This window comes from Plectrocnemia conspersa, unplaced genomic scaffold (assembly GCF_051122295.1).
Source record: "Plectrocnemia conspersa isolate PC_06_02 unplaced genomic scaffold, ASM5112229v1 ptg000013l, whole genome shotgun sequence".
NCBI classification, from domain to species: Eukaryota; Metazoa; Arthropoda; class Insecta; order Trichoptera; family Polycentropodidae; genus Plectrocnemia; species Plectrocnemia conspersa.
In genome coordinates, this window is record NW_028277177.1 from 20,419,212 (window position 1) to 20,707,569 (window position 288,358).

A 288,358-nucleotide genomic window follows, 5' to 3' on the forward strand; every position below is an offset into this window, starting at 1 on the left:
AATTTATTTGCAATTAGTTTAAAACCGTAAGTAGTAGTTAAAATATCTGTACCATCAGCGTACATCAATTCGGGATTTTTTTATTTTTTTGTGATTGTTTGTATACAAGATAAAAGGAAACGGTTCTAGCAACGATTATTTTTTAATGTTTTATTTCATACAATACTGGGGCGATAGGTAATCGATATTTTAGAATCCTTGTCGGTATTTTTTATTAAGTGAATTGTAGCGATTATATAAATGGTGAAAAAATAATGCGTCAAGGTCAATTCCAGTATTTTTTTTAAATGCAACTTAAAATATTGAGTTAACTTTTCGAATTGAATTGTTATCTATCGCGGCAGGTTCTATTTTTATAATCGATCTATTCACTTTGCTTACAGTTTTAGACTATATAGAATTTTTAGTGGGTTTCTGCGATATATTTATATTAAAAATATCTTATCATGAGTTGTGTTAGTTATCAACTTTTTATTTCTAACAATGGAATTTTTTCGTGTATATTCTTAAATGACTTGGATATTTCTTATTTTTAATTATCTGCTGATTTTGATTTTTTACGTTTCACATTTCGTTTCTAATGATCTAATTTTTTAATTAATGAATTGCAATAAGCTTTTCAAAAAAATACCTAATGCACTGTTGAATGAAAGTAGAAAATATATTTATAAATCACCACCATCACCCTATTATTAATCTGGAAAGTTTAACTTCCTAATAGCGGAAATGTATATTAAAAACGACAAAAATGCAGACATGTTAGATAAATAATTCAACGCAGTCATTTGCATACTAGTGAGTGCTTTATAATTTTTTTTTTAATATTGTCCTTAACTACCCTTTAAGCTTAAAATATAAAATACTGTCATATATACTTCTATCTAGGGTTCGCAATCGAATATTTGAATGATTCGCCCGATTTTCAACTATTCAAATAATTTATTGATTATTCGTAAATATTAATTTATAATATCTCTGAAAATCTTAGAATGAAACAATTTGTATACTTGAGCAACAAAGTTATGTGCCTATATTTTGTTTCGAAATGCGAAACAATGAGAAACTCAACAAAAAAATGCTTTGCCGACTTCAAAAAACATTTATCGGTCGTATCTACTATGACTGAAATTCGCAGAATTCGTTCGTTAAATATAACAAAATTTTACAAAGGCGCACTTTTTATTATCGTTTAACGCTTATCTCAAAAAATGGTGTGAATCGAATTTTTTTGTAGAGTTCGTGTTACTTTTTTGTATTTGTTGTTTCAAGAGATAAAAATTTTATTTTTAGCACTTTAATAATTCGATCACGGTTACTTGATTTACAAATCCGCACAAAACAAATCAAATTCAATCCAAACATTATTAGTAAACTATAAACAAACTATTGTATATGCAATTAATTAGATAAAATTATGTTTCATCAATTTTGTTTAATTAATTCAATTTTTGAAACAACTGATATGACGTTTCTGATAAAAAAGAATGTAAAAATAAATCATGCATTTTCCTTTTGACACCCTCACTGATCATTAATTCGTACAGCATTGTTTTATGCATATTTTATAATATTATGAAAGTAAATAAAGATTAATTAAAATAATCATCAATAACAAAAAAATATTTTACAAACAAATAATTGAATTTTCGTATTAATTAGTTAAATAAATTATTATCAGTAAAACGGAAAAAAATTACGATTATAGTTTAATATATTTAATATTCAAATAGTAATAAACTACGAATAATTAAGAACCCTACACCTTCTCAATTATGGGGAAAATATGACTGCAGGTTTGTACCAGGCTGCTCCACAACCAACCAAATACTGACTACGACAGATATATTTAAAAAGCCCATGAATGCAATATTGACACTTATCGTGTATTCGTGGACTTTAAAGCAGCGTGTAATAGTGTCAGTAGAACCAAACTCTATGAAGCGATGGCAGAGATTGAAGTATCATATAAAATAAGCTCATAAACCTCACCAGACTTGCAATGAGAAAAGTCAATTGTAATGTTCGCACTCAGGATGAACTTTCTTATAGCTTTAATACAGTTAAAGGCGATTCACTTGCATGTTTAATATTGCACTAGAAAAAGCGGTTAGAGCGAAGAGCAGGTGTCACATATGGGGTGAAGGCGGATGTAAAGACTTTGGAGTAGAAGAGCACAGGACAGACAAGAGTGAAGAAATCTTGAAGCAGCCACGGCCCATACAGGGCTATAGAGCTTTGAATTAGAATATTTGTTTTTTTTCTTATTTTTTCTAATCAGTTAATCAGAGACATTTTTTTGTCATTAAGAATTTTTCTCCGAAATGATAAATCAAACATTTTGGTATTTCAATATAGGTCGGCATAAATAATGACATTTCAATCGTAATAAAATTTTGAGTTACAATAAATCTATTTTAATTGTTTTAATTTTAAGAAATGTCATAAAGTTGAACTGTAACATAATTGCTATAATATAATACAACATTTTTGTTAATATAATATCATAAAAAACTATAAAATGGATGCATTAATCTTATTTTGAAAAGTGAAAGGTCAGCATCGTGTTAAATGTAAAAATACCAGTAAAATGTAATTTACTAAAAAAAGTAATCAGCGACCTTTTTTATAATTAAAATATATATTTTTTACTTGAATATTAAAATAAACATTTAATTTAATTACCAGAGCTTTTATAATATATTACATATACAAACAACTTCTTAAAAGGTTTTCCGCTTTCAGAAACATTGTAATATTTCATATCATTATAATAATCTAATCATTTAAATCACTAAGAATAAAATTAAGTTACACCGCACCAATTGAGCTCACTTAAAATTATGAACATCAATTGAGCTGATATGCCGAAGTACCTAACGTATTAATGCTCATATTGTAGGTATGTCGAACTTCCCGGAAGTTTCTCGAGAATTTATGATGTTGATTAAGCAATGTGACGTAAACCGCGAGTTGGCGTGTTTATTATAATATTTGCACTGTTTTCAACGCCTAACAATTGAGATCAAAAGCGAAATTATGTAAGTTACGTCATTTAATCATAAATTTTCTCATTCATCACAAAGTTACAAAGTATTAACTAAACTGTTTTTTTTTTTATATATTTAGTTCCTATTTTTATTAATTAAGGCTAACTTAAGTGCACTAACTATTCTGCATTGTTTATGTATACGACATTAACAGTGACACAATTGCGCAATAATTGCATTGCTCTGGCAACGAAACTTTGTGCAAATATGCAGTACATTCGCGTTGCATATAATGAAATATTTTAATAGTCATATACTCAATAATGCATAATAAAATGAATGCTCAATTTATCTAGTGATATTAAACAAGTTTTACGGGTGCTATTTGTCAGTAAATTTTTGTCAGAGATATGTGCATTTAAATATATACTTTGTTGCATTAATGTAAGGTTTATCTTTGTAAAAGGATTCTTACAGTAATGCACAAACAATTTATTTATATTCATAATAAATCAACTGTTAAATGAGTTATGAATAATATATACATTTTTTTTAGTTCTGACAAGTTATAGAAATTACCATTTCAGATACTATATTTTATATTTATTTTTTGATTGACCTAATATGATATACTGTGAAGCAGTTAGCTTGATGCTTTCTCGTGAATCGTTAATGCTAAAGTATTAAAAGTTGGACTTTTTGAGATAACTCGTAAATCTTTGATGTAACAGATGAGTGCACCATAAGAAGTTTCGTTTATGATGTTTAATAAACACATGTTTACAGGATGTTAAAAAAAAATTTTTTTTAGTATACTCAAATGTTTTACGTAAGATGAAACAGTGATGGTGTTAGATTTAAACTTCTACTTGCAGTTAACATAAATTTTCTCTCTTTAAAATGCAGTTAATATATTTTTTTTTCTAAAGACTTAAATATTAAAAAAATGAAAAAATATTCATGAGTGTTTGTGATTCGCGAACTTTTTTCAATCTATAATTTTTAAAGGGTCTGTGAGCCTACAATCTTTTTATAGAGACTGCCGTGCAAGAAATCCTAAAAAAGTTTGAGAAACATGGATCCATATTTTATTGAACACTACTTGAGCTGCATTTATAGAAGCAACAATAAAAATACATTAAATTAAATACAAAAAAGAAAAAAGTTAGTCTACTTAACGTTAAACAATGGTATTGATCTTACTATTTAAATTTATATATTATTTATTTCTGTAGCAACAAACTTATTTTTTGGTATTTTCCTAAAATACCATGAAATGAGCTCTTCAATATTTTTAATTTGCTCACAGCATCAGCTGTTTTTAAGATATTAGTATTCAGTTCGCTTGTGTATTCTATATTGTTTTCAAAATATTGCATTTAAGCTGTACATTTTGCTAAAGGCCAACCCTGCGAAATATTGTTAGCGTAATAAATTACGACACCTACTCGATTTCATCTCAGTGTTTGCGTACTCCTACTCCGTTATAATCCAATTCTAAAACACAATATCCTCGTGTGTTATGTTGTGCGAGAGAATTTTCTCTCCGGCGACATAAAAGAAAATACCGCCACGCAAACAACAAGAGGATATTTTACTCCTCAGCGCGATTCTATTTTCAATTCTTTAACATACACACGTAGCTACAGTTAGTAGTTGTCTATTGATGCTGCGCCAGTTGGGAAATCATTGTGGTATTCTTTCGTGCAAAACGAATCCAAAAGCTTTCTATTTGAGTCGATATAATATGATGTTTTAGCAAATATTAACATATTTTCGATCGAGTCTGAATATACTGATTTTTTCATTTGCAGCTTTAATATTTTTGTTAGGGACAACAATCATATATGCATATGATATTAACTAAATATTAACCAGCGTGATATACCAGTGGTATAAGTCAGTGACTAATACCTAGATTGAAATACCATAAATCTTAGTTTTTTAAATTATAAATATAATCCTGATCGATCATCACAGATAAGGTTTAATTAAATTGTATTGATATTGATAATATAAAATCGAGCTATGCTAATAATATGTTATACTTTTGCCGTTAGAATATTTTTTTTTTTATAAATTCTGAATAATAGTAATATATTTCATACTATATTGTTATATCGGCGTACATAACTGAATCTATGGTAAACACATTTGGTATTTAAGAATATAATTACTTTTTAATTCTAGAATTTTGAAAAGAATTAATTATATTGAACACAGTAAAAGATAATAATCTATGCATGATGTTGGAAAATTTATGGATGGGTGCTAAAGCTCATTCCACACGAATAACTACGCCAACAAGCAAATTTCACACTTCTGAGGTACAGTTAATTTACAAAGCCTTTAGACCACAAAGAGTATATGAAAAAATATATAAAAGCTATAAGCTGTTAATGGATTCTTATATAAAATTTAAATACATTTTTTTTCTAATAAATGTGTTTACTTTTAACAAGAAAATCATTTGAAAATTATAAAAACCTATTTTTATCAGATTTTATCAACATATTTTAACTACAGTTTGCATTATCGTCATTATAAAGCAGCAGTTCCCAATTTATTTTAAACGCAAAATCTTTTCATTCAAAAAAAAAATATTTAAACTGGCGTTAGTGCATTTTTATTTAATTCGAGATACTTAGGCTTTTGGATTTTACAATATTTGAAAATAATGTTAACCTGTAATAAATTTATTTTGCTTTTTTGAAATTCGATTTTTAATTTATAATGTATTATTGGTAAATTTAATTTTAAAATTAAGAAAATTACCCTTTTATCAATGACTCAAGTATACATTAACACCCCTTCTAATCATTTTTCTGTATATTTTTTTACTTGCAAATTTATATTTACAAATTATAGAATATTTATAAAGACAATTCCTTTCATACTGTGGAAAATTTTGAATATGATATTTCACGCCAGCAATTAGTTTTGCATTAGTTTTTAGGTGAAACCCGTCTATCTTTCTACGCAAATCTTTACCAACTAGCTTTGCTTTAATTAGCCTTAAACAATCGTCCTTCACATATATCAAATGATTCCATTAAAAAGTTACATACCTAATCAATTTTATCGTTACTCTGCAAATTATATGTAAAACTTTTTTTTCGCTTTTAAAAATAACAGTTATACAATAATATTTTATAATTAAAATAACTTTGTTCAACTCGTGTGAATATTATACAATAGTTAATTTTTTTTATATAAATAAACAAAAAAAGACATCCATGTTTACCAGAATCTAGCTTTAACCCACTTTTTCTAAATTGGATTTAAAATATAACGGCTTTTTATTTGTTTTTGTCGCTGTGCAAAGCGAAAATCCGCTTTTACACAAGTAGTATAAAAATACAGAAAAGCGCAAATTGCCTTTTTCGATAAATTGGGATATTTTTATTTTACGTCACACTAAAAATCATTTAATAAACATTACATTTTTTATGCTGATACGATTTTTACATTTTACAGTAAAAAGATTCTCTGATTTAAAAAATAAGGAATTGAAATCCGTAATTTATTTATTTAACTACAATTTTATTGCTTTTATATGATAAATTATTTATGCTCTTAGAAAATTTCACCAAAAAATATCTTTTTAACGGCAATAATAAAGATCACTATTTATATTTTATGCCGGAAATATTGACATTTTTACCTTTACAGAAAAGTAAAATTTCACAGTGAAAGTAGTACTCGGATATTTTAATTCTCGAATTAAATTTAAAATTAAAAGGTTATATTTGAATTTGCAATGAAAAATACTAGTAATTTGCAAAGCAATTTAATTTATGGATGTTTATTAGTCGTAAGTATAATACATTGACTTGTCACATAGTTACATATTATTTATTTATTGTAGTTTTGTTATAAAGATAATAAAGAAATGGATTAGAATTTTTGTGGGTTTTTTTATGAAGATACATTTAGAACTTGGCTAATTAGATACAGCTCCTGGTTAATTAGAAACAGCAGATGTTTATACTTGTTATGTACATGATATGTTATGGAGTAAGTAATTTTATCTTTTATAAGTGTTTTAGTTAAAGAAAAGTAATCAGTATGTATTTTACATCTCTCCAAAAGAGCTTTTAAAAAAAAATAGCACAAGAATAAATATTTTTTTCTAAAATTCTCTTTATTAATTAATTTTCTAAAATGTTCTCTATTTCACTGAACTATTTAACTCTCTGAAAATGATCAGACAATCGAAAAATGTCATTGTGGAATAATATAATTAATTTTGACAAAATAACCGTATTTAACTTTAAAATTACAATTAAAACATTTTGTAACATCTTTTGTTAAATGATAACAAAAGAAATTTGATCAATTTTTTAACCTTTTGATTACCAATTTTTTTGGAATAAATTTTTCAATATAGATGTATTATATAATAATAAGAAATATATTTTTGGATCATACGTAATTATTTTCATGTAGCCCACTTGAAAGATATCCGATTTATTCATCAATGATTTACAACAAATAAGCAAAAGATGATTTTTTTGTTTTTGGCAATCAATGGGCTAAAATGTATCAAAAAAACAGCACATACATGCAAAGAACACAGGCTCAATATTGGTAAAATATTTATTCGTAAGCCGATATAATGTATTGCTTGAGAAAATATAAAAATACTTTTTGTGCTATTATCAAATGCTATTTACTGACTGTAATTTCTAAACAAAGCTTACTACAATTTTTTAGAATTGTATGACTTTTTATAAAAAAATTATACATTTATTAAATGTTGAAAATATTTCAATAGAACCAACGTTAACTACTATACCATAATTATCAATATTACAAATGACTACAAAAGTTTCAAAATAAGTTGCTGCTTCTAAAAATAATGTTTCGATTTTTGACAATATTGCTCATCGAACAAACATTGATAATCTTTAATGTGTGCTTTTATGAAAGTGTATGTACAAATATTAGAGTTTCCCTTTCGTTCCCTGATAATATTTTTTTAAATTAGATGTTTTGATTTGTCAAGAGACCCAAACTTGACTTTTCTAACCAGAAAATATTCACTTTCAGTGAAAAGAAAAGCGTGACTTGCCATTGGAATTTTCGGCGAGTCATCCAAATCTGAAAATTTTATTTTTGAGAAACCCTTTTCGTCTACCAGATATCAGAGCGGCTCACCGCCGGGGCTTTTTCCTTGGCACAGAAAATTTTACTTTCAGAGAGGTCCTCTAAGAGACCACAACCCATAAATCTGCATCAACATAAGAGAACATGGTAAAAGGCAACACCACTACGTCCTACAAAGGATCGACGACGTCATGTATGCCTCGGTGACCATTTCCTTAGTAAATACTACGTTTATACATATATAGATAGGGCTTTTAAGAACACTCAATCAAGATCTATCTGAGTTGCATACTGTCAACTTTTAGATACCAATATTTTAAAAGGTGTAGCGACCACACACATATGACCACGTTTGAAGGGTTTTTATCACAAAACTTGCATTAATTTACTGTCACCAAAATGCTCATCCATCAACAAGTAAATAACACAATAGGATGGACCACACATATAAGCACTCGTTACGTGTATTATAGATATTCTCCGTCATTAAGAGAATATTTCTTTGTTGCGAAATTATAAATCACCGTTCCACAACATTCCGGTTGCAATGCAATATGATCTTAGACAATGCCCATCAAGCGAATGTCGCTTTCTAAAGGCGTGTACCTAATTGACTGCAGCAATTGGCTGGATGATCAGCAAGCTTTGCAAGCCTGGACTTTGATGAGGAGAAGGCAGTCACGAGCAGTAACTAGCAGTCACCAACAGACACAAAGATATGACCTAAAACTCCCGAAAACAATCATCGCAGCAAGAGGAACTGCCTCCAGACACTTGCTGAAAGCATCTACAAGTACTCTTGAGGATCGTCCACTGACATCATCCCTCCGCCAGCTTCTCCACAACCGCTCGGAGAAAACATCTCGCTATTTATTTTCTGTCGCAACATGCATATGTAAATATAATCTAATAAAACTCTAACTAGATTCCACTGAGCGTATCACTGGCTACGAAGTCACACCCTTAAGGTTCACAAACTTTAAAAAATAATTGAATAAATTAGCTTTTACAAACAATGTATATTTATACAATTATTAAATTATTTTTAATCGGCTACGAAAAGACGCAACAGGATGAAACGAGCGCATGTAGACATGCGTTTCGCCTTGGTGACTCGATTTGTTCGCAAAATTAACGCTGAAATGATTACAGACCATTCAGAACGTATCGCATATACGCACAATGCTTGAACAAAGCTTTGCAGCCTTAATTAGAAAACACTCGGGGCTATGCCATACGGTTACATAGTTCGCGTAAAGCAGCGGCGCCAAACCGCGGGCCGCGAGCCTTCGCAAAACGGATGAGCACGCGACCGCAGGCTCTATTTGATCACAACGGCACGTTGTCACCTCGTTAGGCGAATCGCAAACAAATGTTCCGGTCCCGCAATTATCTAGCCTACCCCGTAGCAGTAGTACGTAATTAAGGGCGCCCATTAACGGGGGGCCCCAATCAGCCGGGCCGCGTCGTCAATTTTGTCCCCGGAATATATAATGCGACGGGTAAATATCTGCCACATCTACCGTTTCGCAAAAACGATTTATATCTATATAGTGTGTATGTTGCGGTCTATAATGGCTGCGATGGCGTGCATAGTTAAAAATCGACACATAGCGAAATTGCCATAAAAGCGATTTATTAGTTTGTTGGCAGAACGATTCGAATTTGGTATGAAACGTTCATTAGTGGATATGTCTGAATTTGTGATACATGGGTGTGTTTTTTTGTTAAATACATAACATCATGCAAATATGAGGGGATAAAATATTATTTTCTATTAAATTACAGGTTCTGATAAATTTAATGATTGAATGCGTGTCCATAACATTATTATTGTGGCGGCGATTAGATCTAAAATGTATACAAAAGTATTTGAAAACATTTATGGTATACAATAGATTTTATTACCTTGACCATTATCAATATCTATTGCAGCTTTATTAATTTTATATAAAGGGCAAAAAAATTATTTAATGAGATGCAAAAAAAGCTTGATTATACGTTATTTTTATTGCACAAATACAATTTTACAAGTTATGGGCTGACGGTAAAAATACTTTAAAATATTTGCTTCGTATTTTTTTTATTTATACATTAAGAAGAAAAATATTTATTTTAATGTACATCATTGGCTTCCGCCGGATTCGGATAAAATATTAGTAAAATGTCCTATTTTTAATATACATATAATTCTAAGCTGGTCATAAAACTACCACCAAAAATAGTTAAGCAGGTCTAGGAACTGCAAAACATATTATATACTATATAATAAATAATTATGTTAGACTTTTAATATATGCAATAATTACGCAATTATTTTATACGAGCAAAGTTCACTCATATGTTTTAAACTTCTTTAATTAAATTAAATATAAATATTATATATGCATATATTTAAAACATTTGTTCAGCCAATCTAATTCAAAATTAGTCTGCAATATAATAGAGCATAGTAAGACCGAGCCCTTGCGGTTAACGTGGCTAACTCTCGTGTGGATCCGACCATAGTACCTACACAATAGCCACTCCTGATACCATTATATTGTCTGATAAATAAAGTCGCATACTGGTCCGACATGAATTTAAACGAAAGCATGAAGTTTCAGACAGAGGACCACATCACCAAATACACACATGCATGCATAGTACATATACCAATATACTGCACGTTATTTCTTTCTAGCTCAGTATCTGTCACTGGAAAGGGAATTATGTGGCGACTTGGTAACACTAAGTCCCAGTGTTAGTGCGATAACTTCGAACCCGTTCGCAGTACCAACTGTATAAATATAATAATATATTTATTTTTATCATTTAATGTTTATCGATATTATGAATGCTAATCTCAATTTTTTTAATACTAATGGATTAGATAAAAACAGTAGTGGTAATAAAAATCCACAGTTATTATTTACAATAATCTAACTTGTGCGCTAAGCAAAAACATATTGAGTCGAAAGTGCATTTCGCAGCCCAGTTTTTATCTCGAGCGTGACAAAAATCATCCACTGGAGATTTGGTCAGATTCAGGTCAGTGTAAAAATATGGTCAAGATGGAAAACCTCATACTTGTAATTCTCTATCTCATCTAGTTATTAAGTTAGTTTATAACTACAATAATTTACTGAAAAGCATTTAATTTTTTTTATTGCAATAAATAAAATGGTAATTATAAAAATCAGAAATAGGTAAACTTTGTATATGAACAATATTATTTATATTTTGCATCTACAACAAATGGTTTTAAAGCGAGAAAAATTTGCAACAATTAATAAAAATTTGCAACAGTTATTAAAATGACAGTCGCAGCGTATTCATAGTACTTATTTAATACGAAAAAGAAGAATTATTTTTTCTGTTACATTTATATTATAATTAATATCATACAATCAAATTAAAAAAAATTGCTGCCTAACACAAAAATGGTAGTACAATATTAAATGCAAAATTATTTTTTGTAAGATTATGTAAACTGTAATTGATGTATTTTTATAGTTACAAATATATATATTTTCCAAATCCTTAAAATAAAACCTTGCAGTAGCACTTTTTTATGGAATTCAAATTGTTTATAAAAACAGTTGGCTCTTTCCTACTATCGAGTTTCAGACAAATGCGATTTGTAACATATGTAATAATATTGCTTTTACGAAACGATTTTTTTTCACACAGCAATAAATTTGACAACACAGTGAGGTACTGCTAAATCACATTCTCACTTTTGTAAATTCCTATATTTAAGTCCATTTGAAAGTGGCCTTTAATCTGTTCAAATCTCTTGCACATCACGTGTTGGCGTGACGAACAAACTTGTTTTGCAAGTGGTAAATAGTTTTTTACGCTTTTAACAATAAATTGCTAGCGACAAGAATATATTATCGTAAGATTGATAAGATTCTCATGTCGTCTGGATGAAGTACCGTTACACGAAATAGCATGCTTTATCTCTTTCTTCGTTGCATGCGACACCCCTCCCACTTTTATTTCTAGGGGGTCGGCATCAGCACTGGATTGTAAAATGAATAAATTTGATTATCCTACAATACCACTAACTTCATTCCATAATTTTGCTACTTGTGTATGTGATTTTTTTAATTTTGCACGGAATTTTAACGATCTTTTAAATAAATTTAATTATTATAATCATTATTAAATGTGTTCCGACTATTGTTGTTACCAAAATCAATAAAATATTTGTATTTTATAAATATAAAAATAAAATGGTAAATATTTCTTTAGAAGCACAGGGTAACACCCCCACTGTGTATGGCTGAGAGGCAAATAGTAGTGGATTCTATCGTCGAGCTCGATAGGAAATCTTATGATGCTACCGATCAAATACTTCTATAAAAAGGGCTTAACAGTAAGGAAAATTTATGAACAGAAACATGTTGTTCTTAATACACAATAATCAAAAAGTGGACACCAGAATTGTAGCATGGTAAGAAGAGCATTGAAGATAATCGTCGAAGCGAAAATCCTAACACTGATAACACTGAAGAAAACATCGAAATGGTTCACGATATGGTCATGACAGATCAACAAATCAAGGTTTGAAAAATAGAAGAGGCTGTAAATAAATCTTAGATATCTTAAAATTAAAAAAAAAAAACAATAATACTAGAAATGTTTGCAGCGATAAAATTAAAGAAAAAAACGAGCCGTTCAATAGAATAATACATTTTTCACAAATGTCTGATTTTGTGCAAATATAAACTATTTTTAAAGTTGCTCCTAAAAATATATTTAAATAATTTAAAAAAATTTTAGACCGACTTTATAGATAGTTCAGATTCAGATTCTAAAACACTTGATAAATGTATCATTAATACCAATACTAATAAGAGAATACTGATGACGATTTCATAAATGTATCATTAATAAATAATAAACAATTAAACAAACAACTAATAAACTACTAGAATATTGCTTTAAAAATAATAGATGTAGAGACAAAATTAAAATAACCAGAACGATTGATTACAGAGCGTCGATTTACGAAGGAATTTCATGTTCCCGTATGTCTACTTGAATCGTAGAGAAAATTGTCAATAACAGTTGCTGCTACTTCACCGGTTTAAAATTTCGAACAAGATAAATATAAATATAAAAAATAAGCTCGCCAACAAGCAAATTTTATGGCGTATCTCTATGGAAATCAACAATAAGGGCGATTATAGTAGTTAAATAAAAGCGTAAAAAAATCTGTTATTCAAATACGTCCGACCAAAAGCTTTCTATAAAGCGTGTATATTTTCAAGCATCTGGCATAGACACACCTTTTCTTATGCAGCGGTGTAAAAAATGTAGCGGTTTTAAAAAATATAAAAATCTTCGTTAAAATTTATTTATAACAAAAAAATGCTTTTTGAAAACTTCCGAGAAATCAATTCTCGATTTGAAATTTTTCTCGAGAAGAAACACTAATTGGTATTAAAAATAAATAACATGAAAAAACATATTATTTAAACTCCTATTTAAGGCCACGAATTTTTAATCCATCTTAATATCAAGTTGCTGTGTCGTCGGGTGGTTTTCGCAGAAGCCGTACTAAAATACATTATCACTCAGGCTTGTCACCGAATAAAAAGCTTTTTATATCAAAAAGCAAAGATTAAATTTATATAACATATATGAGATACATATGTCTGAACGTTAAACGTACAGGCAAGAGTGAATTTTAGAGTAGATTTATCGCCACGCTTTGTCGTATTGATGCGACAAAATACCCCCCACAGGGGACACCGTAGACAGTCTACGTATTGTCTGATAAATCTAGATAGACAGACAGCCAGACTGATCACGTCGTTGGTCGACTTTCGACCGCAACAACACGTTGTAAGCGAGTAGTTTCGGCCGTAAAAACGTAACGGATTTGAATAAATCCCAGCAGGCGGGTAATAACGTCCCGCAAAGATAAATTGAAACATTAGCGCTGGAATGGCGTGTGCATCCACTGGCGTACCTACTGGGTATTGGGGGGTATGCCACTGCGGTGTGGAGTATCCGTCGGAATCCGCTTAATGATAAAATCGATCCGGTTATTACGGCGGGGGCCCGCGGGGGCAATCCGCCAATACGCTTCATTATCTGTACCTAGGTATCTTAAATTTAACGACTCTCGACGAGCATAATAAAATCTTTATTAATTTTAGGCACGGTTCGACTAGGGCGGGATTATGGCGTGTGACGAGATTTATCGTCGATGGGATTTTATTGTCGAGGACTATTATCGTCATCCATCAGCGATGATCGATTGTGACGTCAATCTCACCTACAGTCTATCTAACATTCTAATATACTTATACAACCTACACTCGGATGGAGAGCATATAAAATATCCTAAATATATGTTTCTCAATAATAAGTTGTGTATTGCTTGCTGAGTATTTGCTATTTTTTTACATTATATTATACATTAAACTCACTCAAAAATCACGCGATACTTAATTTCGAAATTTGGTCCTGTAACGCGGCGACTATTTCATTGCCTTTGAAATTTATTGAAAAATCTGTTTAAATGCGCATTACATTTTCACTGTTTAAAAAAGCAAACATAGTTTTCTGCAGCTTTGTTGTTGGGCATAGTTTTTCAATTACTTTTGATCTGATACGATATAAGTTTATTTATATGCCTTCTTATTTCACATACTTTTGCAAAGATTGTCTTGTTAGTTTCAACATTGCGTATGAATTTAACAAATAAAGAACAACAACGCCAAAGAAAACTTTCTTGTGCAACATTACTGTTTTTCTAATTTATACTTAAGTAGAAAACATCATGTCCGTATACCCAAATGAAGAAAAAGAAAAACATTAAATCGCGCACACTAAAGCTCCACGGTAAAAAAAAACATTAGATTTCTGTATTAATATGTTGAAATCAAAAATTCTTTAGATAAAGTTTGTACTTTGTAAGACTAGCTTATCTTATATTTTTATTTATTTATATATAAAAAGACAATGTGTCGTTCTTAGTTATCACACGTTTCATTGAATTCTCAAACGAATTTTTCGTTAAAAAAAACGTTTTGTGTGAACATTTTGTCTGTGAACTTTCTGTCGTGTACATTATGCTGATGAACGTTTTATCATGGAACTATTTTTTTAACAGCTGCCATTTTAAAATAAAATAACGGGTCAAGGTTGCTAACAAACTTATCCTTGATATTTACAAGGCCTATTTTTTAGTCCAGTTTTATTATATAATTAAAACTACGTCAGTTGTGTCCTATAAATACTTTTATATACCATATATTATGAACATTTTTTTTAATTTTTATTTTATTTCTAATTTTTTTATATAACATTTTTAATTTTTTTACTTTTTTCTAAAAAAAATTAAAAAAGTTTTAATGTTTTTTTGCAATATATAAAATAAATGTGAATAAATCAGCAATTTATATTTACTAATAAATTGGTAAAAAAAATATATTTTTCACAATTTTATTCAGAAAGCCCTATAAATGCTATAATAAACTATGTAACTGTAAGTAAGTCGAACCGATTTTAAAGCTTATATAGTAAACTATCTCTCTCTCTCTCTAATTTTACTAAGAACATGCTGTTTTTAAATAATAATAAAAAAAACATTTCCCATATCAATTTTGGAATGTCATAGATGGTTTTAAAAATTTAATTTGGAAATTTTGATAAGAATAAGATTAAAAATATCATAAAAAATTGAAATCAAAGCATGTTAAAATTTTAAAATGAGCATTTTTAAAACCATATTATATATTTTATAACGTTAAAATTCGGAAAAATACATCCAGAATCTACTAAGTTATAATATTAAATATGACGGAAACATAACTAAAAATATATTTTTACATCATTTAAATTAGCAACAAAAAATAGGTATTGCATGGTTCCAAACTAGTGATATAATATTCAGACTTTAAGTAAAAAATCTGACATTATGTTTAGGATGGAACTAATTTAGAAACGCCTGGCCAAACAAAAACAGCACAACATACATTAGAAAAAAACATACTTATTTATTGTAAACAAGCATTTTACAGCACAAAAATACGCGTCTATATTTTTTTAATTAAATTTAAAGTATTAATAAAAAATTGGAATCCGGCATCAAAACCATAAATCATTACTTAAATGTTAAAAAAATATAAAGTTTTAAGGACCTTAAGCCTATAAATTTTATTAAAAAGACAATAACAAGTTGACGGTAAGGTAAATAAAGGTTCTATTGACCGATTAAAACATTACTTTAGGGCAATAATAAATAAAATATTTTTTTTAAGTATTATTAAAATGATATTTTATTTCTGTATATTTATAATATTTATTTACAAATGGAATAAATACTTTAATAAAAATAATTTTAATAACGTTTGTAATGTTCCAAAGTCAGCTGAATTAATTTTTAATTAATATAAAAATATATTTAATAAAAATAAAAACCAAACCCAAGTGCATATTAACATATAATTATTACATAAATTATTAAAATATGTCACCGATTTTCATACTCAGTTTTTTGCTAAAAATACTATATAAACCATTGTTTTATTCAAATATTTACTTTTGAAAAGTCACATTAGCAAGATACTCAAAATGTATATAAGTAATAGTATGGTTATTAATTATTCGCGGTAACTTTTCAAAGCAGGTTATTGATAATAATTTTAAAACATATTTTTATAGCAAAAAATTGCAGTCTTGCAATTTTTTATCAACTGCTAAACTTACGACTGCTTTTACTTTATGTTTTTATTATGGTAAAATATGATGCCTTTAATAATAAAAATTGTTGAAATAAATTTAAACTAAATTTTAAATTATAAACGTATTGTAGCATGTGATATAAAAATTTGAGCACAAAAGTCTCGTAAAAAATAACCTGTACATCATTCATTCACTTGAGAAAATACAATATTTATAATGTATGATTGCTAATAGTAGTGCTTAAAAATTAATGCGGAATAGTCTGTCAATAAAATGATGAAGACTACATCTAGGTAAAATCAAAATTTGATTGAAAATACGCATGTAAAGTAATCAATAAAATTGATATAGCACTAAGCTTAATGATCCCAATTATATAATAATAAGTGGTCCAAAGTGACGAAACTCAAAGAGAGCTATTATTTCATTTCTAATGACGAACGAGTAAAAATAAAGTTAAAAAAGAAAAGTTTAATGCCTGTTTTGAAACTGGCTTATAAATCGACTTTGAACGAAATTCCCCCGTGATAGATCATATTTAAAATGAATAATGCGATTGATGGTGATTTATAGTTCGTCGCAACACCAATGAATATCAAACAGGAATCCTTTCGTAATGGCCAATTTTGCTCGCAGCACTTTCAAGGGGATTTACCTCACTTTTACCACTGTCCGTTTCGCATGAGAATATATTTTTTCTCATTAAATAAGGATTTGAGTCTAACGCCGGTGAATCGAAAGATGGCGCCCTGGAAAGGCTTCTTACCATTTTTTAACATTAAAAAAATTCTTAAGCAATAATAAAACTCCAAAAGCTACAAAAAATAAAAACACAAATAATATTTTTATTATATATACATACATCTCAATCAGTTTTACATTACACTACCCTAACTATTGCAAAATTATTTTTAAATATTATCGATGGATTTTTTTCACATATTGTAACACGTGAAAATGTATTTACAGCGTGTTCTTGAGATTTTAAGTAATGAAATAAATTGTTTTTGCCGCTGTTAAATACAATAACTTGGCTTAACAAAGCGGTTACCTCGGATTGTAAAGACGGATTTGTGGGAAATCGCCGCTAACGACCTTCGAATAGTTTAATCGAATCGAAATTGAAGAAACGTCAGAAACATTTTCGTGAACGAAAATTATGTAATGACACGGGCGAAATAATGTCGTAGAACGAACAATTTATAATGCGAACGGCCAAAACGCTTATTGGAAACTCGTGCGTGACAGATTTATTTGTGCTATGTCGTAGCCGTAAATTATCTGGAAAGTACTTTGAATTATAATTACTTTCATAACAAGAAATGTGTCAAATTGTGTGGATGATGCCTTAACTGAAAATGTTATTAAAGAAAACAAAGAGCTATTTAATCACGATTATTAGCATTATTGCTATGGATATAATCAAAGACATGTTATTTTATGGTTTAAAGATAAAATCGACTAAATAAGTATCGTACTGAATATAAGTATTTCACGCAAAAATACCATTAAATTATTGTTAGAAGCGATTTTATAAAACCCCACGAGACGATTTTATACGGACGGACTGACACGCAAAATTAAAATGTAGAAAAAAAATGAAAAGTTGAACTTTATGATCAACGAGTAGTTGAATAAATTACATTATGCCCAGCCTTAATAACGTATGGGGTAAAGTGCATGAATATAACCCAAGGGAATATGTTTGATTTCCGCAGCAAAATCAAATATTACTGTTTTTATTTATTTTTTATAAATAAAAAAATAGCAGGCTGAACTGCAAAAGTCATTTTAACGGCATTGTGTCCTGTATTGTGAATTGTATAAAAATAATTTAATTCAATAAAATTAATAAAAATAAACCACACCTTTCAAATATATCATTGTTAAATCTTCCGTTCTTTTTATATTAAATATTCATCCCTTCATACTTAATGTTTGATAGATGTAAATAAAATGAGTTCAATGACAGTAGATTTGTATTTTTTATGCACTACACTTTCATACCATCAGAAAGGTGAAAGAATAGTCACAATATGCAAGTTTAATTTGTTACTTTAGAACACTTTAACGCTATTGATTGATTTTGTGATCAAAATAATATTAAAAATAAAACTATACAACAAATTTGTAGCATTAAGTCAATAAAACAAAATTACTCTTTTTTTTCTCTGTACTATACATACAACTGTATAATTCGTTTTTTCCATGTCTTATAAATAAAATAAAAATAAAATTGAAGAATTTATATCATTTTAATATACATAGATTTGTAAGGAAGAAATAGTAAGAATCTTTGTATTTAAAACTGCTAAACTAAATTTTATTTACAAAATTTTAAAATTGTATAACTATTTATTTCTTTATTTATTATTCATTTATCTTGAATATTATTTGTAACAGTTGATTTTTTTTAATTTTACATGACTTTTAGTATATGTACAAATTAAAAAAAAAATAACTAGTATGTGCCAATTTACATAAAAATTATAAAAAAATCTTTTTTTTAGATATCGGTTCTAATTTTGTACAATTATTTGTACCACTACAAAATTTGCTGTTTTTTACGTTACATATATAATTTTTTTGTAGATTGGCAAATTGTTCAGAGCAGTATTAAAAAAGTCATTTTAATGGAAACTTTAAAAAAAACGGTTGGTTTTTAAAATATTTTTACTAATATTTTTGGTGCCGATTTAATAAAAATATTTTTTTTAATAAGTTGCCACCACATATGCCCCAAATTTGATTAATTTTTTGTCATTATTTACAGATATTATCTTGAATACAAAAAAATTAGGGCGGTTCATAAAAAAAAATTTAGGGAGAAAAAATGAACTCATATAAATATGTTAATAATATTTCTATGTTTATTTAACGAAAATATTTAATTTTTTACATCTGTTATCATAGATAGATACAAAATTTTCGAAACCAGATTTTATTATGTAATTTTCTAGCAATTTTTTTTAATTAATTTTTAATCAATATTTTGTATTTTTACTATAGATTGGTAAAACGAATTAGAGCAGTGCTTAAGAAGTCATTTTAATATTAATTTAAATATAAAAAAGTCTTTTTAAGGTTGATTCTAAATATTTTCTGTGATATATTATTAATTTTAAATTAGATTATAAAGAAATATTCGAGAAAAAAAATCATTTTTACAAGCATTTTTTTTTTAATTTTTACATATTTATTACATATTTAATGGGTTTCTGGTTTATTTTGAATTTATCTTATTTTTTATTCACAAAATTTTTCAGAGCACTTATTAAGAAGCCATTTTTAGTAACAAATTATAATTATGTGATTAATTATTTAATAAGGTTGATTTTTTTAATCATATTTTTTATAAAACCTCTGTAACTTTATCATGCTTATGAAAATTTTAGAGCATTTATTAATATTTTAGTGCTAATTTAGTAAAAAAATTAAATGTTTTATAAAATAATTAAATTTATTCAATTATTTCAGCACATTATTTTGTATTAACTCAACTTTCTACAAAATTAATTTTAGACATACAAAAAATTTCAGCGCAATTTCTAAAAAATCACTTTTATTGCCAATTTATTTTTAAAATGTTTCTAAATCTGTTGTAATAACTTATTTTAGCAATTAATTTTAATATTTTATACGTCACCAAAGCCTTAATAATAAATTTTAAATTTATGAAAGCAGTTTATAGAAGTTATTTTTAGTGGCTAATTATATGAAATAAATAAATTAGAATACGTTCCATATTTATCTTTGCCACAAAAATTGCCACATTTAGTGTAAATTGATTTTAAAAAAATGAACTTAAAATTTTTTGCCGCAAGGATTAAAATAAGAACACGCATTACTGTGCTTTTGTCAATAAATTATGTAATCGACTATAACAAAACTTAGTTACAAACTACAAAAAAACACATAAAGATTTAAGATCAGCGAACTACTTATGTGTAATAAATAATTAATTAGTAAATAATTTCAGAATCAAACGCAGAAAAACCTTTTCTATGTGAATTTCGTGCATATTCCGAGAAATAAAAAGTCTATATTTACGATCGCCGCTCGCGGAAAAGAAGAGAGAGAGAGAACTTTATCGAACCGAGTCTGGTTTCCAGGCGTTAATATAATAGAACCAAATTAGGTTATATTTTTAATATTAAATAAATTACTAACTCTTTGTTACCGGTGCCGTAATGTGTTTCATGATTAACCCGCCGTTTCAAGGATTTTAATTGAGGAAAATTGAAAATTAATAGCGGAATGATTTGCGCCACAAGGGATTGCTAACTTAAATATTTATAAGTCTATTGTTACGCAAAATGAGGTAGTTTTCATAGTATTAAATATAAACCACATCGTATCGATTTTATTGACTATGCATTAGCGGAATTGTTTAAATATTTTACCCCGAAACATTTTATTATATCTAAAAGCATATAATCCAGATCTAATCAGAGGGTGACAATCATTTATACACACACATTTTTTTAAATTCAATTTTCTGATTTTTATTTATATTTGCAGCAGTGTGTTTGCTTACAAATGGCTTAAATAAAGCAGCATATAATCAGACTCCATGGAGCAACTAATATTAAAGTTTCAGTAAATTATGAATATGAGATCTTTTACTTTAAAATAATCATCACATATTCATCCGTAAGATTAGAAACATTTAGATAAACCTAATCTATGATGATCTATCAGAATTTTAATAAAATAATAATCACTAATTCTGATCTCCCAGACACGAAATTGATTTTTTCGAATTTGTTGTTTATATGATTAACAAAGAATAACTAAAATACGTCTTTACTAAATACATAGTAAGATCAGTTTTTCAAACCTGCTAGTGATAACGATTTACGTCGATATAAAAATAAACATTATTATATTTATCAAGAACATAAATCCATAAAATATAGCAAAATACAACGCATTTTGCAAGACCAAATAGTTTAGCCACATAGACAACTTTAAAACTTGTAAACTTTTAAAAAGCTTTAGGATAAAAGAAGCTCAAGTAGACCGTTACTACTTTGGTTGTACAAAGAACAGAGAGATATTTGAGCTCTCGGCATCAGCAACTGGCGCTGCTTGGTACAAAACAGTGTAAAGTAGAAGACATTTTAAGTTACTAACTTACTTTATCAAATAAAAAAATGCTTTTAATGAAATAAAAAACATATTGTAGCACCAATGAGGTTAAAAATAATTATATGTACTTGCTATATTAAAATCTTTAGCTTCTAAGAATAGTAACACAAATTAGTATGTAAATGTTGCTCATTTTCTTTTTACGTGATAGACAATGTCTATCGACTTTTCCAATTTTTTTACTTGAATAAATATGTGTTTTTGAATATTCTTAATGTAAATGGTAAATAAATGGTGCCCATTCTCTTTTTTACGTGATAGATACCTAATGGCTATTGATTTATTAAATATTTATTTTACTTTAATAAAATGTGACTATGAACTTTGTCATATCAATGAACTTTCACTATCCTACAAATTCAACATTTAAAAAAAAATGTTTAATTTATTATAGCATAATAGTATGGAACTCTTTTTGGATTAGTTTTATATAATAGGTAATCCCGAAATGAATCTCTTTTTTTAATGAAACCATAATATAACATTACTCTGCCTCTTGGTCGAATTTTTAATTCTATTATCATAAAATGTTGGAAGCACTGATTCAAAATATATCGATAGCCCCTTTTTACATTGTCTGCATTTTGATTTTTTCCCATTTAGAAAGAGTTGCATCAATCGAAATAAATAGTAGTTGCAAGAAGCAACCACTACTCGATTTATTTTAAAGTGTGGGATTATTTATTTTCTTGCACAAATGATTTAACTGATCCATAGTAAACGCCTTTTTTGTATGGCCAGGTTTAAGAGTTTCCTAATGCACAATCCCATCATAAACACAAAATAACTTTTTTTACAGTGAGCCTGGGATTCAATTTGTTGTCGTAGAACACCTATTTATCATCTCTGATTATCATATGATTAAGAAAAGAAGACTCAGCTTCAAGATCCAGAAGCCCTTGGAATATGAAATTTTTTAAATGACATGCAATTTCGTGTAAATTGTTTACTACCGTCGTAAATTTGGGGCTCAAATTTTTTAAATGTCGAAATATGTGCCTTTAAATGTCGAAATATGGAGTCCAGATGTGCCAAAGTATGACAGACTGTTAAAACTTCAATTAAAACAATACGACATTCATTATATATATATATATATATATATATATATATATATATATATATATATATATATATATATATATATATATATATATATATATATATATATATATATATATATATATATATATATATATATATTGTAAATAAAAATAATGTTTACGTAATTTCTCACGAAACACATTTTTTCTCTTTTCTGAAAGTAAATCCGTTTAAGAAAAGAACGATTTTAAGCCGTAAAAAATATTTAGGAAAAAATAATCGCTGAATTGAAAACAGTTACATAAAGAAGTTAAAGGTTACAATGTCAAACAATATATCAAACATTTTACGTCTTATATATTTTTCAGTTTTTTATATCTTAAATATGATATAAATTACTATTTTTACAATTAGATTATGTTAAACTGGTCATTATATTTTTCTAATAATTACTTTATTTTTAGTGTGAAATTAATTTTAAGCCTTATTACGGATACTAAATATAAAACTGATAATAATCAATAATATTAATATTATATTGAATTTGTATAATAAATTGAACATCCGCCTTTGCAAGATTCGATAAAAGCGTATTTTATATAAATTACGCAAATTCAATAATAACCCATCGTTATCTATAAATGTGTATAAATCACAGGGGACTAATGAAAAGACCCCAGCTGCGTTTGTTTTGTACATTATAATAATGATTGTAGGTTTATGTGTGTGATTTACTTACAAAAATAATAATGCTTCGATTAAGCTTATTAAGTTATGCGAATGACATATTCATGTAATTGATTAATTATAATAAATACGATTTTAATAAATATACGAGTAAAACCTCCAGAGGGTATACTAATAATAATGTAATGCAAAATATAAAATCAATAATATACAGCAATTTATGAAACAGTGTTTCTCAAACGTTATTTGATTAGTTGCTTTGGTTTATTTTTAAGTCATTTTTATAGCTACTTTCATATTTTTTTGCTAAATATGACAACAATAAATTAAATTGTGAAACTAAGCTTATTTAAAGCTCTTACGAGCCTTTCAATTGTGTAATTTACATATTGAACTTTTCTAATAAAAATATTAAATAACTTACTAATGATTGAGTTTGTATGTTTGCATTTAAAAAATAAACGTGTTTCTTATAAAGTTGGTCGAATAATCAATAGTTTAATTTAATGCATTTTATAAATCAATTTAATTTATAATTTTTAATGAAGGATGAAAGCTTTCTATACAGCAAATGAACGTTTCGCAATTGTTAAATTTTTATTTTTGTCTAATAATGACCAGTGAAATTATAAATCAATTGCTTTATACATTTTTAAATTATATTTCTACTAGTGTACATATATTTTTTTCTAAAAATATACATTCACTGTAATGTATACATGTATCAATATCAGTTTGCTCAGCAACATATGTTTGATAATTTTACTAATAGGCCAGCGAAACAGAATTTTTGTGAATTCAAGCTTTGAAGAGAATTACATATATTTAGCCATATTATATATTATTTTACTAACAGTGTTATTTATCAGTAGTAGTTCTTTGACATATGTTTTTAAAACTATTTAGATAATTTAATATTGCTCACTAAATAACATCTTCCTCTAACGTACGATTTTAAGAATCGAATGAAAATTTACTATTCTCAAACTCCTCTTTTAAAGACTGTTTTAAATATTAGTTCTCAAAATTATTATATGTCACAATAAAATGCACTTTTTTTATGTATTCGATTGTTAAACAGTGCTCACAAAATAAACAGAGAGGTGACTGCTTATACTAAGGTGCAGATATGAAATAAAATTAAAAATATTTATCTGAATATTGACGAACTTCTTTTTTTAATTTGCCAAGAAACGTAGAATTAAAAAATATACTGAATGTAAATATTAAATAGATTATAGCATATATTATTACAACTAAAAATACATATTATTAAATAAGTAAAATAATAAAAAAGTTAACTATTAAAATCACAGAAAAATATGCGATATGATATTTATATTTTCAACGGTTAAACGAACCTTACTAACCTTATAATCTAGCATTAAGTAACTATACAACTAGCATTGAAAAAGCAATTGACGTTTTTTTATGAACTTATGCGAGTTTAAATTTTTTAAATAAAAATATTCTTGCCTTGTTGTTTGTTTAAACACTTTTTGCATACGAAATTTTTAGTAGGATTTCAGTAGGACTTTTAATTTTTACATTTTCCGCCATTTTGTAAAAAAAAATTATATATTTTTTTCATACAAAACGTATAGCTCGGTACTTCTATACGATACTAAAAATTTAATTTTTAATCTTTAAAACCAAGCAGTGAAGAGAGTTAACTCTTCTGAAAGTCTCAAAATGGCTCGTATGGGGGTCCGATCGAACTGATACTCGCTTGTTTTGAAGCAAAAAACTATTTTTTTTATATTTTATTTAGATGTAGTTTAGGCTTATAAACGTTTCATGTTTAGCGATCTTTTCGTGAAAATTTAAACCTACTGAATTACGAGTGTTTAAATTTTTATACTTGTCGCCATTTTGCAAAAAATTGACACATTGGATTTTGCTAACAAACATATACAGGGTGCTCAAGAATTCTATACTGTCACAAAAATTCAATTTTAAATATGTTTAAATAAGCTCACACTGACTTCAACTATATTGTCTTATAAGCGTATGTATGGTGTGTCGATCGACTCATAACACTAAACGTGTTTTATAAAAAAAACTTTTTTTTTTAATTTTCATTTTTTTAAACAGTATCATAAGTATATTCAAAAGCTCTATATTGTGTCAAAAATTCAAGTCTAAATCTTTAAAATGAACCAAATACTAGCGTTAACTATATGCCAAGTCGCATAAAAGCACGTACGGGGGCTCGGTCAATTTACCATAAGACTCGTTTTTTATTAAAAAAAATAATTTAAAAAAATGTTTAAATGCAAATTAAGCTTTTAACATTGTATTGGGTCTGTTTACTTTTTGAAGTGACAGATGCTATGACCTAACCTTAACACACTTACGTTGGCAGGAATTTTTTTGACTGCTTTAACTAGTGTTGCAAAGTAAGACAATTTTGATTATATGTATATTCAAGAATTCTATAAAATAAGTTATGTATCTCGTTTTGGTTCAGGCAAATCAGTCTCTTTCAGAAAATATATAATCATTTGGTAAACTAATTTGAGAATGAGCTTTAGATTCGACTTCCATTGATGAATGACTTAAGTTAAATTGCACTGCAAAGGCGCAGGGTCCGAGGGCAGTTAGGGGTTTCTTTGTATTCACACCGCGCCCTCGCGGTGCGGAAATATTAAGGGCGAAAGGGGCTCTTGATGGCATTTCGCATGACCCGGCACCCTCATTGTCTGCAATCTGCGAAAAGCGAGCCCGGACTTATCCACGTTTGGTAAACAATAAACGGATCCGGGGTCATAAACGGCACGGGGTGGAACTTTGTGCGTTGTTGGTCAACCGTCACGGATTTTGTCCCCATGTTTACGTTGGAGTCATGTAAGCCTTCGCCGAAAGGACTCAAAGACGATAGAATTGCGATATTAATCCGGAAATTCGACAAAGGGAAATTTCAAGCTTTGTATGCGTTTTTTCTAAATTAAATATTTCCCTTGAGATTTTTGCAATATGTACCGTGGGTGCGGCGCAAGGGGAGCTAATTGCGTTATTTGAAGGTCAATAAATAGTGGTGTTACCTAGGTCTGGGGTGTGGGCGGTACGTGATCAAGTTGCAAACAATAGGGGTTGACGATGCCTAAATCTGGCCCAAGGGGTTGTTTGGATTTCGTTGAGTAAAACAAATGGAGGAAAAAATCCTCTATTTCACCGCCAAGTATTATATAATAATAGTATCTGGGGTGTGGATTTTCACGTTCAATTTCGTGTTTAGTATTCTTAGTGCAGTTGTAGTTTTACAAACTTAATAAAACCGAAATATAAGGGACTTATTTTACCGATATAATATCCTTATTTTAGTTTTTTATATGTATGAATTAAATAATAATTTTAATTGAAACTGTATATTTATTTTAAAATATAATATACTCTTCATTTAGAATGTGCTCCTTGAGCATTAGTAAATTTAAAAAACAGAACGATGCGGAAATTTATATTCTACATCTGAAAAACAACAATAAATTATGTATGTAGCAAAGAAATATTTTTAATGACTATTCACTCTGATTAGATCAAAATTAAACTAGAGTTTTAGTCACAAATTTCAGTTTCAATGATGTATCGAATGATATGTATATCAGTATATCAAATAGAACTGAAGCAGTAGTAATTTTAAAGAGGAAACATGTCGAATATATTGTTTTGCAATTTGACATTTCCATAAAGCGCTCCTCAGATTGGAAACCGCTGGCTAATATGAATATGTTGTTCCTAAGAATGTTAAAAGTGCATTCCATACCTTTTTTCATTGAATTGTACTCGGAAAAGAATTTAAATAATGCAATAATATATTTCTGGTTTTATCTACGAGATATATTCTTACTGGGAAACATAATTTTACTTATTTTTTTATATTGTATAATTTTAAAACTTTAATTATTCCTTTTCTATATTATCAATATTTAGTATAAAAAAATCATAATTCCAATTTTATTTTTTATTTTTAACGAGTAAACACAATTAAGTGTGCTACCTAATATTTATTGCTAAAAAATGCAATTAAAACAATGAAAATTTTAAAAAGTATAGTGAATTCGATTAAAAAATATGTTCTGTTTACCCTACAACAATTTTATAAATTCATAAAATGCCAACGTGATTTTTATTCGATCAAAATCTACAGATATATTTAATGTAATAAAGCTTGCAATTACCAAATATTATTATATAGTTTGGAATACATATTTCATGTTCAGCATATTGAACCAATTTAAGTGAATTAATAAATTAATATTTTAGCTTCTAGTATTTTTTTCTAAATTAATTAATAGCACCTAAATACTTGTATATAAAGCATTGTTACTCAATTAACAGTAGTGAAACTCGAAATAAGAAAAGCAAAAATATTTACTATACTTTTAAAGAGTTGCGACAGTTACGTGCTAAAACTTTTAATAATACTTTACAATACATCAAATAAAGCACTTTGAAACCGTCTATTATTATTAGTAATTGCTTAATGTTTTTATTCAAGATATTTACATAAAAATTTGATAATGTACATATACATATACAGTAAAACCTCGATATAATTGACAAAATATTCGGTCAAATATAAAAATTGTTAAAAACACCCTATTAATATTATATGTATATATTAAAATCCAAGTGTCTTCGTTTGTAAACAATGTTTTGCACATAAACACGTCATAAATACATACAAATAAATTGTATATTCGGAAAATTCGTGAAATAAAGTTTTTAAACCTAACTCATAAAATCACATAATAGTTTCAATACATTTATGAAAACTTCACTGACATTGTATTGTTGTAAAAAAACATTCGAAAAACCTACTATTATACTACAGACTATCGACTTTAACGGACACCCCCTCACCTGAATTAATCCGTTATATCGTTTTACTATATTGTAAAATCATAACAATAAAAATTATTGATAGTTTGGGATTGTGGTAACATATAATCAGGCTCTGTAATTAATTATTGTATTTACAACAATTTTTTTTGCGATTTTTATATATTCTACTCCTTTCTATATTTTAGCAAATAATATATTATAATTTAATCTATTAAAATTTAATTTTTGAGTGTTTAAAAACGACAAATTTTACAAAAAACTATTAATATTAATCAATTATAAAAAAAAATAATGATACCGTTTCTTTAATATTTTTATAAATTTAATCTTATGATATTTATTAAATATGTAAATATTATTAAAATTTCTCCCTGCCTGTTATACATTACTATACATATTTACACGTATATGTACTATCTATATGGCTCAAAAAAGCTATAGTTTTCTCTAGAGGCAGCGATCCTCTTGTTACCCCATTTGGATTTAACCCAAATCTGTAAAGATATGTCCTGCTGACATTTTAAATATTTTTATTCAAAATCTGAACAAAGCTTTTGTCACAATTCATAAAAACATTATAATCAAAAACAATGAGACAATGCGTCTCAATGTTTTTGATTAGAACCGTTGAATTGCTTTGATGTTTAAATTTTGTATAAGCTACAACTTGAGCTCTATTTATTATTAGGTACTGGCAGATTTCTAGACTTTTGTTTTTACATCAAAAAGTAGCAATAGCGTGTCTCGATAATGGGACACGGTCAAATGGGCGATTCAAAATGGGCGACGGACAAATGGGCGATACAATAATAATGCATTACAAATAAATGTGATGCAAATCATGATCTTTAAATTAATTAAATAATTAACATAATTTAATACATATTAATACATATCAAAATATATATATATACATATACGTACATACAAAAATATAAGTAATATTTTTTAGAATTAGAAGATAAAAACATTATTCGGTCTAAACAAAATTTAATATACCTACATAAGTTATATGTATATATTAACTTATCATTTGTGCATATTTAATTATAAAATATCACTTAAACAGTTTGATTTTTTATTCAAGAATTTAAGAGAATTACCTGATATTATAAAACACTTAGGCTCAAGTCGGTAATTTTATTATAAATACCTACCTGATAAATGTTTATAGTGGGCCCTTACGTGAATTTTTTTTATGTTTTGAGCCTTGGAAACTACTGTGAGAACAAACTTTTGGAATTTCCAAAAATCACATATTTTACAGTTATCTATTTTAAATTAGATAGTATAGGTTTATATTAATATAATAACCCAGAACTAGCGCTGATAAGTGTTTATCGTGGATTTTGCCCTTTACGCGATTTTTTTTATATTTTGAGACTTATAAATTACTGTGAGAATAAACTTTTGGAATTTCCAAAAATCGCATCTTTTACCGTTATCTATTTTATACTGGATAGGGTAGTTATATATAAATATGATAACCTAGAACTAGCGCTGATAATAGTTTATCGTGGATTTTGCCCTTAACGCGATTTTTTTTATGTTTTGAGCTTTGGAAATTAGTGTGAGAATAAACTTTGAGAATTTACAAAAATCGCATATTTTACAGTTATCTATTTAAAAATAGATTGGGTAGTTATATATAAATATAATAACCCATAACTAGCGCTCAGTATACTTTCGAATTTTGACTGAAAACGTTCGCTAAAAGTTTCGTTGCGTCTTTGAAAAGTATTTTTGTCGTGGTTTTAAAACACTTTGTCACAAAAAAAAAATTCAGTACAGCAGGAAAATAAGTATGTATCCTTTTATTCACATGTGGGTTATATTTTATGTGTTATTTATTGATAATTGTTTTTTATAGATCATTGTTGAGAACGACTAATTTGAGTTACCATAGTTTATATTCTTCATAAATGGATAATTCAGGCATATTAAGTCAAAAAGACAAGGAAAAATATGTTTAGAATGGATATCTTTATGAAAAGAATAGACCAATGAATTTTTATAAAAGTTTTGAGGTACAAAAGAGAAAATATCATAGAATAATTACGTGGTATTGCATATAATTATAATATGAGTTAATAATCTGAAAATAAAATTGTTTTTCATTTAATATCCTTTTTTGTTTTAGTGTATATTTTATTAATATTTATAATAAAGCAAAGCATGCAAGTTTTTTTTTTAATATCTGTCGCCCATATGACCGTCGCTCAATTAACCATCGCCCAATTGACCGGAATAGCCCATTTGTCCGTCGCCCAATTGTCGCGTACCGTTCGATAATTTCGATTAAAATCACTAAATTTTTTTATATTAAAAATTTGTATAAACTATAGATTGAGCTAATGCTTCTTATTAGGCACTGGGAGATGTCTGGAATTTTGTCTTTATTTAAAGTATATTTGGCCTTTTGAAAAATTATACAAAAGTCTATTCAAATAGTCGCCTAATGTCTTAATAATTTAGTCACCTGATCGTCTAAAGCTGTCTCAGTATTTTTTAAATATCATTCAAATTTACACTACAGTCAAACTTTTTAAACCAAAAAATTTATGGTTTTTAAAAAATAGTTATTTGCCTTATCTTCTTAAGTTATTTAAAAAAAACTCCTGTGAGTACTTTCTATTATGAATCTGGTATGCCTAACTCAAATACTTATTCGTTGAAGAAAAAATTACTTTTGAAATATTATATAAATTTTTAATTCCATAAAAAATAAGGGTATTATAAATAAAAATAAATGCTTTCTCTTAATGTTATTCAAAGGTCCTCTCAAAACCTCATTATGTGAAAACACTTATTATTCAACTACAAATCTGAACTTCACAAAACGCACAACAGCTGAAAATTATTAATCAATTTAACCAACAACAACAAAAACCATTTCAACTCGTATAATTCGGACCATAAAGCCGCCATCGGTAAATTATAAACTATGACCGAACTGAACTCCGTGTGCCATTGAAATATGTGTTCCAGCTACACTACGTAACACAATAGCACCAGCTGGAAGCGTTGCTTTATTTTTATTTTCGTTTTTTATGTGAAATATTGATGCATTATAGAAATTACATTTTTCAGCTGAAAAAGCAGCAAGGCGCTCCGTAAAAAAAATGTATTAAATTAATGAAGGCTTCGGGGCACGAAGCGATACACTGTCTCGCACAGATGCCTTTTATCATGCACGATCCTCACTCGAACAGCACGTGTGCAAAATAAATATTTTTAATACCCCAACAACTCAAAAAAAAAAGCTTCACGGACTCCAGGGAGAGACGGCACAAATTTCAATTATTAAAAACACATCGTAATTTATCGATATCCTCTGTGAGTAAACGTCAGAAAATATTTGTTTGGTAAAAGAGAATGGCGTTGAATCAATACGGAACAAAACCGTGTTAGGAATACATAAGGGATGTTAATATTTCAGCCCTAACACGGACAGACAGAAAAACAAACAAACCCCGGCCGGCCGAACCAAATTAATTACACCGCTCGAGTTCAACGTAATTGCTTTTAGTTTGGTAAACTTTTTAAAGTCGTTTTATTATTAACGCGCTCGCAAGTTGTTAATTATATCGGGAAATATAATATAGCACTTTATAAATATTTAATTGACGCTAAGTTGGTATAATTATCATTAAACAGCTATAAAAGGTATCTGATACGTTGTAACACGTGTTAAAATAAATATTATAATACAGCAGTGTAATATTATGATTCCATGCCGAAATTATGCAGATGCAACAGCTGTACTGTCCCTAAAATTGCAACAAGTAAGCGGAAGCATAAGAAGAATCTACATTAGATGTTAAACGATTTTTTGTAACGATTATGAACTACAATATGTAATTAATAAATAAAAATTGACCACACATCTCGTTATTAAGTATAGAAAAAAATTAAATATGTACGAGGGCAAATGTCATATTTGAAACTTTAAGCTTTGAAACTAATACAAAACTTTTCAACTGCAACTTCACTTGACATTCCACAGGCGCTTCATGATTTTATATTAATGTAGCTCTCACAATATTTCTTTCTCTTCTCGTTTTATCCACTTTGTGTGATAGAAGTTTTAACAAGTTAAAAGTCATATAGAATAATTTAAGATCGACTATCGGAAGAGTACGGCTATCCAATATTCTTACCACACAGATATCTTGCGAAAACATTCTAACCCACATATATCAAGAATACATGACTATGCTATAAACCAAACATAAATTTAAATAATAATATAAAATGCTTAAGCTATTTATATAAAAATATATTTAGGAAAAAAGTGTAACTAAATTATTTTCTATAATCTGAAAAGTTACATATTTGTTCTTATAGTACTAATTTTATTTCCAATATTATTTTGACAATGATGTAATGAGAAATTTCAATTAGTATTTTTATGAGGTGGTAAGAAACTCGTTTTAATAAGAATTTAAAATGCAGAAGTAGTAAAAATATAATGTAAGATATACTAAAGTATAGGTATTATTATATACCTACAATACAAAGCGATTAGGAATCCGATGATTGATCACCGCTTCCGATTGAAAATTTCTGACAACTGACTGACGGTTCTGAGGCAGATCCAATCTTGATTATCATTCGACTAGTGGATTAGTCCTCTTATTGGAAAATATATACGGGTCCTATCGAAAAGCAATCTGTGTGGTATAGAAATTTACAAGTCGTTTAAATGTGTGGTTGAAAATTCATTAACATTTTAATTTTTATGTTTTATAGCGTAAATAAAAATGAGATAATAAAAAACGATAGTACCTCTATGAAGAGACAATAATGTTTAAATTAAATACCATTTTGTTAAAAATATCATATAATTATAATTATAAAGATTAAATAAAATTATATGTAAAATACGCTTTAATCAAAAAAAAAAAGTAATTTCCAATATACTGGACTAAATCAAGAAATTGAGAGATAAATATTCAGAAAACTACACAAATATTACAACAATCAACGTAAAAGTGTCAATAAAATAATAAGGGGGTAAAAAAATACATCAATATAACCAGATAACTACATTTTTATAAATATTCCTAAAATAATTGAGCTTATATAACTTTTCCTGCGGTCATTGAATTGAACTAACCAAAACTAAAAACTGCTTAAATTAAACACAATGCACATTTAGAGGACATTGTGTAGTCGGTAATGAGAAATTGGAGAGTTACTAATATGTTTTTCAATACTGTAACCAGAATAAAAAATACATGTTTTAGTCAGAGTCCTAAAGAATGATGAACTAAAACTTACTTTAGACATGTCAAAAATGTCAAAAACCGTATAAAATTAATATATAAATCGGCAGACATTTTATTCTATATATTTGAAGCACATAGAAATAAAGTCAAAGAGCAAAATTATTTTTGTTATGTTAACATTTAAAAACTAATTTTAATTAACCCTTTTTTACATCCTAAATTATAATGTAGCGTAAAGTTGTATAAGCAAAATATATACATAACAGCTTAATTTGGCTAGGCGTTAATGTATTTATATGAAATCTCTAATTTTTTTATCGATTAAGTTAAATTAAACATAAAGTTTTAACAAACTGTATTCTGTAAGAGTTCAAATATAAGCAATAAAAAATCATGCAAAATAACAATGGTTTGGTTCAATAACAAGCAATTTAAATCGGCCGAACCCTAGAATTGCACAATAGCCACAAACAATTTCAATAACTGGTAATTTAATTTTAACTTTCAATACACACACCTGTCTAAAATAATACTTTTGACCTTAAAACAATTTTTTCAGTAGGGGATTATTTGGGGGCTTTCGACTCTAATGCGATTGGCTCTCAATTGATATCGTCTTCTATTCGTCCAAATAAAATATAAAGAATTGCTGGCAATTAACGACGACCACAGCAAAGACTTTTAGACTATCATCAGCGATCGAATCATGGAGGACTACAGCATTGACTCACTAACCAGCAACCACTGGACAAACTTTCAAGGCTTGAAATACAACTACGCCGCTCTAATATCTGCCTTTTTAAAAGTTATATATTTTGTACAATAAACATATGTACAAATCAGATTGTTTCAACTGGTAGCAAAACCTACACTATTCGGCACTTATCACGAAAGTTTATTGCTGGCAAAGATAGCTTCTCGTTTATTTTGTTATCTATGTTAGTTATTTAGGTTGGGTTAAGTTAGGTTATGTTAGGTTGGGCTTATAATTACATGAGGTATTGCTATATTATAACGTTATTATTTTTTTTAAATAACATATATATATAGAAGATGCTGTTAGGTATAAATCATTCAACTACCAGGTGAGAACAACGCAAGAAGAATAGTATTATATTGAATAGACAAATACACACAATAATATAATATTATTTACTGAAAAATAAATCCTGCTCGATTCTTATACACAAAAGTTTCCGACTTACGCAACGTCTGAATCATTTTATTTGCGACGCACTACGTGACGGGCGTTTCAAAAGTATGGATAAAATTCACGAACAAGTTATAGGGTAGTTCCGGAATGCGGCCCACGGAACGTGTCGTAAGTAAGGGATGGCCGCGACTGAAATTTGCGACGGGGCCGCACGAACAACCCCTATCCTGATGGTTCACGTATAGCGAATAAAAAAATACGCGCCCGGTGAATATTCATTTTGCGGGTCCGACCGACCCAGGGATCCCTCCGCAGCTACTACCACAGTGCCAAGTTCCCTTCCAAGAAACACTGATGGGCCATAAAGATATGCGTAACGTGAGAACGAAACGACATTCCGTATTGGCACTGAGGCTGGGAAGGGGTGTGATGAGATTTTTCTTTTCATGAATAATAAAAATGAATAAATATGTTTTTTATATACACACGGTGGCTCCGAGGCAATAGTAAAGATTGTGGATCTTTAAGTCACGGACTCAAATCCTATTTTTATTATTACATACCTTCGTCGATGGCATAATACTTATTTTAATTCAAGTCGAACCTCTCGAATTCCTACAGCGCCCTGATGAATATTTAAGCGAATAATTCAAGTCAAGATAAAATTCTCTTGAATTGTGACTTTGGATATCAAACTCGATCAAGATCTAACACGATGAAATCCAGTAAAAAAATCTAATGCGTTTAATTTTCTGATTGACTTATACAACCTTAAAAATAATATTTATTTTTAATATACATGGGATCTAATTGTATGATATTTACTGAGCCTTTAAACGAGCTTATTAAATTCAAAGTAATACAAGCATACAATACATAAATAGTTTTCGATAGCTTCTAAGATCTTAAAGAATATTTTCTGGCAGTCTTAATTAACATCGTTGATTTTTAACGGGTTTCTTAGGATTCCGTAGGTTATGGATAATAATACTGAAGAGAATCCAGCAGATGGGGTTTTGAATAGCTCTGACATTTGTAGCGATTTTTTCTATTGTTCCTTAATTAATCTTACAGAAAAAATATTTTTTTCATAAAAGTTTTTGAAAGAAACAAGAGTTAATAATTATTAACAGGATATAATCAATTTAGATTTAGAAAATATTTAAATTCATTGGGTAAATCTGTTTGTTTTCGTTTTTCTATGTTTTTTTAAAGCAATTATCATGTTTTTGCTTAATGCAGATTTAAGCTTAAATACTATTTGTTAAAGTTAAAATTATCATAATAACAAGATATGATGATTATCGTTACAGGTGTATAATGGAATAAAATTTAATAAATATTTTATTGCACCAAATAAATCTGTTCGTCTTTGTTTTTCTATATGTTTTTTTTTTCCTAAATGGATTATTATATCTTTGCTTAAAGCAAATTTAAGCTTGGATAATAGCTTGCATGTGAAGTTTAGAATTGCATCTGCTAAGCACAAGTTAGAATTACCATAGAAATAAGATGTTATGGTTATCGTCAAATAATAAATTGGAATTTAATACATATTTTGATGCACCAGGTAAATATGTTCGTCTCTGTTTTTCTATGTTTTCTTAAGCAATAATCATGTATTTACTTATTACAAATTTAAGCTTTAATAATTGTTGGAATATGAATTTAAAAATTCAGTCTGCTAAGCACAAGTTAAGTTAAATTATCATAAAAACAAGAAATGATGGTTATTATTTTATAATGAAGTACAATTTTAATGCATCGGAAAAATCTGGAGTGTTTTGACAGCAAATTTTAAGGGTATAAAAATTTCTATAAGACATTATCGTTGAATGTAATAAAAAACATCTACCAACCTTTTATTATACATAATACCTATTTACAAAATTATTAATTGCTTCAGCATAAAACTATTTTGGTTTCATAAATATTTATATTATATTTTGATATTTTAATGTTATTAACGAGCTCTGTGTTTATGAACGAGCACCTTTTTATTAAATTGACTCTAAATTACCCGTGGTTTCAGTACATTATTATTTAGTAGATAACTGGCGTCTGGGGGTGGTTTTAAATTACATATCAACTACCGCACGCCATTTTAAAACACTACCCTCGACCATCAAAGGGTAAACCTTTTACAATTGACCCTTTGTGTCGTATAACAAAAATAATCACTCAATAACGGAAAAATAATCATTTAATTTAATCAAAGAAAATGTTTTTACTTGTTGTGATATCATTATTATGAACCTCATTAGCGTCGCTTGTCTCTATAGAAATCTATAATGTAGCAAAGTTACTAACTTTAGACAGATTAAGATATTCTGTCTCACTCCTTCTTTGGACTACATAGTGAATAAATGAATACGTCACACTTAACAAGTATTTTACGTTGCAATACCAAGACGGGGCTAAGTTGCTTGATGGCTTTTTAATTACGGCAATATTATTTTATTGCGGGCGAAAATTTCTCGAGATGCTTACAACTTGAAAATTACTTCCTTCGGCCCTTCGAAATCTCACTGGCAGTTGTAAAAATATATAAAATTTTCGCGAACTCCGCAATTAAAACGAAAATTTACGATCGCTCGGCTGCGTTGCCGCGAAATCTGACCATATTTCCAGATATTTGCATGATAATTTAGCACGGGCAATTCGTTCCGAGATATAAATTGGGTTTTGTCCCATGAAAGTTGTTAAACGCCTCCATTGTGTGATAATATTATTTTCGGCCATAAAGTAAATATTTTTAATACCCAAATATCATAATAAAACAAGTATAATAATTCTAATTAAATAACAAAGAAAAAATAATAGTGTGTGATTTTTCTACAATAAAAATATGTCTTACTTATTTATAAGCAGTTAAAAGCTTTTAAAAATGTTGTGTATATTATATGATACTTTAAATTCATATGCTTTAACATTTTAGGCGTGCAAATTTATTTTTTAATCTAAATTAAATTTGCTTCAGTTGGAAAATTATTTAAATATTCATAAATATTTATATTTATATATGCTAATATCGAATGTATAATTTTTAAATACACAAATAATATGAAATGTATTAAGTAAATAAAATAACAATTATTTACTAATTTGTAAAACAATACAAATAATTAAGACATCGTGTTTTGAGTTAGGAGTATCAATTTTTGTATTCACCTTTAAATTACAATAAGTGCATAAAATATTTTTTGATTTATTTTTAAAACACTTTTTTATTTATTTTTGACATTTTTCCTTTAAGGATTTGAACAATAATTTAAAGATTGGCGTTCCAGAAAATACCCATTAAAGACTTGCCGCGATTGCGACCATTAGACCAATATTTAAAAGAAAGAACGCGCCAACTATAAAAAAATCTAAATTTATTATATAATGTACAGACAATTAATTAGACCCATTTTAACATGTTTTAATATTTTTCTTAAATTGCAAGTCATTTAATATAAACCTATAAAAATATTATACAATACTAATAATAATACTTTACACATAAACAATTAAAAAACACTGATCTATATACCAGAAAATATTATAAAAATATTTCGCGAAACATCAATAACCCACTAATCTTGTGTATCGGTGTCTATGATAAAAACAACTTTAAATTTAAATACATACACAAAATACCAAAGCAAATATTTATTTAGATGCTAAAGACAACATAGCAATATTTCTAGATCTTCAATGAAATGTACTCAAATTATCACCTAATTTATTGTTTTATTTTTCTAATATATTTATTTATTTTTCGCTTAAATTGTAAAAGACTCTTTAGATTTTTTCTTTAAATTATAACCACCAACTACTCTCTCTTTTTTCTGTTTTAAATTACTGAAACTATTTTGCCACATTTAATCTGTTTATAACATAGATCTCTGCATTATTAATACAACCTATTTTTAACTATTTAAATTTTTGTTATTAAGTTCATCAGTCTGGTAAATTGTGATATTACCTTTTTGCGTAAATTTATTGTTTTTATATTAAAGATATATATTTTTATAATTAAGAATATTCGCTAAATATTGTTTGACGGTACGACAAGCATACAGCAAGTAAAAAGTTGCTCAAAACAATTTAGCTGTTAACATCTCATTGCTGGAAAATATGTTAACGCCACATGAACTTAAGAAGTCAAAATACATTTTCATTAGAATATAATATTAAAGTAAAAATTTCACTAGCGTCTATAGTTAAATTATATTTATTTTACTAAAAATTTATATCTACCAGTGAAAAATTATTCAGATAAAATAAAAAAACACACATCAATACAGCGATAATCAACCAGCCATGTTTATATATCGAATGTTTAACAAACAATTAATTAAATGTTGTCGATCCCGCTTTTATACAAACAGGAAACAAGACAGACATAATTACAAACCGAATAATGGTGAATTGTTTACGCAGGTGTATAGTCAATCAGAGTATGTATTCACATTAAATAAATAAAAGGGGTGTCCAAATTACAATCAATAGCATACTCTTTGGCGCAGCGATCATATCTATACAAAACGTTTCTTATACAGTATTGACAATAAATCAGAGATGTTTCCGCAAATGATTTGCCTCACTTCTTTCAATGAATTACATTGTCATTAAATATAGATACAACTGAATGAATTGAAAATCTCATACATTATAAATAAATGCATATATATACTTTAAACTATTACAAAACGTTTTTTCGCCTGCCAAAAAATTAACTTTGACACAAAGCCTTCATTATATAGTGTCGTTGTCGGTATGAGGTGTCGTGTCATTGTCGGTATGAAAAGCCCCGTTGAATTTTCATTTAACTAAAATCATATATGTAGCTATAAAAAATAAGCCAAAAAAATAAAATTTAAGCATATTTTATACAGCGTATACATATGTGCACGTTCATGTATGTTTTATTCGTGTAGAACATATCCGGGTTTTTTGCTGTTTCGTCCGTTTCCTTTGTAATGAGAGACTTGATGATTTCAGCTTTTTAGCATCTTTGTGAGAATCCCTATTCATTCCTCCCTGTGTAGGAGAGAGTAATTTTTTTATCATTTCCTACGTGTAATTAATTCCCTCTGATTCTAAAATCAAACTGGCGTACCGCAACGTTTCTAATTATGGCGCTAATTAAATAATCCAATTTGTTGCCATCGTACCATTAAATCTCAGGGATATATAATGGTACTTTTATGGTTAAAAAAATATAACCACAACTCCTTTTAATATAGAAGCATTACCAAACACGCGTATATTAATTACTGGAGTAAAAATATATACTTCATTTCTAGATTAATATTTTGAATTAAATTTATAAGATAGTAATTTAAAATATTGTAATTAATCGAGTGTTACATAAATTTGTCAAAACATAATTTTTTTTAATATTTAAAAAATATGTGAATATTGAAAAACTTTGCATGTAATGTGAGTTACTACAAATGAAAAGAAAAGAGATTTAGAAAGATTTCATATGGATAAAAATAGTTTTTAAATAACTGAAGTAGCAGAGTGTAGTAATCCACCTAATAAAATCGAATCGAAATGTTTTATAAATTTGCCCCTAAATAGCTTTCTTTAATTTTATCCAATAAAAAAAATATTACAAAAAATGTTCTAATAAATAAGTTACTTATTTTGTGTAATGTATCAATTACAAGTGGAATAAAGTGAAATAATCTATATAAAATATAAAATATCAGATGCTAAAAATCATCATCAAAATCTTTATAAAAAAATTACATCACTGATATATTATGTAAAAATGATTTATTTTTCAATTATGTAAGTAAATCTTTAAGCTCCTAAGAAAGTTTAAATGATAAAAATATCCAAATATTCGATTATAGTATTTATTTGTAAAGTTATAAATAATCTAAAAATAGCTTTTTAATAATAAATACAGATTCATACGCATATTTATATGTTAGGAGTAACAAAACTATTTATTTTAATTTAAAAAATAATAAAGCATCAATTTTTAATTAATTGTAAAATACAACAATTCAGTTTTCTTATAAAATATGACCATAATAAAATACTTTTGACAGAGTTAAAATTAAAAATTAATTGTATTCAATTAAAGAAGACCAACAAATAATACGCGCCATCGACACAGCTGCATAATAATGAATAATTTCTGGTATTTCGGCAATTACAAATTGTTTTTATCTCCATATTTTGTTTATAGGCAATTAGTTATTATGGATACTGCTGTTATAAATAACATGAAAATAAAAAGCAAATACGCAACTAACAATAAAATACACATTTGGGCTGTAGAAAATGCGGCATCGAATAAAAAATGACTACCTGAGTTGTTGTAATACACAAAAACTTGTGTTTTTAATAATTAAACATTTCAAAATATTCTACTACAAATATTTGCACAAATATTCGAATAACGAATAGATATAAAACGAACGAGTATATTCGGTATTCGAATTTTTTAATATATTAGTTGCATATTTCAAAATCCTAATTGCAATGGGATGTTGCAAATGGATTTTTAATTGCTTTGATTTAACGGGGAATTATTTTTAGAGATAAATGAACTCAAATAACTTTGCTTCATAAATCGAATTGTTTGTGCATAACAATAATAATAAATGAGCAATTAATAAATATAACTTTGTTCAATTAAAAATATTACATTAAGCAACATTTTGTTTATAGTGTGCACTAAAACGAATAATTTTTGCAATAAAGAGCATTTAATTATATTCACAATATTAAAAATATAACTTCACTGTATTAATTGCGAAACCTTAAATTTCTATTCAAACGCAAACACATAACCTAATGAAACTTCTAAAGCTAATAAAGAAACATTAATATATACTAATTAAGCCTTATTTTAATATTTCTTAAATCTACAATTATATTAGTTTATTAGTTAAAAAAATAATGTACATTACTAATAAAATATTACTTCATTTAATATATTTTAATTATAAATCTTTTTTGAATGCTCATCTTAATGCACAAATTGTTCGTTTTAGTGCACACTACAGATAAGATATTGTTCAATGTAATATTTTTTATTGAATTTATTTAATGCTCATTTTTTTAAATTTAAATGCATAAATCATTTGTTCTAGTGCACACCGCAAACAAAATGTAGTTCAATCTAATATACATATATGGTTTTGCATTAGATTACAAAGGGGAGATGCGAATTACTAATAAACGTGTTTTATCCCACACGGATAAGATCCGTATGTAAATCAAAATCATAATTTCAAATATGTTTGGACACTTTTTATTTAATAAAAAATCGAATTTTTACAAATATTTTTTAATTGTGAAATAATATATAAATTAATAATATAATTCATTTTAAGCATAGTTGCTCAACACTTAAGGGCTTAATTTTAAATTTTAATTATGATGACCCCGATAACAAGGATCCTCTTAAAGGCAATAAATGGATTAATAATCTTTTTATGGGTGACATCAATTCATGTGCATTTAATATGTGAGACTTAGATCGTATAATATAAGTAATATTCTTTACTTCTGATCAGCGGAATTTTCTTATATTTTTAGTGGTCCTCAGGTGTAAAATAATTGAGAAAAAAAATCAGCTTTTTACTATTTTAAGTATACACGTTGTCAATGGTATTCCATAATTCTATATATAATAGCAATATTTTATTTTTTATGTCATAATATCAATTTAAAAAGAAGGTGTACTAGTGATATTTATTTTATAATGTATACCTATGCACAAATAGATTATTTTTTACGAATTGATCCATTATGCCATTAAGAGCGATTCATAAAAGAGTGAATGCAATTTTTCATATGTTAATATCTCGCATTTTATTTGTCAGTTTTATGCAAACGTTTGATACACGTAGTGCAATTAGTCCCACGACACACAAACTGCAAACAATCAGAGCTTAATTGTCAAAAATAAATATCGCGCATGAAAGGCGGCAGAGCCCGCATAAAAGTGACGCACAAACGGACTGAAAGGATAATTACGCTTGCGAAAAAGGATCGAAGCTTTCAGCTCTAGCCAACGAGACGTCTCCAAAGGGAAGAAGACCGATAAAAATGGATGTAAATGTCGTATTCTCGCCGCTTTTTTATTTCGACGCTCTCTCTTTGCGACGAAGTCGACCGAAATGGGGCAAAAAAATGCAAAATTTCATATAATCATAATGCAGTGTATAGTTGATACAATGACAACAATAAAATATTGAAATAAAATAATTGCTTAGCTGCAAAGCTCTTATTAAAATTAAATTTATAAAACGCAGTAGAAGAAAAATATTATTTATTATTATAATATAAAAACTCTAATCTGTTATTTATTTTCATGAAACTTGAATTTGTTAAATATTTAAACAATATTTAATACGCTTAGAATGTGTGAATGAAATATTTAAGCTCATCTAAACTCATGGGTTCATTATGGGTGTTGAGTTCACAGGTTGCATATTGAATATGCGCGTTTATGGCTAAAATTAGTTCAATTTTTTCAGGATCTTATATACATATATATGTATATACTTAAAAAATATTTATTTAATTATAACGGTGCTCACTTTTATATATATATTATACATATAAATTGAGTTTTCGGTATCCAAATTCTTAGAATCGATTTTGAATAATAATGATGAGAACGTTGAACAGTATAATTTACATCTCGGTTTTATTTTTTTATTCAAAACCATATTAAATATTCATAATCAAAGTTATTATAATATTTTAATAAATTTAATATCATTGCCTAGATGAAAAAATAAGGGATCTATTTATTACATTATTTTTCACCACCAAGCCTGATTCCCAATTAACTCTTTTACAAAGGGGTGAGACATGACGTCATGCTTATCCCCCTGCAAAAACAAAATGTGGATGTATGGTATCATTGGATTTCTCGATTGTAATCGGATATATATATATTATTATTAATTTGCAGTATTTTGGCAATAAGACTTTTGTACAACATTCGTGGTAAGAGTGGTTGCTATTCTTTTACACCAAAGCATCCAAACAAGCAGTAGTAAAGTTTCTTTGAAACCCTCCTTCAAACAATTAAGACGTTGTGTATCTTGGCTCAGTCAAACTATATAAAGTTTCTCATGTATGTATACCATATTGTATATTATTCTTAGTAACTGACTTAACAATGCCATTGTTTCATATATACTCGTCTATTAAAACGATACAATATACTCCATCTAATTTGCAACACAACAAATATTTATATGAAATTTGATACAATTGTAATAATTTATATTTTATGTTCCACAACTAACAAAATAAAAGCAATTAAATGAGCACTAAAAGACATGGAACAAAGGCCGTTATGTGCCAAATTTAAATCATCACATATGAAACAGTGACAGTCGTGACCCTATTATTCTTGCGCTTTATACAAATTATGCAATTATAACAATTATAGATTTGTTCAATATTTTAATTAGCCATTTGCGACTTAATAAATCTGGTAATTTAATTAAAATAGCTTATGAAAAGAATATAATTAAATTTTAATAATTTGGGTAAACTAAACCATAGGCTTAAAGAAATAAAATACATTTTAAATACTACATATTCATACATATACACACACCTAATAATATTAAAACTGCATTCGAAATGATTAGTGAAGTTGTTAAAAATTTGTTGAGAAGCTGAATGTCTCGTTTAGTCACTTTTGTCCGCAAATGCAAGAATAGTGGACGCAATCGCAATTTTATTGGACACTATAGCACGCAGCTAAAAGTCTCTGAGCATTATCGGATTGCCGACACCACCCCTCAGCAACCTCAAAATGTGTTTTAATGAATACATGCTATTTTGCATAATTATGCATTCTAGTGTATATTTTTTTTTTGTTTATTTCTTAATCTCGAGAAGAATTCTCATTTTCACTTAGCAATTTTTTCGAGAATTCTCGAAAAATTTTGATAATTAATTAATATATATGATAATTATTTATTTAAGATAACACACTTCAATAGGATAATATTTTTTTATAGTGGACGCAAATAATCGAAGGACCAAAACAGATCAATCTACTTAAATTGATTACAGAGCGTCCAGTTACCAAAAAAATTCAGGCTTCCTTGTTTATACCCAAATTGTAAAAAAAATTCTAGTAATAGCTTTTACTACTTTTAAATTTTTATATTTAGAACAAGAGCAAAATAAAAAATTCCTTTTTGAATTATTGAAAAAACAAAATTCGCCGATCGGCAAATTACATATTGTAATTCTGTGGAAAGCCCCTATACATTTTTTTAATCTGTTTATTTCCACGCGTAGCGATATTTTGATGTTGTTATAAGATTATCTGAGTCAAAATAAGTTCGATTCGAGTATTTGCAAAAATAATAAAATAAAATTTTTCATTGAAATATTTTCGAACTATACTAAAAGCTTCCAAATTTCAATCATCTGGCACGGGCACACCTTTTCTTATTCAGCGGTTATAAAAATGCAGTGATTGTGAAACGATTAAAAATATTTTTTCAATAAAAATGATAATTCTTGAAAAATTTGCAGATCTTTTTTTTAATTTGCTGATCCAACGAGATTTCTCGACTTACTAAATACTATGTATAGTGCAATAAATTGTATCCTAACGCTATTGTATAAAAATACTTTAGGATTAATATACAGATACAATCCATACTTCTTGGAGAGACGTCTAAAAAATATTAGTTTAAGCTCGAGTACTTCGCTTTACTGGAATTCTAGATAATTGAGGTATTTAATATACTATAACGTTTTATTTTTTGTCTATAAATCCAGAGTCAAACATCTAAAAGATTTGCACTGCGCAATCTAATACGTGCCTACGTTTTCTTAAGAAACTCGTATGTTATTAAATTTTCTTCGAACAATAAGGTAATGAACTAAACTTAGTCTGTAAATCTAAGAAGGTAACCGGGTGCTAAGTGGGTCGATTTTAACGTAAATGTCTGCCTAATTTCAAATGCCGTATTTCTTTAGTTAAATTCAGCTAACTGATTTTATAGCTTACAAGTCTTAAAGATAATAAATTTTAGTTGGGAACAGAATTTATGGAAAGCTATATTTTTCACATTGTCCTCTTGATAAAAAACTGGAAGTTACAAGAAGCGAGTATTTTTATTAAATCAATAGATAATATAATGTATATAAATGTATTTATAATAAGATCATTGATTAAACTCGCCTGCATTAAAATGCAGTTTTATTGTTAGTTAGAATCAGTCAAATGATTTTGTAAAAATAAATTTTAGTTAGGACCACAAGATTTATGGAAGATACAAGAAACGATTATTTTTTCTAATATACGTAATTATTTTATTTTAATAAAATAATGTTTATAAATATATTTATAATAAGAATATTAATATATTCCGCCTACATTTAAATGCCGTTTTTTTTTAGGTAGGGAGTTTTAAAAAGCAAGATTTTTTTTAACCATAATTATTTTTACAATATAATATTTATAAATAAATTTATAGAGATATCAAGTGTCACAAAGCATAAAATATGAGTATAATAAATTATATATAACAACACATCAATTCGCGTTAAGGTTTATTAGAACCTTATTATAGGCTGGTTACGAGTTAAGTGAGGACTCAAAGAAAATATTAACTGACACAAAAGTAGATTATATATATTAATTAATTTAAAAAATACATTTATATTTATAATTTATAACAACAATGTATTTTTATAACGGAGACGATAATTAAAATGTTAGAAAACAGTAATATATATTTTTTTTAATTTTCATGAATTTAACTATTTTATTTAAAATAACAGGTTAATCATTTTAAATGTCTTCTAATTAATAATATATGCCATTTTGAATTGAAAATGCTAAGGATATTTTTGTGATTAAAATAAGTTTATATACACAAAATAGATTTACATTTTTTTCTATTCTAAAAGTAATTCTTGCAAATAAATAAACGAAACTTTTGAGCCAAATGTCGATACGCATTTATGGCAAAAACCCATTCTTTCCCTTTGGCTTATATAGAAAATAGATAATAATTTAAAATGGTATACAAAACTTAGCCTAGACTGTAGACACTAGAGCCTAGTGAATATTATGGTATAATATATGTATCAAAGTGTGAACAAGCAGCTACATAAAATTATTTTATTTAAATACAAATTACAGCATTATCATCTTAAGTAAAAGAAACAACCCTTTTACCTAAGCGACATATCCAATCTGAGAACCTACAATATGTCATATACAACGACCACGCGCATGTCACACGACATAAATTATTCAACATCACACCCGCGAAACTATTTCAATTTCACAACGCGCGGTATGATCGGAATATATTTTGCAAACACATATTCTGCAAAAGTTGTCGACGTCGGATTTATTGGTTTTATGCCGGGGAGAAGGCGGCGTCTGACGAAACATGCCGCTGAATGTTTAATCAGAAAACAAAGGCGACGGATAGGTGTGGGGTCGGCTGGGGGATGATTCTGTAGGGGCGGCGGGCGGATGGAGCCCAAATTGGGCAAATAGGGTGTGTCGGGGAACCGCGGGCCGGGAAAAAATCCCGACGTAATAAAAACCAAATCAACTGTGAAATGACACAGATGAAATGTAAACCCGGCCGCCGATGTTCTCTGTATGTATGAATGTATATAAATGTATATACGGACAGCCTTCTGCAAATGACGCTTTATTATTATATACACACCGGAATGGAAGCCTTGTAAGATGAGCTTCAATATAAATACGGTACGTCTCATGTATAGGATGGACGCTAAAATGGAATAATATATATTTTTATTATGTAATTTAATCTCATGCTTATAAATTATAAATTTATTTTTAAGAAATATCTTCAATGAAAGCATGTAAATTATTTATTAACAACGTTCTCGTGTGAATTCTTCAAAATCTGACAGAATTGACATCGAGGAATAATATTAAAAAAAGTCTTGTTGACAATTTACGGAGACGCAGAAAACTTTTTATACGGAGCTAACTATTGTACAACATTTCATTACTTATAATTTGAGTAAATAATAAAACATTTTATTGATTCCTGTCAGTTAAGTGCGTTCTTATCCTATATTTTTATGTTAAAAATAAGTGTGCTTAGAAAATATTTTATTCAATATTTGCGTATTTTTTCACGTTATAAATATTAAAATAATATATTTTATTTTCAAGCGTATTGAAGTAAGAGTTAAAAGGTTAATCCCATTTTGTGTATGTATAAATAGCATTTGCACAAACTATTATTATTTAATAAATTAATGTTTATGATAATCGAATATTAATTTTAAAGAATAAACTTTTCTATTCAACAATTATATATGTTTTTTAAAAGTAAAGCAACACATTACACACATTTTATAGAACAATATTGTTAAAACAATACTATTTATTTATATTTTAAAATAAAACTAGTGACACTAAAATTATAATATTACAATTATAAAACACCATTGATTATCATTTGCGGAATAAGGCGTTTGAAACTTTTTTTAAATAAATATATTCTAACCGTTTCGATTACCCATTTGCAAAAAACTATGGGTATTTATTATGAAAAAAAAAATTTTTTTTTCATAATAAATACCCATAAAGAAAAAATCTTAATTATATTTTATATTGTCAATAGAAGATTAAGCTATCATTGAAAATGTTTTAATAAATATATTAAATATTATATACCATACCAATAGTGTGCAACCTTTTAAAATCTCGGTCTATTTTCTAAAATGTGTTATTAAAATAGAAAAAAATTGGTCTCGAGAGCAAAAAAATTAAACTGTCTGTCTGTCACAGACGTGACATTTTTACATTCATCATTCTGGTTACCATTTATAGTTCAACTTTTAGTTTTTATTTGTTAAAGAGGATTACACGCAACTGCAATACGTGTCAATAAAACCGCTTAAGAAACTGAACAGCGGCGTGTTAATGACCGATTAGGTGCTACTGCAATACGTACAATAAAAAAAATTATAAGAACGGGATAAATAAAATTTATTAAAATCTATAAAGAATGAGCTAGCATCTATCCCAGGCTTAGCAGTGTAATAAAGCTAGCTAATAATAAAGAAAACCGTTAGAAACAGCTAGAAAATGCACTTTTAATGTATACCAAAAACAATCAAAGCATCTCTGCCATTCCTACGGTTCTTCGGTTACTTCCTCAGCTAAATTAATCAGTATTAAACAATAGCAATGAAACACTTCATCCTTACATGAATTCAAAAAGCACAACTAGAAAAATAAAAAGTATATGCCTATGATCATAATTATATATTTATAAAATTAAGTTAAAAATAGATAATAATTGACAGAAAGTATATCATAATTTACATATATTTTCTATATAGCATTTACAATTAACAAAAAACATTGTCTAGAATCCAAATGGAGCGAAGTACTCCTTGTTGTTGGAAAGAATTCATTGAATTTTTTTGGGATGTAATATCTCTACAGGAGGAAGTACGACTAGTATCCGTATTTGTATCCTAGTTCCTTTTTGCTAGGAGCATTAGGATACAACATTTCGGCTTAGCATCCACTAAATAAAACACTTTAAACCAAAAAAGTGCTGAGGAGTAGTGTCAATGAGTTAATGTTCGTTAAAGCTTTAAAGTGCTCTGGAGAGTCGCGATCGCGTCCCTTTTTCTTGCCTATTGCAACAAGGAAGTCAGCGCTTAAGAACGCTCCTATTGCATGAGCGATTCAACTTTTCAACGGCTATGAGAAGCTGGAGACTGGTACTCAACTATTTTAGATGTAATTTTAAATAGTTCCAATACAAATTTATATTGCTATGAATATTTTGGGAAAATTAACTTATTTTTAATTATTTTTATTCGGTAATAGTTTAAAAATAAATAGCCAATTACATTACATTCCGTTATAGCGTACATTTGCTTGCTGCTAAAATAGACAACTTCGATATTAGTTTCTAAACCTCAATAGAGAAAGCTATCAGTAAATTGAGAAGACAGGTGGTTGTGCAACAAAGAGATGGTAATGCTGTACATACAATACAAGCATCTATATCAAACCTGTATTTAAGAGGTAAATTTCATTTAAATAATATTATATGTTTGCCGCTTATAGATTATTAGATATCGCATCGTAAAATTTTATAAATACATAAATGTATACAAAAACGAAAAATGTTTATGCATGATCACAACCAAAGAGTTTTTCTAACGAGATACTTGAATTGTAGTGTTTTAATATATAAATAAATACACATAGAATAAGAAACGTAATTTGTGTATTAATGTTTTTTCTCCTTCTATTGTATACAATAGAAGGATCAAAAGATAAAGAGCCAATAAAATCGACTTGTCATGTCATGTCAATAATTAATCACGGCAACAACGGGCTAAAGCCTCGTTTCGGCAATCGTTCAAAATACAATGGCATCGTTGATTGGCGTCTGAATATTTTTTTTACATTAGGCGAAAGCTTTCGAAAAGCGGATAAAGTCACGTCCGACATGTTTGCGATCGCAATCGACGGATTAATTCGATTTAAAGAGTCGCCCCCTAAAGGATGGGGATGGTTTAGGATTCCGGGGTATCACAGTGAAAAATCTGTGCACCCTTCCGAGCCTATGGATGTTCGTTTTCCAACTTTTAACGAAGCTCCGGGTAAGACAGGGCGAATAATTGGATGCTGCCTCGTTCGCTCGGTTCGATGTGGGAGAACGTTGACGGAAACGAATTTTCCTGAGTGGGCTCGAGCCGTCGAGGAAAATTCGTCGCGGAGAAACCAAACACGGCTCGTTTGCACAAAGACCGGCCTCGGTTTATTTGCCCACCACTAGCCGCCTAACTTGCGGTGAAATTCAATTATTTTATTGCTTTTGTGAATGTTCAATAAGCGACGAGCTTTAGTCAAGTTAAGTCAAAAAGTCGCGAATTAAGCGGGGAAATTTTGAAGATCGTTGGTTGAGCGTCTAACGCAGTGTTTCCTAACTTTTTTTCTATTGAGGAATTATTTTATTAATGTATTATACAAATAAAATAACGGTATTTCCATTTTTGTTTTTTTTTGTAGAAGAGCAAAATAGCTTTTTTCAGATATGTATCTGGTTGGAAATTGTAATTATACATATTTTGCTTTTTCTACTATATTAGAATATTCACTCTTAAGCCAAGAAAATTTATTGAGTGCGGTCATACTAAATATTTGTAAGCTCTTCTTCATTCTTGATATTAAATTGTCTAGTGACGTAAGGTACTTCAAATTGATTTCTAAGCTATCTTAATTTGGCAACTGTTAACGAAGAAAAATAATTTAAAATATTTTTTTTTCCGATACTCTTAAGTGATTTAAGATAAGAGGAACGGCTACAGTGGCTATAAAAGGGAACATTTCAAAATTTACATCTAACAAACGATTTTTCCACATGTAAATTGTATGGTTAAATACGCTAGTTTAATCTAAAAAACTAAAAAAAATCTTTCTAGCGTGTTTTTATTTAATTTATTTAAATGCTGGAAAATATTTGCTATAAAAGCAAATTTAGCACACCATGTTTGATTGCTGAATAACTTGGAAAATTCGTTTTCCTGTATAAATAAACGTATCAACTCGTCATGTAGCTCGTACACACGATTTAATACTCTTCCCCTTGAACCCACCTAACTTCCGAATGTAAAATAAGTTTTACATGAGCTGAATCTATATTAAAATTATTTCACACAATAATTTTATTATTTATGACTTTTGCTTAACATAAATTACCATTCGCACGACCTGAACTAAAACCATTTTGCCAACTAAAACTTGCATGATTCTAAGTGAAAGTGCAAACAACAGTTCCTTACAACAACTAAAAATCTTCAGTTATTGCACCGCTGTCCACAAAACGAATTAATGATATAAATTGGTGTTTGGCACTGATCTGTATATTCATCCACTTTTAGTGCAAACTTAGATTTTTTTGTATTTCATTAAATGTCAATTGACAATACAACAATTTTTCTGCCGATTGAAATATTAGAAAATGGTAAACCCTTACACAACACGAGGAACCCCGATTAGGAAATATTGTTTTAACATCTCTGTTTTTCAACCTATTTTATAACGTGGTATAATAATACCTACGTAACAATTCTCTCTGGTATTTAGATACCTTTTAAATAAATTAATATCAGAAGCAACTATCTTTTAAAATCACTGAATAATTAATATAAAAAAAATCGGTAATACACAAGAGTTTAATAATCTGAAAATTTATTTTACTTAATCATTTATACAATAAAGTAAGCTTTTATTTACTCTTTTCAGACCTAAATAATAATTACTCATAAGTGTTTTTCTGTAAAAAAATGTTGTTAAAGTTCAACATTTTTATAGTAATAATTTAATAAAAAGTCATGATTGTGACGTCAATTTAAGGCACTCATGAAAAATTTACAGTTGTAAAATATAAAAGCGTATATTTCTATGAAAAAATGATTTTTATGAACATTGTCATAAGATTTTTTTATGATATTGTTACAAACATATCAGAAAAAGATTTAATAATAAATAAATACTTTTAATACATTTGATATTTAATTAGTATTTATTCAATTCAACACAAAATATACATTATATGTATTAGGATATGTGTAGCTGAAATGCTTTTATATAATATAGTGTTTTAAAACCTACTGCTTCACTTCGTACTCAAATGAAATGGAAATAAAAAACTCTGGAAAGAATCATGTTATAAAGTATTCCGAAAACCATTAACCAAATTGAGTTGTTATTCCATTTCTTTGTAAGATTTTTATTCAAACAACATGAGCGTCGCTTTAATTTATTTCATTGAATAAAATTATAATAATATATTTTGAGACTATGTATAATTCTTGAGGTGTTTTGTGATTAATATTACAATTTATGTCATTAAAAATATGATCGCTATTACGAACAATTCTCTAATTGCAATAAATACTGTATAAAATACTTTTCCTAAATTATAAAAATAAATTTTGTCAAAGAACACTTAACTTTAAAAAATAGTTTAAACATATTTTTATACTTATAATATGACCTCAGATGAAATTTTATGTTTATTCTAAGAATGTCCCTATATTACCTAATCAATATTTCTCGACAGCTTTAAAATACCAACATTTCTGAAAATGTAAAAAAATTCTATTTCATTATTTTGATAAATTTGGGCTTCTAAAATATTAAAAAAATTAGGAACGTTAAATTTGTGTTATTTTAAATTTTTAATTAAAATTATGGTAAAGTAAACTTACGAATTTATACAATTCAAAGAAATTTTAATTTATTGTTCACAAGAGAAAATAAAAATAACTCACTATGGTTAAGAAGAAAAAATGTAAAAATAAATATTTATGTAATTATTTAAAATTATTGTTAAATTCAAGTTTAACTTTAATTAAAACAAGATGTGCTTTCACATTTTATATCTTTATTAAAATTAAGTATTAATTTTTATATCATTTTAATTAAGCTTTTAAAGACAATATAGCAAACGAACAGCAAAGTGCAATACAAAAACTATTCAGTTTAAGTCTTTTATAATATAAAAGATCGATGTAAATTAATAATAATGATAATGAAGCATGAAAAATCTATAGAGATATCTTACATTGAGAATTGCAATAATTTAAATTTGCCAGAATAAATGTAGTTAAAATCAAAATTGTATAATGTTTCTAAATGAGCTTGGAAAATGGAAAATGGAAACTATAAAAAATAGATGTTCAGAGCAAGACCAAAATTTATTTAATGCTAATTAAATTTACTTGAAGATATCATAAAAAGGTAGATGAATTTATAAAGCTTCTAATTATTTCGAAACAAGTTAAAAATGAATATAATTAAAACTAATAATTTTATTCTGAAAAATATTTTTAAAGCTTTTATTATATTTATTAAAGCTCATTTTAAAGCATTAACTATTATTTCTAATAATATGCTTTTAATTAGAAGGTTAAATCAAAATGAATATACTTAAAATTAAAATTTTAGAACGTAAAAATAAAAGTATAATATATCTTATACATTTAATTTATTTTATATATGCACCAAAATATAATTTATTTGACAAAAATATATTTGACCTAATTTTCCTATTTTTAAAGATTAATTAATGGAAAGGTAATATTGCTGGAAAGTATTATAATTAATTTTCAAACTGAAAACGAAAAAAAATGGATTGAATATGAATTTTTGCATAATACATAATAGTGAATTAATAATTTAAAATGTTTTTTGCATGAAAATTACATGAAAGTCTGTTATTTTTATAAAACAAAGCTAGTCCCGTGAGTTAAGTATAAATGTCGCTTTTCGGTATCCCAAAAATTACTGAAAATCAGTAACTCGTTATTTAATAATAAAAAAATATATTATATTTTAGGATTATTTGCGAAGAAAATCTACAAAGAATTTATTACACACTACACATGATTCAATGATAATAAAAGCAAAGTTACATTCAATTCAATGAGCTTTCGGATGTGTTGTACTATATTATATTATATTTCACAGTTAATGGATTGTTACAATTTTGCTACACTCCAATAAGCAATTGCGTACAACCTTTACTAATAAATTTTACAATTAAATAGAAAGTGACTTACTCTTACGATCAAAGTACGTTTTTTTTTATCTTTAGATAAGATTCGTACCCTAAAAAGGAGTCAACGTATAATGGATCGTAAAAGCGACATTGCAATATTGCTGATGCAGGTCGTCTACAGGGATGAAAAATGCCTTTTATATATAGGGGGGCGTATAAATTGGATTAGATGGGTTCAAATGCCGCGATTTTCGCCGCAGGCACCCACAGACTCGGATATGTAATAATAATAATAATCAAGTTAGGAAAAAGCGCAAGCCTCGTCATATCCGGGGTCCGGACCGCCAATTCATTGTCATTCATGGGACGGACCCGGAGTGTAATATTTCCCAGATCGCATCGTGAATTTCTTATAAACGAAAAATCGGCAATGTACAATGGACTTAGGGAAAAACAAGAATTTCACATCTGATTTCATTCAATTTTCATTTTTATTCTTATTGTCTAATTTAACATCTATTGTGCTAAATTCGAAGATTTTAAATACATATATAAAACTAGGAACATATTCTCGATACTAATAGTGGAGATGCCCTTAAGCTATTACCATTTTTTCTAAGAAGCAAAACGTGTTTACTCTATTGTGTAAAAATATTTTTTTCTTAGCCGCGAATTATTATCAAAGCACTTTGACAAAAAATGTTCATTACATAATAAATAAGTCGTATGTGCGTATTTTGCGAGCATACGAGGACTTTTACTCGTTTCTCGATAACCTTTTTCTATTCCCCTGGAGTCTCCTTCGGGGATACCATAAGAGGGTCAGTCACGATGTAACTTTCTCTAAAACATACTATTCGACCTTTATAAAACAATAAAATGCGCTATACAAAAAAACGGTATACCGACATTATAAATATACGTAACATAAAATAGTGTGTCGTGTAGTTTTATTTGTATTTTTATTTAATAATACAAGGTCTAATCATGTATGTATCTCAAAGGAAAGATATTTTAGGATACAGAAAAAATCAATACGAATGCGACGACACACATGATAAAGTACCCTAAAAATGGCATTGAAAAATACTTCCGACAGTAGAAGAGTTTTCTTAACTATACTGAAAGTTAGAAACTTTTTTGTATCGTATTTTATCTTAAACAACTGCCAAACCCATCAAGATTATGCTATATATAAATATATATAAATCAAGAAGAATTTGTGGTATTTTATATTTTTATAATATAGCTAGAAAACTGTTGATGCTACAAAAATTAGCTAAAGACCACTTATATTAGAAAAATTGTTTAATAGACAATTATTATAGCGCAAATAAGTTAGTATATTTAATAATTATAGCGAAATACTTTACTATTTTTTAGAAGTTTTATTTTTAATTTTCAATTATAGATATAATAATAAATAAGACTGTATTATAATTTTAATACAGTCTTATTTAATTAATCGAATTTAATTTAATCAGTAATAGCGAACTGTGTTATTTTTATAAATATACATATGTTTCCGATATTTGCAGCCCTAGTAAAAAACAATTTTTAATAAATTTATTTATTAAAAAAATTAAAATAAAATATTTTTTACAACAGTGACTTTTTTGTTGCTGAATTGCATTTGCTTAATCTTCAATTGTGCACTTTCAAACTTCGTCTTTTAGTCGGTTTTTTCTTTAGTTATAATATTATTTAACGCCAAGAATAAGGTCTTACAAAATTGCGATTAACTCCATCACTAGTTTTTCGTAGTGCCACTCTTCTTCATTATCTAAACGATTTTTTTCTAGCTTCTTTAGTTAACAAACTCTTGAGCCAAGATACTGTCTTGAAATTCTGCAAATTACATCTTCAAATCATCAATCCATTAGAAACCATTTAATTCTATAGTACTCTGAACTACTAATTATTTTACTTGTCTGTTCCAGGCTTCTAAATTAATTACATCTTTTGCCGAAATGGCCACGTAACGAGTTTACAATATGTTGGTAATTTATATGCACGGGATCCGTTTGATTTTGTACATTTGTGCTGGTCTTCTCGAAAAAGTTTACTTTTAAAGGCTTTTATGTATCCAAACATAACGTCAACATTTTTTCCAAGAAAGAGATCAACGTTTTGACCCACTTATGGTAATTAAGCTGAATAAAGTTTTCCAGATCCTTATCTCTAAGAAACACCGTAATTTCTACAAAGCACTTCACAAATCACTTTTTCTCGGTTTAGCCACCTCAAATTTTTTATCATCAGCAGTCCACTCGCGGAAAATTTCGTTCGTAAAGGGTTCGAGCAGCTATTAAATTCACTTTTTGTCACAACTGACATTAAATTATTTAATGCAACACCCACCTCTTTATACCATAGATAATGTAATGAAAAGAAACTTAAACGATTTCACAAATTCTACATTTTTCCCACCATATTTGGTGTTTTATCTGTCATCACTGACACAATTTCAGACGTATGCTTAGTTCACGAATTTTTTTAATAAGAACCTTACATATTTCGTTTCCTGATGTGCTTAATGGCACTGATTCTAATTATATCAACTCTTCTCTTATAGTGAGACCATCACAATATCAAGCAATATTGATCTGTCATTAGCAGTTCATCAAAATAAATCGAAAAATATTTACAATTATGCTAGTTTCCTTTTAATTGATGCTGTATATTCTGTCTTTAATGACATTTGATAATGAGCATCTTATTATTTTAACTGGTGCAGATTTTAAAAGAGTTTCTTCAATAAATTCTCCTTCACAAAAGGCTTTACCATGTTGAGCTATAAAGGGAGCAATACAGAAACTTGCTGATGTTAAATTTGTAAAACACATTAAAAATTTAAAGATGAAATTTAATTGACTCTTATCGAGGAGTGGCTGCCTATAAAGTTATTATGAACGATGCGTGTCATAGGTTTGCCATCACTAAACTATATCAATTATATTTTCACAAAAAAATCTTTAAAATTTTTAATAAAATTTGATATATTAAAAAAGATAATTTACAGATAGATATTTTTGTTTTAGTTTATAGACATGGAATTTAAAATGTAAAAATTTGAACTACTACAAAAAATATTTTTGACAAATTAACTCTAATGACCTATAGTTTATTTACAATAGATTTTTTTTGGGGTTTTTATACGATAATTTATAATGCGTATCTATAGTATATTTGCGTTAACACAGTCAGTTCGAGAGCTATCAATTTTATCATTATTCATAATTGAGAAAGGATGACAAGTTTGGGTTTAATTACTATTAGCTTTAAAGCACACATTACTCCGATTGAATAAATAATTTTTTGATAAATATAAAATATATATTAATGATTTTAATTTCTTTAAATTTATTTCACATATAAACAGGAGTAATGATAACTATATCGAATGTATACTTTAGATCTTATTGTAGGAGCATAAACACAACCTTGCCATCTCTTTCTCAATTATGAATAATGATAAAATGGATAGCTCTCATACTGCCTGTGTTAACGCAAATAGTGTATATATAAATATACACTTATAGACATACTACAATTAAAAATCTACAAAAACAAGAAAAACCGCATAAAAAATACTAAATATTCTTTGTAGCATAATTTTTTCAATAGGTTTAGGTTATAAAATAAAATATGCTATAACAAAAAAACTGTAAATTCTAGAAAAAAAGTTCTTTTAGACATATGATTGCTCTTTTACTACTTTTAAAACTATATATTATATAATCTAAAGCGCAAATATAGCTTTAATTTAAATGAATATTTACTGTGAATCACAATATGTTAACATCATATAAATGCAATTAAAATTATTTTTAAATATTATTTAAAATAATTTGAAAAAAGTTTTGTATAAGATTCCTGACCATTTTTTATTTTATACTATTATAGAGCTTTTATATATGTGTCTAAGTGTGGAAATAAATAAAATCCCAGTTAATCATAAAATTAAGCATAGTTATGAAAATAAAAATCTATGTTTTTAATTACTCATTATAATTTAATCTTAGTTTGTATCTAACGACTTTATATTCCATACAATATGGTTAAAAATAAATAAACGAATTTTGTAACACGATTTTACAGATATTCCGTACATCTAATGTCGATGAACTTTTTTAGTACACGCCCGCATACGACTCGCACATAAGCGAAAAAAGCAACTAATCCACTTTAAAACTTTTCGCATAAAAATACACCGAAATATACATTTTTGCACGGCATAAAACGCAAAAAGTTATAATAAAAATGAAACGCAACAAAAACACGCAAATATTACGCGCGCGCTCTCTCTCTCTGATTTAATATGCGGTTTATTCAAAAAGTTTCAAGACTCAATTTGTTTTTTGTTTTCCTGAAGGTAAATATAGAATTGTATTTACTTACCATACTTAATCAGGACAGCGTTCTTCAAACACAACACAACAATAATAAAAACAAGCAACAAGCGTAGGTATATATCCAGTCAAAAACGAAAACATTTGGCACATGAAAAGCGCTTCTTATTGGTAATACAGTTATATATGTATGTATGTATATGTACAGTAGTATGACACTTTTTGTTTATATAAAATATCTTTTTTAATATTAAGTTGTAGAGTTTTCATAATCATCGCTAGGGACGTTATATTCGTCGTTAGCTCGCGATCTGTATTCATAATCGTGCTTCGAGTGGATCTTGTTCTTGTCGTCGTTCATGATCCGTTTCAGACTCGAATGTTCGTGGAACTCGTGCCTTATAGCAACGTTCTTGGTTAAGTTCTTAAATAAGATCTTCCACAGGGCCTTGTCTTTATTTTTCCAGAGTAATGTCCTAGTGCGTTCCCTGACCCTCCTTATATTGTCTTCTAATCTCCTAGCTCTGATCTCCATGGCTATTAACGTTCTCGAAGTGTTGGATAAGATGTTGTAGATGACCTCCTTCTCTCGTTCCCTGTGCTTCTTGTGAGCGGTTTGATTCTTACGATGCTCTTCGTGCGGTGACACATTGTTCCTGATCCTGTTTAGGATTTCGGTGTGTGCTAGGGAAGGGTAGTAAATGGGGTGTTTCACTGATAGTAGGATGCATATAGTGACTGCTAGTGCCAAGATCAGGGGGATGAAGATGAGTTTGTAGTTTTGATTGAAGTAAGTCGGCGAGATGTAAGTCATGTCGCTAGTTCCATGTGGTGGTCCTCGAAGTTTTGCAAGTTTTGTTTACTTCCATGGTATCGGAATCCCGCGTGTTCCGGGTTAGGGGAGCGTCACACGTGCGCTTTTCGCGATCGCCTCGGCCGTACTGAGGGTTTTCCGCCGGCGGTACACCCCTCTACGGCGGGAGGACAGCTCTCTCTCTATATACCCTGTGTGTATGTGTTTGTATCGATTCCCTTAAAAAAAGCTTCTCCCTTCGGTAGAGTGCTTCTTCTGCGTGTGTTTACCTTCAGCGGTAGACGCTTTATTAGTGGCGTCGGGACGCTAATTGACTACAGCAGGTGGATCGCGTGTTGGTCGTATTGTCACAAATTATTTATATTTTACATGTAATGATGTTATTGAAATCCAAATATATGCGCTTATACATATTTATTGCATGTATTTACATAAATTAGGGGGCTAGAATATGTAAGTATCTACCTACAGTTCATAATAAGTTTACTTGACACCTGTTTGTCGTAGAGGGAGATAAAAGTAATATATTTATTTTCTAAATGTCATTCTGTGACACTAATAATATGTATAATATATTTTTAAATTCAATAATTATAAATTACAGTAAATAAAAATAAAACACGATACTAATTTATCTATATGTGTGATAATTTTTCACTTTCAACCACAAAACGATCAACCACATATTTGTGTAAATAATTCAATACACTCTTTTTTTAAATACATAATATATTTTTATTTAATCGTTAATAAAATTAATTTAATTACACCTGAGTTTGAGCTTTAGAATATGATTCCTATAGGATAAAAAATATTTGTTTACAAAACTATAATTTTAATAATTTTTTTACAAAACTATAACTGACCTCTACAGTATTAATCCTAATTTGGTAAAAATCTATAGGTTTTAAATTAAGTGGTATGACTTTATCAGTCAGTGAGACTTTTAGTGGATCTGTCTTTTAATCGCTAATTATGTACTGAATATACATATGTATTACAGGTCTCAGTATTGGTTGGCGGTGTCGAATGCGGTTCATGTAAATCAAAAATGTTTTAGTAGACGGTCAAATCCGATACATTGTATTAATGGGAAAAGAATTATTTTCACAAATTAGCCATTTTATCAAAATTATCTAATATACTACCCCTCTATTTTTTCTGGCGCATCTTTCAGAAATTATTGCGATTGCTTTCCAATGGCCAAATATTCACGAATAGAATATTTTTTATAAACTATTTGCTGAGCAAAACAATGATTATAGTATTAACGATAGCACATAATTTACAACAATTTAAATCAATAATTATAATATAACGTATAAAAAATAAAATATTTACTATTTTTCTTTAATTAAAATCTAATAGTCAGAAAATATTTATTTTTCCTTCGTATTTTGAAAAAAAAAATACTTTCGTATCATTTATCTGGCAAACGAATCATTGCATTCTAAATTTTTTATAGATAACAAATAAAAACAGAAAATATTTGTCGACGTTGGAACAAAATATTTATTGCTTTTCGTAACTCCCAGAGTCAAGCATAATAGTTATATTGTCAAACAATATTTTCAGTATTAATTGCTATTCTTTGCCCTTTTTTGATACACCGCTTCGACTACCTGCTCTGTATGCAGCTTTAAATTTAGCGGATTTTAACCTCCATTTTTTTTTTATTTTAGCAGTTTTTAACCACTTGAAAATATAAATTAAAGCCTTATTAAAAAAATAAATGAATAAAACTCGAGAAACCTCCAAACTATTATGCATTATTATAAAAAATAAACAGTATTTACTGTCATTAATGTTTATAGTTTTCTAAAGTCTGTTGTTTGGTCATTATTTACGCGTTAGAATACGACGAATTCTCGAAAAGGTTTGTTTATAAAGCTCCTTTGTAAAATTAGTACTTTATAATGGGGAATAATGTAGTTTTTTCGACAAGGCTTTGAAGCTAACAATATTGTTTTTTAATCAAAGTACAATTGATCAGTATTTTTTATTGTACTTAGACATTATAGCAATATTTTGTATAAAAAAATAATAACTAGTTCCATATGAATAATTATTCTTTGCTTTCATAGCTTTAGTTGTTTATTTTTGAAATTAGAGATATTTAAAAAACAATAGTTAATTAAAAATAAAAAAAATACTAAGTAGCAAATTAAACGTAAAAAAAAATTGCGATACATATTTGGAAAAAAATATAATTTTCCATACAAATTTATATATTTTTTTAAGATATGCGCAGTTGAAATTCAACTAAAAACTATTTATTATTTACCATATAAAATAATAAGAATCATCAGACTATTTTATCAAAAAAAAGGAGTAGAAAAAACTAATAATTGCACGAAAGGATTAACGCATACATATCATTAAAAAAGAGCCAATTCTACTCGCTATAAAAGCATTTTTTTACCATTGAAGAAAAAGTGGATTTCTTCTCTTAAAAATAAACTTTATTGGGAAACTACTTAGTGTATTATATACGCCCCATAAATCATAAGGAATTAAAATTAATCTCCTTATGCGTAAATAGCGCGCGTAGCCGTTTCCAATCTGCTTTATCAGCCAAAATTAATTTATAATCATAGAAATTCGCCACCATTCTACCAAAGAGATGCGGACTACAAAGTTTACTGTGTAGGGGCTAGAAATTGTCTGAGGACCTCCACTACACAGACATCCACATCAAAGTTCAAGGCCTCAAAACTCCAAACTTCAAATTGGACCAGAACTGAGCGGATATAATTCCTACATAATTAAATAAGTATTAATTGAATCTTTAATATTTGTTTTTGGAAAAAATAGTAATAATATAATTATACGATATAAATTTATTTTAATTATTAATCGTATATATGCATATATTAAAATAATTAGTAAACAAATTTATGAAATTTTAAACAATTATTTTACTTGCAACTAAATTCATTCACTGTATATTAAAATAAACTGCTGTATTTAAATAAAAAAATACCTAATATAAACATCATATATTTAACTTTTTTTATTAAGCTTAATATTTTAAATTCTAAATATAAAGTAATTAAAATTAGTTCATTTTAAAAAATATATTTATAGTAATAATATAATATTACTATAAATATATAGACAGATCAGTAATATAAGTCAGTAACTAATACTAATCAGCACAATAAAACAGTGGTATAAGTCAGTGACTTATACCTGAAACACCCGGGTGTTGTTTCTAGCATGCTTGAGAGACCAAAATTAGTGATTATTATATAGTTTATCACATATTCTGTTTTCCTAGATTTTTCCCATCTCACGTGCTTAGTAACATATATTCATTATAAGCATCAATAATAAATTAGAATTATTCCTATTAATGTGAGTTACACATTTTAATTTCAGTATTGTGTTTCACTACTTACTCAGTACCATTGGCATGTAACAACGAAAGATTTACAATAAATAAATAAATATAGCTCAGTTTGACATTACTCATTCTTTATAAGCAAGTTAATGATTTATAGATGTAGGTTTAGGATTAATAAGACTGGGGTAAATGTATGTATCTATATGTTTTCAATTAGTAAAAACCACATCGGTAAAATAAATCATATAACCGAATTAATCACTTATTTAGTCATATATATATACCTTTCGCAGTCTATTTAATTGGGTTTAAAAGCAAATTAATCATTTAAAATGTATTTATCTTTTTATGGTAGCATTAAAAACATAACCTTTTACGGGGCTTTATAAAAAATATTACGTATATAATTCAAAATATAATAATATAATAATTCGTGGGCGAGACACAACGATATTGTATTTCATACATCTGATTTCACATTTCATTCGTCACAGTCCGTTTTTTTTATTTATTATTATATTTTTCCAAACGAAATTCGAAACCTGAACAATATCGAACATTCGTTGCTAGTTAGGGAATAAATTATTCAGCTGATTTATCTGGTATTTCACAAAGAATCGAGAGTAATAAAACAGCATACGTGACAGTATACGGCGCTCAGAAATCGAATTCGCGTGTGATTCACGATAGTCGAGAATCGAAGAGGTACCACCATAAATACAGATTTTTCTTGCTAACCCTTAAAAATTCCTCTGGCGGAAAATTCTCTATCTGAAGAGCGGCGATTTGTGAATAGACCTAATAAACAAAATTTAATGGATCGTGTTTCATTGAGTGTTTCTTTGGGTTTAAGACAAAAATACAAGCACTTTTCCAGTGATTTGTGACTAAAGATCAAATATGGGCAGGCATTACTAAATTGACTAGAAAAAAACATTAACAAATAAATGGTATGTGATATAATATAGGACAGCGCAACTAAACTTTTTTGTGGTAAATAAGGAAATATTAATATTTTATTTAACGTTTACAAATATAAATTTTCATTAAATATTTCAGAAAAAAAAAATAATTTAAAATATAGTTCTATAAAAAAATAGGAATAAAGTAAATAATACATTAGATAAAATATTTTTTTGGCAATATTTTTGCTACCGAGAATAAACTATGAAAGAGGAGAACATTTCTCAAGGTGTTAATCACTTAATATATCAGAAAATGCGGATTTAACCGAATATGTAGAGCAAAAACAAGGCGTCAATTAGTGTGCCGCATTTGTCAGAATAAGTAATATATCTTTATTGTATTTCCTAATACAATACTTGGATTTTAAATGATAATTTTGAAGTTACATATAAGATTATTTCTAACGTAGTTTATTTTGATGTGCTTCAAATATTGTAGAGATTTGACTTGCAATTTATTCTATGTTAGAGTACGCTCGGGGTAAGGATTCCGGTTTGTTATTGTGTGCATGAATTGTGTGGCGCAAAACAATTTCGCTCAGAATATTTAATTTTTTTATTTTAAAAGAAAATATATGTTTATTTACCATACATACATCTGAGCTAAGTTGGAAATTTTATAATTAAAAATATATTAAATAATCGAAGAAACCAGACATTGATGTCATTAATTAAATATTTGCAAAATTCAAAATCTTTCACTAGTCAAAAAAATAATGAAGTCTATAGCTATTCTTCAAAAACAAAAAGATATAAAATGGGGAAAGAAATTATTCGCAGATTGTTTAATGGCTCGACGACTCTATTAAATCATTAGAGTCCATTGAATAAATTAAAAAATTATCAATGGCGCAATGATAAGAATAATAACTTTTTTAAGCCTTACAGAGAATAGTGTAAAAAACCAACAACGTACAGATTAATGGAAAAATAATTAAAATATTTTAATCCACGGGTAAGAGAACGAATAACTTACAGTGTATATTTGAAGCCTTGATATCAATTAACCCAGATATGCCCAAGAAATTTTGTTCTCTTAAAATCTTAAAATTTCATTTGTAAATAAAAAACAGTGGCACGAGTTTAGTGACCTACCCATGCGACAGTGGGCATATCTGGGTTAAACCAATATCAACACAAAATTATTTAAAATAAATCACTAGAGAAGATCGAACTTCTGTGCCACACTGCACTTTAATGACGAATACCAGCGTTGACGAATCAGCGACTGTCCTTAAAAGAGAAAGCGAGACAACGAAGTACACGCTACATCGCTTCTCCCTGTACACGCACACAATAACAAACCGGCATCCTTATATACGCGTCTTAAAAGAACATTGTATAGTGGCCATGGACTCAGGCTTGAGTCCCGTGCCATACGTTTCTTTATATTAAAAAAATACTGGGATACTATCACGTTTGCCTCTATACGATAATGAAAGATGGTAGCGTACTATTTCTACATTATATCAAATACAAAATAAATTATATTTTTTTTTAATTTTTTGTAAAAAGAGACGTCTTATCCCATTGCGTCACAATGTAATGAATCATTGCCTTTTTCGGGCACGTGATTTTTTTTATGAAATGTATGAATCACAATTATTTATTTCATCTAATATTTTATGTTACAGATATACTCTTTAGAGTAAAAACTGTTTGGCTATGTAAACATAAAATCAATCCAATCAAAAGGAAGTAAAACATCCGCGGTTAATAGCACATCAATTACCAAGTTTTTTCACCTGAAACTCTGTATATTATTGCAAAATTTAAAAGTAAAAACGTTATAGTATATGTAGATGATTTAGATAACACATCAAAGAACTTTCAAAATATATTATCGATTAACTTTAGAATATTTTTACGGATCACAATTTCTATAGCCGCAATGATTGACAGGTTAAGAAACTGGATAAAAAGCTACAATTATGCTATTGCATTTAAAAGAATCTCTGAGGAATAAAATCATGAATGAATAAATATATATTTTCATTCCTAATATTTTGCGTAAATTGAAAATAGTTTTAATGGTTATAAACCAGTTATTTGTAATTTAATAATATGTATGTTTAAGTGCTTTAATATTATTTTTTATAAACGATTTATAAAAAATATCTATTTATAATATAATATAATTTGCACTCACCAAATTTTTCGGCGTCAATTTTCTGCGTACAATTGTCACGGACACATTGATGTTCACAATTACACTTTACACAATCACACAATTACATTTATTTTCACTACACTATATCCTTATTGATATTTATTTTTATTATTTACACTTTTTTATCTATCACAATATATTTTGATACGTATAAAAACACTCGTAAATATGAAGATAAATTTCACTACTTCTGCACATGTATGCTGTATCTTTCCTTATTCCACGTGCAGAACAAACACATTTTCCTCTTACATATTTTTCCTCACTTTTTATTTTTATTAACTCACGATTTTTCGGCTTGTCCGAAAGCCTTTCTGGTGGATCGACAACACGGGCACGGTAAAATGTGATAAAAACTGATGAAATGTCTTTAAAATCGATAGATTTCACTGAATTCTGCATATATCCTATAGCCTTACTCAAAAGAAAATCTTTGAATTTAATTTTACCGTTACGATTCAAATTTTGATAAAGACTGAACGAATATAACAACGCGTATTAAAATAAATAAATAACAACACTTTTTGTTCATTCAATTGTTTTTCGAAATATTAGGTATATTTTTATTACATTGAGGCTTATATATTGTAATGCCGCTCGTTCTGATTTTTTTACTTGTGGAAAATCCTTGGCAATTGGAAACAGAAAGTATTGAACAACTAGCAACATTAGGATTTGATTATGCAACGTTATTTACAATTCAATTTAAAAACAATCCAAATCTGAAAGCAATTTTTAAAAAAATAATAGATTTGAGTAAAATAGCTAAGAGTTTATCTCAACATCAGAAATCACCTAATTTTTTTAATAAACAAATATATAATTGATTTTAAATTAAGCGTTCTAAAACTGTAGAGCTGCACAGATGTATGTATGTAGTATATATGTATGTAATAAAGTAATAATTATTCGAGTTTTATTTTGGTACTTTCATGTTATCGAGGACCAAATTTATTCTAAAAAATATTTAGTTACGTGGTTATACATTTTATTTATTTATATACTATTAAAAATGACATTATAAGGCAAATAATAATTTATATAATCCTCATTTTTTATGTAGATTCGTTGCAAAGTTATTCATGAGGTGTTCACTGTTCTGATCAACGCTCGCTCGATGCCGCTCGTTTGCATCTAACCTATTTTAATTTTAAAACGTATTTATGTAGCAAAACGTTTTTTGCCTTTATATTTTTTTTTTAAATATGACTTTAGTTGTTTGTACATTTTATTTATGTATATACAATTATAAATTACGTGTTAGAGGCCATAACATATATTATGCTGCGGCCCAAGTAACATAGCACATAGCAAACATCTGTGGCTCTGAGGAAAAAAGGTTGAGTATTACTAGCATAAAGCAAGAAAACCGTCTCATTTTTCTGTACATGTATTATTTAAGGAGTAATTTTTTTCTGAAAAATCTTTAAATACCATTCAGATAAATTCAATAATCGTGCAGTTCATTCATCAAATTGTAAAGTTAATTTTTATGTTCCTTTCAGTTGATATAATATATCTTCATGTAATTTTTTAATTCGTCTCGTTACTGTATTTCCCAAAAGTTGTAATTCTTAAATTTATTAATAATATATTTTTATGTTTTAAATCTGAGAAGAGTGAATCTGCAGTCACCAACAATATTATTTAATTAAATTTCCATCAGCAAATACTTTTTTATATTTGATTAATAATTGACACAATCTCAAAGGTACAGCGGTTACTCTATGTGGTTTATTAATAGCTTTCACAAATATCTTTAATCTTGTATTGCAGTATTTTTTGGATATCCTGTTTTTTGTTTGGAGCGCACTGTCTGAAAATGTTCTTTTTTTTACAATCATCATAGTTAATTTGCATATCAAGTAACAGAAGTTTTCTTTAGTCATACTTAAAAATAATCATATTCCCATTCTTCTTGGTAATGATATGTCTTAATTTTATTTTTTGAGCTCGTGACTAGGGCTTAAAATATAATTAAAAAATACTTTGTACTAAAACTTGTTGAATATTGAATTAAATAGTAAACATAGAAAGCTGTTATTAACCCTTTTTTTGACTTTTCATTATAATTTCTGCTGCCACAAAGTACTTATTATCTGAAAATCATTTTCTATTTATATCACTGATATATTTATATATTTATCTGAAACTAAAAATAGATATATAAACAAAATCAACGAACCTCTCAATCATGACGCTTCATAAATCTTTTTTTATTATGTACTATCAAATTACAATGTTTTTCTATATTAATTTAACTCTACGTTGTATGGCCTTGAAACCGGCTACAGCTAAAACTATCAATGATATTAGTATTATATGTATATGCCAGTATTTCCACTAACTTCGTTCAAAGTATACTAGTTAGACCGCTCCCATTGAAACTAAATTGAAAACATACCCAAATTGTTGTTAGTTTTTCAATTTACTTATACTTACGACCCTCGAGTTGAAGACCACTGTTCTAAGAGACAGTGAAGTGGTTTTTCATATATCAATTTTATTGCTTCCATCCTTATAGTACAAGTGTGTTCCGTGTTCAGATTTTAATATCGCCTGGGACGTATGAACGCTTCGCGAACATGATTCATTTTAGTTGAGCGTGAGATGAATTTTAAATTGCGAAATAATATTCTGCAAATGGATGATTGATTCGAGGGTAAATTATACCCTTCTCCTAGGAAGAAAGCGTCTCTGCTACATCGGGAGAGTGATTGATTAGAATGCGGATGATTAATATGACGCCAATCGTACGTACTAATGTTATATGTATAACACAATGCGATCATCTGATTTTCCGCCATCAACAAACAAGTTATATAATCGCGTGGAAGCGAAGCGTGAACAATGACATTATATTCTAGTGACATTTTATACAGCACAGTGGGGGTGTAGAATTATAATGCATCGAAGAGAATGAAACGTACATAATAATTTCATCTACTGATAGAAATACAGCAGCAAAGTAAAATTACTAGCAGTTATGAATTTATTTACAATGACAGAATCGACCCATGGAAAATGAAAAATAGTGTGAATCAACCAAAACGTATCAATCTTAAAAAATAAAACTTATGCTAAATATTATTCGAATCTCAATTTAAAAAATGTAAATTTATTTGTACCTCAATTTTTTATCTACAATAAAATATATATCATAAACTAACATTAAAAATAATTGTCAGATAATGAACTAATAAAATGTTTTCTGATAATGAAGCACATCTGTAAATTGTAACAGTCCTAATTTTAATAACTCATTAACAAAATACAAAAGTTTAACGACAGTATCTTAATTGCTGTGACATTAAAAAACGGTAATATTCTTGTTAATGTAACAAAAACGTTTTTTGCATATCATTTTTATTAAATTATTATTTTACTGATCACATTATTAGTAATAAACAACATAAGGCAAATATTCTTTAAATTTATGTTACTTTATATTGTCTTAAATAAGCTCTATTTTATGGAAGTACAGTGAAGCGAAGTATTCCTTGTTAGATAATAAAATTGACAGAAAATGTATCAAATCCGTATTTATATTTTAATACCAACATGCTATAAACATTAAAATAGTTTAGTTTATTTTGAAGTCGCTAATGAGACATTTTCATATATGGACTGTAGACGCCACTAGATAGTCGCGATTGCGTCCCTTGTTTATATCTTTGTAGTCAGAAGATCGATGCTTAGAACCGCTTGTCAAACACATATTCCCAGTGCTTTTATTTTGGGAGCCCTGGGATACGTTTCTTTGTCGACTCACAGAAGTGTTTATGTAATTAAACACTTCTGGAAATTGCTCAAGGGCATCGTAGACAATCCTTCAGTGCTCGAGCAGTTTCAAATGTGGGCTCCTGAAGGTGGTTATAGTTCTCGGTCGCGTCCACTATTCTTGCCTGTAAAGTCTAGAACTGGAGCACTTGCCAACTCTTCTCTGGCTAAGGCTATTCATCTGCTCAATTCTGTCCATAGAAATATTGACATTTTCTCTTGCACATATGGAGTTTTGGTTCAGTTCGTATGGGACAATGCACACCTGTTGAGGTGATTTGTGTCTGTTATTTTATCTTGTTTTTTATGTTTTTACTTATATGCTTTGAGTGTGTGTGTAATTATACCTAAATGAAATCGTATGTATGCATACTATATATTTAAATGTATTATGATATATTTATACTTTTGACTATCGTGATTCATTAGGTTTACCTGTCAGGTCACGATGGTTATAATTTTAATAAATAAATAAATAAAATATTTTTAGCAATAGCTACGAGAATCTGAACCAATTTATGTGAAATGGTGCATATCTATTTTAGGTGCTTTATCATTTTTTTGATACAAATTTACCTAACAAAACATTTCCTGTACAGTTGTAATTAGAATAAGTGTGTTTAAGTGTATGTGTACATATGTGTATATATATACATATGTTAATAAGTACATATTTGAATATGAGCGACCCGAAAAAAGCACGCAAATAAGTAATAAGTATACATATATGTCTCTAATACATAATAAAAAAATAAAATAATGTTAAAATTAATAAAATAATATTATTTCAAGGCTAAATAAGTGTCAAAATTAAAAAAAAATGTAAAAAACAGTACACTATAAAAATAAATAAAAATCTGTATAGTAATCAGAAGACGAGGTACCGCCGGCCGTCGTACTTCCATCGTGGTCCGCCCATGAATGTGTTGCCCTATGCCGCCATTACATCAGTGTCACCAAAGTGCCGCTTAGATTTGGCAATAATGAATCAATAAGCGTCACACAGTACTCCGCCTCTAGCAATTTATAATTTCTAAATTTAACGAAAAAGAGAGAAGGGATAAATTGACGTTTTTATAAATGTTGCTTAAAACACGGTGGAGCTGTTTTTTTTTATTCAAGGCAAAAAACAAATATAAAAGACTAAAAATTTGACTAAAGAATAGACAAAAGATTTTTTGCCTAAATCATTTGTGAATAAGTTCGATAAAAAAAATAGTCCGCAAAAGCATGTGTTTTAAAACAAAATTTGCATAAAAATACTGAAAAGGCTCAAAATTAAAAAAATTGGAACAAATTGAAAGGCTTTTAAAGTCAAAAACGTATATTAAAGGCTAAAATCTTGTTTACTTAAAAAAATTCGTTTAAAAATATTATTTTTTAGCTATAAGATTTTGAAAAATCAAAAAAATGTTAAGCCTTTTACCTGTTTTTTGAGGCCAAAAACAAATATAATAGGCTATAAATAATTTATCTTCTTAATCAGACAATAAATTTCTAAAAATTAAAAAAAAAATTACACAAATTATGCGCTTTTAACGGGCTAAAAAATTCAGATTTTTTTTCCGAATTTATAGACAAAAAAAAATACTTTGTAACTGCCGAAATTCCAGAAATTACTCATATATCCTAATTATTATTATGCAGCTGTGGACTTTCTCAATGGCTGGTAATGCACAAAAATTTTTAGTTTGTATAAAGTAATGTAAGTAATAGAAATAATTAAAATTAAACTTCGTTCTGATTTAAAGATTAAAAATAATTATTTTTTTTATTTTTTATATTACATTTCTACTATTATCTTTTTTATTAATTTAACATAATTTATTGTAAATATATAATTTAATTAGAGAAATTTCCTGAATTATATACATATAAATCATTTTAAAGTTTCGAGTTCAACTAGAGTGTATATTCATTATTACGCCGGGTGCGTCTGTTGGTAATTAATAATAACACAATTTAACAACACAGTATAAATGGGCAACGATTTCGTTTCAATTACAATATCCGACGTCGTTTCGCATTTTAGTCATGGCAGTCGTTTTCGTCGTAACGGCTGTCGTAATATTATTTTTTATAATCAATTTGGTCGGCAACATTTATGAGTGCAGAAATTGCTTCGGTTCACAAGAAGAGTTTAGTATTTATATTAAAAGAGCGTGGCGTTTTTTACGGTGTCCGCGGGCCGCATTATGAGGAGCGTGTGGGGCCATAAAAAGGTTACCCGCTGTACAGTAATCAACCGTAAACATAACGCGTAACCGTTTTATTACAGGGAGGCGTGCAACAGGTGAAAACGAAGAATTTTTCCGGTGATAATAATGACTGAAAAAATTGCTTTTAATGGAGAGAGACGTACCTATCCAAACAGCGAGGGGATTTTCAAACTCGGAGAGGCCATAAAACTCGTGTGGCCTCCAAAAATGCCAACATTGTTTAATGAAAGAAATAAAATGGACAGATGTATATTTTATTAATACATGGTGATCTATTTAGAATTTTATTTAAAATTAGTAAAATATAAATATTACTTATTTTAAAGTATTCTCAATAATATTCGCAAATTTTTGCCCTTTAAAATATTTATTTATGTAAAATTCAAAATATGAAAATGCTGATGTTTCACTTTTTTTTCTTAGAATTTTCATAAAATATATATTTATTCAAAATAAATTTACACAAATATTTTTAATTGGTTTATAATTACCATAATTTTAAAAACTCACAACTTAAGTCAGAGCAGGTAGTAAAAAAAGGGACAGGTTTTTCTGATTAACACTCCCAACATATTGTTTGCCAAGAGAAATTGTATGATTGACACGACACTTCGTATCAATTTCCTTGAACATTTACTTTTATGTTTTCACTAATAGCTGATAAAATTATACGTTAAAATATTAATTAAATGGTGACTTTAAATAAACAAATACAATAATACATTATGCTTCTCTAATACTGTATTATATAGACAATATAGTACGAAAAAGGCTCTAAACGTTTCTTTTTCATCCTTCTCAACTTGTGCTGTCGTGTTTTATTTAAATAGAAGAAAAATAAAATAAATAAAGACCGAGAGGCGAAATCACGATTCTTCTTAGCACACAAGCGCAGATTTGAACCGCCTGCTTTGTGATGCTGAACTTTTTCTCCGTTGGCTTTTTTTATATCCGTCTCATACATCAGAGTTGGCAAATATGTGGCACACGTTCTAAACGTGACACGCTACGAAATTGTGTCAATGTAAGACGTACACGATCCAGTATGTGTATACGAACGTACATATGCCTAGATTGATACGTGAAGCTTTTATCAAACAATTTACTAAACACGTAAAAAATCAATGAAATAAAAATTCAATTAAACTTAATCAAACCCTTTTTTATTGAAAACATGTGGCAGAGTGCTTCTCAAATCTTCAAATTCAATCACATAATTAATATAAAGTTAGTTAAGTACAGTATACAGTGTAACTCAAATTATCCGGGAGATTCGAAAATTATTGAGAGATTCTCAAAAGCAGGTTTTATTTATAATATAAATAAAAAAAATATTGTAAATATTTTATACTCGTACTTTGAGAGTATGTTAAATATTAATAAAAAATAAATTTAAGATTAGTTTTTTGCGGCTGCAGATTCACTCTTATCAGATTTAAAGGATACAGCAACGAGACGAATTAAAAAATTCAAGATATAATATCTTAACTAAAAGAGGACATAAATATATGCGTATCCTTTCCTTACAATTTAACTGTACAATTAATGATATTTATCCGGAAAGTATTTGAAGATTTTTCAGTATAAGAAGAACTCCTTAAAATAATACTTATACACAAGTTTTAATTACTTTTTAGATAAAAAAATCCTATTTATAAATTATTTTTGAATACGATTGACATTGCTCCATGAATAACCGGTCGCAATAATGATTTTATTTCTTTATTCTAGCAAAATGATAATTATCCAAACTTTTTATCAGACCTCAGCATTATCCACCAAAAAGTTTAATGTTCAAAGAGACTCAAAACATAATGTTATGAAAATTTTATCTTTCAAATAGTCAATTTTATACGCAGTGCCCTTCAAAGACACCTATTTAGATTAGAAAATGAAGATAATGATAAGGAACTTTTGCTGCACACTAAGATTCGTTATTCGTTGGTTTAAGTCGATTCATCATGAGGTTTTTAGAGTATAAGAAGACATAATAAAGTTTATTTTCTGATAAAAATTTTAGTTACCTACAATTAACAAACAGAGAGTGGTTATTTAATTTTTCACTCTTAGCAGACTTTACCTAAAAACTTAATGATTGTAACATTGAATTAAAAGACAATGATAAGCTTTATTTAAGCATTACTGTGCATTGAAAAATATTTTGGAAAATATCCTAATATAATTTTTTTGACTTACACGTAATGATCCTTGAAATTTAAAATGTTGAAAAGCAATTTAAGACCAGATTTAATGATTTTGAAAAAATTGAAAATATCACAGTTTTTCAAATTCTTTTTAGAAAAATATCAACATAGAAAGAATAAATCACAAGTTAAATCTCTACAATATGTAAAGCAAATCAGAATGAACTAGAATTGGAAATAATTAAACTTTAGAATGATTTATATTTAAAATCCAAAGATTGTATTTGGGAATACACTAAAAATAAATACCTAATCCTTGTTTTAACATTACATATTTGCCTGAATCCACATTTACTGATATTATATAATCGGTTATACGAAATTACTTGACTGACTCGTCGTAATCCTGATTTTTAAAATATTGCCAAATCTGGGCAGATCAACGATCTCATTTATTTATTATATAATTTAATATTTACTATGCTTTTTATTTATATGATATCTACTGAAATCTTTATTAAGTGTTCTTTATTCGTGAACTTACATAAAAAAATATTATTTACCCCTTGCATATAATAAATTGCGATGATTTTTTATACAGAGAAGTAGACCGCTACCACTAAAAGGTTGGGCAGGTTTATCTTATATCATCGGACCTTTTTTACTTATAAATTTCACTGTTTTTTTCATTTTTCAGTTTATAAAAATAAAATTACAGACTGCAAATGTTCGCATATAAAATAATCAAATCTAGTTATACTTGAGTTAAGTTAAATAAATAAATAATATTCGTGTTATTCTTCGGAAATGCATTTATTTCAGATTGAGCGGTGAGATTCGACAAGGGCTGTCAAGGCGTCCTTTTTGTCGTCTCGAACCCTTCAAAAGAAAATACATTTTTGATACTAACGTCTCCGAAAAAAATGATACAAAACTGTTAAAAGACAAGATGGAAAGGAGGGAAACGCGAGTGATGATCGGCGAATATCGAAAGGGCGGGAGGTTGCATAGATAGACACACTCACACACATGCACACCCCTTGTGTAGACGATATCGATCTGACGTGCGTCGGAGAAGGGTTGCAAAACCATCCCAGACAGGTTCATTGCATATACGAAAATTTTATCTAAATGCACATATTGAATTAAGCGCGAAAATCCGACAGATTCTCTAGATGGGGTGAATGTATTGAGTCGAGTATAATACGGATATAAATGAAAGTGTACTCATATTCTTTGCGTTTTACTAAACTGGTATTTTTTTTATAAACGGTTAGTACAGATGCTGTAATTGTTCACAAAACACAGAGATGTAAAAATAAAAAGAATATACTATTTTTCTCAATTTGTACGTATATCTGCTGGACTCGAAAATATTCATTCCTAAAATTATTTTCTAGAAAAGACAATATATTTATAACTTTAAAAACTGAGATACATCCTGTGTATTTATATATTTTATTTACGTTTATGAGAACATTATAAGGCATAGGAAGATGACAATTTATAAGATTAAAAAAGTTTACATAAACTAATGACTGAAAAAAATTTCAAAAGACGACATACGAAACAAATAGTTCACTAAATCAATGCATATCTTTATATATAATGAATGATGGCTAAATACAAATGGCGGCTGTTTGCTTTAGAACTTCTTTAACAATCAACATACACACTTATTACATAATATTGTAAGGGCAGAAAAATCACTCCGTTGCAAAATAAATTAGTTATTTTTTTTATTTGCATTCCAAGTGTTCATCTTACGATTGATTACTTTACCCTTAAATGCATGTTTTTTCTAAATTCAAAAATAAAAATATTTTTATACTAAAATTAGGCTGAAAATGACGGTAAAACTAATTAAAAAATATTTAGGCTTATATGTGGATTATATTTATAAAAACATGCTTGTCGTAAATATGCAACATCATGCAGATGCGACCAAATATATTATAATTAAAAACATACAAAAAATATTTACAAGTGAAAATTCTTTAAGCAATTTTTCTTTTTATTAAAACATAAGACCACAGCACATTTTTCACACATTGTTTGTGAAACTCCATTACATTTTGCATCTGTTCCTCTTGGTCAATATGAGCCAATGTCTACATCTATTATTTTATGCAACTATTACAAAAAATAGACATCAAAAATAAATAAACAATGGTAGACTAACCTTTTTGAAGTATATAAATTAATTTTATTTCGTTTTATATTCACTAGCATCAATGAAAACAAATGTTGAAATTCCCAAAAATGTGACACACCTGCATCTAACGATTTTTTTTTAAATGGCAGTATCATGCGTACAGAGACATCTATCGGATTAATTTGAAAACACATTGGCTCGGCGTTTGTTACACAGATGTATCACTGCAATAGAGTTCCTTTATTGAACATAGACTGAGTATATAAGCGCTTAAATAAACTGTTGCAGATTTGCAACACCATGTATTTAAGGGTTAACGGTAAAATATATGTATACAATACGCACAATTTCCCATGTGTTTTGAACCTATAAAGTTTCGGACTAAACAAATATAAACAGTCAATGGTTATTTGAATACCATTATACACCTACTAAATTATCACGGCAATAATAACTAAAAAATTGTCAAAATTTCGGTTTAATTTATAAAAATTATGACATTTAATTCATTAGCGGTAAAAATATATGCAATACGTGTAGTTTCGTGTGTGTGTGTGTCAAGTCCTCTATGTTTATTTAGTCATTTAAATAATTTATAAACATGTTTGCAATAAATGCTTTATTTGTATCTCAACGCGAAGAATTATAAAGGGGTGAATTTAAATCACCCCGTGGGGAGCATATCAATCTTTTATTAAGCACTAGGGTCGGAGGTGTAATAAGATGTATATAAAAACATAAGCAACGAAGGGCTGTCAGCAACATGCAGGGCTCTCGCTTATGAAGTTTAAGGGCAAAAAATAATTACGTCCAGCTCCGAGAAAGAGATTGATTGATGGCTAATATCAACACCCTTTGTCCGACAGCTGTCAATATATTAAAGACACAGGGTGCTCGTAAAGACATATTAAAAATCTCGGCACGAAATCGACTGATTGCTCAATTGTTCTTGCGTCTAATTGTCATTCTGAAGTCGTGGTGGCCTAACCCTTAGTTAGGCGTAATTCAGTTTATTGTCATTAATAGAAATTTGCATAGGTACTACGTGTAAATAAATTTTGACAGAAAACGCTGACAAGCATCGGATTCAAATATCATATCATTAGTATCGTATTTTTGTGAAAGTATAAAATGAAAGTAGATGATATTTATAACATTTTTTTTACTATATTTAAAAATATATCAATCTTATCATAAGAAATCATAAGCTGCTGTGAATTAATATTATATATGTTTCATTGTGAGATAAATTTAATAAAGGCCAAAATTTAAGATTTTGGTTTTCAAAAAACACAAATTTTGAAATGCTTCTTCTGAAAATATGTGAATAAACATTAAATATCAATAACGAACGATTTTAATATGTTCCTATTTTTATCTACCCTGTATAAGCCACAAAATAAATATATTCATGATTGTAAGTTACGCACGAGGTAAATTAAAAAGGATCTTAAAAAATAACACGACTTGTAGGCTTATGGCAATAATTGAAAGTTATGACACAAAAGGTAGGCTTTCTGAAAGTACTTTTCCCGCATCAAAGCACTCGACTCTGGAGTACCTTATCGACAAATATATGACCATTTCCCACACCTTGGTTATGAAAGTTTTTTCTTCTCGTTTCGCGTTTATTTATTATATATTGTATATTTCTCTAGCACTTTCACATAGTATCATTCCCGTATGTGCGGTAACTACGAAAATGCGAAAACAGAAACCATTCAGCCCTCTTGTCGAGCAAACACTCTCTTGTAGATTTTATTTTCGTAATAACTCTTCCATACCTTTGGTACATGGGATGGAGTACATACTTTGCGTTTGCTGAATGAATTATTTATTCCTTGTGGGCGAAGCGCGGATATGCGCAGCTCACTACGATGAAAATGAACATTTTAGCATATATTATATTATGTATCATCATAATATCTATACGGATGTGTGTGAAGTTTTCTTTTGGCGCGAAAAGCCTCACTTTATGAGTGAAACGTAAAAAAATATCATACTGTGATGTTCAATTTTCATCATAATTCTATGCGCTTATTCTAATCTCCTCTCGAGTAAAAATTTTATATATTTATTTTATTTAAACACAATGATTTTTTATTCATGATCGCTTTTATATATTTTTCAGTAGAATACACATTTTTAACACTCGAAAGGCTTAATATTGGAAAAATAATAAATATGTATGTATATGTACAGTTTAAAATTTTTTCTGTTAAGCTGAATATATTTTATTTTACAAAATTTTTTCAACAATTAATTTATTTTATTTTATTAAGAACTAATAATTGTTTTTAACGAGTTATTACAATTTACAATAATACCCTGAAGTTGAGGCCAAATTGAATTAATTTTACCAATGACTAACAAGCATACTAGTTTAAAAAAAATGTAGTTTTTTATACATATTATAAAGAAAATATATAAAAAATAACTATTTCAATTTCGATAGCTTCATAAAATCTAACAAGCCCATCTCCCGACACTATAACTTTTTTCGCACAGATTTTTTTCATTGCAAGCTAATGTTTTTTTATTCCTTGATGTGTAGCTATAACATGCTTTTCGTTGCAATACATCTTTTATAAAAATATAAGCCTTCCTGAATTGAGCTGGGACCTTTTGTCAAGCTCTTCTAATGGAACTAGATCTGAATAATCGAATTCTTTTATAACAATATTCTCACGCACCTTTCTAACCTCATCGATTGTCAGCTTCTGACTATCTAAATCCAATAACTTTTGATCGACTTCAAAATCTAAATCTCTGGCAAGATTGACAGCTTGTTTTATCATATAAGCGACATGATTAGTTTATGGCTTTGTTTCTGTCTCGTTTTTAAAAAAGAATGGATAATGTTTTTTCAGTCAGCTTTCAATATATTTTGCGATATCTCATCACAAGATTTTCTATGATTCGTATGACATATAAAACATTGAATTGCATTTAAAAATTTCACAGATAGCTCTCTGTTTTGCCTCATACCTTTTTTCAGATGTGTCTCGTGTAGTACTAAGCCTTAAATGTCGACGAAGCGGAAGAAGAAAATCAAGTCGGGGTATTACTGTATTAAAAAGGTGGTTATATTTGTACCTATGATTACCTATCGCCTCATGACAGCCTTAGATGTGTGTGAGATATTATGATATGTATTTTATTTCCATTAATATTAAAAACATATTTTTACAAAAAATCGGTTACAAAAACCTTGTTTTTTGAAAAATGGGCAATAAAATACATGATTTTTGATGATAAGAAAATCATAAAATACAATGCTGTCCAATAATATGCTAACCTTCTGACAATTATCATAACTACACATATATTTTCTTGGCTGTTGATGGTTGAGCCTAGGGCATTCGAACCGGGTAGAACTGGAACCGGGTACCCGGGTACCCGCCATGTTTTTCATGGAACCGAAAACCGGGTAATTTTTGACGGGTATCCGGTTAATTTCATTTAAATATTTTTTCCATTACTTTAAATATAAATGGAAGAGCCGAATCGGCGTTCTTAAACGACTAACGTCTTTGAACGACAAAAAAAGGGACAGCACTTAGCGGCCTATAGATTTCGAGATAAGCGAATGCATAGATAAGGATTAATTTGAAAGGCTGCAATTGTAAATAAAAATAAATTTTAATGCGTTGTAGAATGAAAATATAACACATTAGATTCGTTAGTGTTTTTAAAATACAACTTTTTACAAAAAGAACATCACTAAAATAAGCTTTGTTTCTCTACCTACATATAATACATATAATAAATACAATCATCTAATTTCTTTTATAATTTTAATAAAATTTATTTCCTCGGTATTTTTCATGTGCAATTTGTATTATTATTGCCAAATATGTGTTAAAATAAATATTTCGGTTTTGTACTGTTACACATGTATGTAGTATGTAAGTATATGTATATATGTACCTAACGATGGAATGTAAAAATATTTTTATTAATAATTACATAATATATTGATTTTATTTCAATACCTTATTTTTTTTTTAAATGATATCAATTATTAAAGTAAAATTAAATATATCATGTCATATTTAATTAAAGATTCAAATATATTAAAAATTAGACTCTTAGCGGCTTACAAAAATTACCCGGTTCTTTCCCGGGAAATACCCGTAGAACCGGGTAATGAATTTGGCCGGGTATTTGGATGCCCTAGTTGAGCCATAGCTATACTTATTGCCAGTTCAATAAATAAAAAATAATAATAAAGATGCGTTTTTACTGAATATGATTATTTATGGCCACTGAGACATTATGGCTGACCATTCCTTAAAAGATGTGAATCTATAGCTGATGTCAATAATAACTTTTCTCTTTTGTAACAAATTTTAATTCATCGCGACTCAAAATATTTTTGCTACTTGACAACTTATTTGGAATAAGTAATCATCCCTAAGTTTTGCAGCTATATTGACAGCTTAAAAGCACAAAAATGACAGTTTAACAGCATTAAAAAATAAACTAACTTTTTATTGAAAAATAAAATTAATTTAGATAAATCTATATTTTTTTTAACCATATTTATAAGCTAAATTTAGATTTAATCATTAATTACATTTTATTTATATAGCATTTAGCACTTATTTCACACGCAACATTAGCAATTAAAATATTGTTGGTTTTTCGCAACTAAAAAATATGTGATCAGTTGTTAGTTAATATTTATAATAATAACATTAAAAATTTTTGTATAAGTATTTATTCGTGAAATTTATTTATTATCTTGTATAAATTCATATTTTTATAGTGCAATGTATAATTCATAGCGTGATTTTTCTGAAATTTGCGCAAATGACCATGGTACGTGAAAAATATGGATATATCAAACGAACGACCCATTGTTAAGATTTCCATACAAGAGAAAAATCCGGAAAAGGCGTCTTGAATAGTAAAATTTGAGCATTCAAAACGGAAAAGGATCGCTTTAAGACCGTCTCGTGTCAGACTACTGCCTTTAAAAATATAAAAGGAATATATAAAAACAACACTACTTAACGCTTGAGACGCCATCAAAGACTGGAAATCTTTTCTAAGAAATGTGAGACTAAATCCCTGCATTAAAAAATAAAGTCAAAATATCCGCAAAGTCAATATATAAATATATAAAAGGTAAAAGAGCACGTCCTCTACCTTGCATTGTCAGCTAGAAAGTTGTCGCATCGGAAACACCATATTAGGACTAAACTCGGTAAAACGTTAAAAGTTTCACAATTTTCACGCCATCTTTCACGGCTTTTTCTCTGACCACACGTGTCGTTACGGAAAAGTTTCTCCACGAAAGAAAAATCGAGTTTAAAACACACGATGGGAAGTAAAAGGAAAATCCGAAACGCCAACAATAAACAAACAAAACGAGCACCCTTTGTGTGTGTGTATATATATATGTATCTAATATGAAACTGTATATGCGATGCCATATTTTAATTCTGAAGAGTTCCATTAGTCCCAACACAAACAATGCCAAACTTTCTAATATCAATCGAGTGCCGAAACTTGGTAGGACAAACGCAAGTTTGTCTTACAAGCGCTCAAAACCTAGTTACTTTAAGTTGATGACTTTATAATATTGTATCACTGCGTCAATATATTCTTGGGTAAGTACTGAGTCATTGTGTGAACGCAATAATATTTATTAAGGACGTTTTTTATTAACTAATTACAGTTCTCAAAGTCAATTATAATCAAATGTTTTAATAAAACATTACAATGGTGAAAATATTGCTCGGAACAAACGCCCAGTTGAGAGCATATAAGAGCAATTAAAACTCTAATGAAATTGAATAATACAAATCAAAATTACGATATAAATTAGTAACAAATATTTGTTAGAAATATCACTTTTTTGTGTCTAAAGTCTAAAGATCAGAGACTCTGACCCAACGGCTGGTCTTAAATTTTAGATAAATCGGAATCCGGAATTTAAATGAAAGTTTTATGTGCATAAATAATAATCGCTATGACTTAGATCAGAGATTTCCAAACTTATTAAGCCTACCGCCCCATTTTTACATAAGAAAATATATAAGCTAATAATTAAACATTAATATAAATATATGTTCGAATATGAATGTCGTTATGAATAGTATCGTAAGTAACCGAGTTCACCGAGCAGTCTAGTCTTAAAGTGTCTAGACTGGATAATTTGTCAAAATCCCTAATTTACTTTGGTCTCCTTAAATTCTCGCACCTGCGGCTTGTTAAATCTTCTTGAAAACGTTAAGCCGCCTAACTCATCGTCAGTCATCCTTTAATCATTACAGCTCGAGGTGGATCGTTTATAAAGGTTAAAGTTTATCGCGTAAATCTATAGGTATATAATGTAAAGTACGTCCTTTGTACTAATATTTATACTTGAGAAACCATAAATTAATACATTATTGTATAATATATAAATATATAGATAGCTTTGAATATACTAGAATATTACATTTATTATCAAATACTTCTTTATAATGTATTTATTATTATTTTAATTTAAAATTTACTATGAAAAACGTAATTTAATATAGTTTTTCTATTTTTGATTTATTATATATATATACAAGCTAATATCATATTATTTTCGGTTGCTGCCGTATTTGATTAAATTTCAGTAAAAATGAAAAAGCTGATTTTGACCGGTCTACATTTTTTTACAATCAATAGTGTAACGCCTGAAAGCTTATTATTCTCGCCGGAACGTAGTGAAATGATTTATAAAAATATAATATTAGAAAACTTTATTATTCCTTTCAACGCCAAGCGCATGATATGATGCGCAAGTAAATCTACTGTCTAACGCCAAGCGCATGATATGATGCGCTCGTTAAAACCTTCATTTTTTAAAGAAACGGAAAGGTAAAAGTTGGCAATATATGTTTTAAAAATCAGTTTGAGTTCCTAGTAAACGATTTCAGTGATTTTATTTATAGAATTTGCGATGAAACAGTGGTATATATAATTATAAAGTCACGCCTTAATTTTAGTCGTTTGTATTTCGCGCGCGGTTTCTATCGTGCTTCTTTAGGCCACTTTTAGGGTTAGCACAAACGCATCGCGGAAATTCGTTTTTTTTATACTTTAATTTATGAATCGAAATTAAATTATGTCATCAATATTTCAATGATAATTGTGATTTGTAAATACTTGTGAATATATTTATACGTTATTTCGACTGTTTTAATATTGTCAACTGTTTTTGTGATTGGTTTTTATTGTTTGTAATAATTAAATAATAATAATAATAATTACTATTAAATACTTATTAATAAATATAAATAAGATATAATTAATAAAATATCAATATTAACTCTTAGTAAATATTAAATAATAATAATAATAACAAAAACAAATTCCAAACAAAGAATCATTTTATTTTACTTGTTCTATTATTTTATAATTTATTTGTAATATGTTTATTTATTTACATTAAATTAATACCATCGTGACCTAACAGGTTACCCCAATGCGTCACGATGGTCGAAAAGTTTATTATTTATTGTATATATATGTGTGTGTGTGTGTAATATATATTACATATTCCGCCTGGAGTGTAGATATGTTGCACTCTTGCCGGTCCCAAGCCCGGATAATGGAGGAGGGTTTCTATCATGGAACAAACCAACCAACGTGGATAAATCCAAATAGTTATGAAAAAATCACAAAGAAATAATAAATCCGCCCCGATTCATAATGACCTAGACGATCGAAATCTAGAAAAACGATTGGACTTCAATTTTGGAAGCTGGAATGTGCAATATACAACCAGGAAAAATGCAAACAATAGCGCAAGAAATACTAAAACTCAAGATATATCTAGAAGCCCTACAAGAAATTAGGTGGAAAGGCCAAAACCGATCACCGGTTGTAGTGCCGTGGAAGAAGAAGAAGAATATGTATATATTATAAATTATACATATAATTATATATAGTTAAATGTAACATCGTATCTTGCTATCAAGTTTTATTATTTATTATTTTTATATATAAAGAAATATGACAACCTTCAACAACAACTAATTGCAAACACCATTGATCAAAAAGAAACGGTTTGGTTATTAGGGTTATTTTTGTGTACGATATATGTGATTTTGTATGCATCAAAGAAATCTTATCGAATTGTAAATTTTTATAACAGGATGTAGGTCAGACGAAGAAAAAATGCGTTGCAGATTTATATATTAAAATTGTCTCAGTGTGAGCATGAGCCTGCTTGTCGTTCGCTTGTATAGTGCCGCGCGCGTGCATGTGTGTGTAGGTGTGTGCACGCGAGCCAACACGCGGACCGACCAATTGATTTAGTTTTGTTCACTTCATATTTCCAACAATACGACTAAAAATGTTTGTTTATTGATATAATTAGAATGTATAAATCATGCTAATAATACATATATAATTTTAAAATATAAAAATTGAGTATTTTGGCTGTAATGATGTGTTAAACAGAGTAAGTAGCCAAAAAATTATATCGCTAAAAACGCATGGCGTACAGCAAGTAATTAAGAATTTACCGGTCGGCGGTCTAAGGGTTATACAGGCGGCCCTCGACTTTCGAACGTTCGACTTTCGCACAATTCGCTATTTCGCACATTTAAAAAAAATTTAATTTAATTTTTTTTTTAAAGAACGTTCTGATAGCGGTGTATCTTTTGCTTCAATCGGACGTTCGTATGATACAAACAGGTCTACGATATGTTCAATTTTGCAAAATAAAAATATAATTAAAGAATACGTTCAAAATTGTGGAAAATAAAGATATATTTCCACAATCTTAAATGATATGTTTCCAAAAAATCACAGCAAAAAAAAAACATGGATGAAATGGAAAATCTTTGTCATCGTAGATCGTTGACCAACATCAAAAAGATGTCCCTCTGAGTATTTCAATTATTCAAGCAAAAGCTCTTAGTTTGCACAAAGATTGGAAGGATAGATTAAAAAATATTTTAACACGGTTTTTCAAGCAAGTAACAGTTGGTTTTACAATTTTAAAATGAGGTATTCTTTTCATAATATTAAATTTACTGGAGAATCAGCTGTTGCGGATAAAGATGCTGCAAACGAATTTATTTCCTAATTATCTAAAATTATCAAAGATGTAGAATATTCCTCTAGCCAAATATTCAATGTAGATGAGACAGGTTTATTTTGTAAAACTCTTTACCAATGAAAAATATGAATGAAGCCTTCACGCACCCTGACAAATTTTTAAATATTATTGAAGATTGTGATCCCAATGGAGAACGCATATCTCAAGTGCGTGGAGCGATCAATAAAAACATAGCATGTTATAAAATACTATATGAAGAAAAGAAAAAGAATAGTGGAAAACAGTTAACTCTTGATAACTTTTCAAAGGAAACACCCGCAAACCCCACTAAATGTGTCTCTTAAACGCCTCTTAAACATCTTATATTTACTTGATAAATAAATATTTTACAATACACGCAATTTTAATTTTTTTTATTTTCCTCGACATTCGTACATTCAACATTCGCACACATTTTCAGGAACCAATTTTGTGCGAAAGTCGAGGGCGTATACTAATAGATTATGAACTCTAATAAAAAGTTCATAAGAATCTACACTTATTTAAAAGATCAGCGTTTTATTTTAGCACCAGGAAAATTCGCTTTGAGCATCTTGAAAGCCTAAACGTCTTTTCATACATTCATTAGCGCGCGTTTGTACATAATGAAATGGAAAATAGCTCATTAATATTCCAATTCAAATTTCGAACGCGTTGCCAGGTGGGTTTTCATTAAAATTGATAGAATTCAACGTCGCTCGCGTTAAAGTCGTCTTCTTCGCGAAAATACCGCATTTTGGTGAAAGCTTTCTGGCAACTTGCATACGCCACACATACGTACGTATAAGCATATACATGGATATTAACGCGAAGGTAATCCTGTTGTTTTCGGTAAAAGAAAATATTCATTCGGGGGCATTAGCTCGAAGGGACAGTATGTACAAGGACTGTCTAAAAAGTTAATAGAATCAAACATATTAAAACAAAAACAATATAGCACTATAAATGCATATATTATTTTATTGCAGCACATAAACAGTGCACATTGTTGAGTCTTGACGTTTGACGAGGATTGTCTTAATTTGCCTTTCTTTTTTTATTCTTTGTCCTCCTCAAACAAAAATTTCCGTGATGAACTTTTTTAGCTTCCGCGGCAATTTATCGTTCTCGAGCAAAAATTTACACGATGGCCATTTTATGTTTAGTGTCATTCATTGATATTTTCAAAATCTGTTCAGTTAAATGCACACAGTCAAACCAAAAATAATATCTTTTAGAAATATTTTGTAAATATTCCTCGTATATCACATACCGAGAACTTTCCAAATAGCTATCTTTGTATATTTTAACTAGAAGCCTAGAATAATTAAACTGTTTCAATTTGTTGTAGTTGGCTCTAAGCTATTTGACTTATTTCACTAAGACCTGAACTGTATTTATAGCATGAATTTACACTTGAAACGCATGTATTATACATCCAATTCCAAGAACTTTCTGAACAGTCTTAGTATACTTTAAGGAAGGTTTGTTATGTTGTTTTCTTCGCGGAAAGGAGGCGTAAAACAAATTGAATTTTATAACCGGAAAATCAACGCCGCCTCACGAAAATATGTCCCCTCGAAGCGACACGACGCCACGCCACCACATCCCGGTTAAATTAACAACCCTTTGCGGGATTGGGCTAATGCGTCTACGCAACGCCGTTAATGACTTTTTGCGTTGTCGCAATTAGCTGAGTTCGCTTTTGACGGGGTATCGCGAAATTGCCGAAATTTAACCTGATTTTACGCGCCTGCTTTTACGACGTGAAATAATAAAATGTTTATCATTATTGTGTTTTAAGATTAACTTAATTTTAATATAACTAAGTTACGTATTCTTTGAAATATCAACAAAAAACTAACATTTGAAAAGAATTTTCTCAACGTTTTATGTAACGTGCTTATAAAATAAGTTTTTTGATTGATCAAAGATTCTGGATTTTGTAAATACTAAGTAAGTTTAAAATTCTAAAAGGAATAATGTAATACTGCATTTTATCACCTGACCTATTTAATATCTACGGAAAATATATATTGATAAGAGCACTGGATAGATGAAATGGCGATATATCAATTGGAGAAGAAAAACTGTCGAGCTTGAGATACGCCGACGACACCTCATTTATAACGAGAACTATCGACAAAATCGTTGAGTTATTAAAGACGGAGCAACTTCCTAGGCTTCAAAATTAACAGATCTAATATCATAGTCATGATTATAAATGGAAGTAATGTCCTACTTTACAATAATGCTTATTAACAATTATTAAATACTCTTCGTCACACAGATCACTGAAATGTAAGTTATTAAGAGCATTTTTGACGCAGTGGCGTAGCCATGGGGGGGCCGAGGGAGCGAGCAACCCCGGGCGGCACTTGCTTGGGGGCGGCATATTCGCGATGGAATCGTCTAATGTGGTTTTTAACCTTGAATAAACTAAAATTTATGTAAATCTACGAATAGCAAGAGCCTAACAATAATAAATTTATTATTTTAAGAAATGCTGATTTTATGACCCTGCAAAAAAATATATGGGGGGGACGGCAATTTTAAGGATTGCCCCGGGCGGCACATACCCTAGCTACGCCACTGTTTTGACATGTTGGGTAATTCGTAAAAATCAGTCTAGCATCACCTTCATTATGTTACATCTGGTTTTTAGAAATAAAATTAAGTTTACTTGTATTTTTAAAATTAAAATTATTGCTACCATGGTAAGCACTCCGTAGAAATATCAACGAAAAACTAACTTTTGAGTAGAAGTTACCCAACATTTTAAGTAACGTACTCATAAAATTAAGATTAAATAAAATTATTTTTACAATGAAATTTTTAATTAAATGTAAATTTTAACTCGTGAGCATATTAATACTATAAATTTGAGTCAATGACAGTTTAAATAATTAGCAACGACTTTCAATGCTGATTTGTGGTTATGAAAAAAAACATATTTTAATTCATAGTTGTTTGCTAGACTTTTTTAATACCCGAGTCACTCAGTCACATTCTCAGAATGTCTCAGGTAGCAAAAAATAATTTAAAGAAAGAAAAATTTTGTTTTTCTTTGTGTTTTCAATTTCAACGTGAATTATATCAGTTAGTTCATAATATAAATTTTACCATTGTAGACTAATGTTATATGTTTGATTTAATTTTAATGATATAGGCGTTAATCACTCGTTATCACCAATAAGAACCATAAAAAACTACCCTTTTGTGTGAAAATAATGCGCAATAAACAATGCCCTACGTAAAAATGATTATTGTTATTTTTCCTCTTTATTAACGATCGCCGAAAGTGGCCACCTTGCAATTTAATTGTTATGGCGTGAACATATTTCATCGGTGTGTCTAAGAAACGATGCAGTTGGCCAACCAACATCCTCAATTACGATTCACCAGATCTGTATCGAACCAACATTATAAAATATATCACACATGGTCACAGAGGAGAGACGTGGCGGAGGATATACCATGAGAAACGAGACACATAAATAGATCGTCCAGCGGATCATCACAAGAACACATAACGACAGATCACAGCCGACAATATATCGCAGACACTCCAGCGAAGACTCTCTAACTATCAAGACCAGCTATTTTTACTCCACAACCTAATATATGTGTGTTTTTTTTATATATGCTTGTAAAACATAAACTGTTTCTAGCTTTTCCGGGGTCTATTTTGACTCCAAAATTGCACCCCTTCGGTCTCAAAACCTAAATGCCTTTTTTATTGACTATATAGTGTTTTAACGCGGAAAAAGTAAAAGCTGATATTGTTGATAAGCGGAATTACTTGAAACCCAGTACGGGTTTCAAGCAATTACAATTGTCGATCCCTCTTTGTGTAAAAGTTTGACACCACTGGTATATACTATACAATAAGTGCTATTAGTTTTTACTTTAAAAGGTATCTTGTAATTTCTTTATTTGTCTTTGAATAATTTATATATTCTATGAGTGACAATTTTAGAAATATTAAGTAAATTTATATTACTTTTTTGTACTCTCCGTTGATTCTTATTTGGCACACAGCTTTATAAAATAGTAAATTTTATTTATTTTGTCATTTAAAGTACATATATATCATTGCAATTTATATGGTACGATTTTCCTAATTATCGTTCAAAGCTATAATGTTACCGCGGATGATTTTTCATATTCACAAGGGAAACTGAGAGAATTTTCCCTAGACTTTTCAGTTATGAATTTAAAGCAGAAAATTATGGAGGAAGTGTGCGAGACGGGAAATCCCGGACAACGGTGGCTAACCGTTATCATTCTATATTCTATTATATTTATGTATTTGAGTTAGAACTATAATATATGAATATAGATAATAGCATACATTCATATACATATATGTCAACATTAAGCTAATATATAGTATTTATATATAAAGAAATGTTAGTTAAATAATAACTTAGCCATAATTATTAATTTTGTAATATATTAATAATATAATAGTCTTAAAACATTTAGTTATTATATAGAATGTATATTCTTCGCCTAGATTCCCGGGATTTTAAAAAGAAAATCAGAATTAAAATCTATAATACTCTATCTAAGATCGAGAGGAAAGGCTCAAAGCTTATGACGTTTAAATTATGCAATTACGCCGAGTTTCTCGATTGACCAAAGACCAAATGAGTTTAATTTATCCATTGCCAATGCCGCCATGAGCCAGGGTTCAACGTAGATAACTATCTACAGGTTGATCCAATTCCAGTTTCTAATGTTCGCAGAATTGTAAATCAGACAGCTGTCAATAATCACGCGTGTTCAAAGTGTCAAAATTACCGAAATGTATCGCTTAACTTCCGCTCAACGCAATTGTTCTACAGAAATAACAATTCTGTACGAACTGCGTATCGATTTTTACGCGAAGATTATGGTAAATTTCATCGTCCTACTGAGCGAACAATTGGCACCGTAGTGAAAAAAATTGAAGAGACTGGAAGCGTTGGAGATAGGCTAAAGTCTGTGCATCATCGTGGCGTCCATTCAGCCAAGAATATTGGTGCTGTAAGTGAAAGTGTGGCCGAAGACCAGGAACGTTCGTAGCTTTTGGGGTTTCCTTATGACTCTTAAGTAAGGTAAAATAATCGAAAAGAGTGAACATGTCTTGAAAGTAAGCTAAAATAATGGAAGAGAGTGCTCGGGACTTGGCAATTGCGTTAATAATTGGTAATATTTCATGGACCCCCTATTAGCACATCCGTCCCAAGACTATATTTACTCATAAACGCCCATAAGTACCGGAAAAACACCCTTTGCGTGAAAAAGATACGAGATAAATAATTCATTTTACCCTGCGCACAATTACTATTGTTATGTTTACTTAGTGTTGAAAATCGCCAAAGCAACTATCTAAAAGTTTCATTTTTATGGCGTAAACATATTTCGTGTGATCCAATTTGCCCGCTAACATCCATATCTGCGATTCGCTAGAGCTGTCTCGAACCAGCAATATCAAAGAAATAACATTTAATCACAGAAGGTCAGAGGGGCAGAGAGAGAGAAGCAGACCGACAAAGAAGTTACAGCAAGAGACATATTACAGCTACATTTCTATATACAGCTTTTCCAGTGCTTATTTTAGGTGCAAAGTCACACCCCATCTGCCTCAAAGCTCGAAAGATGTTATTGTTACATAAATTTCTGAACATATATCTGACGTACAATAATGACAAATCAATATCAAAATAAGCACATGTGTATAAAATACATGTAAGCAGAATGTAGGTGTTAAGAGATCCTCGGATACCGAAAAGGGCTCAAGACCTTGTGTGTATATATAAAGGGTCTGAAGAAATTGATGGGATTTGCCGGTGATTTAGATACTTCACAATGAAGAATGCCAACAATGTAGGTACAATTTACTTTACGAGACCCTAATTTTAAAGGATATTTACGACGATACATTTACGAGAGCTAGTTTCGTATAAATCCTTGACTTTACACGCCGCAAACACACACATACTCGAATGTGTTGTGTGCGTATTTTAATTTTCTTCCTCTCGGTCTGAAAGCTGAAACTTTTCTCCGGGTGGAAGAAAAGTTTCAGGGCTCTCCCTCTGTATCGGAATGGTTAATCTACAAAATTGCACCGGTAGATGTGTGATAATATTCTGGCGCGCCATTTCGCAATGTTTGTTTTCGGATAGGGGTGTTTCCCAGTAGTAGGTACCTGGGCGATAAATCACCCAGTAGAAAAATGGCCGGGGCAGGTGAATTGAGAAATTTCGGCCGAAAACAAGAACGCCCTTCTGGGGTAGAAAACAATAGAACCGGCCTATGAGCTAAAGTAACTTTGGAATTAATTTTGACTTAATAATAATTAAAATGAGTTAATGAAAAGCTAAACCAAAAGAGCTGGTGCTTTCATGCAAATTTTAATACGACTTGCTATTCAATCTCCATCAGTATATGTATTAGTACAAAAAATCAATAAATACTATTAAAAGTTAAATCGATCATATTGTATGTAACAATGTTGTTACATTAGTTACTTACAATAATAAAAGGCCTAGTACAGTGCAACGGATGGAATGAAAACTTCACCAAAATAAATGAAGACGTAACTATAGATATTTATTTATATTACTTTAGCAAGAGCTGACCTTTTTTATAAATAGCAGAGATTTTTGTGCATTTCCAAAGATCAAGAAAGGATGACGTATTGAGAATCAGATCAAAAAATCAGCCGACAAAATGCAGGACGACAATCTTCAGCTGTTTCAACTACAGCGGTTACGCAAAACCGTTCTTAAAAGTATGAATACAAAAAATAAAAACCTAATTCCTTTGTGCAGGGGTGGAGAAAATTTAATTAGCCACAAATCTAGGCGGCACTCTGGACCATGACAATAGCGTGACGACCGGCTGAGAATCGTCCGCCGATTATTTGAATCACTTACAATAATAACGTTATTATTAGTGGCTGATTTTGTGTCTAATTGCCACCCGTCATCATCTGTCCAAATTTAATGTATTTCTACAAATTATAATGAAAAACAATAAAATATTTTAATTTAAAGTTTGTACTACATATGTATAGTCCATCCAAGATGCTAACGCTCATCGTCGCTGTGTTGGAAATGAGGGTGCGTGTACGCATGCATGCATACATATACAGTTTTCCGCGAATTTGTTGACACCGATAGGTGAACGTTACCAATACTAAATCAGGGCTGTTTTAAGGGTAGGGAGTCCATACGTTGGAAATTGAATTAAAAATTATAATGTGTTATATTTTTATTATAAATTTTTGTCATGTTGTGGTGTTTTGTAATTAATAAAACAATTCCTTTAATATTCTATTGGTATTTTTTTAAACATTATATTAAGCAGATATTCAACCTGAAGAGTGATGTATTTGACTCGAATATGTATATAAATAAACAAAATAAGCAAGAAAGTGATATTTTATACTTTCCTCAGGAAATTAAATTAAAAAATTAAAAATTAATTGAACGTGTAATTTTACATGGTCACCGTAAAATATTTCTCACCAATACTATATCGATGAGCGTTCACATCTTGGACGGACTGTATGTTATTGTATTCACATATAATTTATTTATTTAAATTAAATTAAGACCATCGTAACCTAACAGATTACCCCAATGCATCAGGATGGTCGAAAACAATAGCATCTTTATAACAACAATAATATCGTATTTATAACAACAAACAACACAAATTGTATTAAGTTCACAAATCAATGATAAAATCCGTAATTTTCTTTTAAATTTTATATATTCTGTATTGATTTTTAAACTGGTGAGATAATATCTAGCATATTATAGTTAAATACATACAAATATTTATATAATATTATGCTATAATTATTACAATTTATAGCTAAACATAAAACTATGATAAAAAAGATGATTACAAATTATTGAATTTTTAATATCAGCAAACAACTCACTATAAAAATCAATTTCTTTACAACACATTCGTATAATATACGGTCGAAAATTTCTAAAATAGTCATATAATATATGTATATTGTATCTGAATATCTAAATAGCATATACAAAAAATAAAAAATACATACAAAAGATATTATATAAATAGATTCGCTTAGACGCAGACGTCGCATTATAATTGAAGTTCCCAAAGTACTTGCTTTTTATATTAATTTCCCACCATCAAACACGTGTTAAAGGTTTCGGCCGCAAATTCCTCACATGCTTTCGGACCATTTGGCCTCCTTTTGAAAATACCTTACGAGAGCTTTACCTAGCAAACCACTCACTTTGCGCTCGAGAGATTAATAGGATCCCAGCGGTTAGGACCCGAAATAATACCTCAATTAATTTAAAAAATGTATAATCTCAATTAATAAAAGTGTCTAATTATATGCTTCGAAAAATTTTATACATTTAACAAAAATAAGACTTTGAGATTTTTTTAAGTGAAATGAGAACCCTCACATATTTTATTGTTAAGTAAATCAAATATAGTACGAAATGTACCAACCATGTGATTAATAAACTAAATATAGATACGTACTGAGATTTGGGAGATGGAAGTGCTAGCGTATCACGCCTTTTCTCTCTCTCTCTCTCTCTCTCTCTCTCTCTCTTTTCGCAGATGATCATTTTTATGGTGATTTGGAATGCCAGTCATCGCATGCCAATGACCCTCAAGTCAACTTCCAGCTGGCATGCCAGCAACTGGCAGCATGTAAATCAGCCTTAAGGGCTGATTTACGAACATTTTTAACGGGCGTTTGTTATTTAGAAATTTTCTCACTATTTGGAAAACCGCAATGATTCATAGATTAAGAAACCAGGGGAAAAAACTACAATTCTGATAAATTATCGCCGTATTAGTTTATTGCCGTCATTAACTAAAATAATTGAAAAAATATATATTAATAAATAATCTCTGAAGAATAAAATCATGAATGAATAAATATGTATTTTTCATTCCTAATATTTTGTGTAAATTGAAAACGGTTGCAATGGTAAATAATTCAATAATATGTAATTAATAATTTAATAATATATATGTTTAAATGCTTCTATCATTTTTTGTATAAGCGATTTATAAAAAATATCCGTTTATAATATAATATAATTTGCACTCACCAAATTTTTCGGCGTCCTTTTTTTGCTTACAACTGTCACGAACACATTTATTTTCATCATAACACTTATAAACCACACTATATCACTATTTATATTTATTATTATTATTTACACTTTTTTTATCTGTTTCAATATTTTTTGATACGTATAAAAACATTCGTCAATACAAAGAGGAATTTCACATCTTCTGCACATGTATCTTTCCTTATTCCATGTGCAGGGCAAAAACGACATTTTCTTCCCACTTTTTATTTTTCTTGGCTGATGGTTTTTCAGCTTGTTCATAAGTCTGTCTGGTGGATCGACAATACAGGCACGGCAAGATGTGGTAAAAACTGGTGAAATGTCTTCAGAATTGATAGATTCCACTGAATTCTGCATCCAACCTTTAGCTTTACTCAAAAGAAAATCTTTGAATTTAATTTTGCTGTTACGATTCAAATTTTGATAAACACTCAACGAATAAACAATGAGCAAAGAAATACATAATAAACAACCATTTTTGTTTATTCCATTGTTTTTCGAAATATTAGGCTTTCTTCTCGTGTCTATCATCTGGCTGTTATGAAAAGTCAATATAATTCTGAAATCTCTTTTCTTAATTGTTTTCCAAATTTGGATATGCCTTTTACCTTTTCTGCCATGTTTAATTTGTAGGGGCCTTGATTTTATATTTTTTAGATTATGGCAGAATCCGATTTTTCCGGATTGTTCCAAAAAGTTCTGTTTTCCGTAAAAATAAATATTTTGCGAGTAAAACGCTATTTTAAAATTTGTCAGCATAAACACGATGCCACTTGTACAGATATATGCTTAGTATTTCATCGCCGTGTTTACCTATCTTCTTTATTGTCTCAATATATTTATGTGAAAAATCATAAGGAAACTACATATTAAATTTCAATAAAATATCCTAATTGGTTTACAAGTTATAGGAAATTTACTAAAAAAGATAATTGTTTTCGCATATTCTGCGAAATCACCCGGCCACCAATTAAATTTTGGCAAAAAAAACCCCGGATGGTAAAAAATTATATGTGGAATTACGAAACTAAATTAGTTAATTTTATATATTATTGAATACATTTTGTTTTCGTTACATAACCTTTTTTTCGGGGGGGGGGGGACGCTCGCGCTTTATTTTTTGATAGCGCCCAGCACTTGCCAGAACTGGCCCTGTCCGACGGCTACTAGAACCACGGGCACTACTTGCGAGGCTTTTATTTGTGTATGAGTCACAATAGTAAATACGCAATGACATAAAACTAGTCGTAAGTGAAACGTTTGCTCATAAAGGGGTGAATTTTAACGAACCATTGTAAAATCCCCAATAATTAAAAGAGTTTCTTAAAGATAATTCGCTATAATAAAAACGTCATACCAACAAAAGGAGAGTCATGCAAAATTATATTTCTAGAGAACTCTATTTTAAAATTTTAAATTTTTACTAAAATGTAAAAATATGGAAAAATGTTATTGTGATTATTTCTTTTAAAATTAAAATAAATATCTTTATTTATATAATAATAAAAATAAATAAACAGTCATAGGATAAGATACAAACTCATCCATTTAACAGTGCCTTGAATTTTATTTCGCAAATAAATTATTATTTTATATTTTAAACAAAATGTGGCAGCTTATTTTGTTGCATATTAAAAAAGCATTTTTATATATCAAAAATGTATTTATGAATGTTAAATATGTTCAAGCGTTTTTTAAATTTTACAAAACTCACAATTGCATTAAAATATGTTATTTAAATACTAATGTTTTTTTTATATTAAAGATAAAATAAATAATATTTTAAAATATTGAATAATTACACTTCAATTTTTCTTAGCATTTTACTACATGCTCAAAATTATTAGTGTTTATACCTTGCGAGCTATACAATTTCTAGTCTGGCAACACCAGAGTCCATGTACCGGCGAAATTCGCCGTTCTCGTTCATTTCCCTTCGAGACTTCTTCGAGTAGAATCCGCTTCCATCGACGCCTCGGAATCAGGTACGGACTTGATAAACTATCAATTTTGATTCAAATTACATGTGCCTCAATTTAAAACCGCGTACTTCAATTCAAGTATCTACAATTTGACATTTCTATCTTGTGATCCTAATACATCGATAAATATTAAAAACGTGCTTTTATCTTACAAATATCTACTTCTGAACGATAAAGCATAACAGTAATTCACATATATGCGCTAGATTTCTGTAAATCAGTATTAACTAGATGTAATTTTGATTTGATTGTATTTTAGAGTTGTGTCTTCAATTTGTCAATTTTTTGCAGATATGCTTATTAAATGCATCTAATATCTATTTGGGTATTCACATTGTAATATAGTTAACGCGTGTTTTATATATGAATATACCATCGATTATTATTTTTAAGGTTATGTTAAGTAATTTAAACACGTGCTTTATTTTCCATCAGAATAAGTAATATTTTCATATTTGTAATTATTATTTACTTATTTCGTTATCTCGAACACGTGGTCGCTCGAAACACCTTGTGGGTTATTTTTTATAACTGCTTAATAATCTAATATTTATACTTTTTCAGACCAATATGGAAACAATTCGGGTCACGTTGTATTCGAAAAAACAACTATCCTATCGAGACATCGAATTGAAAGAGAAAAGATGATGCATCAGTGAAAGAGTAAGTAATTTTGTATTCTTGTATGTTTAAAAGACTGTTTAAATGATGTTGAATTTGACCGCCCCAGGCTGATAGTTATGATTGATTGGTTTTGCTCTGATAAAATACCACCAATAATATAAATCAATCTTATGTATATTTTAATTCTAACAGATTTGTATTATTTTTCTTTAGAAAATGGAATCATAGATGTAACTGATCTACGTAATCGGCATAGACTGAAGGTGAGGATTTTTATATTTTACTTTTATGCATATATTTTAACTTAAATGATGCAAATAAACCGCCCCAGGCTGATGTGATTTATGAGTGATTGGTATTTTTCTGATTAATCTAAAAGTACTAATCATTCCGTCTTAACTTTTTTGAAATTGTATTTTTAAAAATATGTTTTATTACAGAAAACTGACTGACGACAATCGATTCATTTGAAGAAAGGCGTAACATCAAGAAAGAGTGAGTAATTCACGTTGTTATAATAAATTATTTAATTGTTTAAATGATGCTGATTTTAACCGCCCCAGGCTGATAGTTATGATTGATTGGTTTTTCTCTGATGGATAATATATAAAACATTAATATTCCAATTATTTTTGATGTAATTATTTATTCTTAATTTATTTATTTTATTACAGATGAATGAATACCTAAGAAAGTTCATGTGAAAATGCCTTATCCTGGTTCATAAAGGTAAATATCAATTAAATATTTATATATAACGGATTAATTTCAATGATGATACAAACAGAGACAAGCATATATCTGAAATTTCGTGTTGCAAGAATAATCTGATTAATTTATAATGATGTTAGTTATATTCAACATAAAAGCATTACCGCTTCTACATATTTATTTTATTTATTTACAGATCTAAAATGGCTACTCTTAAAACTATGGAGGAATTATTCCAGTTTTTAAGGTTTGTTTTTTCCTAGTTATAAAAATATTTTACATGAAGATTTCAATGATGATACAAACAGAGACAAGCATATATCTGAAACTTCGTGTTGCAAATAAAATCTGATTAATTTATAATAAATATAATCAATGTTGATAGTATTTATTGTCTTTATATGATTTTTATTTCTTTACAGATACAAAATGACATTCGTGGAACTGAGACAGTACTATTCTGATTTTCAAGGTTTTTACTTTTTCTTTAAATAAATTGAATCACTTAGTTGAATCTTGCGATTTATACCCCACCCTTTTTAAGCCGGCCATCGTAGATCTATCATATCTGCGGCGGTGGCTGTGTGGTGGGAACATCATATGAGAATTTGTATTGTTTCCGCTCCTGTAGCTGTAACTTAAGGGATTCTTCGAACAATAATACCATAAATAATCATATTTACGAATACATAAATGTTATTTGTACTAAAAATTGTTTGTTTATATTTTAGATGATTGAATTTGCTGTGAGAACATCAAATAGAACTTTGTTTTATATAGGTAAGATAATTTTTTAAATTATATTTAAACCTTAGATTAAATGATGATCAAATAGTTATCCCTGTCTCACGAAACCGTGGGGATAATAAACTATGGTAACCTTCTGAAGTTAACCAAAAATATTATTTAATCGTTAATTTATTTATAAATATTTCAATGTCTTGTTTTTATCTTTGCAGAAATTACTATGTGGAGAGAGCAGTGTTGTGCGTTCAAAACAAGTTTTATATAATACGGTTAGTTCTCTTATTTTATAGTATTTGTTTGTATATTGATAATGATGATCAAATAGTTATCCCTGTCTTACGAAACTGTGGTGATAACAAACTTTGGTAACCTACTGATGTACAAACATAACTTCAATGTGTTTATATCTTATTGTGAATTTACTCATTTTTATTTTGTTTGTTTACAGATATTTTGGATGATGGTGATTATGATGCAACAATAAAGAATATTAAGATAATTGTCATATCTATATAAAAAAAAATGAATAAATCTTGATAATCTAAAATTAATACTTTTATTTTTATGAATATTTAAAACCTATTTTAAGTTGGTTATATTGCGCAAAGATTGTTTCTTTATAAATAAGATATTCTGTTGCGTGTAGGGATACGCGTGTTGGATTGAAATCAAAACATGTGCTTGTGTATAACACTATTGGGCTCGATGTGGTCCGATCGGAGCCGACTAATCTTCAAAGCTAGGACATACCTGAATGCTGTAAAACAGCATTCGCGAATGCATACAAAAGGCGAAACGGATATCGACATATACAATAAATTAGGGAATTGTAATGGCGCTTATTGAATACTACACAAATTCGTTCCACTTTATACAAAAAAGCATGACTTTATACTTGCAATGTGAGCTTGAATCACCACTATGTTTTATTAAATGAAACATCGATTTTATGCGCTTGCTTCTATATTTTGCATTGATTTTTGTAACGTAAATAAGAATTTTATTAAATATCTTTACCTTAATTAACTTGACGAGGGCTTTTCTGGTAAAAAAGTTACGTTGTGTCTAATAGTATCCGATTCGCTTTTCAATCGAGTTGGTAATTTACAAGCAGATGGTTTTATTACCTATATTGTATTTTTGAGATTACCTCGGTGTTCATAATTTGTATACCAATAAGAAACTATCTTGTGACATTTAATTTTGGCTTAATTTGTACATGGCTATATTAAAGCAAGGGTGTGCAACCTTTTTGTCGTTGAGAGCTAATTTTTAATCTCAGATTTGATGGCGAGCAACTTCCAACATGAATTATATAAAGGTGGGCATATACTACAAACTTGACAAGCGTGCACAAATGTCTGCCACCACCATACGGCACAAGTTCGCTTGACCAGCGGCAGTTTGTGCGTGGAGAATGTCAAGTTCGGACAATGATGACGCGCTCGCTTTGGCTGCTTTTGTCATATGCGTTAAAAACAAAAGAAAAAATGGGGCCTGTGGTGTGTTGAGAAAAACCTATACTCACATTAACTTATTGAATGAGATAAATCTGCATAATTACCTTAGAATGAATAAAGACACTTATTTGAACCTTTTGACACTCGTAACACCTTAAATTAAAAAGCACATGAAATATTAACAGCAACATTGCGATTTTGCGACCAAAAAATTATGAAGACCTGAAATGCGAAACTTGATTTCTCCACAGGTACGAAGCCACATAGTTCCTAAAACCAGCCGTGCTCTATTATGAGGTGCTGAAAAAATTTACAATACTGTTTATCGAGAGCACGCCAAATTGTCGAGAACCTCTTAGAGATTTTTACAGCACGCTTTTGAATTTATCACACTTCTATGAATATGGAATTGGCGAATATCAATGACAATAAAAGCAACTTGTGCTTTACACAATTATTTAATGGCAATTGTCAGTCAAATCAACGCCCCTTTGAGTCCCAAGATTTTGACGACATAGAAGGTGTAGTCAATACTGGCTTAACATCTAAGAATACGTATATGGTGCCTTTACAAAGGCGGATCGATGGAAATACAACATTTGATGGCAAGGGTTAAGAGGTTTATGTCAATGAAGGACAAATGCATTGGCAAGACACTTGTGCACTAAACAAGTAAACGTTAATATTGTGCATTCATTTTTAACTTATTTTCTTTTAGATAGCTTTATAAATTTCAATAATTTTGTGTACATGTAATTAATTAATAAATCAGTATACTACATTTTTATTATGTTCTGTTTTATAAATAAAATGTATAGGTTTATAAATAAAACTTACATCTGTTTTATTAAAGTTGGGTGTAGAGCTTCTGGATGTGTCTTGATCTCGCAAAAAGTGAAACAAGTAGTAGTACCACAGTGTTAGAACATACATCTCTTCAGTGCCTCGACTAGACTAGACCAGCTTATACAAGCATGCATAATCGAAATTTCTTTAATCTTCGTTCCGTTTGTACAATTTAAATGCTTGTGCAAAATTATCCTACAAACGCTCAAGCATTCTTATATAAAAATATTGACTATGCATGCTTGTCAAGCTTGCAGTTAAAAATGTCAGATGCTGTTGGGGCATATTTATATTTAAATTTAGATGTTGTTATGGCCATAACTTGGCGGCACTTGGGTAACACTGGCGTGACAGTTATCCTCTCGCATGGCAATCCTCGGCCTGTTCGGGCGCGGGTCGCAGGCTCGTGCCCCGTTTAAATGTAAACAACTTCAAATAATTCAATAAGACATTACTGCAGCGGCCCAAACTGTGTCTGATTGCCACCCGTCACTATCCTGTCGCCAAAATGCTTTTTTTAGTTCTCCAAAATTAAAAATATTAATTTTAAAGGCAACATATAATTAGATACTTGCAAAATATTATAATTTATTTTTTTAAATATATTTTATTTATTATCGGGAAGCAAAGAAGAACGAAAAATATTATAAATACATTTAATTATTATAATTATTGAGATATTTGACATTGTGAATCATTGATAATCTTCAAATAATTTGGCTCATATTACTCGTTGCAAAACGCATGCAGTTATCAAGGTGTTCATCAGTCAAATATGCTCGATATTTGGATTTTATGTACTCCATATGAGAAAAATAAGATTCACGTAATAATGTACTTTCAAAACATGATGAAATTCCCATATGGATGTCCTTTAAATTCGAATATTTTTCTGGATTAAGCACTTTCCATGTATCAGCAGTTTTAAATTGTGGCAAAGTAACGTCATTTTGCAGTTCGATTAATTGTAATTTGACGTTACACTTATCCATCGGAATTAACATTGCAATTGTTTAAGAAAGGCTTCTGTTATCTTCATTCATATACAAAGGTATGAAACTGCAAATTTTATGAAGCTTATCAAAATCTGTAAATCTTTTGTTAAATTGATCCAATATTTCCTCTAATATAGTAATATATTCTTCATAAATATATGAATCCGTGCTTTCACCAATCTCATCTTGCAAATTTAAAAAATATCTTATTTCATTGTGCAAATCAGTGTGATGTGTCTCCACTTCTTCCGAGAGCATTTTGAATCTTCTTCTCTGCAGCGCTTAACATGTAATAGTTTTGCTTATTTTTATTGTAATTTTTATTACATCACTCAAATTCAAGAATTTCGTGCATAGTACTTGTTGGTGAATTATACAGTGATACGAAATAAAATTTAGAAAATCATTACTTTTCCTACACAATGCAAGGAACCCATTTGCGCTGCCGACTATTAAAGGCGCACCATTCGTTGTAATATATACGAGTTTTCGTATAGGTAATTTTTCTGATATGAAGTGTTTAAAAACTTTATATATATATCCACCTTTGCTTTTTCCTTTCATAGGAATTATTTTCAAATGTTCTTTTATATTGCAATCAGAAAAGAACAAATATGCAAAAATACTTAATTGCACCGTATCACAAGCATCAAGCGATTCGTCGAACTGAAGTGAAAAATAAGTGCAAGCCTCAAACTCACTTTTTAGTTGTAAACACATATTATTTGCTAATACGTTTACTCTGTTCGCTACAGTTTTTCTTGATAATTGCATATCTGGGTAGCTCTTAGGGGTTTTTTGTGAGGATCTAAGTGTTGCAATCAAAGCAGATCCGAGATTACCGGTATGGAAGCTTGCACAAAAGCTCAACGAGTCGCCTACTAATAACCACTGTAAAAAACATTACTATTTTTAGTTTCATCTGCTGCTGTGTCTCTTCCAAATTAGATAAATATTAAAAATATAATAAATTGGTTAAAAATGCTCATCATACTCTGTAGTTATATGATTATTTTCATTTTTTATTATAATACGATCTAAACCGTTTTTCTCTTGATACCGCTCAAATTCATTAACAAAATTCGAGGAGCTATAACTTTTTGAGACAACTATAGAAGTTTCCGAAGTCAGGGTACCCATTTGTGCGTGATAAATTATATCATGAAAGAGCTTTTCGGCAATTATTTTCATGCGATCCGGTAGCTTTCGCAGCTTAGCTGCAATATTTTTTCCTACAGCGTCATATTCGTCTTCAACGGGAATACATCTTGTATTGCTTAACTTTTCGCCAATCAATGATAATATTTGCTCAGCTGTATCAACTGGTAGTTTCTGTTTCAGTATTTTTTGTCTTGTTAAATGTTTTGGAATCTTCGGAGAGTTGGGCGACAATAGAGGTTTTTCTTCCAGCAAGATTAATTTTGAAGACTCTGTAGGATCTTGAGGTAGATGTAGGTCTTCTATGTTCATTGATACGTTGCTCAAATCCACACCTTTATCAGCAATCTGTAAAAGTATAATATAATTATAAAACGAGAAAGTGAATCTGTTGAACCAGAAAGTGAATGAAGACCAAACACTTGTGTAAAAATTACTAAATATAACTTATTTAAGTGTAAAAATAATTTGGTTTATGTCTTTTAACTGTGTCCGGCACGCGAGTATGCTATTAATGCCCGGCAAAGATTGCCTACAAAAATAAATTTCTTAAAGTGTAAGTAGCATAAAAGTATTTGAAGAGTAAGGTATTTTTTTAATTTATTTGTTTAATTTAGAAATAGTTGACTGGTCGCTCATTCCTATTGAACTCTAAAAAATTACTATAAAAGGTCACAAGTTGATCCTTGTGCTGAATTCTCCTGTTTTTGCAGCTAATTTATGCCTATTGGGTTCACAACATCAAAAGCGTCAAGAAATATTTATTCGTGAATAAGGATTCTTTCTTTCTCATGTTAATTTTTTGTTAGACCATTTTGACAACCTATTTTTTACAACCGATGCTTAAATTAATTTACATATAATTTCAGTACCTACAAGCGATACATTAATTCGAAAGTACTATTTTAATTTAACAATACTATTTTACTTGAACACGAGTAGTCATTTATGCAAAATTAAAACGCCCTTAATGAAAAACTTAATACAATACGAACACTTAATGTTAAATTTATATAATAGTTGTTAGAATATTTACGGATGCAAAGATTTTTAGTACTTTGCACTTAGTTTTTTTGATGCAAATTTTTCATTAAATACAGCTGGTAATTACAAAAACAAAATTTTTCTAATAATTAAAAAATACCATTATAAGTATTTAATAAATGGACATTGTTCAATAATTAAACCTCAACAAATATTAATAGTTTATTGATCGCTTTCGAAAAAAAAATTCTGGCAGTTAATTTTTTGTCTATTAAAATATCATGTAGTCAAGAGAGTGACACAAATATTGCTACATACAAAAATATAAATATCTGTTGTTGTTGTTTTTTTCTTTAATAATATATTTTAACATGTTATATTATATAATAACACGTGGAACACTAAATGTGATAGCAATACATAGGCATTTATATATAAAATCACCCCTGATACTACTAATGATGTCATAATTAGGCATAAGCTTTTGTTTGCTAGTAAATCAAATTATTATAATATATTTTTAATACTTTTTGTTGATTTTGATTTTAATCCTTTAGTCCTTCAAATCTCAATTTAATAAATTGTAAATTACCATGTAGTCTCATAATATTTACAGAATCTCAGTACTAGTTCAATTGAGTCATTTTGTCAAAGAATGAAACCATAGATAGATGAAACAACAAACCGGCCTGGACATCCTACAATACAATAGGAATTAGACATTTTTACAAGCTCCCACCGATTATAAGATGAGAGTAATGTTACGCTAGTTCTGAACCGAGTGTAGGATACAATCTGGTTATGGTTTGAAACTTTGCTAAGAAGTGTAAATACTTTTTTAAAATTGTCAAGAGGGAGTTGTTCTTTAAATGTTATATATTTTAACATGTCTTGTTTTTAAAATAAAGTAGTACCTATATATTTATATTATACAAGTTTTAAAATTGATTTAAAGCTTTCCATAATCCATGTAAGCTTCATCATCATTTTTACTTTAATAGATTTTATTCAAACTCAGTTATCACAAAAGCCACTAGTTTTATAGAAATTCACATTAAATAATAAAACACAATAATTATTACTAGTAAAACACTAATTTTATTCATACTTTATTTAACGCAAATGCAGTGTTGTATTAAATATGATGAGAAAAATCGAGTGCTTTCATTTCAGATTCATGAAACGTGAATACTTAATACGATTTGATTGGTTTGTGCGGAACGTTGATTACTTCAATCAGAGGTCATCTGTGTACTCTCGCTAATAAAGAGTGCTTTGTGACGTCATAAAGTCAATTTGTATAAAGCCGATATACAAATTATAAAATGAGGTTTTTAAGTTAAATGTTCTTGAATGTCGTGAGATTGACTTTAAAAATAAAATAAGAAAGCATCTTTTACGCAAAATTTTAGGTCACGCTATACCGCGATAATCACGCGAGAAATGAAAATGAAAAACTTAGCACATGTACAATTCAATATAACACTTGCTATTTTGTCCTTGTTTGTCGGTCGTATGGGTTGATATGTTTATAAAATAACACATACGTGTGTGATAACAAATATAGTCGGTTTTGATCATTTAATTTACTGTTTATTTATATTATATATGCAAAAGTACAGCAACTGTATAGCAAGAAGCCCTTTAAAGTCTCGCGCTTTTACTCGTGATTACGAGCATCTCTCATAATTACAGTATAACGATAATAAGCGATCCGTTTTTAAATGTTATAATATTGATATATTTACCTCTCCCCCTTCCCTTAACTTTCGCATGACCTTTGGTTAAATCGTGTGTTTTGTTATCTGTAAATTTCAATTAATTTCTAAATTAAATTAAATAGTGTCTAATTATATACAATACCCTATTAAATAGAGTAATTTAATATTAATTAGTGCTGATTGTACATATCATTTAGTAGTGTAGCAACAATTTTGGACTAAAACTTCTATATATTATTGGCGTAAATGTATATATGTTATGTATGTATATTCAAATAGATATTATGACCCTATAAAAAAATATTGTTTTACTGACAAATATTTTTAAAATGACCCTTAATTAGATCATATTTTTATTAAAAATATTTTCCTAAATAAAAATAGTTGTAATAAAACAAGTTTTTGTATTAAATTTATGAAACTACATTTACAACCCATTAGTCTGGAAGTTAACCGACTTCTGTATTTATGAGCATGGTAATTCTGCATATTTTTTGTTGTTGTTTTAAATAACATTATTTATCTATATAAAAATTATAAAATATACCTATTCGAAAAATTACTTACATATTTATAACTAAGAGATATTTTATATTGCAGAGATGGAAGAAAATATATCTAAAAATGGCCCTGATAAAACCTTGAACCATTAAATCGTATAATATATTCCATAAATAAATTTACCACACTGTAAGGAGATTAAAAAAAGACTCAGTATTAAATATAAAATATAATAATAATTCAATATTCCTTTCTTGATAAATACAATAAATTCAAAAATCTAAAAACATCAAATTGCATATATTAATTTTGCATACTTTTAGGTTCTTGGGTTTATATACATACATATTTTATTCATTATTCTATCGATAACTCAATCTTTATCGACTTATGCCAGACAGAGTGACTAGCACTGCCACGCGCGCCAGTGCAATAAGATGGTTCTAAACAACAACCGAAGACATGCAATCTCGCATTGAATGGGTTTTGGCTCGTATTTTTCTGCGCAAAATGGGGGCAATTTACGATTCTGCATATTTTTGTTCGACATGCTAATAAATTGGAGCGGCGACGTCGCGTGCAGTTTTAAAAAATGCTGCAACGAAAAACGAAAGCGTTTCACGGCGTATATGTAGTTTTAAAAACAATCGACCTGGACTATAAAAATGCGTCTTGGGCCAAATTGTTATTTTTATTCTCAAAATGACAGATGCCTTTGATTTGACATTTGTCGTTATTAATCGTTGATTATTAAACTTTAACGTTTTATGATCCTCTTATGCGGTCTGTCGCGGCGATCTACGATATGGGGACGTCACATAGGACGCGATACCTTGTGTGAGCGCTCCAGTCCGACTCTGGCTGTGCCCGAGAGAAATAGTGCATTTTCAAAATAATTTGTGTTTCATATTGCTATTGAGTATGAGCTCAGATGAAGAACAACTCCTTCTGTTGTTAGTTTTGCAATACTGAAAGAAAAAAACACGATGTTGGGTGCATGAAATCAAAAAGAAAAGAAAACAATTGGGTGAATACCACCAATTATGTATCGAACGGAAGTCATATCAAGATAGAAGTTTATTGGTATGAATAATTCAGTTTCGTCGCTCATTTTTAGGCGGTCACTAGAAAAATCTGTAATTTTGTACTAGCGGATCGCTTGTCGCCGCGACAGAATCTGGCAGAATTCGATAGACCGCGTTCTGTCTGACAGAGCTGATGCAACATTGCATCATTCAACCAGACCGCCTGACAGACCGCTTTCTGTGTGGCCGAGCCTTTAGGGCCAAATTGTTATTTTTTATTTTAATATTAAATAAAAATATATATCTTCGTTACTTGTTGCATTACCCATAACTTTATTGTAACAAGTGCGTTAATAATGAATAATATTATTGTAATGTATCGTGTGCGATGCAAATATTTCTTTTGGCGATACATAATAATAATAAAAACACAATCAATAGACGTGATTATGCACGACCAAGCTCGATTTTTATTTTAATTGCTCATCGCGCTATTTATCTGTGAGAATAGGTAAATCTAGGAAAGTCTAATTTGTGATGATCGATCGAAAATATTATTATATAATAAGCTCTAATTTCGATCTCCCAGCAGGGACGCCCATAGCTTTTTCCAGGGGGGGGGGGGCAAAAGTTAGACAGTCAGTTGTCGTTTTTTTTTAATATTTCAATTACATTAGGATTCATAGTATTTTTCATTAAATGACATGCAATTTTCTGGCCAAATTCAAAGGGGCGTCCTAGCTTAGAATCCACGTCAAAAGCAATAAAATCGTGCAGTTGCAGTGAAAACGCTCAATTAATAGCAATACTTTTTATTACAATATTACGACTTACAATAAGTGAAAATCGAATGAAAACGATCTAAACCGAATTTTGGCCAATAGGAGTGCGCATAAAACAATTATCCCTTCTCAGAAGTCAAAAATCCACGTCAAAAGCAATAAAATCGTGCCGTCGCCGTCGCAGTGTTCCTCTGCGAAATTTAACTTATATCTTGTTTTTTAACTAAAGTCTTGTCTGATATTTAACTAAAATCACATCTCTATTGATAACAACGATAACCAACAGTAAGATACATAATCAAGCATTGCATACTGTTTTAATGTTAAACTTTAATAAAACATACATTTGGAAAACCTTTAATATATGTATGTTTCGACAAGCTGTGATTGGATTAAGTACGTAGAATTTACTTAATGTTATTTTGACTTATATTTAAACTGCTCACGGCTTATCGAATTACGCCTGACATTTGCGTTGTTTGAAAAAAAGTGATTATTAATTTTATCGATAACATAAAATGATACGTCATTAAAAATGGGTGTAAATGTCAACGTCCACGCAAAGTGTCTAATTACGATGCGACACGTAGCCTACACATATACTATAAGATAAATACTTATATCAGATTTCTTAAATAAATATAAACGAAATTTACTAAAACATTCCAGTCACGTCTTTAACGGTTCGAGGATTAAAAAAACTTATTTAAATTCTATCCTTGCCTTAGCCACAACCTTTGTCTTCTCACCATGATAACGTTATTATTTATGTGTTTCCAGTAACGTTTTATTTTCGATTATTCCATTTACAATATTATCTTACTTATTCCGAAATCAAGATCTCAATCGACTGTAATGGATTGAATATAAAAAGGGAAGATCTTGAAGAATTTGCCACTTGAATTAAATTGAATCGTATGTACACATTGTATCATAATTATGTATACATTCTATTAATTTGAACGGCTGATATTTATAAAGAGCGAAATAAAAATTATTTCACAAAAAGAAGAAATCATAAAACACAAGCAACTAATTATTTATTGCAATTGAAATCTACAATGTCAATATAATTTGATATAAAGCTGTCATTTTTGTCATTTCCTAGTTGAGTGTTCTATCGGGTAAATGTCGTTATTGTAAATTTCAAACTATAGTCAAATTCACCACTCTGTGATTTATCGTAATGACCTCAAAATTATTTTAACCCTCGGCTGCATAGTACGTAGAAATAAAAGGGGAGGAGGAGGGCTTAATTTCGCTGCCGTCTCGCCGAATAATTTTCACCCTAGATTATAAATATTTGTCGAGAAATTTTCGAGGGCTCTCATTAAGAAAGTTTGCTTTGCGGGATGCCTGAACTTCCCACTGGATGCTCAGATAAATGATCCCGCTAAATAATTCAGAGGCTTCACGTGTTGTTGCTAGATTGGATTTTATATTATTTTCCATTATAAATCTGGCATTCTTTCGCTAGAGACCTCTTTACATTCTTATGCTTTCAGATTAGATACGCTACCGAATTCCGAAGGGATGCGTGTATAATGGCGCGTCTAATACCATAATAGGATTTGAATGGTACATCAATTTTAGAGAATTAAATATTATCTTTAATAAAAAATGTATATGTCAAAGATTTTCATATTATAAACTCTTGCTTATCCCTGGATTTTGGGATGAAATCGCATTTTATACATTGATATCTCAGTACTTGAGAAAAAATTTAGAAAATAATAATGAAGCGTTTCCTTAATTTTCAATATGGTTTAATGTGTTTGGTAAGTTTGCAAACATGACTACATATTTCAACATCATCTCGCACTAGATCCATGTTTACATACCAATTTTATATAGCTCTACAATTACATTTTTGACAAAGTTCATCAGTGACAACGGATGGGCTACTATCTATTCTTATGGAACTTTAATTACATCATAACATTTTGCCTGTTCATAATATTATTGCCATTTACAAAATAAACCCCCAATTAAAGAATTTGACTACGACAAGACTTAACTTAAATTTAAGTATAAACAAAAATTATTTAAGTTATTACTTTAAGATTAAATCTTATAAGAAAGCGAATATTTATTTAACTGAAATAGCAAAAAATAACTAATAATCGCTTAGGAACTGGACAAAAAATAATATATGTACATCGATACAAGTCACAAGTTAAAATTTATTTCTTTAGCGACGATATATTAAAAGCATATTTTTTTGTAAATACATCAACAAAATGATAATCTTAAGTATGTATCCTATTGAAATGAAACACTTGAAAAAATAATGCCATAAATTAAGTCCACCCAAATGCATTGGTTCGTTAAATTTTTATGAAAAATAACCAAAAGCCTACGTGTGTGGTCCAGGCCCTACTAATAGCATATGGACAAATTGACCATTATTTTTTTGGTGCCGGGTCTATAGTCGCAGATTGACTTGAACCACTTCCCACGCGAGTTTTTTTGTTGTAAAGTTTAACATAACATAATATTATAATATTTAAATAGCGTATTCTATTATTTCAATCGATTTTTAACCACTTAAACGCCAGCGACTCATTTGTCGATTATTATTTTTAAACAAGTTAGCGAATTATTCACAATTTTTTTAATTATTAAATATTATTGTACTAGCTTAATTTATCAGTAAATCAAGTATTCCATATTTATTTTTAGAAAGAGATACTGACGCGTGAAAAGAAATAACAGGTGACTTACAAAATAGTCGCTGGAATTTAAAGTGTTAATGTGAATGTAATGATTATCCAAATAGCAAATATTCTTAATTCCTTTAAATTATCTCGTGTCGTTTATAAATCGAATCCTCCCCCTAAATCCGGCAATTTTTAGCGGATGCACCTGTTCTTACATCCCCATAGGGGCAACCCTCGGGCGAATGGGTATATCGTTTTTTTTTCACAACGCCATGGGAAATTGCGTCGAGACTGAACATGTTAACGCCATTTACATTTTTTTCTGCAGCGGCAGAATGTTACATAAAAATTTTAACAACCCTCTTCTATGATTTTTTCTAAATAATAAAAACGAGGACTCCCCCGCAGTTGGTTGGCCTTTCGAGGCCCAGATCGGGTTACGGTCATAAATAATTCGCTCATAATGCACTTTCCCTGTTCTGTTATACCTGCCTGTTGTAATACCTCCTCATGAATAAAAATTAACAGTAAGTATGATTACATTAGGATATTTTTTATACAAACTAAAAATTTCAGCGCAGCAGTTCAACAACCACAATACAAAGATTAAATAATTTTTAAGCCTAAATAAATGGCTGTATTTTTTTGCTAGCATATGTATTTTTGTGGTATAGAAAATTACGCGTTGATATCAAATTTAACTTAAATTTCTTTTCTGACATGTATAAAATTATCGTATAATCTGTTGTTAAACTTGGGGAGGGTAATGTGTCCAACGACATCTGAAATGCACGTGATGGAAACATATATTCCATTTGATCAACAACTTTCTACCTGCTATTCATGCTATTAAGCTACACCGAGACTATAGATTAAAAAAGAATTTGTACCTGTTCATTTGCACGAATTTTTGTCCTATGTAAAGATGAAAAATCCACATTAATTTCGTCTGTTATACAGCATTCTTCTGAAAATCGGCAATATTTTATAATGTAAAACTGCATCGTAAAAATAGTTATACAACCTGTAATCCATATTTTTTTCGATTTTTCTATTTTCCTCTCGTTGCTATTTTCAGCAATGTGATTATGTTTTTGCTTAAAAGAATAATATGTTTTTAAAAATAAAAATAATATCTGGAAAATATACGTAATATATAATACTTACTTTCACTCTTGCTTGATCATTTGATATTAAATTCAAATTGCTAATGTTTTGAAATTCTTTTTTACAATCAGGTGTTTCTGAAAACGTTTTTAAGTATTTTTAAAATGATAAATTTATAATGTAAAAATGAACGATAAGTTTGTAGTTTCAGGATAAAGATAAATCAACACGATTTAGGCATGTGTGAAAAAACACGTTATTTTCAAATTTTGTCATTGTGTGGGAGGCCGATTTATTTGACCACAAAAACTAGGCGAAGTGACGGCGGCCGGGGCAACACATTTGGTGGACCACGACGTAGCATAAAATCCTTCTTTATAAAACAAATTATATACAGTTAAAAATGAAAAAAAAATTGGGAATATGTATATAATTATGATAAATTTACAAAGAATAAAAAATACTAAATTTACAAATAATAAAAACCAGATGAAATGATACAAAAATAAAGATAAATGAATTACGTTAAAATTATAGATATAATTTTATAATAAAAACATTAATTAATATTTTTTTAAATATAATTAAACTATTTTTATTTCTGTTTTATTTCATATAGTAATCGTATTTTTTTGCTAAGTTCTGGAAAATATATATAAAATAAACTTATTCAACGCTTTAATAAAATATGTAGTTATTATATTACAGATTCTTAACTAATTTTTTTCCATCGACCCCCGAGTCCTAATCGACCTTTAACAATGACATATCGACCTCTGGACGGCAATATTAACCACTTTAACGACCCCTGTTCTACAGTATAATCAAAGAAACGGTATAATTACCTATTTCAAGTAGATTGCTTTTGGTTTGATCTTCGTCACTGCTATCGTAATTAACTTTCATAATATTCTATAAAATAAAAATTAAATTTTACGTATATGTTACTTTCTTTACAACTGCATTGACTCTTAATATTACCTCACTTGTAGTGTTATTTGGACGCGAGTCATCATTACTATAATCTGTAAATTTCAAATCAATTCAATTTTAAAACTGTCATAAGCAAGTAATAGTACTAACAATGGGCGAAACGTGCATTTTTTACTCTAATTTTAATTTGTGTTCTTACATAATACACCCATATAAAAAATCGTTCTAATAAATTAAAATCATTATTTTACAATATGACCTTCATCCAAGTTTTCGATCCTTTGTTTATAACAACTTTAATGCAATGACGCAAAATACCATATTATGACCGATTTAAATACACTAAAAATATTTAAAAAAAATCTAAATAATGGTACAAAGATCTATTGGGTTCATGAATTGAACCACTTTTCTATTTTGAATTGAAGGAGTTAGCTCGTACTATTAATCTTAAAAAGTCTGGTTCGATTTGTGATAAAGTGTTTTAACAGTTTAATAAAAAATGTGTTCCTGCGTTAAAATAGGGCACCATGTGAAATCTTTTAACGGATTAATTCACAAGGTACGTGTCATAAATCAGAAAGGATTAATATATCCCTCGGCTTAAAAAGATATAACTCGTGCATTCGGTGTAATCCTCAAAACCACCGTTTCTGACCAGCAATTCGCATTCAAAAAACTCGAAACCCTTCTGTAATTGGTCGTCCCACCGAAAAAGGGGCGTACAACAAAATCTATCATGAAAGGGGGCATGGATACTGGAACGTGGGCAACCAGGAATGATACTCAGACAGTTTGTCTAAGATGAAGTATCCCGTTGTAACGCAGTGGGCCTACGCCTGTCAGGTTACAAGGAAATATTTAAAAAAAATAGTATCAAATTTGGCAAGGTAAAGATGAACTAATTAAAGCTCTTTATATTATATATTCAAAAATTTTAGCTTTTTATGTGGTAGACGAGTCATTTTGTACTAGTCATTCTCGCAAATATATTATTATAAAAAAAGACCCGGGAACACAGAAGCGGGGAGCGGTAGAAATACTGCCGCTTCCCACATCAGTGGAATCGGGACTTAATGCTCACCTTCTTTATTAAATGAATGTGCCAAACGCTCGTCGAGTGAAACGTTTATATCGGTAGTATTTTGCGGTATGTTGTATGCAAAGATATTACTTGTAGAGAGTGTTGTCAAATTCAAAGCTTGATTATCCCTCAGTTTTTTTCGTGATCTCGATAGTCTCTTTCTCTCCAGAGGGGTCATAGCCGTCTTTGCTTTTTTGGTCAACATTGCTTTCTTTCTGGCTCTGTATTCGCGAGAACGTTCAACACTCGATTTGGCCATTGCAAGGCACAGAATGGCGTTTGAATTTTATGAATCGGTTCGATAGGACCTGGGATATCGCCTCGGTCACGAACATGCGTCACGTTGCCGTCGCGTCGAGCGTTCGGCGCAGACTAGTGGTGGGAGAGTGAAAAGACTCGTAGCGAAGGCGACGCTTGACGTAATCATTTTCGTGACGGATCGAATTTTATATTTTTTTACGTATTGAGGATGTTTCACATATTGAAAAACGCAAACAACCGCGCTGTCAATAAGAAAGAGTTGGGTGTGAGTGCACGAGTGAGATAGAGCTATGCGCGACACTAGCGCTGCGGTGTTTCTTCGAAGCTCGATTCAAATATAGGCCGATGGCTCAGTCTGGCTACGGCCGTCACGGAGTTGGTTTGTCGCTCGTTTTTATTCGGATCTACTTGTCTGTTGTGATTGTGTGTGAATTCGTTCAGCTCTAACCTTATCGATTTTGCAAATTATCACGCGCGCTCGTGTATTATGTTGCACCTGACGATCTAACCTGAAATCATCTAACGGCAATGGTGTAACAACACCTGATCGGATCGATATTATAATAAATACGAAACACAAAAGTGACCAGTGAATTTTTAGTATAGTGACAGTGATCTTATGTAATTGGATTCCCCTCAAACTGTGCGACATTTTCCAGCTATTTGCAAACAAAGGTGAGCTATGTTTATTTTCACTTCAGCGCCCCTGTATTTGCACTGCACAATGCCCAATTGAGGCAGTGGCCAATTCGACCTGACCTATTTTCAGGCAGCAGGACTACGTTCATGTGCAATGCAGAGCTGCGGGTCCAGGAATGTATGAATTAATCGATATTCAAATGTGTGAATGTGTGTGTGTGCGTGTACGAAACTTCAAAACAATGAATGCTAAATATAATAACAAGCAAGAGTTGCTATTTGCTATTGCACGAATGGAAATATTAGATCAATCGAATAAAACCCGCCGTTGACCTTGAAACATTGCATTTTTTTATCTAATATTTATGGCTCATCAAATGAATGTTTATTATATAATATTTCTCTTAGTATGTGTGTGTAACACAAAACAATGGATTGTAAATATCGTCTTTCAAACTCGACTATTTTCTATTTATTATTGCATGAGTAGTAATATTCAATCGATTGAATAAATATGCAATAAATTTTATACTCTTGATTATTCAGGCTAATGTACCTATGTTAAATGAGGTACGAATAATAGAAAAACAGATAATCGAAAATATTTATTTTATTTCGTTTTAAAATACTTTTGTTCGTTTTTGAAAATCATACGAGTACAAATTTTCCTGAGCTTTTTATAAAGGTGATCCAACTTCAGTTTCCGAACCTTTTTAGAATAAAAACACAAATTTAAGAATATCTTCGGATTTTTTTATCTCTCGAACATTGTATGTATTTCATTAATTATGATTATTATAATTTTCGATTACTTTTTCATTACTTGCATATTGCTCCATAGTTTATCTACACTTACACTATGTTTTAAAAATATGATAGCTATCCTTACCGATTATACTACGGATTTCTGATATGAGGGCTAATCAAAGTATATTCAAACCGAATTTTAGTCAATGGGAGGCACGATTTTATTGCTTTTGGCGTGAATTTTTGACTTCTGTGAAGTGATAATTGTTTTTGCGCCCTCCTATTTGTCAAAATTCGGTTTATATGCTCCTCATTTAATTTGTAATATTATTTTAAAATTCGTAGTGTGAACGTCAGATTACCGAGCGTTCTCGCTGCGACGGCCCCGAAACGATATTATTGCTTTTGACGTGAATTTTTGACTTCTGAGAAGGGATAATGGTTTTTTGCGTTCTCCTATTGGTCAAAATTTGGTTTAGATTAGCTTAATTAAATTCTCACTTAATCGTCATATTGTTGCACTGCAACGGCACAATTTTATTGCTTTTGACGTTAATTCCAAACAAGCACAGAAAAATACATGTTGATAGAAATCAATTCCGTGCTATAACTGATAATATAGTTAAGCCCTTCCGATTACCAACTGTAATCTTTACCTAAGTAATCGGGCTTTCGCTTTAGTACACTATGCGGACTGAGGTTAGGTATGATCTCCTACCTAGGTTGTCGCGAGTGTCGACGCAAAACTATCAATCTAAAATTTTGATTAAAATATTTTTTAAAACTGCGACAATCGTTCATTAATCCATTTCTTCTGGAAGTAAAAAGAAACTTATCTTATTACATTTTAAAATATATACATACTTATATTTAATAATATGTTTACAATGAATTATTTATTAAAATATTTTTTAGAAATTTTCATATCGCTATTATATAATTATATTCATATCCCCATTGGACGATATACTCCAGATACGCGGTGTGACAGTTTATAGATTATTCTTTACTTGTATCCTTATCCTATTAGAAACAATTGAATCGTTTGAATCACAATCCAATCGCTCCTCGATATTTTTTTATTAGCATGTTTAGAGCCATATATTTTCATATCCACTTAATAACTATCTGAATTATGAATAATATTCCTCCAAGATTCATATAATAAATTATAGATATTACCTTTAATTTCGTTAATAATAGCTTTTAATAGGCCAGTACGTTATTGTCATTTCATTTATGAAGTTAGTAGGGTGTTTCATCTGCTAACGTTAAAACATAAAACATTTGTGTACCAAATTCCCCGTGGACGTGTATATCCGCGCGTTTGAAAAACGATTTTAACAAAATTAGTTGACTTGCCAGTCGTATATTAGGAATTAGTGTATTTTCTGCATCATACTTAACACATTAAGTAAAATTGATTCATATTTAGACCGAAGTTTAATAACCATTTATGTTTGTTGTAAACACGTGTGACTTTTATCGTCGTCGGATTTTGATCAAAATATAACATTTTCGATATTTAATTCCTAATTCTAAATGGCAACACAAAAATCAGAGATTTTAGAACATTTTTTGTCAAAAAGTCAATCTTTAAGTAATTAACATTTTTCTTACTGTGAAAAAAAATACCGCAAGCTCTGACGATGTATTTTAATTGTACATCTAAAAATGTGTAAAAAATAGTGATTTTCAATTGGAAAAACATAATAATAACATTATAATAACAGTCAAAGTCGAAATAATAATTGTAATATAGGTGCTAAGAACAAATACATGCATTAGACATTGCAATTATTCTGCAATAATACAAAAATTGAACGTACGAAAAACATGTCCATCATAAAGTCAGTCGTTATAGACATATAATAAAATAGGTTGAAATGTAAACAAATACTTTTCGTGCCCTTCATAAAAATTTATGTAGTAGACATAAAATAAGTTGAAATTTAAACATTTTTTTCCTTCTGAAGTAATTATGTATACAAAAAAAACATGTGTGAAGTAAAAGAACCAAATTCCAAAACCAAATATATAGTATATTATTTGGCTCCTATAGAAAAGTACAGTTCAAATCTTTCCACACGAAACATATCTTCGGTAAAAATATAGATTCAAAATTCTAGTTTCAATATTTTTCATACGAAATATATTTTCCACTGAATTTATTTTTTGCGAACTTAATTTTTTACCTATCGTTTATAAAAATACATAATTTGCTAACCATGTCAAGATAAAACGGTTTCAACAAAAAAGCCTGGAATCGGGTGACTATGATTCGCATTTAAATTTTTAAGTAAATTAAATTTTACATTAAATTAATTATTATTTTTGTATATTTCTTTTATAAATACTAGTATACGTTGTAGTAAGAATATAACATGAACAGTCTAGCGCCAATATATATATAAAAAAAACCACTTTAAACCTAGTTTTCGCGAGTGAAATTGTTTTTTTGCCAAATTTTTTTGTTGTTGTTGATTTTTAATGTTAAATGTTCGCTTCTGTATTTTTATTTCTCAACTGTAGCTACAACTTTACAAAATGTAATTATATCTAAATTTAAATTGTCATATTTATAGATATCGTGCGTGACATTTCTTTCTAAAATTACATGTATAATACATATCTATATTTGTAATATATAATACACAATTTGAGTATATTTTAGGCGTACATAATAATGAATAAATTTTCTCAGTATTATACGTAATAACAAATCTATTTGTAAGTTTCTATTAAATATTTAATTAGTCAAATGTTATATTTTATTATAGCACTGTTGATAAAATACGTTTTTGTTAATTCAATAATAATTTATTTGTACTTATTAACTATACTGTTTAAATAAATAAAAATACGTGCCGTCAAAAATATTGTAAATCAATATGTACAGTAATAAGATTGCATTAATAAAATACTGAGAATTTTTGTATGTGTATGTTTTTAATTTTATACACAGACTGAGATTATGCCTAACCTCCTACCTGTTCTGTCGCGAGTGATAGTCCGCGCGAGACTATTGTTCTTCCCATCACTAATCAATTTAAAATTTATTATAAAATGTCTATTTTAATTATTACTTGCGCCAGTGATCCATTTTTGTTATCAAATGAGATAACGATGTTTCTCAAAACCATATTAAAACTTCTTTCCAAGAAAGATAAGCGTGGTTTATCGAAAGAAATTTCGGTCATTTTTTGGGGAACTTTGGCTCCGTGTAATCCGTCGTAATCCGTGTACTCTGTGACGGCATAACCAGTGTTTTATTTTCGTGTTATTTTAAGTACTAATTATCGCTTAATAAATTTGTTTTCAACATTTAAAAATCATGCCTTTTTAAATGTTAAAAACAGTTGCATCTTCCTTCAAAGAACTGTAAAGATCCCGAAATTTGTATATGCCAATGATATTATGAACAGGAAAAATGTGTGAAAATAATGTGCTGTACTTAAAGCATAATAAAAACAGTTTTCTTAGGCGTTTAACGAAAGAAATTTTTTTGTTAAATGCATAGCCGCTATTGATGAAAATAGAGTGAAAGGGCATATGTTGTCACTTTATAAGCAATGTCAAGTAGTGTCCATAATCGTTCTTTATGAAACTGTTATATATAGATTAAGCTATCGGAAACTGGGCACGCATTGAATGTCGAAAAATGGAGCAGAAATAAGGCTCTCCAAATGCAAGTGGCATTTGGAGAGCCTTATTTCTGCTCCATTCTAAAGGTCAATCTCAAAATAAAATTCGTTCGATGTATTTATTATATCCTTCGTAATAATTAATAAAACATATTATTACATACCTATCTAATATTATTTATTATGTTGCATAAGCAATGCACTCATTTTGGCCAGTCAAAATTGACTAAAATACTTTTTGTACCAGTAAAATACTAAATATAAAAATCAGGTTATCGATTATTTGTTTATGTTTTTGTAAAGTGTTAACTAATGATACGTATTTAGATAAGCTAAGGATATCTACTGACATCAACCAAACGAAATATTATGCGAATATCCACAATGTGCTTATCGATTTTCCTTTGTTCTCTCGAGAGAGTATATGGGATTATACCCGGTAGTGGAACGTTTGCATGGTGCGGTTGGTGATTTTTTAGACTCCCTCGTATATACGTTAATAACATCGTTCCAACGAGATGAGCGAATCAATTAATGTACGCTTCGCGATTTTCGAGCGTCGATTTAATTTATAAAATCAACGCTCAAACAACCATTGCACAACAAACAACCAACAGCACGGATGAGGAATTTTACTGAACCATAATGTTCCCTCGGTGGTCACGGTCACCAGTTTTGAGATACGGATGGCTCGTGCGCAGTATTTTTTTCTTACTCTTCCAGTATGCTTTGTATGTAAACCTAACTTGATTATGTATACCAATTTCCGACATGAAACCGAGTAATACGACGTAGGTGAGACTCATTTCAACAATCAATTATTAAAAAAGGACGCGAGGGTCATCTCCGTTGACCTATATTCTAAAGTCAGAAGAGGGTCACAAAAAGGTGCCGCTATGCCTGAACATTATAAATAACATTTATATTATAGATAATATGGGAGAATAGCTCTCGTATATTCGACCCTTGAATGTTAATGATGATGCTACTCGTTCCACTGATACGAATACACGCTTTTGTGAAACTCTATAATCAATCGCTTCTCACAATCATCTCGTCCCAAAAGTCGTGATCCACTTGCCAGCAAGTAGTGGCAAACAATAACTTATTGTGACGACTATCAAGGTGGCCGCTGTGGAGGACTGTGCTCGATCTACTCAGATGGTTGCGATGACAAGTGGTCAAGTGTTAGACAGTCTGAGATGACCTAGATGATATCTGCACTCTCTTGATGCTTGGCTCGAGGCGAATTCCTTCACTAGGTAGTGTATTACTAAGCTACGATTGTGAGATTATGGATAACTACTCCATAGAAATTGCAATAAATTCCTAAATATAACACACACTAAAGAATTTTTGAGTCTGACTAAAAATGTTTTGAAAACTCTTCGAAACAACATAAGACTGGTGGCATCAATGAGCTTTATCGAGTCACTACAAATCTATAACAATGCTTTTTGTTCGCAACACTATTTTTTCAGCTTGCCTATAAACACTGTATCCTTTAGCATATATCATATAATAAACGGGTTAGGAATTTATTGAAGCAGTGCTCCCCACTTGATGTGCAATTCCTATTTTAGCTCACAATCCAATTGTATTACAATACTAATCTTTCAGTTACATTATATTAGATGTCAGCAGAATACTTACTCACTCTTCACTTGTAAAATAATTGAGCGATTTCTCATTTTTAATGGTTCTTTTAATACAGTAATCTAACCTTCAATTTATGGTAATAGGGTCGTTGATATCAAAGGGTCCGTTGTAAATTTGCATGGAGTAGATCGACGTATTCCAGCAAATCCACAAAACTATTCACATATAACTAACCCATCATTGATTTACTTTCTATATATTTTATATACAAAAGCGCTAAGGCCGTCCCATTGTTTCGCTACATTTTTGTAGGGAACGTGCGTTGCGCATTGTAGAATAGCAACAGGTTGCCACTTTCGAGCAAGGTTGGAAAGAATTGTTTATATCGGGTATCTTTCTCTCTCTTTCTTTTTCGCTATCCTTGTCGTTCGTTTTCATTACTCGAATGCGACAAAAAGCAAGCGTGCCAAAAATGGCCGAGCGATGATTTAATAATAAGCGACGCTTGAAGCGGAAAAGGCGATTGCGCAAAATTATCCATTTATCGCCGCTGAGCAGATGAGCAGTTAGCTATCTTGTGCATGACATGTTCCATCTACGAGGAAGATACAAGGGTAGTAAAAACGGAAGAGAAATATTTTCACTATGTGGGAAACATTGTTTGTAGTGTCTCATTTCGATTTTTTTCCTGTTAACGTGCAGGAATACCTGTCACTTTGCAACTAGGAACGGTTTTTAATAATAGCGCATTTTTTATAAATAAAAATTAGATTCTGCTGCGGGGACCCGACCCTGTGGCCTCTGGGTTATTAGTCCAGAGCCTTACGGACCAAGCTATTTCGGCCTTGTATTATAATCACTACTCGGTAACATCTTTCCTACGACTTTACGCTCTAATCCGAACATGTTATTCATAGTTTAAGCTTCAAATTTTGCAACCACATATATAAATAATTACCGGAAGTGTGTATTGGTTTTATTGATTATTTGCTTATTACCCTGAATTTTGGGAGCTACTTTCACACACGAAAATATCTGCTTCCTGTTCTCTTTTATATATTTTGTTTCACTTCCATATTACATGAGTCTTATATATATATATTTGCATAATGGTTAAATAATTGAGTTGCCTCTAAGCTACTTAACTACCATCCAAGTCAAACGACTACTGATTCAAATTAGGTTATTCAATTAAAGTAGCAATAATTTTTCTGATTACACTGTATAATGACATTTCCTTTTATGACTGATGATAAAATAAAATTATACATGTTCATGTATATATGTTTTGATTATAAGGATTAGCTGGACCTGGTCGGACGGTCAAAGTGAAGCTGCTAGTTTCTCGGACTTTCTAGAGTCATCCTGTTCAATTTGGCGTAGCACTGGTAGATTATTTTTATTCAAAGTCAAAGGCGAAGTGATTGTTCTAGATAAAAATTCTGATGGAGGTGTCTAAACGGCATAAGTGATTAAGTGTTCAACGAAAAGAGTCTCCTCTAGTCATCGATTCTCTGACTAATGTCGATATTCGGGGCGGAACCAGACTCTTTTACTGTCTAATATTCATATATCTTATCAGACTCTTTGGCGTAAATAACGGCGTATCGATATATTTTACGAAGTCGTCATCTTTTAAGATGCTATCTATAGTACTTGTCTTAATGATCCCTTTATTTGTACAAGTAATGTCCATGGTCTTGATTCGATATGCAAAATGGTTTGCTAGAAAATCCATAGGACACAATATTTATTTTGGTTTAAAAATCCTTAATTATAATAGTTTTATATACTATAAAAAATAATTAATAGTAAAATATGTGGCAAAATAATTGTTTATTATTTGATGTTAAAAATATAATAAATTTAGTATTTAAATCATGTTTTCTTTATAGCAAATAATGATAAATTATTATCCAGTAATACTGTTATTATGTTGTGAGATATATTATGTTGTAGATAGGCGATAGGGGGTAAAGTATATTTGCTTTACTATGTACATAGCTATTTATATTTTAAGAGGGACACATGTTTATGGTTGATTTCTACGTTTGTTTTGGCTGCATAAAGCAAACGTTGAGTTAATTCCGCTGCTGCTAAATTGGGAGCTTAATTTTCAGGGGTTCAAACAAGTTCGTTAGGTGTGTTATTGAAAATGTGTCCCATTGAATTATAAATCAACACATACAAGGGTGTTGTAAAATAACTTTAGATCAAAACACTTAATGTGAATTATGTCAAGAACACTGATGGAATGTTTTAGTTATGAAAATTAACCGAATTTCGAATTAACGAGTTCCCCCAAAAACTTGTGCTAACTTATCCCCGAAGGGATATCGTGGACGATTTAGTTTCAGCAAAACATTAGCAGCGACATTAAAAGTTATTCTATATTTTGTCTCAGTGTTTATAATGTGTTTTGACTTCCGTGTTGTTTGTATATATTATTAATAGTTTTGATAACTTTATAATTAATAATAAAATTAATTATTGTATATAGCTGTGTGTGTTAACCTAATGACATTCGCTTCTATCTTTTATTATTTAATCAGTCAATGTGTGCATTATAACAAATATTTAATTGTAGACAAAATGAAAACCTCACAATAAAATAAAAACCTGTGTTTGATGAGAATGTTATCTTCATCCTGTATGAAAGACTAGGTCGTAACAGTGCGATATCGAAGTTTGAAGAGTAGTGGGAAAATGCGAGATGCCTCTCTTGTTTAATTACATAAACATCTCAAGCTCAGTGAATCATACACAAGTGATTTTAAGATGAGTTTGCTTGAATATTCAAAAGGAAAATATAGTATGAATATACGAATTTTCATTGTAAGCGTTCTAAGAGTAAGGAATAGTTTATCATTAATAAGTTATTCAGCATATAAATTATAATATATCAAGATTTGTTAAGAGCTAAACAAGTTGTTTATGATTCTTTAAATAGATCGAGAGAACCTCGTTAGGTAATCGAAAAATTTAAAACCTTGTCAAAAGTCTTTTTGAAATCAATATATATTACAATACATATATTTGAGTAATTATTTGGAAATATTTTATCGCCTCTCGGTAGCAGAAGAACTTTGTGCTATTGTTATACCCGCACTTCACTCTCCGAAAGTTGTCCTAGTGGAAGTTCGACCGAAGTCGGTCAAGGTCGCAGTTTTTCGAATAGCGTTCGCACAGCCGGGAATTTCATACGCGTGCACGCTTCTCAACCTCGCGTATTATAACTACGTGCGTGTTTTAAACACAAAAAAAATTAAAGCCAAATGGAGAAAAAGGAGATGGTGGATGATTGCAATGCACCGGAATAGATCAATGTTAGTAAATAAGACATTTTATGTTGAATGGAGGCTTCACTGTCACTAATAAATAATAAACAGGAAACGTTCAAGTGTGCAACTAATGAATAATTTCTATTATTTTTTAAGGAAAAGTATGGAAAGTCAATTTGCTGAATTGAGATTTTATATACAATATATAGCTTAGGTCTTTCTCTTTATGATACATGCAAAATTGACTGCGGATTTTTGCGGTTTTTAACACATTGCATACCTTAAAAATGTATTATTCTTAAAAATGGGACGGGGCTTAGTCGCGAAAGTTACGACCTAAAAATTTGTTCAGAATCACCAAATATACACATATTTAAAAAAAAACTATACCGGGTATGATAAAATGCTAGTCAAATACTTTTTCTTAATATAAAACAGCAAATTTGTGACATATACAATTTTTTTTTTTACGCTACGCGGCTAAATTTTTTTATTACGCTACGCACGGCCGTTAAACACGGAATTCCTCTTCCTCGGGCCTACAATTAAAGAAATGTTAACGTCAAATTTAAAATACAGTTTTGTAATGATTGTAATTTTTTAATAATATGGTTACCGTGGTAAAATCAGTAAACGTCAAATTGTGGATCGCGTACTAATGAAATAAAATAAAAATTTGTTTGGAATGACTAAATATATACATATTTAAAAAAACGATACCGAGTATGATAAAATGCTAGTCAAATACTTTTTCTTAATAAAAAACAGCAAATTTGTGACATATACAATTTTTTTTTTTACGCTACGCGGCGAAATTCGCACGACCGTTCAACACGGAATTCCTATTCCTCGGGCCTACAATTAAAGAAATACTTTAAATAATTGTATTTTTTAGCACTTATAATATTATATATTTGACTAAGAGCACTTATGGAATCAACTAAAGTGGTGAAATAATTTTGGCCGTCCAGATCGGGCAAAAATACCAAACAGTGGCGCGATCGTGAAGACGCCCATATTAAAATTGAATCGTTCTATCTCAGTTTGCGATAAACCATCTCTATCTCTCTCTCTCGTCACGCGAGAGAGCGAAAGGGGAAGTATCTCGCCGCTCGCGCTCGAAGCGTCTTCGGGTATTACTTTCGGAAAGCGAGGGAATTTTCGGAGGCGACGAAGTCGGCCGCCTCGACCAAAATTACCCCCAGTTTACCTCCCGTTCGCGGTGACCTCGGAGAACTTGCGAGAGATTTTAGCGCGGGGACAACCGAGCTCGACCGAAGTAAGCCCGAATTTTCACATTATATTTCCCGTCCTTGGCCAACTGTCGCCTACTTTCGGAGAGTGAAGTGGAAGCTTTAGGTTTAAAATCTTTGTCCAAAAGGCATACCATTTACATGAGTGCCTATATGCTGTTTTACGTCTTTAGAAAATTTTGTTTTATGCTAATAGAAAACTTTTGTGTTTTCCATTAAGATCACATATCACGTGCGCTATCCGACTAAAACTTTGGCATCGGTTTTTCCATTAAATTAAATTGTTCGCCATATTTTACCGATTTGCTTCTTGGACAACTCCAAGCTTTCAAAAGTCGCTTGCAGATAGCACAAATTTGAATTCTCGACGTGACAAGAGTTCAGAAACACTTTGTTCAAGGATAAGTGTAATAATAACAAGGACTACAATGTATAGATTTATTTCAGTTTTTTTTTTTAAATTTACCCCGTTATTATAATTGTTATTAATTTTTTATCCGAACGTTTGCAATTGGGTACACATAAATGAAAGCAAACAATTTAATATTTTAACAGCTGGATTTTCTTTATACAATAAATTTGTATTTTAAAACATTAATGTGACTAATCATCTCAGTGAAATAATGAATTTTTATGTACGAAATTAACTATTTAAATTTAAATAAGGTTGTACAACCTTATGGTTAATGATAAAATACAATTTTGCATTTTTTAAGTAATAATATGTAAATGTTTTAATATATTAAATTTTCAAAGGTAACATGATCAACCGTGTATAAATAATCAAACTCACTGACAGTACAAATTTAACACGCGAAAAGTCATTTAGGATCGTGTCTGAAATTTATACGAACTTTTATCGTAATAACCGCCTCCGAAAATAATCTAACATGAAAGAGAGAGAGAGTTTTTTCGTCCGACTTTTTTTGATATTGTAATAATGACGACGAAAGCTTGGAGGGATATTAAAATAATCTTGTTTTATGTGCAATATTCCGCTGAGAATGAGGAACATTTTTATTTATTCCGTTTTGTTGTTTTTTATGAGACTATTTACGTGAATATATAAAGAGGATAAAATATGTACTTTTTAAATACTAATATTTTATTAGTCGATGACGTCAAAATAAAATTAAATTGAGGCCTTTTTGAGGAGTTTGATGACTCAGATATAGTTAAGTTTTATTGAGATATTTTGAATTCAGATGAGCGGTTGCCATTTTTCTCAACGAAAAACCCGCCCTCAGCTATTATTATTGAATACTGAATGACTTTGAAAATTAGCCTTTGCTGCAGATATCATGGGATTTAACTTAAAACTAGTAGGATGACAATAGTTCATATTAAAATTTGAAAGAAGGGACGTTTTTTGAGACACTATTTTTCTCATTAAAATATTTACGATCTGGCCTTTTCAAAACAAATTTGCCTACTCCTGATTTATACTATAGATGAGGTAAATTCAAGAAAAAAAAACCATCAGATTGTCTATTTATCTATTACGAATCTTTACTATTTCATTTGCATTATGACGCAAATGAACTCAGTGCATTTAAATGTCATTTTTTCAGCACCTTTTTTATGTCATCAATTCAAGGCAAAGCCATAATTGTTGTATTTTACATATACGTTTAATAGATGGACGCGTGATGCTTTTCTACATAGCCTTGAATGCTTCGTATTGTTCGAAAAAAAATATTATTAGTCTGGGATAGCAAAAAATTCACCATGGGGGCGTATTTTTCCCTCGTTTTCCTCTCTCTCTCTCTCATTAGACCCTCGGATTAGTCTGGCAATAATGCGCAATCGTAAATCTGTCAAAAGGCAATTTATAGTTACCGTATGTGTGCTTTTAAAAAATCTATTATTGACTTTACCGCAAATCTGCGTATTTTTTATGGTTTTCCTACCCTATTTTTTCACACGAATTTATTCGGGAAGGGTAGCGTCTATTTTTACCCAAACATCATCCCCCGAGATGCGTGGTCGGTTTCTATTTTAATAAATATACCCTTTGTCTGCCCGGTCCTCGTTTCGCCTACCTGAAAATTTATAGACGCTGTCTGATTTGATCTATTCATAAGATCATTGTTGTGATGTATCATGCATAAGCAGAGGCGTGGGGTGCAACGGTTAATGACATTCCGCTCGCGTTCGTATTTCTTGCTTGAAGTATCTTCGTAATAGCCCTGTTGTGTCATAGAAGCTGTTCTCCGTGTTGGGAATACGCCCTCGCTGGGCTAGAACTCGATAAGATCAAGATGACTAACGATCTGCTGCACTGTCGCATTAGAGTTGAGAAAGTGTCTTCTGAAATCTCGTGCCACGATATGAGCAGATGTGTCTCTGGCTTTTACTATTCTATGTATATTTAAATAATATACTATACTAATGGCTAGGGGAATTATGTACGGAGGTTTTAATTTATATAATAGTCTTCCAAGAGAAATCCGAAACAGCAAAAATATAACGGGTTTTATAAATGGAATAAAAAAACACCTTCGTACATATAGAAATAAAATATTATAATATTAAGTCTTTATTATTGTATATTTTTTCTTTCTGTTATGTATTTTTTATATATTTTTATATATGTTTACTAAATTTGTTAGATGTAAAGATTAGCTATTAAGCTAAATAAATTAATAAAATAAAAATAAATAATAAATAATACATATTAGACAAATCAAAACTTGTTTGGTTTCTTTATCATGTATCCAGAAATATAGAGCAAGTAAATCTTAAAATCAGAGATTATTTTAATTTTACTTTAAAGTTTTACGTTATCTCGCTCTAGTTGTTCTAAGAATGTATTAATAGCCACACGCGGTAATGACTTTTATTACCCCCCCCCCCATGATGACTATATTTATTATTTTATTTCTCTTCACCAGTTAAAATTAAGTTACAGTCAATCTGGTAACATATAATTAACGCGCTGTTCAACTCGATAACATTAAGCGCCTGACTTGTGACTTGTGAATGATCAATTATTATGAGTAATTCGTAAAAATAAATATTTTTCTACCAAGCGATACACTCTTAAATTACCCATGGAACACAAATGTAGAAGTGTCAGAAATCGACCATTACTTAATGGAGTTTAGTTCTTTATATGACACCATTGCTTCTTATCTCGATTATGTAGTATTAGTTTTTTTATTTTCATATATAAAGAAATACACAGATTTAAATAATAAGCATAATTAAGGTGTCATTATTTTTTCCGCGACCAATTTTTATTAAAAAATATATAATATGCAATCGTCGCTAGTATTTCGCCCATTATGGAGCACCACAGGGATTCAATCTTGGTCCTTTGCTCTTTTTTATCTTTATTAACGCAAATTAATAACTCAGAATATTTCATGTACACTGATAACCTGAAAGTGTTTTAGAGTATTCGCACAAATTCGGATTTACTTTTACTCTTATTGACTCTCTTTGCAGAAAAACCTGCAAAGGAGAAATTCTCTTACAGTTCAGGCAGAGGTGTTTTAAGCAGAAATACTTCCGTGACTTGGGAGTGACGTTTGAACAGAAATGGAAATTTTCTATGCACATCGTTAAAATTTGCAATAAGGCGTCGAGGATGCTCGGCTTCACTATGCTATAATTTATTGACGATTCGCGCTCTGTACGATATGCTAGTTCGTAGCGTCCTCGAATATGGCTCCATTGTCTGAAAGCCTAGTGATGCATAGTACTTTAAGTATGTATTCAAATACAAATTTTGAGATATTTCTACAAAAAGAGTACGGGTCTTTTTAAGTTGTTAAAGGGGGGGGGGGGTGTCGACAAACCTTCAATGCAAAAATATGGATTTATTCGGTGATAGCTATGAGGAGCTAGACAAATTTATGTGGGATGGTGCTTATCTATTTTAGATATGCATCTTAACTGTTTTTTTAATTGCTTGTTTCTTATTGTTGTAATAATGATCATCATGATGCATTGGGATAACCTGTCAAGCTATGATAGTCATATATGTAATAAAAAATAAATAAAAAAATATCCCTTTAACCAGTACCTACTGTTTAATAGCAAAACAAATAGTCCTTTGGGCGATATGACTATATTCTAGGTTATAATATATAATTAGATATTGGTGCCCGTATAGATTTGGGGAATTTAAGAATTTAGATGAATAACTGGTAATCTATTTTTCGTCCAGTATCTTGTCAATTGAATAAAATGATCATGCTGCAACTGACACCATGTCTTGAATCAATAAATCGATTCCATTAACAGTTTTGGAGCTATTCGTTTCGGATTTTTTTATTACGAAGACGCAATATTTAATAATAAATAAAGTCTAAAGTGTTTTTATATCTTCTGATATTAATGTCACCCATATGTTTGTATAATAAACAAGAAGAAGCAAAAATGTTTTGAAACGTTACATATGTTTAATCTTAATGAGATTTAAAAAAATATATATACATATATGGAAAGTGTGTGTCATGTTTGAGTGATGTTGATTTATGTATGTATATAAATTTGGTTATCTTTCGACTTCGCGAAGCTCTCGTTTTATTTATAACATGTAAATAAAAGTTTTGGAAATCGGGTTATATATTCATGCAAGGATTTTGTATGAGTGGTATAAAAGTTTTGACACGCAATCTAATTTAGAATTTTACTCGAGTCCTTAGAAATGAGAGCAAATATTATAAATGAAGTATATGTACATAATTTATTTTTTTATAAATATAATAGCTACTTATTTATTTATTTTATAGGTAACCAATCTTAGGTTATATAAAATAGTCTAATATATTTAGAACAATTTATGAGATACCCATTACTTTTATCATTTTTGTGATAATTTCTCAAGACTATATAATGTCACTATGATTATTAAATTTCTTACATTATCATTTAAATGATTACTTCAAGTTTCCATTTTAAATGCTATTTTTTCAAAACAATACAGAATTTGAAACTTATTCCAGTACGATAGATCTATATATTTTTAAACTTCTATCGTATCTGAGGGATCGGAGTTAGTGATTATTATCTAATTATAATTCCGATTGATCATCATTAGGTTTTTCTAAGTTTTCCTTATCTCGCAGATGAATATTGAAATAAATAATTAAAATTAATTCGAGTTAGGTTGTGCATAATAAAATAAATTGGTTGTAAACCCTAATAATAGTTTATAATTAATAAAATACGTAGCACTGACTTACAGGCTGATTTCAATCTTATTTAGTAGTTGTTGATTGTGTTTACCCAGTTGTAACGCCATGTTGCAATGAAAGACTTGCAATAAATATATATGATTGTGGATTCAATTTATCAGTGTACTAATATTGTTTTCGAATAATAGTAAAGAAATGTCTCTCTGTCTCTTAAATCTATATTTACTTTAGCTCCTACTACGTCGTTTTAAGTTGAGATCTATTGTTTATTTGACATTGGAATAGCTATAGCAATTTATAAGTAAATCTATTTTATCTACTCAAAAATTTGTAAGTACGAATATTGTTTTTATTTATTTATAATGTCTTATCTTACATTTATATGTTAGATGCGGCGCACTTAAAAGTTGCCCACATGACCCACGAACGACCCACTTTGGTGACTCACGTGTATATATAATTATGTTTAACGTACTTATTACGGGAATAGCACACTATGCTATTCATGATGGCAAAATATGAATAATTCTCTAGGCGGAACAATTTTCATTAGATTTATGAGTCGAGTTTTATGTCTTAGTTTTATTACTTTTACGTTACTCAAAATATATGTTCCAATGAATTTATTTCATTGTATAAATAACTGCTTTTTTATTTAACCCATAATCCTTGCTGGAGCAGGATATCGTGAAAGGAGAATCCATCTACTTCTCAATAATACGTTCCCTTGAGATTTGGTGTATTCAAAAGCACGACACTTGATTTATAGGGTTATTTTTCTTCTGACCTAATGACGCCTGAGAAGATCCATTTCATTTATATTCGTCACGAATAATCCGTATATCGAGGCCCTTTGAAGCCCGTGAACGATTTATGCGTCGAAGGGTCACGCACAATGGACGAGAGAATCGAATAGAATCATAACTCACACTCTTTAAACTTCATTGATTGAACCATTGAACACTTGTTTACATTTTAATTTTTTTTTTTTGTAATCTTCTTGTTTTATCAGATAATGATTTGTTTGTTTAAAATTCTGATGACTTCCATCAAAATCGTATGCGTTTATGTATACATTGAGCATCTTTCATTGAAAGGCGATTAACGACCGTCTATGTCGGCGAATATGTTAACTGAGCGCACGGTATATAAACATTTGCTCAAATGTATTTTTGTTGAAAAACAAACAGATAGAGACGGTTACGAGAAACGCAAATGTCTCGATGTCGATGTATCTACATATACGCATTCAGTGATGCCCAAACTTTTACAGACATTCCTTCACTTTCAAAGTCCCATCTATTGATATGTTTTTTTACATAATTTTCTAAAAGATTAGACGTGATGATAGACAATTTTCGGATGGTAAAAAAGTTATATTGCGATAAAGTTTATCTTGAAATAGACATTAGATTATCTTAATCGGTTTTAAAGATGCGTTTATGTCTGATTTGTAAATGTTTATCTTCCGTTCGAGTATGTTTTGTTGTACATTTCAACATTGTCATTAATGTTATTATAGTTAATTGTACAGCAAATGTTTATCTGTATTTGACATATAGTTATATTGTACATTATTCATATTCACGGTCAATGCTTATAAAATTGAGATTATTCTCATTATCATCAATTCTATTTTATTTAAATATTCTGCAGATTATCACAACTGTTGTTGTAGTTTGTAATGGTTGCTTTAGAACATATATTCTGCAAACCAATAGTAACGGTATTGAAATTTACTATATGAATTCATTACATACGTACATATGTATGTTCATACTATATGCTTAGAATAATAACGGCGAGTTCGTTAAGTACACGTTTAAAAATTGATTGTACTTAAGTTCAATTTTTTAAGAATATTATACAAACGTATATGTATATGTTACCTAATATGCATTTGCTTTAAATATAGATATGCTCTTTATAGATCCAAAATAATCTGTTATCTCCACGGGCTAGTTGCGACTCAGGTGAAAATCGATATTATTAGTGGTCTGACGGACCATTTGCTACGCATACTCCCAGAATAATAATAATGTCGGCCCCAATTACAAAGTAACGTGTGTTAATTATAAATTATATTACACACAATATTTTTGAATTAATTATATAAATGTCACCGATTCCTAGACTTTCAGTCCGGTGGTTAATACTTGTAGGTATTCATTGTCTAATTGAAATGCCAAGTTGGTACAGATTTATTCCGTTATAACGCATTGGGCTTACGTTTATCAGATTATGTTATGTGAATCAGAAAGTGTTGAAACTAGGAGACGTCATTTCGTATTAAATAACTGGGATTTCTAAACGTCTAAACGAAAAGAAAATGGCAACTTGTTTTAACAAAAGGCCCAACTAACAATATGAGAATACTCAATACCACAATTGCATAATTTCACACACCTCCCTCTTAGTACATTCGCCCGTTAGCCGCTCGTAAGCACCAAAAAAACTACCCTTTTGTTCATAAAGGATGCGTTATATACAATGCTTCTATCCAGCGTAAAAACCGCTATTGTCATTTATTTTTTGCATTACCGACCTTCGAAAGTTCCATCTACTAATTTCACTTATTCAAGGCGTGAACGTAATTCGTTGGTTGAATAATCAAGCGATGCAATTGCCCCACCAACATCCGCATATCTGATTCGTCAGAGCTGTCTCGAATCAAGAGTATAAAATATGTGACGCTTTGCCACATCGGCAGACGAAATTATCAAGCGATTCGAGACGAGACGATCACTCGATACAGGGGCCCAGAATGACACGATTTAAGACGGCAGTAAATCGAGAAAAGCATCACTTCTCCACCAGCACTGTCTATTAAATACAACTCGATACTCTGTGGTAAATTTTACATAATTTGAATAAACTGTTGCCAGCTTTTCTGTCGTCTATTTTGGCTATAAAGTCACACCCCTTCGGCCTCAAAACTCGAAATAACCATACAGCGTTTAGGTCATCGCTACCTAAAAGTTCGTTACTGTGCGAGTGCTCTCCAAATAAGCCCATATATATGACATGTAGTGATTTTTATAGCTAATGTTATGAGGATATACTCTGTTTTATATGAAAAGTTATTTATCTGTTACATGCTAATTTAAAATTTATTATTATTAATTTAGCATATGTACAGTACATTACAGAAATGTCGTCTAATCGAGCTCGAAAGAACAACGAAACACTTAGATTTCTTTACATATTATATTCCGTCTTTCTACATACTTGTAATACGTTGACTCGTACCACGTCGAAATTGGTAGTATGGTAGTATGTTTAACACTACCAAGTAAGTAGTACACCAGACAAAAATAAGTAGTACACCAGACAGCTTATAGCTTCACTATGCATGACATAGCTCGATTTATTTTTATTGTTCATCACGATGTTCGTCCGTAATACCAGGAAAATCTCAGAAAACCTAATTGGATCGGAATTATATTTATATAATAATCACTTATTTCGACCTTACAGATACAATATAAATTTTATTTTTTGGTGGTCTAATGTGTTGGTTATTATAATACAGATTATATTTAAAAATACAAAATGTCTCCTCCAAGTTTTAAATTATTTAATCAGGATAATATTCAAACAATGTTTTTTCAGACGTACAAATTATGTAAATCGCTACAAAGTACATAAGAATAAATCGAGATTTTTTTCTCTCACTTTTCTTTATATAATACATAAAACTCTGAACGTTTTACATTTTTCGATATTGAAATGGAATCGATTGACTGAATACAATATTGAAGCAATAAATTCATTGTTTGTTAGGCGGTTTTAAAAAATATTTTTCGCAATACGTATAGCATATTTACATATATTCTTACCATAAAGTATCTCACTTTAAATCTGGCAAGGACATCAATGTCGTGCGGTTGCTATGCAATCTCGCAGTGAAATTTGTCAGATGGCAATCTTCTTCTATTCAAGCATATATGATACATATGTACATATAACCGGTTTCATTTTTATGTATTGAAAATATAATATAGCGCTATGTAACGTGCCCACCGGGACTATGAATTTTTGGTGGCATAATGGCAATTTGGTCGATTAGTCGTAATTGGAACCGCGGATGATACGAGTCCATATGTTATGGCCGCGCGGTCCGTTAGTAGCGTAACGTAACCAGAAATTATCATTGTCCAGCTTCCATCCGCTACTTTCTACTCTGTGGTGTTTGTTGGTGTGTTAGATAAAAAAATATATTAAACAACAATGAGCGATCGTTACACGGTTGCCCGATTTCGAAACCGACTCGTGTGATGTAAGTTAGGTGAACTTGCTTGTATTATCTCTCGTTGATCCGAAGAATGCCGTCGTTTCGTAACGAATGTGCGTATCTGCGATCATAATTTGTATCTTGGGCGTGCTTTGCTTTTTTTAGAGATTTACAACCGAGACCTATTTAAAACGAGCAATTCATTATCAGAAATTGTTCTGTGAACTAGATCTGCTTTGACTTTGGAATTCTTTGGATTTTGATATAAGAAACGCCCAGAATCGTGTAAAACGCTTTTAAAAAATGTCCATTCTTGCAAAACCTTTGATCGTCTTCAAAGTATACATACAAACAAAAAACCGTATTAAAATCTTTATAGGATCTTAGAATCCTATGTTTGCTGATAATATAATTTTTAATTTGTTACTTATAATATTGAATATTGCTGTTTAATACCTAATTTAAATGTAGGTATGTTAAGTAGTATCATCTGCACATGTGCCTATTTTACATTGCGTATATACATAGGTGTAGGTATATGGATATTTACTGCCTTTACTGCTATTTTCCATATGGATCGTAAACTTTTACAGCAGTCCGTCATGATAAACTATGTAGATACAGTTTGTGTATGATGAAAATCCCTTTTCTGTTCATATGGCTATATTCGATCCACTGTTGAATGAGATTTCCTCGCATAACTTTTTCACGGTTGTAAAGTATGTATGCGTGTAGGTGAATATATATGTATATATGAACGCGCAAAAACTAGAGAAGAACGTTTCAAGAATCTAAATTTATTTACAAAAAAGCGCCCGAGGGGCCTTGAGATATTTTTGAGGAATGCCGCGGCGTTAAAGCGACGAAAATACGCCCCCTTGAAAGCTTCGATAAGTATTTTTATAATACGCTTTGATACGTTTAAGTGGTTATCTATTTGTTGCTATTATTAAACATAGAAACGAACATAGCTAAATAACCTAATGACTAGTTAAAACTCTTGTGCCTTTTATTTAAGCAAAACTTTGATCTGCAACTCAATAATATTTATAAAATAATATACAAACACTCTTGCATATTATTTGTTAAAGTTTCGTTTCGTCAATTGTCCTTACCGTGTCGCTTTTTTAGTTTATAAACTTTTTTTCGCCAAGTCAAAATTTTTCTCTATATACCGATGTTTCAACTGTTAATGATCATCGATTGTTTTTATTGCTTAAAGCACTTTCACTTCAATTGACAAAAATTAATACGAAGTAGATATGATTACATCAATATAAGCGAAACTTCATCTAAAACGACCATTTTTGCGCTACTCTGTCACAGACAGACATTGGGCTTTAATTATATTAATTTTAGAAATTATCGCGCGTTTTGGATAACTATTTTTATTATATATTCATATCAATTTACAATAAAATTTAAGTTGTATGAGTAAAAACACAAAGGGCAATTTTAGCATACATTTAAGGTCAAGACAAGGGTACGCGGAGACGCGAATTCGCATGTAAATAAAAAATTAATGAACGGATCGATCGAACGCCCAGTTAAAAATTAACCCCAACGTGACTAATTGTTTGAGAGACGTTGTTATGGAAACGACTATGAATCCGTACATGTGTACTTTTGTGCAGGTAAAGGGGTTGGATCGACCCGAGTCGAATTACAAATAGATTAAAAAATGGAATTAAATATTTATAAGCATATTTTCAAACTGATATGCAAGTAAAATATTAATACATTTAATAACGTATTAAATACTAATTTAAGAATAGTATTAGGATTAAAAATATTACATTTTTATTAAATATATACTATTCAATTCAAGAACATTTATTTTGCGACTTAGTTTCGCGTATCAGAAATATTCAATCATTGTTGATTTAACTCCTTTTAAATGCACCAGAAAAGTATTTTTTCTCCCCCAATGTACGGTTAAAAAAATCTTTTTTTAAATACTCCAAATCAAGCATATTTGGCTTATCGCACTTATATTACCTACATCCAGAACCTCTCTCACTGCCCATGCAGTGTGTTCTGAGTTGCTTTTTAGAGTACACGCGGGTCGCTGAAGATTTTACTCGTTTACTTTATAATGTAAATGTAAATAATGTTCGATCGTTCTATTACAAATTTCATTCAATGTCTTGATTCACGCAATATTTCCTGGAACGTATCTACCGAATAAATCTATGGATGAGTGAACATATATTTTTACATATCAATTTCTCATTTCTCGAGATATGAAAAACATCGAGAAATGAGAAACACTGCAAGTATTTACAATATATCATACATTATTTTAATTAGAACTCAATTATGTACAATAATATATGGAATTTTATTGTAGTGAAGTAGAAAGTACTGTATTTATTTTCCCTTTTTAATACTGTTTATTTATTTTAGTATCTTTGTTCGTTTTTGCATAATGTGTAAACATATATTTTATTATTTTATACAATCGCAGATAAAAATTATATTATCAGAAAAAATATTTTCGAAAAGCCAATTTTATATACCTAGAACTAATAAAAATGCAGGCTATTTTAATTGGTGTTTTTTTTTCATTTAAAAAGGCTTTTTGACTTTCATAAAAACTTAACAAGCAGACAACTCGTTAAAACGCCTAGTATCCATAACATTTCAAGTGCAGGTAAAAAAATATCAATGTACTGACTGCAGCATTGAAAATACACGGACGCCCTTTGATTTTATACATAAGAAATATTTTCCCTGTTTGTGGCTTACAAAATTACATATCACAGTAAATATGAAATTACATATAAATATAATTATGTACTAATTCAATTAATACATATTTGATCATATCAACTTAAAATTAGACGTAAATGTTAATTGTTTAAATGTATTTTTTTTAATAATATCAAGATTAGTACTCGCATAAGCTAATTAATATTTATGCCATACTTAATGTTTGCCATATTAACAACGTGCCTCGTATAACACACCTTGAATTATGTAACTCGTTAGGTTAATTGAGTTTACTTTTGATATCAGCTTAGATAAAAGAAAAGAACGATAGCGTGTTCATTATTCCATTCACCGTACTCTATGAAGCGTGTATTTTTTTTAGAATTTCCCCCTCAATAAAATATAGTGAAAGTATTTTCATCGCAATATGTGGATACACTATCAATCAATACGTCCTTTATGGGGTTTTATCTGATCCGATAAGGCTTTTGGGATACATTTATCCATCCACTGCAACCAGACAGGGTGCATTTATCTATCAGATAAGATTATGTGTAGAGAGAGAGAGAGGATTTTAAGGCTTTCAACAACGATTTCTATCCGAGGTTTGAGACCAGACAATACATACTTCTGCGGAACAGGTCTGAAAACAGGTTCGGTTCTGATCAGATAGTATACAATCGGTGAATGTGTGTATTATTTTTTTTATTAAACGTTATGTGTTTTGGCAAAGCCTTGAAAGTGAAATTTCACAGTGCTGTATATCATTTTCTGTTCTTAAGATCTTGAGCTTTTATCATGGTAATCATTACGTGGTTTTCTAATCCCAAAACAGAGTAACGATTCAACCCAAAACCGTGGTTTAATGATGCTTTATTAAAACGTAAAAAATATGGTTAAAAATAAAACTAAATTCATGTTTATTAACTATAAAGATATGTTAGATAATAATATAAAAATAGTTATAAATAACTCTATTATCAAAATAATTGCTAATATATATATTTAGGAGTAATTGTAGATAAAAAAATATATTTTAAGGAACGTTGTAATTAATATTAAAAAAATAGGTATATTATCTATTATATAATATTATAATCATAAAAAAATTAAATGAAATTATTGTGCAATATTATATATGCTTATTAAATTAGATAAAACGATGTTGCAAAAATTACCAAATAGGGCAATGAAAGTAGTTTTAAATAAAAATATATTTACTAGTTGTAGATGTATGATTGATAGATTGAAATGGTTGGATGTTCAAGTAATATTGAAGATGAATGTTTCAGTATTTGTATATACGTTAAAAAATAATTTGTTACCAGAGTATTTAATAATATATAAGGATGTACATAGATTTAATACTAGAAATATATAAATAAATACAAATATATTTAACAGTAAAAAAATAAATAAAAAACGATCGATGTCCAATTAGAAAGTTCTCTAACTCCCTGTACGAAAAAAGTTGAAACAGCGTATCGCTACGCATGGCATGTTCCGGGACAAAAAACTGGAATTTGACAAGTATACTATATGCTCAGTATATTAAAAAAATGTTCAATTACATAAACATTTCTTCAGTAATTTAATAAGTCAAATCCAGATGCTTCTAAGATATACTTGCTTGAAAAAAAATATTCAAAAGCATTATCCATTTTCTTTTAAATACGAATATCTCAGGCATTGTCTTTGTATGTATATTTATTTATTATAAAGCTGATCATTGTTACTGGCCAAATAATAATTGATCATCAAGAAAGCTTATAAATAAAAAAATAACATAAGTTAAAAATATTAAGAAGCGGCAGTGTCATCAATCGAATGAAATGTTGCTTTCAATTTGACTAGCCTTGCATCTTTCCAAATATATATGTATACTGTATTTTCTCAATGTTCTAGAAAGTGAAATTTGGCAGTGCTGTGTATTAATTTTTCCCACATTACTTACCTACGCATACAACTGTTACTTTCGTACGTTTGTTACAATATTATATTATTGTTTGTTAGATCGTTAACTCGCGTGAGAACTTTTAAATTGTGTTCCACATTTTCATCATTTATGCATGCATATTAACGGAGAATTTTTTTTACGTCACGTCCATTGTTATTCGTCTTCGGCTATAACTTTCGTTACATGACACAATAATTATTCAACGAGGTCGTTGTGTTTCTTTTTGGGCCGTTTTTGGTTTCGTTATTGTAACACGAAAAATGCGCCTACGCCTATATGTGTCAGAGTTTAATGCGTTTTTTGAAAGCATTTGCATGTGCATATATGCAACGTTTTAAAAATATGATCGGTTGAGAAACGCTGGCTTAGACTATACATAGCATTGTTATAAATTGGCTCAATGAAGCTCACTGATACCACCAATTTAATTACTAATTATTTTTTGTGTGGTTGATGAAACCTGTGGTTGAAAATGAGTTGTATCGAGGAGGGTATGTGGTGTTCTAATAAAAAATCTTCAAAAATCTTTTTTATCTCTACGAACTAGCTGCAACATGGCTGAAAATCGATATTATCAGTGTATTGACTGACCGTTTGGTACGAAAGTTTTTTGATCAATGCTTTTTTTTATACTATAATGAGAAAAAATAAAAAGAGACGTCATTTCGTCTTCTCGTCTAAAAATAAATATAATATGTAGCGCTAAAAGCCAATAAATATATATGTATAAACATTAGCTTTCGCATCTGACTTCCCAAATACATAGTTTTCTTCAATGCACACAGTACCCATACACCATGTTTTTTTAATATTTTTATTTGATAACACATACAGCTGTTTCGAATGAAGATTATGGGAATATAAATGTGACGGTCAGATTTTTGTTTTATTCACATATGTTAATTGACGTCACAACCAACAGTGATCCATTACATAGTTTTACTAAATCTTTAGTAGCATAATCTTGAGGTTTAATTTTTTATGTGGAAGCTTGTCCATTATCTTATCAAATAAATAAATTAACATGTGGTACTTAGTTAAATAGATTTTTATTTTGATGCATTATATCAACTTGTTTTTTTTATTTTGAGTGTTTGAAAAGTATGTACTATATTGTTATAATTTAAATTATACCAACAACCTATAGATAAAGAGTATATATTATATAATAAAAAAATTATATACACATTTCTCGACCTTACTATTGAAATTATGTCATCATTGCGTATATTATACATACACAACAACTAAGAGATAATATAAATACTATTACTGTTTATGTCAAGCAATCAGAATATAATACAATAAGCGACAGATTGTTGTTGAACTTAAAAGGTCAAATGACTAACCGAATGCTTCTTTATCTATATTTGCCGTTTTCTGAGTGTTGCGCATATCTTTCTGGTTGCTCTTACTGTTTTAGTGCCAACTCTCCATACGCACAATATTAGGAATGTCTGATGGCTCATCTCGGTAACCATTTTTGGCGATCAAGATGAGTTTTGCTAGTTGCGCAAGTCCAGTAACATTGTTTCGTGGAAAATATACGTGTTTTGAAACATTTTATTGCGAAAGAAACGATCGCTTACTTACGCTCAATAAAATATTACATTGTTAGAATAACTGTTCAAAATTTAGAGTCCAAATTTTGCATGCAATCAAAATTTATCGTCATGGCTGAGCTATTTACATTTTTGACATATTTGGTACGTGTCTTCACTAATGTATGTTCGCTTTTGCCGACAAAATGTAACACTTCTGGTGCTGTCAAATAATTTATATTTTTAAAAACGAACTGATATTAAAAAGAATTATCCATTTAGTGAAAACATATATTTTTAAGGTTGTCCCCACGTTAGGCGATGGTCTGATAATTACAAAGGATAGTTCAAACAATGCTTATTCGATGCGAGGCCATTAGTATTTTAGACGTATCGGAGCTTTTGAAGAAAAATGTTTAAATATTTTAGTGGTAATTCCACTGCATTGCTATTGTGCAATACTAAGTATTTTAAAAAACCGATTTTAAATATTTGTTAAGCCAAATCATTTTCGTTTTGTATATTTTTATGACAAATATTTACACCCCCTCAAATTAAATAAACGGTGCGGTGGTAGGAATGACAACTAATTGGTTCCAAAAGACCAGATTCACAGTATGAGAGTAAGAGGGTTGAATTTTTTCTTGATTCTAGAAATTTATTTAGGCTAAATAACCATTTTTAAATATATACATAATGCTTTATCGTTATCGTAATAGTGTTTTCATAAAATTTTCCTCTAAATGCCACAAATGGTCGACACTATACTATGTATGTCGACATATATTACTATTACTCAGCGCATTGTTTATCGGTCGACCATTGTTGTGCGTGTACAAAAAAGTCAATCTATGAAAGCGCACGTGCGGATTTTCATCCCGTGTTTTATGTAAAAAAAAAATCTGAAACAACGAGTGAAAAAAAAAACATCGAAAAGGTCGAAACAATGTAGGTCTCGTTGTTAAACCGGGTGGTTTTCGGTCGGGTTCTTCGCGAGCTTCATTGTTACGAAATTTACATACGTGTTGCACGGCCATCAACATTTTTTTTGTGTATGCGATATTAAAAATGTGCATGTACCATTGTCGACGACAACAATGGTGGTCGAAACACGTCGGTGTTGAATTCGTGTCGGCAAACCTGCGAGGAGTTGGACGGAGGCTGGTTCAATCGAAAGTTGCAGTCGATGAGTTGAATGTCTTCGAAGACGTGGGACTGAACCCGTTGGTTGTGTCCGAGGACCTTGAGAGTGCAGCGATTATACTGGCTTTTCGATCAGGTGGGCACGTAAGACCTGTTTCGAAAATCTCTGAATGAAGGATGGAAAAAATTAAACGTAATATAAAATATTTAATTTAGCAAAAGCCGCAATATGTATTGCTCTGTTTATACAGTTAACTACAATTAATTTAATTAGGTTGTAGAGATTCTCATGCTTTTTTGGTGAATTTGCTGTAAAACCTTCTGCGATTTCAGCGTTTCCTAAACACGATTGCTTCAGTATATTTATAAACATATTCCGCTTCTAAGTAATGTCAAATAAAGCATTCAACCGCAAAAGTAAATTAGGCGACACTCCAGAAATTTCAAATCATATTGTCATTGTTGTTAATATTACAATGAAAATAATATTTTGGGACATTTTTATTTTTATACATATAAAAGTACGAAACTTTTAGAAAGCTTATTTTAAAGTTGAACAATAGATTAACATTGAATTATAAAAGGCTTCCGTTGATAAAATTTAATTCATGCGAGAAATTGTATTTTAATTCCGTATTTAGGGTATGTTGAAAAACTTTTTAATTCACTTATAAAATATACTTATTCGTGCGTTCTCTGTATTACATATTTTATACAATAAAATTATGTCGACAATTTCTATTAAATAAAATATTTTATATATTTTTCTATTGTGAGAATTTCGTTAAAATTTAATTAATATATTTTCACCAAAGTAGCTAATGAATTCCGTATAATTTCGTTTGATCTTCCGATTTATCTCAGTGAACAAAACACTGAAATTATGATACTTGAGCTGTCAATTGCTCGAGGATTGAAACGTCTTGTATCAATTGATTGCTACTTATAGATGTTTAGCATCGTTTAAATAAATTATCATATGAAACATACTTGATCTTTGAATTAAGGCAGATATGAATAAGTATGATTACACCTCCTTATACTAACGCATAATGTTACATATATGAATATGCATTATTTTGCCAAGTCGGATCTTAACACTGAAACTATAATTAAGTTGAATGGTTTTGTATACATTTATTTCTGTATTAATAATCTGTATTAATAAAACTACATTTGTATAGCTAACACAAAGCAATCCAATTTAATATTGTCTATTATACAATAAAACATTCGTTCGAGATCAAAAGATATCGTGCGGAATAATTGGTGCGCGTCGATTAACAAATTTAGGTTGAAATATATTGTATATAGTTTTTTGTTTAACGTAATCGTATTTCAATTTCAAGTTTGAAGTATATTCTTTTAATTAAATCAGCAGTTATTATATTTATAAAAAAATACAGTTAATGTTTTAAATACAAATGCTATGAATAATAATATTATTGCTTTATTTCTACTTTATATTATCTGTAATATAAATGTAGTAAATATAGTAATAATAATATCTTATTTCTACTTTATTTTATGTGATGTGAGAATAAATAAATGTTAGCGTAGAGAATATTAGTATTTTTCTGTTTAATTTCAGATTATGACTTTATTGGACGTGAATTTTTTACTTCTATGAAGTGATAATTGTTTTTGCGCTCTCTTATTGACCAAAATTCGATTTTAATATATTTTAACCAATACTCTCATGTCGGTAAATTTTTAAATAAATAAATCTCTTATATAAATTTTGTTAAAAAGCTTCTTTAAATTTAATTTAAATTTTTTTTTTTAGTAAAATGCTTGACAAGAAGTGTGTTCTGGCTCCTTTTTTGTTTAAAAACAATCCCTGGGGACAACTAATATTTACCTATTATAGTTTTTAAATACTTGATAATTTTTTAATACTTTCTAAGGATTGATTTTAATATTATATTTGATATAGTTGATATTTATTTTATTATAATTTGCCTTATGGGCTCTGGACAACAATTATAAATTTTTAAGTAGAAAAGAATTATTTATTTTGTATAAATACGGTTACAAAAAAGTCGTTACAATGCATTTAGTTAACTGATGACTTACTTGCTGTATATCATGCATGCTCACGAATAGCAAAAAGGCGACGAAATTGGCATTCGCGCGCTTTAAGTCGAAAGAGTCGGCTTCCAACGTTCAAACGGAACGGTCAGTGCGCCGAAATTTTAAACACGTTTGATTTAAATCGAGTTAGTCCGTGCATTCTAATTCTTAACATTTTGTATGTGTATTTTTTTCTATGCTTAAGCATTCTTTTTTATTTTAATAATTTAAGTATTCCCAATGAGTAATACACTGTTTGTCGTAAAAATTTAATAAAACTTAAATTGATAAAAATAAAAAAAGTTAAAATTTATTATACACATTTTTTTATACACCGTAATGGAATCATACGTAAATCTATACATCAAAATCATATATCATTGTCTGAACACAATAGCGTTATTTTCTTCCTACGTACTTCATAGCACAAACATTTTAAAAATAAAATGCAAAATACCATATGTTTGAAAAATATATTTCGTTGGCGTTTTTTGCGTCGCAAAATTAAATGTACACAGTTTGTGTTGCTTTAATATTTTTTTGTAAATATTTAGTCGAGTATCCAATTTGAATACATGTACTCATTTAATTGTTTATCCTCGGAAAAACTCGAAAAAATTTCACTACTATTTATAACCCTCTAACGAGCTGCGTTTCTTAATTTGTTTTTATTTTATTGTCTGGCTTGTGCTGTTATTATTTTGGGGCAAAGGTCGAAGAGATTGTGGTGCGTTGCGCAAGATCACAACACGTTTCAAACACACGTGGGGAAGGTTACGAAATAATTATCGCGTGCGAATCACGATCTCGATTTATGACTGTGTAATTTATGCGTCGGTAATAACTCAATTACATATTATTTTGTATCAAGTATTATGCGAATAATCTAAGCAATCTGGTTGTAACAATATATAGTTGCAAATTTGTTGGAATTCTTATTGACAGTTGTACTACACATTATTTTTAAATCGAAAGAAAAAGTACGTCAATACATTAGTTAAAACTTAATATATTATGATGGGTAATTTAAGCTCTTATAGGATCTAATATGTACTCAATAATCGAATTAAAAAAAAAAAACATCTAGAACATTTTACTATTATGTTCAAGCCTATATTTATTATTCCAGGAAATATTTTCTTGTATTGAATCCAGCTATTAATTTCCAATAGCCTGAATTACAGACAAGCTTCTAGAATAAATACTCTTTAATAATTTCCGTGAATTCGATAATAATACAAATTCATTGTGGACGAGAAATAAAAATAAACGCCATTCGAAAGGGAAAATTTTCAACCTTAATTGCAACCGGACGATCGAGACAAAGGTAAAGCTTGGAACGTTTGCATTTACCTTGCGTTTACTCCGATGCCTGAAAATTATTTCATGAATTATTCACGGCACTCTCGAGTTTCGGATTTGCATTCAGAAAATTTTCCCGAAGCTCCCCGTAATACACCTATCGAATATGAAAAAATAAATTCAATTATTTATCACAAATGCGTGACCGTGTCTTAAGAGTTTTCCGGGAGTCCAAAATACAATTTTGTTTTGCACCGTTGCCGTAACTCTCAACAACAACAATAATCATAATAAAAAAAAAACATCTATCGAATTTGTTGTTCGAATGCGCCGTCATGTGTAAAGCGATCACTAAGAGATTATCTGTGAAATATGAGAATAGGAAAAAATACAATAGAAACACACCTGAGCCATGACTGGTATGGTGGACTTATTGAGTTGAATAATAAGTAATCGCATTTTTTGTTGCTCAACTGTCTTGCGGTTGACCAAGTCTTTCCTTAACCAATTATTTACTTAAACTAACAAATTATTCGCGGTTCATATTATTTAACAGTACAATTGTAAAGTTTTTGTAAAATATGTGTTGGAACCCCTGTAGATTCATAAGCTTTTATTTATTTTTTGAAACTAAAAATATTTCCTATGCTTCAACATGTCCATATTTAATTCCTAACTCATTGTCAAACACTGTAATATCAATATCATTTTTTCAATCTACAAGATTTTCGTTCATTGTTCTATAATTTGTAATTATAGTTAAAGGATATAATCTCTTCATCATTGTTTCACCATATAATATACATTCACCTTTGGTGCAACTTTTAAAATATAATGTATTATTTGATTCGAAATTTGAGCCATTTAAAATTTGTGTTGAAAATATTATTTTTTTGATTTTACATTTTAATTCGTGAAACATTTCTTTTCCCAGAGAAGTATTTATTGCAGAAATCTTTTTCATTAAAAAATGAATAATTACTCAGCTTGTAAAATATTAGTATATCTTCAACTTAAAGCTTCAATAGCGGTTTTTATGGATTTTAATACGTCTAATATTTTTATTAAAATATAAATATTTTCATCGTTCCATAATATCTCTAATTTAATATCGATTAAAGCGTTTTTTCTGCACAGTAGAAAGGGTTAAAAATCGCTCAATCTTTTTTACAAGTGAATTCCACCTTATTTTAATGTCTAATAATAACTCTAATTTGACATAAATTTAAAGTATTATATTTTTTGCAGAACCTTTTCTAAATAATTATATAATTTTTCGTGTCTCTTTAAGAATTTTTTCATATTTTGGTCTCATAAACAAATTCCTAGAGTTATTATTTTTATCGCCATATTATCTTCATCTTCGTTATGCACATCATGTTCGTTATCATCATCATTTTCATCTTCTACGTCGAAATCAGCTGATTTGTATTTTTTATACAACACATTTATGACGGCCAAATATATTCAATGATTCAAACAAAAAATATTTTCTCAAATTTTACCATTGCACTTTCCAAATTATTACGAATCCCGGGACTCGATGCATCGAAAACCCTGTGTATTCCCGGGTCGATCCGGGTTAGAAACTCTAATTTATTTATTATCCATTTAATTGGTATATACCATCAGAAGCGAGTTCTTTTATAAAAAAAATGCTAATTTCCAAAGGACAAAATAAGCAATATGAACTATTTAAGCATTTCTATGCCGCGTAGAACAAATCGGTTTTAAAATATTTCTAATTTTTTTTTTAAATGGTTAAATTAAAAAAAGTTAATTTATATTTAAAAAATCAGTATTTCAATGCTACATAGAGCTATTCAATTTTAGAATTCTTCAAATGTAAAGATTTTATAACAAAATTTTAGCAAAAGAATTGCAAAATTGCTAAATGTCAAATATAAAATTCAGGGTTTTTTATAAACAAAGAGCTAAAACGTTTTAGCTATTGAAGCATTTCCATGCTGCTTATTTATTCAATTATAGCCTTATGAATCGTCAAAACTTTGCAACTATATTTTTCAGTGTCATAGAGTGCACCTTATTAAATTTTGAAATAGATAGCATTAAATAAAACTCATTTACGTAAAAAAATGCTTAGTAAATTAGAATAACTCTCCTAACCTGATATGAAAATGGTTATAATTTTCAGTAGTTTAGTTTATTTTTTTTATCCAAATTTAGTTTGGAATGAGATTTTTTAAATATGTAGATAATAACCTTATTTATCTTCAATGCTTTAAAAATTTGTTATTTTTTTAAAAAAAAAAAGATTGTTGTAAATTTGACTAAATTTTAAAGAAAAAAATTATCCCAGGCAGAAGATAAGTAATATATCCGGGCGTATGAGGGTGTGTCTATATTTTTCTCAGGGTCCTAGAGTACAACCAAGCAAATTTTGGTACGGATAGTATTCAATAAAATTATTATTTATATATTCATGCTTTAAGTAGGTTTGAATTACTAAGCAAAATATGTTATATATTCTTCAAATGGCATATTTAACTTTATAGATATGTGTATATTTTCTAAATAAATATAATATAGTCTTTTGTAATAATCAAATATTTTATAATAAAAAAATACATTTTATAGTAAAAAAATGCTACATGTTTACCCAGAATAATAACAAGTATGCTATTTGCTTTATATTTTGCTTATATTAAAATAAAATAATTCCACGTAAGTGAATTTTCATATTATACATATACATAAAAAAATTTAAATTAAAATAAAAAAACATCTTAAAATATTGTAAAATAATCATAAAATTGTTTACTTACTCAAATAATTACTCATAACATATTTTGTATCGTTTTTTACGACATAGCATAGACTCAACTATAATTATTATTCCTTAAAAAAATATAATATTGTATATAAAACGTCCGACCGAATGATAAAACTTGTTGCATTTTTTATGGAACGGTATCTCTAATTCGGCGTATCAGTTGAAACGGTATTACGACGGTGTCAGTATATCATGATGGTCATTTACGGTGATCCGTTAGTCAGAGTATGTGCTTATTTTTATTTTCAAAAAACGTTTTCAAGAACTGTGCTGTTGAACGTGTGCGAATGTAGTAAAAATGAAGCGAAAGTGGCTAGAAAACAAAGAGTTTGGCATCCGATTGTTTTCTATGAAAAACTGCTTATTTCTGTAACGGCGCTTTTAAGTTGTCATTCTGGCATAATCTAATTAGAGAACGTTGAATGCTGCTTCTGTTCACGCGATAATGCGTTTTCTCATAGACGTGAGTGAAAATGTTTTATAAAAAAATATTACGTCTCCAAATCTGATTTCTGTATCCAATCGCCTTTTTATTAAATTCGATAGGAAATGGGTTTGTGATGTTGTATAAAAATATTTTGATCAGATTATTAAATTATGTGATAAAAAATATCTAGTAGATTATAATCTCAATAATATTTTGAGGAGATAATTAGGTAGATAAAACTATAGCATCAATAATAAATATGTAACATACATGTTATTCATAAAATATTTATTTCTTATTACACTGTATTATCTATTAGATCTAATAAAAATCATGTATTCTAGAAGGTTAACCTATGTTTATCTGAAAATGTTACTGCTTACTAAACAAAACATATAACAACCGTAAAGTAATGTCCAATTTTTTTATTTGTCTGTGTTTGACGAAAAAACTTTACTTTGATTTTATTAAGGTTTTCTATATATTTATTCGAAAAGATTTTAAACTTTATTAATATCTTTAGAGTTAATAGTGAATTGTAAATATTGCGTATCAATACGATTTAATGTCGCAATGAAAAACAGTTTCAATAAAATTATCTTTGCTTAACATTTCGTATCTTTACTCTGTGAATAAATCATGAGTCATTTGCTCTATATAGTAGCATCTGACTGAATATCTTTTCAAGTTGACAGCATGAATTAAATTAATTATTATAGCTTTCGGCATTTAAAATATATAAATATAGAAAATTCCAGTTATATGTAATATAATTATTACGGTAAGCTAGTGATACATTCTTAGAACAACTATGTTAATTTATCAAATTAGTAATATTAATTATTTTATACATTTTTATAAAATATTTTATATATTATACATATACATATATGATATCCCTTGATACGATATTCTGCTCACAAAAAGAATAGGCCGCAAATTACCAATTTGTACGCTAGATAATCCTGATACAAATCTGCAGATTTTGAAACGAAGCTTGATTGAGGGGAAACGCGTGTGAATAACGAAAAAATACACACACACAAATACGTTTCGCAGCATTTCATTATTTCGCATGAATTATATTACGCGTACGCTCGTTTGTGTGTAACGTTTACGTTTTTCTCATTGCGCCCGCGGGCTACGTATAATATAATATTATTTTTTATTTTAACGTGGAAGGTGTATTTTTAGCTTTTTACGTTATGCGTTACGTTGCGTTTCGTAACGCTCCTCTCTGGGGTTACTGCAACCGCTAATGACCGGAACTGGAAGTAGCGAGTAACGTAAATGAGACGAAATTAGATAAATTAAACGAAACAATGAGAGTTTATGAAATGAAAGGAATCAGACCGTGATTCACGCGATGGAATTTCCTCTCGATGATTTTCCTGTTGTCTTTCACTGCCCAATAAAAATACCTACATAAATGATTTGCAAGCTTATATTTTTTATTTAAGTATTTTTTTCTAAAGAGATACGCCACTTCTAATTAAAGCAATCCTTTAAAGAGTTTTTTTTAAATATTGTGTATTTTTTCATTATGTTTTTTTTTTGGTGTATAGATATTCCGGTAGTTTTAAAATTCGCATGGACAGTGTCAAAAACATGATTTAAGTTAGTATACATTATATACATACATATGTATATTTTTTTCTTATGGCGATATTTTCCTTTTATTAAAAAATCATATCTATCTATATAATTATTTATACACTAAGGATAAACATATTCGTGTTTCCTCGAATGTCTTATTAATAAAAAACAGCAAGGTCAACTTATGATATTTTTACCTGCTGTTTGTGTTATACCGTTTCTAAAGATGCATCTATCGCATCATTTATGTTTTTGTTGCGTTGTGAAATCATCTTTGGAGTTTTGTTTATTAATAAGCGAATTGTACGTTGCGCTATTATGGTAATCAATCATTTCTTACCGTAACTGAAAACGGTATAAAATTACTATATACATATGTACATATCCGTCGAATTAAGCTGGTAAAAAATAAGTTTGTTACGTTATGTACAATGGTTGAACGTTGATAAATTACATTATTTGAAAACAAACATTAGATTTTGGGAGGTCTGCTTTGTATCGACCTCAAACTATGAATAAGGGCTTATTCATGTGTGTCTAAATACGGTTAACCACAATAGGGACTGAAAAAGCATGAAGAAGAGTGTTTTTTGTCTGAATGAATGTGTTTGATTCGACTTATGTGATTTGGAACATGTTTTATAGCTTTTTTGGCTTTATCTGTTTGATTGATAAATATAAAAAAAATACTAATGGTTTTAATTGCTTTAAATTTGTTTAAAATATAAACAGGAGAACTTATATCCATATCGAGTGGATTAGAGCTAATAAAAAATTAATAAAAGAACTGACTATGTTAAAGCAAATAAAGTATATGCAAAATAGTAGACAATATCTATATACCTAGGCAAAAATGTGTTTTAAATTCTAACTCAAATTTTCTTTAAATACTGTTTTAAGTTACTTCATACGCGATGTTATAGCTGTTGATTATTTTTTTAACACCATTAATTCGTATCTTGTATTCATATTCGTATCGTATAGTAGTTCAGTTAATATATTAGCAGTTACACGTGTAAACATACGCAGCCACAATACAAGCTAAAACGTTGTGTTTATTCTCGAAAATTATGAGAAAATGGCAAATCAAAAATTTCCATAAAGCCTTTTTTTATTCAAAAGCAAATTTGTACAAATATTTTTAAACGTTTTACAACTTCTGCATTGTTTTATTCCACTGCATAAGAAAGGGTGAATTCGTGCCAGATGTTCGAAAATATACATGCTTGGAAGTTTTTAATAGAGGTTCGAAGTATTCGAATGGCAAAAAAATGCTGACGATTTTTTCAACTATCTTAGCTTCAGTAATTTAAGAACGACTATTAAGATTTCATTAATCTTAACTCAACAAAATACAAAAAAAAAATATAAAAACACTTTTGTATTTACTCTGTTAAAAAAGAAAACGACACATTTTTTCAAATCCTAATGTGCAGCTGTTTACTTATTCCAATTCTGGGCGTGCCTGCAAAATAATGTATTTTTAAAACTCACCAAGAGTTAAATTGCTTCTAATATTTTTGTAATAGTAAAAAAAATATTTAAATATGAATACCGAAATACCGTTATTTCCATTAGGCCAATACCAATAATTTATTTGTACAAAAATCTTAAAAATAAAAGAATAATGCCCGGTATTCAATGTGTTAATCAGAATAGAAGAAACAGCTCCGTGTGGAAATTGTCAGATTTCAAAAATGTATGGGGGCTTTCTGAAAAAAATGCTTGTCGATGAACTTAAACCTCGTATTTTTAATATTCCAAAGAGGTGTTTTATCTTTATCTTATTAGAAATACGAAAAATGTAAAGTAGTAACAGTTGTTTTGACAAATTTCTCTATGATTCGGGTATAAATACGGGAGACCAAAATTTCTTTGTAACTCGTCGACTCAATTTAGATCGATTCGTTCTTGTCCTTCGATTATTCGTGTCCATTAAGATAAATCTTCATCCTGTTGAAGTGTATTCTCTTCAACGATCATCCAGTTCTCTGTTCATCAATAATATAAAAATATCTACAATAATATATTGTATTATTATCAATAAGCTTTTCGTGTGTTACGCTGCTCCTCGGTTCATCATATAAATGCTGACTTCGCAACATACTGTAATATAAATTATTAAACATATCCTTAACCCTTTGACCGCGGATGGCACCTATAAATGCCATCAAAAAAATCGCCACTGTGCACCGGGCACCTAAATGTACTATGGACTTTTGAGCCTTGTAATATGTATATAATTTAAGGTTAAAAAACATATTAAAAACATAATATTTAAATAAATTATGTCATAAATAAGTTCTCCCCCATATATTAGTAAATTTCGAAATGGCACACAAAAATATCTGCCTCTGTGAAAGGGTTAAGATACCTTAAGTTTTGTGGACCAGATAGATCACTGCAATATCAGATGCAATGATATAAACGAATTTTATCTCTAGTTAAAACATGAAATATTATTTTACGTCATGATTTATTATTGAATAAAGATACCTGCATTTATAAAAAAAATATGATTTGATTGTAGTTAAATTCAGATAAAAATTAAATCGCACAAAGATCACAAGGGAACAAAAACTTTCAGGTTCAGTAAATGGTACATAAGGCTTTTTTTTAAATAAACACTTACGTCAATTTTGAGTTTTCATTTATATTATATTAGCCCTCGTATTTATATATTTTTTAAAACTAGTATTCGACAGGTGTATATAATATTAAGATTGTCGAACCTATCCTACATTTCATTGTCCACGTAGCGAACCCCACCCCATTGTGTTTGCTTATACGTGCAGAACACTCTAAACCACCTTAGATAAGATAAATATAGATAAAGCACTTCTTTTTATCGTTCAGATATGAAGGTCCGCTTTTGTGTCGCCGTCGAAGGTCACCTGTTCGAAAATCTTTTATAAATCGTTCACGCTTTCCCGTTTCCTATATTAACGGAAATCAAAGCGTGTAATGGGAATTCCTCTGGATGATTTACGGCGCTCACCATCACCTACCTGTATGGTGTAGTACGTATTTATCTCTTATATGCTTCTTACCTGTACTGGTCAATGGTCAGCACGTACCAACCGGTCGATCCTTCCGACACTGTGTTATTACGTGGGCACCAAATTACACGTACACGTGTAACGGTACATCCATACCTATCAATGTACGATATTGCAATTTCAGTGCCTAAACGCGCATTATATATCCACGGGGCGTTCGCGAGGTCCCGAAAGTCGACCTCTGCCGATTTGGCCCTATAATTTGATGATGGTGCATTAGCATCGTTATTGGCTGTTTAAGGTGTCACGGAATCGATGCTTTTGAACTGTTCTGAATTTCATGAGCTCGAAAAGCAAATTGCGAATTTGGTACCTCTCGTTTATTTGTGAGTGAAATGAATGCGTTTTGAATTTTTATTGTAGACTTAATAAAATAAATTATGCAATAATTGTTTGAAGTATTAAAAAATTAAACCTGTATTTTAATGATTTATTTAAGATCGTTTGCGACTAATCGCAGAATTATTTAAAGAGTTTCCTGTATAGCACTCTGTCTGTCATGAGAAAAACCTATCGTTCAGATTATTTTTTTCCTCATGATCCATCGCCATATATTTTTATTTTTTCTTCCATTAGCAGTTCAAGGATTCTGTATTTAGGCATTTAGAATATTTTTCCAAGATCTTGATTTACCCACATTATAGTCTATTGTTGCAGACTCTTTCTTTCTACATAGTGATTTAGACTCTCTATGTAGATAGGCTTTCGTCAATCGTCTGTTCTTTAGTGTCGGAAAGTACCATATTATGTCATTTTACCGACTTCATTCGCCATCAGATTATCACTACAAGATATTTGGATTTTTATGAGGAACGCGTTCCACTTTGACGATCTATCAGTTATTCGTGTCCTTTATGACACCTTAATTTGCAGCATTCTTGAATCGGAATCTATCAATTGCAATCCCTAAATAACCAAATACTCTCTCTTAATCTAAAAAGTTCATTAAAGGTTATGGAGATACCTTTATAAAAGCAAATGTCGCTAAGCATTTATTCAAACTACTAAAGGTGTTGTTGACAATCTTACTACAAATTATTCTCGAGGAGTTTCAGAACGTCTTTAAGAGTCACGATCGCGACCTCTTCTGATGTCCGTTAGAGCCAAATCATCCGCAGTAGACGATTCACATATTGCTGTCGCCGTCCAGCTCCTTAATACGCTTTCATTGCACATTGATCGCGAAAAACTACAATTAAATCCGGTTTATATTATTTTCGAAAAACTGCGTTAATTGCATAGATTTCACGTCAATAAAAAAACGATCCACTAATACATTTGAAAACTTGGAAGATTTTCAGAATAGGCTAATTGTTTCTTGTTGCAGGACTGAAATATTTTTTAATATAACGCGGCGTTATTAAGATCAATTACTCAATATAATTACTGTTTTCTTTGCTAATGTAAAAAGTGTTCTCAAATAGAAACAATTTTAGGGCTTAAGAAATATTAATGCAGTTTAACAACCGAATTAAAAGCAGTTTCTTCTGACTTTATTCAAAAACTAATGTTGTTATAAGTATAGTAAAATAAATATCGCTTATTTAATTAGTTGATTGTTCCTTTCATTTAACGAATCGGGGAATTAAATTATCATACTTCATGTAACAAATAAATTTTAACTATATTTTAAACAAGATCGAAACAGAATAATAAAAACATAAAAGTTTTAAAAACTGCATATTTAAGTAATGATAATAGATTAACTTTTATAAAATACAATAATAAAAGCTTTCTTTTAAGTTGAGTTTTTTACAAATTAAATTATATTTAAAAAATGAGTTATCTGTAACAATTTATTTGGGGTATTAAATTTTTGACGTTTTTATTAAATACTGTTTTTTTGTTAATTCACGAATACACAGAATGCTGCTCACGTTGTTTAAAATTAATTGAAGTTTGAAAAACGGTAAACTTGGCAGCTTTCCAAGCTTTAAATTTCTCCGAGCTCATGATTCATGCGACGCTTTGTATTCGGGTGACCAAATTTTAAACTAAAACATTAAAATAAACATACTACGTAGTATAAAACTCACTACCGCATCTCACGTAAAGTGATCTTTTATTTGATTAGCATGAACTAATATAATGTAAACAATACAGTGTATTTTTATATGGAGAATTTTTTTGTCTTATCAAATTATTATAAGTCTTCCGGAATTTAATTATCATGATATGAGACCGAACTCGAGTTCATATCTAATTAAATAAATATTTGTCTGGGGGGATCTTATCTTATCTACTCGACTAGCGCGAGAAGTAAGCGGAGATACAGAGCCTGACAAATTAAACGCTGTATGTCGGAATGAAAGGACTAATTAGTTCATTTTTCCGGACCCTTCGAGTGGAAAAGCTTGGTCGTATTTTCGTATTAGGTTGTATCCGAAAATGTTAGCGGCTCATGTGTGTTCTTGTCGTAATGCCGCGGGCGTTCTTTATAGATATAATAAAAAATAGAAAGTACTATTATGTATCGTAGTGATTGTGAGCGGTTGTAAATTTTTCGAGATGAATCTCGCGCAGCATCACGATTTCTCTCATTAATTAATTTTTAGATCTAAAAAGACGCTTTTATCTCGTTTATATGTGTGTGTTTTTCTTTTTAGTGTATTTTATACTTCTTGTTCGCTGCGTTCATTAAAAGATCGTTATATAACAGAGATTATATGGCACGCGAGAGGATGCCTAACGATAGGACCATCCTTTACTCCTTTTTGTGTGTTTATAAATATATACTTTATACAAAAAGAAATGGAATTCTTTCAGGACTTTAATCCACTAATGATACTTTATGTTCGTCTAAAAGCTTCGCCTGCATTTATTAGAGTATCTGTTTGTATCACTTTTAAAAGTATAATGTATAAATATAGGGCAGTAATAAAAATAATATTTATGTAAATAATTAAATATATATGTATCATCCATATTAATAGCCTGCACTGAATTTTAAGTAGGTGCCACTATGACTTTGAAACTTTAAAAAATAGTTTCGAGCTAATAAAGGTCATACATAGAAAATAATATTTGACTGATGTTTTAACTCTTTAGTAGCAATTAGCATTTCCGCAAATTAATTAATTTATGCTTTAGTTTGAATAGTCTTAATCTTAAGAATAATTTACAAATCTTAAAATATAAATTCTGTACAATGGGTGGAGCCATTTTAAAGCAATTTATAAATATTTTTTTTAACAACTAATTTTTCAACTCTTTGAAATGTTTTTAATGTATTTCTATTTCATGAATGCATAACACAGCTTTAAAAAGGAATTATAATAAAAGACAATGTTGATTTATATCAGTATATACAACATTTCTCAATTGCACATTTTAACACATCGTTTGATCAAAGTAGCAATCAAGATAAAAAAAATGCGATTCATTTTTATGTAGAGCAGCGCTTTATAAAGTGTATTATGTTTTTTTTTTTCAATTTGAGAAGCGCTTATTCCACGTTAAATTGCATTACGTTCAATTCTGCGGCTTACGGTTCGAATTTCTCACAATTATCCTGACCGCATGACTTTACCACTGCATCGGATTTACTGCTACGGATTGATCATGTGAAAAATTCAGCGTTTCTTTGATATCAAAGGTCCCGAAACCGAGGCCGTAACAATCGGTGCATATCACTTTTTTCCCCATTAACACACAATAAATAAATTACTCGACTCAGACAACCATGACACAAATATTGATGAAATAATATATCTAAATCATACTTTTTTACTCTTTCCAGATTTCTACCATGCATCGGCCAACGCCTGTGCCAAACCGTCCGTGCCGAACCATAAAGTGAGTACATAGTACAATGCAACCATCCATTATTTTCGTTTAGACCGTGAATATGGTAATACCGGATGATGTTGAGATAAAAAATAACCATAAAACAATACGATTGGATGTATTTAACCATATTTTCCATTCAAAACATACGGTTGAAAGGCGCCACTAGTAGTATTATTACAAAGGCATTACTATTTTTTTATGATTTTTATTAAGTAGAAATTCTATTAATTAGGTAGCAATCATATGAAGCATTGTGGTAACTAAGGATTCTGTTCCTGAAAGCCTCGCAACATTGATAATGATTATATTTTATATCAAATATTAATTTTGTTATATTGCTATTATTAATCATGCATTATTTGGCTTCATATATCGTTATCATTTCGCTATAATTTGATTAAAATATATATAAAACCGTCTCAATGAAACAAATACAGATAAATTAATTTGATTAAAAAAAATCGATCTATCATATTCACAATAAGCTTGGCTTTACTTGGCTGTATAATATATACTAAACCGATGTTTAATTGTAAATATTGATCATGATAATTCCAAAGTTTAGAATAAAAATACAATGATGTTTTATATAAACTTCAAATCAAGATAATAATTAAAATGTAATTTAGAATTTAAGCTGTACGTCAATTATTTTTGATAATCGAACGAATAATAAAATTAAGCAGCTTTAAGGGTAGATTTTTTTTATTTATATACAAGTTTTCTTTGTAGTGAAAATTAATATCGATTTTTTGTTACGATAATAGGTAATGAGTTTTTTTTTAAAATCAGTATAAATCTTAAAAGAGCTTATAATTAAACTATTAGTATGTAGAATAATTATTTTCATTAAGCGAATATCTACGATTATTTCTCTTAAATAAAAAATACTTATCTTCAGATTCTTTAATTACTGATTAAAATTTAATATTGCAAAGAAGTTAAATAATGCAATTTTAAGACAAATAGTAAAATATGTATGTATCATAAAATAATTTGAATAAAATCCATTTTGCATCGAAATTGAATATGAAAAAATCATTGAATTTAAATTGTCAAAAATCATAACCCCTACTAATTCAGTATATATAAATTGTTAGTGAGTTATAAAAAGTTTTTTTGAACATATTTTAATATAAAATGAAGTATTTCATAATAAAATATACATGTATATAATATATATATATATATATACATATATTTATGAGTATTTCCGTATATACATACATATATTTAGGCGAATGCCCCCATCACTTTCCACCCCTCGTGAAACCCATCGCAGACGATTGAATAATATTATTATTGCCGAAACGGCGTTAAGCCATCGTTCATTGTGGGAAATTAAATTGAATTATGTATATGTATGTATATAATATAATGATCCAATTTAGTTATACTTATATGTGCTCTGACCAATGGCTTTCATCAATTACGAGTTTGTTAATCAAATTTGTTTATCTGTAACTTTAAATATGTGATTCAACACTGAGACAATTCACCGCATAAATATTTTTTTTTTTAAATTAGTACTGTAATACACAAATAAATGCACTGGTTAAACAACTGGGGACGCATAGCAAATTATCCGGATGCACAGACCCTCAACAACGCGCCCTATCGAAGCTGTTATTTTCTTGTTGTCCTCTTCAGTATCTAAGGAGGATCTCAAATCAGTAGAAAAAGCTCTAGGCTGAAGTCTATTTTTAATGTCCCGTTGGGAGCTCTATCTGGAAAGTACCGAATATGCAGGCTCCGCCGCAATATCAGGGATCTCGATAAGAGGCCATCTCCGGAAGATGCCTTAAATTGAACTCGAGCGGTGTTGGGCTATCTGGGGTGGAGATTTCAATGGGGCCGGCCGGCCAAGGACGAAACTTGGCGAAGAGCGGCCCGTTTACACGCATTGTTTTCTTAGTAAAATGCATAAAACTACGTTATTACTGATAAAATGTTTGTTTGTTTTATACAAACGTAATGGTCGATCATGATTAATTTATTTTATTTTTCTGATTAATTTGATTTTGATTTTTTTTGAGACACGTCTGAATTTAATGTAACATATTAGTGAAAGAATCTCATTTTATAATATTTTATGCTAAAGCATTTGCATTACATTTCTGCATACATATTAAATAAATAATAAAAAATGGATATGTCTGATATTGATTCTATGTATCATAATAATCGTATCTATTTATTCAAAGCTTAAACGACAAACATGTGTTTTGCACTAGCTTATCTGTTTATTTACTCACAGATATGGAATATTCATTGCAGGTTTGACGAATATGTGTTATAAAATATATGTTGCTACAATGCAAGTATTTTTTTAATACTGTAATATTATCATTCGTTATTTCTAGTAAGTTGAACTATCGATGAGTCTATCGTTAACATTCGTCATGCGCTATTGAATTCAAGGAATTGTTATAATTATTTGTATAATGCCGTATATTTCCCACGAAAGTCTGCTACATATGCAGAAATGAACTTTCTATGGAGTAGATAGTTAATTTTCTTATTACGTGTATTTTATCTATGAATATCAAAGGTATTTTTAAGTAGCTAGCGTTGTAAATATTTGCAAATTGTAAAGGTTAACGAACCAATACGTTCTCGTTAAGTTTTAATTCGCTTTTGGGCAAGCGTCGAAAATCAAGTTATATCTTTCACAAAAACAATGTCGAGGTAGAACAACCGGTGGGCCGATAACAACAGGTCCGTAACCCCCCAATTTTATGTACGCATAATTATTATTCGATCGTCAGTTGGGAGTCCCTGACATTTGAAGCTCATATCGTAGCGGTAACGGTACAGCGCTCTGTGCTCGCGCAACCAGAACTGCATATTAAAGTTAAATCTCCATAGGGCACCTGTGCTGCCATGGTGTGGTATGGTTATTTCGAAATGTATAGTGATGTAGGTACTACAATTTCGAATACCGAATCTGACGTCCGGACGAGCAGGGTATAAACAGAGTACAAACAGGTGTTCAGAACAACACGTGCCGGATTACGATCGAGTTCTTGTAGAATGTTTTGTAAATAGATACCTCTCACTCATACATATAATCCATCCAATTTATTTTAAAACTTTTTAAAGCCTTCTAAGACATTTAGTATCAGTGCCATAAACTTATGAATGATTATTTGAGTACACAGCAAAATGGGTCGAGTTTTAGTTGAGTGTTATATAATCTTAACAATCGCGCAATAAAATATTTTATATTTGTGGAAAAATCTGTATTGTTCTGATTTTTAATCAACGTAATAAAATCTTAATCAATTACTCCATAATTGAAGTATGGTATGATGCGGGTGTCTATTATACAATCATCGTATTAGGAACACCAAATCAGACGCAAAGCGTAATTAAATAATGCCTCAATTACCATATAATCAGTCATGGTACACATGCATGCATTAAAATTTATTTCAACCCAAATTACAAGACAAATTACTCGCGTTAAAACACACACGCAACGTTTTACAATCGGTATTTCATTACGATGTTAAACCATTTTTGGGTGAAGGTAAATAGCAAATAGTTGCCATAATGCGCAATCTGAAAATCGAAATTTTGCCTTGAGCCGCTCCATCAGATCTTATCATCGAAAGCGCCGAAATTCCTGACACTTTTTTGAGTATTCGCAATAAGGTCAGATTTCGTTCGGCGAAATTACCCGTGGGACCTAAACCCAATTAGTCTGGGACGAAATCGTCTTGATATCGGATTCGCTATCCCGCAATTAAATATGCAATGGATTGGGCTAATAAGGACACCGACCTAATGTAATCCTGGGCGCCGTCGGAATAATTTTTACTTAGTCCAGATTATCCACTCTGAATATTAAATAATCTAGGTAGATTTTCAGTTAAAATGTGTATTATTATTATATACAAATGAAATAAGTGCAATGCTTTATCATTTATTTGAACTCGTTATGAAGTAAAATACGCATTGATTTCAAGTAGTTAATTCTTATTCGGTCTACTGATATCTATTCAATTAATTTGAGCTTGACTTTCATTCCACCTTAAAGGTGGCTCACCTTTCTGATTGAAGGACATGAACTTTAAAGCAATCTGTGAGGACTACTCAAAAAGTTTTCGAACTACTATTATTTTTTTGACTTAGCTACAGTTTGTTGGACATTATCCTCTTTATTTTAATACATTATTGCTTGTTCTAAAAATGGTTAAAAATACTAATTAAACACAATTATCTCGCAAACAATTTTTTAAATGCTACTGAAAAAAACACATTTTATCTAATGTGTTTATATTTATAGGAAATTAGTGATTTCTCCGGACACAATGAATACAACCATATTTGTATCATAGTGCTTCTTGTAGAGCTATTTGAGAAATCGTCATTATAATTATTCTCTTCAACAATATGGATAACTTATTATTAATAAATATTGCTTTGTTTTTTAGAGCCGTGCTTTGTTATTTTTATTTCTTTTTGCTCAGGAAATTTTCTAATCTCTAAAATAGCAGACACTAAAGCTTACCAATAAAGCGATGCACTATTAAAATAACGTCGTGAAATAATTAAAAAAATCTGAATTTTTTAAACATTAATTAATAAATATAGTGAATAGCCAAATAAAATCTACATTTTCATTAAATATAATAGCATTTTATTATCAATCAAATACAAAGATTGTGTTTAAGTATCATCGGCGGTATTTACTATGACCAAAATTCATAGAATTCGTTCGTTGAACGAAATAAATGTTGGAAAAGATCACGCAGATCGTAATTATAATATGAAAACGATGAAATTATGTAATAATAATTAAGCATTTTCATTATTTTAATTAATCATGATCTACATGATTAATCAAAAATCAATAATATAATAAGATATTCATTTTAATTAATTATTCATACGATTAATTAAAATAATCAACACTTTTTTTAATTAAATAATATTTTTAACATCAGTAAAAGCCGACAAAAAAGACTTTATCAATTTTTTATTTAATATTCGAATAGTTGAAAACTACGAATAATTGAGAACCTCAGTTGTAACGCTTTATGCTAGTCATGATGTTACAACGATTGACTATAACTCAAATAATAATTTGGTACTTATTTTATAATTGATGCCTAATACCTGAAAGACCTGGGTTCAAATCTCACGCGAATCATGTGTTTTTAATTTCTATAGTATCTTGGAAATCTTAATCGTTATTATTATGCATTTATACTTATGGTCGATTATCACAGATCAGGTTTTGCTAGATTTTTCTAATCTCACGGATGAATAACGTGATGAATAATTAAAATAAAAATCGAGGTAGATCATGCTTAATACTATATATTGATTATAAGATATAATAATAGTTAGATAGATGTCACTGACGTTGAAGTAACGCATTGGACTAACGCCTGTCGTGTAACTAATGTTGTAACGAAAGATTTACAATAAATAAATTGAGCTATTATGCATTCTCCGTTTATTTGACGATATTAGTATAAAAGCAATTATAAAAGTTCGTTAACTTTTTTAACGTTTAACTACAGATTGCAAATATATTTGTGAGTCGTTAATAAAGTTTCGAGATTGCATTCTTAAATTAGTATTCGAATTTAATTGCTCATAAATGTGGTGGTAACTTTATTTAATTTGCTATCTCACAGTAAATTAAATAACGTACATCAGCCATTTAATGTCTTGTTTGATATTAAGACGGGGGTACAGTCTTAGATGACTTAATCGCTTCTGTTCCCATTTCGATGCGAATATTCTGGATTATAAGGGTAGAATATGGTTGAACTACTCCTTATTTTATGTCACCGATGACATTTTCTAACATCGTCTTTGTCATACGTTATTACGAAACATCAAAGCAGCGCTCGCCGTATTAGATACCCTTACCCGTCCTACTTAATCTAGCACATTAACCCGCGCGCCCAAAGGTTATACAATTATAATATAGTACCCATTGCCGCGATGGTCGGATTTAATCCGATTTTCTTGAATTTGAGCCGATTATGACCGTGAATACGGTTTGTCGGAGCTATTCAGCCGAACTGAAGACCATTTCGTCGCGATAAAGTCACCGCGCCCCATACTTGTATATGTATAAGGGTCGTTAGATTTTTATACCCCACATGCCGATGCGCCCCTTGCTAAAGAAGATTTTTACCTCCCCAATATGATCTCGAATCACCTCGACGTGTTTTATGTGTTTGCATTACGTAATGGTTTAATTCTATGCCTCGTGTGTTTATGTCACAATCAAAGATTTACAGCGACTTGTGTGCGAAACAGTGCCAGGCATAGATAAAAGGCGACAGCTAAGCGGAAAAATATATATTTGTTCACGAAAATGGAAAATATAAGCAGACAAGCTTGTTTATATGTGAAAAAAATGTTGGAATTGATATATGGCGTTGTAAGTGGGTGGAGGCGGTTTCAAGGCATAAAAAATAAATATTTCTTGAGGTTTCATTTATATTTTAAATAAATATTGGAATATACATAGATACAAAAGAAATATTCTGAAAGTAAAATATTTCTAAAAAAAATATATTTTACAATTGATATACCTTTTTGAATCGCAAGAAGGCTCGCTTCTGCTCTCTTTATTGGTACCTAGTTACAATAACCTTATTCTTCTGTAATCAATTTACAAAGCATGGTTCTGAACACCTCTTAGCAAAACATTATTTTTAAGGTTTTCCTTACGAACGTCGTGTTTTCCTGCATAAATTCCGCAGTTGTTTCTATATAGTGCAGATATATGGATCACATTATACACGATCATTTCATACGGACCCAAGCAGAAACAGCAGTGCTGTCCTCATTTCATTCAGTTTCTTCGCTCATTTTTTCTTTTTGAATATCTACGTATACTTCATAGCGTTCTTATTTTTTGCTTTTTTGATGAGTATAAAGATATTTAGTAATCTCTAGCGAACAATAAAGATATGCAAAACACTTAAAATTCAGGTTTTCAACTATTTTTATGTTTAATTAACATTTACTTGTAATGAATATAGCTATATTTTTGTCGTGACCACGAAGGAAAATACTCGATTTATTGTTTTAATAAGGGGTAAATTTCTTAGTACGATACACGCGTTTTTAATCAATGATTTTTTAGCCACAAAGTTTGAAATATGGCTGTAAAATCGATTCGTTCCCCTGAATTCTCGTTATTCAAAAAGGTGGTAATTCTGTGGTAAAGCCCTGAGTGGAAATTCTAAACTGATGTTCTGATGGAAATCCTGATATACATGATTACGTATGGCAGTGTAATAGCTTTTATGTACTTAAGAATGAGGTTCAACTTAAGTCATCGACCCTTAAACCAATTCCGATGATTCGGGACAAAACCAGACTTATTGTGGTGTATAATACTGATATGTATATTGACGTAGCAGTAGTGTTTTATAATTAAGCCACTATAGAACGAAGGTCACTCATTTAGTAACGAACTCATGAGCAGCAACAGACGCTTTTTGTTATAAATATTACATTTTTTGTTCCGAGAGCAGTTGTCATATAACTTCTATACTAAATTGTCCGATTGAAAACATAATAAAATCTATCTTTACTCGAGTCGCAGTTTAGAAATAACAAATTATTTTATGTTATGTTAAAAAATATAATCAATAAATGTTTCATCTAAGACATCATAATCTTCTTAAAACCTTTACAATAATATGATTCAGCAATGATGTGCTTCATCAAAAGCTGCTAAGCTATTACGTTAGATTTAAAATCGGTGTATTTGGCAACATAATTATCCTATGAAATGTGTAAATCTTTGAGCGATACTTGCTCGAATTTTTTTTTTTGTAAAGTAAGGTCCAACGGATTCAGTGAAATTGCTTCGTATATAATAATGTATTCCGTTCAAGGCAATTAAACCAGCACGATAGATCAGTGACATAAGTCGATTAGTAATACCTTAATTCAAATCCTGTTAAATTGGTATTAGTGATTAATATTTAATCATAACCGTCACAGATAACTTTTTCCTAGATTTTCCTAATCTCGAGGATGTAATCGTCATTGTTACATAATTAAAATTGGGATAGGTCGTAAATATAAAAAATGCTCTAGTAATATAAACAAAAAAAATTGTTTCTTAGTAAATTCTAAGAGGTTTTATTACCCTTTGAACTAGTCCTTAGCAACTCAATAAAACATAACTATGATTGCTGGTTCTGACAATTTTTTTAGACATATAATTACCATCCTTTTTTTAAATACTGATATTTGAATCCTTTGGCTCATTAAAATATTCAGTCTCATATTATTTTGCAAAACATACATAATCAAGTCAAATGAAAGATTAACATATGAGCCCCAAACCATTATAATAATAATGATTTAGTATTGGAAATGGGTTAACTATGGAAAAAAATATAATTTTTTGATCTTAATTGCAATTTAAATAATATTGCTAAAACTTATTTTAACATACATTTATGTGCTTAAGAATAGAACCAATTTAAGTTTGAATAAATTATATCTAATTATTTATAGATCTTTAGAACTCAAATATCGCAGATTGACATTGACACTAACCTAACCGCGAATCGCTCGTCTAGATTTCGCCAACGTCGGAATTTGCATTAATAATTCACGAGAAATACTCACCGAGACGAAAGGGATTGATCGCTCGTAAACAAGATCCTGGTGCTATCAAATATTTACTTGTCTTTCTTTTTTTCTTTCACTCCGCTTTTCTCACGTCTAGACTTTTCTTCGGCGACTGGCTGTCAATCCAACTCCATCCATCAGACTGCGATTGTCGCAGTAGGCTGAATATTCGTTCATCAATTTACATTACATATAATGCATATCCTCACGAGTCACTTTGTGAAGTTGTCACAAATGTTTCCCACACGATTATATATAATATACGGTAACCAAATACCCACCGTTCGAAGAGACGCAAATAAAGGCATGTCTAATTATTTTGCGAAATCAGAAATTAGACCTTTTACGTCGCAGGGATTCTATTTATGTGTACGAAGACCGAGGGGAAATTTGTACGCGAAAATCTCGGGTTGACACGGAAAATTTATGTTTTGCGCACCAGGCCTAATGTGGATTTATCAGATTTTGAAATTGTATTGACAATGCCAAAGGAAAATGCGGATTAAATGCTTGATGTTTTTCTTCAATTGCTTCAATTGAAGGAAACATAAAAATATTAAAATAATTTTTTATCAATGTAAAAATAACAAATATTCACATAATCCTCAAATTCAATTTATTATGTAATAAATTTAGATTTAAGCGTATTATTACAGTAAACTCTCAATTTAACGACCTAGTTGGCTGTAGCAGGTGTCGGTTATTGTCGAATGACCCTAAAATGGCGTCTATGCTATACCACTTAAATCCGACATATTTTTAATATCGAATAATGATGATATAGTAAGAAAAGGTTTATATTATTATCGATAACTTATTTAATAAATCAGTAAATTATATTTTCTTATACTAATGTTTGTATTATAGGTAAAAACGTAAATGGTTATGTTTTTATTATACTTAATGTAGCAATTTAATAATATCGTTCATATAAGCTACATTACATTCCATCAAAACCTTGGGAATACCCACTATTTCTAAAAGTTTTCTACCATTGTTTTAACGAGCTTCTAATTGTCATTTCAACAATAATTAAGCCAAGCAATATTTTACAGGCGTCACTTTCGTGCCGTAATTTTACCTCGTTATTAATTTGAGAATACAACTCGGCGAACTAATGTCATTTGTATATGTGAGTCACTCACTCTCTGACTAAAGGTTAAAATTAACACAATGCATTATTATTACTTCAGCTAATGATAGCATTATTGTACGTTAGATAATTTATAGTTTTTTTATTATAAATATTTTAAGGGTTTTCCTTGTCCGTGTTTCCTTTCGAGGTATCGATGTATCGATCACGTCGAATTCCTAAGGACGAACGCATCAGATATGAAGTCAGAGAGGTGGATAGCCATCGTCACCGTTTAAGGCGAAATTTTGCAAATAAAACAACGAGGAAATCTTGAACGGTTGCTCACGAACCGGATTGGCTCTCTTCGCTCATCGTCTCATCTTCCTTCATCAAATGCCTCTTCTCGTTTCACGTTCACTTCACTCTTCTCGTAAACTCGTTACGTTGGCCCGGAGCGTATTAACGTTTTGATCGAAGGTATAATTAGTGACCGAGGCTCGCTCTTATGTTGTTTACTGCTCGGTATGCAAAAACAGCGGTAATTATGTGTATTATAGTACGACAGAAAGCGCGAGTGGAGGGAAACATATGATGATAATAAAAAAGACACACCTATTTGTATACAAAACAAAATAAAAAGTATCAATAAAACCACAGGAAAAACCTGCGATAATTATGTCCAATATCACACTCTTCTTTCCTTGTTTTTATTTTGACAGTCTTATATTTTTTTTGTATACGTGTAATAACATTTCATAAAAAAATCATCGTTACCCGATTTGTGGAGATATACAAAAGTCACCCTGATCCACAAAAATATGATGAAACGTGTATTCAGAACCTGTTGTTGTTTGATAGAAATATTTACAGATCTTAAATCAAATGCCGTCAAGCGCTAGTAGACCAAGAACGCGTGTTTCATCTGCATCGTTCCGCGGTCACTAACCTCTTGTGCCTATCGAAAGCGGTGATAAAATCCCTCAATTTTTAAAAAAAAAATATGAAGAAAATTTTTTTTGTAATTGCCGAAATTACATAAATTGCTCATATTGTCAGGTTAAAATTGTGCACTGTTATAGATTTTTTGTCTTTTTAAAATTTTTAATTTTATTGATGTCTTATGTATTTTTTCTTTTAATATATTTTTTAAATAAATAGTCTTAATACCTTTTATTGTTCATATTAATTAATCATCACGATATTCATCTGTGAGGTTAGTAAAAGTAAGGAAAACCTATTCTGTAATTATCAATCAGAATTGTAATTATAATAATCACTTCAGTTGATCTTTCAAACACGATAAAAATTGAAAAATATTGAGGTTTATGCTGTGTATGTAGGTCTTTCAGGTTTTAGTCATCGCTTACACCTTTGGTATTGCTATATATTTTATAACATATATTTTTTGAGTTGACCATAATCTCATCGCCTCATTGTGTATAAAAAATGTTTTATTTAATACACAGCGTCATTTATTTATACCTTGCTTATGAATACATTTTGACAAAAAAGAGGCATATTTTATATTTTGCATCCATTCAAGGCGTTGAGTGAGTTATCGTCATCCGCCGACAGTTGCTCTTTGCCGACTTCTTATTCTTCTTCTGCGTTTCTTCTTTCATCGATCACGCCGTTTCCGGCGGCCTGTGTGTCGCTTCCGGTAAATTTCATACGCGTCGAAGAGTTCCGTATTTATTGCAGATATCCGGTCGCGTCCATTCTCCCGCTCTCCTGGATGCTTATCCCAGATTTTGTCCGCTTCCTGTTTGCTCTCCACCTTTTTCTCCCCCGCTAAATGTTCTATTCCAAGGAGCGGCGATGTCCTTTGTCTGCTTTGTCCCGGCGACCTCTTTCATTCTTCTCTATATTTTTTCTTCCTTTCATAATACGTTGCGTGGGATAGTCGCATGATAAATATCGGAAAGGCCGAAGCTTTATGTACTTTTGTGGTCGGAACCTAATTTCGGTAATAAATTTTACGTGATCGTTTTTCGTCTCACAAGACATGACCGTCGAATTGAGTATAGCATATACTACATACGAGCGCTTCCAACGTTTCATACAAATGGGGTCGATATGTTCGAGTATTATGCTCATGTGAAAGCTTGACCATTCATATGAATTGTGGTTTATTTCCAGCACTTCATATCAACGTTTGTTAAATTTTATTTAAATATTTTTAAATATAGCAATGCAGTATATACACTGTGGGTTATGTTAACAAACGACCAATTAGAATAAATATCCTTCAATATAAATTCTATCTATTGCTCCTTGTCAGTTAGCATTGTTCATAAAACCTTAGTGTTTTTCAATTTTAATCTGACAGTGTGTAAGAGATTAGAATTTGTGATATTATATGATTATAATATTCTAATTCTGAGCTTTTCTTAATCTTATGTATGAGTATCATAAATTGAATTAGTTAATGCATAATATATGTTATAAAAAATATAAAATTTCACATACGTATCTATAAAAAAAAGTCTGAAGGAGCACGTTCTAGAGATTGTGCTTTTAAAATTCTTGAGATCACCATATTGGGCTTTGTGTTGTCAAAGTAAGAGAAAACCCTTTCTGTTTACTAATTCAGGCGTGTCTTTTTAAAGAGTGGTGTTTAACTTTGCTAATTGTTAACAATAACATACAGCTTAATTATTTAGTTAAATTACACAAGCTTGTATGTAATACACGACTAATGGTTTCTGACTTGAAAATCTTAATTGGGCTTGTAAGTGTACAAACTAACCAAATGTTTTTTTATGACACGTTATTGCTGTGGACTATCTGTTTTTTATATATAGCAACCTAATAATAAAAAAAACTGTATTTTGTACTGCATTTATATTTGCAGCAGGTAATTAATTAATGAATAACAAACGTTGTATGTATCTTAAAACAATTCCTATGCTTCTTCTGGAGACTTTTCTGAGAAGATTGCCAAATTCAAAATATTAGAGAAATTTGTAAATTTCTGAATTTTTATGAAGCTTTTTTTTGGTTCAAATTAAATTTGTAATATTTTTTTAAATGATGCTTAACCGCTGAATGAGATAGTCTGTACCTCCAGCATTTGAAGATATATGTGCTTTCTTGGAAGTTTTTAAAAGAGGTCGGGAGTATTTGTTTTAGGCGTTTCTTTGGTAATCTAAAAACTACAATAATATTCAGGTAAGCAGAAACGCTCCACTTGAAAGTCGTCTGATTGTAAAAATGTATATTTTTTTTTCAATAATCCAAAATCTTGTTTAAAATGTACAAAATCCTTAGTAGCAACTGCTTTTATTGACAACGTATAAATACGAAAACCTGAAATCCCTTTGTAACTAGACGCTCTGTAATCAATCGAAGTAGATCGATCCATTCTGGTCCTTCGATTATTTGCGTCCATTATAATGTCCTATTGAAATTTCTTTCATTTAATAACGATCATTCAGTTCTCTGCTTATCAATAATATAAATATATATACAATTAAATACTGTATTATTATAATCACACATATTTTTAAACATTCCTTTAAAAAATAAGAATTCTCATTTCCGAGTGAAATGAAAAACTTCGATAAACCAAAATGCCTAGTAGATACACATCTTGAAGTTGATTTCCACAGTATTTTAATTTATGTTATCGGCAATAAATTATGGCGTTTAACTTGATTTCATTTTCTTTGAAAAGAAACCGCTCGATCCTTGGTTTATCGCCAATAAAAAATCTCTAGATCGAAATCTCGAAGTTTCCTTTTAAGTCTATTAAATTGTAACTGCATCTTATATATTATATGTTCACTTTGAAGCCTTTTTAGGCTCTACTATCTTATAATAAATAAATAGTGAGAATAGACATAATTTAAATGTATTAAAACTATTTTTATCAGCGTCATAGATTACGCTCAAACTTTTTTGTTTATAAACTTTTGTATGATATTTTTTTATTTATTATGTACCACCACTGGCAAAATGCCGTTATTTTATGATTAATTGTATGGTTATACGACGTTAATTTCTTATTAATTTTCTTATTACGTTAGCCCGTTAGCGGAAAGTAAACTTTGACCGAAGAACCCCAGCGGAAAACTTTCGCGTAATGAAAATTTTCCGCACTATATTTCACCGTATAATAAAAAAGCTACAATATTTTACGACCGTGTATTATTTTTATAGTAATAACAAAAAAAATTGATAAGCAATATAAATATAATAACATGATAGTGTGTCGTAATTATTGCTTTATGAACACAACATAAAAATTTCACCAATTTTAAAATTATAGTTTAAACTTCGATGCACTGCGGCGATAACGTGTTCTTTTTATACATAAATATATATCTCGATATAACTTTCCATTTCCAGTAAATTCGCTCGATTGAGCACTGATCGTAAATGTTGACGAAAATCTCAAGTTATACCGAGGAAAACTTTAACGGAGCAGGGTTGTTGCACCTTAGAGTGCACCACAGCAGGTGCAACGACCCTAGTATGTTATTATATTTTATACGTAGTAATACTTCCCCATTGACTCGCGTTCTTCTCTAATATAGACGAGGCTTATACTCGAAAGCCCCCCGGGGGGTGGCGGGCTGGTTTTTACACTCACCTTATGGCGGTTCGCCAGTTTACTGGCGTACATACTGCATACTAGTATAGTGGGTCCTTCGGCTTTCTATTACCCTGAGGCGTTCGTCTCTGCCCCGCCTTGTGGGTCGAGTCCCACATTATCAACTCGTATGTATGTAGACCTGTATGACACGAGTGAGATTCGATTGTTCCGTGACATCCGAAAAGGGTCATGGTTTCATGTTTCTAGAGAAACTTTGAAGACATTGAGTGTAAAGTTGTGCCATTGAGTACTAACTACTTCTAAAGATTATCATTCATTGCTCCCATATAATCAAGAGTGGTATTAAATTTGGTTATATTTTATTTAATTGCGATTTAAATTTTAATATCCCTTATAGTAAATCCGTAACAACCATTGAATAAACACTAGTATAAAATATATTAAGGGCCAATAAGAGCTAACCCGGGTCCTGGGAAAACAATGATTTTGGGCTTCGGACAAAAATGGCATTTTATATATATTTTAACATCATAATATAATTTCTTGAATAAATAATAATAGGTACCAGTTAACCCTTTCTATGCTACAAATAAATATAAAAATTAGGCATGTTTGCGACATATTTTCTGAAATCATATTTTATGCGAAATATTTTATTGGCGTTAAAAATATCTACTCATAATATTTACCTCACTCGTTACCGAGCGTTCTTACTGCGACGGCGCCGACACGATTTTATTGCTTTTGACGTGAATTTTTGCCTTCTGAGAAGTGATAATTGTATTTTATTCGATTCTCACTCATAGCCTTAATATAAACGCTTTTATTGCTTTTGACCTGGACTGGAAATTCACTATTTGGCAACACTGAGCAGTAAATAAAACACGAATAATTATCAGGTAAATATTATGATTAATTTTTTTTTCATAAATATATTCTTTCTATGATTTTTTCCAGAGTATATATCATCTCTACTTATTTTACCATTCATCTCATCTTAATATATAATATTTATTACAATTTAAAATCATTACAACACTTGTAACTAGGGATTCCAATCCCGGGCCAAAATTTTGATCCCGGGATTTCGGTATTGCAATTAGTCGATCCCGGGATCCCGGGACCAGTCCCGGGATATTTTTCATGTTATTTTATCGATAAAAATAATTTAAAATGAATAATACAATATATTTTTACATCTGTTTTTTATAACGTACAATGTATAAAGTACGTATAATTTTAGTCTTGGACTTAAAATAGAAAATATTATAATAAAAATAAAAAAGGGAAGGTCTTATATATTTATTTGAGAAGAAAAAAATGAGCTTTTGACAATGTATGTACATATTATGTACATTCATACACAATTAATTGAAAACATTATTTTGAATAAAACTCACGAAGTAACATCAAAGCATCAAGTGTTTTATCATTTAGCCTTGATCTGATTTTGGTTCCTAAGCAGCCTGCTGCTGAAAAAGCACGTTCAGACTCACAGCCTCAAAGATTCACAGATGACACGTGCAACTCGCGCAAGTTTGTACACGAAATATAACGATGTTGTCAATAATAATTCGATTGTGCTTGATAAATCAACCAATCCGAAAAATTCGGGATTATGTTTTATAATCCCGGGACTCATCGGGTATTGAAAATCGTCCGGGATCCCGGGATCCCGGGATTCGGGATCCCGGGATTGGAATCCCTACTTGTAACCTCTTGTAAATGTCTGCTTGAACAATATAATTACTATATTCCAATATAAATACTATTTATAAACTTATTGTCATTAAACGTAAAATTTTGATTTTATACGTATTAATTTTTTTTCACTTAGTTGATATAAAAGTTTTGACCTTTTTTATGAACCTTACTTACGCAAGCCACATTAACCATGTGAAAAAGTACTGCTTTGTGTATGGTGGTAATATAAATGTATTTTATTCTAAAAACTTTTAGAACGGAACTATACAATTACAGCTGTACGTTATTGTGATCGATTAACAAAATTCGACACAGCTCTTGAAAAGGTTTGACCCCAATTAGTAAACAAAAAGAGGGTAGTTTTTCACCATGACAAAATACGACCTCATATGGCGATGATGACTGAACACAAGCTGAAATAATTGAATAGGGATGTTATTAAGCACCCACCAAACTCTCCACTCCTCTTTCTAATTATCATTTGTTCTGGACATAAAATATATAATGAAAGTGTAGGTTAAAAACTCTTATTTATCATTTTTTGCATCAGTCGCGATACATTTTTTTTAAAAATTAACAAATTTTATTTAAAAAAAAATGACTTTAACAACATAAACAATAATTGTTAATGTAGTTAAAATATAATTTCTGTGACTGATACAAAAAATGATGAATAAATGAAAAAATGAATTATGAATACGATGAATTAATGAATATTTATGAATATGATGAATAAAATTAAAAAATGAATTATTGTTATAGTCCTATGCCACCAATGTATATTATAAATTGATTAAATTAATAAAGAAATCTAAAGAAAGTCAAAACTTTTGCATCAACCCAAATATAGGATATCATTATTATTTTATCAAAACAAGTCTCGTATGAATATATTAGAAAATCATTGCATTTTTTAAATTATTTGGGTCATCTCATATATGTATGATATGTACATATGTACATACATATAAAATAGTTAATACATGCCTCAATTTTGATCTTTGAGGTACACCAAAATAAATATGTTTCACTAGACACTATAATTTCAACTTATTTCGGTTACTAAAATAAAATTTAAACCGTTTTAAAATCGTTCTATTCAATAAATTAGTTCATACTATTATATTATTTCAAAGAAACATTTTAGATTAATGAACAGTGCAGCAGTCATAATGCTTTTATGGCCTGCGCTTTCCAGTCATTTCGACTTCACTAATTGGATTGCAGTTATTATTGATTGCTTCGGCACTAAGTTATTCTTTTTATTGGATATAAAATAAGTTAATTCTCGAATAAAAATAACAGATGCATGATTAATGTTTTTTGCGATCGGAGATCTCAAAGAGTGATGCATTAATATGATTTAGAATATTTTTTATATATTAAAAACTATCCAAACGTAGTTCATGAAACGAAAACTTGTGAAAGTGGCATATAATTAATGTTATTATATTTGTTGATGTATTGAATTCTGATGAAAGTTTATCAGATATGCGCTGATCATTTTAACGACGAATCTCTTTGTCTGTTATAACTTTTATATAGCGTCTATGTATGGTTTTAATTATCTTTTTATTATCATTGAAAAATTCGTTTTAGTCAATAAAATGCCCAGTTGTTCCATGACACGTTAAAAAGGTCACGGTTTGATCTTAATGAATTTCAAGGGCCGTGAACTAATTGTTACAAGAATCGATAGTTTATTATATACCTCAATTATTGAATTGTCTGTTTTAAAGATTTAATAGCGAGGCAGACTTTATTCGTAATTGTATAATAGTAATAAATATTTTATTATTTTTTATTAGTAATAATTAGTTATGCGAAAGCATTTTTAACAGTATCAGAAATATATAAATAATTAGGAGTTGTATTTAAAATAGTTATATTTAACAAGCTAATTAAATTTATGCAGTATAATTATTGCTATATTTTTTTAATTGTCTAAGCTATTAATAGCCAATACGAAATTGAATCCTTTATGAATGGATATCCCTCGACTTTTAAATATTTATGTTTTATCAGATTAGATACAAAAAAGAAGCGCTGAAGCGTCTTTTTATTTGGCTAGTATATATGCGTGAAAAATTCAATTATAGTTTCAGAACCTATTATGTTAGAATTGCTTCAACGATTATTATTTTATGAAATAATACAAAAAGTAGTTGTTCAAACTTATCCTGATAAACGAGTCTAGAAATTGCAGTTTTAAAATTTTGGAACCGTACCAAAAGATAGAAAACAATGAACGTCGCACGATTTGTCAAGATACTCTTCAACTAACAAAGACTTTTCTTATCTCTTTTTTGATTAATGACTTACATATTTTCAATGTAAGCTATTATAGATAACAAATAATTATTCAACGTCACATCTATGATAATCTTAAATTAAGCTTACTTTTACAGGTCTTTCATTACCTATATACGTTCAAAAATCACACCGAAATATTCAAAAGCCATTTAACGCAATCGCCTTAACGACTGAGAAAACTCTTAGTGTCGCCGTTAATTCTCCTAAAATATTTTCGTTCCATGAGAGAAAAATCTTCTAGACGTGTCCCTCTCAGAGTTCGTCTCGTTAGAAAGCGTCTTTAAAATATTAGGCGGGGTCGCGAGGTTGTTTCATGAGCGTTATTTATCGCATTTCATATATTATTAACTGTGTATATATATATATAGAAGGCCTACGCGCGGAAAAATGGTAGAAACGATGCTCTCTTGGACGCTTATATTTTTTTACCGTTATCACACCCACTGGGTATCGGACACAAACCCGTAGAAATGCGTGTAATCTGTTTATATTTTATATGTGTGTGTGTTTGGAGAAAAATAAAAAAGAGTTCAAGAACCTATGAAATATTAAGAACCGTTCGAAAAAATAAATTGTAGCTTTATTTTAAGTAGTTTGTGAAATTAATCCTATCAAGTTCTATCAAATTATTCAAATCTGACTTTCGCTATATGCTTATTACACTTATTCCTCAATTTATGGGATAGAAATATTCCAGGAAATATCGCTTAAATCGAGCTTAAAAAAAGCATGCTTAACCCTTTCACCACGACTAATATTTTTCACGCCATTTCAAATTTGTTTAATATAATATAATGTTTATGGCACCTTTAGGTGTCCAATGAGTACTGGCGATTTTCTTGATAACTTCTATAGAAGCCATCTGCGGTAAAAGGGTTAAACAACAACATTTTCCAGCCTTTATTGCATATATTTTATGTGTTTAACCACTTTCGTTCCAAAAAATATGATTATTCAAATCTGACTTTCGCTATATGCTTATTACACTTATTCCTCAATTTATGGGATAGAAATATTCCAGGAAATATCGCTTAAATCGAGCTTAAAAAAAGCATGCTTAACCCTTTCACCACGACTAATATTTTTCACGCCATTTCAAATTTGTTTAATATAATATAATGTTTATGGCACCTTTAGGTGTCCAATGAGTACTGGCGATTTTCTTGATAACTTCTATAGAAGCCATCTGCGGTAAAAGGGTTAAACAACAACATTTTCCAGCCTTTATTGCATATATTTTATGTGTTTAACCACTTTCGTTCCAAAAAATATGATTTGAAAGCTATCAAAATTCATAAATATTTTTTTTATGAATCAAAATATGAGTATATAGTATAGATATGCATTCATTTCTCGCAGACTAAATGTTGAGAATCGCTGTTCTTGAAGAAATAGTTAAAATTATATGTTCCCACATAAGTGACGTCTATGTAATTAATTATAATATAATGTGTATTATAGTTAATAATCAATAAATGTCAGTTTGAAGCGGTTTTAAATTATAGCACATGTGTATGAATAAAAATCGAGACTGCTGTCGTGGCACGAACCTGTGGCCTCTGTGTTACTAGTCTAGACTTTACGGATAACTCCTTAAAAATGTTTTATATATGCTAATAGAATCTATATGCTAATGCATAATGATACAGCAATAATTTCATGTAAACACTTTAATGATACTAACGACCCAAGGTTGGATGGATTGATAGGTTTCATTTAACACAAAATACGGAAAGACGCGTCACGGCCTAGCGATTAATCAAATTTTCCCGTGTGCCCACGAAAGTTCTTTAGCGCGGCATCACGACAAGGATATAAACGTTAATTGAACAAAGAGCCGACATTATTAAAAGTCGTAAATAACAGTCCGACGCAGTAGAAACAAAATGAAAATTGCGGTCCATTCGTTATCTTCTGTGTACAAGAAGAGGAAAGTAGAACGTGCATGGCTTTGTAAAGTGAAAATTCGGATGCATAATTTGATAAGCAGCGTCGTGGGAAATGCTGTTGTTGGATCACTTTCGATGAAATGATCGAAATTACTATCGGGGGACATGTTCGACAAGGAACAACTCGAGCAGAACAACGACAATGAACGATCGTGTACCACAGTTCTATGGGATCGTGGAGGAAAAATCGTTTCTGGACAATTACATTCGAGGAAAGTGTTGTGCAATAATGTCTTACACAACAAATAATAGTAGTTGTACCCTCTTAAAACGTCATACGACATATTTTTAAAATTAATATAATATAATAATTCGATATAAAAATACCCGTACATAAAGCTTTGAGAACATAAACAATATTAATCATTCATGAGTCCAATCACCATCTCAAATTCAAATGGTGTAGTATAACCGCAATGCAAGATTGTTTTTTTTTTATTTTAAAAACCATCAGGGATTTATTCTTGAATCGAATTCTTACTTTGAGGTTTGAATAATATTATTATGAAATTTGGGGTATGAAAATAAATATATTTTATATTCTCAACGCCTTGCGTACATAATATGTATACATGTATAATATATACTCATATTCATAAAGGCTTAGGCTTTTATGCTTATTTTTATTATCATAAACGTTTATATCAAGTCGTATCATATGCGAGATGTTGTCAAAGGGTTGTTTTACAAATTAAAATATTATAACTGGTACTTTCATCTTTAAAAAAACAGCTTGTAAAAAAGTACGTTCTTAATGAAGGCCAAAAATAAAAATTTAATATAATATTAATGAACTTCCAGAATAAATTAATTAAAAGGGATTATTTTATGTTTATTTGTGCGTGAATTACGCTCATAATGAATATTAATGGTTTATTTTTGAAACGACTAAAATAAAATGAGAAGATATAAACATTAAGGCACTCTTTTCGGTCGTATTTATAGTACAGATAATAGCACAAAACTTATATTTTTTTTTAAATACTTAGGCTCTCTATATTTTGATTCTTTTGTGGCCAAATTTCATTCAGAAGCTAGTAGCATAGTTTTTTTATACATGTATAATATTCTCTATAGCTAATTATTAATATTTTATACCTAATATATACGACGTAATCATCACGATTTACATCAATGAGATAAGGAAAATCGAAGAAAACCTAATCTGTGATGATCGATTGGAATTTATATAATTATATAATAATCACTAATTCAAATCCCCCAAACACAATAAAAATTTGAAAAATATGGGATTCGATTCAGGTCTTTCGGTTTGTATTACCACTGGTTTATCGTACTGGTAGTTCAAAATTAAAGTTCAAGCTATGTTAGATAAAACATAGTTTTGCTACTGCACATTTAATTTTATTAGTTCTACAGGGTAGCTGCCGGGGGTTGAGTGCACAATGCAGCATCTATCACCACACGTGCGATGCGTATGTATGTGCATTGGCCCCGTGGGGTTAAATAGTGCCGGTTAGTGATTCAGAACAGCGTGGGCTACCGTTCCCACGCACGTGTCCGCGTCCGACACGTGACCGAGCTTTCAAAAGCGTGGGTATCTGTACTCTTTCGGAAGCTGCCGCTGCTCCTCCGTCGAATGATGCCCTTTGATAGTCCACTTGGGTGGTCTGGGCCTGTATTAGATTTTTTATCTTAACCGCATCTGCGTGATTATGCCGTATACCCTTTTACAAAGTGTATGACATACAATCTATTTTTAACTTCAATACTGTATAGATAAGTCTATCCAAAAAAGATTACCAAACTATTAATTAATAATTTTACATTTACTTAATGAGGATATTGTATTTTTTTATTAGATTGATTGTATATCGAGACTGAAGATGTGCGTAACTTCATTATCTAAGTTTATTAATAATTTATTCTGATCATTGTGAATTGAAAATACAAATAAGCATAGGTATGCTTAAAAAGCTGCGACAAAGCTAAGAAAAATATGTTATTGGTTTTCTTATAATTCGTATATGGTTTAGAGTTCTGTAATATAGCTTAGTATCACATTCGCAAATGATAATCTAGTATTTAAGACATAGTTACATATACTACATAGTGTGGGAATTTATTTAATATCAAGATTGACGATACATTATTGAAGTCGCGTAAAATTTAACCTTTTAAACTTCGTATTTCATCATCTAATGTTACATTGTTATTTACTTATATTTAATATTGCGATGCCTGCTTATTATTTGTGCCTTTCACTACTATTTGTAGTATATTACTGTAATACAAATTAATTAACATACCTCCAATGTACCTTTGTCTTGAGAAGATTGACAATATATTATACCATCTGGATGGATTAAAGTAATGGAATTGGAAAACAACAAACCGACTATTTAGCATCATGGTTACGACAATCAAAACATGTTTCACGTCTTTAAAATAATTCTGTGAGGATTTTGCCGGTGGAGAGAAAATTCAACTCAATTTCAATTCAAATGGAACGCTTTATTTAGTTCAACATTTTAAAATTCCATTTTTATATATGTATGTACAAAGCACATAAAAAAAGGACTTGCTAAACACAGATTAAAAAAACGCCACGCCGACGAAACCACTTTGTTCTCTCCTAGCTGAGTTCCCTCTAAGAACTCCGTATGTCTCAATGTTAAGCGCATTTTAGGTCCTCTCCGACAGATGCCATAGAAGTGGACATGGAATCCTGATTGACATTGCTCTGACAGGGCTCGCCCCATAGATGTAGCTCTGGGAGTTGCAGTCTCAGGAAACTTCGACGGGAGCTAGATCGATAAAAGGCGAAATCGGCTTCGAGCCAATTGCGATAGTTTTCGTGGAAGAGGTTGACCAATGTCGATAGTAGCAATGGTATTCAAATAGCATACCGTTGCTAAGAAGCCTTTAATATAGCCTACAAGCCAAAAACTGAAGAGAAGTGTGCTAACATTTCTAGTCTAGTCGACGACCCAGGATCAACATTTTGGCGTGGCTCAAACCTCATGATATCCCTGACACCGGACAAAAATTAAAAGTGGTTTAAAGAAACGTTTAAAACAGTTAAGTTCGAACCAAGATTGTTTCAATTTTTGATAAAAAAAATACAGCTGAATCGTTCTGCAATGTATTTTTCAATGGTAGGTAAAAGTGGAATGCGGTTCTCATAACAAAGCCGAGCATCTTGGAAGAATTATCGCAGACATCGTGTACGTGTATAGAGAACCTCCACTTGCTTTCAAAAGTGATTTCGAGATCTTTAGTGGAAGTTTCTCTAGCCAAAATGTTCCCATCGAGATTGTAGGAATAATCTGATGGCGAACGGGCACAAGAAAATGACACAGTATGGCACTTTCCGACACTGTCCATATCCATAGAGAATCTAAATTACTCTGTGAAAAAAAGGAGACCGCAACAGATCAAATGTATTTAAACAATTTTAAATCATCTACAGAAGAAAACTTGAATTTCTAAAGAGCAGGGGGCATAGGTTTGACCCTTGAACCCCTGAAAGGGAATAATTATTTAATAACAATAATAATTTATAAACAAAATTCTTATTTATCACCTGATTTTTTTACAGATTCATATAACAGTACATCATATTTTTCACCTCTGTAGTAGTTTTAGATAATCATGAAAGTCTACAAAGCATAATGTCAAATCAAATTGATTACAAGAAAATATTAACTATTTACTGTAACATAGCTTTGCTGTAAATAAAATATTTGAAGTAGATTCCATAGAAAAGTAAAATAAATTGATCTATATATTCTATACCATATTTGCGTTAACACAGTCAGTTCGAAATCTATCCATTTTATCATTATTCAAGTTTAGGTTTACACCCCTACTATTATATTAGCTCTAAAACACACGATACTGATATACGTTCAATATACTTATTATTACACCGGTTTATATTTTGAACAAATTTATAAAAATTAAAATCATTACTATATTTTTTATATTTATAAATCAATCGGAGTAATGATAAATATATAGAACGTATATCTGTGCTTTAGAGCTATTAGTAGAGGCGTAAACCCAAACATGCCATCTTCTTTTCAATTATGAATAATGATAAAATGGATAGCTCTCGAATTGACTGTGTTAACGCAAATAGTGTATAGTCGTTTTTGAATAATATGCATGTGTTCATTTAAAAAAGCACACAAAACTTTGTGCTTAATATTATTATTAATTTATTATACTAAATACGTATCTCATTATATTGACTAAAAGTAAAGCACCATCTAACGGTTTTATTAATAGAGTAGTATAAAGCGAAGATCAAGCAGTTTAATTTTTAAGTATATAGTAACACAATAAAACATATTAATTTGCACAATTCTTCAAAAATCAATTGCAAAATCAAACTTTACTGGAAAACATGTGGTTCTTAAAGAAATTCGGTTGAACGACTCATATTTATGTCAGACGCTAATTAGCAACGATTGAATAATAAATTATAGTATATTATTAAGTAAAAATAAACTCTTAAAAACTGTGCATATGTAACAACTTACGTGTGTGATGTTCAAGATTGGTTGTCTATCGATTTTTTATAAACACTGATTCGATTTTTAGAATCTTGAAATCAGCGTTGTTGATATTAAATTACCCAACCTAACGACACCGACAGACTTTATTTTTTTCCAAAGTAAAGCTGTCCTCAAAGGGAAAAGATTTTATAACGTAAACAGTAAAATTGAAAGCATTTTCTTCATACGCCTTTGCCAACTGTTATCAAAATCTTTTAAAACATTGCAATATGTGAAATAAAGTAAATAGAAATTATTTTTAATAAATAATGCGTGTCTTTGCATATGGCAATCCATTAAGTTTGAACTTATATTAACACTAAAAGGTTTGTTGTTACTGACAATATCAAAAGAATAGAGAATGCTACAAATCACAATGACAAAGTATTATTCATATAGTTTTTGTTACATCCATTTTAAAAATTCAAGAAAACGGATTATCAATTTACACAGTTTTACTTAATTTAAGATTTTGTTTATCGTTAAATTTCCATTCTTTAAACTAAATAAAATTGCCTTTGTCCCACGCACACACTCAACGATCATTAAAAATCCACATAAAAAAGAAATATTACATAAACCACCGAGGGAGAGTTAATCAAATTGTCGGCGCGTTTGAAATTCGCAAATTGTAAATCCGCTCAATTACGACAGAATTTATTATCATCGTCGCGTTGAATTTCCCGGGCGGCCGATGCCAAAGGGGGTGAAAATCCGTAACCATTTAATTTAAATATGATTTTTATATGTGTGTTCTGATTCAAAGCTTTTCGCTTAGTTGGCTCACATGTGCATATGTTCACCCTTATGCGCTTACACTTTTCAATTTTCACGTTTTCCTTTCATGTCGGATTAGCCATAGAGCGTCCGGACTTTGTAGGAGACTATATATTGTATAGTAATACGTATATATGTATGAGTCTGTCTGCGTCTGCTTTTCTGTCCTGAAAGCTCTTTTATAGGATATATATTTTCCTTTTGTGTCGTATTCCAATTTTCTGTACTCTTCCTTTCTCGGTTTTTTACATCGACTATTGAAAAGTCTCTGATGGAGTAATACAATAATTATGCTAATGACAGTGTTGAATTTATGTTTCCTTTACTTAAATAATGACAGTAATTTGAATCGACTTGATAATTAATAAAATATGTAAGGCTTGTAATTAAAATATGTAATCATCGCATCTTTAAAGATTTTCAGTATTGAACTCAAATATTATTGATTATACTAATATTTTTTTTTGAAATAGCCACGATTTTATGAAATGGCCTATATTTATCCCACAGCTTTATTTTAGGATGTTCGTACATAATATGATCCACTAAATGTTTATGTCTTTTTCTCGTCGCCTGCTCGCATGATCTATTATATCGGTTTATTATTCATGTACAACATTTTCTTTTGCGCTTTGTCTTTGCCTCGAGAAAATCCCCGATCTCTACACATTTCCATTCATACCGTAAATCCGCCGATGCCGAATAAGTTTTCTGGCAAAGCTCCCGTCGCATAATACCGACCTCGTGTAGCGTTCAAAAGAGGGATGGCCATATTTTGACGTGTCCCTGGATACCTTAATATAGGACTGAAATCCTTTTCCCCCCATGTACCTATTATAATATCTATGTGCGTATGTACATCCTACAGCAAACAGGCTTCAAAGCAGCCGTATGTTTATTTACAGTTATATTTATCCCATGTAAGGGTATAAAAAGGAAAGGCAGCGATCTGAAAACTTTTAGAAAGGTTATGAATCTGATCACAAATAGATTTAAATTATTTATTAGCTCAAGTCTAGTCATTGTAGCATCAAAATGTATGAGTTTGAATTACCATTATATTAAGATTTGTATTATTTTATATAAGCGATATTCGGTAAGTCTGTAAAGTAGATATTGTAGTCCATAAAATAATTATTATGAATTAATACATTTAGAACATTTCTTTATATATTTTCAAGGACAGTGTTAGTCTAATAATCTATTTTTTATATACTTATTAACATTGTTCAATATTTCAGCAAACATCCAAATTTACAACACCATTTTCAATATATTCATTACGCATTAATTTTAGTAGCAATTTATATTTTCGCATAAGAAAACGGAATCCCTGAATGCACGTGTCACAGGAGTATGAATAACCGTGGCCATTTTAAACACACAATTGAATAATAAAAAAACGCTTTTATTTTTATTTTTATACCATACCTGTATATTTTTACTAGCACGATATAGGCCGCTAACTATAAACCTGAAAGTCCTGGGCTTGTATCATATATAAATCATATTGTTTCTAAATTTTCGTCGTGTCTGGGATATCGAAATTAGTGATTATTATATAATTATAATTCCTGTCGATCATCAAAGATTAGGTTTACTAAGATTTTCTTAATCTCACGGATGAATATCGTGATAATTAATTAATATCGAAATAGGTCGTACCTATGATTACTTAAGATAAATTTCGCAAAATATTCAAATTTAATATATGCTTGTCTATACATATGTTTACATCCTACAGTATTTGATAATACATGTGTTACATACAATTTTGCATACGTACTATTTGGAACTATTTAAAACATAGTTTCCTATCACCTCCCCTTAGCCATTGTACCCCTTGATATGAATGTGTATTGTATTGAATAAATTTATCCTTACATACAATCTCACCGAAAACCCTGATATAAATTTGAAATAATCGAATGGCAACCGTTTTTAATTTTGCTCAGTTGCAATTAAAGACCTTGATGAAAATTTAGTTGAATTTTTTTTTATTTACAAACATAGTTATTTTAAGTATTTTTTTAATACAAGATAAAGCAGCATTGTAGTTTCATTAATTTTGTACTCTTTTGTTGACTTGAAACCCAAACCCAAATCACATAAAATGTGCGTTACACTACAGTTTTTTGCTCCAAAACACGCGCTTTCACATATTACTTCTACACATTTTGGTGAAATAAGATCCTGTTAAATTCAACTTTAACGAAATCTTTCTTAAAATGGTGATTAGATGGAGAACTCTATAATCAGACGTGATTTTGATTTTGCTTACTTTTTTTTATTAACATTAAATTACAGGTACAGGTTTCATAGTAAATAAACATGAATTTCGATAATGATGACCGATTACAACATATGTTATAATATTTATTATTGAACATTCGCGTATGTGTTTTATGGTATAACTGCGTTGCGATACGTGGTTCAAATACGAAATCGCACATTATCGCCGCAAAGCGCTTAAATTTAACGGTACCGTAAATGTTCTAGTATTTTTTTTGCGTAATGACGCAATAAACGCGTACGCGTTTGAACGTTGCTGGAAAATGTATATAATATATAAATATAAATATAGGTTTCTAGAAGTTTTCCACTTTCAACTTTTGCTCATAAATTCAAAGCGCTGCTACCATAAGATGCATTGCTAGAGTCGTTCGTTGGACACTTGTATATTATTTTAGTCATTTTTTTGTTGTTGGAAATTTATCACCTTAAATATGCTGTGTGAAAGCATAGATACGGAGTTGAGATGATTACATATAAATAAAAAGTTTCACAAAAACTGGTATCCCTTAAGTGTGTGCTTGTGATTCAGTATATTTTTTTTTGTTTAGACGCCCCAAAGTTTAAAATGTCGTCATTATGTCGCATTGACTAGAAGTGTAAATAAAAAAAAAACAGGGGATGAAAGCGTAAAATCCCTAAAGACGTGACCTAAACTAGGGTACGTCCCTGAAACGGAGGCGAACCTGGTATTTTAATAAATTATTTTATATACACATGTATGTATATATTCAGAGTTAAATGTGGTAGGAAACGTGAAACTATTTATTATTTTTAATTTAATATTTCACTTAGATTTATATATACATATATACATACTAATAATTATACATTTATATATTCAAATCAATAAAATATGCTGTAAGTTTTGCCGTAATATTTTAATATTATTAATAATCCAATCAATTTGCTATTTTAGTTGCTCCACTTATTTCTTTAATTCAAAACATAATAAAAGTATTATGATGTAATATATTAAGACAATACCTCCATGTAAGAATAAGTTACATTAATAAAATTGAATATAAATGTTTTATATATACATATGTTACATATAAATATAATTTCACCAACTAAGTCAGTTAAAATGTATCAAACAATCGATTTACAATTTCACTGCTTGGTATCAGTGAAGCTCATGAATAGATGATCATGCCCAAACCCAAATCTATGATTAATTATTTAACTTTTATTAGATCAGGTTGGGTTTGGTTAATTCATGTTAGATTTTGGGTTTAAATAGCATATGAACGTTTCGCATCTGTAAAATTAAATTGCATAGACATTTTAGAAAAGCATATAATTTCACTGTCGCTTATCAGCTAAACAATATTTTTGCTAGTAGAAATATATATCTACAATACCAATAAAAATTTATCCGGATATAATTTCACTGAAAATTTAACTTCACTGTAACATGTTGCTAGAATTATAAAGCTGTCTCATATTATTATTTAATGCCTTTAAATATATTATAATTATGAAAAAAATTATAAAATAATCATTTATTTTGCTGTGTGCTTTTATAACGATCTACTCGATCTACAATTTTTTATAATAGTTATTAAAACATTATTTAAACTTTCAGCATTCTTATTTATTCTGTATGTATCTGTAAAATTTTGTTACTTCAGTACAAAGTCAAAGTGCATTTTGTATTTTTTGGTATGTTAATATTTTAATTATAATGCTCATAACATTATTTGATCACCTAACAAAAGTTTTCGTAACATTTTCAGCATCCTGTCTAGAAAATAAAGAATACAAAAATTTTGGAAGCATTCAACTCGATTTCCTTTTGAAGAAAAACATAATAAGATTAATTCCATAATTAAAATGACCTGGCATGATGAACAGAGTTTAAAAATAAGTACAAACATTTTCAACTCATTTTCATGCAAGATAAGACGTGATATCTTATAGGCCAATTACTCTTTTGTCTACTTGATAAAAAATGTTTGAGAAGCTACTGCTACGTAGAATAAATTCAATACTATAGAAACGAGAGATAATCCCAAGCCACTAATTTGACTTTCTGTAAAAACTCGGCACAATTGAACAAATACACCGAGCTGCAAACGAGATTAATAAAAATCTGCAAGAGAGGCAATATTGCTCAGCTGCTTTTCTAAATATAAATTAAGCTGTCGACAAAGTATGGCTTATGGAATAAAAACATAAAATCAACAAAGCACTACCTCACCATATATGTATATGAAATTATAAAGTCATATCTGAACGATAGATATTTTATAGTGAAATATCAAGACTAAAAATCTCTATATATCCAATAACATCTGGAGTACCTCAGAGCAGTATAATAGGGTCAGTACTGTACTTAATATATACAGCAGACTTGCCTACTACAAACAGCTTATCAACAATGGCTTATCGTGAAAACCTGGATACAGTGTCTACTTATCTCCTAGAAAACCCAAAAAAATATATAAAAAAGGCTGCGTTTTAGGAGAATAAACGCAAACGAGCTAAAGTCTGTCTGTTACATTTACCGTGAAAAAGTAAACATGTCTTCCCGTCCGAATAAATAACGCAATATTCCATAATCGATTAATGCAAACTATTTGGATGCACCTCGACAGATAGCTTACCTGGAAAATCCATATTTGGAGTGAAATAAAACAACAAACAAAAATAATATATTTGCGTTAACACAGTCAATTCGAGAGCTGTCCATTTCATCATTATTCATAATTGAGAAAGAGATGGCAACTTTGTGTTTACGCCCCAACTATATTAGCTCTAAAGCACACATTTACATATATACGTTCGATATACTTATCATTACTCCTGTTTGTATTTTGAACAAATTTATAAAAAAAAAAAATTTTATTAATTTGTTATAGTTTTTTTTATAAGTATATCGAATGTATATCTATCTCGTGTGCTTAAGAGGTAATAGTAGAAGCGTAAACCTAAACTTGCTTTTTTATCAATTATGAATAAGATGAAACTGATAGCTCATGGTTTACAAACCTATCCTTAAGTCAATTTTGACGTACGGTATTAGTAGGTAGGTAGCTCTGGAAATCAGCAATGAACTTCAACATAATAAAATAATTTAGAAGTTCCAAAATAATATTTTAGGAGTGAGCCTGCTCTGTTATATGTCCCAAAAAATAAAAATTGCCACGAAAAAAACGAATCTCACATCAAACGATGAATCGTTTGATGTGAGATTCACCCACGTGAGATTTAATGCTATAAGTTTTTCTGAATGTCGCGATGAAAAGACAAGTTGCAAAAAATAGCATATAATGGTATGCAGAATTTGGATAACAGTGAGTTACATGTCATTTAAATGACAAATCATGCTTCTTCCGTGTACACATTTACACTGTCACATTAAGTAGATATACAGTGTCGATCGTCGAACCGAGTATGACGCGAGAGCAAAGATCGAAAGTGGCATATCATGAGGGTTACGAGAGACAAAAGAGTTCAGCGAAGAGTTGAAAGAGATAATAGAGAGTGCGCGACGATACTATCAGCATCCGAGAGCGGAGATGCATCTCCCGTTTTAACGCTTTTAATTATACGACGACAGTTCATCGACCGATGAATTAAAATCCCCCTTATTGTAATTAAAGACCGTTGTTCTTTAAAGGACTGTTGTGTTTCTACAGTATTTATGTATGTATATACATACGTGGGTATAAATTATACACGATTATGCGCCTATAGTCAGGAAAAGATGTCGCGGATTTTCGACAGTTGAAATCGGACATGAAACGTGACAGGATGTCTTTGTGTAAAGAGTTAAAAATAATATTATGCAGAAGTTATTTTAAGATTGTGTGTTTGAGGCATGCCGTGTATTGCTTGATAAAAGTGCAGTTAAATGATAAAAATCCATGACTTACGAAATACCAAAGTGCTATCTTTAAATGTCATATTGTACTGTCAATCTTAGGCTTTCGACTATGTTCCTATGGCAATTATTATCACAAATGTTATACTTTAACTCAACTTTGATACTATGTATATTATATCTACATATAATATTCGTCATAAATACATATAATAGTTCTGAAAAAATGTTTGGTAAGAATAATAGACTCGTCCCATATAATCATCATATTAAATTTGTATATTAATTATTACTTATTACTTAGGCACGATTGAAAATTCTGTTAGTTCTACTTTTATATGCCCTATTTTAAGTTTATACATATAATACATCCCGTTATCTAGTCTTTGCGGTTTTCTTAAATCTTCGCAAGACCACATTTGTGAGATTGTGATTTAGATTGAATTGAATCTAGTTTTTTTGTATACATTACTTTAACCAGTAGTCTTATTTCAACAAGAAGAAAGTCAGAAAAGGGCTTGCATCGATTTCTCCGTCCCGTTCTATTCAGACCGTTGCGCCATGTCGTTGTTTATTTAACTTACCATTTATTTCAAACGTATTTACCGAAACTGTTATCACTGCTTGGCCAGCTCTGAATAAGCCCAATAATAAACACGCTTCATATAAATGTTAATCATGTAATTGAGAATAGCGCATCGTCCTTTGGAACAAAAAAATCACGACAATGAAAACTTTTAACGACAGCCACTTAGGATAAATGAGGATTGTTTAGCGTATCTTAATGCTCAGGTATAAATTCGACAAGGTAATATTTTACCTGTCTTTATGGCGAGACAGTCGCGTGTATCCAATTTCAAAGTTTCGACAAAAGTTTCCAAGGAAAAAAATATTGCTTTGCGATATTGCTACAATAATAACTTTTCTCTTTGGTCGTGTTTAGTGTCACATTCGCATGACTTACGTCCATATTATATATACTATACAACAATACATACTTTTAGACCCACGTTTTCGTTTTAATATTGCGCGATTTTTTTTTACGTTCTTCAATAAAATTGAAACGCGGGATATCAACCGTATATGACTGTTTACTATGTTATGTGAGCTTTTTGTCCGCCACATTTTGAAGATGTAGGTCAAAAAGATAATAAATTTCCAGGGTCCCACCCCCGTGAATCTGAATGTTTAATGTGGAGGGGTTGCATTCTCGAGACGCTGAGTTGAAAATGTGCGTTCGTGCATTTTTTTATTCATATTCAGTGAATATATTTATGTATCAGTTTGCTAAAAGCGTGGGGTGTAGATATATTGATCTCAAAGTTTTTTGATAAAGGAGAAGCTAGGGAGGTTCTAATTTTGTAATTCAATAATGGCACTCGATAAGCGAACGTTGGAAGCAATTTCTGGTGTATTTTTAGAAATTTGTTGACCTTTTTTATCTGATGAATCAAATAGAAAATTGCAATGTCTCAGCTGGTTTTTATACGAAAGTTATACGCAGCGTTTCTCAATCAATTAGTAGCGGTAACTCTTCGAGAGCTAACTTTTCAATCAGTAATTAAACGAAACGTATATAATAACAGCGCAGACTATCAACAAGAAATACCTGGGTTCGAATCCGATGTGGACTCTAGTGTTTTTTTAAATTTCGGATAGTGATTAATAATAATTACAATTCCGATCGACCATCACAGATTAGGTTTTCCTAGATTTTTTAAATCTCACAGATAAATAATTCAAATTAAATTAATCTGGAATTTATTTTGATTGTAAGCTGTAGTAATATGTAGTTTGTAATAAATAAAATATATTACTTTGATTTACAGATTTGAATAAATATCAATTTTAACTACCTTAAAAATAATAGAAAAAATCATTACATTAGAATATACTATGATTATTTAATGATTATCTAATAATTTGTTTTACAGACATATGTCTTCTATAATATAATTGTTCTAAGCCGCTTCCGCTTCCGGACGCGCATTACTTAAAATGATACATTATCCGTTCAATTCTCTGTAAATCGTATCGCTTTGTATGAACGGTGTATAATAATACACTTAAACAAAGGAAATATATTTAATTATAATTATAAATAATAATAAAAAAAAATTGAATTTGCTTCGTTGCTTTCCGAAGCACTGGTTATGCGTTCTGTTGTTTCGACCAATGAAAAATAAGCATTCAAATATAAAACAAGATGGCTGACAGTACCGTGACAACAGTTTTAAATAATTATTATTTAATAACAAAATTTTGCTACGCGACAATAATTTTCATTAATTCGTCATTTGACTGAATATAAATAATCGGATTGCAAATTAACTAGGTGTGTTATAACTATAAAAATATCTACATAATGTGTTAAGGATTGGAAGAATACATTGATGAAACTAGATAAACAATCTTCGTAATGAAATCTTTAAATTTTGAATTCTCCGAGGCCAAAAAGTGAGTTTTTCCTTTTATAAATAATCTGATTTCAAATCAACTAGGTGTGTTATAACTATGAAAATTAAATATATACATAATGTGTTTAGGATAAGAAGAATACATTGATTAAATTAGATAAACAATCATAAAACAATCTTCGTAATGAAATCTTCAAATTTTGAATTCCCGTCACCGGGCTCCGAGACCAAAAAGTGAGTTTTTCCTTTTATATTACATAAACATTATCATTGCTTCTGATTTAATGCATATATACGTTAGATTTACGAGGTACGTTTTAAACTTGAACGTGTAATATATCCTTAGTATGTATGAGGATTGAAAGTTAATGTCAATCAAATCAGCGCTGTCGCAGTGGGAACGCTATATATATATATATATATCAGCCAACGGACAGCTTATAAATGTGTAGTTTTTTGGATGTTATCTAATTAACGATATTTTACAATGATTATAAATATGTGATGCATACCTGGAATAATCGATAGCCAAAATATCTAAGAGTGGGTCATGGTTTTTATTCAATTTTTGTTCTGTGCCATCACTCCTTTTTCGGAATAGCCAAATTCATGATATTCAGTTACATTAAATTTATGTAGTATGTTATTTTTAAAAAGATAATACTTGCTGACAGTGACTTTAACATGAGAATATTCACTCTTTGTTTATATATACCAATTCTATGTTGTAGCCATATAAGTCAGTAAATTGTTCAAACATTGCTTCTGAAAAATAATTAAAAACAATAAGACTTTTATCAAGAGTAAACATTGAACACATTATTACTATTAATATAATCCATAAATTAAATTTAAACGACAACCGAAGAACAAAATTAACGGAAATTACTGTAGAGGATTAAACACGTAGATTGGCATCTCTTCATCTTCTTCAAATTGTAGCAATATGTCATATATTAATTGTTTGTCGTATGTAAATGTCATTAGATCCATCATTGCTTCTAAAAATAACTGTAAACGATACTATATAGTGAGTAAAATGTAACTTTTTGTTTACAGTAATACGAGATTTTTCATTATTACTTGCATTGTAATATGTTTAATTGCCCAATCACCGCTGTTTGTCTTTTAATATTAGATTTTGCAAAGTCAATGGTTATTTTGTTAGAATAACCGTGTTATATTATTAATATAACCAAACACTTACTGGCACACTCATAATTTATATTTTTTATTATATTGTCTATAATTCCAAATGCTACATCACTTTGAATTATCTTCAATTGACACTTTGTAAGGAAAACGCGGTGATTATAACATATTTCACTGTTTATTTGATTGCACAGAAATGGACGCAGCGAGCGCTTGCCAGATGACAGAAGAACTGTCACATGTAAGCAAATTTGAAAGGGAAATCCCCGGTTTTATTGAACTATGAAATTGATTTTAACGATTTAAATTGTAAAACACTTATCAAAATATGTATAAAAATCATCAAATTCTAAAAAAATATTTAATTTTAATACATGTTTAGTTTACACGAGATTTGTATTAGCTTCTCAACACAAAAAAAAATATGTACTTAAATTTTTGCGAACGTTGACAATTTAAAGTTATAGTTTTTAGAGAGTTTTTAAAATGTCGCTTAAAAAAACATTTTCAACAAAAAGGATAAAAGTTTCAAAATAAGTAATATTCATTACCAACCAGCTACTAAACACATAGTGTTGCAAAAATCCCTTTTACTGACGCCTTTCAAAGACAACTACACAAAATTATATAACACTAAGTCTTAATCAATTAGGCGAATTTTTAAAATTTATAATACTGGAGTAATTAATACATATTTATAATTAATAAATTATACTTTTTAGTATTGTTACGTACATATGTATATACATTTTTTTAAATTGTATACTGTTTTTATGCGATTTTATTGCATTGAAGCGCCATTATAAAGGTTCGTTAACTTTTCGTATGTATATATAGTATGTATTGTACATATATAACTATAATAAGTTAATAAAGTTCTGAGATTACCTAAAGTAGTTATCGAGTTTAATTACTCAAAAATGCAGCGGTAAATTTGCTTTCAATACGCTTATAGTAGTTCCATTTGCTTTATCAGAGTATGCAATAAGAAATATAATTACGTACCTTATCAACATTTCATGGAATAACACTTAATCGCTTTGTGTGACCATTTCGATATATTCGTGATAGTCAAACGCGTATCTGTATATTAATGATGTGTAAATTTCTGCGAATATAATATCTCTTATTATACAATAAATATAAAAATAGAATACTAATAAAATTGCTCTTAGCGACTGATCGGTCGATATTTCTTATAGATATAACGAGTTAAATTTAACATGTACTTGTTACAGGTTACAAGATTTCTCCTTATATCTCCCATATATGGATGCTGTTTGACGCGTAAGGGCGAACCAGAAAGTAACACAGTACAATGGCATCGTTAACCTTAAAATATATTTTATTAAAAATTCATGTTTTGTTCGCAGATGATTTCTATTTGTTAGCAATTTGGATGCTCCGCCCCTCACATTGCGACAATAAATTGTCCATGAAAAAAGCGTTCACTTAATAAGTAGTTTGTGGCTTATTTATTAACATGAAAAAGTAATTGGGATTTGAGTCGCCTGAAGCAGAAATATGTTATGTATGTATTCGGTGAATAATAAAACCATGAACTTCTGATCTCAGTTTGAGCTGTTGTAATCCAATTGGGTTAAGATAATTTTAGAATTAAAGCATATTTTTCATCCATTATCTTGTCAATACAATTGCATTATTCTCTTGAATCAAGTTGTAGGGCTTGCTACTGTATTGTAGTAATTTCAATTAGCATCTAATTATCTACATATATGTACATTTATATTATATTAAAAAAAATGGATAGTGTGATGTTTAAAAAATAATATCGTTTTATTATATATATTCATATATACAAAAAAGGTATTGACAAACTTTGAGAATATAAATATAAAAATAAAATAGATTAATTTTTTGACAGTATTTTAAAGCACATAAAGTTAAATCAAATAAACAAATTTGGTACGTTCGCGTGCAGGTATTCAGTTTAGATTTAACCTCAACCCTTTTCAACATGACAGCCTGTGACATTCAGTCGGAAAACCGATTAATTCGTTTCGAATTCCAAAATAGTCGATTTTATTTTTATGCTATGCACTCGCCGGCTAATAGATTTCGACAGTTTGACAGTGTAACGACGCCATTAGAATAAATTATTTCGCTTTAGCTGCCAATAAGTGATTCACAGATTTCGGCGAACTTAAACTGAGAACTTTAACCGAGAGTTTGGAGCGTGGGCGGCCCTGGTTAAAATTAACCGGGATATTTTAAAACTATTTCACACTCTACGTGTCAAAGCGACGACATCTACCCGTCGCTAAGGGCTAAAGGCTCTTATGTTATGCACGGTACATACCTCTGCGTACCTCGCTTCCTCCCCTTTCTGGAACTCCGCGGGAATAATGGCGAAAAATTCTGCCACATAAATTATTGCCGAGGGCGCCTTATCACGTACGCCCTTTATTGAAATCTTTCACTGAAATTATTATCAGACGTGTGTGTATTTTTGGGCTAATGTGTTTATTTGATATTAAGTTCACGTTAGTCCGATTAACAAATTATATGAGATTTTGTGAGATATAATTATGAATTAATAGATAATGTTCATTGGGTTTTCTGTTCGGATTTCAAAACATTCATGATTATGTTAGAAATCTGAAACGTTGATTAATTAATTATTATATGTTTATGTATGTGCTGTTTTGGTTATATATATAATTCATATCATGTTTCTATTACATATATATTGAACTGTATATTCCAGAAAATCATTAGATTGGATATAAAAATGTTTTACAAAGAATGAAGATACCAGAAAAAATAGTAGATAATAAAATATTTTAACTCCTCTATTTGCTTGCAAAACATATATTTATATGGATTTAAAAATTAAATTATAATGACAGATTGCTCGACTTTTAAAATCATGGCAATAAGGAAAAAACATTGCTAAAAACAAATTAGCTAAAATTAAAATATATAGATATAATTCATAAAACCCTAGATTGCTAAAACTTTTTATATATATCGTATATTTTTATGGAAATATTATTATGTATTAATGTTTCTTGGGCCTGGGTATACATTAATAACACTTGTATTTATAGAACAAAATAATTTATTAAATTGAGTAAAACACGTTTAAAATTGAGTAACACGTGTTAAATTGAGTAAAAAGTTTAACCGAAAACTTATTTATATAAACAAAAATATTATATAATAATATCTCACAAAAATGTTATAGTATCAAAGATATATAACTAAAAAAACTTAATAATATTTATATTATAAAGTAATAATAATATTTAAAGTTATGATCAATACTTTAAAAAATAGATAATTAAGTTGTTAAAAGACAATTTCAATTCAATTTAGTAATCGAAGTAATCAATAATAAATTTAGATAATTGTGGCTTTGCGTCTTAAGTATATTTGGGTACAATTTACATTACGTTAAATTAAAATAGAGATATCATTATTAATTGTATTTTAGGTTATAATCAATAATTATTTAAATATATAATTATGTTATTGAGACACTAGAAAATAATTTAAAACATGCAGTTCCTGCAATTTTTGTATTCCAAATTTTTAATAATAATTTAGACCAGAAGTCTGGGCCACATTTAGTTTTTAGTTTTATTTATCGAGCCGAAAGTAATTAAATATCTTCCGGCCAGATAATTCTATTAAATTTTTAACCAGTCAATCGCGATCAACTAGTAAATCATCAATTCCATTGGATGATTTTTACCATATAAAGTGTATACTAAACTCTGAAAAGCTAAAAATTGCAACATAAGAAATAGCAATAAATAAAATTACTTGGAAAATTTTTAGGATATTTCCATTAAAAGCCACTAATTTTGCTCAATAAAACGAACCACAAAGTAAAAATTTCCTTTATTAACAACAAATTTTTCTTACTTCGCTTTTAATTCGGCGAACCCAAAGAAAACCCTAGTTTGGAACTCGTGATATAGGGAGTATAAAAAATAATTTTATAAAATAATTAATATCACATTTATATTTAAAAAAATTTAAGCATGTACAAAATCCAATCAAATATAATAAATCAAATGAAAAATATTAAAAATTATGTATAAAAGAGTAAAAATAAAATAAGTCTGTTTAATGTTTCATTCTCTAATTTCCCTTTTGCAGCTGTTCCTTAACTAATTTTTCTATATCTGCTATGAAACAAGAGGTGTAAATCCGAATGCAAACATGCAGATGTTGTTTTCATTTAATTTATACTTGCTAAAACCCATTGCAGAAAATGCTTTTTCGAAAATATACCACTATCATATTTTCGCGCAACTGATTTATCCCTTAATTTTTGAGGTGAGCTTCGATAAAACAGCTACACTCTATTTGCGTTAACACAGTCAGTTCAAGAGCTATCCATTTTATTAGTATTCATTATTTAGAAAGGTTTACGCCCCTTCTATTAGCTCCAAAGCACTATTGTGTTTGGCCCCTACTCCCGTTTATTATTTGAACACATTTTTAGAAAAAAAAAATTATAAATGCATATTTATAAAAAAGTATATCGAACGAATTATATATCCGTATCGTGTGCGTAAACCAAAGGCGTAAACCCAAACTTACCACCTCTTTCTAAATTATGAATAATAATGAAATGGATAACTCTCGAACTGACTGTGTTAACAAATGGATAACTCTCGAACTGACTGTGTTAACGCAAATAGATTGTAGATATTTTTCGACGCAAATATATTTTTAAAAGTTCAGAATTTCCATTTGAATTTGATGTGGTACATCGTCATACTAATATTAAAGATGTTTAAAAACATTTTTATTTAATATTCATTTTTACGAAAATCTATGTCTAAATGTCTTTATCTAAAATCTATAAATTAAACTATGAAAACTCCCCAGTTTTTCCCAGGCACATCATGTAAATAAATTTTATATTAAAAATATTATATTAGATACATTAAACCATGAAAACTCCCCAGTTTTGAAGCTATTTCGAACTGACAAAGCACGATTGCTTAACCACTAGGCCACTGGATGTCTAGAAACCGCAAGCAAAAGCCCTTCATTTGAACCATTTCGCACTAAGAATGTATATGTGTATATATATTAACATATACTTGTAGTTAAAAGTAAAATCTTGCAATTTTGGCAATAAATTTATAAATTTATATAATAATAGTAATTTCAACGGTAGGCTTTTTAAACCTAGTTCATCCAATATATTTTACTAAGATCGTTCTTATTTGAATATCAACAAAAAGTATTTTTTATGTAGTTAAAATAAATTTGGCTAACTTCAAACCAATAGTTTTTAATGTTAATTCAAATATATTTAAACCATACATATACGCTTAAAAAATAGATACCGAATGTGCAAATATGTTTACTTTAGATTAACTACATAAATATTAAATCTAATATTTATATAGTTATTCCAGCAACTTTGTTAATTCAACACACGTTTATTTGTATGTTTTTTCACTACAAATGCAGAAATATAGAGCAAATTAATCATTGGTGAAAAATATAATTTTCAATGATTGATATTTTTTATTTTACTTAGAAGTAGGCAGTGATGTCTGATATTGACTGTATTATATTTAATACATATTTATTTATATATATATTTTCAATTTACAGTTTTCTTCAGCAACACGTGTCTATTGGTCAATGTTAGCCTGGAATAGCGCTCATCCAATTCACTGAGATTCAATCGGTTAGTTAACTTGCCTTTTAATCTCGCGCGTCCGCTTTAGAAAATTCCATTTTATTTTACACACAAGATTGCATAACCTTTTACGTAACATATCTTCAATATCATTGCTGGTAATTGAATTAATCGTTTTATCGGTTCGATATCGAACACCGGCAATCTGAGCAATTTCCTTCGACTGTTGAGTGTATGGTGTTTTTTTATCTAGTTTCCGCGTGTTACGTAATTCGTTGGGTTTTAACTGGATTTTTTAAACTTCGGTATAGAACGTCTGACTTTATTTTATTTTCACTGTGTCGTTCTCGCCATCCCACCCCCGCAAGTTAAGGTGTGTTAACGACGGGAACTCGGTGGATGGGTGGGATTTAACTCTGGATTAAACTCGGCGGCGGGCTGTTACTGCGTTATTATTCCGTTTTTATTGCGCCGTGGAGTTTATTTATACGAAAAACGGTACAGTCGGCAAAAAAACATGTGCTAAATTAGTTTTAGAGAAAATTGCGAGGCTTTCAAAAAGATTGTGTTACGGACTGAAAGTTATTATTAAGAAAGTGTTATATAGATATGAATCGATTTTACAACTTATATAAGTTTTTTTTGTATTTATATATATATATATATATATATATATATATATATATATATATATATATATATATATATATATATATATATATATATATATATATGTATGTATATCTATTCAATATGTAGTATGTACATATATGTATATATAGTAAAGAAATCATAAGATATGAACATGTTTGATATAGGCGTGTCACATATAAAGACCTAACTTGCCTTTGTTGGTACAAGTATTTTTAAATCTAATCCTCTATTCTCTGTATGCTTTTAATACTTTAGTTGCTATTGTATATAATCCTTAATTGATAGAGTGTATTTTTAATCAGTGACGCTGTTTAGTTGATCGGTTGTTTTGCCATTTAATTCCCTTGTGTTTGTACATATGTGTGAACGATATTACGTCTCAGTAACGCTCGTTTTTCATTATTAATCTGAGTTCAAGTTGGAATCGATGCGCACTCGAACTCGTTAAGTCAATAAGCGTTTGCTGTTTGGCAAACAGGAGTGCACTCGCACGTATCGCGCACTATGTTTAAACAGTGAGAAAATTGTGTATTTTCCGGCGAGGAAAATCTCATTTCATTCGTGGAAACTGCGCCAATAAAGACCTGAGCCGACGAAACTCCGTTTGCGCCTGTTTGAAAGTGCCCCTATACTCTTTCATCATCGAAAGTTGTGAGCAGCAGCAACTCACCCACCCCTATGGCTTGTTTCTCGACACTAAATTTTTATTAAGGCCGATGGAGTCAATTTCTTAGCGAACATGTGGGATCGGTTTATACGACACGATTTACGATTCGTTGGGTTGGGCCAATATAAAGTATAGTTACAACATCAACAATCAAAGGCCGGGGATGTAAGTGAAATCAGATTATCCAGCCAAGTGAATTCGGTTGTTGTCTGCTATTCTTCACAGTTCTGACGCGAACCTAAAAGAATTTGAGAAGAGAAGGGTTTGTGTTATGTCAAGTCTGAAATGTTGTTTCTGCCTTGTCTCATTCGGTTAACTTTATCTGCTGATCCAGTTCTTTTTTGACTTTTAAAGCATATTTATTTCATAAAAGCGTACAATCAACGTTTTTTCATGTTTATACGCTTTGAAATATCAATGGAAAATATACAAAATATATTATAAATTGACTGAAGGTTCTCCATATTTATTTATAATACATTATATAAATATATATAAATTCATACACTTTCTTCATAAACCAGTTCATAAATTTTGTATTTTATATAAATTGACATTATGTTACTATTATACAGAATAGAGCATAAAGATCTCCCACATTTTTAAATGGTATACAAAATAAAGGAATATGAGTAGAAAAATATGTATATGTCTAAAAAGTGCAAAAAAACAATTTTATTTTAATGGATTTAAAAATCATATCAGACAAATCGAGGTCGTCGTTACAACTGAAGTCGGCCGATACCTACGACTTCGAGTAATCGATCACACTGTCGCGGCCGTGAATGACGTCCGGACGACGGCTTCTGTAATGTACAGCTGGCATATTTGCGCGCGATCGAAAAATGTGCCAAATAATTGTAATTTTTAAATTGTCATATTATTAAAATTACGCTACTGATAATTATACAAGTTTGTGTGGGCACTCACCAATACAATATCAGTGAAAACTTTTCGGTCGTAAATATTCAATTTACGCAAAATCTTTTTCGGCTTTTGCAAAATGCCATAAGGCATAAAAATTATACTTCAGAATACGAACAACACATCTGTGACTATCCTAGAATTTTTCGCCATAGATTCTAAATAAGAATTCGTTATGGTGTAACATTTATATAAACCGATCTAGGAAAATACATAAGGATATTCGAAACGATTTTTTTAACAAAATCAAGTACTACTAATTATTTAATTTTATATGAAACAAAATATAATAACGATATCTGTTAGAAGAATATACTATCAAAAATATAATTAATCCCTTTTGGTGCCCTAAAATATTCAAAGATGTCAGTAAGAGTCTGTTGAAGTCCCCGATAAGCATGTGGTATTATAACTTGACCATGTGACTACGATGCAGCTCTCGACATGCGTGTTGATCATAGAACGCCTACGCGCATACTAAAAGTGAACCGAGTTACTCGTTCTATCTCAGTTTGCGAAAAACCATATCATTCTCTCTCTCACTGTCGTCACTTAGCACGCGAGAGAGCGAAAGAGGAAGTATCTCACCGCTCGCGCTCGAAAGAGCAGCTCCGACTTCGGTTCCTTTGACTTCGGTCCGTTTGCCGACAATGTTCGGAAGCGTTTGAAGCTAGCCAAATCGACTGAATTACCCTTACTTTACCTCCCGGTAACCTCGGACAGCTTCCGAAAAATTTTAGAGCGGGCAGAACCGAGCTCGACCGAAGTAACCCACTATGTTCTCCGTCCTTGGTCAACCTTGGCCAAGTTCCAAAGAGTGTAGTGCAGGCATCAGACGTTTTAATTTGTAACTCATTTTAACCCGCACCTTAAAAAACGCAAAGACTTGTGAGAAAACTTTGGATGCGTTAATCAAAAATAAATATAAAATTTTTTTTTTTTTAAATTCCAATTTTACTTTGGTTCTGTGTTTAAATGTTCTGATTTCTTAATTTTTATTTATTTAAAATGATATTTTATGTTTATTCACAAAAAATTTTTTTTTCTTAAAAACATTTTTTTTTTACTGATTTTTGCGTAAAGAGATAAAAAAATCAATTGAGCGACTGTAGTCGACTATCGCGTCCAAAGGGTTAACAATGTTTTGAGTATTTTAATATTTTTTATGACAGTATATTTCATTAAATATTGACATCTCTGAAAAATGTATCCATTACATATTTTTAATTAAATGCACGTCAATCATATTTTTGCTTTTGATATATTATTCCAATGCTTCTCTCTTCTTGGGATATTACGTTTATCCGTATTCAGGAATTTTTAAATATCATTTTATAAAGCTAAATTATATTTTTTAGATTACCACAAATTCTTCTTAATTATTACTTTTCGTTACATGCTTGAACGCATGACTTGTAATATTCCTTTTTAATCAAATTATCCGTTTAAAATTTTCCATTATAAGTATTATAATAAATGTATGTTTTATTATTAATGCAAATGTGTCACGTAATACGTTTTCTACGGCTAATATATACCGGTACCTATCTATAAAGTCAGATCCCAGTAAAACTGATTGATAGCAGCCATGTGAGAGAGAGCGCCATGGAAAAAGCAATTGAACCAGGTCACCGGAGTTCCCGTATTCGTTCGACCTATTTCAGGACCATAAATTAGTTATGAAACGTTCAAAGCGAATCGGTCGTTGCTCCCTGTTATCCCGCGTGCTGCCGTTGCAAAACCACTAAATTGGGAGCTTTCGGAGTCAATTTGATTTTGCGATATTCTGATTTCACATGCATATTCCTATTAAATTACATATAAATATATTTGGAAATCTTGGATTTTCCGATACATCATCAGCTGCTTTAAATAGACCACGAACTAGTTTTCATAAACTTTTCTTTTTTATATTCAGTGAATCAAAGTCAATTTGTCAGTCTAATTGTTATTTTCGAATATAAAAATAATCTCATACTATTATATACTGTCTGATTTAAAAAAATACATGAATATTATTTTTAAGCATCATAATCGATTGGGCAGATTTGAAACAGTTCGTTTTTATAAAATAAAACAGTATTTTCGAGCATATGTATAAAGATATAGTCATTATTATTAATAATTTGAATTACATTTTGAATTAAAAAAAAATATTATATCTTAAATTTATATGTATTTAAAACAATTAAGCCTCCAACGGCACTCTCCACTGAGACGGCAGCCTTTTGAGTTACCTCCACGGAACGAGGACCTCTTTAGAGGGTCAGACAGGAATCTGCGCCACTTAGTCTTTCTGAGGAGAACGAACTACGATAATCTGTGCCTCCGGATATATATGTTAATGTAAAATATAAATTAATAAATCTCCACCAACAATCCAAGCTCCTCACAGATGTATAAATTGCATACTGCTCTTAGTCAATTGTTTCGGGATTTTTGGTTAATAAACGGACGTTTGATTTTCCATATTTTATATTTGTTAGTATTGTTTTTTTGGACATTAATATGTTATTTATGCTTTGGATTTTCTGTTTTTTTTTTAATCAATTTTTTACAGTTGATATAAATAGACATTTTTATTTTAGATACAGTATTATTTTAATTATATTTTTAATGGCGAAGTTTTAACTTCATCCAACTCTCAAGTTTTAGCAAATAAAATTTAATACTTTATAACTTTAAAAGATGTTTCAGATCACTTTAATTGAGTTAATAATGTATATTAATGGGTTTGTGTTAAGTTAATATTAAATAAATATTCAAGGGTCTACGAACTCTGCTCACCAATATAGATGGCACGTTTCGCACTAAATCGAAGAAGCTCACGCTTCCGAAGATATATTTAAACTCAATTGAGAAGGGCATGAATACTGTTTGGAGATATACAGTCTAAAGAAGACGCTGTCTTGTCAACGGAAATGTGACTTTTATGCGTTTTGTCTTTAACTTTTAATGTCTACCATACTGATCGTTTCGCTCATATCTTATCCCCTTTTCTTTTTTATGTACGACTACTCGACGTGGAATGGCCCTAATGGCTGTCGAATTTATGATAATGGACCGCTGTTTATGTTCTTCGAATTCTTGCGAAGGATTTTCGTCGTCGAAAATCTCGAAATTGCGACCAACCCCCTAAAAATGTAGATATAAAACGCGTACGGTTTAATAAAATACATTTTCCGGTCATTAGTCGGCTTTTATTATATTATGCTTGAATTGTTTACAAAACATTGTGTAGGCTATTTCAATTCAAGGTTACACTTTTTTTACTGTTATTGTTTCGCCTTTCGCCCTTGTGTGAAAGTTGAAAGTTTATTCAAGTTTGAAGGTCGCCCAACAAAGTGTTAATTCATCGAGTTTAATTTAAACGACTAGCATACAAAAGCTTGGCCTTTGGTGAGAATCGAACACGTGAAATATGATAGACGCGGATAGGTGAAAGTGGATAAAAAGAGATACATCTATTATATTACTACAAACCGATGCTTTCTAAACATCTCTTATTTTCGCTGTTCTATACACATCCGATATATCGTATGTATCCGATATATTGACTGTAATACCCTCAATACCAGGTGCTGAGTTATTTTTTAATTTGTTTGTATACATTATGACTTCTTCTAATTTAATTTTGTGAAAATAAATAGATCTGTCAACTTGAACCATATTTGTGATAATGTTTATGTCATCAATGTTAATTTTAATTTGATCTGATAAAAATGTTCCAATTAAGATGAAATGTTTATTAAATTAAATAAATAAATTAAATTAAATAAATTATTGAACTGATCTTTGCGTCTTGAAACATAGCACAAACTTCACAAAAAATTGCGACGCACACCTGTTTTTGAGATAAGCGTTAAACGATAATATAGGATTAGCCTTCTCAACATGTCGGTATTGCTTATATATTTACTAGCATATGTTTTAAAAATTCATTGTATTGAATAGGGCGGATGATCCTAATTTTACGAGGACCCGATATTAGTGTTCGTCCGGAATTTCCACCTTGTGCCTCATTCTCCTCGGTCACTCCAATGATGATGATGATGATTGACGGGCTAATGGGGTCGGTCTCTCGGGCCAGTTGGTCACACAGTTCTGACTTGGCCCCACGCTGACTTTTAAGTCCCCGAAGACCAGGAGAGATTTATTTATTTCGATGCTGATTAGAAAATTCCTCTCATAAGCTCACTCGAGTGCGAGTTTATCAACGTCAGCTCCTCTTATTCTATTAGACCCAGTTGAATCGCTCATAGGCCTCGTGTTACATACGATTTTACAAAGTGATTGATGATGTGTTAATACAATGTTTATGTAAACTTCCGTATGGACCAAACGAACGTTCTTGGCTAAACATTAATTGAACTCGAGCGTGTTGCGAATTCGTTGTATTATTTACTTCAGAAAATATATCATTGTGCCTAAAAGATATTCTTGTCTTGCCTCTCCTGCGGGATGCGGGATACGCGCCATCAATTCCGTCAATCCCTTGTTTATCGATGGCCCGACCTAGTTTCCCAGTTTAATCTTTGAGTATTCTTCCTTTAGGGCAGGGCCGGCCCGAGGGGCAGGCAGTACAGGCGACCGCCTGGGGCGCTGGATCTTGTGGGGCGCCGTGATACCAAATAAAGGCGCAATATTCACTTAAAATTATCAAAAAATATTGTTATAGAATATAATCTGATATTATTTGCCGAGCTAATACGATGACCTAAGCGCGATTCGCTCTAAAGCAATAAAAACATGCATATATTATTTCTATTTGTCATATGTATAGAATACAATACAACCAATTCATCTACAGACCGGATACATAAAACGTGTGAAATGTTCAACCTTTTATATATTCTTAAAAAATATTAAAAATATATAAGAAACGTGTGTAAAAAAATAAACAAATTGAGTCGATGGTTTGTGATCAACGCAACACATTATTACTCATTTCCTTTCATAAAACGTCAACTTTTGGTATATCTGATTTGATTATTTTTACATCGGAGTTGGTAGTTATTTCTAAGATTTAAAAAATGTTTTCAATCTGTGTACAGACAGAGATCGGACAACAAAATTTTGACCTTGTGTGAATTTTGACCTTTGGATCAGTGTCGGTCGGTGAAACACTTTCCCTCTCGATCGCTCGCGTGTTAGTAACTAGAGTGAAAGAGATGTAGAGGCATGCGTGTATTTAAGTATATCGAATGATTCGATCTGCTTAAATAAATCATCAGTAAGGGATTATCGTTTTGGGAAAGCGGTACTGCAGGATAAGAGATAAGATTTTTTGTTAATAATTATTAATTGTTTATAATATTCTATTTTCATATTTCATTTTATGTGGATAAATACTGAAAGTAATTTTTGTATTTCATTCGTGTAAATCGTTACTCTTAGTATTATTTTATATTATTTCTCTTTAAATAGCATAAATACTTACATAAATAAAATTTAATTTAAAACATCGTGATTTTTGAGTATCACCTTTCTTATTTATTATATTATATTAATACTGTCTTGGTTTTATCTTATATGTATATATAATTAGTTAAAAAACTGCTTTTTGATTATTTCATTACTACTTATTAAGTTTTTTATAATTTATCGCTTCTAATATATATTTAATTATTTTTCTTTTTAATGCTTGGTAAAGATATTTTAATTATTTAAGAACATATAAGTATTTAGTATCTTTATATTCTACAAAAAAATAATTCAACCCTTAATAATGGCATCAAAAAAATTATCCGGAGCTGAAAACCGAAAAAGAAAATTGGTAAAAGAACAAAACATTCAAGAATGTTCGAAATTGTTTGTTAGCTTCTTTAATAAGAATATTCCTGAAAATAGTATGAACGATATTGTATCAAATAATTCAAATAATGATAATAATAGTTTATTAAATAACATTATTTTCAATAACGGATCTACTAGTGAAAAAAACACAAACATTGATAGTAATAATTTGTCAAAAAATATTTTTCTCGATGAAAATCCTATCAGTGAAAATGCTAATATTAACAGAGTAAGTGAAAATACTATTAATAATTTTCAAATCGAAACGGTCGAATCTAGTACAGACATAAATTCCACTATCAAATTTGATGACCCAGCTACGTGGCCTATTCCCCTTAAATCATCTATTCGAGATAGTATCATTTTGTCAAATTTATCTGCAACAGTTAATCATGATATTATATATCAGCGAGATGAAGAAAATCGTTCATTTACAAATAGTATGTATTACCGCAAGTCAAGTAATGGAGAAGCTTACCTTAGAAGGTGGCTATTTTACTCAATAAAATCCAATAAGGTTTTCTGTATTTGTTGTAAGTTATTCTGTTTTTCTAAATCCTCGTTAGGATTTAAAGGATGTTGTGATTGGAAAAATATTCATAGTTATTTAAATTCCCACGAAAATTCTTCTGAACATAAAAAGGCGTTCATAAATTATTTCGAAGCTCTTCAGCGATTTAAATCTGGTAAATGTATAGATCAAGAGCTACAGTCTGTCATTTTAAAAGAAAGAGATCATTGGAAGCTGATTTTCGAAAGACTGTATAACGTAATTTTATATTTATCGCAACATAATCTTTCATTTAGAGGCTCGTCTGATAAACTGTTTACCCCAAATAACGGAAACTTTTTAGGACTTATTGAATTATTGAGTAAATATGATGTAACTATGCACGAACACGTGCGGCGCGTAATTTCTAAGGAAACTAACACCTCTTATTGTAGTAATAGAATTCAGGGCGAAATTTTATCATTAATTTCATCTGCTATTAGAGATACTATTTTAAGCCGCGTCAGAAAATCTAAATATTTTAGCGTTATTTTAGACTGCACACCTGATATCAGTCATAAGGAACAATTATCATTTACAATCCGATACGTAAATATTGATGACTGTAATATTAAAGTAGAAGAAAATTTTATCACTTATCAGGAATTAGATGAATCAACGGGAGAATCAATTTTCGAAGTAATTAAGGGGCTATTAGAAAAACATAAATTAGATTTAAAAAATTGTCGAGGGCAGGGTTACGATAATGGTTCGAATATGAAAGGGAAAAATAAAGGCGTTCAATCGCGTATTCGAGTTGAAAATCCGCGAGCATTTTTTGTTCCTTGTGGTTGTCATTCTCTCAATTTAGTCATTTGTGATTCAGCCGTGTCTTGTGTAGAATCAGTTACTTTTTTTGGAATCATAAATAGGCTTTACACGTTATTTTCAGCATCAACTGCAAGGTGGAAAATTTTATCAGAAAAACTAACAGATTTTACTTTAAAACCACTTAGTGAAACACGTTGGGAAAGTCGAATCGAATGTATTAAACCGATAAAAAATCAAATAATTGAAGTACATGACGCCCTGACTACACTTAGTGATAATTCATTAGATCCCGCAATTAAACACGAAGCTTTAACGTTATCCGAACAGCTTTGTGATTTATCATTTCTCACGATCCTCATAACTTGGTATGACATCTTGAAATGTATCAATTTAATTAGTAAATCGATGCAGTCTAAAAGTATGGATTTAGGATCAATAATATCATTATTAAAATCGTGTACGGAATATTTAACAGATTATCGTGTGAATGGATTTGATAAGGCTAAATATGAGGGAATAGAATTAGCAAAACTATTGGAAATAGAACCAATCTTTATTGAAAAAAGAACTCGTCGGAAAAAACGATTATTTGATTATGAATGCGTGGATGAAAGTAGCAATAACCCGGAAGAAAACTTTAAAAACAATACTTTTAATATAATTTTAGATAATATATTAAGCTCTCTTAAAGAGCGCTTTCAACAAACAGATGATTTTCAGAAAACTTGGGGATTTTTATTTGATTTAAAACATGTTCCTGAATTAAACAACCTTAAAACACAATGTGCAAAATTAGATTTAATTCTTAAAGATGGAGATAATTGTGATATTAATGGTAATGATTTATGCGAAGAAATTAAAATAATTGGCACCTTAATACTTGAAGGTAATAGTACTCCAATAGAAGTATTGAATTTTATAAAAATTAACGAATTACAAAATGTTTTGCCGAATTTATGGATTGCTTTAAGAATTTTATTAACTCTCCCGATAACAGTTGCTTCGTGTGAACGCAGTTTTAGCAAACTTAAACTAATCAAGACCTATTTAAGATCAACTTTATCTAGTGAACGTCTTAATTCCCTAGCAATAATATCAATAGAAAATGAAATAGCACAAAAACTTGACGTATCTGATATTATTAATACATTTTCAAACTCAAAGGCGAGAAAACAAAATTTCACTTGTTAGATGATTTTAATCGATTAAAATATTATACTTTTACAAACGTAATACAAATTTTTTTAATTTTGTAATGTCAAGCATGAAACGCTTGTCCTAATCTCCTAATCTACAAGCAAGCACCAATGGGGAGGACGACTAGAATTTCTGAGAAAATCTGACAGACTGTTCAAACAATACCAGTAGCTATTTCATATTTGTGAGGTTCCTAGCTTATCAAATTTTTTTTATTAAAGCTAGCGGATTTTATTTAATAATGACTATTTTTGTTGTTTATAAATGTTTTTATTTTAAAATATGTTATATAATCAGGACATCGAATCGTTATTTTTTTCGTTCCGGTTCAGTTAAAAAATATATATATCGGTAGAATATTATATGATATTCTTTACTCTATGGTTTTTACGCTCTACGGTTCAGCTCCGAGTGATTTTTTTAAAAATGTTTCTATTTGTATTAAAAATTAACTTTCTACCATATTTAAAAAAAAAATATTTCTTATCTAATAATTATGTATGTAAAATTGCTTGTTTTGTGTGTTTGCCTGTTTTATTTCTTAATAGTACCTCAATTAAAACATTTATGCTATATAACCAACCATGAAATTTCTGTGATAGGATTCTTATATTACAAATATATGTATTCAAGTATTCGCCGTCGGTATTCAAGAGGGTGGAAGCCGCGAAGTCGGGCTGTTGAAAGATTAACAGTATGGGAGGAGAACACCGATGGCGATCCTACATAGATTAAGTTCGCTATTAATCGAGTAAACTTCATATATACCGGTCATTGATTGGCTAGGTACACTGTTCCATATTTTTCAACTTTATATAAATCGAACATCATCAACCGTTCGCCGGTCAGGTTAGGTTCGCTATCCCATTTTTTTAACTTAATATAAAGCGAACATTCACCGGTTACAATAATATTTTTCTTCCAACTTTCTTTCTGGAGTCTTCCAACTCTGATGACACTCTGGAGACACTCTCTTCTTGGAAGAGGTTGTAGAGTATACGCCACTCGTTGCTCTCGTATATAGTGCCATATATCATGCGGAGCACTTACCTCTCGAATATGTCAAGCAGCCTTTTGTCAGCCCTGGTAAGTGTCCAGCTCTCTAAACTTTGTGTCAGAACTTGTCTGATAAGCGTTTTGTAGAGCAATATTTTTGTACGACGAGATGGTGTCCGCAATTTGACTTGTTTTATTAGGCTGAAATAGCATTTATTTTTGACACTACTCGTCTCTTGATCTCCTTGCTGACATCGTTTGTAGCTATTAATAGGGTTCCGAGGTATATGAAGTCACTGACACACTTAAAATTGTACTCGTTCATTTCGAGATTTTTAGGATACTGGCTCCTCAAGCTAGGCATAACCGACATGTATTTTGTTTTCGTTTCATTGATCTTCAATCCCATTTTCCTGGCTGATGATTCAACGGCGTTAAAGGCTTCTATTAGTGCCTGTTTTGATCTCGCCACTATATCTATGTTATCAGCGCAGGCGAAGATTTTTATCGATTTATTATACACACTGTCGGTTTATCCAGTTTGGCATCTCGGATTTCTTTTTCTAGGGCAATGTTGAACAGACTGCACGCTAGAGCATCGCCCTGTCGTAGGCTTTTGAGTGTTACCACAGGTTTTGTTAAAAAATCGCGACAAAAAACTACAAATTTTTAAATACCCACAATCGCAAAAAAGAGTATCGTGTCAAATACACTATTAGATTACTTTAAATTAAATTATACTTTTAAGCTGATGTAATGAGTTATAAAAACATTAATGGGGGGGGGGGGCGCAAATTTAGTTTTTGCCTGGGGCGCCAAATAACCTAGGGCCGGCCCTGCTTTAGGGTTTAGGCGATACTACCGTAAAGGTGCTCGCACGAGTGCCATAAGCTAGGGACCAGTTTGAGATCGAATCGAGAGCAAAATCTATACGCACGGTATACTTGCTTTGGACAAATATGGCATTGTGCACATCTAATCAGATGGTGAGACGACGGAAGACGTCTCGGAAGGTCAATAACGGATGCTTGTCTCCAATCCAGGATTTTATATAAGTATTATAGAATAATTACCGAGTATCTTTATTTTATAAACATTCTAAAATTGAAACATTAGGACATATTTTATAAACGTCATATAATACGTTTTTGACACTGATATTATAAAAATTCGGCGAGTTTCAGTGGAGGAATTTCCGCTTAAAATTTGATGGAAATCTAAGAATTACCATTTCGGAATTTAATATAAAATTATTAAGAGGCAAAAAATGTATGCATTCTTCTTAGAAGGATTGGAAATGTTTCAAAATTAGTTGTGTGTATTTCGCGTTATTAAACGAATCTTGAATAATAAATAAATATATTTTAAATACACTATACAAGATTTTTAACACATATTAGATAACGTGAAATATATGTAAAAAAAATCGCTATTAAAATTTTCGTGCAAAATTATTAAATCAAGTATAATAAAAAACATAAATCTAGCAATAGACTACGTTAAAAAATTAACGTAATGAACTACTTTTTTATGACTATTTTTATACTGAAATTTTTATTTTTCATATTACAAAAACAGTAATTATTGCACTCTAAGCTTAGCTATGAACAACCTTATCTAAATTGATTTATGGATCTAAAAGTTAAAATATATTAATTGTTAATGTTTGACATGATTTTTTAAACATGTTTACATCTTCAAAATTATTTATTTTGTTTGATTTTTGAGTCTTATAGATGCTGCTTTGCTCTATATATTGTAAAGCGACTTTCTGATATTGATTTTATACCACGTATCTAGAATATAGATAGATAATACGTCCTACCTATCAAATTAGGTTTCCCTGGATTTTCCAATCTCACGGTTGAATATCGACGTAGATTAAAGTCTAACATACTAACCTTATATGTGCACATTTGCTTCATCTTTTTGCATACATATTATTGAAAAATTCGTAAAAATAATTTTATTTTTAATACTAATATTCTCATCAACATTTTTGGTTACCTGATCTTTCATTCTTTCCATTGCCACTGGTTTTCGAACATCACATTCAGAGTTGAATGCACATTGGATATCTCTATCATAAATCTCTAACGACCGATCAAAGTCCAATCCGTCTATGTCTTTGTCCGATGTGAGCTCATCGGATAATTGAGTGCACTTGACGCGAATCTAGTCACGCCCGATCTGCTCCAGATCATCGTCATGAATTGGCGTCAGGTCAGGTGGAAGAGACAACTTCCAGATGTCACGGAAGCTGACGGCGCAATAGCTCATCGATGCCACTTTGCGGAAGCTATGTTTGAATTTAGGTTATGAATGACGAATGCACGTATGTGCGTAAAACCGGTTTTATGACCAAATTGCGATCAATTTATGTGTACAAACCAATTTTAAAGCATCAATACTTATCCGTATTGATTTTTTCAGTCAGTGGGAAAATTATTTTTCCTCAAAACACATAAATTAAAACAGCTCCGCTGAGATAACGGCTCGTGATTGATCGCTCTGTCCAAGTCTCGCGACAATAGGCCTGGTACCATTTTGATTGATGCGATCCATTTACTCCCTATTGTCTCGTTCCCATCGTGACTAACAATTACTTTCATTAACCTTTCGTCTTCGTTTTTTTCACACAGCGAGCAGATCATTTTTTATAACGCTCCTCTTGACTCTTCTTAGTGTACATATCAAATGACGCAAGATATACACATCATATAACTTCCCAATTACCAAAATGCAATCAGATTATATTGTAAATAAGATGATTGCTATTTATAACTAACAAATATATTTGAAGCACATTGGAGAAATTATTAGCCAAAATAATGGCATTGGTTCAAGAAATTTCATTTCAGGCGACATTAACCTTGAAAGAAAGTCCTCCATTTGTTGTTGATAAAGCAATAAGCTGCTTCTCAGACCTTCGCCCATTTAAATCAATATAAACCCTACCTGTGTTACTCCTTCAAGTATATAACACACCTACCTGTGCTCAGGTAAAACCGAACTGCCAGCGAATCAATACCGATTTTGTGCGGCTTCACAATGGATCGTCTGTCGAAACGCAATTACTCAATCAAACCCTTTTATGTCGAAATCTTGTGTGTATCGTATTATATTTAAAGCTTAGAAGAGCGAAAAGATGACGCGCTGAGAGCCCTGAGGATAACCAATCGCAAATGGGATAAAACCAGATTGCAGGTAGAAAAATATAAGAGACTCGAACACCTGCCGACGAATTCTTTTCGCGCACTGATTCATGAGGGTTTCGGGTTTGTGGCACGCAATGCCATAATAATCGATGGTTTAACTATATACAAGGTTGTGTAAAAACATGCTTTGTTGACTTCAAAAAAGAATGACCTTGTATTTAAATATGGATAATAACCTGAATCATTTATCTTTATCTTTCTTTGTCAAAAAATTGTTAACACACAATAGAACACATTCATTATAGGTAAATCCGTGCCAATCATCCACAATTTTGGCAAACCCAAAAAGTCATTATGTAGGTGTGTTGAATTATAATTACAACTTTCATTATAGATTTATAAGGGCTGTTTCTAGTGACTATATATTATGTTGAAATTAAACATATTATTAATGTTATATGAATTTGCCTTTGTTGTTGCAAATATTCACTTTATTTTTAGATCTTATTCAGAAGCACATCAGTAAAGATCGATGTGTTTTTATATTAATGTTGAAAAATATTTTTTTTTATATATAAATTTTAGTAATCAAAATACAATCTATGGTGTATCAATCAGACCAATGACCAGATAAAGCTCTTATTAAAATTGATGCTTGTGACAAAAAAACTTGTCGCAATACGCGTTAAAAGCGCAATAAGCAAGCTACTTTTAGTCTTTACTATCATACGATCAAGGGTTTTGAGGAATTAACTAAAAGCATTCCCAACGATCATTAGAAGTCTTTATAAACCTTATAAACACAGGCAAATGTAATACATTGACAAACAGATTTAATTCAAAATGACAAGCGCAGAGTTTCTAAATCTCCAAAGGTCATACGACTCAAATATTTTAAAAGTAAATAAAAAATAAGTCATATGGTAAATTGACCGGGACCCCATACTAGCTTTTATGCGACTTGTCATATAGTTAACGCTAGTATTAGGTTTCTTTTAAAGATATAGACTTGAATTTTTGATACAAAATAGATATTTCGAATATTCTTATGACACCGTTTAAAAAAATTAAAAAAAAAATTTTTTTTTTCCAAAATACGTTTAGTGTTATGAGTCGATCAACCCACGATACATTCGCTTATAAGACTTGCAATATAGTTAAGGTCAGTGTAAGCTTATTTATACATATTTAAAGTTGAATTTTTGTGACAGTATAGAATTCTTGAGCATCCTGTATATGTTTGTTAGCAAAATCCAATGTATCAATTTTCTGCAAAATGGCGACAAGTATAAAAACTCGGTAGGTTTAAATTTTAACGAAAATATCGCTATATATGAAACGTTTAAAAGCCTAAACTTCATTTAAATAAAATATAAAAAAAGCAGTTTTTTGCTTCAAAACAAGCAATGTATCAGTTCGATCGGCCCCCATACGAGCCATTTTGAGACTTTCAGAAGAGTTAACGCTCTTAACTGCTTGATTTTGAAGATTAAAAATTAAATTTTCAGTATCGTATAGAACTACTGAGCACCCGCTATACGTTTTGTATGAAAAAAAAATATATTTTTTTTTTACAAATTTTTTATGTATTATTTATTTTTATTCAGGCGGAAATAAATAAATTCGATTATATGCACAAATCTTCTCAATTGTCTATCGCAGTGAGAATAGACAAGCTAGAAACTTCTCCCTATTCAGACCGAGCGCATATAATTCATTTCTATTCGGCATTCGCTTCCGCCAGCACTTCATCAATAACTTCCACCTGATATCCCTGAATTCAAATTTTATCTAAATTTTTGAGACGCAGACAAAGTAACGAAAAGATCAAGTATATATGTTACAGTATATGTTAAAGTATAGTCAATGATTTGCGATTTTGAATGAATTAAAAAACATGATAGGTTCATATTTTTGTAAATAGACATAAAAATTTAAATGCAAAAATATTCTGAGAGATATATTTTAATCTACTAGCTATAGCAATTACGAAAAATATTGCATAATAGCATTGTACCATATGAAAAATTTTCGATGATCATTTAAGAGTTAACCGATTGACTCATAAAGTGTTGTATAAGAGAATACGATATGATCTATTTTTAATGATGTTTGAACTATTAATAATATTAGCAAATTCGATTCTCACGATTACTCAGCACATATATGTGGAAAGTAGATCATAAATAAGAATCACAAAATAATCGTTTAAATATTTTTTATTACGATACACATTTTTGCATATGTGAAAGGATACATTTTAATAAGAATAAAACGTCATTAACCCCGTTTCGCAATTTTACGACGACCTTAGGTCAAAGTTGCAAATAGCTAACCGATTGACAAACGGTCAATACATGTATGATAAATCACGTTTCAGTCACGATTTTTATTATAATATAATGCATAAAGCGATTCGTGTTCAACGTTGCGCAAAGGGTTAAATAACGTTAGGTATACCCAAAATAAAAATTACGATATCGCTTTTGAAATAAATGTTTATTATCATCAATTGTGCGTGAAACGATCGCCGATTGAGCGTAACCAATATTAATTATTAGGAAAAAATGTAATTTATATACAAATGTCGATGGTTATTAAACCCAGACGATGTCAAGAGCCAGACGCTAACTCGACGGTGAGTGAACTGTCTGAAATGGCTGAATTTGTAAAAATGATAAATTGCACGTGAAATTCACGTGAATGTCTACTGAAATTCTCTCTCTCTAGTTTGAGTATGAGCGGTATGAGTGAATATAGTTAAAAATTAATATATAATATAGATACAGGGGCATATATTTTATTTTATTTTATTTTATATATGTCAATAATGTTTCACAAGAAATATTTTATTTAGTCCAAGACGTCTAAGGGTATTTTTATTTTAAATTAAATCTAAAATGTTTTCGTATTTTTTGCGCCACTGTAAACTATATTATCAAGAAAAGATAAACAAAGCTTTTTTGAGTTGAGATTTAAATCTCACTCTTTCAGACCTCAAATAAAAGGTCTTATAATTGTTTAATAATAAAAGCGATACACTGATTAAAACATGGAAATAGTCTTCTCGGTTTAAAGTTGTTCTTCGGCACAAACAACTGAGGATAAAAATATTTGCAAACTTCTTTTGAATGATGTCGTAAATTTTAGAATTAGTGATTCTTTGGTCGATTTTTAATTGAAGGAAAAAATATTGGAATACTTTGGAATAAAACCACTGGAATTGTGGTTTGTTAGATGTATTTAAGTTTAAGTATCACTGCTCCAGTTTGCATAATATTCAATGAATATAATGCCATTATATGATTAACTAAGATCGTTGCTTTTGAATTAACAATTTTTTTAGGACACTAGCTGAAAATTTACGTTAAAATATAAATAAACTGCGGTCCATCTAAAAAATATACAATCCCTTAAGTATAGAAAAAGTATTCAATCTGTGAATGAGAGACTGTTGCAATTATTTTAAATGACGCTGTAAAGTGCTCAATGGCTTTAGACTGGTATGTCTAGTTCCGAGATCAGGTTGGCCGGAGGCTGCTGGCTGACCTAGTGAGAAAGTGGATTGTACAGCGGCATCTTCAACGTTAACGGTTAAGCGGCCTTCGGATGCTGAGCTTCCTTTTTGCTCCTCCCATCTACATTTTTTAGCTCTTTGCACGAGCACGATTTGCATTACTGGCATAATTTAACTTAAACACTCACTTCTTGAATGTGCTGTACCCTATTTTGATTCGAGCCACATTAGCACGTTTCTTGAAGTCCTTCGTTCTAAAAAGCAACTAGGTGTGAATTTTTATATAACACCTAACAATGCTCGAAGTTACTCTAAGTGAGTTATTACGCTCGCTCTCGCAACTCGCAGCTAACTATCCATCTATGATGTGAACGATGTGTATCAACAATTATCGGCTTAATTTTTTCCCACGTCTAGTGAGGAAAATTTTCACTCATCGTCGCGTCGTTCCTCACCATCAGCGATTTAACAATAATTAATTTCGCTGTCACAAGTCGCAATATAATGGGCGTCGGTTTGAGAATGCGACTAGAGGCGTTGAGCAACGCTTTGCGTGCTATGCAACTATTCATGATGAACATAACACTAAATATGTTATCTAATATATTTACTATGTCGCCAGCAGCTTGAGGTTACTTCTGTCTGTCAGTCTTACCATTCATCGTGACCATTAATCAAAAACACTTAAAGATCTACTAAGTAGGACTTTCAATGCCGGTTGTTAGGTGTATATAAAATTTACTACTAACACAAAATAACTCTAGCTATGATAATACATATGATTCTAAAAAATAACGTATCTGAACTTTCATCAGTTAATGATTACAGTTTTGTACACATTTTCAAATTAATGCTTTCGCATTCATAAACATTTTATAAATTTTCGTTATTTTTATTTAAAGGCCATTGAAGTATGATTTCTAAATAGTTAGTTTGTAATAATGTGCCTTATCTTTAATGATTCATTCGACCTACAGATAGCAAACCGTTTAACAACAATATTTACCAAAAAATCGCGTTTGTTATTTACTTTCCAATGAAATAATTCTACAAGGCTTATCTTTTTTATCGGTAGTAAAAATGTACATTTATGAATCACTTATTCTTAAAGGGCAATGTGCACCTGATCACTCAAATAATATTATCCATTAATAGTCAACCAAATCTAAAATGAAAGAATAAATAATTTTATTAAGAAGTACATACATACATGAAAGTTCAGAAGGACCAAAAAATCAAGGCAGTAATCAAAGAGATATCTGCCAATAAGGTTGTAAACGTGTGTCTGGTGGCACAATCCAGATTGATGGCTGAGGGCGATCATGCGATGCTCGACAGATTGGCGATGAAATCATAAAATTACACGCTCGACCAAGTCGCAAAACGTGATTAGCTGTTCGCTAGACACGAATCCGTTATTCATCGACAGGTTCAAATGTGAAGAAACCAACGGTAATATCAGATAACCACACACATGACTGGGCGAATTTTTGCGTGCAACTCTTTAGAGGTAAACGGCGATTGTCGCGAGTTAGCGGGTTTGTTTTAATTGGAGTCGTTAACTCGACCTTGGTTCAGATCGTGATTTTCGTTTCTTTTCTAAAAGACGAAACTAATTTGCGTTCATATAGATTCTGTTCATTTTAATTTTAATTATAACAGGTACAGATTCCACTATGTTGATACTTTTTCGGGACTGTGAGCCTACGTTTCGGTTAAGACGCAATCACATGCCTGTTATAAAATTGTTTGCCGCGACATATAAACATTATGAAAAAATATTGCAAAATATATACGTATATATACTAGATGTCCGGGGCGTTCGGGCTCTCTGCCGTCGGCTTAGACATGATGCTGGGGCTGCGTCTCTAGGCGGTGGGCGGAATCTCTGCGGCTCCCGGGCTGACCAACCAGCCGAGGAAATCCTCTGGGCTGCATTAACAAATGATTGCTCAAGGCGCCAGTCCATGCAAAATGTAAAACGATTTAGGGCTATTTTTATTTTACTTCATCTCGTCGATGAGGGTTGTCGGTGTGGTTACCTTCTGCGCCGCTCTTCTTCTATTTTTCTAGTCATTACAGTTGCCGTGAATGCCACCCACACTAGCCACGCCTGTGTGTGACAATTCTTCCTCGTTGCCGAGAGCATATTTTAGTATGGAAATTTCACGTGTCCATGCTGAGCATCTGAATACGGTGTGATAAGCGCCGTCAACGGCTCTCCCACGGTGCTTACATTCGGCTGTTTCCTCCTAGTATATTATATATAGATTGCTTTTGCAGCAACCGTGTTCTATGAGCACTTGGGTTAGATATTAACTGGTCTCACCGTCTTCCCTCTGGCACCAGACCCTCAGGTTCCCGATGATCTGATATGCCCATCAACCCTTCGTGGAGGTGTCCCACTGTCCTTGCCATTTCTGGAAGGTCCGCTCTTTAGCGTCTTCTCTAGACAAGCACTTACTAGCAAATACATGCCGCCGATGCCATTTATCAGCTGTTTGGTTCCTTGGGGGCTGTTGCTTGGTTGGCCCTTGACCGTGGTTGCGCTGGAGCGCTCTTGGCGATGCTTTGGTGGTCCGTCTAGGTGCATCATCCTCGACGGCTCGTTGGCTCATGTCTCAGTGACGATGAAGAGAGGAGAATCCCGTGCCTACTGCACTTTTTTAAAATATTTGTTAATTTTTGAAACTCGATGGTGACATATTGACAAAGAGTAAAAATTCTGATCTAACCTTAATTTTTTTGTTTCAGATGTAGCCCGCAGCGTCAGCTCCTCTCAAGATGAAGCGTAGACGCCAAGTTGCGTTTTGCTGAAAGCCTGGCTTCGAACGGGGGGTGGTCGCTACCGTCCGCGTGCTTGGTGAACAAGAGTGCTTTCAGGTGTATTTCTTCGAATAATGGGTGCTAACATGGGCAAGAATTCAAGCTTGCTAGACGCTCTGCCTACGGCCCAGGGCACACTCCACGTCGTCATGCTGGGCCTGGACTCCGCCGGCAAGACGACCGCCTTGTACAGACTGAAGTTCGACCAGTATTTAAACACAGTACCGACGATAGGTTTCAACTGCGAGAAGATCAAAGGAACGGTGGGCAAAGCCAAAGGAATTAATTTTTTGGTGTGGGACGTCGGAGGACAAGAAAAACTGCGACCTCTGTGGAAGTCTTACACTAGATGCACGGACGGAATTGTTTTCGTGCTCGATTCAGTCGATATAGAAAGGATGGAAGAGGCCAAGATGGAGCTGATCAGGACGGCCAAGTCGCCCGATAACTCGGGCGTGCCTATTTTAGTCCTGGCCAACAAACAAGATCTGCCGGGAGCTAGGGAACCAAAGGAATTAGAGAAGTTATTAGGTCTACACGAACTAGGGGGCAGTGCCCACGGGTCCAAGGAAGGCACTGCTCACTGTTGGCACGTGCAACCCGCTTGCGCCATCACTGGAGAGGGTCTTCACGAAGGCATGGAGGCCTTGTACGACATGATACAGAAGAGAAGAAAACTAGCCAAAGTGAACAAGAAAAGAATCAGATAAACCGCGAATGTGTGCCACTGGTGTATAGACGAAACAGTTTAAATGATTTGATCGGTTCGAGGAAACACTTGTAAATATATTTATATATGTGCAGTGAAATCTTTGTAATTGGAACTAATTAGTTATTATGGATTTTTCTGGTAACTTTACGCTAAAGCTACCGGACGACTGAAAGTTCTGATTATGGACATAATACTGTGCATGCTATATTTGAGTTGATTTTTAGCACAAGCAATCTGTTGTTATTATGTTATCGTTTCAAAACTTTGTTACCATTGCTTCCATAGATTATTTGTATTTTTGCGAACTATGATTATATTGTTCGCGTATATATGTAAATAAAGACACGTTTGAACGTAAAATTGTTGCGTTAGTTGTTCAAATTTGATTTCATTAATTAATAAAAAAAAATCTCTGTTGTTCCCACAAAGTATTTATGTATTTTTTTACACGTTGGTTTATCATCTATCTATAGTAAAGATACGCGTCAAATTTGAACATCTTTCGCTGCTATGTAGAGAAATTTGTATTATGTCGACATGGACCAAAACCGAATCGGGTCTTCGCTAAAAGATATTTATTACAATAAAAATATTGTAACAATTATATTATAATACACAGGGTTTTCGACAGCTGTACGTACGTAAAAGATTTTGTGCATAACGAACGGTTTGTATAATAAATAATATAACGAGGTTAAATAAAAATATACTACATATTGATTTTAGTGACTTTCACGCGTTGTTGTTTGTTATGTATTAGCAAAATCTCTAAAAAAATTACTCTGTTTTTCAATATGTTATGGTAAATGCACAAGTGTACCGGGAAAATTGTACATACACAACTTGAACGTCTTGTTCTATTTACATGAAGCTGTTTAAGCAGATTAGTGAAAAATCGACTGCATCACTTACGTGAGATGTCATAGTACTTACACTATTTCAAAACTACTTTACTAAAGTGACAGGTATACTAAACCGTCTAAGCTAAAAAAATATTAATATTATTATTTCACCCATCCTCATTATATGTCCATTGCAAATACTTTGTTTAAACTTTACTACGCTTTACCGTAACATATATTTTAATTAAACGATTTCATGACTGTTTTTATTTCTGTATATACAATATATAATTTTAACAATGTGTATGTATCTTGCCATCCACGATATAATTTTAAGCTTTAGATTATTAATAAAAATATACGACGATTATAGAACGTCCGACTGTGCGAAAATGGTGGATGGTTTTGATTAATGATTATTATATTAAAAAAATCATTGGACACCAAATAATAAAAAGTGTGTGGTTATATTATGTTCGATTTGTATACTATGTTTACATACATCTTTAACCCGCTGTTGTCCATAGAAACTAGTCTGATTTAATTATGTCATATAATTATACTATACAATAACTATTATATCTATTATTTCCTTTCCTTCCTGTGTAGCGTGCACATAAACAAAATACGAGGCGTGGCTATTTAATTCTCTGATTGTCTCAATGAAAATACTATAATATTTCAAAATAATGTAATAATATTATGCGCGATAGCTTACTGCGCAAAAACAGACAGCTGTTCAATCTAGAACTGTGATCTATAATATGCTGAATTTTACATGAATTTAATGTTGCAACATCAATCCGGGAATTAAATGGCTACATCGTATGTATCAATAGCCACACTTGCTTTTGTATGTGTCGAAATTTGTGTAATATATAAATACTTTGGGTGTACGCGTGTGCGTGTAACCCCTGCACAAAGTGCCACAAGTAGTTAGTGCAATATTGCATTATATACATATTAATATTATTAAATATTCATTGATAAACGAAAAAAGTGTATAAAACTCACTTTTCGTACATACTGTGTATTTGATGTGAATTTTCTTTGATTTCGCTTTAATTTGTTTTTAAATTTGTAAACATATTTTTGACCCCGTTGATGTGTATAATTTTGTAAATATGTAATGTTTTCTCCCACTATGATGTTTTACTTTTATTATTGTATTATTAATTAAAATATTAATTAAAAAATAATACATTTTTATTTGAAAAGGTTTTTTTATTTATCTATATCTTTCCTTAATTAAAATTTAAGAAACTCTAAATTAAACAAAGTGGATACCTTCCATTCCGGAATATAATAAGCACACACAAATCGTTTGGCGCTGTTTCTAATTGACGTATGCATCCCATCTGACCCGAAAAAAATTATTTTACTCTCATCAGAAAGCGCCACTCTTTCTAAATCTAAAACAGTCCAGATATTCCGTCGATTGACTCATTTCATGCGTGTTAGACACATTTCTTCGTGTTTTGATAAGTATACGAATACATACACCTCCTTCCTAAGCCACAAATTAGGCTTATCTACGTGTATCTTTTATTTGATAACGTTGCAGTAAGTTCACAATTGCGTTCGATAGTATAAGAAAACCTTATTCCTGCACTACACTCTCTGGAAATTGGCCAAGGTTGGCCAAGGACGGAAAATATAGTGCGTTACTTCGGTCGAGTTCGGTCTAAAATCTCTCAGAAGTTGTCCGAGATTACCGAGAACGGGAGGTAAAGTAGGGGTAATTCAGTCGACTTGGCCAGCTTCGAGCGCTTCCAAACATTGTCGGCAAAAATCAGCAAAGAAACTGAAATTGGAGCTGCTCTTTCGAGCGCGAGTGGTTAAATACTTCTCCTTTCACTCTCTCGCGTGTTAAATGACGAGAGTGAGAGAGATAATGATATGGTTTTTCGCAAACTGAGATAGAACGAGTAGTTCAGTTCAATTTCAGTACGTGCGTAGGCGTCCTATGATCAACACGCATGTCGAGCGCTGCATCGTAGTCACATGGTCGAGTTATAATACCACAAGCTTATCGGGGACTTCAACAGACTCTTACTGACATCTTTGAATATTTTTGGGCACCAAAAGGGATAAATTATATTTTTGATAGTATATTCTTCTAACAGATATCGTTATTATATTTTTTTCATATAAAATTAAATAATAAGTGGTACTTCTTTTGTTAAAAAAAATATTTTGAATATCCTTATGTATTTTCCTAGATCGGCTTATATAAATGTCACACCATAACGAATTCTTATTAAGAATCGATGGCGAAAAATTCTAGGATAGTCACAGATGTGGTGTTCGTATTCTGTTTTTTTTATGCCTTATGGAATTTTGCAAAAGCCGACAAAAATTTTGCGTAAATTTAATATTTACGACCGAAAAGTTTTTACTGATATTGTATTGGTGAGTGCCCACACAAACTTTTATAATTATCAGTAGCGTAATTTTAATAATATGACAATTTAAAAATTGCAATTATTTGGCACATTTTTCGATCGCGCGCAAATATGCCAGCTGTACGTTACAGAAGCCGTCGTCCGGACGTCATTTACTGCCGTCGTCCGGACGGCATATGAAATTTGTGGCAGTGTGGCCGCTACTCGGAAGTCAGCGACCTCGGCCGAATTCAGATGAACTTCGTTTCGGACAACTTCCAGAGTGTAGTGCAAGCATTAAGCTTCATGACATTAGTGTGTATCGATTCGAAGTACACACAAAGCTTAAATTAAGAGCCAAAGTGTTAGTTGAAAAACATAAATCACTCTTATTGTATTTTCATCTTGGACAATTTATATGCGATACTTGTTCTTTCATATTAGATTTTAAAGAAAACAGTTTGTAATTATATTTTAACTGTAATTTAAGATGTGTCAGCAACAGTACTTGCAATCCCTTATGTTAAAATTATTGTCTTTAATCAAGAATTAATAGGTATTTTAAAATTTTATGTAAATTCTGTAATATGAAAAACAATACTATTTAGTTGCATATTATTTTGATATATTTTCATGGGACATTAATTTTTTAAACGGAACATATAAACCAAAAACGATCATTTATTAACAATAAACAGCATAATAGCGTAAAGGGTTTTGGGGACCGCACAAAACACGAGTTCACAGTAAATATTATTTGTCATTAAGAGAATCCCTTTCACGGATAGCATAAATTACCATATCCATGACATTTCCGCATATGCAATACGACCTTGGACGAGCGAACGTCGCTTTCTAAAAGCGTAGACTTATTTCGCCGTTCTACAAAGCGACTGCAGCGATTGACTGGAAGATCGCTGCACATATGCGATTGGCCAGCAAACTTTTTATAACCCTAAAGTATATAAGCCCGGACTTCGATGAGGAGAGGCAGACAGTCAGAGAGAGAAAACAGTAGGATTGATTTTGTCAAAATATTAATAGTGAGATTCATATGTATCGGATTCCTTATTAATGTGGAATTGAGAGATACGGGTGTTAGTGTCTCTTAGTCTGTTTTTGTAATTGTATTAATTCACTTAGTACGATTCGACATAATCCTATGCTTAATCTTTTCATATGAATGGATATAGGTGCGAGATTATTTATACAAATGTCTTTTATTGCTTATTTTTATTACAGCAACTTGGATAATATGAAAGGTCTGAGAAGCACGATTGTCGCATTGTTTAACGTATTAGAATAATACTCAAATCCGTGTAGAATACTTATGGTTTTATTATAGATTTGAACAAAATAAAAAAGAGCCATAGATAATACTACAGTATTTCTAGAATTATATTAACTTTTATAGATAATAATCAAATATTAAATACTGTAAGAACATGCGGTTTAGTTTAACTTTCAATGTTACTGAAATGCATCGTGACTTCATCGTCATATCAAAAAAATAACACACAACAATTTATACTGAGTCAGTGCCAATCTAAAACATCACTTCACTAGGATGTAAAAGAACATGAATGAATCATCGCTTTCGTTTAAGCTTCTAGCGAACTTCAAGCCGTCATATAATGCGCATAATATTTTAGATTAAAAAAATAAGACCTAGAAACGGACATGTTTCAGATCAGCAATCTCCAAACGTATCATCAACGCGATTAACGACCCCGTTAACGACCAATTTGGCTCTGTCTGATCTAGAAAGTATGATGATGGCTTAGCGATTTTTCTAAGCGTCCGAGAAGATACAAATGGAAAGTCTCGCGTTTGCCTTATATGTGATTTATTGCACCTTTTCCGATGACTTCCGATGGAAAGTGAACAACATCAGATTTCACTTTTATGGGCCTGTGTATACGATGTGTATACACAATGCCATGTCTGCTACGATGAGCTGAAAGGGTCGGTTTAAAGTTGAAAGCTTAGCGGTGTATGGATGCGTCTGGTACAAGGGAGCAAAGTCCTCGTTTGAAAGTCATCACAGCTCTTCAATGCATAGCTAATACAACTTTGAATAGGGTCATGAAGCACTTTAAGTACCGACATAAAGAGGCATCCGAAGAATGGAGTCTGGGCGTATTTCAGCAAACCGGTCCGAAGCGGCTACTTCTGGTAGCTACTTTTATGGCGTTGATGTTTTCGCAAATATATACAGTATATCATGATTCGTTTTATATTTTGCGCAAAAGTTTTTTTTTTAAATAGTTTCCCTTGAAAGAGTTGGTTTAGAAATTATGCATGACTCAAATCGACTTTGTTGCTTTTTTTAAGATGATTATATCGACTAGTTTAATCGATTTTCTGCATTTAAGAATCCAAAATAATAAATAAAACGTTTAACAATCGCTGCTCTTTCTCACTGTTTTATATTTATTGTATGCGTTAACTCGACGTCTGTATATTTACGACAAATGATTCATGCTGCACGCGACGTTTCTCAAAACGCTCGCCAAAGTTTTGAACCAAAGATTGAAAGCTTGTCTTCAGTTATCCCATACCCGCAGCTGTTGCGACAGAGATTGTCAAACTTTAAAGCGAACGCATTTTATACAAATATTAAAAGATTAGTACTTTTGTCACACAAAGGAATAGTCCAAATCAATGAGCCGTATCTGCTCGCGTTGCTACATTGAACCCTTTAATGGGATTTCGGGGTGTGGCATTCCAAACACCCCCAAAAATTTCATGGGGTATGAACGTTAAATTTGTAACAAAGAGGCATTTAGAAGCCATAATAATGACAAATGGGATCAGTGTTGCGCTTGAATATAATAACTGCGAGAATACACTGGAACAACGATTAATTTTAAACTCTAATACGAATTGGATTTGCTTTTATTATACTCGAGTATGTATGTATTTTATTAATTAAAATTTAATTTTTATATGAGACGTTGATAATATCACCTCAACAAATGATTTCGTGATAATTAACTTCAGAGTTCGGCAAATGATCGAGATTAAGGCTTGAAAATTCATGGATCTATACTCCGTTTCATTTAACAGAGTCACTTTGAGGTCTATCTAAGTGAAAAAGAGATGACAACTATGGGTACGCTCCACCAATTTACTTTAAAGTATTACACAAGATGCAAGATTTAATTTTTATTCTTACCAAAAGTTGATTTGAATGCTGACCGTTTAATATGTTGCCATTTAAACATGCGGATCATCTGTTTGCGCACATAGGTTAAAAAAATATAGTGTCTCTGACCTCGAGCAGTGAATTTATAAATCTATTGTGTGATTTGCTTTCACTGACTGAGTTGGCGAAAGTATACTTCTACTAGTGAAAATATACTTTCACTGAAGATTCACTGTAACATATACATTGTCATATATTATGTTGTTAATTTTAAAATTAATAGTTTTTATAGTATATTTTCGTTTATGTTATATGTTTTTTTTGGTAATTAAAGAAACATGTTAGTACACTCAAAAACCACCAGTTGTTACCCCAACTGTGTTTCCCGAACTGTACAAACCAAAACCAAACCTTAACAAATTAACCATAATACCGTTGTTATGCGAATGGACGTTTCGCAACTGTCAAATTTAAGCGTGGCGCCGCGCTCACTAACAAGTACCTAATTACATTTTTGAATAAACAAATTTACCTTAAAAAATGCGGAATTTTCATTCATAAATTTTATGTTCGAAATTTTTGAGTCCGTAATTTTCGTTTCCATCATAATTATCGAACCGTATTGTGTATATTGATGCTATAAAAATAAAAACACATCAAAGTTGAGTTAGAAAAGGCGACAAAAACTTGACTATACTATAAAAATACAAATGTAGAAATATAGAATATGGTGGGGCATTATTTCATATACTAAATACAATCGTTAATGTTTAATAAAAACGATGATGTTGTTTAATTCACTTACGTTGATTTTTTAAACGAAAATTATCATTTGCAGAAATTTCGTTTTATATACGATGAGAACTTTTTTATTTGATCTGAAATCCTTTATCTTTTCAATTTTTTCATTCGATGAAAATTTAAACTGTTTATGTTGATGTACACATAGTAAAGACTTTATATTGTGCCTTATTTTTTTCATAGAATATAATATTTCCATTAATTTATTATTTTGATATTTTATTTGAAGAAAATATAAAATTATCAAAAACAATATCGGAACCGCATATAATCGTCGCGTTGTTATTAGTTTATACAATAACTGTTAAAAGTCATTAAAATGAATAGATTTTTGGTCTTAGCAACGGCGTGCTTAAAAGGAACGAATAAAACACTAGCTATGGATTTCCTTACCGAATGCAATTAAATGCAAAATTAAATATATTATAGACACCAATAAAGAAAGAACTTTTAAAAGTGACCATACTCAAAAACAATACCAGAAATATATAAAATATCTACGAGCGATATTAGGTAGTGAGCTACAATTCCATTGATGGTGGACTTACGCAACCCAAACAAAATCACATATTTAAAACAGCTAGAAAATCTAGTAAGATATTTTTTAATTAAAAATATCCGAACCATCAGAAACTATCAAGCATGCTCAATTCGTTGTTGATCTCTACACCTTTCTCCGATTATATATAAGATAAAACGCTTCCATAGAAAAATTGCTTCTTATGTATCATTTGAATTTTATTTTTTTGCAAATTACACTTTTCGATTTTATTGCTTTTGACGTGGATTTTGAGTGATAATTGTTTTTGCGCTCTTCTATTGACCAAAATTCGGTTTGAATATACTTTGACCAATACTCTCGTATCAAAAGTCCGTAGTAAAATCTGTAGGAATAGCTACCATATTTTTAAAACATGCAGACAAACCATAGAGCGATATGCGAGATGCGACGTTTATTTTCCCCTGAGAGATGAGTTGCTTTAGTTTTTATTTTGGGCTTGACCTAATCATAATTCTAAAAGTATAATCAGTTTTAGTTCTTTCATTATATTATGTTTGGATTTGGACAGCAAATGGACGTTTCGCAACATATAATTTCACTATCAATTAAATTATATTTTCGCTAGTAGAAATATATATCTACCGATGAAAATATATTTGGTTATGATTTCACTGAAACAGTGAAATTATATTTATACTAGTGAAAACATAACTTTACTAAAAAATACACATATAAAATTTTCTCTCAAATTATTGTACTAAGAAAACGTAAATTATTTTTGGAACACAAATTTAGTTTATATTATTTTTATAAATAATTTAATTTAATTTAAGTTATATTTTACTAGGAATACCCCTAGTTTGTTTCAGCACTGTCCTTAAAAATATTTTATTACGATTGACATACACTTGACGTTATTTTTGAGTGTATTGCATAAATAGAACGAAAGTCGCTCGTTTAGATAAGCATAAACTTGGAATAACACCCCACTTTGCGGAAACTTCGTAGATGGAAACGTGAAAACTTTAGGCCGTAACATAAATAATTCCCATCTGACATCCATGTCCGACGTTCGTCTGCAGGCAAAATGTAAACAAAATCTTTTTCTTTTCACCACATTGTAAACAACACAGGCATCGATTTACGCGTGTCGCGTTAAAATCTGTTGCACGTGTTGATTCGTGTTGATAACAAGAAAAACAAATTATTCTCCGGAACGAAAGCAATCAATTGTGTTGTAAGCGAACAGGGCCGGATCTAGTGTTTGGAAAATGTGGACTGATATTATGATTGGGGGAGAGAATGTTTTGGCTTTGAAGCTACGAAATGTGAGCTCAATAAAAATATACACAATGCATATAACTATGTCTATGTGTATGTGTTCCTTGAAACGTTTATTTTGTGAAAATAATGTGAAACTTCATGTATTGTTTCAATTGTATAGATGCTTGTGTATATATGAATGTATATACTATATAGAAATATAAAAAAATGAAAATAAAGTAACGCGGCGAATGAAGACAATGAAAAGAAAACGAGTCGAACGCTATGAATAGTTCAACTGGTTATGAATGTGCAAGTAACTGACATGAATTAAGTTAGCTACGTATATTTTTAATATTTAATAAAATATTATCAGTATAAAAGTAATCCAACCGAAAAGTAAGAAACATAACAGTTGACCTAATCTAATCGACCATAAATATATTAAATACGTGTGGAACGAATGAACTTCCTGTTACTTTATAAACAGGTAATATACAAATACTAGTATAACAAATTAATAAAACAAGCTTTATTAAATGTTATTGGCAGTGAGCTTCGAAATCAAAGTGCCAGCGATAATAAACTATTCTTTAGTCATATATTTTTAAACTAGATCTTGATGATAATTTAATAATTTCGAATATGCTTTGGATCACGTATTGCATGGAAGTAAAAATATGTATTGTCGCGATTGTCAACGTATGAAATCGAATTTATATTAATATATAGTAAATCTTCCGTTGTAACATGACAAGCACAAGTATCCATATGTGATTCGAACCCTTGTCTTTCGTGTATTAGTCGCCGACTTACTACTGATCTATATTGTAACTATAAAAAAAACAACTGATGATTGAAACATAGATTTTTAGATTGAATAGTAATAAATAATAGATATGTTCTTACGAGTATCAATTGTTACCCGGTGTAAAATATTAGGCTAGCGCGTAAAATGATACAAGTGTATTTACAATAATAATATTGTCGCTACATGAAATTTAAAGGACGTTCATTGCTAAAGTGCTCGGGCTTATCTCATTTACGCCACTACACAATAATATTGTAGTCCCAAGAGAGATCCTTCTGGAAATGTCAAAACATGGTGACGGGTGTTGGGTCCTTTAAATATCAGATTTCCGGAATAAATAGGACTATACCTGAAACTGTTTACATGTAAGAGGAATACTATCTTATCTCAAAACGAATGTTTATAAATTAGCTTATTCTGTTTATACACATATTCTGTTTATACAAGTATTACTATTATTTTTTGAAAATTCATAAATTACATTTTTTACGTATATATTATGGCAAAATATAGGTATATATGTATCAGGCGCGTGCAGTGAGATAATTTCCCTCTAGATCGCTCGCGTGTTAAGTGACGAGAGTGAGGGAGAGATAAGAGCATGCGGTCAACATTTAAAAAAATTCAACCGTATTTTTTCAAGTACAAAATTTGTTTAAAATTTTTATTTTTAATTAAAAATAACACATTTTTGTGAATTTGAATTTATTTTAAAATTAAAATTAAAATATGTCAGAAAAAAATTTGAAAATTTAGATAAAATTTTAAATTAAAACCTGAAAGATTCTCTTCACTACAAATATGAACGAATATTTCATAAATTGAATATAAAAACACAGGCGAATATTCGTTTGTACACGTGTTTTTGAGATAAGCGTTAAACGATAATATAGGGTGGTCCTTTTCAACGTTTTGTTTCATTCATCGAACAAATTCTGAGAATTTCGGTCATAGTAGATATGGCCGATAAAAATATTTTTTAAATGTATAAAAGCATTTTTTGTTGAAAAAAAGCGTCTCATTGTCTCGCATTTCGAAATAAAATAAAGACGAATAAAGAACCATGAATTTTGGAGCGGCACGAGTCACCCGGATATATTATGAAAAAAACGACCATCTTTGTTGCTCAAATACACAAAATGTTTCATTCCAAAAAAATTTAATTTCATTTGTGATAGAACAAACGACTATTTTTCAAATATTCGATCAATTATTCTAATATTCGTATAATTAAAAATCGAGCGAATAATAAAATTCTACTTAAATACTATATATATAATATAACCGTTGGCCTGATATTTCTCTTTAAAGAATATTATTCTTAATCTCAAGTTCAGTTCGGGTACAACAAATATACCTCTGTTGTACATTTTAATACTGTTTATTTTAAAAGTAAAAAATAGCAATATTTTCAGTTAACTTAGTTCAAATATTTACACAATCTTAAAGTAAGTACTATAACATTTAACTCGTTATTTGACCTATTTATATAAATATATTTTTTTAATTTTACTTTTTTTTCGCGATCCAATTCGGCCCTGGCGCGCAGGATGCAACAATAAGATGGCGCGGGATGAGTCCGCGTTAGTGCAATTAGTATTCAGTATGGCAAAATTCCGCCAGCTCGTTTCCGCCGGTGTACGGCAAGAGCAGCCAGGATATTGATCCTCGGCGGTGGGAGGGGGAAGGGGCGCCCGGGAGCTCCTCGCTGGGGGCGCTTGCACCTGCGGGGGGAGGTCATCCTGGGGGCGCGCACACAACAAATGACAAAAATGTTAATAAACATCGTCCCCGCCTGACCGCTTTGATGCTCTCGAGACTTTTCCGGATTTCTCTCTTGCCATTTTCACGGTTAAGGGGGAAATGGAAAACGTGAACGTGACAAAGTGTTTCGGATTAATTGGAAAAGATTATAAACAACGTTTGAAGTACATTTAAAAGCGTTTAAACTGAATTAAGCTTCAACCTTACGGTCTCCTCTGAAATCCTGAAACTCTTATACAAGTTTAATAAAGATGAATACGCTGTTTTTGCAGAGACGTCATTTGGGGAGGGTAAGTGGGGGTATTTACTCTTTTTTAAATTTGCCTAGAAAAATGCATGTCATTCAATGAAATATTATGAATTTTAATGAAATCTAAATAGTAAAAAAACCAATCACTGACTGGGCAACTTTGGCCCCCCTCATGGAAAAGTCCCCGATTCTAAACCAGAAATTCTCAGGTTATTCTTCAAAGAAAATCTAAGAAAATAGTCTCTAATCTAGCCCAAAAATATTTTTTTAAATATGTCATTTTAGTGAAATCATATCGAAATACAGTTTCACCAGTGATATATATATTTATCATTGATAATATAATTTATCTGGATGATTCTAGTAAAATTATATAATTTATAATATTTTTTATAAATTTATAAGTTTTCCAAGCGTAGTAATATAAACATTTACATGAGATGTACAAATGCTACAGTGAATGTATATTTTTGATGAAGCTATATTTTGATTAGTGGAAAGTCCAAATACATTTTCACCAGTAGAGATATATTTTTAATAGTGAAAATATAATTTAACCAATAGGCGCTAGTAATATTGTATGCTGCTCTAAAATGTCTATAAAGTTCAATTTGACAGTTGTGAAACGTTTATTTGCTGTTCAAACCCAAACCAAACCCAATGAAAGTTTTAGAACATAACGGTAGAAAAAGTAAAAACAGACGTCGCATCTCGCATATTGCTCTGTAGTTTGTCTGCACTTGGATATTACACTATGTTTTTAAAATATGATAGCTATCCTTACCGATATTACTACAGATTTCTGATATGAGAGTATTGGTTAAAGTGAATTTAAACCGAATTTTGGTCAATAGAAGAGCGCAAAAACAATCATCCCTTCTCAGAAGTCAAAAATCCACGTCAAAAGCAATAAAAACGAGCGCTTCATTCATTCATCTTCAATATTTCTTGAACATTAAATTGGAAGCAATCATAATGTTTATGTATTATAAAAGGAAAAACTCACTTTTCGCCCTCGGAGCATGTCGCCGGGAATTCAAAATTTGAAGATTTCACTACGAAGATTGTTTTATGATTGTTTACCTAATGTAATCAATGTATTCTGCATTAAATCGGAAGCAATTATAATGTTTATGTATTATGAAAGGAAAAACTCACTTTTCGGCTTCGGAGTCCGTCACCGAGAAATCAAAATTTGTTGATTTTATTACGAAGATTGTTTTATAATTCTTTATCTAGTTTGATCAATGTATTCTTCTAATCTTCAACACATTATGTATATATTTAATTTTCATAATTATAACACACCTAGTTAATTTGCAGTCCAATTATTTATATTCAGTCAAATGACGAATTAATGAAAATTATTGTCGCGTAGCAAAATTTTGTTATTAAATAATAATTATTTAAAACTGTTGTCACGGTACTGTCGGCCATCTTGTTTTATATTTGAATGCCTATTTTTCATTGGTCGAAACAACAGAATGCAATACCGGCGGCTCGAAAATTAATCGGAGCAAATTAAATTTTTATTTTTATTATTATAATTAAATATATTTCCTTTGTTTACGTGTATTATTTAATATACACCGTTCATACAAAGCGATACGATTTACTAAGTAGAAGATTGAGCATATAATGTTTCATTTTAAAGCGCGTGCGTTTTACACGATAACTAAAATTATGCTAGCAATGGAATAACTACATGAGTAAATACTCAATTACAACAAAACATAGCATTTATAATAGAGTAATATTTTAATGGTAAATTTGATTTTTTATTTTGTTTTATTCACAGGTCATCTTGAATCTCTAAGTAAGATTCAAGATGACTGTTCGGGTAAGCTGTGTTTGGGCTCTTAAGAGTCTAAGATTTGACGCAGCACCACATTATAATTGTACAGCCATATATCAAATGTTGCAACTTTATTTTAACTAAAAGTAAGGGTTATGTACTGCACAGGTCCATGGTAATTATGTTGAAAAATATATGAATGGTCAAATCTAAAATAAAATAACTTAGAAATATATTCTTTGTAAATATAATTCGTATCAGAAAAAAATAATTTAATTTTGTTATTTTATGGTTGATTTAAAAAAATTATATCTACTTAAGTACACTGATATAACTCACTGAGTACCTGGAATATGCGCGATACAATTGAGCAGCATTGCACTTAATCAATGCAAAAATAAGTACATATACGTGTGTACGATCCTAATCATCAACGAAATATTTAGCTTGATTGCTTTTTAATCATGATATATTCACATCAATTTCAAATACATAGTATGTATTTTTAAATGAGAACCCTTCAGCTTCATATTGCAGTTAAAAAAATATTTTTCAAATTTGTAAAAGTTTTAATTATATTCGAAGTCTAGACAAACCATAGACATAAATTGAACAATTTCATAAGACTTATTTATAGACAGACATCTCACAGGCGAGAAAATCCAATCTAATAGAAATAATTTCACGTGGGTCGAACGACCTCAATGTCCACGCCGGTTGTTCAATGAACTTGAACATGGACTTGCCTTTTTTGAAACCGATCAAAAAATATAAATTGCCTGCAATAAAAATTGTTAATAAACATAAAGAAACAGCTCGGTGCGACAATAAAGAAGCAGAAAATAGTCATCGTGGCGTGGGCTATCTTCTTACAGTTTTTTAAATTAAATTTATATCAATTAATTAATGTCCAAATTGGTATAATTTTATTATTAAGCAACATTGCTATTTATGTATGTGCCATAAATTTATAATGTTCTTTATAAAATCTGCAAAGATCTGATCATTTGATACACCCACACATATAATAATTAAATTCATCAGGAACCACCAGGGATATTCTGAAGATAGCGTAGCATAGTATACAATACTTAAATCGCAACCACATTGTACTTATGTATTTAAAATGGTCATGGGCAACCATCTCTTGCTCAATAGTTGCATAATACTTGATTGACCTCCTACCTGGGCTGTCGCGAGTGACAGCCGCCGCGGTCGGGTAAACGGGCACAAAACTATGAACGGTCTTCTGCATCACTGATCAATTTAAAGAAACGGTAAAAGGATTTAAGGTGAGGCAGTGGTGAGTACTCCATTAAATGACTTTTTTAATTCATAATCGCGTAAAGTATAAGGTTGTTTCAGCGAATCCGTCTATTCTGTATATTAGGATATAAAATATTGTTAAACTTCTTCGGTAATTTGTTTCTGTTTTTGACAATGATATTATAAAAAAAGGTAAACTGGTGTCGTGAATTTTAAACAGAAAAAATTACGTTTATGGTGACGAAAAGCATGAAAGCCAATATGTAAAATAAATATATGAGTATACTAAATGTATTTTAAGTCAATCTCCAAAAATCTGTACTTTCAGAATATCTCTCATACTTATTTCATAATTGAAATTATTTGTTTTCAGTTCATATTGTATTGGTTGTCGAAATGTTAACCCACAGCTTCAAATCTGTTTAATGACCTCTCGTGTTAAATAAGTTCAAGGACTAAAAACGTCTGGAGAACGACGTCTTTGAACTACGAAGGTCGCCAACGAGCAAAAGCTTATTATTGACAATTGATTATATTGAAGCAGTGGCCATTTTTTATATTTAATTTTTATAAAAGAATACTATTTAATTTAATTTAATATTGATGGAGTGTTTTATTCAGTAATAAAATTAAAATTAGATTTTTTACGTATAACAATTTTCCCCTGACTAAATGATTATTTTTAAGTTAAATTTGAATATGGATTTTTCATAACATATAGAGCAGGGATAGTCACACTTTTTTAAGCAAAAACAAATACAGTAATAATTTATGTTAATCTTTACATGTCGTAAAAATCTCACACTTGCTCACTTTTACGTCGCGCATTCTAACAATATTCTAATCGTTCGATAACAGTTTAATAAATAACAGTTCAATAAGTTCAATAAATGTACACTTTTTGATATAGAACGAACGTATCATCTAAGTTTTTGTATGAGTTCATCAGTGACAACGGATGACCTTCCACTCCTTTCTTCGGCATGAACGTAACTCCTTCGAGTTTTTAATTCACAAGCTAATTTATCACGTTTTGTCAGTTAAAAGCGTCGTTATATAAAAAGTTTCGAATATCTATTTAATCGCTCAGCGCAATTTTTTTAGATAATTTTGTCAAAATCAGGAGCGTAGCGTGGAGGACAGAGAGCTCTAGGCGCAAAAACGAAGCAGGAAATAATCCATATTTAAACAATATATTTGATTTTACCAGGAATCTGTAAACTGTGATAACCAAAGTTTAAATTTGGCTGAAATACACTCACCCAAGCAAGATCCAATAGTTGTCACTTTTTCAGAACAGTAGAAAGCATATACGTGTTTTTTTTTTCTGTTCCACTAATTGCTGGAAAAAAAATAAAGAAAGATTCACCACTGACATTAAATCGCGATTTGCAAACACGTTGGAGCACAAGAACAGAAGCTGTCACAGATTTTCAAGTAGGACTGGATTAAGGCTCTCAATCAAATATTCGATTATTCAAATTATTCGACCGATTTTCAATTATATGAAAATTCGAATATTCGTAAAATATTAGTTTATATACTATCACGAATGAAATTTAAAAAAAATCTTGGAATGAAACAATTTATATACATAAATAGCACAGGTAGTCGTTTTCAATGTATCCGAGTGTCTAGTGCCGCTCCAAAATCTAGTGTTTTATTCGCCTTTATTTTGTTTCGAAATGCGAGACAATGAGACGATTTTTCTCAACAAAAAATGCTTTTACGCCTTCGAAAAATATGCGTGAATGGAATGTTTATCTGCTGTATCTACTATGACCGAAATTCTCAGAATTCGTTCGTTGAACAAAACAAAACGTTGGAAAGGCTCACCCTACATTATCAAAAAATTACGAACATATTCGAATAAACGAATACTTCTTTGGTTTTTTTTTCAATATTCGAATAGTTGAAAATTACGAATATTTGAGAGCCCTAAACTGGACACGTTGGTCTAACTTTCAGAAAAAACTGTTAGAAGAACCAGATATGACCCAGATTTGAAACTAGAAGGGATGCAACATAATTGCTATAAAATATTTTGCATTTAAATTTTATCGTTTTGATTAATTTATGGGACGTTAATAAAAAATTATATCAAAACCAATTTTAAGATCTTACTATGAATTTCACAGAAGCAGCAACTAATCTTAAATCTCTGGAATTAAAAGTGTTCAAACTCCGTGATGATTTAAGGGAAAATTATGTTAAAAAATCAAAAATAAAATGCACAGATTGAAAAATAGATCAATATCATATGTGTTATAAAAACGTACTTGACCGATTGCAACGAGAAATATTTTCAAGACTAAAAGACCTTAATAAAAAAATTAAGTTTCTGCTGGACATCGAAATTCTTCTTTCTAAAACACATGAAAATAAAATAAGTTGAAATTGCATAAATTTTGGGAATTTCTACGACACGGACGTTGATGAAGAGGAATCTAAAATACTGCTTACTACTCTTAACTCCTAATGAAGTATTGCCGAAAACTCATTTGGATCTTCTTACATTTATTGTTTCTTAATTACAAATCTTCCCATTTCACTGAATATTATTTTAACTGTTGCAATATCGATTGCAAGTGAGCGATTATTCAAAAAGTTAAGGCTTATTTTGACATATTTGCGAAATTCAATCGGACAAGATCGTCTTAGTAATTTAACTCGTATTAGCATTGAAAAATAAACATAAAAAAATTATTTCGATTATGTGATTGATCAGTGTACAATGTACATCATCAAAACCAGGAAAAAATATTCTTCAATACACTGTATATTCATTTTTGGTTTAAAAAGTTGTTTAAATTAGTTCATCTTAGAGTATTTGCTTATTGGTGTTTGGCTATTTTAAACGTTAATTATTTTGCTGTAATTTTTAAGTGGATTGGTAACTATATTTGATGTAATTCAGATCGTTTGTGTTTTATTTTTGCCTTAATATAAATATTGTATTTAATGTTGAATGTTTTTAACAACATATTCGATTTTTGCTACCGTGAAAATGTATGTCAATAACATTTAAAAAATTCACATAGTGAAGGCACAAAAAAAATAAAAATAAAGGGGGGTGCAAATATAATTTTGGCCCCCAGGCGCAATCTATTCTAGCTACGGCACTGATCAAAATCATAAGTTATTGTAAAGAAAATGAAAGCTTAACGCAGCCGAAAAACATGTGGTTGTGCAAATGTTATATTATGACTTTAATTTTTATATGATTTTGTAAAGGTGTAAATTTATTTTCTTAAAATTTAAAACATATATATTACTTAAGAAATAAAAATATTTAGAAATCTGATCCATAAGTAATAACATGAATAAAAATCAACTAATATTTTAAAATAAAAAGCAAAAAGTTTTGTCAGAAGTGGGATTCGAACCCACGCCCTCAGAGAGGACCAGAACAGCTCGCCTCGGTATAACCGAGTAAGGTAGACCTTGAGTCTGGCGCCTTAGACCGCTCGGCCATCCTGACAACTGGTAGTAGGGTCGAAATACTGCTATAACCATAATACATTAGGCTATTGTTATAATATATATTATTTTTATTATAAAAAATTATGCGTGATCTCAAAAATAATTAATTAATAAAACTGTTTATAACTAATTAAACAAAATAAAAACACAAATAATTATATATCACTATTTTATTGTACGACATCTGTAGATAAATCGTAGAAGTTTTAATAATAAATAAATTATTGCTATATTTAAAAATTAAGTGAAAGCTACAATTTTTTCTAATTTAATTTATTTTCATACGTCACATAATTATAATATAATTTATTAGTACTGTTATTGGTTTGACACATTGCTAAGTTTATTTATATAGAATAAAAAGATTATTATAAATTATCCAACTGTTGCAAGGTATTGTAAAGACAGCTCCATAATTCGCTATAAAACAAAATCAGGTCTGTAGAGTTGGAATTGGTGCCGAGGAGTCAGAGTCAGTGTTGGAGTTGGAAAAATCCACAGATATCAACTCCTATTTTTCTTTATTAATACATGTTTTTTTTTGCTGTTTTAATATCAATCAATGCGATGTGCATTTTAGTTCATTTTAAATAGGTAAAGTACAATTATTGATGTGGTTTATCGTTCCGTAGAACGCGATATTTTTAGATTACTTTTGCTCGTTCGTTGGTGATAAATCTTAAGTAGTGCCTTTACAACATTTTTGTACATTTATTAAAATAAAATTCTTTCTTTGAAAATATTAGTTTTACTTTAGATTATCTCTTAAATTGTACGTGTTAAGCCCGTCATTTTCAAAATAGTATAATCAATTTGTACATAATAGTTTGAGAGATAGATTTCATTTTTTTATGAAAAGGGGTGGATGGACTTAAGTTGAAATTAGTAACAAAAGAAATTAGGAGATATTTTTAACAAATTTTTTCGTTTGTAATCGAAGAATGCGTTTTAACCAGGGCTGTGGAAATGATATATTTTAGAAGTATTACATTTGATAAACTTTAATACTAAAATGCACTGTAAAAATCTTTTTAAGATTCAGTTTTTATTAGCAGTCAAACTGTTACTAAAATTAGGTTTTTCTCTAATATCATTATAGTTCTAAAATGTGATCTCTCTCACCTTCTCCACAAACAATAATAATAATAATAATACAAACTTAAAAATATTTCACGTAATCTTTAATTTAATTATACATCGCCATTTAAATTTATTATGCTATTTGTCTTATATGTCGATATACAATTATCTACATAATGTAAACCGGATATTTTACTAAAAAGCTGGATAGTATAGGAAAAGATTTTCGGACGTAAGCGACTGGCATTGCATGACCTAAAATAGAATAAAGTGAATGATTATCTTGGATGAGGACAAGGCCAATTTTATGATGAAAATGTCAAAAGGTAATAAGTCAATATTTTTTTATTATTTGCTAATTTCTAAAAACGCAGAGAATAATATTATACGTTAATTGTCATTTTGTTTTCTCAGCCTGTTTGAATTTTGAATGAAAGCAAATACTTGAATTTTAATTCTGATTTGCAATATTTATATGCTTGCAAATAGACCAAATAATACTGAATAACACATGACGTCATGGATAAACGGTTAATTGCGGTGTTTAACCAATGTTTTGGGAATAAACATACGCAAGGCGACAAAAAGTACGTTTTAAATTTTTAAACTCATTTATGTAGCAAGACTTTATCAGTCGTTTTCGTAGTCGATAAAGGCAAATGCAAAAAAAATTTAATAATTATTGGTTTCTGAACGTGGCGCCGACATTCTGAACAAGTACCAAAAAATATATCATATTTTGTCACAAATAATAATATTACTCTTTAATTTAAAATTTTAAAAATAATTTAGTTGTTTGCGACCATAAATAATAATTAAATAACGTTAGAAGTGTAATTTCATACAAATTTTAGCCCTATATACAGAGCTAAAATGACGCTAATTTAGCTCACAAGGAGTTAACCGAACACATTCGCGACGTGCAACCCCGACGTCACTTCGAAAGCGCGCCGGCGTTGCGCGCCATGGCGGAGCCTACGGTCCTGACAATGGAAGCGACCGGGGGCCCCCTCGAGGCCGCCGGCGCCGCGGCAAACGCGGACCTTGCGCCCCGACCTGTTTCGGAGCAGCCCCCCTCAGACGGCGACCTGCTGCAGCGCTACTTCACTCTCAGAGCCCTTTACGAAGCTACCAAGAACTCGTCCGGTGCGTATGGCCAAATCGGTCCCACCGATGACGGCCATTAACCTATTTCAATCGTTTTCAATTCGAATCGTGCGAATCGAGTCGTGGTTAGCGACGCAATTTTCCGCTGATGATACTTTTCGCTAAATTGCGCATTTGTAACGATAAGATGGCGGTCGCAGTCCACTGCGCTTGGATAGATTGATTAATCTTCATTTGTTTTCTTGTTTTTAGCCTTTGAACCCTAATCAATGTTATATCTAAGAGTGCAAGATGATTTGGAACATTGATAACATTTGCCTATAATTTCAAAGGAAATAATATTTTTCTTAGATTTGTTATACGAAAATCAAGGCACTTCGATAATGTAATCACACTTATAAGGTTTTTTGAATAAAATACAAAAGGGTTGCAACCAATGTTCCCTCCAAGACAAGAGGGTCTCTGCGCTGAAAATTAAAGGGCTGGGCAAAGCAAACCACTGAATGCACTGCATAATTTTCACATTTAAGCGAACTTAAATGCATATCTTAAATAAAATTCTTAATGCTACTTATCTCACATTTATTTATAGAAGACTGTTGTTATTATTATTCATATTGCTAGGTGTATATAAACAATACACTTATTTAAGATATGATTTCCCTCTCGATCGCTCGCGTGCTAAGTAACTAGAGTGAATAAGAGATAGAGGCATGCAGTGCATGCCTCTACATCTCTTTCACTCTAGTTACTAATACGCAAGCGATCGAGAGGGAAAGTATTTCACCGACCGGCACTGATATATGACTTAATTTTCATTAAATTGTCTAAATGTTTTATCTCTAATTTATTACGTGCTTTAGATTTGATGATATTCATCAAGTTTAATCCACGTTCATATTCAACACTTGATGCTTGAAATGTTCACAAATATATAAAACTGAAAATTCTTTATATTCTTCATCTTTAAGGAGTGACATTTATGTCATTAAATGTTTCTAATATAATCAGTTTTATATTTTTCATCAACTAAAAAACTTGAAATCTGACAATTGCTCCAATATTTAGTTTGAATAGTTTTCATCGTTACTTCTAATAAGAAATAAGTTTTTTCCGAGCAAGTATTTAAATTGTTTTTCATATTTCAATTTACTGTCTTTCTGGAAACCTTTCAACTAAATGTTAGCATAGCAATTTAATAAATTCCAGAAGTGTATATTGTCATTGGAATTAAAAACATCTTGAACCTCTGCAAACCCAGGAAACTACTACATCTAAATGCTTTATCTAAGATGTTGCTAATTTATACGTTTCCGTAGGCCTCTTATTGTACTTTTGTATTTTTTTATTTAAAATTGGTAATTCTTCGAAAACATTGTGCAATATATTACATAACACTCAATATTGCGAATTTTCGAAATATGTCAAGCAATATTTATTTATTGGATCATTAAATTTTTCAACTTGTTCTTTATAGTTTTTTTTATTAAAACGACATAATTTCATATCAAAGCATTCAATGTGAAGTACCTAGACAACCACCTTACTTCATTCATACGCCTATATGATAAAACGTCAATATCTAAAATTTAAAACAATTCTTTAAAAGTTTCAGTTCTTACATATGACCTGCTGAGCATTGTATATACTGTCCGTAAAAGTGTTTCTGTTTCTTTGATTGTAGGCACCCGTTACTAAATCTTAATACTAAAATAATACTAAATCTTTAATACTAAATCTTATTTGTGAGCTACACAGTGCTGTTTACTCAAGTGTTTTATTTTATAACATTACATAAGTCAGTCAGAAGTATCATAAACATGATAATTTGTTGTAAATTAGTGTTATTTTCAATATACATTTTGTTTATTTCGTTTACTAAAGAAAGGCTATCACATTTATCAATTTAATAATACCAACAAATCTTGTTTTGTAATACAATTCAGACATCGGTCTATATTTTATATACAATATTGGTTTTTTCAACAGAAATATCCACACATTCATTAAAGGGTTATTAATTTCATCCATAATCTCCACATTTATAACCATATATATGCATTCAACAAATTCAAAGGCTAAAAAAAAATTACAAATGTAATAGCTTTTTAAATTATAGTCAACCCTAGTTTCGCCTCAAATACAGAAATAATTGCTTTCATTTTGATAAAATTCAGCGTATTTCCTTGTAGCTGTAAATTAGTTTCATTCAATTTGCTTTACAAATCTGTTAACTAAGCCGTCACATTAAAACTTCATTCAGTTTTCTCGAAATGAATCATCTTTGTCTTCAAGAAATTCCAACTAAGTCGAAGACATTATCGATTTAAACACATATTCTCAATATGAATCATCTTTGTTTAGAAAAAAATACAACATAGACAAAGATTTCCTTGCAACTAAATATTATTGAATCGCAATGCACAGAAAACATATTTGAATGAAATATAATTAAATATCATTACTGGAGCTCTTTCGGTAGTAACCGACATGATATTGCTCCTTTTTATTTAATTTTCTTTCAATTCATGAAATATCGATTCTACTTTAGTGTAAGTTCTCACTTTAAATCAATAAGCGAGCATCCAAAATCAAACATATTTGAAATAAAAATAAATAACTAACCCATATTATTGGATATATTAAAATTCAGAAAATAAAATAAATTAAAAAACAAACTAGCTAGGCAGGTATGAGACTAGAGAACTGCAAATATATGACTATGTGTAACTTGACTGACTTCACTTTTGGTTAAAATTACTTAATAATGACAACTTGCTCCCACTGTTCTAAAACATATTCTCGTTTTGGTTTTTAATATTTTTTTTTATTATTATTTTTTCAGATGATAAAATAGAGGAAATGAAATTGGAAATTTCGAACGTAAAAGAAAAATATGACGGCTATAAAACATCGCTGGAAGTCGCCGAGGATAAGGTGAAACGATTGGAGAAGGAGCTAAATTCTACCAGATCAGATTTGAAAGATGCTCATGAAAGTCTATTGATTCAAAAAATTGATGCTGAAAACTTCCGTCTCCAACGAGACTCTGCCTTGGAGGTGCGCAATAGCTTGTCAAACATGGTCGAGACCAGCAACACCGAAATAGAATCTATGAAAAGCACCATCGATAAATTACACTCTCAGTTGGATGCTGCATTTAAAGATAGATGCGAAATGATGACCAAGAGCAAATTACTCGATAGCAAAACATTAATGGTCGACTACAAAGCCGTGCACCTCGAACAAGAAAAGCTCGGAAAAGATAAACTGATCCAAGTTTTGAAGAACGATCTCAACAGGTGCTCTGTCGACTTGCACACCACAAAAACCAACTTTGCTTCCATGAAAGTAAATTATGAGAGGCAGTTGTTGAAAAAAATCGACGAAATCAACATGGCCCGTTCGAATGTATCGACTTTACGTGCAGCTAAAGAAGAATTAAACAATCGTATCAACGATTTGAACAAGATTATCTCCGAGCAGAAAGAAAAAGAAGAAAAGATACACGATGACTACCAATCGGAATTAAAGACTAAAACTAACCTTGCCGAGCTGTATAAGGTAGCTCAAGAAGAGTCTAACGTCAAGTATGAAAAGTTGATGAAGAATTTCGTCGAATTAAAAAAATTGTCAGCGGAATCGACGGAACGTATCGAACATCTTGAAAGCGAACTGAAAACTATAAACGATCAACACCAAGTAGAGATTCAGCAGAAGAATAAATCTGTTAAAGCTTTAGAACGCGAATTACAAAATGCAAACAATTTCCTGCGAATGGCTCATGGAGATTTAGATTCAACCATGGAAGGTTTATCTCCATCGGCTAATATAGCGTCAAACTTTATTAAATCTAAATTATCATTAACAAAGGCGTACGACGAAATAGTTAGATTGACAGAAGAGTTAGACAATGAAAAGAACGAAAATAAGAGGTTGCGGACCACCTTGTCTTCCATAGTCGGCGAATTGGAAGAAAGGGCACCGTATTATAAACAACGAGAAAAACTATACGAGGAAGCGTTGGAAAATAATAATTTAAATATGGAGAGACTACAGAATGCAAAGTCTGATACTGCCAAACTTAAAGAAGAAAAAATTGAATTAGATAAGATGTATAAGCATCTTCAAAGAGAAAATGTTAAACTCAAAGAAGAGATGGAAGATTTATGTCGTCAGGTTTGCGTATTGTTAAAAGAAATCGATACTAAGAAAGTAAGGAATTTGGTCAACGATGATAAATATATTACTCTTAACGGATCTCAAGAAATGAACGCTTCGCACGTTATCGAAAAGAACGTGGTCACCTTCAGCGATATACAAGAATTGCAGTTGAATAATCAAAAACTGTTAAGGCTAGTGAGAGACTTATCGGAGAAGAAGGAAAAGAATGAGCAGATAATGAATGACGTTGATGATAAGGAACAACAGACAAGAATTGAAACGTTGAAGAATAGGGTCACGGAACTGACGGCTGCTCAAGATCGTCAAGTTAAGATGATAAATAAACTAGTCAAAGAGTTAGAAGCGTATAAAAAGATGTATGCACAAAAATCTAACGATACCTCGATGAGTGTAGATAAATTTGAAAATACTTTGGATGGAAGTGTTGTTAACAAAACTGATTTCTCGAAAGATATAAATAGTAAGATTCAATGTTTAGAGCTGATCGAAAGAGAGTTGAATGATACGAAATCTGAATTAAATCGAGAGAGAGAGAAACATAGATTTTATATTGAAAAGTCTAGAAATCATGAGTTAAAACTGATGGAAAGTAACGAATCAATCTATAACCAATTAAATGAACTTCAAATTAAATATGACCAATGTTTGTCTTCTTCGGAGAGGGTTAACCTGAGGATTAAATTTTTAGAAATGGAGCTAAGTACTTGTAATAAAGAAACGATATCGTTGAATGAAAAAATTAAAGTATACGCATCCCTATTAGGAAAACACGAATCGACAATTAAACATCTTAGCGATGAACTAATAAATTCTAGAGGAAAGTTACAGAAAGCGCAGTCTTTGATGAACGGTCTTCAGTCTGAATGTAAACTTTTGAAACAAACAGCAAATTCATCTTCTGATGAAATGTTAGTTCAGAATGAAAATCGATTGGCTTTAATACAAAATATAGAAAGCATTAAACAGGCTATGTTAGGAGATAGCGATACTGTAGAAAAGTTACAAAGCACAATGGAGGAGGCTAATAGAACATGCACTACACTTAGATGCATGTTGCAAGAGGAACAAGAAAAGTACGGCAACATTGCCTCACATCTTCATCTAGAAATAAATGAGCACAAAGCCAAATTGATGGAAGAAAGAACTAATGTGGAAAAATTAACGGAAGAACTTGACAGGGCGAGAAACGAAATTCGGTTGAAAGCAGCTATGATCGAAGAGCTTAATAAAAATAATCATAATACAAACTATAGTTCGGATATAAATGTTACCTCATACGTGTTAGATGCCGTTAGAAATAATGAAAATAAAGTGACTGAATACAAAGATCAGATAAGCTTATTACGTTCACAGTTAGAAACTAGTAAAAATTATATAGCGGAGTTTTCAAATATATACGAACAATCAGAAAACGAGCTTAGAACGTGTAGTGAATCGTTCAATACGTATAAAAAAGAGAACGACATTAAAATGCAAGAGTTACTGAAATCTGAACAATCTTTAAAACAAAAGTGCATCACATTAGAAGAAAATTTGAGCTTGCATACCAAACACTTCGAAGATTCAATTGCTAAGATCAACACTTTGACGTTGGAAGTGGAAAACAAAAAACTCGAAATACAAGGATTAACTAATAATTTATCTATGCTCTCGGAAGGTACGCAAATTACCGAAGATAAATACGGACACGAGATTATATCGCATTCCAAAGATTTACAAATGTTGACAGAGCTTAAAAATGAATTGCTGCAAACTAAGCAAATCTTGAATAACGTATCTCAAAGCAAAACCGAATTGGAGTCTTTGTTGAAAGAAAATAGCATGATTTGGGAAAGCAAGGAGCGAATGCTATTGACTGAAAATGAAGGTATTAAAGTTCAACTTCAAGATTTGAATGAACAGAATGCCACATTGCATGACCAAATAAATTCATTGAGTAAAACTTTTACATCATCTCAGAATGTTCAACATTCCGAATCTGTCGATATGGACTTAAGTATGGAAATGAATTCTTCTTTGATAGACGACGCTAAGTTGTCTGAACAGTTAGTGAGTATGATTAAATATCTACGAAAAGAGAAGGAGGTGCTACTTGCCAAATTTGAAATCATACAAACAGAAAATGCTAGAATAAAAGCTCAGTTAGAAGCGACTGAATGTCAGCTGGACGAAGCTAAACTGAATACGTCTTCCGAACCAGCAGAATCGAAACCCGCATCCACCAAGCATTCGGGTATAATTAGAAAAGTCGAAGAACTCAACGCCATGTCCGATTGCTACTCAACACTCCGTAAAGAAAGAGACGATTTACTTGATAAAATTGCTGAACTCAATGAAAGTCATAAAGCATTACAGAGCATAATGGAGCCTCTTCAAGGGAATAATTGCGAACTCGTCGTAAAGGTCAATATGCTAGAGAGCGAGAACGAAGATTATAAGAAAGAAGTCGAGAAATGGAAGATTAGGGTTAATACGCTCATCGATCGCGACGGCCAATGCTATCCGGAAGATTGGAAAAAGATACAAAATGAGCACGAAAATTTGAATAAACTGCTCAATTCAGAAAAAGAGAATTCAAAGAAGATGTCAGAAGAAGTGGATAAATTGAAGACCGAGAACTCGTTAATGGAAGAACAAATTGAAAAGTTTCGCAAGCAAAACACGTTCTTAACGGAGAACTTTAAAAAGAAGATGATAGAACTGAGCGTGACTAGGAAAGAAATGGAAAAGATTCAAACAGAGCTCACTAGTACTAGAAACACGCTTGATAAGAAATTGACGGAACACACGCAAGTGTCTGGAAAATTAGCATCCAATGAAACCTTAATAGTTGACATTAAAAATAAAGAGGTTCAGCTACGTAATATTGCTAAACGATACAAAACTCAGTATGAAGAACTTCTCGTAACGAACGAGAACGAAAAACAAAAATCTGCAACTATGGCTGCTGAATTTGCAGCTACATCTGAAAACCACACGAAAGCGTTAAAAGAACTCGAGCAGAAAAATGTAGATTTGATCAAGAACCACACAGAGAAGCTGGCTGAGTTGAACAAGCAAATTTCAGCGTATGTTGAAGAAAACAAAAAGTTACAAGCGGAAATAAATACGCTTAAATCTAGCTTACAAGAAAGAGATGAAAAGTATCAAAAAACTGTGAAACAGGTCACGGCAAAGATACAATTGCTCACCGAATCCAGAGAAACTTTTACCAAAGAGTTGCAGGTTCAAAAAGAACTGTACGAGCAAAACAGCGATGAAAATGATATTAGGATGCAAGCTATCAAGTCTCAATACGATGGACATTTAGGAAAATTGGAGAAGGAAAAGGCTCAATTGTTGCAGGAAAAACAAAATGAGATAAACAGCCTTAATAGACAGATTGAATCTTTAAAGCTGAAATTAAATCAGATGCAGCGGAAGGTGGATCATCAAGTGCCCAAACCTTCTACCAGTTTGAATCCAGGAGACAAGCTTACAACAGACCCTCCGACTGCTAACATTAAACCTTTGGCAGGTAAGATAATTTATTGTTTAATTATTATGAGTTTTTTTGTTAAATCTTGTCTCAATATGAGGTAATAAAAGTATCCCTAACTCGTGGCAGTGTTAATTATTTCACTATTAACGTCTTTCAATCAATTTTATAATATGTCATTGAAATATATCTACTTTTTTAAAATTATGAATTAAACATCAAAGTAATATATACAACAATTACATACAAACGTATTTCCTTTATTAAATAATTTATATCATTAAAGGTGTTGCTTCTCCTCGCGATGGAAATAGACGAGTAGCAGGGGAAACTCCCTTAGCTTCGATTAAACCAATGGCATCAATTATACGAACGACAGTCACATTACCGCCCACAGCTCAAGTTCAAGGAATAGTTCATCAAGCTCCTCATACGACAGGTGTGATTTATAACATCATGTTTTATAATTCCATAGTGTATACGAAAATGCATGACTTGGGTATTTCATTACCTTTCAGGAAATGTAACCGGAGATATGTCTTCCACTCCGAGTAGTTCCCATCACGCTACAGAATTTATGCCCAGCAGTTCTTCAGTAGGAGTCCGCTTACATCAAGCGCATTCGCGCCACATAACAGTTCCCCCGCCTGAATCCACCCAAGTAATTCAATATTATTGTATCTTGAGTAATTTAGATAATCATACGTAATGTAATAGTTTTCGAAACCTTTCAAGGATATGGATGTCGAGCTGTCTGAGGATAGTGAGATATCTGCTGGCACTGTTGTCTCGCAAGCGGTTCCACAGTCGGCGGGGCCTTCGCAAGTCGGACCACAGCAGGCATGTTGCAATATGTATTTTAGAAAAAATAATTTAAAATACATATTTAAAAAAATATAAAATATAAAATGTCTTTTATAATGAAACATGTTTTTTTAGGTTGTAGCTCTTGTGATGCCGCGCATGGAGTCAACAAGTGAAATGCAAACTTCCCATATGCATCAACAGGTAAAAATATTACAGACGTCAAAACGTTTCGATGTATATTACTGTTCTGTTTTATTATTTTCAGCAAGCTTCTAGTTCATCTGGTGGTAACTCAAGTTCCACTGTGACAACATCTCATGGTCCAAGTAATAGCAGCGCAACAAATACCAGCAAAAGCGAAATACTTAGACCATTTAAAAGACCCCACATGGGATCGACTCAACTGCAACAAAAAACCATTCTAAAAAGAGCTAAGAATCAAGTTAGTATTTTTTTTTACAGACCCTCAATTTATGCGGTAAATAATAAATATTATTACTTTATAAAATACAGAGTTTTCAACGGGTGACTGACTCCGAGGCTGATTATCAAGTACCTACATCGTCTCTAAGGGATCAAGAAGATGATGTTAGCTTCCCTGATTCCGAAGATGATGAAACATTCCAGGTTTGTTACAGAGCGTATTTTTTACATAATGAGTAGTTAAACCGTTTTTGTAGAAAATAATTACATTATAAATACAATATTTTAGGATCGAATCTATGACATTGAGGACGAGAATGATGCAGATGAAGGGAAAGATGGCTCAACCCGAGAACTGAGAATCGTCGAAGAGGCTGATATTGGAGAAAACGTATCTAGAAGTAACGAAGCAGAATTTTCCAATTCTCAGGTAATAAATATTTTTAATAATCAATTAAAAATTAAGTTTAGTTATTCAAAACTAAATTCACATTATCTTTAGGATGCACAAAATGTTAGAGGCGACGATGGGATTGGGAGGTCGTCAAATGTTGAAACACACGCTGCCGAACGCCCGGCTTTATTGTCAAACCTTCTCTCATCATCGCAACTTCAAGAGCAGCAAATTGAAACTATCTCCAGTGGTATTTTACTGCTACGATTATATCATTATTCACTAGATGTTAATAGTTTCATTTTATAATTTAGGAAACGGCATTGATAGCGGCTTTCTTATGCTAGGTGCAGGTGGCGGCGGCGGTGTGACTTCGGCGGTCGTCAGCGGTGCTTACGAAGACGGCGACGATAGCATCGTACCCTCAACTCCGACCCTATACGTTCCAGCAAGGAATGACGGGTATGTATTTTATAAGTTTAATTGCTTTATAGCATATTAATTGTTTAATGTTTCACGTAGGTTCGGAGAAGCAGTCAGATCTCCAATGTCTTCTAGAGGAATGGCATCTAATGAAGCTCGATTCACTTTTAATGAAAGCGGCGCCGGCACAACTAGTGGTGTAATAGAAGATACTCATCCTGATCTCGCTCCTCAATTGACACCACACAACCGTGCCCCTAATGGTAGTTATGTTATATATTTTTTATTAAATTCGAATAATTTGAGGTTGAAACTGTTTTTTGTTAATATTCATTAGCAAAAAAGAGACGATACATTTTGGGTAACAAGTCGATATCTTTTTATGTAAGTAGGTGAAAAATGAAAACCTTTAATATTTTTTATATCGAAATTTCTTTGGTTTTGATGAGGAGGTATATGGGTATTCATTGCTCCATGTCTTGGTAAGCCTTTAACTTTTACTTGAAAGCACTGCGAAACGGCCTAGCAGATATTAATACGTTCTTTCGGCTCAAAATAAATTGATGAAAAATATTGTTAAATGAGCAATAAAATTATTAAAGACAAATGCTTGTGTTCAATTAACGGTAATTCACCACATAGTAGTAACTTGCGTTTTTATTAAATGTTTAGGGCAGTTGCAAATTTTATCGGAGCAATTCACAGGAAAAATAATATTTATAATAATAGTAACAAAAGAAATTGTTTCACAACGGAGTGATCGAGCAGACTGAATTGCATTCGAACTTCTTGCAGGATTTTTTTACCCCAAAACATTAATTACAGTGCTTTGACAATAACAACGAACAAAACACAATATCCTCAATGTAAAAAATATTTAGCATTGCTAAACTAAAAAAACTCGAACCCAACGGGACTAATTATACCAGATCCTTACTCGAGAAGTGTATTGAAGACAAAATGCACAACAAAAGAGAATATTTTCAAAACGAACCTATACCGTATTTGTGTTAACACAGTAGTTCGAGAGCTATCCATTTCATCATTATTCATAATTGAGAAAGAGATGGCAAGTTTGGATTTACTACTATATGTTCGATATACTTATCATTACTCCTGTTTATATTTTGAACAAATTGCAATCCGTGTTGCAACCTTTTAATTTGATTTACCCGCGTTGATTTAAATATAAAAATAAGAATATCCTTTTAAAACAATCTGCATGTATTATTAAGCCATATTTGTGAAACGATTATTTTAGATGAACCAAGCATTGCTACATCTGCAGATGATAATACAGCATCGCTTGAAAGTTCCGAAGCAGAAGTAGACGGTTGCATATCAGACGGAAACGCAATGGATGACGAAGCATCTGCCGTTAGTTCGCAGTCTTCTAGTTTTACGGTAAATTATTTGATTTTCTATTCACATTGATATATGTTTATATTTACATCATACATGTATATTGGATTTGTTAAAATAATGACATCATATTTTTTGTTAGCTTGAAGAGGGCCGCGAAGCTGAAGCGAGCACGACGGCTACAGTTACCACTCCATCGCGAAGTGGCTTTACTCACAGGGGAATGAAACCAACTCGCCGCGGAATGCATACTACACATGTTGGCACTCCTCGCCCGACAGATCATCAAAGGCCGATGCCGATTGTGTGGAATTCAGGTTAAAATTGATTGATTTGTATAGTTGTTTAATATGATAAAACTATTTTCTTGACTAATATTAAAAATGTTTAAATAACATTATGCATTTGTATTATTTTTAGATGCTAACCGTAGGGGTTTTATATCTCCACAAAGAGCAAGAGGAGGTCGTCACATTGTAAGGAGGCCACCGACGTTCTTCAAAAGATTTTAAAGTGAAACAGTGTAATTTAAGTTTATTAACTATTTCCATATGATTGTTTACGTTCTTGACTGAGACTAATTTATTCATATGGATGTTTTGGTGACGTGTCAATCTCACTATAAGTGATACGATGTGTGTTTTCTACGTGTACATGATTAAATATTTTTTAAAAGTTATTTAAAAACTCGTTTAGTTACTTTTTGTATATTAAAAATTAATTCTTGTACAGAAATTGATGTGTAATTTTAATAAAGACTACAATTATTAAATAAATACATGTTTATAATTATTACGGTCATATTCGTTATACGTGTTTATAATTTTTTTTCTTTTTTGATACTGTATTTTTGGTTATTATCACGACTTGTAATGTAATACGATAATTTGCATCAGCAAATAGTTATTTAATAAGTAAACTATCAGTAACTTGAATAGTATCTATACAAATGTTACTGTCTATACTCTGTTCTATCTCTTTCATCAATATTCCATAGTAAGGAATTTTGCATTGCAACTTTAGTTAGCTTTGATATGTATTACGTTGCTTTATGGCGAAGTCATTAATTACAATATGAATTTTCTGAGAGGTTAAGAATTATTACTTAATATTATATAAATAAATAAGATTTTGTTTTACTATTATTTATTGACGTGGTAACTTTTTAAAGATTTTTAAAAATTATGATATGAAATTTAAATTATGTATATGTATATATTTGTTTATAATTAATTGCCTACGTTTTTTCAATTTATAATAAATATAATATTGATAGTATATCATATTATAATCATTTTCAGAAAATATTTTATTGCTATTCATTATTACTGTGGATTCAAAAAATGTCCCTACGACAATTTGAGGGACAATGAAATAAATAGAAAGTCAATTGGCTTATACCTTTAGTCAAATTGGTCAATAGAATATTGCCAAAGTTGCTTAGAACAGAGTTTAGTAGTAATTTTGATTGTTCTTTATACTGATTTTTAATAATAAAAAATACTGATAGGCTAATGTTGCTGACACAATAAATACAAATGTGAATAAAACAAATTTACGAAAAATAATACTCTCAACAATTAAACATGCAAGTTTTAATCCTTCATCAGAATTTATTTCAAATTATGAAGAATAGATTTAAATTATTCAAGGATTAACTATTTGCACTTTTTAAAACATTTGTGCAGTCGTAAAAAGTAATGTAATTCCATAAAATGTATTTATCGTAAGTCATGATTTTAGTGATGATATTCTTCTGGTAAGTAATATCTTCACATTAAATAAAGATTTATTTTCACTACAAATATTTTGTATTATTTGATTTATTTGCCTTCTAATGCTCTCTTCAAGTGGGCGTATAACATCTCCAGCTTTTTCAGTTTCTTAGCTGCTTCATTGGCTCTGTCCATTATTCTCAAATCTTCCGCATAACTCTCACACTTCACATATTTAACAGAGTCCAAATTAATGCTGTCTAATTTCCTCATGTTCGTTTCATACTCTGATTCTAGTGTCTTTAGCATGTCGAAGGTTTCGAAGCTCATGTTTTGAAAAATTAATTTCTCGTAAACGTCTTGAACGCAAACGTTAAGCTTTAGTACGTCAGCAGAAGAAACCGCCTTATTAAAGCAAGAATTTATGATACTCATTATCGTGTTGTATAGATCTTTGGCTGTGTTTCCCTCGGATTCGATCGCTTTCTTCAGATCTTCCATCGACTCTTCGATCGTTCTGAACTCTTGCTTGATAGAATCAGATAAGATCATCATATTATAATTAAGCTTCTCGAAAGATTCGATCAACTTTTCCGAATTGGACCAGTTAGTGAGATCCTGTGTTTTCATATTGCTGAGAATCTTTTTCAATTGAGCCGGTTCCGTGAAGTATAACTCTGGTTCTTTGACATTTGAAGGGCTTATAAAATGTTCCCTAAGATATTTTATAACATCGTCTTCATTATTACCATCTTTTAAACTCATCGTAGACTTGCTGAAACTATGGGACTCCTTCCACGTAACCGGTGATAGGTGGTATAAAAATTCTTGATACACTTCAACTTCTTCGTTCTTCTCTGCCAAGTTATATAGTTTTCTAATCAAAATGCCTGACTCGATTGTCAGCTGATTGAATATAATCCCGTTTTTATCCAACAATTCGGTTATTTCTTTAGATTTGTTAATCTTTACCATTGAATCATTATAATTTTCTTCCAAATATTGCTCGAAATAATCAATATATTTATTGTGCTTTTCGCAATTACTCTTGTAAATATTCTGTTCTTCTAACATTTTCTTTTCAATTCGCAATACTTCGTCCATCATAAATCCAACTTTCAAATAAGACAATCCACTGTATTTTAATTCGGCAATATATTCTTTCAGACTACTTTTACATTTGATAGGTCTTCCGTCGACAGCTTTGTAAAACTGCGGATCAATATCGATAACAGTTTTTATCTCTTCTATGCCATCTTCCACAAAGATTCTTTCACGTAGCTTCCTATTCATTCTGGATCTATGCGTATCACCTTCAATTACGTTATTTTTAACATTTTGATCATGCTGTTTCTTTTCGTTGTCTTTCATAATATATTTAATCAAATGTAATTTTGACGGATCGAAATATTTCATCGAATTTAAATCATCTTCGCTATCGAATACTTCATTACTTTGCGAATTACCTGTAGTGTAGTAATACTTTGAACATAGCACTTTATTTGTTTTTGTTATTGCGTTAGGGTCCGGTTTCTTTATTTTGTGAACCAATTTTACCATTGGATTATAATAATCATTTTCAACTTTTAAATTAAAGCACTCAGTTACTTTATCGTCCATTTTTTGATCGATTACTGACATTTTCACAATATAATAAAATATTATGAAACTGAAAAAGTCCGAGTTACTGGTCAAATGACCGTATTTCTGATTACGAATGTACTGAATGAACAAACCAAACATATAAATCTTTATTGATTTAACAGTATCGTATCTATGGCGTTTAAATCAAATATCAACTATTTTTGTTTAGCATAGAACAATGGGTTTTTATTCCATCTCGATTGTCCAGTTGTTTTAATAAAATTTACCTTTTATCTTACTTAGTAATTACCTTCAAGTAAATCATAATTTAAAAAAAATTCATTGTGAGGTCAAATAAGTACAAGATTCGTTTCCCCTTGTTAGGGTCGGCCCGTTTACAATGTAAATATAATATTATTTAAGATAATCAATCTACATATAGTCGCATCAGGCCAGCATGTGAGCAGAGCCGGCCCGAGAATACTCCGAACCCCGGTCTCTAAAAAACAAATGTGATTTGGGATTTTTTTCCTGAAAGAGCTAAAAAGTGGTCGTTACGGAAAATCTTGTTTAAAAGTCATCTCCGAATTTTTTTCGAGGAATAAAGGAGATATCGTTACTGTGTTCAATAGAACCAAATGGTGCCTTCGCTTGGAGTAATTGCCGCCCTTTTTGGGGACTACCGCCCGTATAGACCGCTCCTCGGGCTGGCCCTGTGTGTGAGGCACGATGGAGGATGAGAGGGGAGGATAGAATGAAAGCAGTTAGTCGCGCTCCGCATACATACGATCACTCTCCTGGGGAGAACGAAAAGACCCGCCTGAAAACAAAACTATTAAGCATTGTATCAATTTCATTTCCGAAAAACGCTAACGTTGAAAAAATAAAAGAGTGACTTATCATATTTTTGGGGCTGTGATGATGGCGGTTGGCAATGAGACACAGATTGAGCCGCTGCAGTAATATTTATTTAAGGTTACAGTGATTACATTACAAAAATGGGGCGGACGCGCGACGGCACGCGTCCGAACCCTTACAAGCTTGCCGGTCGAGAGAGCGAAAACCGTCACAACAATGCTATTTCTGCGCCGACCAGTTTTGGCCATAACAAATCTATATTGGCCCCCATACGGCTCCGGCCCTAGCAATTTACAATTGCGAACTATAACCAGGGGGAGGTATGGGGGCCTTGGCGCTGCTATTGATTAAATGCTGGCGGCACAAAAGTAGCAAAGTCGTGACGCATGGTGTGGCGGCGCCGCTTCTGGAAGCGCGTGTAGGGCTCCATGAGGCGCGAGAGCGCGGCCTCCAGTGACGCGCGGCGTGCTTCGCTCCAAGCCGAGTGGAACACGTGTAGACCCGTGCGGCGCGTAGGGCTCCAGGGGTCGCGAGAAGAACGGGCATGTCCGGGAGCACCTTTCGGGGCCCTGTGGTGCGTCGGTGCAGCTACACAGGGCGCGTGCGTGACGGGCTCCGAACATGCGGTTCGAGCTCGGAGTCGCGGGGGCGTAGCCCTACGGGTGCATGACGGGTCACGCGTGGTCCACTCGAGCCTGGTCTACGGCAGCACTTCGGTGGCTTCTCGCTGGAGGCGCGTGGTGGCGCCGGGTGCTTCCTGGGTCACGTGGTCGGCGGCGGCGGCTGTCAGCGGCGATGGTGGCTGACGATGGCGGCTCATGGTCGGAGGCGCAGGCCCATCGTCTTGGTGGTCCGCCAGCTCGAGTCCGGATCCAGGGAAGCACCGGCGGGGTGGTAGCAAATAGCTCAGCAGCGGCTCGGCTTTTGTACTGCAGCGGCGTCTGTGTCTGCCATTTTGCGTCTGACTCCATGTGCGTGCTCAGGAACACGTCGGCGTCAACAGTTTTGGGGCTGTGATGATGGCGGTTGGCAATGAGACACAGATTGAGCCGCTGCAGTAATATTTATTTAAGGTTACAGTGATTACATTACAAAAATGGGGCGGACGCGCGACGGCACGCGTCCGAACCCTTACAAGCTTGCCGGTCGAGAGAGCGAAAACCGTCACAACAATGCTATTTCTGCGCCGACCAGTTTTGGCCATAACAAATCTATATTGGCCCCCATAATCTTATTTCCAGAAATTTCTGCGGAACGATTTTATTTCCATTCTCGGGGAAACTGAGAAAACAACTTGTTTGTTATGAGTATTGTCTTTGACTTACTTCAACGACGGTGCCACTGCTCGACTACAATCGACTGCATTTGGAGCTCTCCAAAAAGGTCGTTTTATTAAATAGCCATCAGAACCTACATGCGCTACAATACTATAAGGCCGGTTTCACACGTGCCGGGTGGATTTGCCCGACACCGGGCCGGCGCCGTGTAGTGGGGATGGTGTTGTATGGGCTAGTACCTATCATTTCAGACGTGCCGGACAAATCTACCCGGCGCCGGCCCGACGCTGACTGCCGGGTTGTCGCCGGCCGCGCTCATTAAACTGTCCGGCGCCGGGTACCGAGTTGAGTGTGGTGGGGGTAAAACTCAAACATGAACCGGGCCGTTGACAGTGATTGTGGTATCTTGTAATAAAATTATTAAATATATTCCTCGTGTTTAGGCAATAGCGGAAGAAATAGACCTCGAAATTTTAATTATATTAATGTAATCTCTTTTAATTATCTTAGTAGAATACATACAAAAATAAAAAAATAACGCGAAATGTGTGGAAGGACTTATGTGAAGCCGTTAATCCTAAATTACTGGCACCAGTTGACGGGGTATAGGTCGGGTTGGAAAGAAACCGGCCAGAAACCGGCCAGAGACCGGCCACGTGTGAAAGCTTTGTAAACGGCGCCGGCCCGGTGCCGGGTGAATCCATCCGGCACGTGTGAAACCGGCCTAAAGGTTCGACGATCATTGCTCACATGGCAATTGATCATACGAACATCGGTCACAGGAATATTGGTTACGCGGATTATGGCTCACACGAACATTGCTCACAAATTGATCGCAAAATTAACAGGACAAAAGTGAAAACAAAATCAATTGGTAAAAATAAGAAATTAATAAATATTCATAGACTATTTTTTTAATAATTCTATTATTTCCTCAATATTATACATAATAAGTTTTTGGGCGACGGGAGGTGACGAGTGGCAATTAGACACAGACTGATTAAATAAATAAACCAACTCTTGTCTTAAAAATAAAATTTTATTCTATATCGTCGAATGCTGTGCTTGTACGCGGTTGGCGGTTGGTCATTGTTCCTGAACAAATATATTTTCAAAACGTATTTTTTTTATTTATTAGATATATCTATAAATAAACACGTTTAGTATAAATTGTTAATTAGATTAATTAGATTGATTAATACCTTATCCACAAAATTATAACTGTAATTTATAGTTAAAACAGGATTATGCACATGTAAATTAAAATTTGACGGAAACCTGTTACGTTTATGACTTGGTTATAATATTACAGGGAAAGGATTAATATTGTTGAATATTTTTCAAGTTTATTATCTCAAAACGTGTCTTTGTTAAGTTAGCCGGTAATATTATATACGCATTATATTAATTATTGTATAGGTGGGTTTGTCTTTGTAGATGTATTTGTTCATCAATAATTGGTATTGCTATAACAGACTTGTATTATTTATAAAAATAAATTGATTATGGTCGACACCGATGACATTGTGGCCTAGTAGGTGTCAAACGCGCCGGTATGGATCCCGACGCGGGGAAACCCGAAAACAAGCTTGAAGTCGCCGAATCGCGACACCAACCTGCGACAACCGGCGAAGAAGAATCTGGACGTGAAAATGTCGAGTTACAACCGCTTCCGGAGCATTCCGAGCACCTAACCTCGCTCGTCGAGACGAGTGCGCAATCCATCGCGTTAAACGTAGAAGATATGGACACGGAGACAACGTCTTCTGGCGAAGTCTTACCGGCGAACGTAAATGTGGATGTCGATAAACCCAGCGAGGTTTTGACGGAAGAGGTGACAGAGACTGTTCCTTTTGTTGTGCAAACGAAAGACGACGCAGCGAGTATGGACGTTGATGAATCGAACGTCGTAGAAAATCCTGTCGATAAAACTGAAATTCCGATAGGTAATATAATTTCTGATTTAAATATAATAAAACTGATTAAATTGTAATATAAACAGGTCAAGTTTGTCTAATAAAATAAGGTGACCAGGTTTTGAAAATATCAAAGTTACACTAAACATAAAAAGGCCATCTCGGAAATTTTTGTTCTAGGAGAACAAAGAACGACAAATTGCATTGGGATCTAAAAATAATTGCTACAGGTCTTTTTGGAAATTTTTGTTGATGGAAGACAAAGAAGGATAACATTTTTGAAGAGCACAATCCTCTTCAAAGGAGGACGCTTGGTCACCTTAAATAAAACATTTCGAAAATATAGTAAAAGTCTCTAATGGTCAATATGATTTTATTGTTATGAATATGAGTATTGTGCTATAATTTTAGATAAAACGTAGAGTGCTCTGTGTTCAAAAATGAAAGGCAATTGAAATGAATAATATAATAATCGATGCAATCACCATATGTTCTTTATTACTGCTCACAATAAATCATAAGGTCCAAAACTCTGGACCTTATAGTTAAACTTCCGTTCCACGCTCGTGTTTTTGGGGTCAGAATTTATATTTAACCACTTAACATGCGGGTGTTTTTTTGCAGTGTTCCAAAAAAATCATATTTTTTTATTAGAAATTATAATAGTAAATAATTAAATATAAATAGGAAAAATTTAAAAATTTATATTTTTGGCAAAATTTATGTTTTGAAATTACATAAAGAGTATTTTTTGCATTGTTCCAAAAAAATTGTGAATATTATTTTTACCATTTCTTAAAAATCGCAAACAATGATTAAATAATGGATAATAATAAACAATGGACGTAAAGAAATATAGATATCTTTTTTTTTAAAACACATTCCATACAAAAACATATTGCGCTTTATAAATTCTAAGAAATATGGGGCAAAATAGTAATAAAAGTGTGTCAAATTATTGGAAAGATAAAGCGACCCCAATTAGTCGAGGATGCTTACTTGAATATGTTTTGCCAGCTTTGCTACCTACCTATTCATTCAAGGTGGGGGGGGGGGGGTTATTGTCTCCATCCCATCTAATACAATTGAGAAATACTTCAAGCGGCAAAAATTTAAGGAACACTCCGCCTTGTATTTTTCTAATTTATGACTTCCACAGCTAATTAAAAAAGTGACTTTTTTTTTACTTGAAACGAAATGCCGATCGAGTCCCGCATATTTTCGGAAGCCGAGTGACAAATATAATCACGTTTATTTGTGAGACTGCGTTTAACTCCGATTTTCATATTCCTGCACAGGCTCGATACCGCGTGTAATGGACATTTCTAAATTCACACACCCGTGCGGGACCGCCTGTAAAGTGGTTAAAGGTCATAATATTTTTTTTATTTTACATGACCGTTCTATATTTTAATTCTGATCGTCCTATGTTTTTATTCTGACCCTGAATAATATACATATGACCATTCATTATTTTAATTCTGATTTATAAATTAATTCTGATAATTTTTATTCTAAGCATTTGTTATTTATTCTGACCCAAAGTTGATTTAAATTCTGACCATTTAATTTGTTGCCATGAAGTGTGGCACTGCATGCACGCACAATAAAGTATGTAAATAAATAATATATAATTTTTTTTCAAAAATAATTATAAATGTTAGCATTTCTTGCTAGAATTTTGAAAAACAGTAGCAGCAAAGGGTTTAAAACGTGTATCCCCATCTATTTAGCTCTAACGTAGCGTCCTAGGTAAGCGAATGCTATACAAAAATAACAAATAACATCGCTGCTGCTTGAAGTGCCCTATGTGACTCAAGTAGGACACTAAGCAGCAGCGACTGTTTGTTATTTTCGCGCCGCCTCGCATTAGCTTACGTAGGACGCCACCTAAGCACTTGTACCAGTCTAAAGTTTTCAATTAATTTACAATAAACTTTAATGTTCAATCATTCCATTTAGAGATAGATAGCTTACTGTATATTACTAATTTTATGTTACTAATTTTATTTCAGATGAACCTGAAAAATCGTCTCAATTTTCTTCTGAGGAATTAAACAAAAATATAGAAATAGAGATAAAGTCGCATTTAGAGAATGCAATAGTTGAATTAGAAAATTCAAAGTTACAAATACTGGAATTAAAAAAACTAAACGCAAATTCGGAATGCTTTCGAAAGCAAAGAGATTCTGCAGTGGAGGAGCGCAATGGATTATTGGACATAATTACGCAATTGAACAAAAAAATGCAACGCATGGAAGATACGTACTCTCAAAGTTCAATGCGATTAAAAAATACGATCAATTCTAATTGCGAGATGATCGCAAAGAACGGTGAGTTGCAAACCAAAGAATTGTCACTGAGGTACAAGGAAGAGTCGCTCGATCAGGATCGCAGTATATTAAATGAGAGAATTTACGACTTGACGAAGGCGTTGAATAAAGCTCATTTAGATATGGAAACTGCACAAATTACTTACGCCTCAAAAATATCTAACTTGGAAATACAATTAGCCACAAAGACCCAGGAGCTAGACATATCCGATGAATATAGTTTGTATTTGAAAAGCGAACGGATTAAACTCAACGGGGAAATAGGTAATCTTGAGAAGAATCTAGTTTCTAAACGCGAAGCACACGATAAAGTATGCCATGAGTTACAAAAGAAGTTGCATGCCAAAACTAAGTCGATAGAATTGTACAAGAGTATGCGTGACGATTCTAATTTGAAATGCGAAGAGCTGGAACACGGAGCAGCTGAGCTGCAAAAACTGTTGACAGAATCTCTAGAGAAATACGGAACTTTGGGGTTGAAAAATATGCAGAATGAATTACAATATGAATCGACGATTCATCAAAAAAATAACGAAATAAGTTCACTCAAAAAAGAGTTAGAAGGATTGAAGAACGAATGCAGCAAATTTAAAGCTGATTCTGTTAATTTGGAACTATCGCATATGTCTCCTACCACTTTTGTCACTAAAGAGTTTTTGAAATCTGGAAAATCTCTTGTTGAAATTTATAGCGAATTGGTGAGCGTATCCGAGGAGCTGGCGAAGAAGACCGATGAAAATAAACGGGTGAAAAAAGAACTTAACGATTTAATGAACGAACTGCAGGAGAGCGCTCCATATATTGAAAGATGCAAATCGCAATATGACGAAATAGTAAACGATCACTCTGTCATTTCTCATCAATTGGAATCTGTGGAAGCCGAATATAAACAACTCAGAGAAGATTACGCCGAAGCTGTCAAACTGACATCTCTTCACGACAGAGAAAATAAAAGACTTCGCTGCCAGATGAACGATTTGAATCAACAAGTTTGCTTTTTATTGAAAGAGTTGGATATCAACCGCGGCACGGGACACAACGGTAGCAGCTTACATAATAATATCGACGACTCCAGAGCTACTTCGTCTTCGTTGATATCCAACAACTTAGTCACGTTCGGAGATATCCAACAGCTTCAGTTTAACAATCAAAAACTTTTGAAGATTGTCAGGGAACTGACTGAAAAACAAGAAGAAACGGAATCTTTCAAAGAACAAATTGAATCGGGCGAATTGCAGAAGAAGCTGGAAATACTCACTGAAAAAGTATCCGATCTGCAGAGTTCAAATGAGTGTCAATCGAGACAGTTAAAGTCTGCAATCAAGCAGAGAGATATGTATAAAAAATTATACCACGATAAAGCAAACGTAGAATTGTCTGTCAATGATTCTGTAGAAAAGATGGACGAGAGTGAGATTAATGAAAATTATGAAAATAAACCAGATGTTAAGTTGCTCGAATCGCAGTTGGAAGACGCAAAGAAACAGATCTTTCAACATAACGAGGATCATAAGAAATTGGAGGAACACTATGAATCAAAAACTAAAATGTTGTTAGCTCAGATAGATAAATTGAGGAAAGATTGGAACGATCTCAACCAAAAATATAAAGTTTGCTTTTGCGATTTAAAGAAAAATTTGGAACACGGTAGACTTTTGCAAGGCGAGTTGGTGGCGCAGAGGGGAAAGGTTACAGATCTTCAAAATAAAAGTGAAAAGTCATTGTCGAAGATTTCAGAATACGAGAGCTCGATGAAATTCTTACGCGAGGCTGGGTCCAGATCTGAAAAAAAGTTGGCTCAAACAGAAATAATGTTGAAAAATGTAGAGAATGAATGTACATCGTTGCAGGTATCTAATACTGCTTTACTTATCGAAAAAGATCGTTTGAATGAGGAGTTGCAAGATCAAAATTTGTTATTAAATAACTTGCAGATAATTAAAGATATGTTTGAGAACAAGCATAGCTCGAACAAATCGAGCTTTGAAAGTAAATTAGATAACTTCTCTAGAGAATGTTTAATGCTGCAATCGAAACTAGAAGAAAAAACCAGCTTATTGAAGTCTCGTCCAAATAACTTGAATGATGTGGATGAAGAGGTAATTTCGTTGCGAAAAGAATTAGAAGAAAAGACCAAAATTTTAGAGGAACTTCAATCTCCTTCTAATGGTGAACCATACGAATCTTTGGCTCAAAAGGTAAACGAGATGGAGGGTGTACTTAAAGATCGCGTATTACAAATTGATATTTCACATCAGCAAGTCGATTACCATAAAAATCGCGAGAAGGAACTCATTAGTATGTTTGAATCTGCTGAACAAAAATTAAAAAAATTAAATGACGAATATGCTCTACATAAATATTCTAAAGAGTCAGAACTGAGCACTTCGCAAAATTTAGTTGAGGAATTGAATGAAAAGTGTAAGGAATTGGAGACCGAATTGTCACTTTATAATAACAGTCAATACGAGATCACTAAAAATTTGAAGAGTGAATTGTCGCAAGCTCAAGAGACAATCGATGCTTTGTCGAAAGAGTTGCAAACAAAAATTAGCAATCTAGACGAAGCTAACATTAAGATTTTGGAACTGACTGACGATTTGCTGCTTATTCAAGAGAATAATCTCGAGAAAGATCAGTTGTTCAATCAGAACGTTCAGATTATCGCTTCTTTGAAGAAAGATGTAGAGGAGCTTCGTAACGAAATGATGGACGTGCGAGATTCAAGTGATCGGGCTGAAAAAGATTTAGCCCAACATAAAATTGATTGGGAAAAATGTAAAGACAAGTTGGAACGCGAAAAAAATGAGATCGTATCACAGTTGGATGATTCTAACCAACATAACTCATTACTCTTAGATCAATTGGAATTATTTAATTCTCAGAATGTAATGTCGCAACGTCAAATGGAAACGTTGAACGAATCGTCATTGAACGATAGCTCCTTGAATGCATCTTCATCTGAGAATGATTTGAAGTCAATTTCTAAATTGACGCAAATCATCAATTACATAAGAAAAGAAAGAGATGTACAGTGTACTAAATTTAATGCAATGCAAGAAGAAAACCTAAGGATTAAATGTGAATTAAAAATATCCGAAAAGACCATCAACGATATGAAGAATAAAAATTCTGATAATGCCAGCAGTGCAAGTTTGATGAAGCATGTCGATGTCATTAAAAAGTTGGAGACGTTAAACACAATCTCTCATAATAATACATTGCTTCGTGAAGAACGAGATAATCTACTTGTTCGCGTAAACGAGTTATCGTCGACGTTGAATAAAGTAGAAGAGTCGTTATCGGCGGTAGAGCAAAATAATGGTGATTTGTTAAAGAAAATCAATAATTTAGTGACGGAGAATTCGAATGTTCGAGCCGAATGCATCAGATGGAAGAATAGGTTTAATTCTTTATCGGAAAAAGCAAACAAAACTAATCCGGAAGATTGGAAGAGACTGCAGAGCGAACGAGAAACGTTAGCTAAGATGCTGACTGGCGAAAAAGAGAATCTGAAGAAAGTCCGTGATGAAATGTTGATTAACAAATTGGAGAAAACCAAATTTGAAGAACAAAACAGCCAATTAAATAAAAAACATCAGACGTTAAATGAAGAGATTAAAAAGCACATTAATGATAACAATAACTTGAGAAAGGAGCTGACCCAAATGTCGTCTGAACTAAATTCAGTTAAAGTTGCAATTATCGAGAAGACGGATGAAATTACTAAAATTAATCAACAGTTAGCGGATCAAACGATAGAATTAGGTTCGTGTCGGGATAAAGAAGTAATGTTGCGTCGTGCGGCAAATAAGTTCAGAGTGGAACGCGATGAGTTTTCAGCTTTACTAGATGAGAAGATTAAGGCCGAGCAACAAAGATCTGAACAAAGTTCTAATATTGATAATGAGCAAAGATTTGCTGAAATTGAAAAGATTTATGGTGAAAAAATATCAGAGCTCACAACTAACACGACTAAACTCTCCGATGAAAATGATTCGCTACAGCTAGAGATCGCCAATTTGAAGACTAAAAGTAAAGAGATTGAAGATAAAGCTAAATCGAAGTTGATAGAAGCAAGAGATAAGATTATATCAATGAATGAAGCAAACGAGAGTTTTAAGAATAAACTAGAAGAGGCAAATACCGAAAATATTAAGCTCTTGGCTTTAAAGTCAAAGCTAGAGAAAGAAAAAGATAAAGCAGCGAGTGTGCAACAGGAGGAAGTGTCGCAGTTAAATAAGCAAATAGAAACACTATCGCAAAAGGTCAGTGTAATGCAAAAACAAATTGACATTCAACCGGTCAAAACTTCGATAAGCTCCAATCAGGGTGATAAGCCGACAGTTGAACCGCCTACGGCTAATATAAAACCAATGTCAGGTAGGCATTTCATTTTTTAAATAATTTATCTTAGAGATGTATTTGATGTATCCATCGATAAAAGTTGAGAGCAGTTAGGTCCTTATGACCCAAATATGAAGGTGTTCTATGAGATGATTTTTCACCAATTTTTTTTAGTAGAACTCGAGTTTGTGAATTTATGAGTTACATAATACAATATTAATATATTGTTTCCTTTCATTGGCTATATTTATTATGGCAGATATGCATTTATGTTTAAATCTTTGCATACTGATTTTAATTTACTTCAACGCTTTGCGTCACTGATAAATCAGTTACAATTAATACAATCTATTGCTCAATGTAATTTATTTCTTTTATTATGACATCATTTATTGATTCTAAATATTTGCATACTTAAGCATTTAAATATTGTATTATAATATGATTTTAGGTTCTCAGCAACCGATTGGAAGTAGGAGGACAACTGGCGAGACACCTTTAGCTTCTATAAAACCGATGACTTCAGGAGTTCGCACAGCAGCTGTATTACCCAACGCTCAATATTCAACAGCTACTTCCATGCACCATCATTCGTTGCACACTTCGGGTATTTAACTAATAATTAACACTGCATTTATTAAATGGAAAAATAACGAGTTATTCTGATTTTTAGTTAACACACCAGTTGAAACTGTTTCGTCATTGCCAAGCAGTTCGCACATGGAACATTTATCAAGTAGCTCATTTCGCCATCCTGTCTCGCCCTATTCCATGTCAACATCGGTACAAAACTTTCTTCAATTTCAATTTCAAATGCTCAATGTCTTTTTAATGGTTATTTAATTTTTTAAATGTAGGATACGGATATAGATCCCATCGAAAAAGGTGAAGCGTCTAACGCAAATATCGTTACATTGCCTCAAACAGGAATTCCACAGGTAATTTTATTGTTATTAATATTTTAATCCATTTATAAAAATCTGTATTTATCAACTTTACAAAATGCAGACAGTCGCTTTGGTCAATCCTCGTATGGAAGCTGCGACCATTGATTCATCCATCGTAAACCCTCAGGTGATTCAGCTTAATTTTATCCAAAACAATTGTATAATTTTAAATGATTATAATAAAATAAATTAATTCAGCCCGCTCTGACATCGAACACGTTAATTTCGACCGTCTCCACGTCATACGGAAACCCAAATCCAGGAAGTGAACAAGCAACGGATCAGGTGCGACAGAAAAGACCTCGCACTGAAGTTGAGCAAGAGAAAATGGAATCGAAGAAACAGAAAATTGAATTAGTGGTAAATAATGTAATATTTTAATCTTAGAGTGAATTTTTCTTAGAACTTCAAAGTTTTTTAACACTTAATCGATGAGAAGTTTTTTCGCTGCTTGCAGCATGACAATGGACATTTTTAAAAGTATTTCAGGCAACATTTAGTTAAAAGAAAAAATATGAATTATAAAAACCCTTGATTTAACCACTCAACATGCGGGTTTCTTTTTGAAAAGTGTTCCAAAAAATCATATTTTTTTATTAAAAATTATAATAGTAAATAATTACATAAAAATGGGAAAAATAAAAAAAATTCAAAAATTTATATTTTCTTGCAAAATATATTTTTAAAAATTATATATCCAAAAAATTACATTTACCATAGAAAAATTAAAAACAGGCTTGAATTTTTAAATCTTTTGTTATTTTTTAAAAGGTCTTATTGCCATATTACAAACGCCCACTAATTTATTAAGCAAGTAGTCTGAATAGATCCAAATATATTTTTGACATATTCTTTTGTATATTAACTCCTTAGGACTGTACTCAAAAGTCTTCCCCTCAATCACTGATAGAAATGTCTTATATTAAATGTCATCAAATCTTGCTCAGTTGTACTTTAAAACCCTGGCTAATCACTCTCACTCAATAGGAACAGCAAGAATTAGATTAATTGCAAAAAAAAAATTCACATCTCAGAAATAAGAAACAATAATTCGGTGAGGGAAATATAGTAACCCCTCTTCTTTCCGTGGACTAAATTTTGCATATATCGTTATTCTTTAGAATCAAGTAAAGAAATATTATTTTCCGTTGGCACTTTGATGTTGAGTAATGTTATATTTGTGTATATTTCTGAAGAATTGCCTTCGATTTATATATATGTATACAAAAAGAATCACTGGTCTATTTGAATTAAATTTTAATTCCGGACTTCGTTGTGAATGGACCATGAGTATTAAATATTTTTGTTTTCTTATAGGATACTACTGAGTGTGAAATTGAATATCAATTACCGTCATCGTCTCAACATCAAGAGGAAGATCAGGAGAATGGCCAAGAGGATGATGAAAAGATTGATGAAGGGGACGAAGAAGAGGATGATGAAGGGGATGAACAAGGCGATGATCAAGTGGATGATCAAGGGGATGATCAAGAAGATGAACAAGAGGAAGAGCAAGAGGATGAACAAGAGGAAGATCAAGAAGATGAAGAAGATGATCAGGATCAGTTTCTCGAAAGAGCTCCGGAGCAGCACCGCCCTACGGTATAATTATAATTAAAATTACAAGTAAAAATATAGTCATAAGTCATGGCGACCATAAACCAAAAATGAAATAAACTCGATTTGGTATATGTAGTTCATAAAACATAAAATATATTGATTTTCAGAAAAGAGCTGTACAGCGCCCTCAACGTTTTTCTTCACGAACAGCCACAGAACAGGATGATGAAGGAAACAATCAAGATGATGATCCTGTTATAGTATTAGAATCAGATGAAGAAGAAGAAGTATATAAAGTAAATACTATTACAAAATAAGTATTGTACTAATTTGTTTTATTTAAAAAAAATTTTAAAGGACAAAGAAAAACGTGGTACTGACGAGGAGTCGGTCGAATCTGAAGGCGAAGAAGAAGAAGTAGTAGAAGAAGAAGATGTTTCGCCAGATGATGAATCGGACGAAGAGGAAGAACATGACGGGCTTGAAATTGATGAGGCAGCAGCGGAAGAAATTGATGATGCCAATGAACAGAGTCCGCAAGGTGACAAATATGTCAATGATGATAATGGTATGTGTTTGAAAAATAATCTATTTCAAATATTATTTTATATTTATTTATTAACAGTAATTTTTTTTTTCTTGAAGACTATCAAGCGGATGATTATATGAGAATTGATGAAGGAAATGCGGCAGCAGCAGCATTACAGGTTAATTTGAAAATCATATTTAAAAAAATATTATTGAGCTAATTAATTAATTTTTTTGTAGGGGTATGACGATCAGAATGAAGAAGATCCTGAATCTTAATTTATATTGTGCCAAAACATGACGATAGTGTTTTTTTACACTTTTATATTGTTTGAACATTTTTAGTAAGGATAAAATTTATTTTTGCACTTTGTATTATGTTACTATTGTTTCATAATTTGTAATCATATTATTTCCATTGTAATTTAGTTGTTTCAATAATGTACATAATAAGATGTGATAATTTATGGAATAATATAATGAATAAAATTATATAAAAAAATATACGTTTATTTTTATATTTTTATTTATTATTTTTTACATTTGTTATTTTGCTCATACAAAATTTTGATATGTTGATTACAAAAAAAACTTAGCTAGTTACAGGAAAAATAGAAAACTATATTTTGCAATAAATAGTTACTGGTTAGTAACTGACTGCAATTTTCCCCTCAATTTTTTTCTTCCAGATTCTTAGACATGTATAACATTCAGGAAAACACACAGTTATTGCTACTAAAGAATTACAAAATAAATGTTAAATTGGACTATCGTAAATCTCGAAGCAACAAAACAATATTCTTTCTTACAATACAAACACAATTTTTGGATCAAATGGATCCTACGAAAATGACAATCTATGGAAGAATTAGCTAATTGTATCTAATTTTACCGAAAATAATATGATCATTTGAGATTATATCGTGCACGTTGTGTATAAAAAATATTATTTAAAAACGGTTATTAAAAACAGTCTTTAATTTAAGAAAACATTTAATTATCTTTCCCGTCACTGAAGATCACATTACAAAATGGTTCTGTTGTAGTTTTGAAATTATCTACAGTTTTCTAGTCAAAAATAAACAATATTATAGTAAATATTAAAATACACAAAATAATATATCCATTTATTAAAAATTGTAAAATGTAAATATTTCGAAATTACTTTTATTGCCTTAGGGAGGTTCTATATTAAAAATATAATTTTTTATCGAAATAATAAAAGAAATCCTAATTATAATCAACATGTAAAAGTATTTACATATATGCTTATTTTATATTGTATAACATAATTAGTCTAATTACTATTTTATTTACGTATTTAATTATAAAACAATATTAAAATTACAAGCGAGTGTTTTCAGTTTTATACGCTTTGGTTGCAATCTAGCTTCTCTCAATTAACATCCAGAATCGTGTGTGTGGTTGTTGTTTTTGACGTGTCTCCAATTGCCGCACAGCGAAAGATATCTTTGCTGATTTCTTAATTTACTATAGAAGAAAAATTGCGTTAAAAACATGCATGCTTAGGTAAATATTAAATTAAAATATTTGCTATACAATTGGGTAAAGATAAGACTCAAGACATATAATAGATGGATATAAACATGAATCAATATTAGAACTGAGCATTAAATATTTATCTTTATATTATTTTTTTATATACAATATATATTTCGTCTTTAAACATTTATGAAAATTATTTTTATTTGAGAATTAAAGGCTTGCTTACTGGAAGTTAGTTTTTTTTTAGGTGAACTACTTCTGCTTATCTACTGCACTCACGCTCAACGATAAACAGTATCTTCTCCCACCTTAAACATATTAAAATAAATCATTATTACATTTTAATATATTTCGTATTCTTCTTACACCATTTTTATCTAAACAACAGGTAAAATATTGTCTTATTTTAAATGTTCCTGTATAACTGAAGTAACAAAAGTGTTATATTATAGCATTGTTATATTCATGCTGATTTGTGAAGTAGAACAACTGTCTTAACTCGCACATTAGGCAAATTCTCGATTTTGTTCTCTTTTAGATCATCGGGTTTTTGATTTAAATTCTAAAATATATATCTTATTACATAAAAGAGTTTATTACAGCTTCTTGAATACTATTGATTTTGTAAAAGCTGAATGTATACAACTAGTTTTTGGGGTGAAAATGTAAATCGCTAAGAATTAATAGGATTTTGAGAAAAACACATTTTCGCATTTAAATGTGCCAGTTTTGCTACTAATTTTCAGGGTTAGTTTATACTATGGTAGTCTATTTGTATTCAAGGAATTTAGGTAATCAATTAAATATTTAGTAGCTTCTTAGGTACACTGGAATGTAGAATAAAGAAGTCAGTTAAAACATATTATGGCAGTCACAATTCTCAGCACTGAGGGAACAATTTTAAATACTAAATATTGGTAATTATTATAAAAATATATTTACTTGACATTTATTTATGCAGTCATTCTCGTCATCTTCCATTTCTGCTACCACTGCGTAGTCATGCTCTCTTAGCTGTGGAATCGTAACCTGAAAATTTAGTTCAGATTCAATCGCTTGGTTTTTTAACAGTTAAAATCTCATAATCACACATATTCCTTCATAAAAATTTAATAAAGTTTCAATGTTTTAAATAAGCATAATAGCAGATGCATACACACTTATGTATGTATATGTAAAGGAAATCTGAGAATATAAATATGACACTTGAAATCAATATCAGATATTTCCTTTTATTTATATTGTTTCTATTTTAAGATATATTAAAAATGTAGAGCAATTATCTACAAAACTATAGTTGTATAAAAATTAAAAAACTTTTATATTTTATTTACAAGAAAACATTTTAAAGTTGAATATCATGCAAATGTAGAAGTGCCCAAAGAAAAGTTATAAAAAACTAAGACAATTAAAAATAACCGATCAGAGGCCAGTGTTTGAATATGTAATTATTCATTACTTTATGGGACTTAGTTATTTCCATGATGATATTACTTTTGGGCAAAATAGTTCAAGTTCAATAAAGTTATTAGCATTTTCAAATATAGCTAATTAAAATCGTTTTAGATTATATAAAATATTTTTTATTATTAAATTTAATGTATGAAGACTTGTTAACTGATATTTTTGATAAAAATTGGTTATAATATATGTTAAATAAATTTGTGATGACCGATATACAATACATGCCTGATATTAGTGTCATATTGCCGATAAAATCGACAATTCAACTTCTCAGATTTCGGTGTTAAATAATATATACATACGTAGTTATATGATTATATAGTTATATTTATACGTATTGAAATAGAAATGGAATTTACTTGAATTTTTATCCGTTTCTTGGTAAGCATTTTATCTTGTACGTCCGATTGATGAGTTCTTTTTTGTGTCCTTTGAATATGTTCTGATTCGTCATTGATGGTTGAATCAGGATGGTCGATAGTACTCGAATGACTAGATCCCTAAAATAGATTTAAGAATATGATATTATGAAATCCTTTTGCCGACTTTTACTCTCTAAAAATAAAGATTTTTATAAATAGGGTTATTTATTGGTAAAAAAAACATGAAAGCGAATGGATGATAAATTCATTAATATTTTTGTTGTTGTAGGATATAATCACTTAATATAAATAGCTATCCAAATTGACCACTACGTAATGAAGTGGTAGATATTTATGTACATTTATTTTTGTAGGAATATGCATATCTCACCCTCGTTTATGATGACTTTCTGGTAGTTCATATATAATAATGCTTATAGATATAAGAAAAAAAACATATCGCAGAGTGAGTGTAAAACTAATAAATGCAATTTATTTTTCATTTATTAATTTCCAAAATTTGATTATTTTTTTCATTATCAAGTATATACCAATTACAATAATTGTTATACATAGAAAGAATATTTTTTAAATTTTGCACTTATTACTGCTTTATATTCACTGTGAGATCTAATGCAATTACCTGGTTATCAACAGTTGAACTTTGTGGAGTTACAGACTCCGGCGGCATAGAATCTGTTTGGCTGTTTAGATATCCAATTATTTGTATATCTAATTTGGTTGGAGGCAAATTAAATATATTGTCGGTTAATTTACTTTTAAATTGAATAAACCGTTCTAAATAATGTAAGATAAAATGATGAGTAGCAATCTCTTGCTTGCTCAAATCTTCCATTTGGAATTTCTTTGCATGTAGTAATTCTGTCAATTTGACGTTGGTTTCATTCACCTTAGCAATTGATATTTTCGTGTTTATTAGTTCTGTGGATATCTTAGAAGAATTCTCTTTGAGGTTATTCATTTCTTCGGTTTGTTTAATAAACTTTTCCGTGAGCGAGTGCAATTTAATGATTGTACTATTTAATTGATCTTTAATGTAATTTTTCTCAGCTTTGCCTGTATTCAAATCCTTGCTGCACTTTTCTTGGTTAATCAACTTCCTGAATAAACTCTCATGTACCTTTTGGAACGGTCTCTTCACGTTCGACTCGGTCATCTGTTTAGAATTTTTATCCTGATGCAGTAAATCATTATTTTGGTTCAAATTATGGAACGTATCTATTTTTCCAAGTACTTCCTGATTTGGCAACACAGTCGTCGAGGAGTTAGTTTTTTTCATTTTAGGCAACATCACTTTTATTTTATCCTCTATAATTTGCGATTCCGTCGTCATTTTATCTTTTTCGACCAGAATGGCGTTATATTTGGTATTACAGATATAATTCTCCTTATTCAAGTCTTGAATCATTTTCAAAAAGATTTCGTACTTGCCATTGTTTTGTGACTGCAGCTGTTCGAATAGCATAGAATTTTGTCGATTCGATTCTATTAGTTGTTTATGAAAATATGTGTTATCGTTGATAAATTTCTTCTCTTTCGCAGTAAACCTTTTTACAGTAGTTATAATATTGCCCTTAAACCTAATATTTTCTGATTTTAAAACAGAAATTTCAGCTTTTAAACGCGACAATTGCTCGTTCATTGTTTGGATTTCGTTTGAGTGCAAGACTATCTCTCTAGCGTAATTATTTTCTGAAATTGCTATGGCTTTCGACAAGGTAGAAATTTGTGCTTTAGCATTGTCTAATGCTGCATCTTTTTCTTTCAAGCTTTGATGAAATGGAATGTGTGTACGCATTATATTATGAGATTGATAAATGTCTTTTTGTGATTGGTTGATTGTTTCTCTTAAGACGTTATTAGTTTCATTCTTCTCTTTGTTGTTCTTTTCAGATGTTTCTTTATAATTATAATACATTCTTTTAATCTTCATCAAATTTTCTGATACCGTTACGTTTTCAAATTCTAGTTTTTTAATTTCTTCGTTGCTTTTCGATAATTTTTGCTGAAGTGCATCAATTTGTGTTTCATAAACATTCAATTGAACTTCCATATTGTCATTCAATAACATTTTGCTGGTTTTGTAGAGCGGCAAAATATCTACCATGTCAACAGCTTGTTTATCAGAACTATTTATTTGCAATAGCTGGTTTAATGTCTTAATCAGAGCAGTCTTATTATTCTCTAGTTTTTCGGATTTAACCAACATATCTTCGTTCTGCTGTAATTTGTCTTCAAGAGTCAACATCCCGCAGTTTTCTTTTTGAAGTCCATTACATTCAACCCAAAAAGCATTAAGAGCAAGCATGAACTGAAGAAGCTTTTCAGAATTTGACTTTTCGGTAGACACTTTTAAGAGTTCGATGTCATTGGAGAGAAACGCTTTCGTAAACATCTCACTCTTCAACAAGTCCTTTTCTTTCTTCAAGCTATTACATTCTTGTTTTAAATCAAGTAGTTGTTTTTTACAAGTCTTTTCATACATGCTCATTTTGCTTACGCTCTCGAGCAGCTTGTTCCGTAAAAATCTAAATGACTCTTCCTGCTTTATTATGAAAGAATCATATATTTTATCACGTTCTTCCAATCCGACTATTTGCTTTCTTAACGCTTCAAATGTTGTTTGCAATGTTGAGCTTCGATTCTTTAGATTTAAAATTATTCTCTAATCTCTCCTTCTCTGAAATTAAATTTATTGCGAATTTTAAATCGTCCAACTCCTTCACGATGTTGTCTAAACTCTTTTGAACTCCTTTTAACGAATCAGCGCTTGTATCGTTTAAATCGTTTTTTTCTTGTCTGTAGTTATCCATGATACCATTTTCCATCTGAGACTTAGAATCTTTTTCTGCCATGGGTGATTCTAAACTTAAAGTTTCTTCTTTTGCTTTTTGAAGCTCGTCCATTATAATCCGTTTTTCATCTGAAATACAATAAATAAATTATTTTACTAAAATCGTAAATATTTATTGCTTTATAAACTTTTATAAATCAATATAATGAATAACTAAAAAGCTTTATTACTCCTTAATCATTTAGTGGCCGTTATATTGACGTCATCATTGAATAAAGAATCGAATTCTTCTCAATGGACCGAAAGTATTTACTTCAAGGGTAAATACCATATTTTTCAGTTTTTTTTTACATTTTTTGTATGTAATACATCAGTATTTCAATAGTAATCCCAAAAGGATTGACTATCACAGGGTTAATATCTTTAGCCAAAAAGGTGTTTTTATCTTTTATATAATCTGACAAACAGTAATGATCAGCTGAATCGTTTGCACGAGGAAGTAAAAAAGTTTGCACTTGCAAACAAATTCGAATAGTTTTACAACACGACAATGCGCGTCCTTATGTGGTGAAATTAAATCTTGATAAAATCAATTAATTTGGCTGTAAGGTTTTACATTATCCGCTTTATTCTTGGGACCTTGCTCCTTTCGAGCATAATTTATTTCAATCGATACAACACTTCTTAGACGGAAAAAATAAAATGTAGACGACGTGAAAAGGGGGCTATTGGAATATTTTGAATCAAAGTCTCTCAAGATTTTATGCTAATGGAATTAAAAAATTGACAGAGGTGGGAGAAGGTTATATATTCAAAAGGAAAATATATTTAAAGCATAAAATTAAAATAAACATTTAAAAGGGATTTCTCGTGTTTTGTTAAATAAATGATATTCATTTCTACAATAGATTACATATGTAGCGATTCTTACACAACACCAAGACACACACCATGCCCATGAACCCAACAACTGTCTGGAAGAACTTTGCATTCGTACTACCTCTTCCAACGTGCGGGGTGAGTATACGGTTTACGCGTAGAGGTACAAAACCAGACTATACACACTCAACTTCACTACACATCGACGCTCGGAGTACTACTTTAATACACGGACTTACGCCTCGCCTCCTGTTTCAATAATCACCTTCATGACACGTGCTCGAGAACAAGTACCGACGACTTCTAGAATGACTTATCGATATAACCAAAGATCTACTATCGAAGCCACTACATACGACCTGTACGTTTCACCTGAAATATATTTAACTATTATTTACTGCGGTGCCAAAAAAACTTGAATAAATTCTAATATTGCAATATTCTAAAATATAATTTATTTTTGTATTATATTTAATAAATTGTAATATAACACCCATACCTCGCTTTACGGCCTAGATACGTTCCACGAAACTTGGCCGCTAAGCGAAAAGCCGTATAACGAATCAATTATTCTAATACAAATTCATACAAATTCAATGGGATCGGTTCCAAATTTCTTAAATATGTAACATGGTTTATCATTTAAACTGCATTTTATCTTTTTATTTCATTTAAATCAAAAATACATACATAACAAGTACATACATTTGTACATAAAATAATAACAGACTCCAAAAACCAGCAATAATCCATAAACAAAAATGAAACAACTTCATGTTACATAAAATATGTGTATGAATATATACATATTTTTTTTTAAATGGCTTTAATCTGAAGACAATGAAGAAATGGTAACCTACAGATCACTGTCGTTCTCATTTTTTGCTGGTAAGGATGGGCCTGGCTTAAAAAAATTGTCCAACGTTGTTTGTCTTGCCTTTTTGTCTCTTTCGTTCTTCAATGATTAATAACAGCTAATGGCTGAGTTAATTCCTCGAGAAACTTTAGCGCTACGTTCGACGTCAGGATCCTTTTTAAGGAAGATGTTTATTCCTTGTTCGAAATAGGAAAAAGCTTTTGACAATTTTTTTGATGTTAGCTGTTTGAATACAACAGACTCTGTCTCTTCATCAAATGCCGGTTCTGCTTGCAACTGAATGAGTTCCTTATATGAAAGGGGTTCCCTATCAGCTTCAAGTAGATCAAGCACATCACGTTCGTTCAAACCTTCAAAGCCGAGATCATGTGCTAGATCCAAAATGTTTTGCCTAATTTCAGGAAGGCAATTAACTTCTGCATCAGTACTTTTTACACATTCTGGCCATATTTTTTCCAAACATGGTTCATTGTTGTTAGTTTTAATTCCTTCCATGATTCACTGATGCTGTCAACAGCATCCTTGATGTTATAGTTTTTCCAAAATGTTTTAATTGAAGATTTACCATCGGTTTCCCTTATAAGTTGTCGGAAAGTTCGCCGTATGTAATATGCCTTAAAAGTGGCTATTACACACTGATCCATTGGTTGGATCAGAGCTGTTGTATTTTTCGGAAGGTACTCAATCATGACATCTTCAGATAGTTCGGATAAATTAGTAGGATGCCCTGGTGCATTATCCAAAATTAGCAAAGCCTTGTTGCTTAAGTTATTGTCTCGAAAATATTTTTTCACTTCTGTGCAAAACTGATTTTTGAACCAATCCTCTAAAGTAGCTTTAGTCATCCAAGCTTTCTTGTTGGATCTCCATATGACGGGTAATTGATTTTAATTTAGTCCTTTAAGAGGCCTTGGATTTTCGGACAAATATATTAAAAGGGGTTTTAGCTTAAAATCACCCGCGGCATTTTCACCAAGTAGCAAAGTTAATCGTTCTTTAGACACCTTATAATCAGGCGCAGATTTTTCGGTTTTTGAAATGTACGTGCAATCAGGAATTCGCTTCCAATAAAGCCCTGTTTCGTCTACGTTAAACACTAGCTCAGGTTTATGACCCCCTTTTTCAATAATTCCCTTTAAAATGTTGGGATATTCCTTAGACGCGGCTTCACCGGCGCTAGCTGCTTCACCTTTCATTTTAAAATTATGCAAATTAAATCTATTTTTAAATTTTTTAAAAAATCGACACTGAAAAAAAGTTTTTTTGCCGTTATAGCGAAACATTTTAGGCCGTAAATCGAAAACGTGCCTTAATTGAAGAGGGCCGTTATAGCGAAAGGCCTTATAAAGAGCGGCTGTATAGCGAGGTATGGGTGTATTTAAAAAAATATATATTTGTACAACTAAATCAGAACGAGTTTCTCACATGATCCAACAATAAAATGTTTTGGTGTATTGACAACCCGTTTTTAAGCTTGCGCATGCGCGTGAGACATGTCCTTGTGTGAAGAAAGCGCTTTGAAGCGAGTAGTTCTGTAGCGTGTAGTGGTAGACATGCGATACGATAAGCAGTAGCTTAACTAAAATAACAAAGCTTGCGGAAGTCCACTCCAAGCAAATACTTTACACGTTGCGATATTTATACATTTTTATAAATTTTAAGTATAACTTAATGAAAAAAAATAATGAAATATAACTCACGGTTTTTTAAGAAATCGTCTCACAGATTATTCAATGTCTGGACTACTTTGAACAGAAAGGAGTCCACCTCACTTTCGGTGAACTTCAAAGCTTCTCAAATATCGCTGACTGCAACGGCACTCGGCCCGAAGAAAAAAATCGCGAAAACTAGTAAAATCAACGTCAGCCGGGAATGGCGGCAAAATTATAAATGACGTCCGTGCGGATGGCAATAAGTTGACCAACCGTAGTGTTACTATTGCACAACAATTAATCTTATACTATTAAAAATGTCTATATTTACTTCTAATGTATTGATAAGTATAAATGTATCGTAAAAATATTATTAATTATTCCTGTTCTACCATATAATATTTTATTTTTAATCATAACCTTAACCTCTCAGACATGAGTTTTTATCTTTTGTAGAAATAATATTATTAGTAAATTCTATTATTACGTAAATTAAAGGTGCATGAAAACTTATTTTTATTCTTTAGTACATTAATAAAGGGGCATACAAAATATTTTTTGTGTTTTGAAATAATATGGTGTACAAAAGATCTCGGTGAAAATTAATCGAAAATAACTTCAAAAATAAGCAATAATTGCACATTGCAATGTGCAATGGGTATGAGGAGGTTAAAGTATTAAATTAAATAGATACCATTGAGCAGTGACTTGTGACTTTAAAAACAGTAGGGCCCCAAAGCAATAAAATATTACAAAAATCGATTAATATATTTTAATAAAAAATATTTATGTTATAATACAAGTCTTCATAAGAGAATAATTATTATTATTTATAAGCTTATAAAAATCGTGTTTACCACGCAATTTTATTTGAATAAATTTTTTCCTCTTTAAATTTTTAGTATTACAATTTGCTCGATAACTTTTCAATTTACGTTTTTAATTTCATATATAGTATTTATTACATTTTAGGTTTTAATATTGCAGCAAAGGCATTAAGTATATTTTAAGAAAGCAAATTTACCACCTGGAAAAATCTTAAAAGTTGCAAAATTAAGTACTGATTTTAGCTAAATGTAACACTCGCCAGTTCAGAATTGCTTACAATGTGTTCTTTTACTTCTATGGTAATTATGATATTGTATTTATATTCCGAAAATCAAGTGAAGTATTTTTTTTAATCTATTTTTATATTAAGACTTTTTAATTTTTTAAAAGTAATTTACAATATGGAAAGCAATAGAGTATAAAAATACGTGGATATAAAATATTCAGAAAGTGATTCTTCTGCTTTAATTTCAAATTCCGCATCAGAAGATAAAACATATCACAATAAATCTCATGATTTAGACGATATATTTAATTTACAGGAAATTATTATATAAATAACGAAATTACCACATCAAATTAAATTTTAATTTTTCTTCGTTAAACAACCTTTCAGAAATATGTTACTAAAATATTTGATTTCTGACTAACCCATTGTTTTAATATGTTGCAGCTCACTTTCGATTTTAAATGCCAACTTTATTGGAATTACTTATTGGTATATTATATGTAAAATATATCATTTTTAATATAGCAATATTAAAATTAGTATATCTTGTTGTATTGACATGTTATATTAATGACATGAAATATTCATAAAAAAATTGGTTTATACTTTAGAATACAAATTAAAATTTTAGTAATAAGAATTTTTATTTACGGGAAGTAGATAGTGAGCTTCTCCCCCCACGAAACAATTCAGTTTAACATAAAGCCTACTAATTGTCCTCACTAGAGACAGATTGCAGATAAACAGAGAAAAATAAAGAGACACTAAAAGTTACACCAGTTCCTCTTAATTGAAAAACAAATTTTATACGTGTTTGATGTTAAACATGAAAAAAGACAATTAATTACAATCAATAATAAATAAATAAATTTTCAAGCACAAATCCTGATCGCCCAATCAGTTGTTTAGAACCAAAAATAGATATTTGTGGGTGAGTTCAATATGTGCTTTGAAAATATTATAAATTTTAAGAGCTTTGCTTTTTTTGAAATGGCAACACCTCTAAATTTTAACTGTCAAAGCAATTTGACAGTACTTGGGTTTCGGGTTTTATTTGATATATTAATTTTAATTTGTAATAAAGTTCCGATAGTTTAAATTTTGCGGAGCGAGTTCAGGCGAGTATTTCTACCTGCTTCACTTGGGATAAGCATTGAAGAAGTAACCTTGTAAACAATCGTAAAAAAGTGGTCTCAGTAAGTCGTTTTGAACCTTTATTTTATTACAGTTCGTCCAAGATGTGAACGCTCATCGACACAGTATAGCTGAGAAATATAAATATAGGAAGACGATGTGAAATTACACGTTCAATTAATTTTTTAATTTAATTTGCCCAAGAAAATGTAAAATATCGCTTTCTTACTTATTTTGTTTATTTATATGCATATTTTACTCAAAAACATGATAGCAGTTTTGGAAAAGAGAAAAATAATAGGTTTTGAGTTACAGTGTTTGTATAATAATAAAACATACGCACATATTCCAGGCTTCGTTCTACAGTGATTTAGATTCTCAATGGTGATGGGTTTCCATCAACTGTCTGCCCTTAAATGTCGGCAAGTGCCATACTGTGTCATTTTCCCATTCTCTTCTCCATCAGATTATTCTTAAGATCTCGGTGTGAACATCATGTCCAGAGAAACTTCTATTAAAGATCTCGGAATCACTTTTAAAAGTAAGTAGATGTTGTCTCTACACCCAAACAACTTCTGCGAAAAATCATCCAAGATGCTCGACTTTGTTATAAGAAATGCGTTTCACTTTGATGATCTGTCAGTTATTCGTGTCTATGACACTTTATTACATTATTTTTGAATCGGGATTTATAATTTAGAATCCCCGAATAACCATTGGGTTAACCTATTAGGACATGAAACAATTAATTTCATTTTAATAAATTTAATATTTTCATATATAACATGCCTAATTATTTAGGTAAAATTTGATATAGAGTATTTTCTCGGAGCAAGACTTCCATATGATTTTATTCTTCACTTATCATTTTCAAATTGTGTTAATATGGATTATAAGTGAGAATATTATATTTACTTTTAAATAATTGTGTTCACCTTTGCTGCCGTTACGTTAGTGTCGCCCAGATTTTTGGCCATAGCTAGCCGCAGGGCCGTCATTTTGGACGCGGGTGAGGGGACAGGTAAGGCCATTGAATTATTTGGCCAGAAAAATGTATGTTATTTAATGAAATACTATGTATCTTAATGAAATCGAAATATTAAAAAAACGACCACTGATTGGCTAATGTTTTTCCTCCTGGAAAAAGCCGAAATGACGTCTCTGGTTAGCCGTTTATTTATTAAAAAAATAATTATTAACATTAGTGATTTTGTTGTTGCTGAACTGCATTTGCTAACTCTTCATCTGAAGGTTGGTATTTAATGCAAGCGCTACTAACTTTATCTGTCAGTCAGTTTCCTTCATTGGTTTTATTTTACTTACTTATGGTAAAGCAAAACATTTCCAGTTCATGCCTAATTTGTAATTAATAGTTAGCCTGGTGGATTTAGTAAAACAGTCGTGAATGAAGTACAATTATAAATATTGTATCTTATAATTTAATACAATTTGTGACGCAGTAGAACTGGGTCATATGGTTTTTATACCCATATTCAGATGAAAATAATTCATTTCCATCTTTCGCTGACCAGTTTTCACAAATGCTCTGAAGGCAAAACAAGATTTATGCCACAAATAAGTGGTTTTTATAAGATGATTTATACCAAAATTAGTGGTTTGTAAATTATATTAAAAACAATAGTTGAGGTTAGGACGATAAGATTAACACACCTATATTACATAAAAATAAAAGTATTATAAAAAATAAATTTATACAAGTACTATTATTTTTTTATGTTACTAGTAAAATTATTTTGAATAAGTTACAATTTATCAATTTGTTTTGCTCTTGGTGTATTTTTCAACTAGTAATAAATATGTATGTTATTCGGTACTGATAACAGTGCGCAAATGGTAAATGCAATAAATGATGTTATTTTATTGTGGCGATTTTTATTGTGAACGTTTTTTCAAATCTATAGTCCAAAACTAAGCTTTTGAAGCAATGTATGTATGTTGCATATTAATTAGTAAAATGATGCAATTTTAAATATCTTTTGGAATAATGTGATATTTTTTAGATTTTGTGGTAAGCCCTAGTGATGTAAATTTAGAATGGCAAAACCAGAAAGGTTTTACCACAATGCGTATAAATAATAAATAACTGCTACATTTATATATCTGATTTTTAAAACTGGTTTAGCGAAGCATGGTAATTACGCAAAACGTGCTAGTATGGAAATTCTTACAACCGCGTGCATCATTCATATATTTTTTTACAGTTCATAATTTATGGTGGTTATATAATTTAATTTGAACGAATTTCTTCAATTTAAACATATTTTATTTTGATCCCAAGTTTTACAACATTTATACATAAAAATTGAAATAAACTTCTGAACAAATATGTGTACATATAACAATGAAATCATTTCTAGAATATGTGTATATGACTTTTCTGATTAATATGTTGAAAATATTGTTAGCTAAGTAAACTATAATTAAGTAACTTAAATTAAACAAAAAATCTGTACATATCGCAAATATCGAGCTAAAAAAATACAAAAAACTCATAGAAATAACAAATTAATATTATTGTTATATCCAGATGGTGAAATATTTTCGTGTAAAAATTAAATAATAAACCAGAGTTTATTTTATCCCACACGTGTTTGAGTTCAGTAAGTGCATATGATTACGACATGGTATCTATTGCCGATTTTTATCTAGGTATTATGAAAATAAAATATCTTGATGAAACGCAGACACGTTCGATGTTTTAAAGTAACTGAACGACTTTTGGTATAATCGAAACGTCCGCGGGCTGAATCCGGCCTACGGGCCGGGGGCTCCCCACACGTGATATAGAATCTAACCTAACCTAACCACCCACCATCTAAATTTTAGATTGGGGGGGGGGGGGGTGTTGAGCAGTTGTTTATATTAGGGGTACACATAAAAGAACGTTATTATACTGAATTGTGACTTATTTGTCGTTCGGGTCGCATGTCTTTCTTTCGGTAATGTTTGGATTATCATCTGGAGAGTGTGTTACGATCATAACAACAACAAAAAGACACCCCAAGTTGCAATGGAAGATTTCGTTCCTAGTAAGGTGTTTTTATACACTCGTATGCTGTATAATTTTCACAAAAATTCGGCAACCACAGCAACCAAAATAATTTGTGCCGTCTATGGTGAAGTTTTACTGGTTCGTCAATGTAAAATGTATCGACATCTCTGGATTGGTTTAAATTTCTGCAGCTATACGGTCATCTTCGATGATTTTTGGTGTCCTTCTAGGCTTGTCTTCCAAACAAAAATTTCCAGATTTAAATCTTTTGAACTATGGGTGCCGATTTAGATTTGTTATGGTCAAAACTGGTCGGCACTTGAGTGGCACTGGCGTGACAATTATTCTCTACACTGGCAATCTTCAGGCGATTCGGACGCGCGCCGCCGTGCGCGCGCCCCGTACTTTAAAAACAATGTAAACAAGTATCATCAATAAAATACTACTACAGCGGCTCAATCTGTGTATAATTGCCACCCGTCACCATCACCGTCCCTAAAGAACTATTTTTAAAACCATAAACGGTACAAATTATTTTGAAACAGCATACAAGTGCGTAAAAATACATTATTCGGAACGAAATCTTCCATTGCAACTTGGGGTGTTTTTTGTTGTTGTTATGTTCGTAACACACTCTCCATCATCTGCCATCATCTGTTAACTTCTGACGATTCAGAAGTTAACAGATAAGACAGTATATTCATGGTCTAGCATTTAAAGAAGTTTAAAAATATTGGAAAGGCGTGGAAATAAGGCGTGTGGGTACCACAGGCACTAAGCGACGAGAACAAGGCGACGCGCCTGCTTCATACTGCGAGAATCACGCGAGAAAAAAATAATACTCTCGGATGGAAAACTATTGCTCACCCCCCATATTCTCCCTAATTTAACATAATGAGATTATAATTTACTTAGGTCTCTACAACATAATTTAAATGGTAAAAAATTAAATAGTATTAGTGAAGTTAAAACATTTCTTTCTGAATATTTTAACTCACAGTCAGTTCCTCCAAACGTGGAATTAAAAATTTACTTTATCGATGGGAGAAGGTATCTTGTCGATGGATATTATTTTGTAGAATTTTATTGTGAAATGAATTTGTTATTGAAAAATACTTGTCATTTAAAAAAACATTTGTTTTGGTATTTATGTAAGTAATATTTTTATTTAAGACTATTAACCGTTATAAAATATATACTGTAGTTAAAAATGTTAACTGTTCTTCGCGGAATTCCTGCGAAAGTGAAATAGCAATGACCGAGACCTCGATGAGTAAGTACACCGACTGGAATATAAAATTGAATCTGATATAATTTGCATTGCGAGCCGGTTCTATGTCCGATCTTGACGTCACTTAACATGTACATGGCAGGACTCTCGCTTTCATTTTAAAACATTTTCGAGAAATTTTAAATGGCTGTAACAACTTTTGCAGTGATAATATTGAATGTTTCTTCAATATTATTAAGTAAACTTCCTATGACAACATCTAAAAAGTATGGACGTAATAGAGGAAATCGGATAATATATTTGCAATTCGGAATTAGTAATAAGCACTCAAGATTTTTCAAACCGCGGAATCTCTGTTATTTTACGCATTTTTCGGTGCGTAACAACAAAAATGTAGCGTGTATGAGTAATTGTGGACTGTATTGCTCATACAAAGTTAATGAGCACATGCATTAATGAAATATAACTACCGATAAGTCAAATCAGTAAAAAATTGTGATAATTTTAACTAGATATTTATTTTTTTCATATTTTTTTATAATTGTGCGTTAATGTTAAACATCTTTAATGAAACTATTTAATTATTTTTATATTACAATTATTATTATTTAATTAAACTTAAATATTTAAAAGCCTAAAAGCTGATGTTTATTATTTTTTTCGATACACAAGAAATATTAAATCATATGCAGGCCTGCCTAATGGGGGGGGGGGGGGGGAAGGGACAAATTCCCAGGGCCCGTTCTCCTTGAGGGGCCCAACTCATAGCATATATTTATAAAAAGAGTTAAAACCGACCTCAAATAATGAATCTGAACTAAGTTACAGTTGTTTGAGTTGTATGTACTATTGTATTTTAGGTACAAGTTCAAGAAATAAAAGTAGCAAAACATTTCCTTTAAAAGCACTTACTTTCTAGGTAATACTTTCACAATGAACATTATTATTCAATGGGACAAATTGTAGTTTTTTGACGCGATTCCGTTTGTGTTAAAATTTGCTTGCAAATTATTGTTGACTTTATTGCTTTTTAAACGTTTAAAAAATATTAGACACGAGAGGAAATATTCAACAAATTTAAATGAGTAGCAGTAAATTTAGGTATTCGATCTGAAAATTCAGAACCTAAGGAAGTAGCAAAGAAGTAACGAAAAATCATCAACAGCACCAGCTGAATTATATAAATTTAATGTTATTAGAAATTGTATTGTCGGTAATTTGGCAACTGGATTTAATGCAGCATAATATATAAATAATACATTAAGTTTCATGTGCTTGTTCCTAAATTAAAATCTAGAAAAATGGTCTCGAATCTATCCCGAAAATATATTTTAAAATATGTCATTTCTGTAAAATCATATCGGAATACATTTTCGCCAGTAAATATATATTTCTATCAGTGAAAATATAAATTATCTGGCGGGTGCTAGTAAAATTATATGATTTCAACTTCTTTATATGTAGTAATATATATATTTGCATACTTATCATTATTTATTTACATCTGATGTATAAATGTTACAAGCGAATGTGCATTTTTTATTAGTCAAGTCCAAATACATTTTCACCAGTAGATATATATTTCTACTAGCGAAAATATAATTTAAATGATAGGTGCTAATAGGTGCTAATCTAAAATGTCTATGCTACTCAATTTGACAGTTGCGAAACATCTATTTGTTGTTCAAACCAAAGTTAATTCTAAAAGCAATTATAGTTTTAGAATTTTTATTACGTCAAGTTCACAATACAAACTAAGCCAACTCATCTCTCAGGGAAAAATAAGCCGAATAATAAGCACAGACAGACATCGCAGCTCACATATTGCTGTATTTCGATATTACACCATGTTTAAAATATATGATAGCTATCCTTACCGATATTACTATTCACTTATAATGTAAAAGGGCTGATCAAAGTATTTTTAAACCAAATTTTGGTCAATAGGAGAGCGCAAAATCAATTACCACTTCTCAGAAGGCAAAAATTCACGTCAAAAACAATAAAATCGTGTCGGCGCTGTCGCAGTGGGAACGCTCGGTGACGAGCGTTCCCACTGCGACGGCGACGGTACGATTTTATTGCTTTTGTCGTGAATTTTTAACTTCTGAGAAGGGATAATTGTTTTTGCGCTCTCTTATTGGTCAAAATTCGGTTTATATGTATTTTATTCGGTTCTCACTCGTAATATTTTTTATAAAAAGTCTTAATATGAACGCTTTATAATCGAGCGTTTACAACGCAATGGCACGACTTTATTGCTTTCGACCTGGACTGGAAATTCACTATATGGCAACACTGAGCAGCAAAGAATTAGAATTATCAGGTAAATATTATGAGTAAATATTTTTTAATACCTAATTAAAATATTTCCCATAAAATAGGTCGCAACGGTGGCTAATTATTATATTTATTTGTTGCATAGAATAGGCTTACTTTTACCTATTATTATTTATTCAAGAATATTACGATGTTAAAAATATATAAAATGCCGTTTTTGTCATGAGGCCCGGAATCATAGTTTTTCCCAAGGCCCGGGTTCGCTCTCGGCGGCCCTGATCATAGGCACCTTGCAGTAAAATATGACATACTAGCTTATAGCAATTTTCAAGTTTACGTAATGAACTAAGAATGTAAATTAACTTTTAAAAAACACTTTTCTAACATATTTTGAATAAAATTCATAATACGAGATCTGTAAAAACTGGAATTGTAGTTTTAGCACTTAAATTAAGATGTGCTTCGCCATTTTAGGTTTTCATTTCAATTTAAGTTTAGTTTTGTCGAAGGTGATGGATATTTATGTTATAGCATACATATAATATATTATTTTTACTTGTAAAAATGATTATTATAATCGATAATCCGATTATAAAAAGTGAATAAAAAACGACCTTGATCTATTTATTGACAATGCAAGTCATCGAAGTTTAATCTTAAGCTCCAAAGTAAAAATTACATTACGATGCTATTTGATTATATATAACATTATAAAAGGAATTTAATCTATATAAAAATTTCGCTACGCGCGGACAACAAAAAAATTGCTGCACGCTTTATTAAGATTAAAAAAAATGTAAAGAATCAACAAAAATTGCTATGACATCTGAATGTAAGTGGGCCGATTATACCCAAAATTCAGTGTCTCAATCCGCCAGCGTTCGGATTACGTTTTTAAGCCCCCAAATTCGGGGTCAGTAAACTAAATTTTTGCAACCGTGAAATATGAATATGTGAAAATGTCTTGCAGCTTACATTAAAATTATGCTACTGATAAGTATAAAAGTTTGTGGGGGCAATATCAGTGAAAACTTTTCGGTCGTAAATATTCAATTTACGCAAAATCTTTGTCGGTCTTTGCAAAATGCCATAAGGCATAAAAATGATACTTCAGAATAGGAATACCACATTTGTGACTATCCTATAATTTGTTGCCATCGATTCTAAATAAGAATTCATTATTGTGTGACATTTATATAAACCGATCTAGGAAAATACATAAGGATATTCGAAACGATTTTTTTAACAAAATCAAGTACCACTAATTATTTAATTTTATATGAAAAAAAATATAATTACGATATCTGTTAGAAGAATATACTATCATAAATATAATTACTCCCTTTTGGTGCCCTAATATATTCAAAGATGTCAGTAAGAGTCTGTTGAAGTCCCCGATAAGCATGCGATGTTATAACTTGACCACGTGACTACGATGCAGTGCTCGACATGCGTGTTAACCATAGGACGCCTACGCGCATACTGAAATTGAACCAAGTTACTCGTTCTATCTCAGTTTGCAAAAAACCATATCATTATCTCTCCCACTGTCGTCACTTAACACGCGAGAGAGCGAAAGGGGAAGTATCTCACCGCTCACGCTCGAAAGAGCAGCCGGCAATATTCGGAAGCGCTCGAAGCTGGCCAAGTCGACTGAATTACCCCCACTATACCTCCCGTTCTCGGTAACCTCGGACAACTTCCGAGAGATTTTAGAGCGGGCAGAACCGAA

At 30.6% G+C, this 288,358-nt stretch overlaps 3 protein-coding genes, 3 long non-coding RNA genes and 3 other non-coding genes across 11 annotated transcripts in view; 6 read left to right on the forward strand and 3 right to left on the reverse strand.

Annotated features, from left to right (window-relative positions):
* Positions 1-59,799, reverse strand: part of LOC148227535 (uncharacterized) — a 209,639-nt gene extending 149,840 nt beyond the window's left edge. Inside the window, exon 1 of the long non-coding RNA XR_015812100.1 lies at positions 58,838-59,799. This is a non-coding gene — a long non-coding RNA (uncharacterized LOC148227535). The remainder of the gene's footprint in view (positions 1-58,837) is intronic.
* Positions 59,800-96,410: 36,611 nt separating this feature from the next.
* On the forward strand, positions 96,411-99,196 carry LOC148227536 (uncharacterized). Of its 2 annotated transcripts, none has more exons than XR_015811939.1 (10): positions 96,411-96,570; positions 97,132-97,230; positions 97,405-97,454; positions 97,632-97,686; positions 97,866-97,920; positions 98,099-98,149; positions 98,325-98,374; positions 98,634-98,682; positions 98,862-98,918; positions 99,098-99,196. It is a non-coding gene; the product is annotated as an uncharacterized LOC148227536 (long non-coding RNA). The 2 variants fall into 2 exon arrangements; XR_015811940.1 differs by having other exon boundaries at positions 96,443-96,570; positions 98,447-98,682.
* LOC148227537 (small nucleolar RNA SNORD31) lies at positions 97,266-97,336 on the forward strand. The gene has a single exon (XR_015812158.1). It is a non-coding gene; the product is annotated as a small nucleolar RNA SNORD31 (small nucleolar RNA).
* Positions 97,725-97,791, forward strand: LOC148227538 (small nucleolar RNA SNORD31). Its single transcript, XR_015812159.1, has one exon. It is a non-coding gene; the product is annotated as a small nucleolar RNA SNORD31 (small nucleolar RNA).
* A 2,403-nt stretch (positions 99,197-101,599) lies between the features above and the next one.
* On the reverse strand, positions 101,600-114,279 carry LOC148227539 (uncharacterized). The gene is made up of 7 exons (XM_088202287.1): positions 113,906-114,279; positions 112,870-112,913; positions 112,734-112,800; positions 111,949-112,025; positions 111,806-111,878; positions 111,672-111,748; positions 101,600-103,456 (listed from the first exon to the last, which is right to left on the reverse strand). The coding sequence occupies exons 1-7, from the start codon at positions 114,162-114,164 to the stop codon at positions 102,926-102,928; spliced, it is 1,128 nt and encodes a 375-aa protein (XP_088058413.1). The 5' UTR covers positions 114,165-114,279; the 3' UTR covers positions 101,600-102,925.
* Positions 114,254-221,141, forward strand: Arl4 (ADP ribosylation factor-like 4). Of its 2 annotated transcripts, XM_088202288.1 has the most exons (4): positions 114,254-114,841; positions 157,054-157,109; positions 197,928-198,003; positions 218,940-221,141. In XM_088202288.1, exon 4 carries the CDS (start codon positions 219,086-219,088, stop codon positions 219,719-219,721), a length of 636 nt encoding a protein of 211 aa, XP_088058414.1. In that variant the 5' UTR covers positions 114,254-114,841; positions 157,054-157,109; positions 197,928-198,003; positions 218,940-219,085; the 3' UTR covers positions 219,722-221,141. The 2 variants fall into 2 exon arrangements, with proteins under 2 accessions (XP_088058414.1, XP_088058415.1); XM_088202289.1 differs by lacking the exon at positions 197,928-198,003 and having other exon boundaries at positions 114,446-114,841.
* Positions 221,142-237,914: 16,773 nt separating this feature from the next.
* TRNAL-CAA (transfer RNA leucine (anticodon CAA)) lies at positions 237,915-238,030 on the reverse strand. Its single transcript has 2 exons — positions 237,993-238,030; positions 237,915-237,959 (listed from the first exon to the last, which is right to left on the reverse strand). It is a non-coding gene; the product is annotated as a tRNA-Leu (tRNA).
* Positions 238,031-240,048: 2,018 nt separating this feature from the next.
* On the forward strand, positions 240,049-268,866 carry LOC148227542 (uncharacterized). Its single transcript, XM_088201995.1, has 26 exons — positions 240,049-240,258; positions 243,065-247,921; positions 248,169-248,321; positions 248,401-248,543; positions 248,600-248,722; positions 248,822-248,890; positions 248,955-249,131; positions 249,203-249,316; positions 249,402-249,542; positions 249,615-249,756; positions 249,821-249,968; positions 250,029-250,192; positions 251,191-251,333; positions 251,434-251,608; positions 258,246-258,671; positions 260,657-265,357; positions 265,773-265,928; positions 265,995-266,104; positions 266,179-266,259; positions 266,330-266,395; positions 266,467-266,628; positions 267,586-267,870; positions 267,996-268,124; positions 268,186-268,396; positions 268,474-268,535; positions 268,597-268,866. The coding sequence occupies exons 1-26, from the start codon at positions 240,078-240,080 to the stop codon at positions 268,633-268,635; spliced, it is 13,158 nt and encodes a 4,385-aa protein (XP_088058121.1). The 5' UTR covers positions 240,049-240,077; the 3' UTR covers positions 268,636-268,866.
* An 11,103-nt stretch (positions 268,867-279,969) lies between these two features.
* On the forward strand, positions 279,970-283,574 carry LOC148227543 (uncharacterized). Its single transcript, XR_015811966.1, has 2 exons — positions 279,970-280,129; positions 280,197-283,574. It is a non-coding gene; the product is annotated as an uncharacterized LOC148227543 (long non-coding RNA).
* The last annotated feature ends 4,784 nt before the right edge of the window (positions 283,575-288,358 follow it).

What these genes read in the sequence shown, in the direction of transcription:
- LOC148227539 (XM_088202287.1), bottom strand. Translation starts at nt 114,164, where the DNA reads ATGGCCAAATCGAGTGTTGAACGTTCTCGCGAATACAGAGCCAGAAAG. An exon ending in CAAATAACACTACAAGTGAG is followed by an intron (nt 112,801 to 112,869) that starts GTAATATTAAGA and finishes TTTATTTTATAG; the next exon opens with AATATTATGAAAGTTAATTA. An exon ending in GAAAAAAATATGGATTACAG is followed by an intron (nt 111,749 to 111,805) that starts GTTGTATAACTA and finishes GCCGATTTTCAG; the next exon opens with AAGAATGCTGTATAACAGAC.
- Arl4 (XM_088202288.1), top strand. Translation starts at nt 219,086, where the DNA reads ATGGGTGCTAACATGGGCAAGAATTCAAGCTTGCTAGACGCTCTGCCT.
- LOC148227542 (XM_088201995.1), top strand. Translation starts at nt 240,078, where the DNA reads ATGGCGGAGCCTACGGTCCTGACAATGGAAGCGACCGGGGGCCCCCTC. An exon ending in CCCCGCCTGAATCCACCCAA is followed by an intron (nt 248,544 to 248,599) that starts GTAATTCAATAT and finishes GTAATGTAATAG; the next exon opens with TTTTCGAAACCTTTCAAGGA. An exon ending in TAAAAAGAGCTAAGAATCAA is followed by an intron (nt 249,132 to 249,202) that starts GTTAGTATTTTT and finishes TATAAAATACAG; the next exon opens with AGTTTTCAACGGGTGACTGA.